The 245,006-nt window shown below is 57.5% G+C and overlaps 5 protein-coding genes across 11 annotated transcripts; 3 read left to right on the forward strand and 2 right to left on the reverse strand.

Moving 5' to 3' along the window:
• Positions 1-18,994: 18,994 nt before the first annotated feature.
• Positions 18,995-175,549, forward strand: DLGAP4 (DLG associated protein 4). 6 transcript variants are annotated; one of them, XM_054274862.1, is made up of 15 exons: positions 23,131-23,213; positions 49,374-49,552; positions 103,744-103,834; positions 112,826-113,843; positions 114,367-114,420; positions 120,709-120,926; positions 124,919-125,033; positions 127,667-127,717; positions 128,763-129,009; positions 166,666-167,027; positions 168,331-168,422; positions 168,843-169,252; positions 171,082-171,173; positions 172,710-172,862; positions 173,933-175,549. In XM_054274862.1, exons 4-15 carry the CDS (start codon positions 112,893-112,895, stop codon positions 174,146-174,148), a joined length of 2,961 nt encoding a protein of 986 aa, XP_054130837.1. In that variant the 5' UTR covers positions 23,131-23,213; positions 49,374-49,552; positions 103,744-103,834; positions 112,826-112,892; the 3' UTR covers positions 174,149-175,549. The 6 variants fall into 6 exon arrangements, with proteins under 6 accessions (XP_054130838.1, XP_054130837.1, XP_054130839.1 ...); XM_054274864.1 differs by lacking the exon at positions 127,667-127,717; XM_054274865.1 differs by lacking the exon at positions 114,367-114,420.
• A 4,128-nt stretch (positions 175,550-179,677) lies between these two features.
• On the reverse strand, positions 179,678-183,902 carry TGIF2 (TGFB induced factor homeobox 2). Its single transcript, XM_054274874.1, has 2 exons — positions 183,687-183,902; positions 179,678-180,211 (listed from the first exon to the last, which is right to left on the reverse strand). The coding sequence occupies exons 1-2, from the start codon at positions 183,885-183,887 to the stop codon at positions 179,678-179,680; spliced, it is 735 nt and encodes a 244-aa protein (XP_054130849.1). The 5' UTR covers positions 183,888-183,902.
• Positions 183,903-189,694: 5,792 nt separating this feature from the next.
• On the reverse strand, positions 189,695-198,433 carry MYL9 (myosin light chain 9). The gene is made up of 5 exons (XM_054274872.1): positions 198,360-198,433; positions 196,923-196,997; positions 191,749-191,952; positions 190,563-190,724; positions 189,695-190,381 (listed from the first exon to the last, which is right to left on the reverse strand). Exons 3-5 carry the CDS (start codon positions 191,930-191,932, stop codon positions 190,209-190,211), a joined length of 519 nt encoding a protein of 172 aa, XP_054130847.1. The 5' UTR covers positions 191,933-191,952; positions 196,923-196,997; positions 198,360-198,433; the 3' UTR covers positions 189,695-190,208.
• Positions 198,434-202,216: 3,783 nt separating this feature from the next.
• Positions 202,217-207,018, forward strand: RAB5IF (RAB5 interacting factor). The gene is made up of 4 exons (XM_054274873.1): positions 202,217-202,345; positions 203,777-203,880; positions 205,661-205,790; positions 206,351-207,018. Exons 1-4 carry the CDS (start codon positions 202,217-202,219, stop codon positions 206,390-206,392), a joined length of 405 nt encoding a protein of 134 aa, XP_054130848.1. The 3' UTR covers positions 206,393-207,018.
• A 4,684-nt stretch (positions 207,019-211,702) lies between these two features.
• Positions 211,703-232,961, forward strand: GGT7 (gamma-glutamyltransferase 7). 2 transcript variants are annotated; one of them, XM_054274868.1, is made up of 15 exons: positions 211,703-211,920; positions 214,663-214,889; positions 216,728-216,879; positions 218,074-218,188; positions 218,695-218,762; positions 219,466-219,539; positions 219,967-220,160; positions 222,160-222,247; positions 223,234-223,361; positions 225,742-225,830; positions 226,580-226,723; positions 227,262-227,379; positions 227,869-228,006; positions 229,322-229,421; positions 230,330-232,961. In XM_054274868.1, exons 1-15 carry the CDS (start codon positions 211,743-211,745, stop codon positions 230,491-230,493), a joined length of 1,977 nt encoding a protein of 658 aa, XP_054130843.1. In that variant the 5' UTR covers positions 211,703-211,742; the 3' UTR covers positions 230,494-232,961. The 2 variants fall into 2 exon arrangements, with proteins under 2 accessions (XP_054130843.1, XP_054130844.1); XM_054274869.1 differs by lacking the exon at positions 211,703-211,920 and adding an exon at positions 213,589-214,145.
• Positions 232,962-245,006: the final 12,045 nt, after the last annotated feature.

Consider the following 245,006-nt stretch of genomic DNA (forward strand, 5'->3'; position numbering starts at 1 on the left):
CACCAGTGGCACCAGTGACTCCGGTGACACCAGTGACACCAGTGACACCAGTGACACAGCACAGGGAGATGTGGCCCTGGCAGAGCCCAGGTTCACCCTGAGCTGTGAGGGTGGGACCTGGGGGCTGTCCCCTCTGTCCTGCCCCTCTCCTGGCTGCTGCTCGCTGGGAGCTGCATCAAGGGTGGAGTCAGAGAGGGCAGGACAGAGCCAGGGCACCAACCCTGAGCTCTGTGCATTTCCAAATGTGCTGCCCTGTGCCACAGCCACCCCCAGAGCCACCTCTGGGGTGCCAGTGTTGGGGGCAGTCCCTGCACTTACCCTGGCACTTCACCGGGGGGGCTGCACGCGACGGTTCTGCTGCTCCCAGGAGCTGCTGCTGCCAGAGGGGCGAGCACAGGGAATGTGAAAGTGCTCTGGGCAGGGAAGGGGCTGGGGGGGCTTGGGCAGGGCAGGTTCCTGCAGGAGCCTGTGCACACCCTCCTGTCTCAGCTGCACTGCACGGCTGCTGCTTGGGCTCCGTGCTGGGGCAGCCCCAGTGCCCCCTCCAGGCATGGGCAGGGTCCTGCTGTGCCCCAGCTCAGCCCTGTGATCCTGAGCCAGCCCTGCTGCTGCCCATCCCATCCCTGTGGATCCTGCCCCATCCCTGTGGGTCCTGCCCATCCCATCCCTGTGGATCCTGCCCCAGTCCATCCCTGTGATCCTGCCCATCCCTGTGGATCCTGCCCCATCCCATCCCTGTGGGTCCTGCTCCATCCCTGTGGATCCTGCCCCTCCCTGTGGGTCCTGCCCCAGCTCTGTGGATCCTGCCCCATCCCTGTGATCCTGCCCAGCCCTGTGGGTCCTGCCCCAGCCTTGTGGATCCTGCCCCATCCCTGCTCCTGCCCTCAGCAGGACCCTGCTGCCCCATCTGTGCCTCCTCCACCACTCCAGTGCTCAGATGTCTCAGGGGAGGTTTTTGGTCAGCAGTTCATTTCATTCGGGGCTTTTTGTCTTTTATACCCAAACTTTGGTATCCCAGGGGCACAAATACAACCAAAAGAGTCTGGTGGGAGTTTCCTGGAAGGCCCAAAGGAAGACAAACTCACATTTTTGTGCTTTCTTGTGCTTTGAGCAAGACTGAGTCCTGTCCTGGAGGAGTCCCCAGGCTCATTAGTGCCATTCCTGTACCACAGAGGGCTGATACCAGTCCCTGGAGCTGGGGGTTGTGACAGCAGGGTCCCCTGCCCCAAGGGACAGTGCTGGACGCACTTTGAGGACTCAGGTTCCCATCCAAGCCCAGCCCAGCTCTGTGATTTGGGGATGAACCATGACTGGCACTGCAGCCAGCCTGCCCCAGGTGGCTCCTGCAGGTGTTCCTCAGTGCTGCTTTTACCCCCAGCACATCCCCGGGGCTGCAGCTACTGCAAAACACAATTCCAATGAACAGCCAGCCCCTGGGCAGGGTTTATCACTGGGGCAGTTAAACCAGCAGGGTCCCAGGGCTGGGGCAGGCAGGGTGGGCTGGGCAGGGGCTGGCTGCTCATTGTAATTCTCCCCTGGCACGCTCCTGTTCCTGCTGGGCACTGGACGTGTCCTGGGAGCAGCTCAGGGACATTTCCATGTCCTTTCATGGGGACAGCCAGGTGCACTGCTGTGTCTGTGTGATGGGCAGCCTCACCCCAGCCCAGCAAGGCTGCCAGGGGCTGTGTGAGCCCAGAGCTGGAGGGCTTTGCCCCTGGGTGCTGGCAGTGCCCGTGCCACTGTCCCTGCCAGGCTGAGTCGTGTTCTGGCACCCAGCACCCTCAGGGTGGTCCCAGAGCATCCCCACGGGAGCTCCCCTGGTGAGGCTCCAGGGTGTCCCTGTCCCAGGGCTCTGCAGGGTTTGCTGAGGGCTGATGCCCTCTGTGGCACCGTGCCCTGCCCTGCACCCAGGGCCTGCCTGGCCCCTGAGCCCCTGCCCTGCCTGGGCCTGGCTCCTGGGCTCACCTGGGGCTGTGCCAGCACCAGGGACTTGTCTGATCAATGTCCTGGCTTAGGGCAAATTTGGGAGAAAACCTCCAAAGGGGCCCCTCCAGAAAGCAAACCCACATGGCCCCTGCCCCCAACCAGGTCAGGAAGGATTCCTCGGAGAGAAGTGGAAAGAACCTGTTTATTTAACAGGCACAGCACCCTCAGCACCACTCTGCGGATGACACCACTCTGTCACCGCTCTGAAAAAGATGACAAATTCAGAAAATCTCTCTTGGGGGTGGTTGTGTGACAGTGCTCACAGGGGTCTCAGGTTGAGGGAAGAGATGAGGATCTGACTCCATGTTTCAGAAGGCTTGATTTATTCTATTATGATATATATTATATTAAAACTATACCAAAAGAATAGAAGAAAGGATTTCCTCAGAAGGCTGGCTAAGAATAGAATAAGAAGGAATGATAAAGGCTTGTGGCTCAGGCTCTCTGTCCGAGCCAGCTGACTGTGATTGGCCATTAATTAGAAACAACCACATGAGACCAATCACAGATGCACCTGTTGCATTCCACAGCAGCAGATAATCATTGTTTACATTTTGTTCCTGAGGCTGCTCAGCTTCTCAGGAGGAAAAATCCTAAGGAAAGGATTTTTCATAAAAGATGTCTGTGACAGTGGTCACTGTTATCAGTCCGTCCTGTGCTGGGGCAGCTGCTGCAGCCACAAGGTGCAAACTCTTGGTGTTCCCAGGACCCAGTCAGCAGCAGGTTCAAGTAGGTCCAAAACAGGGAAAGGAGAAGCAGTCCAGGGAAAATTTGGACTGCTTAGCTAAACTAACTAATGAGCAGAAGCAAAAATGCAAGAGCAAAGTGAAAAGCCAAGCAAAAAGCAAAAGCAGCACCATGTACTGCCCCGTCTCTGTGTCCTGCCAGCCGTGGGGGAGTGGCTGATAGCAAAACCAAAACACAACATTCGCTCTTCAGAGCCAGTCTGGAAGGCCCAGAACATGACATCCAGCATGAACAGAACACAGGAATGGGGATACAGCATCATAACATCACCCTGGGACAGTCACCCGTGGAATCATTAGGGACAGAACAACCTCTGGGATCAGTGAGTGCAGCCCGGACTCCAGAACAGCACCATGGTCAGCACTAACCCATGGCCAGCACTAACCCATGGTCAGCACTAACCCATGGTCAGCACTAACCCTGCTCAGCACTAACCCATGGCCAGCACTAACCCATGGTCAGCACTAACCCATGCTCAGCACTAACCCCGGCTCAGCACTAACCCTGCTCAGCACTAACCCATGCTCAGCACTAACCCATGGCCAGCACTAACCCCTGCTCAGCACTAACCCAGGTCAGCACTAACCCTGCTCAGCACTAACCATGGTCAGCACTAACCCATGCTCAGCACTAACCCATGCTCAGCACTAACCCTGCTCAGCACTAACCCATGGCCAGCACTAACCCATGCTCAGCACTAACCCCTGCTCAGCACTAACCCATGCTCAGCACTAACCCATGGCCAGCACTAACCCCTGCTCAGCACTAACCCAGGTCAGCACTAACCCTGCTCAGCACTAACCATGGCCAGCACTAACCCATGCTCAGCACTAACCCATGGTCAGCACTAACCCATGGTCAGCACTAACCCAGGTCAGCACTAACCCTGCTCAGCACTAACCCATGCTCAGCACTAACCCATGGTCAGCACTAACCCTGCTCAGCACTAACCCATGGTCAGCACTAACCCATGCTCAGCACTAACCCTGCTCAGCACTAACCCATGGTCAGCACTAACCCATGGTCAGCACTAACCCATGCTCAGCACTAACCCTGCTCAGCACTAACCCATGGTCAGCACTAACCCATGGTCAGCACTAACCCATGCTCAGCACTAACCCATGGTCAGCACTAACCCAGGTCAGCACTAACCCTGCTCAGCACTAACCCATGGTCAGCACTAACCCATGCTCAGCACTAACCCTGCTCAGCACTAACCCTGCTCAGCACTAACCCATGCTCAGCACTAACCCCTGCTCAGCACTAACCCATGCTCAGCACTAACCCATGGTCAGCACTAACCCATGCTCAGCACTAACCCTGCTCAGCACTAACCCTGCTCAGCACTAACCCATGGCCAGCACTAACCCTGCTCAGCACTAACCCATGCTCAGCACTAACCCTGCTCAGCACTAACCCATGCTCAGCACTAACCCATGCTCAGCACTAACCCATGGCCAGCACTAACCCTGCTCAGCACTAACCCATGCTCAGCACTAACCCATGCTCAGCACTAACCCATGGTCAGCACTAACCCTGCTCAGCACTAACCCATGGTCAGCACTAACCCATGCTCAGCACTAACCCTGCTCAGCACTAACCCATGGTCAGCACTAACCCATGGTCAGCACTAACCCTGCTCAGCACTAACCCTGCTCAGCACTAACCCCTGCTCAGCACTAACCCATGCTCAGCAGTAACCCTGCTCAGCACTAACCCATGGCCAGCACTATCCCCTGTCCCCAGGTGCCACATCCATTCATGCTTTGAACGCCTCCAGGGCTGGTGACTCCAGCACTGCCCTGGGCACCCTTTCCCTGCCCTGGGCACCCTTTCCCCACAGAAACTCTCCCTGATGTCCCTGCAGAGCTCCTTGGCCCAGCCTGAGGCCATTTCCTCTTGCTGTGGTGATGGTGGCTCTGGGCTGAACCTGCCCTGCTCCCCTGCCTGGGTACCCTGGCACAGACCCTGGTGACAAACAAGGCATTGCACTGCTGGCCATGTCCCCCTGCCCTGGCAGTGCCACCCTGAATGGGCTCTCCTCCTTTGATCTATGGTGCAGAAGGGCAGAGCAGTGAGGCCAGACTGTGCTTTATGTACCTGAGGTGACTGAAACATGGCTTTGTGCTGCTGGCTGACAATTCCTGCTCTCAGGGTCAGCAGCCAGGGCAGGCACGCTTGGGCAAGTGTGGCCACGCCTTGCAGCTCTCTGTCAAAGATCAGAGGCAGAGAGGGGCACAGGGACACCCTGCACAAAATCCAGCCCTGTCCCAGGCTCTGGGCTGGGCTCCACACCCTGAACCCTCTTCCCATCCCTGGAGGTGCTCCAGGGCAGCTTGGATGGAGCAGCCTGCTCTGGTGGGAGCTGCCCTGCCCATGGCAGGGGGGGAATGAGATGAGCTTTAAGGTCCTTTCCAACCCAAACCATTCTGGGATTCTGTGACAGATTTGCTGTGAAAGGAGCTGCTCCAGAGGGTGGAGGTGACAATGCCAGGGTGTTCGAGGTACTGAGGAAAGGAACCTCCAGGCTTTGCTACCACAAGAGGTTGTGGCCAGGAGGATGCTGGGGGAGCAGGGCTGGGACCATGAGAAGCCCCAACTCCTGCAGCTGCCTCCTTGAGGTGCCACTGCTGGGCCAGAGACTGCAGGGACTGTGTGCACACCATCACCTTGGGTGTTTGACTTCCCCATCCCAAATTCCCTCATTCTCCACAATTCCCTCGCATGTTTGTGGGCAGATCCTGCCTTTTGCACGTTTCAAACATTTCAAACCCTGTGTGTGGCAGCAGCTGTGCTGCATTAACTCCTGTGCTGAGACAGTGAACAGCCAGTGCTGCCCTGTGTCCCTGTCCCCTCACCTCCCCATCCATGCCCCAAGGACCCTGCAGGAGCCACCACAGCCTTTGTCTTTCCTCGTGGCACAATTCCCTGCCACTCTTGGTTCTCCCCCAGCACAAAGCCTTGGCATTGGTGTCTCTGTGAGGATGCCCAGGAGCAGGGCCCATGCTCTGGTTGATGCCCTCCCCCCGAGGGTGCTGGGGTCATGCCAGCCCTTCCCTGCCCTCCTCCCTGTGCCCAAGCCCCTTCTCCCTGGTCCAGGCCTGGATTATCCCACAGCTCAGTGAGTAAACCCTTCAGAAGGGGCTGGAGTGAGCAGGGAGGCAGAGCTTGGGCTGAGGAGCTGCTTCCAGAACCTTCTGCAGCAGCAGAGTGCCCAAAGCCAGGATGGAATGGAGCTGGGGGTTTCAGTGAGCGTGGAATGGAGCTGGGGGTCTCCATGGGCACAGGGATGGAGCTGGGTGTGCACAGAGATGGAGCTGGGTGTCTTAGTGAGCACAGGGATGGTTCTGGTGTCTCAGTGAGCACAGGGATGGAGCTGGGTGAGCTCAGGGATGGTTCTGGTGTCTCAGTGAGCACAGGGATGGAGCTGGGTGAGCTCAGGGATGGTTCTGGTGTCTCAGTGAGCACAGGGATGGAGCTGGGTATCTGGGTGAGCACAGGGATGGTTCTGGTGTCTCAGTGAGCACAGGGATGGAGCTGGGGGTCTCCGTGGGCACAGGGATGGAGCTGCGTGTCTGGGTGAGCTCTGTGTGTTGGGCACACACTCACACTGAGGGGCAGTGCCCAGTTCAGGCTCTGGGAACCCCAGTTTGGCGAATCACCGGGAGCACAGACAGGATGAACACAGGGGCAGGGGCTGAGCACGGGCTGGAAGAGCCCTCCAAAGCCTCTCACGGTTCAGCTTGTGGAAAACACGTTCACTCTCCTGTGAAAATGTAAAAAGTTCAATAAAGGACAATGAGAGACCAGGAGCACAGAGCAAAGGTTATCACAGCCGGGTGCATCACTGTTCTCTTCGGGAATACCTCTGAAATACCTTGAATTTCATCAGCCTGTTGCATATTCATAGATCCTTATGCATATCCATAAACTAGTTTGCATATTCAGGATTATTTCACATGGCCCCTCCTCGGTTCTGCCTTTTCAGAGCATGTGTGTTTCTTAGCTGTGGTTTTGGCTCCTTCTCTTTATCATTTTCAGTTTTTGAGCCTTGGCCCACTCTGCCTTCAGAGGGTGAGTGCTGATGGTTGGCACATCTGTCTAGGTGTGCTCACCCTGTGTGCATTGGGTGTTATCCCATCCCAGCAGGCAGTTTAACACAAGCATGCTGATATCAGCTACTTCACTACTATGTCTAAGCTTAATTAACAGTAGAAATAAAAACTATATCTTTATACCAAAGTGACTTTAACATCACACATATAAAATCCACGTTAATATTTGCGAAAAGCCAATATTATAATGTGTATCTATAACAAGATGGAGTGCAAAACCAGAGCCTGTCCCAGACAGAGGACACATGTCCGTCTGCAGGAGCTCAGGGATGCACACCCCACATTAACCCAGCCACACCAACCCTGAGCCAGGTGGGCAGGGGGCAGCAGCTCCACTCTGCGCTGCCCCAATTTCTGCCCTGCTCCTCCTCATCTGCAATTTCTGCTCTTAAAGTTGAGCTTTTCTCACAAAATGGATATTTTCAGGCTGAGGACAATTTAACTCAATGCTTTAAATTCTCAATTTCTTTCCTGTACTTTTCCCAGGGATTAGAGAAACTGGCAATTTTTAGTGAAAATATTTGTAGGATTTTGCAAATATTTTGTGGAAAGAGGATTGTTGTGTTTCTAACAGGGGATGAAGAGCCTGGCAAAGAGCATCTCCCTGTTCCACTGCACACTGGGCACTCCAAGTGGAAAAAAGGGACTTTTACAGGTGTAAGGCAAGCAGAGAAATGAACATAAAGGAAAAAAGGACAGGTGAGGGACAGAAAAGGGGAGAAATAGGGCAGAATTCAGGCAAAGTGTGAAAAATTTTAACTGGGGAAACAACAATTACACTCAAAATGAAATTTAATTTCAAGCCTCTAATTTTCATTGTTGTCATTATTTTGATACTGACCAGCACACAGATCCCATCCAAAACCTCATCCCGGTGTGTACAAGCACTGCTGGTAAATCCTGATGGTATTGTTCTGTAGTGAAATGTTTTGACACTTTGAACAAGATGGGAAGACAAGCACACAGCAAGTTAATGAGAGGACCAGCAGCTCTCAATATATTCAATAATGATTTCCAACAAACGCAGAGCTATTGTGTCAAAGTATTTCATTAAAGCACAAAGCAGCACTTTGATCTGGAAAATAAGATGTTTCAATCAACACTGAGTAAAAGCTGTTCTGAATGTTGTAAAACAAATACAGCAATGGGAATAAATTAATGGAAGAGCAGGAATCCTCTGCCCCACCATGTACCTGGTGCGTGTTACACAGCACTGCTGGCTGAGAGAAATGGAAAGAAGTACCACTTGCATCCCTGGGAAAGGGATGGAGTCAGCATTTTATTCTAAATTTTGTGCATTTTATTTTAAAACTCAATTTGCACTTTTGCTTTCCCAGTTATATCCACTTTGGAAATGCTCTCTGTATTGGAGAGTTCCCCCCTGGGCTGGGATTGATGCAGGTTTCAGGTGGTGACAGCTTTTATGAGATGCAGTTTCCAAGGCTCAGCCCCTGCCAGGTGCAGCTGGTGCCACCCCTGGGGCTGGGCATTGCTGTCCCCTGGGCTGGTGGCCAGGGGAGCTGGGGCTGTCCCCTCCTGCCAGCCCTGCTGTGACACCGACCCTGGGCACTGCCCTGTGACTGTGACACACAGAAAGCCTCTAAAACCAAAGACAAAGTGAGATATAAAGTAGGAATGTATTTTCAGGCAGGATACCTCCACAAAGACATGCACATCTATCCATTCTCAGCATTCTGTTTTATCCTCTAAAATGTTATATATACATTAGGTTGTGCAATACATCAATGCATATTTATCTCCTGGCTCCACCTTGTCCTGCTTCATATGTTAATTATCTCATCAATTAATTATTTTATCAGTCCCTTGGCCTGCATACTTGTCTCTGGTGGTCATCTGTGGGTCTTTGGGGGTCACAGGGGATGAAGTAATTACTCTTCATCAGAGTTGACCTTTTCACCTCATCTTGCACATGCTTACTGATCTTTTTGTCACAGTCCAGTCCATGAGGATGGTTTGATCTAGTTGGGGGTCCAGAGGAGTCTTCTTATTCTGGTAGCTTTGTAATTTTGTCCTGTTCGATGAATATCATCCTTCCCTATCACACATCCCTGCATTCTTTCATGTTGCTCTCACACGTATACCCTGTCCCCTATATCCTTGTCTTCCCTTTACAGGCAGTTAGTACCATAAAATGCAGCAAATATTAAACAATATTTCATCTAAGTATCTATTTCTAATCAATACCCCTCTAATTCCCAATCCCATGTGTGGCAGTGTTCACAGGGGTCTTAGAATGAGGGAAGAGATGAGGATCTGACTCCATGTTTCAGAAGGCTGATTTATTATTTTATGATATATATTATATTAAAACTATACTAAAAGAATAGAAGAAAGGATTTCCTCAGAAGGCTGGCTAAGAATAGAAAAAGAAGGAATGATAACAAAGGCTTTTGGCTCAGACTCTCTGTCCAAGCCAGCTGACTGTGATTGGCCATTAATTAGAAGCAACCACATGAGACCAATCACAGATGCACCTGTTGCATTCCACAGCAACAGATAACCATTGCTTACATTTTGTTCCTGAGGCTGCTCAGCTTCTCAGGAGGAAAAATCCTGAGGAAAGGATTTTTTATAAAATATGTCTATAACACCCATGTCTCAGCTGTGCCCTGCTGTGCCCCCTCAGCCCTGCCCAGAGGGGCTGCACTGGGGTCTCTCCTCCCTTCTCTTGCACTGTGGGAGCACAGGGATTGGAGCAGGGGCTGTTCCACATCCCAGGCTCCTGTCCCAGCCCCGGGGTGGCTCCTGCAGCCAGAGCAGTTTGGGAACGCTGGGATTCCCCACAGACTGTGCTGCTGCTCTGGAAAACAGCATCCAAGGGAGCCATGCCAGCCTGTGCCGTCCCCTCTGGCCCTAACTCTGTTGCTGGCTCCAGAGCCCAGGCCCAGCTCGACCAGGAGCCTCTGGTGCCATCCTGGAGCTGCTGGGAGCAGGAGGGACCCTCATGTCCCTCGTGTCACACGAGGAGCTGCTCTCCTCGCTGTGTTCTGAGGAGCAGGAGCACCTGGGCAGTGATGGGGCATTAACTCACTCCTGGCTGCTCTGGTGCCTCCTGCAGAGCCAGAAAATCTCCTGCCACAGCAGCTGTGGCTGCCCTGTCCCTGGAGTGTCCAAGGCCAGGCTGGACAGGATTTGGAGCACCCTTGGGGCGGTGGAAGGTGTCCCTGCCCAGGGCAGGGGGTGGCACTGGATGGGCTTTAATGTCCCTTTGATACAAACCGTTCTGGGGTTCCCAGGCTGCAGGGTCACAGCTCCCTGTGCCCTTGTTTTCCCCAGGCCTCTGTCACTGTCCCGACACCTGCAGCAGCTCAGACAGGCCCTCACCTGTGGGCTCTGCACCCAAACTGTCCAGGCCTGGATTTCCTGCTCCACCAGAGCTCCCTGGACGTGCTGAGCAGGTGATGCTGGCAGGGGCACAGAGCCCATCCATCCCCACCTGCTGGGCTCTGTCCCTGCCTCCTCCTGCTTGGCAGGGCTGTGCCAGGGCCTGCTGGTGCCACCTGGGGCTGTGCCAGGGCCCAGAGGCCACAAAGGTGTCAGAGGAGAGCTCTGGTGGCCAGAGCTGCACACAGGGAGGCGGAGCTGCCCCTCTCTGCCCTCCCTGGGTGGGTGCCAGCCTGGGCACTGCCCCTGCCCTCCTGTCTCTCCCAGATCCCAGCAGAACAACCCACAGAGGTGCCAGCCTGACCTGTCCTGCCCGCACTGGCCTGGCTGCTCATGGAGCTCCCACAGGGGCACTGAGGGTTTCCCAGGGCACAGGGACACCCTGGGCAGCCCCCTGGGAGTGTGGCACTTGAGGTGATGCTAAAATAACCTTTCTGTCACTATAGGACATCAAAGAACACAAGCGCACACCGCTGCTCTCAAGGTGAAGGAAAAGGGAAGTTTAATTTCTGACTCCAACATTTATAGACTTCCAAAAGTGACAGCTGATCGGAGGGTGACAGTGCCACCTATTCAATGACACTGGACAAACCAACAGTCCATCAAATTTCTCCTCCTCCATAAAGGAATGCAAAACAATAAGTTATTTACAGAAAGTGTGGCGGAAAGTTTGTTACAAGAATGTAAACATCAGAAGGCTTAGAAAATCTTAAAAAATCAGGGTGACACCTTTCCACGCTGGCAGGAGTGCCTGCAGGGTCCCTGTCACTGCACAGGTGCCCGTGCAGGGCAGCAGCAACCCCTGTGCCCATGGAATGCCAGCCCTGGCTCTGTGTGCAGCAGATGGGGCCAGGAGGGTGTAGAGGGCAGCTCCCAGCTGCAATGTCCCAGCTCCAGAGGAGTCCTGTGGGTGCCCTTGGAGGATGGGGACACCTCAGCTGTGCCCAAAGGAGCCTGGCTGGGTGCCCCAGTGCAATGTGCTTTTGGCCCTGCTGCTCCCAAGGTCGCTCCTGCCTCACTGCTCACCCCCAGAGCCAACTCTGAACTTCCCTGGGGCTTGGCCAGGCTCTGCTTCTGCACAGGGAGCTCAGGAGGGCTCCGGAATGTGCCGAGCTGCTGCCATTGATGCACCCAGGGAGCAGCAGCCAGCAGGAAATCCATGGAATATCAGTGAAGGAGAACAAGTGGCTGGCAGGGAAGAAGTGCACCTGTCACTAAAAATGGCAAGGTCATGTAGGAAAATCTCCTTTGCGTCCTTTGGCTGTAGGATCTTGTTGGTGTCAATGCCGTGAACACAGAATGGGGATTTCACAGAACAATAAAATCACAGAAGTTTTGGGTTGGAAGAGACCATAAAGGTCATCCAGTCCCCTTCAGCTCATGGACTTCACAACACAGACCTGGTCTCTGGATATTCAAGACCAATATTTAATTTATTGCCTGTGGATTTAATTTATTTCCATTTATTCAGTTCTTATTCTTGTGTTGAGCTGTCACTAATTTCTCTTCCAGGCTGTTCTGCCTCTGTTCCTGTTTAATCTTGGCACCTTCACACCCTGTGCCAGGGGTGCCATAGCTCTGCCCTCAGCTCAGCCTTGGGCTGAACCTTGCTGATCTTGGGTCCAGGATCTGGGCTGGGAAGGTGTCCTGGGCTGTAAGATATGTGTGTATTTAATTAGCATCTGTCAGAGCTGGGGCAGTTCTCTGCTGTTCCAGGGGCAGTTTTCTTTCTCTCTCCCACAGCCAACCCTCCCTCCAGGAGATCTCTGCTGTCCATGGCCACTGAGTGTCCCTGCAGGGCTGATCCAATCCCAGCATCCCATGGGGAGATGCTCCGCCCAGGGGAGGAGCCAAGCATTCCTACCTGGATCCAATCTGAGCCTGGCACAGCACAGCAGCCTTTGCCCCCTGCATTGCCAGAGGAGCAGCTTTCTGCTGCCCTGCATGGCCAGAGGGAGCCCAGGCCCATCTGCAGCCGCCCTGGAGCTGCAGAGGAAAACTCCCCCCTTGTGCAGGATCCCTGCTGCAGCAGAGCCACAGCTGGCACTGCAGGAGGGCTGAGCCCCCATGGGATGGGGCTGGGACACCACCCTGACACACAAGGGCCAGGGCATGGTCTCACTCTGTGCTTTGTTTTCTTTTTTTTGTACTATTGCATTTGTATTTTTAATTTTTCTAGTAAAGAACTGTTATTCCTGCTCCCATATCTTTGCCTGAGAGCCTTTTAATTTCAAAATTATAATAATTCATAGAGAGGGGTTTATATTTTCCATTTCAAGGGAGGCTCCTGCCTGCCTTAGCACACATCTGGCTGTCCAAACCCAGACAGAAGGGCAGCAAGGAGCTGGACACGGGGCCAGGAGTGAGCCCCAGGCTCCTGGGACAACACAGCTTTCCTTTCCTCCTGCTTGGCCTTCCTATTCCATCCCCAGAATGTGCCTTGTGTGCTTTCTGTGCCTGAAAAACACAAAAAATATAAACAAACCCAAAAAACCCCATGGCATCTCCACACTGCAGGGAGATAATTAGACTAATAATGATCCGTGTTGTAAGTGATTTTAAAAACAAAGCACAGCTATTTCTATTTCTATTAGGCTTTTATAAAGCCTTTATAGGCTTTTATGAAGCTTATAGTTGGCTTTTTTGGGTAATTAACTCCAGGCCTGTGGGATGCTGATACTGCACCTCTGAAGAGCCCTGTCCCCCACCCCATCCTGCAGGGGACACCCCAGCATCCCACCCATAAATCCTCAGGAATGATGGTCACAGATTCCCCCTGCACTGGGGTAGGGCCAGTTCCTCTGGGGTAGCCCAGTGACCCCACAGGTTGTGTTTGCTCCTTACAGCCCCTGGAAATTCGACTTCTCTTGAGGGAACTCCAGCCTGACACCTGGAATCTGCATTTTCCCTCTCTCCAGCTAAAGGTTTGGTCTTTGCCCAGCTGTCTTCTCCCAAAGAGCCCTGCAAAACAAGGAGCAAGTGCTGCTTTGTCTGTGCTTCAGCCAGGAATTGGATTTGGAGACAGAATTTGGAGATTTTAGCAAGGCCAGGAAGTGCTGAAGGATGAGAGTGGAGCAAACCCAGGATTAACTAAGCCTGACTAACTGGGTTTGTCCACTATGCACATGATGGAAAAAATATCCCTCTGTTAATTATTGAACACTTTGGCCTCACTAATTAAAGGATTATTTTATGGCATAGGGGATGTAAGACCTTGGGGGAAAAAAAAGTTCTTCTTGGTCTGTCTATGACAGAATCCAGACTGGTTTGGGTTGGAGAGGAACACAAATCCCAGGGATTTGTGGGACACCTGCAGCAGCCCAGGCTGCCCAGTGAAACATCTCCCACCCTGCCCAGCCCAGGTTCACCTGGGGGAAAGCAGGCAGTGAGGTCTTTTTGATAAGAAATCAGGCAGTGAGGTCCCTTTGATAAGAAACTCTTTTCCAAGGAAACTGGGAGAACTTCAAAGCAAATGTGTTTGGCATGACCTGCCAATCAAATGTCTCCTGAGATCAGTGCAAGGAGACAAGGGAGGCAGAGGATGGAGAGATGAGCCTGGTACCACGCTGCTCTGACAGGGCAAACCCCCCTGAGGGGCAGAGCCCCATGCCAGGCCGTGCCCTGGGGCTGCCCCAGTGCCCATCTCCTCTGGGTGGGCACTGGGCACCCCCCAGATGGGCACACTGAGCTGCCTCCAGTCTGAGCTGGGTAAACCAGCACCCCCAGCCACCCAGCAGCTGGAGCTGCCTGCCCACCCCTGCCTGGCTCCATGGATGACAGTTTCATCATTTTTTTGGAGCATTTTGGTTTGAATTCAGTCAGGTTGTAAAAATATTCATTTTATCCCTAGCTCAGATGTGGAAATTGAATGTCAATTGGAAGCAGAAACCCAGAATTATTCTGTGAGAAAATGCTAAAAAGAGGTTCTGCAAACTTCAAAAAATAAACTGAGGCTGTTTGCTTCTGTGAGCCCTGTGCTGGCCATGGCTGCTTGGCAGAGGGGCTGCACTGGGGCTCCCAGGGCCTTTCCTCCCTCTCGCTGTCATTCTCATGGAGCAAGAGCACAGAAATACAAATGCTAAAGGCTCAGATGCCAACATTTGAATTTTTAATCTCCCCAAAACTGCAATCCAATGACACGGATTTAAAAAACTAATTTCTTTTATTACACTTTCCAGTGGGTTGAGTTTTTCATGCTCAGACTTTACCGTGGAGTCACCTTCTCCTTGCTGCAGCCACAGGGCTGGGTTTGCTGTGGCCCTGCCCAGAGGGACAAGGGGGCCTGGACAGGTGACCCCAGCTGAGCCCAGCTCCAGCACTGCCAGCACCACTTCCCACAAGGAGCCCCACCTGGGCAGGGCTGGATGGGACACTGGGAGGGAATTGTACCCTGTGAGGGTGGGAGGCCCTGGCACAGGGTGCCCAGAGCAGCTGGGGCTGCTCCATCCCTGGCAGTGTCCAAGGCCAGGCTGGACAGGGCTTGGAGCAGCCTGGGACAGTGGGAGGTGTCCCTGCCATGGCATGGAGTGGCACTGGATGAGCTTTAAGGTCCCTTCCCACCCAAAATATTCTGAGATTTGGTGATTTCCAGGCATCACTGCCCAGCACAGGGGCGCAGCGGACACAGGGGTGCCCAAGGAGGGGCTGTGGCCAGGCTGGCGCAGGGGCTGGCACTGCCCTGGCACAGGGGCTGCCCGCTGCTCAATGCCCTCATCCCCACACCCAGCCCCCAGCACTGCCCTGTGCCATGGATTCCCACCCCACTGCCCTGCTTTCTGTGCCTGGCACCCTGGCACCCTGCCATGTGCTCCAGGGGAGCTTTCCTCTCTCCTGTTTCTGGGTCACATCTTCCATCTCCCTTCTTTTCAGCTGGCATCTGCCTTTTTTAGCTGGATGCCTCCTGCTCAGGCCCTGCTGTGCCTCCCTGGCTCCTCCCTGGCACAGCCCCAGCTCGTGCCCAGGTGCTGGCACACTGTGGGTATTGCCATGCCCCCCCAGCTGAGAACAGGGTACAAAATCCCAGGCTTTGGGGGGGCTGTGCAGGTTTTGGGTGCATGGTTTTAATTAGAAATTGACATTTCTAAGCCCGTGGCTGCCAAGCAACGAGCATCCAGCAGCTGATCTCTGCTGTGAGATGCAGGGACCCGTGTTCCCAGCCTGGGGAAGGGCCAGCCTGCCCCTCCTGCACGGGCACCCAGCTCTGGGGACATGGGCAGGGGCACTGGGTGGCACCCAAGGCACAGGGTTACCCAGGGCTCCATCACCCCAGAGCAGCAGAACTCTGTGTTCAGTGGGGTGAGGGTGAAACTCCCTCCCAGAGGGGCTGGGATGCTCTGAGCCTGCAGCTGATCCCCCCATGGTGGAGCCCAGGATTCCCAGGGCTGAGGATCTGAGCCTGGTTCAGGGGGCAAACAGGAGTGGTTGGGCTGAGCTGGCACACCTGGGGCCATGGGGACAGGCCAGGAGTCAGGGCACAGCGCACAGGGAGGTTTGTGCACCCTGCTCTGGCCTCATCCTCACACAACAACCCCCTTCCTGCTCCTCTGCTCCTTCCAGAAGGGATTCCTGCCTCCCACCAGCCACTGGCTCACTGCCCTCCTGGCACTGCCCTGCCCTGGCACCTCCCCAGGCTGGCACCAGAGGCAGCACCTTGAGCTGGGCTCCAGGGGCAAAGCCCTGCAAGACTCTGGTGCTCAGGGTCATCCTGCAGGTGCTGATGGGCACAGCATGACCCTGCCCTGCCCTGGTGCCCTGCTCTGCCCTGGTGCCCTGCCCTGCCCTGGTGCCCTGCTCTGCCCTGGTGCCCTGCCCTGCCCTGGTGCCCCTGCCCGGGAAGGGAAGGGAAGGGGAGGGAAGGGAAGGGAAGGGAAGGGAAGGGAAGGGAAGGGAAGGGAAGGGACTGCATCTCCTCAGTGAAGCTGCTCTCCAGCCTGCTGGGAGTGGGGCAGCACCCTGAGCTCCTGAACTGTGCAGGGAAGGCTAGAGCTGCCTTATTAATGTCCTTCTGTTCTGGTACAGGCTCATTTCTCACAGGCATCACTCAGAGCTGTGCAGATGCCACATGCACTGCACAGTGTCCAGCTGTGTCCTCATGCCCAGGCCATGGTTTCCTGCTGTAAAAACCTGCAAACATCCCACTGGAGCAGACTGGTGCTCTGTCTGCACATCCAGCAGTGGCAAACCGTCCCAAGGAAGTCCTTAAATACACTTTAAGTTCTTCCCCCAGAGGATGCTGGCGCTGCCAGGCTCCAGGGAATGAGGCTGCCAGAGCTGCAGGAGGGTTGGGACACTGCTCTCAGGCATTGTTGGGTGTCTGTGCAGGGCCAGGAGCTGGGTGATGGCTCTGGTGGGTCCCTTGCAGGACATTGCTGACTCTGGTTGCAGCCCTGCCCTGAGGGGAGCTCCTGGCTGCAGCAGCAGAGCTGCAATCCCTTCTGTGCTCCCTCCTGGGGCTGCAGATGCTCCTCTGCTCCCTAAGCACCTAATCTTCCTCCTGAGCCCCACTGAGCCCTTCCCTGTGGCTCTATCCCATTACTGCTCAGTGCTCCTCCTTGAGCAGAGACACTCCAGCCCTGCTGTGCTCGCTCCTTGGCTCACCCTGCGTGGAACTGAATTTCACATGGGACAGTTGCAATGGCTTCCATTCAGCCTCTCACCCTGCTGGGAATTCAGCCCTCGCTGTGCCCTGTTTTGTGTGTGCTCCAAGAACAGGGCACAGGACATTTTTCATTCCAAGATCTCACTGACTGCAGATGATGCATTTTGTCTGCATGGAACATGTCTGTCCTCAGTGGGGCTGGTGGCCTCCACACAGGGCAAGAGGCCCTTGATCTGCCCAGAGCTGCCCACAGAATAAACTCCCATCTGTGCTCAGAGAGAATTTCAAACATTCAGCAGAGCCACATGGCCTGGAAGGAGCCACTGCCTGCTCAGGAGGAATTCTGGGACAAAGGGTAGCACAGGCTGCTGTGGCAGAGGTTCATTCACGTGGACCAGGCTCTGGAGGGGCTGTCACATCAGAGCAAGGCAGGGGCAGGGGGACACTGAGGTTCTGGGCGCCAGGCTGCCCCAACAGGCTGCTGCTCACCAGGGTTTGACTGCAGTGAGGAGCACAAAGGGCAAGATTTGACTTTGAGAGATTTATGGGCAGGAGAGCAAAGCAAAGCAGGGCTGAGCTCTGCCTGCTGGGGAGGAGGGGGATGTCTCACCCACCACGCACATCCCTCATCTCTCACAGCCCACCTCAGATTTCCTGCCCTTCCAGCCCTCGGTGGTGTCCAGAGGTACCTGCAGCACCCTGAAGTGCAGAAGGATCTCCCTGGAAGGGCTCAGAGCTTGCTGAGTCTGGGGGAGCCCAGTGCTCAGTGCCCATCCCTGTTCCTGCCCCTCTGTGGGGCTGGGAGCTCTGCACCCTGCTCACCTGCAGTGCCCTCCCCTGCCTCACTCACCTGCTCCTGTCCCCAGCTCCTGGGCCAGCCCTGGCTGTTTGTCTCACAGCCCCAGCAGTGCCTGGGCATGCTCAGCACTGTGGCCATCCCTGGGCACTGCCTCCTTCTCCTCTCACCTTCCACTCCACACATTTTCCCCCAGTCCCTCTCCAGTTCCCTGGATGGAGCCAGAGCCATCATTTCTCCTGCTGGCACTGAAGATCTGGCCCATTGTAACTGAACTGGCCATTGTCACGTTTGACCCACTCTGTCACCCCTGGGGACAGCAGCCAGGGGAGCTGTTCCTGCCTCAGGGCAGGGACACCCCCAGCCTGTCCTGTGCAGAGCCACCACCAGCTGAGCCCTGCCATGCCAAAACCTGAAACAGAAGGGCATTGCTGTGACCTGGGGGGAGGATCACACACTCCCTGTGCCCATGGGGCAAACCATAACACAAATCCCAGCCTGAGCCAACTCCCCAGCTCCAAACAGCTCCTCTGGGAGTTGCTCCCCTCTCCTCCTCCCTCAAGGACCCTGTTCCTGTCAGCCCTCCCACACAGCACCCTCCACAAGGGCTGCAAGGGCCCCTGAGGTGCCAGCCCTCCCCCTCCTGTGCTGTGCCCTGCTGCTGTGCTGGGGCTCTTCTGGATCCCCCTGTTTCTCCTGGCAGCACCTCAGCTCCAGCCATGGGCACAGCCTGGTCACACCTCCCCCTGCTCTGCTGTCCCCACGAGCAGTGCCAGGCCCCTCAGGTTTGCAGCACAAACATCTCTAAGGCTGGAGAAATCCCCTTGGATTGTTTGGATTGCTGCCCCAGCTCCCAGGCCTTCTCTTCTCCACCCCCACACTCACACTGTCCCTGCCTTCTGTCCCCCTGCCCAGCTGAGTCCTGGCCCCGTGTTCCTCCCAAAGGTTTCAGAGCTCTCTGATTTTATTCCTGCTCTGCACACACTCAGCCATGCTCAGAAAGGTTCTGAAAGCCTCTCTGGTGCCCTTCCCTTGTTTCCTACATGCCTCTGTCATCCCTGCCTGCCTTAGGCCTGGCTCCCTGTCCTGCTGGCTGCCTGTCCCCTCTGCCAGCCATGGCTGGTGATCCCCAGCACCCACCAGCTCCAGCCACATCCCTATGGTGACTCTCAGCTCCCTGTGCTGTGCCAGGCTCCTCTCTTCCCCTGACACCCAGCCAGGCTGCCACTGCTCCAGGGACAGCCCCTGGGCCTGGCTGAGCACAGAGCCACCACCCTGATCCCCGGGAGGACACGGCCCCTGCTCTGTGTGTCCCCTCATGAGGGACAGCCCTGGAGCCCAGAGGGACACACGGTGCTCAGGATGCTGAGTCTGGCCCAGTGCTGAGCCCAGCGAGCTGAGAGGTACGGGATGGACCCCGGTGGCTTTGGGGATGGTCACGGGGTGGCTTTGGGGATGGTCCTGGGGTGGCTTTGGGATGGTCCTGGGGTGGTTTTGGGGATGGTCACAGGGTGGCTTTGGGATGAACCTGAGGTGACTTTGGGATGGTCCTGGGGTGGCTTTGGGGTGGCCCCAGAGTAGCTTTGGGATGATCCTGGGGTGGCTTTGGGGATGGTCACAGGGTGACTTTGGAATGGCCCAAGTGTGGCTTTGGGGATCGCCCTGGGGTGACTTTGGGGATGGCCCCAGAGTGGCTTTGGGATGGCCCCAGGGTAGCTTTGGGGATGATCCTGAGGTGGCTTTGGGGATGATCCTGGCGTGGCTTTGGAATGGCCCCAGAGTGGCTTTGGAATGGCCCCAGTGTGGCTTTGGGAATGATCCTGGGGTGGTTTTGGGATGGCCATGGGGTGCCTTTGGGATGCCCCAGGTGCCTTTGGCACTCCCAAGGGCCCGGGGGGCACAGCCCCAGCTCTGTGTGTGCCCAAGGACAGTGGAGCTCCTGCAGGGGCAGCCTGGGGCAGGGAAGCTGGAGGGTGATTCAATGACAGCCCTCCCTCTGTCTCCTGGCGAATCCTGCAGCACTCCCCACAAAATAAAGTTCTGAAATGTGCTGCCCATTGCCCGTCCCTGCTGTGCAGACACTGCTGTGCTCCCCCTGGAGCCCAGCCACGCCTGAGTCCCTCCTGTTGTGCCATCAGTGCTCCAGGTGTGTCAGTGCCTCGGGACAGCCCTCCCCTGCTCAGGGACATTGGGACACTGCCCTTGCACTGGAGCTGCCCTCAGCTCCCAGCCTGGCACTGAACCGGGGCTCAGCACAGCAGCTCCTGCAGAGATCATTTCCCCTATGCCCTGAGCTGTGTCACCCTCCATTGTCCCTCCTGGATCACCAGGAATGAGATCCATTTGTCTTCACTTGGAGAAGCCTCTGGAGCTGCCTGTGGCTTTCCTGCAGGTGCCCAAGCCCCCTCTTGACTCTGGTACAGCTGAGAAATGAGGCTTTGGGATCTTTCACAGAAAAACCTCCCCAGCTGCCGCGCATCCATAGAATCCCAGAATTGCAGAATGGTTTGGGCTGGAAGGGACCTCGAAGAACATCTTTGTTACAACCCCCTGCCCTGGGCAGGGACACCTTCCACTGTCCCAGGCTGCTCCCAGCCCTGTCCAGCCTGGCCTTGGGCACTGCCAGGGATCCAGGGGCAGCCACAGCTTCTCTGTGCCAGGACCTCCCCATTTTCACAGGGAGTAATTTCTTCTTAAACATTATAAAATAATTAATTCCTAAATGTCTTCCTAAAATCCCTTCTTCTCTTTTTCCTCCACACGGCCTTGGCTGGGCTGCTGAGTGAAAGTCCAGCAGGGGCTCCTGCAGCCTGCCAGGGCTGCTCCATGCCCCTGGCACTGCACCTGGCCTGGCCTGCTCAGGACACTGAGTGACTTTCCTGAGCAGCACCCAGACACTCACGGTGAAATCAGCAGCAAACATCATCACCTGTGCCTTCCTTTCATGTCCTTCCAGCACTTGGAGCGGCCATGAGGCTCAGGAATAGGCAGAGGGATGGCAAAGCATTGGTCCTCACAGCCCAAAAGGTGCCAGGCTGCCTGGTGCCAGCCCTCCATGCCCTTGGCATGGCTGGAATGCCCTGCCCTGTCCCCCTGGGGTGCCCTTCAGCACCCACCCAGCTCCTGCTCTGGCTGCCCCAGTGCCTCTGCCCCCCAAGTTCCATCATGGACAAATAACCTGGAAAATTACAGTTTAAGGGGAAAAAACGATACATTTTGAAGCTGATAGGTTTTCAGAGAGGGAGGCTGGAAGCATGAGGAAAACCTTCACTGCCCTGCAAAGGGAGCCAGGCACCCCTGGAATTTGGGAGAGGAAAATTCCAGGGTTCAGAAAGACTTTGGAGGGTGCAGAGAGCACTGTGGGGCTCGTTGTTCCTCTCTGCTGGGCCATTTCCCCTTAGGGATGAACTGAATGGTCAATTCTGTATTCAGGACTGGGAAGGCAGCTGCACTTTTGCTGAATCTGCTACAGGAAGGAAAAAAAAAAAATCTGTATATTTCCATTTTCCTTAGAGAATGAAGCCTCTTCCCCAGAAAGACAGCTCTCCATTTGCAAAAGCACCCGGGCAAAGGGATGGGAAAATGCCCGTGGTCGCTGCTCCCACACCGTGCTCAGCCCCAGGCCAGGCTTTAGGCAGGTGCAGGGACTGACTGCAGAGGTGTTTCACAGAGCTGAGCAGTCCTGGCTCTGATCCCTCACTCCCACGGGGCAGCCCTGGCCAGGCATCCCAAACCAGCAAAATCCATGGGTTTGGAATCACCTCTGAAACCAGCAACACCTGGATCAATGCCTGGATCACCCGAGGGCAGCCTGGGATCCCTGGCACAGGGAAATCCAGGAGCTCTTGCTCTGTCCTGCCTGGACCCATGAAGGCTCCTCACCTGCCCTGCACACACCTCCAAGGGCAGCCAGAGGGACAGGCTGGTCCCCAAAGAGGCTGCTCAGCCCTCCCGAGGGCAGGGCTCTGTGCCCTGGGCATGGGAATGCCCTCCTGGCATGGGAATGCCATCAGGGCATGGGAATGGCTGCATGGGAATGGCTGCATGGGAATGGCATCCTGGCATGGGAATGCCATCAGGGCATGGGAATGGCATCAGGGCATGGGAATGGCTGCATGGGAATGCCATCCTGGCATGGGAATGGCATCAGGGCATGGGAATGCCTTCCTGGCATGGGAATGCCATGGCTGCATGGGAATGCCATCCAACCAGGAGAAAACACCCCGAGATCTCAGAGCATGTCAGAAGCAGGCACTGCCCTGCAGCCCAGTCCATGGCAAGGACATAGCAGCCCATGGCAGGGTCACCCCCAGTCCATGACAAGGCTGGGCATGGGAATGCCATCCCACCAGAAGAAAGCACCCTGAGATCCAAGAGTGTGTCAGGAGCAGGCACTGCCCTGCAGCCCAGCGCTGGCAAAGTCACCTCCAGTTCACGTCAAGGACATCCCAGTCCATGTCAAGGACATCCCAGCCCATGGCAAGGTCACCCCCAGCCTGTGGGAAGGGAGACACACGTGCACCAGCATGACCAAAAGCCCTGAGCAGAAGAGGAGCAGGAAGTGAACAGTTGAGCCTAATTTGTGCGAGGCTGTAAATGAATTTCACTGTGGCAGATGGTCAGTGGATTATTTTCCAGAGGGTTAGGCAAGACCCAGATTAGGAAAAGCTGAGAAATTTTGATGTGGCATGCAGGACGTTATCCTGGGGCTCAGGACCCTGGCACGTGTGAGGGGGTCCTGACAGTGTGTGAGGGTCAAGGGGCCCCGTCTGAGCAAAGCTGGGCTCTGCAAAAATGCAGGTGTGGGACCAAGCGTGCAGCCCCCGTACACCAGGTTGGCAACATCACCAAAGGGTGCCCCCCGAGCTTTCCATGCCCCTAAAGCAAAGCTCCTGGCTGGGGAGGTTGGCGTCCCCCGGCTGGCTCAGCCCGGTCTCAGGGGACACATCTGGGTTGGGCGGGGGGCCGTGCCCTGCCCTGGCTCTGCCCGGGGCCGTGCCCACCGCCCGCAGCCCCAGCCCCTGGCCGGGCATCCTCGGGAGCGGGACTGGGGCTGCCGTGCCGGGCTGGGCGGGGGGTGCTGCGCCGGCCCCGCTCCGCTCCCTGCCCTGATTTCCTGGTGGAAATCCCAGAGTCTTCTCCAGATCCAGCTCTGGTTTTGGGGGCAGCCATCTCCCTCTCCCTCTTTCCTCTTCCCTCCTTCTGCTCTCCTTCCTCCTCCTCTCCCTCCCTCCTCTCCGCACTGTGCTCTCCGGGGGCTCTGGGTACCGCTGCAGCATCGCCAGCCCCCTCCATGCAGGCGGCTGGGGCGCGGGGCGGAAGGGGAGGGCTGCGGGGGCCAAGCTGAATGAATGGGCATCGCCTCGGTGCCGCTCGAGCCTCCGCATAGGGGCGAGGCGGCCGCACCGCGCCGCGGGCAGGGGGGCAGCGGGGCCGGCCAGCGGCCGGGGCCGGGGCCGGGGCCGGGCCGGGCCGGGCCGAGCCGAGCCGGGCCCCCCGCCCAGCCCGCCGGGGCGCTGCGAGCAGCGGGCGCTGCCCCGCCGAGGGACCCGCACAGCCGGGCCAGGTGAGGAGGGGCTGCGGGGGGCGCCGGGAGCGGGGCGGGGATGGACGGTGCGGGACCAGGGCACGGGCGGTGCGGGGAAGGGCTCGGACGGTGCGGGATGGAGCGATGGACGGTGCGGGGTGAAGGTCTGAGAGGTGCGGGAAGGAGCTGGATGATGCGGGAAGGGGCCGGCCGGTGCGGCAGGGATGGCCGGACGGTGCGGGAGGTATAGCCGGACGGAGCGGGATGTGTGGCCGGACGGTGCGGCAGGGATGGCCGGACAGAGCGGGGTGTGTGGCTGGACAGAGCGGGATGTGTGACCGGACTGTGCGGGAGGAATGGCCGGACGGTGCGGGAAGGGGCTGGCTGGTGCAGGGCTGGGCTGGCTGGTGCGGGAACGGGCAACAAAGAGTTAAGTGGCTGCGGAGCAACCGGGCTCAGCGTGTCTGTGAGTGTGTATGTGAATGTGAGTGTGAGTGTGTGTGTGTGAGAGACATCCCGCACCCCGGGGGCGTGGCCCAGCGCACCCCACGCGTGTCCGTGCGGGGCAGCGGGCGGCCGGCTGCGCTGCGGGCTGCGGCGTGGCGGGGCCGCGGCTGCGCAGGGGTGCGGGAGCCACGGCAGAGCCCGGCCCCGCCGCTGCCTCGCTGCTCCCCGCATCACCAATATCACCAATATCACAAATATGTGCGTGTGCGGGAACCCCGGCCCGGCGCGTGTGCGGGGACCCGCTGCGGAGCCGCGCCGGCTGCGGGAGCCACGGCACAGAGCCGGGATCGAGCTGCGGGGCTGAGGGCGGCCTCGATTCCCGGAGCGTGCCCTCCGCAGCGAGCCGGGGCGGGGGAGCGGCCCCAGCCCGGCCGTGCGGGTGTGCGCGGCCCGCGCCTGCCTGTGCTCCCATCGGCGAGCGTGTGTTCCCCTTGGATGTGCGTGTGTTCCCCTTGGATATGTGTGTGCTCTGCTCTGGGTGCGTGTGCACCTCTTGGATGTTCGTGTTTTCCTCTTGGATGTGCGTGTGTTCCCCTTGGATGTGCGTATGTTCCCCTTGGATGTGCATGTGTTCCCCTAGGATATGTGTGTGTCCCCTTGGATGTGCGTGTGCTCCCCTAGGATATGTGTGTGCTCCCCTAGGAAATGTGTGTGTCCCCTTGGATGTGTGTGTGCTCCCCTAGGATATGTGTGTGTGCCCCTCTGGGGTTGGTGTGCCCCTCTGGGGTGTGTGTCACACACACGCGTGTGCAGCGGTCGCTGGTGATGTCCCTGCAGGTGTGCAGGGCTGGAGGTGTGTGCCAGGGAACGCTCAGGGGTGCTGGAGGGAGCAGGCACATGTGGGGAGCTGTGTGAGCACGCCCGTGCCCGGGCCCCAGCCTGGCTGCAGCCTTGGTGGTCTCTGGGCACCTGTCCCCATGTCACGAGTGGCCACTGGCACTGAGCATGGCCTTGGCCTGTTTGCCGTGCCTGGGATGTGCCCTGTCCTTCCCCTGGCCAGGATGGTTTGCAGTGTGTGGGCAGTGGCTGCGGGCAGAGCTCCCTGACCCTCAACCTGTGCCCAACCCTCACCCTTCTCCCAGTGGGTTTTCCCATGTAAAGGTGCTCCAGGTTGCCCAGAGCTGGTGGGGCTGTGGGCAGTGGAGCCCACGGGGAATGGAGCTGGCTGGCAGCGAGTGGCAGCGCCTGGCAGGTCAGTGCCTGCTGTCCCTGTCCCTGTGTGCCACCCCTGGTACCTCTCCAGCTGCACCAAGGACTGGGATCAGTCCCAGGGTTATGGTTGGGTGGTTGCACTATCATTAGGCTTTTGGAGGGGCAGACAAATGTCCCCTCCCCGTGCCAGTCCCCTGCAGGAGAGAGGTGCCACATAACAAACTCTGCTCTGGGCCTTTGCCATGATGCACTCTGGAAGCTCAGGGCCAGGATGAGGCCCGGGCAGGAACGGGATTCAGAGCCTTGTTGCCATCATTTCCATTGGAGCTTGGCACCAGCATGCCTTTGAGGAGCAGAGCCCTGCTGACCTTCCTGCCCCTGTGTCTGGTGTGGGGCTGGCATCTGCAGTGCCAGGGGCAGCTGTGTCCGTGCAGAGGTGTGGGGCTGGCATTCCACAGGACCCGGGCAGCCTGGAGCATTTCCTGCAAAATGGACTCTCGGAGCCTCATGAATCCACCTCCACTGCTTCTCCTCCGAGGAAGCAGAGCGCAGAGCCAGCCCAGGGGCTTCTCACAGGAAGCTGTCACCTGGTAGGAGCTGCCACTCCTGCTCTGGGACAGGGAGCTGCCGCCTGTGCTGGCAGGAAAACAGGGCTTTTCCAGCTGTGGGCTTGGCAGATGTGGCTCCGTGTCTGCAGCAGCCCAGCTCCCTCGCTCCTCTCCGTGTCCGTGACGCATGGTACAGAAGGAAGCATGGCTGTGAGTGGTGAGGAACAGAGCAGCTCCAGGGAAACGTGCCACTCTGCAGCAGGGGACTCCTGCACCTTCCCACACCCTCATGCTGGGCCCAATTTCACCCTCGGAGCATCAACATCTGGTGAGCCAGAAAAAAAATGTAAATCGAATAACCATCAGGAGTAATTGGAGACCCGTTTGGAAATTGGTTTGCTACCTGCATGCCTCCCAGGCAAGCTTTTCCCTGTTAACCATTGTGCATCTTTGCATGAAAAACGAGGCTTTATTTCCAGCCTGGGTAGCGGCAGCGCAGCAGGATCGGGATGAGCACGCTGTGTCCCCTCTAATCTGCCCACAATCAGCACCGAGCGCTGCTGCCACGCCGCAGAGATGGAGAGCCCTGGATCCAGATGGCAGCTGCCTCCCCGCATCCTCCCGGTGCCATCCGCAGCGCCGGGCAGCAGCGCAGGGCACAGCACAGGGCACAGTGCAGGGCAGCAGAGCCAGGCAGCAGTGCAGGGCACAGTGCAGGACACAGCACAGGGCACAGCATGGGGCACAGTGCATGGCACAGAGCAGGGCAGCAGCACTGGGCACAGCACAGGGCACAGCACAGGGCACAACACAGGGCACAGCACAGGACACAACGCAGGGCACAGCGCAGGGCACAGCGCAGGGCACAACGCAGGGCAGCAGCCAGGAGTGGCCCTGGCACGGCTCTGGCCCCGACTGGCACCTGCGTCCCTCATTTGCTGCCCAGCTCAGCCAGGGCCGCCAGCCCCAGGCAGTGCTGGGCTGCCAGGAGCTGGGTTGGCTCCCGTTTGCTCCTGGATGCGCTTCAAGGAGCTCATTCTGAGCTCGTGGGGTTTTTCTTGCCCTGTTTCCAGGGGGAATCCTGCCCAGGATCCACAGCTGGCTGTGCTTGGCCCAGCCATGCTGGGGTGGGCAGCCCCCAGCTGCAGCCCCCCTGCCCCTCTGTGCTGGGCACCAGGGGCAGGCTGAGCATTTCCCACTTCCCACCAGGAGCCTCTGGTCACACTTACTGAGGCAAAGGCCCTGCAGGAGATCTCAGGCTGTCACTGGGGTGGTCTAGGGCAGTCATTTTGGGCACTGAGGCTGCTTTGTTATTCTCATTTCAGGGGTGAGTTTAGCTCTGTGCAGAATAAACAGAGGAGAATGTTGTGCTCAGGTCTGTGAGGGAAGCCCTTGGCTGAGGGTTGGAGGTGCTGCAGGCTGGGTCCCTACAGCAGAGTTTTTCTGAAGCCACACTCCAGGGGTTGGCACCAAGCTCCTGCAGGCCGGGCTGGGCCCGTGCTGCTTTCCATGGCAGGGTTTGCAGATGTCTGTGTTCCTCACCTTGTAGCTGCCCACAGCTCTGCTCTGGAAAGTCCTTTGGGTCCATCTGTGGGCACAGACTGCAGCTACAGCAACCATGCAGCTCCGAGTGCACACTGCTGTGGGCTCTGTGTGTGACCCCTGGTTTGGGTGTGCCGGAGAAGGTCCTGAGCCTCTTCCTGCTGCAGAGACATTGTAGAGGGAAGGTTCCCACCATGCTGAACCCTCCTGTGCCCCTCTGACTCTGCTCAGGAAGGCTCCCATGGATGTCAGCCTTTCCTGTGCTTGTCTGGTGGCTCTGGACCATGGGCTGTCAGGAAAATTGTCTTTCCTGAGAGCTTTGCCTGGCTGCAGCTCCTGGCCAGGAAAGCAAAGCTGCTGCAAGGAGGCACAGCACAACTTCCAGAGCTGTTGTGGAGATCTCATGGCTCAGGGTTGGAACTAGATGATATTTAAGGTCTCTTCTGATCCAAACCAGTCCCTGATCCCAAGGTTCTGTGGTCTTATGGGGTTTATGGCCTCTGGGGGAGAATGGGATGGGGGCAAAGAGACAGACAGCCCCAAACCCACACTGTGCTGACTGTGGGAGGGTTTAGATATCCCTGGGCCTGGCTTCTGCAGTCCCTGGGATGTGTGGACCCTTCTGCACATCTCTTGATCGACTCCCACAGGGAAGGACCCCATTTCCTCAGGCCTCCAACAGCTTTGGGTTTGGTGTCCCCTGCATCTCCCCTGCTGTCCATAGGGCTGCTGCTGAGGACTCAGAGCAGCTGAGCTCTCTGCAGGAGCTCTGAGGTGACACTTGTGCTAAGGAGGCCTGTGGTGAGCATCATGAGAGTCTCCTTACGTCAAGTATTTAATATCCCAGTCTCTAAGCTGTTTGTCTCATGTGTCTCCACAGGACTGGGACCACCCACACCATTTTCCCTGGCAGGTGACAGACGGGTGACAGCACCAGGCTCCAGCCATTCCAGGGGGGGCTGGACAGCCTGCCCGGGGGCGGGGAGCCTTGGTTCCCCTCCCCACTGCTTCCCTCTCAGCTGGGCTGAAGGGTTTTCTTCACCCAGTGTCTCAGGGCCTTGGTAGAGCAGCAGGTGCAGGAGGTGTCATTGATTCCTCATGCTGGTCTCCTGGCCCAGCTGATGGGCCGGAGTCCTCAGCGAGCAGCTTCCCTCCTCTAGGAGAGCTGGGAAATGCCTGCAGTGAGTGTCCCTGGGGTGTTCAGGGCATCCTCTGGTGCCCTGAGGAGCCTGTGTTGGTGCCTGCTGTGGTGTGAGAGCCCCTCTGTGCCTGGGGTCCCCCTGAGGAGGCAGAGATGAGCTGGTTGTGTGTCAGACCAGAGACCTCGGCTGCAGCCACAGAGACCTTCAGGGTGTGCTTTGGGAACCCCCTCATTCCCTCACCCCTGTGCTCCTCGGCTCACTCTGTGCCCCCAGGTCCTGCCCAGCTCTTGCCCTGTGCCCACTGCCCGCAATCCGAGCTGGCACAGCCCTGCCATGCTCTGCTGTCCCTGACCCTCAGGCTGAGCCCTCCCGGGGGGGGCAGGGCCGTCAGCACAGCAGCACCCCAGGGTATTTATAGATAATGGTATATTTATATAACATTATTTATATATTTATAGATAATGTTATTCCCTGCCAAACTCCCGGAAATGGCTCAGTGTGTGTCACAGAGAGAGGGTTTGAATGGCTCCGCTCTCAGTGCGCGAGCGAAGGTGACGCTCCCTCGCTGCTCGCCTGACAGACTCATCCTCCCATGCTGGAGGTGGGATGGGTGGCTGGGTGGCTGCTCTGGGGCTGGGCTGGCCTACCGTGGGCTTGGGCAAGTCCTGCACACGGGCACCACAGCCAGGTGGGACAGGGACCAGCTGCCCTGCCCCAGGACCACCTCCCTCCTGGGCAGAGCTGCTGGGGCAGCCAGGGCTCGCGGCTGGGGTTAGGACTGACCCAGTTGATGGACAAGGCCCTTTGTCCAGTGATTTTCTTGTTCTGACCAGTTTGAGGCAATTTTCTGAACAATCAGAAAAGGCTGGTTTGGCATTTTCTAAATATCCCAGCCTCCTTCCGTCTCAGCTGGGCACTGCTGATGGTTTGGGCAGAGTTAGGAGTGACAGTGACAGTGTTAGGAGGTGTTTCAGCTGGCTGGAGAACGGAGGAGCATTCCCAGCTGTCCCCTCACAGCCACTGGAACCATTCCCTGCCTGCTGTGGGGAAAGCCTCTGGGATGGGAGCATGGATTTCATGGCAGGCCAAGGTTTGGGTTGTGCTTTCCAAGCAGGATACTGGATATATGGAGGGACATGGACAGCCAGACCTTCACAGCACAGAGGTGTGTCCTGCCCTGCTCAGCATGCAGTGACACTCCTTGAGGGGGAGATGCTCATGTAAGGGATGATGCTCCCAGAAGTTGCATGCCCTCCATGATGAGAGAGAGGATGGGCAGGGATGGGGCACCCAAGCTCCCCATGAGCTCCTCGGTCCTTTCCTGGCCCTGGGCAGGCTCAGGGGTCCTGTCCTGTGAGCAGGGGACAGCAGCCCCCCTGTGCCCACAGGAGCGGTGGAGCCCGGCTGGGCTCAGAGCCTCCCATGTCACCTGGGGACAGGAGGCTGCTGCACTCTGGGGCTCTCCAGCTTTGGGGCCCCAAGGAATGGAGCGAGGCCTCGGAGCTGCAGGAGCCTCTGCCCATGTGCCCCCTCACCCTCATGTCTGCCGGGCTCTGTTTGGAGCTGCGGGCTGGGATAACCTTCCCCCATCCCTGAGAAGGGGGCAGCTCCTGAGGCTGCTGCCCAGCCAGGGCCGGGGGTCGGTGGCTCCCTGCAGCCCCCGGCCACACTTCCCACAGGCACAGCAGCCAGGCCCTGCAGAGACAGCTCGGAACGGGGACCGGCTGATGTGGAGAAAAACGCCCTTCCCACACAGCCCAGCCTGTCCTCCCCTCCTGTCCCCTCCCGTGCTGCTGTGAGGAGCTGCCGCTCCCTGCCGGGGCTGCTGCCCTGCGGGCTGGGCACGCCTGAGCTCCAGAGGGTGCCGTGGGTGTCCCCGGGCCCACAGGTTCCCTTTGCCTCCCGTCCTGGGGGCGAGGCCGCTGCGATGGGCCTGAGGCACCGGGACCGAGCTCTGCCCACCCCGGCACGGCTCCCAGCCCGGCTGCCGGCCCTCGGCCCTTCCATCCCGGCACTGCCCTGGCACTGCTTCCCCGCCTGGGTGGCTGCTGAGCCGAGATCAGCGCTGAGGCTCTCCTCCTCCTCCTCCTCCTCCTCCTCCTCCTTGCTGCACTGTCCCTCAGGACGGACCGTTCAGCCTGCTCCTCCTCCTCCTTTTCCACTTCATTAGTGAGTCTCTCTGCACTAAGCAGTCGTGATAGCTGCCGGGGGAGCTGGCGGGGCTGTGGAGAGCAGCGGGGAGGCCACCAGCCCCGCAGCCGGGCTTGGGGATGCCGGCACTGGGGTTGGGATGCTGCGGGGCTGCCTGGGTGCTGGCTGAGCCCCGGCACAGCTCAGCAGGGCTGGAGGAACAGGGAGGGGACACTCGGGGCTCTTTTGCCCACAGGCAGTGGCAGGAGGCAGAGAAAGCAGCTTGGGGCAGCTCCAGCTGCTCTGCCGTGGTTCTGTCCCATTTCTGCCATCCGTGGTGCTCCTCCTTTGGGGCTGCCGTGGGCAGGGGGTGGCCACTGATGCTCCCACACAGCCTGTGCATACCACAGGAGATTTGAACTGGCCCCGGTGGCCTTCAGATCCCGAGGGCTGCACGTGGCAGAGCGCGGGGTCCTGGGCAGCCCCAGCCCGCACCCAGTGCCCGTGCCCAGCACGTGCCCGCTTGCCAGCAGCAGTGTGACACCTACACGTGGTGCCTCACCAAGGAAGCTGGACTTTGCAAACACGTTCTGTGGGCATTGCTTTAATTTCCCAGTGTCTCAACACTCTCCCAAAGCTGAGAAGCTGAGATGGTTTCTCCTCTGTGGAGAGGGAGGCTCCTGTTGTCGCACTCTCACATACGCACGCATCACACACTCACAGGGACTCTGATTCCTCTCCCTTCCCACTTTCCTCCTCCAAATGACTTCAAACACTTTATGAAAATGTTATTTTCTCCCAAACTGTTGCCTTTCTGCCTTGCTCTCCTGAGAAGCCTGTTGGCTTTCCCTGGGCTCCCAGTGTGCAGGGATAGGGATGTCCCTGCAGAAGAGGGAAGTTGCTGGGCTGCTGAGCAGTGCTGAGGGGGCTGAGCTGTGCTGGGGGGCTGAGCTGAGCTGTGCTGGGGGGCTGAGCTGTGCTGGGGGGGAGCACCAAACCTTCCTATACTTCTAGTGGGACTCATCCTTCCAAGTCACTCTGATTGAATCACTGAATCCCAGAATGGGATTGAAAGGGTTGAAAGGACCTCACGGATCATCCAACCCCATCTGCCTGCCCTGGGCAGGGACACCTTCCAGCAGATCAGGCTCCTCCAAGTCCCTTCCATCCTGATCTCGGACAATTCCAGGGATCCAGGAGCAGCCACAGCTGCTCTAGGCACCCTGTGCCAGGGCCTCCCCACCCTCACAGGGAAGATTTTTTCCAAAAATGTAATGCAATAGAGCAAATCCCTCCTGCAGGGCAGTGCAGTGAGGACACAGCTCAGAGATGCTCTCCATGCTGCTGTGGGGATCCCCTTCTCCAGGAGCACATGGGCAAATGGGCCCAGCCCCGTGGCAGCCTGAGTTGCCTAGGCGCACACTGATCCAGTGTCCATGGCAGGCCCTGTTCCCGTGTCCATGGCAGGAGCTATTCCCATGTCCGTGGCAGGCCCTGTTCCCCTGTTCCCATGTCCATGGCAGACCTTGTTCCCATGTCCATGGCAGACCCTGTTCCCATGTCCATGCAGGCCCTCTTCCAGTGTCCATGGCAGGCCCTGTTCCCCTGTTCCTGTGTCCATGGCAGACCCTGTTCCCATGTCCGTGCAGGCCTTGTTCCCATGTCTGTGGCAGGCCCTGTTCCCCTGTTCCCATGTCCATGGCAGGCCCTGTTCCCATGTCCATGGCAGGCCCTGTTCCTGTGTCCATGGCAGGCCTTGTTCCTGTGTCCATGGAGCTGTTCCCATGTCCATGGCAGGCCCTGTTCCCATGTCCATGGCAGGCCCTGTTCCTGTGTCCATGGCAGGCCTTGTTCCTGTGTCCATGGAGCTGTTCCCATGTCCATGGCAGGCAGGCCATGTTCCTGTGTCCATGGATCTGTTTCTGTGCCCATGGCAGGCCCTGTTCCCATGTCCATGGAGCTGTTCCCCTGTCCATGGCAGGCCCTGTTCCCATACCCATGAAGCTGTTCCCCTGTCCATGACAGGCCCTGTTCCCCTGTTCCTGTGCCCATGGCAGGCCCTACTGCCAGAGCAGCCCTGGGCACGCTGGGCCCGGGCCAGGCTGGAGCTGGAGCTGGAGTGAACCCTCTGCTGCCAGTGGCAGGGGCTGACTCACGGCACTCTCCAGTCACAAGCAGATGGATGATTTGATCACCTAGCAACCGAAATAAGTCTCGGATTAAACCATCATCCCCCTGGGTGGCAGAGGCCAGGCAGCCCCCAGCCGCTCCCCAGCCCCTGGGCTTCCCTGAGAGGGGCTCGGGGCTGTCCAGTTTGCAAGGTGGGGAGCAGCACCGTGCCTGCCACCCACACCCCAGCAGCAGGGGCTCAGCAGGGCTCAGCTGGGTGCAGGGAGGGAGGGATCCCCCAGGAGCAGCTCCCAGGGAGGCCCAAGGGGCATCTCCAAGAGTGCACAGAGGGACCAGGTCTCTGGCACCCTTTGGACAGGCTGCTGGCAGTGAGGAACCCCCAGAAATCCTCTGTCAGGAGAGAGAGGCTGGTGCCAGGACCTCCAGAGTGATGTTTCTGGGAGATTGAACACAGAGAACTTCGGATGGGATCCACTGACCCTTTGTCACTCCCTCCACCAGCAGCTCTGAGCGTCCTTGGCTCCAGCCCAGTCCTTTGCCTGCTGCTGTCCAAGCCAGAGAATGGTCCCAGCATAGCGTGTTCATTGCAGTTGCTCCATCAGGGGCAGGAGGGGTTTGCTCCTGGCAGAGCCCTGCTGCTGCCTGAGGTGCCATTTACCTCCTGATGGATCCAGCCACCTCCAGAGAGTCTTGGCACAGGGCCCCTTTCCATGCCCCATCCCTGGCAGTGCCCAAGGCCGGGTTGGATGGAGCAGCTGGGACAGTGGCAGGTGTCCCTGCCATGGTACTTGGTGGGCTTTAAGGTCCCTTCCAACCCAAACCATTCTGGGATTCTGTGATCCTACCACAGCCCTGAGGGGGATGGGGTCTCCCAGGACACGGGCTGAGCTGAGCTGGAAAGTGAGTGCTGGACTGGGAGAGGGGCAGGAGGAGGTGTGAGGGCACTGTCGGGTTTGGGGTGCCCACGGCACCCATTGGAGCCAGGGCAGTCCCTGTGCTGCAGAGCCCTCCGTGGCACCAGCAGGGGTGCCTGTGGCAGGTGGGGCACTGGGGACACAAACTGCAGTGTCCTGTGGGATGTAGGGCACTGGGGACACAAACTGCAGTGTCCTGTGAGATGTGGAGCACTGGGGACACAAACTGCAGTGTGCTGTGGCAGGTGGGGCACTGGGGACACAAACTGCAGTGTCCTGTGGGAGGGCACAGGCTGGGCTGGCTCCTGTGCCCATGGCACCACTCTGGTGTTTGCACCTTGTGGCACTGTGGGGAGCCTGGTGTGAGCCAGGCCAGGGTGTGCAGGGTGAGATGGGGACCCCAAACCACCCCAAGTGCCCCAGAGCCAGCAGCCATTCCTGCCCAGGGGAAGCTCCATCGGGGCTGTGCCAGGCTGTCCTGGGTGCGGAGCTGTGCCAGGGCTGGTGCCAGCGCGGCGCTGCCGGCCCAGAGGAGGGCTCAGGAAATAGGGCAGCCCAGTGGCAGCTGCTCTTTGTGGGACACACTGATATAATTAGATGGGACGCCCTGTTCCATGCCCGCAGCCCTACTTTGGTGGCACTGCTGGTCCCAGGGAGGGTGCGCCACTTCCAGCAGGAGCTGCCTGCTGGGCTCCCCCTTGCTCTCTCCTGCCTGGGGCCACGTGTCCTCTCCTCTGCTGGCCTTTGGTGTCTTTGGGACACCCTGTGACCTGCAGGAGAGGTCAGGGAGGGGGTGGTGGGAGCTGGGTCAGCCCCTCATCCCCACCTGGGCTCATCCCACTTCCCTGCCAGGACTGAGAGGGTTGAAAGGACCTCACAGACACCCAGCCCCATCTGCCTGCCCTGGGCAGGGACACCTTCCCGCAGATCAGGCTCCTCCAAGCCCTGTCCATCCTGATCTTGGGCATTTCCAGGGATCCAGGGGCAGCCACAGCTGCTCTGGGCACCCTGTGCCAGGGCCTCCCCACCCTCACAGGGAAAATTTATTTTCCAAAATTCCAATGCAATAGAGCAAAGCCCTCCTGCAGGGCAGTGCAGTGAGGACACAGCTCAGAGGTGCTCCAAATCCAGTGCCTGCCACAGCTGCAGGACATGGGACTGGCCTTGGAGCCAAAGCCCCACAGGCAAACCAGGGGTTGGAGGGGTCACTCTGAGTCAGGATTTAACCTCAATAGAGAGCATCCCAAACTGCATCTGCTCTGCTTCTGGAGAGCCCTGAACACCCATCCTGGTGTTCAGAAATGCCCATGCCTGAGGCACCCAGTGTGGCTGTGCCTCTCTGCTCCAGAGCATCCCACACATCCCAGACTGGACCCTCCAGGACTGCTCATCCCCATGAGGAGGAGTTTTAGCTATTGGGGAAATACCAGCTGGAGGTGTCAGGGAGGGTTGGGGTGGATATAAGGGAAAGGTTCTTCCCCAGAGGGTGCTGGCACTGCCCAGGCTCCCCAGGGAATGGGCACGGCCCCAAGGCTGCCAGAGCTCCAGGAGCATTGGGACAACACTGCCAGGGATGCCCAGGGTGGGATTGCTGGGGTGTCTGTGCTGGGCCAGGGGCTGGGCTCATGATCCTCGTGGGTCCCTTCCCACTCAGGATATTCCATGGTTGTGTAGGAACTCCTGCTGTGTGTGTCATCAGATCCATCCACATTTCCCCCTGTCAAGAAGGCAGGAATGTGTTTGGCATCCCCATTCCTCCAGCCACCTCCACAGGGATGGGCTCAGACCATCCAGGATCCCTCTGCCAGGTTCCATCGTGGTCTGGAGGGGGTCTGTGGGGGCTCCAGGAGATCCCATAGCCCGTGGCAGGAGTACCAAGGCTCTGTCAACAGAGGCAAATGTCAGAGAAAGCCAAGAGGAATTTTATTTCCACAAACATCTGTTTACACTGAGCTGCTGGTTTCCACTGGGGCTGGGAAGCTGCTGTGACTTTCCTGCCTCAGAGGGGTGTGAGGGGACATTCCCTGTGCTCTGGCAGGAGAGGGGATGCAGGAAGAGGGGCAGCTGCTTTGACATCTCCCCCGTTGGCAGGGAGTCACCCCTGAGGGATGCCTGGGCTGGGGGCACATGGGGACATTCTCCATGAGGAGAAGTCACAGCACATGGTGGCCTTTGGGGAGCTTGGTGGCAGGAGGAGCCCTGGGTGCCAGCCCTGCGCAGTGCCCGGAGCTCTGGGGTGCAGGTGGGGCTGTCCTGCCTCAGAGCTGGCATAGGGGGGTCCCTGCAGCAGCCTGTGGTGAGGCCCCAGGGTAGGAGGGTGTTGGGAACCTCCCAGGCTTTCCTGAGACCCTCTGGGCTGTGACAGAGCTGTGGGAACAGTGCCAAGGAGCAGGGGAGGCAGCAGGGTGGGTGTTGCTGGGGGCTGCCATGGCACTGGCACCTCCTGCCCTGGCAATGCTGCCAGAGGCTGGGGCAGGCTGGAGGGAGAGGCAGTTTTGGTTGGAAAGACAGAATGGTGGAGAGCAAACCACCGGTGTGGCTGGAGAGGACTCTGGTCTGCCCTGGACCCAGCTCTGGTACCCCTCAAAGGGGTCTCAGTGGGGGCTTTGTGGGCAGGGAGAGCCCCAGGCCATCCCTCATGCAGGGATCCCTAATCCAGGAATTCGTCACCCAGGGATCGGTCATCCAGACCAATCCTTCACCCAGGGATCCCTCATCCAGGGATTCTCACCCAGGGATCCCTCACCCATGGATCCCTCACCCAGAGATCCCTAATCCAGGAATTCGTCACCCAGGGATCCCTCACCCAGGGATCTCTCACCCAGGGATCTCTCATCCGGACCATCCTTCACCCAGGGATCCCTCATCCAGGGATCCTCTCCCAGGGATCCCTCACCCATGGATCCCTCACCCAGGGATCCCTCATCCAGGAATCCTCAACCAGGGATCCCTAATCCAGGAATTCGTCACCCAGACCATCCTTCATCCAGAGATCCTTCATCCAGGGATCCTTCACCCAGGGATCCCTCAATCCCTCATCCACGCCATCCCTCACCCAGGAATCCCTCACCCAGGGATCCCTCACCCAGGGATCCCTCACCCAGACCGTGACAGGAGCCCTCAGAGCCCCTGCCTGCCTCTCCTGGAGGAAATCTGTCCTGTCCCTGGACATGTTTGCGCCTCCAGTGCCATTCCTGCTCCTGCCTGGCTCTGCAGATGGGATGGGAAGGTTTCTGCTCAGCTGGATGTTTTTGGGGAGGTGGCTGTGTGTGTCCTCCCCTGCAGGAAGGAAGGAGCAGCTCCCCAGGGGGCTGCTGGCACTGACACCTGGGCTGGCATTGCTGGCAGGGCACAGGAATTCCACAGGATTCCCAAGGAGAAGGGAGGAACAAATCCAGACCTGTGTGTTTGAGGAGGTCATGCCAGGTTTAAATCCAGCTCCAACTCTCCTGTTTGAGAGTGCTGGGAAAGGTGGAACTGGAGAGGAGCCAGAGAATCAAACCCAGGGCACCCTGTCCAGGAGTAACAGGAGATTGGGAAAATGATCCTTAGCTGGCAAAGCAGGCAGGGAGCTGCTGGGGGCTGGAGGCAGCCCCAGCACAGCTCCTGCTGTGAGAGCCTGCCTGGCACCATGGGCTGGGATGGGAGCAGGGGGCACAGGGGGCTGTGCTGGGCAGGGGCTTCTCAGCACCCCCTGAGCACCTCCTTCTGCCAGCACCATCTCCTCCCCAGCTGACAAAAGACAGTATGTGCTTTTTCACTGAAATTCACTGTTTTTCTAACTTTTATCATAATGGGAACAGAGGATCTCGCTTTTCCTGGCAGGCCATGGATCTCCAGGTGTAACTGGCACAGTGCAGTGGCTGCAGCCTGCTCAGGGGATGTTCTTCCCCCAGCTGCTTTGCTGGGAAATAGGTGGCTGCAAAAACCGTGCTCAAATGCTGTAAAAATGTGGCTGCAGGTCCTGTTCTCTCTCAACTCGTATGTTTGTGGGCATAAAGAGCTTTTAGAGGTAGATCAACTTCATTAAAATGGAAAGCATTCATTAATGGCACTGTAGCTCCTCTGGTGATGGCTGGGCCCAGCTCTGTGATGAAGCTTTTCCTCTCTGGGTGCCTGTGCCTGCACCTGAGGCTTCCCCCTCCCTCTGCCTTCCAGTGGCTTTGCAATCCTGTGCTGGGTGATGCTGTGCCAGGGCTGTGCCAGGGCTGGCCCAGTGCCCAGGGGCAGCAGGCTGGGAGAACCCAAGGGGGTCCCAGTGGTCTGGAGGGCAGGGGGATCCCTGCCCTGGTGCCCTGGGGATGTGGTTTGTGCTGCTGGCTCTGTGCTCTGCCCCATGGGAGCTGAGCATCCTATGCCCAGCCCTGGGGTGGTTTGGAAGGGCTCTGATGCTGGGGAATGGATGAGTTTGCTGTAGAGCTGTTCCTGCCTGACGCAGAGAAGGTCCCTCAGCCAGGAGAGAGGAGCCTGGTCCTGTAGGAGCTACAGGGGACACAGGGGCCCTGCCAGGGACAGCGAGGGCTCTCCTGGCTGGGGCAGTGTCCCGTGCCTGGGCACTGCCTGAAGGAGGGCTCCAGAGCAGCCCCCACACACCTGGCATCACCCAAACCCCACAGCCCCCATGCCAGCAGGCGGGCACAGGGCTGGGGGCTCCTCTCTGAGCCATGACTATGCCTGGCACCACCAGGGCTCTCGGGGAGCCCAGCCCAGCACGGAGCTTTGCTCCTGGAGTCGTGCCCAGGCAGAGTCAGCCTCTGTCACACAGCAGCCGGGGTGCCAGGGAGCTGCGGGCTTGTGCTGCTGCCCATTCCCGGGAAGGAGAGAGCTCCGTGTGCCCCCACGGCCGCTGAGGTGGCCCCAGCCCGGTGCCAGGCTGCCTTTCCCGGCAGCGGCAGCGGCAGATCCGATTTGCCGGCCCCACTAAGCAGGGTTTAATTTTGTTAAATAAATACAGAGTAATGGCAGCGGGGCTGGGAGCCAAATGGCCCGGGGACATCCGTGGGAGCGGGGGGGCTCTGCAGCGGGGCAGGAGCAGCGCTGGGAGCGGGGATGGGGTCGGGCAGAGCTGCTGGCGGCAGGGATGATCCCGGGGGGGTCCCGGGGCGCTGCCGGGCTCGCTGCTGGAGCAGATGCGGCCGCTCACCGTGCGGTGCTCGCGGCCACGCTGCCTTCCCAGCCATCGCTAAATGGCTGCTAAACAGCACTGTCAGAGGCACACTCATCTTCCCGTCCTAATTAGTGGATTAGACAGTAATTTGTAATCCGTTTGAATAGGAGGATCGGAGTGTCTCGCCCTGGAGCCTGGGCAGCACATTGGGGTGGCGGCGTGGAGCAGGGCAGGGATGAGGGCTGTGCCCAGGGTCCTCCTGGTGCCTGCAGGAATTCTCTCTGCTCTCAGGCTCCACGAGCCTTCTGCTTTCTTCGGAGCTTTGGCATTTTCATTTCTCTTTGTGATACCCAGCGCAGCGTCCCCAGCAGCAGGGTCACCTCCTGCTGTCCCCGCAGTGGTGGCAGTGGCAGGGCACTGTGCCTGGTCACCAGGGCCCTTTGCAGCGCCAGCTGGGCATGGCCACACTGGGGCTGGGATGGGCTGGGGCCAGGGTAACCCCCCAGGGCATGGCCATCCCAGCAGGGCTCTGCTCTTGAATGTGCTCGTGTTTGTGTTCTCAGTGCTCAGGATACAATGAGCCTGGAGCAGAGGCATGGAAAAAAGCCAAAAGGTTGAAAAACAAGAAGTGAAAGAAGAGGGATTGAGGCTGTGAGGTGAGCAGACAAGGCAGAGAGCAGCAGCAGCCACGGGTGGGATGGGCAGGGAGAGGCTGAGCTGGGCCAGCCAGAGCAGCGTGTGGAGCAGGAGTTTGGTGTGAGGCCACGGCTGAGCCGTGTCAGAGCCTCTGGGTGGGCCTGGGACAGAACTCAGGAGCAAGGCAGGGCTGGGGAGGGAACTCCCAGGGCTGGGGTTGGAGCTGGGCTCAGGGCTGGGGATGGAGTTCCCAGGGCTGGGGATTGAGCTCCCAGGGCGGAGCATGGAGTTGAGCTCAGGGCTGGGGATGGAGCTGGGCTCGGGGCTGGGGATGAGCTGAGCTCAGGGCTGGGGATGGAGCTGGGCTCGGGGCTGGAGATGAGCTGGGTTCCCAGGGCTCCCAGCAGCTCCCCTGCTCTGCAGGAGCAGTGGACAGGACAGTGGCTGTGGGGCTGAGCCCAAGGAAGGGGACAGGCAGTGGTGACAGCGTGGCCTCGGGTGCTGTTTGTGAAACAGCTCTGGGTTCCGGGGCAGGGCTGACAGGCAGGGTCAGGCTGTGACAGAGCCGGGGCAGCAGCAGTGGGACAGGGTCACACTGCCCTCGCCAGGGTGGCACCGAGCAGCTCCGTGCCGGCCGTGTCTTTAGCGCCAATTAGCTGGGGAGAAGCACAAGTGTCCTGCATGCATTGACCTTTAGAAACGCCGCAGCCGGGCAGCTCAGGGAGCGGGGCAGGCACGGACAGGGTGCCAGCCCTGGGGACAGCCTGGGCACAGCCACCCGCGGGCGGGCGGGGCACACAGCCGTCCCGGGGACAGCGCAGAGGTGCCGGTGGAAGGCAGGAGCTCAGGCAGTGTCTCCGAGGAGCTGCCCTCTCCTGCTGCATTTGCCTGCCTTCAGCAGTGTGCTAATGGCAGCAGTGACTCACCGCGCTTTACTCACCGCTAATGACGAGCGGGGCTCCGCTCACTCCGGCTCACACAAACCCAGCCTCTCTCCCACATTGCCATTAGCAGGGCACAGCCGTCCGGGGCGTTCCGAGAGGCCAGCTGAGAGAAAACAGCCGTGCTCCCCCAGTCCCAGACCCCCACAGCTCCCCTGATGCTGAGGATCTGCTCCAGAGCCAGAGGGAGGAGAAAGGGGAAAGGAGAAAGGAGAAAGGAGAAAGGAGAAAGGAGAAAGGAGAAAGGACATGATTTTGTGGGGAGGCTGCAGTCACTGGAGGCTTCAGGAGCCACATGCTCCAGTTTTGGAGCTTGTTCTGGTAACCCACCCACAGCTGCACCCCAAGACGGGATAGTGAGAGCCCCCAGCTCCTGGAGGAGCAGCTGGAGGTGTCTGTGGGATGGAGGGGCAGCATGGCCAGAGCAGGGAGTGAGGAGCCTCAGGAGCTGCTCTCACTGCAGTCTCTGCTCATACAGAAAGTTGTGGGTCAGGAGAGGAGAGCTCCTTTGGGGGTGAACTGGAAGACAAGCCTCAAACCAGGCCTGGCTGTGGGTGGCTTGCAGGTGACAAAGCAGAGGAGCAGGGTCACCATACAGAGCAGGGCCACCATGGAACAAGGTCAATATCCAGAGCAGGGTCATCATGGAGCAGGTCTCTGTCCAAGGAGCAGGGTCACCACAGGGAGCAGGGTCACAGTGTCACATCACCCCAGAGCAGGGTCACTGTGTGGAACCAGGTCACCCTGTGGGACAGGGTCACTATGGGACAGGGTCACCGTGTGGGACAGGGTCACTGTGTGGAACAGGGTCACTGTGTGGTACAGGGTCACTGTGGGACAGGGTCACTGTGTGGACAGGGTCACCCTGTAGGACAGGGTCACTGTGTGGAACAGGGTCACTGTGTGGGAAAGGGTCACCCTGTGGGACAGGGTCACTCTGTGGGACAGGGTCACTGTGTGGGAAAAGGTCACCCTGTGGGACAGGGTCACTCTGTGGGACAGGGTCACCCTGTGGGACAGGGTCTCTGTGTGGAACGGGGTCACCCTGTAGGACAGGGTCACTGTGGGACAGGGTCACTCTGTGGGACAGCGTCACTGTGTGGAATGGGGTCACCCTGTGGGACAGGGTCACTGTGTGGAACGGGGTCACCCTGTGGGACAGGGTCACTGTGTGGGACAGGGTCACCCTGTGGGACAGGGCCTTTGTTCACACATTCCCAGATCCAGAGAGGTACACTGTCCAGCTCTGTGGCAGAGCCTGTCCCACAGCGTGCCCAGCTCACTGCCCAGCTCTTGCCCCCACCAGGACCTGCTGTTGGCTGCCTGCTGGTGGCAGAAGGTCCCAGCCTGACCCCCGTGCTTGGGTGAGTGTCCCCCACACCCCCCAGCCCCTCCTGCAGTGCCAGGGTTGTGAGTCACGGAGCCGGGGTGAGCAAGAGCCTGAGGCATCACACGGAGCCTCATCACTGCCGTGGGCTCGCCTGCCAGCCTGCCACGCTTGTCACGCTCCCCGGGGACGAGTTGGTGGCCCCAGGCACCACTGGCAGCTTTAGACAAAGCAGGGCCCAGCCCAGGACAGGTCCTGCCTTCCCTCCTGCACTCTGGGTGCAGTGGAATGGTGGCAGCAGCAGTGGCAGTAGTGGCAGCAGCAGTGGCAATGGTGACACCAGCAGTGGCATTGGTGACACCAGCAGTGACAATGGTGACACCAGCGTGGCACTGGGTTGGATGGGCTGGGGTTGGTGGCTCAGCCCCTGCTCCCCCTGTGCTGGCAGCACACACAGCCCTGGCTCCGCAGAGGGCCTGGGGGATGGAAGGGTCAGGGCTGTGCTGGGCTGGCTGTGGAGCCACTGCAGGAGCAGGAGGTGAGGATGGAAATGAAACGGTGCTGGGCTCTGGGGGGAGGGGAGGGACAGGAGCTCTGCCTGCTTTCCTGGCTGGGGGCTGGAAGGGCTCGTCACCCAGCTGGGCTGCTCTGTCCATCCTCCAGGGTCACAGGGTGCTCTGCCTGCATTGGGGTGTGACCCTGCTGGCACCCAGGGGAGACCTGGGGCTTGGGAACAGAATTCTGTGTGTGCCCATCCATCTTTGGGTGCTGGATACATCCAAAGCACTCCAAGGATGGCTCTTGTCTGTGCTCATCCCAAGCTCTGAGGGATTGGAAGGGTCAGCACTTGGTCCCTGGGGAGGTTTCCTGAGGCTGGAGGCTGGTGCCAGGGCTGCTCCCAGGCTGGCAGGGCAGGGGCTCATCCTCCATCCTACCCAGGAATGTGTTGCCTCACTTGGATCAGAGAAACCCCTCCTCAGGCAGAGAGAGCAGTGGAAGGTTCTGGGGGCTCCACAGGCCCCAAGGCAGGGCTGGAGAGGGATGTGGCATGTGGGGTGCCAGGCTCATCAGGACAGCCCTGGCACCTGCCCTGCCAGCGGGTGGGGGCTTCCTGCAAATCCATCCTCACACTGCCTTGGGCCAAACCTGGGGTGGAGCTGCTTGGGTTGCTGTAAGGGGGCACTTGGCAGCTGCCCCGCATCCTGCCCAGGCTGCAAGGTGGCACTTTGGGGCACAGGGACCTGCCAGGGCTGCCCCCAGGGCTCAGTGGGGTGGGGGTCAGTGGCACCCTGTACGTCCCTGGCTCAGCCACTTGGGAAGCCCAGCCTGTGTGTGTGTGCTGGACAGCAAGAATTCATTTGTAGATGTGTTTTGCCTCTTCTCTCCCTGAATCAGCAGGTGTGGGGCAGAGCTGGCTGTTGGTGTTTGGCACACAGGCACACAGGGCTGTCTGTACATTAGCCTGACATCACAGGGCTGTGTGATGTGTCTCTGGTGGCACAGGCAGGAGGGGACATGGGCTCTGGGAGAGAGGAGGATGTTACCCAAGGGCTACAGACAGCTTCTGGAAAGGAGAATGAGGAATGAGATGGAGATGAGATGGAGAGCACAGAGTTGGAGCAATAGTGAGGTGCTAGAGAAGCAAATTTTCCCCTGATCTTTTCCTCTTCTCTCTATTGCAGCAGGGCAGGAGGGAGCCCCTCACAGAAGGGCCTTGGTTGTTGTTTTAAGGCAAAGGGATGTGCAGATGTGAAAGGGTGAGGGAGATGGGGGTTGTTTAGGGAGGAGACTGAAGGAAACCCCCCACACAAACACAGCTGTGCCATGGTGGGCTCCAGGTGAAGGCAGCAGCCAGGCAGGAGGAGCTGCTGAGCTCCTGGGAGTGGGGACACACTCAGTGTGTCACCTGTGTGTCACTGCCCGAGCCCCTGGGGACTCCAGCACTTCCACACCGAGGTGTTTGGAGGGGGCATTTCCCCAGGTGCCACAGGAGCTTGGGAAGCTGCTGAGCCTTTGGCAGCCAGGTCAGGACAGGGAGGTGTGAAACACCTGGCCAGGCACTGCCCTGGCCCTGCCCCAGCTCCTGAGGATGGGCAGCACCCAGCACCCCCATTCTCTGGAGTCCCTCAGCATGTCCAGCCCCCAGCACTGCCTGTCCTGCCCTCCATCCCAGCAGGGCAGGGGGCAAGGTGCCAGAGGTGTCCCCATGTCCCCCCCTGTGCCACAGGAGGGGATGCCCAGCTCATTCCCGCTCGTCCCATTACTGCCCATGACCTCAGCTGGCCCCTGTCCCTCCCTGCGGCCAGCCAGCCCTGCCTCCAGCCCCAGGCTCTGCCATGTGCCAGCTGACAGCTCCCTCCCATCCTGGGGAGCTCGGGGCTGTTCTGTCAGATGTCCCCAGGGGCTGCCACCCCAGAGAGCTGCTGTGTCTGCCTCCTCTCTGCTCCACCTCTCCCCATTCCAGGGATGACAGGCTGTGACAGTGGCAGTAATGCCACCCTAGGTGGCTCCCTAAAGGACCCCAGCCCCAGCCCTTGCTCCTCCCAAAGCTCTCTCCACTGAGCCCCCTCTCCATGGCCCAGCTGGCAGGGGATGCAGCCAGACTTGGCTCAGGGCAGTGCTGCCACAAGACTGGGGTGGGAAACTGCAGGAGAAAGATCTCCAAACCTGAAAGTGGGGATTTCTGCAGGGAGGCAGTGCTGGGGGTCCAGGGGGAGGTGACAGTGACCGCCAGCATGGCAGGGAGCCACAGGTCAGTGTTCCTGAGCTGGGAGAGCAGAGCTGGCAGCAGGGCTGGAACTGCTCCTGGGGCTGGAAGTGTTCCTGGGTTGGAAGGGCTCCTGGGGCTGGAAGGTCTTCTCAGGCTGGAAGGGCTCCTGGGGCTGGGAGAGCTCCTGGGGCTGGGAGGGCTCTTGGAGCTGGAAGTGCTCCTGGGTTGGAAGGGCTCCTCAGGCTGGAAGGGCTCCTGGGGCTGGAAGGGCTCCTGGTCTGGAAGTGTTCCTGGGTTGGAAGTGCTCCTGGGTTGGAAGGGCTCCTCAGGCTGGAAGGGCTCCTCAGGCTGGAAGGGCTCCTGGGGCTGAAAGTGTTCCTGAGGCTGGAAGGGCTCCTGGGGCTGGAAGGGCTCCTGGGCTGGAAGTGCTCTTGGGGCTGGAATTGTTCCTGGGGCTGGAATTGTTCCTGGGGCTAGAATTGTTCCTGGGGCTGGAAGTGTTCCTGGAGCTGGAAGGGCTCCTGGGGCTGGAAGGGCTCCTGGGGCTGGAAGTGTTCTTGGAGCTGGAAGTGTTCCTGGGGCTGGAAGGGCTCCTCAGGCTGCTGCTCCTGGGGCTGGAAGGGTTCCCGGTCTGGAAGTGTTCCTGGGCTGGAAGTGTTCCTGGGCTGGAAGGGCTCCTCATCCCCCCCCCCGCTGGAGGATCCTTGTCTGCCTTGGGGGAAGCCCGGCAGGCAGAGAGGCTCCTGCTGTCCTCTGAGCAGCCAAGGTCGTTTCTGGAGCCGGTGCAGATGCCAGCTGCCACGTGGCCTGTGCCCGCAGGAGCGGGGGTAATTAGCTGGAAAGACGGTCAGGCAGCATGGGAAATAGGAAATGGGAAATAATGGGAAACGGGAAATGGGAAATGGGAAACAGGAAACGGGAAATGGGAAATGGGCAAGGTGAGGAGGGAATGGCGGAGCCGTGCCTGGACTGGCGGCTTTCTGCTCCAGAGATACCTCTCTGTGCCCAGGCCTTCCCCCCAGGCTGTGGGGAGGTGTGGGCACAGCTGAGGTGTGGCTGGGGGCTGGCACTGGGTGCCCAAAGCAACCTGCATGTCCCCACAGCACCCTGTGTGCCCCCACAGCCTGTCCAGCCTCCCTGGCCAGGTGGGTTTGTTCCAGCTCGGTGCCCTCAGTGCTGGAGGAAGGAAGAGCTGAACTGACTCAATTGGGAACATGGAACAGCCACGCTGAGGGAGGAACAGGCAGCCATGGCAGTGCCCTCTGCAGTGCCAGTGCCCCATAGCCATGGCAGTGCCCTGCAACAATGGCAGCATCCCTCAGCAAGTACAGTGCCCATGGTGATGGCAGTGTCCCTCAGTGATGGCAGTGCCCCTCGGCAGTGGCAGTGTCCCTTGGCAGTGACAGTGTCCCTCGGCAGTGGCAGTGTCCCTGAGCAGTGCCAGTGTCCCTCGGCCGTGGCAGAAGTGGCAGAGCTGCTCCCTGGCATGGTGCCACCTCCGCCCTGGCTGTGCCCAGTGGTTCCTGCCTTGCTGCTCCTCCTGCAGCTCTGGAGCTGTCCTGCCCTGGGGGCTGGAGCTGGTGGAGGGCTGGCTGTGCCCTGCCCCCTCTCCTGGTTGCATTTCTGTCGGGTTCAAGGGGAACCTGCTCCAGGGCACTGGCACTGGGGCTGTGTGTGCCCTGGAGGGTGACTCAGAGCCCAGGGCAGTGTCCCCAGGCTGGGCACACCAGGTGCTCTGTGCTGCCTGACTGGACTCCTGCAATATCCCAGCCTGGGCTGTTGGTGCTCCAGGGGTGCTTTCAGAGATCCTGGCATGGTGATCCTGGAGCTCTGCTTCATGGCTGGCTGGGGCTGCTGCCCCTCTGCTGTGTGCCCCTCACTGTCCAGATGTGCTGCCCCTCTGCTGTGTGCCCCTCGCTGTCCAGATGTGCTGCCCCTGTGCTGTGTGCCCCTCACTGCCCACAGGGTGCTGGGCATGGCCCAGGGCATTTCTCCAGGCAGTGATGTCCAAGCCTGAGCACTGCCATAGCCACTGTCCCCATCCCTGGCAGATGGAGGCTCCTGGGCTGCTCCATCTCCTTGTCCTCATGGGTGGGATCAAGGGCCATGAGCCAGGGCTTTGGGAGAGCCAGGCACACTCCCTGGCTCTTCTCTTGACTCTCTGGGGTCTCTTTGGCACAGCCTTGCCCCTCCATGCCCCATGATGCCCAGCTGCAGGCAGAGGGGGTGCTCCCTGGCCATGCTGGGGAAGGGCTTGGTGCTGATGCTGTGCACTGCTGGGACCTGCAGCGTGTGGGGGCATTCACAGTGTGTGGGGACAGCCTGGTGCCACTGTCCCCAGAGTGCCCACTGTTCCCAGAGTGCCCACTGAGATCAGTCTGCTTGTGGTTATCAGTCTGGGAAACCTCCTGGAGAATGCTTTGGGGTCTCCTGAGGCGTCCAGGGCACTGGGGCAAACTGGTTTGTTAAGGAAACCAAGTGGGACAGTGAGCTGCTGGGACCAGCTGAGTGTCAGAGCTGGCAGGGAATGGTTTGGGAGGCTCTGGCTGCTGTTCAGGGATGGGGAACAGAATTGCAGCTGTTGGAGATGCCTGGATGTGCATCAGAGTGTGGGGAGATGGGCCCTGGGCTGTGCTGGGAGGGTGTGGAGGTGTCCTGGTGGTGGCCTCATCCAGACAGGGAGGGTGGCACAGCATTGTGAGGGGCTCCAGTGGCAGCTGTGGAGAGGCTGGCAGGGGCAGGGTCACAGAGGGGATGTTGGGGTGCTGGAGTTGTGATGTCCTGCTCTGACAGTCTGACCCTCCTCAGGTGGGCTCACCTTGGCTCCTCTGGTCTCCCCCAGCAGGGATGGGACCGTCCCAGGGCTCTGCCCTGGGGGAGCAGCCCCTGCTTTGGGTGGGGCTGGGTCTGCTCAGCCCCTCCTGCAGACCGAGCAGTTGGGAGTTCTTCTGTCTTACAAATTCAATTTACTTTTCTCTGACCCAAATGTCTTTCCCACCTTGCCAAGGAAGCATCTGATCAGCAGCAATTAGCAAAGCAAGCTGCAGTGCCTCGGGGAACACTCAGCAGATGTTCGGGAGCTCTGCGGGGGCAGGGGCAGGCCCTGGCAGGGCAGGGGAGGCAGCACTGGCACCTGGGCACCTCTCCACAGGCACAGCCTCTGCAGCCAGGGATGGGGATGAGCCTGGGAAGGGTCCAGGAGCAGCTGAGGGAGCTGGGAAGGGGCTCAGCCTGGAGAAAAGGAGGCTCAGGGGGCCCTCCTGGCTCTGCACAGCTCCTGACAGGAGGGGACAGCTGCTCCGGGGAACAGGGACAGAATGAGAGGGAACAGCCTCAAGCTGCACCAGGGGAGGTTTAGATTGGATAATATGGAAAATTTCTTCATGGAAAGGATGCTCAGGCACTGGCACAGCTGCCCAGGGCTGTGCTGGATTCACCATCCCTGGGAAGTGTTCAGAAAAGGTGGCTGTGGCACCTGGGGCCATGGCTTAGTGGTGGCCTTGGCAGTGCTGGGTTAAGCGCTGGATTCAATGACCTTAGAGGGATTTTCCAACCTTTATTTATCTGTGATTCCAACCCCCCCACAGCTGCCCAGGTTTTTGCTGTGGTTTGATCTCAGCTCACCTTGCCTTGTTGCTGCTCACCAGTGCATCCAGGGAGAAGCTGGACTCGGGCACTGCCTTCCCATCCATCATCAGTGATTCTCTTTTCATTTGCTTTTTGGGCTTCACCTTTTTAATCCAGCTGTCTCCTGCCTTACAAATGTTCTTCCCTCAATTACTTACACCAGACTGCAGGGCCGGTTCCATCCATCTCTGGCTGAGCTGGCAGAGCACAGGAGGGGCCACCCCAGTCACTGTCCCCTCCTCCCCAGCCTGCACTGGTGCCCAGCTGTCCTGCCCCTGGCAGGGGAGGCCTTCCCTGAGCTCTCAGCGCTGAGCCCATCCCGGGGGGCTCCTGCAGGGGGTGGGAGCAGGCAGCTCCCCTCCTCCTTCCCGGGGATGCAGGGGGACCCTTCCCCTTCCTGTCCCCCAGTGCTGCTGTGGGGATTCTCTCTACAGGCACACGGGGAAGGTGCCTGCCTCTCCCAGAGAGCGAGCTGGAGAGCAGGCAGCTCCTTCCTGCCCTGTGGAGCAGCTCCTGTCCCATCCCATCCCATGCCATCCCATGCCATCCCATCCCATCCCATCCCATCCCATCCCAACCCTGGGAGGTCCCCAGGAGAGGATGGCTCTGGGGGAGGAGCAGAGCCCTGCCCTGTGCACTGCGCCTCCCAGCTCCAGAGAGGGACTTCCAGAGAAGGGGTCCCGTGGCTGCTTGGGGCTGAGGGGCACTCGGGGCTGGTCCCCTCATGGAAGGACACATCCCACTGAGCACCGTGCTGTCCTTCCCGCTTGGGATTCCAGCTGCTGCCATTTGCAGCAGTGCTCTGGGTGCTGTGCCCTGTCCTGCAGCCTTGCAGAGCTGCTCAGCTGTGGCAGGACATGTGGCAGGACCCTCCCAGTGCCAGGGTGTGGCACAGCCATCTCTCCCTCTGCCAAATCCCAGACAAGGGACCAGCCCCACCATCCCTGTACCAAGACTGCTTCATCCCCTCCTAATGCTCTTATCTTGAAGGCTCCTCTCAGATTAAAGGCCCAGCAGCCAGTTCCCTCCCTGGATTTATTGCAATGCAGTTTTCTTCCCCTAATCTGATCTGGGTGTAAGCTGCTCTTTGGGAAGTGCATGGGGAGGACAGATGTGCCTGTCCCTGCTGTGGCAGCCAGGCTGGCAGAGAGCAGCAGGGAGGTGCCCTGCCCTTCTTGGTGCCATCTCTGGCTCTTAAGCCTTGAACTCCATTTCTCCTCAAACTGCTGAGAGCAGCTCTGTGGAGCCCCAGGCTGGTTTGGGACCCTCACAACCAGAAAGACCTTGAGGGGCTGGAGCGTGTCCAGAGAAGGGAACGGGGCTGGGAAGGGCCTGGAGCACCAGGAGCAGCTGAGGGAGCTGGGAAGGGGCTCAGCCTGGAGAAAAGGAGGCTCAGGGGGACCCTTCTGGCTCTGCACAGCTCCTGACAGGAGGGGACAGCCAGGGGGGTTCAGGCTGTGCTCCTTGGGAGCAGGGGCAGCATGAGAGGAAATGACCTCAAGGTGTGCCAGGGGATGTTTAGTTTGGGTATTAAGGAAAATTTCTTCATGGGAAGGGTGCTCAGGCACTGGCACAGCTGCCCAGGGCAGTGGTGGAGTCACTGTCCTTGGCAGTGCTCAAAAGGCGAGTGGCACCTGGGGACAGGGGTGAACATGGTGGCAGTGCTGGCTGGGTTTGGTGATCCAGCAGGTCCTTCCCACCTTAACAGCTCTGTGCCCTGAGCCAGGGCAGAGCCTGGGGCGCACCCACAGCTCCCTGGGCTCACGTGTGCATTGTCCCTCCTCAGCCCAAGGGTCACCGAGCTGCCACCACCCAGAGCCAGCACATGGGCCACCAGCGTCCCCCTGCCCGCCGCGGATGACGGCAGCATCCTGCAGCAGCTGTGCCACCCACGAGAGCTGTGCCACCCACGAGAGCTGTGCCACCTGCAGCATCTGTGCCACCCACGAGAGCCACGCCCAGCCCGTGAGTGCTCGGGGCAGGACTTTGGGGACACGGGGTGGCTCTGGGGGTTCCGTGGGTCAGGGGCACGAGGAGTCTGTGGACGCTGGGGGTTATGTCCTCCCGTGGGGTGCTGCTCTTTGCCCAGGGTGGCAGCAGACACGCTGCTGGCAGGGCAGGGGCACAGGGCTGTTAAGGGCACAGGGCTGAGCTGCTGTGAGGTGCTGGCAGTGCCCCAGCGTGGGGACAGAGGGTGCCTGGAGGACACTGCTGTGGACACTGCAGGGCACTGTTGCAGGTGTCCCTGGGGCAGGGAGGAGAGCCCACAGAGAGCCCCAGCCATGACCCAGGTGGGGAGCAGACCCACAGCCCAGCATGGGCTCCTTGGGGCTCCCTGGGTCTGCCCTGGCCGTGCTTTGCCCTGGGCTCTGCACCCTCAGCCTGGGATGTGCTCCCCGAGCTCTGGGCTCGCTGTGGGCATGCTGGGCACGAGTAGGGTGCAGGGGCTCAGCACCATGACTGGCCAGGGAACGTGCCAGCCCAGGGGAAGCCTGTGTTCCCCCTCAGGAAAGGACAGGGCTCTGTGCTTGGGTAGAGCTGTGGCAGCTGCTGGCCCATGGAGAAGGGACGTGTTCTGAAAACACAGGCAGGGTGAACACACAGGGCAGACCTGCAGAGGAATAAATCCCATGGCTTTCCTGCATCAGGAAAGATTTCCTGGTGTGTTCCAGAAGGTGACACCAGCTCCATCAGCCCAGCCCACCCAAACACACAAAGAGTCTGGGTTTGGCCTCCCAAGGAGACAAGATGGGCAGAAACCCCAGTGAGCACCCAAAGCGTGTCAGGGGATTGTCCTACACAGCCTGGCAGCAGCTGTGGGAGCCCAAGGGCTGGGAATGCTGCAGAGGCTGCTGTGGATGCCCTGTGCTGCTGTGGGAGTGTGACCGTGTTCACAGGAGTCTCAGGTTGAGAGAAGAGACGAGGATCTGACTCCATGTTTCAGAAGGCTGATTTATTATTTTATGATATATATTACATTAAAACTATACTAAAGGAATAGAAGAAAGGATTTCATTAGAAGGCTAGCTAAGAATAGAACAGGAAGGAATGATAACAAAGGCTCTGTCTCAGACTCTCTGTCTGAGCCAGCTGGGCTGTGATTGGCCATTAATTAGAAACATCCAACGTGGGCCAATCACAGATGCACCTCTTGCATTCCACAGCAGCAGATAACCATTGTTTACATTTTGTTCCTGAGGCCTCTCAGCTTCTCAGGAGGAAAAACCTTAAGGAAAGGATTTTTCATTAAAGATGTCTGCGACAATGGGAGCCCTGTCCTGCCGGGTGTGCCCTGTCCTGCTGTGGGTGCCCTGTCCTGCTGTGGGTGCCCTGTCCTGCTGTGCCCTGCCCTGCTGTGAGTGCCCTGTCCTGCTGGATGTGCCCTGTGCTGCTGTGGGTTCCCTGTCCTGCAGTGCCACCAGGCAGAAGTAAAGCACAGCTTCCCCAGAGAGCTCACTCAGTGTGGGGAGCCCAGGCATTCCCAGCACGGCATTTCCTCACTGCAGCTGCTGCTGTGAGTTGTGTCACACCATAATCCATGGGGGTTTTTGGCCAAGCTGATCTCTTTGCACCTCTTTGGACCAATCAAAGGGGTCTTTGCAGCCTTCTGGGCCGTTCTGGAAGAGGAGCTCTGCAGGCTGGATTCTGGATGGCTCTCCCAATATCAAGGCTCTGGCAGTGGTGCAGGGATGTGAAGGAGATTTGGGGATGAGGATGGAGGTCGGACACACACCCATGGGGTGGCTGCTGTGCTGGGGTGAGGATTCAGGCCCTGCCCAACCCAATCACAGCCCCTCTGTAGGCAGGAAGCCTTCCTCAGCCCACCTCCTCCTCCTCCCAGCAGTGTCAGCTGGGCAGTGCCTGCTGAGGGCTGGGACACAGCCACACTCTGGGCAGCACCAGGGACAGGGACAAGGACAGGAGGTCGGGTGGGTTTGGGGGTTCCCTGGGGGTGACATCAAGAGGGAGCGTGAGACAAAACTTGCTTTGGGATGTGGGAAGGAAGACCTGGAGCAAATGGTGCCAGTCCCCATGGGGCACAAAGGTGAAAGGTTCACAGGACAGTGATGTCCTTAGAGTGGGAGAAACCTCTGGGAATGCCCCTGGGTATTGGGGGGTCCCCAGACCCGCTGGGGGGGACTCCCCTCCCCTGGGGGACCCCAACACCACGGTGGGAGCAGCAGCAGCCCCAGCTCCCTGCCCCCAGCAGCCATCAGCTGCCTCCTTCCCTTCTCTGCAGCTGCTGGATTTCTCTCTGGGCTGTTTTTTCAATGTATGTGACACATGTTTGGTTCGAAGCGCTTAATTGCCTCTTGGGATGCATTTCATTTATTCATTAAGAGAGAAATTGGAGTTGTTGGGTTTGCTTTATTTTGCTATTTTTTTCCTTCTTTTTTTTTCCTTTCTCTATCCTGTAAGGAAAGGGTGAGGGAAAAAACTCCACATGTGTGTGCCCAGCCTCTCTCCTCTGTGCCCCCCAGCCTCTCTCCTCAATTCCTTTCAGCCTCTCCTGTTGCTCCTGACCAGGAGAGTGGTGATCCCTCTCCAATCCCTCTCCACCTGGGATGAGATGGTACAAGAGCCCTGGGATGGCTTTACTTGTGTTGCTCAAGGGTCAGGCCAGGGCTGTGTGCATGGGATGCACTCCTGCCCTGCCTGTGCCACTGGGATACCCCTGGGTGGGAATGGTGCCATTTCCTGCTCTGGGGACTGGGAAAGGCCAGGATGGATGTTAAGGGTTGGTGTCTGTGGCCTGGGCCATGCCTTCAGAGCAGGGTCTGTGCAAGCAAAGCTCTGTAGATCCATCTCCTGGCTGAAGCCAAAGCAGGAGGCACACACCTGGGAGAAACCCCTGGGCACTCAGGAGAGGATAAATGGGGATTCTTTGGGATAGGCAGAGATCCAGGCAGGCAATGGACTTGGTTTGTGTGGAGATCGAAGAGGAAACTGTGGGCAAAGAGATGGCTGGAGAACAAAGGCAGGGATGGATGGATGGATGGATGGATGGATGGATGGATGGATGGATGGATGGATGGATGGATGGAGGGATTTGTCCTAAAGAGCTGCCTGAATCCAGAAGGGTGTGGTGGTAGATGCTGGGGTGGGAAGATGGGGCAGAGCCAGACCCACAGGCTCCACTGAGGGCAGGTGTATCCTGACCCCACACATCCCTCAGGACTTCATCCCAGAGGCTTTGGTGCCTGGAATCCTCCCCAGGACCCTGCCCCAGACACGGATCTGCTACCAGGGTTTGCTGTCCCTTGTTTTTAGGGTTTGATGTTTTAGTCTTCCTCCTCCTCAGCTCTCATCAGCATCAACATTCCCACTAGGAATGGGTGGGCTGGGCCAAGCCTACAGGAATTTTCTGTCCCTTGTGAGAGGTACCCCCCTCCCTCCCTGCATCCCCTTTGCTCGGTCCCAGTGCCCAGAGCAGGAAGAGCCATGGATTTTAGGGGCAGATCTCCTCCTGAGGGGCTCCCTGCATTTCCTGAATCTTGGCTCCACAGTGCTCCTGCCCTGGGCTGAATCCCCTGAAAACTTGTTCCCTGGAAAGGAGGATGCTGTCCCTGGATTTCTCCATCCACCAGTCCCTGAGGAACACAAATCCAGTCTCTGTGTTCCTGGAGAGTTGTGCCAAATGTTTGGGTGGCTCCCAAACCCCTGGTAATGAGGGATCTCGTGCACCAGCAGATGTGGGGGTTGTTTCTCTGTGGGTTCTGGGAAGTGCCATGAGTCTGGGAGGAGAAAGCTGCCAGGGGCTGGCAGTGTGGGGATGCATCAGCAGGCTGGGATTGGCAGTGGATGGCTTCCAGCATGGAATCACAGCTCTGGGAAGGGGCAGCCCTGCTCCTGGGGCTCAGCACAGACCCTGCCCTGCGCAGGTGAGCAGCTTGCCCAACAGCAGATGCCAAAATGGAACAGGTCCCCCCAGCCCAATCCAAGTTCCCCCAGACCTGGATCCGTGTCCCTGTGGCGCAGAGTCCCCACAGCACCTGACCTGTGCTCCCAGGGATGCTCTGCCCTTCCCAAGCCCTTGTCCTGCTTCCAGCCAGCTGCCGCAGACCAGCGAGCCTTCTTCCCTCTGCCTTCTCCTCCTCCTCCTCCCACTTCCCAGGTCTGGAGGGAGAGCTCAGCTGGGGCTGTCTGTGCCAGAGACAAGCACAGGGAAATGGGAACGGCTGGTGCTGCTCCCGCCAGGCTGCCTGCCAGGGAAGCTTTGGCTTTATCTCCCGAGCCAGGCACCCTGGCAAGGGAACCAAGGCCTGCCTGGGGCAGGAGGAGGTGCTGGTGCTGCTCCAGACCCCTGGGCTGGCTCCAGAGGGGTTGTTTTCCTCCCGAGCAGCACTGCAGCACTCACACAGAAGGATTTGCAATGCAGAGGAAACCTCCCACCCGCCACGCGGCAGCGTGGGCAGCGAGCGGAGCCGGCAGCGGCTGCGCTCCCACGGGCTGGGCCCCACACCCTGCCCTGCCCGGGCACCTTGGGCCTGTCCTGCCTCTGGCACCCCTCCCTGCCAGGAGGGACCATGGGGACCCTCTGGGCACCATGCCCTGAGGACAGGGCTCTGCCTGGCACCATGGAGGTGATGCTCTGCTCCCTGCTGCTTTGGGGCTTCTGTCTCCTTCCAGCGCTGCATTCTCTCTGCCCGCTGAGCAGGGACAGGGTGGCTGGCACAGCTGGCATGGCTGGCATCACTGAGTGCCTTTCTTGGTGTCCTGGGCATGGAGAGCACTATGGGGAGGCAGTGCAGGTGTAGGAGAGGGAATCTAGGGTCTGGGATCCAGCAGATCCGTGTGTGATCCATGGCTGGGTGTTTGGCAGGAGGAAGGGCCCTGAGGTGTCACAGGTCAGCCCCACGTCCAAAGGCAGGACACGGCTCCTGGTGCCCTCAGGTCTTGCTGGGAGAGTGAGGGTGTCTGGTGGAGGTTGGTTTTGGAGGGATAGTGTGTGTCTGGTCCTTAGTGAACCAGGAATTCCACAGGACTGGTGGGAATTCCCACAGGCTGGGTGGGAGAGGGAACCATCCCTGGGTTTGGGGATGTTGGTCATATCCTTTCCTAGGAAGGCCACCATGCTCTGCTCCCTGCAGAAGCTTCAATGTCACCTGTGGGGGGAAGGACCCCCCTGCCAGACCCAGAGGAGCTGTTTGTGCCTTCCTCAGTCCCTCCATGGGGCAGGGAAGGTTTGGGTGATCCCAAGGTCACCCCTTTCCTGAGGCTGGGCTGAGGGACATCACAGTGCTTTGGGCTGCTCATCCTGAGGAAATGGCTCTGGTGGCCCCCATTGCTTCCCCCTGAGCTGAGGGGGATCTGGGGTGATCTGGAGGGAATGCCTTGGAATTTCTGGGCTCTGGGTGTCTTGAGCCAGGCAGGACATTCAGGGTTGAGCAAGGACTCCAGAGCACAGCCCCATCTCCTCCCACCGTCGTTGCCTCCACACCCTGTTGAGCAGGAGGCCTGAGCCCCATCCTGGGCAGTGGAGGATGCCCTGCTCTGTCCTGAGCTGTCACCTGTGCTGTCACCTGGCTGAGTCAGGGTGGGAGCTGCAGGGACCTGTGCTGGAGCACAGCTGGGACACTGCAGGACACATTTCCATGGAAGCCCAGGGAGGTGAGGGGCTTTCCCTGCTCTCCTGGTTTGCCAGCACTGCTGGGCTGCTGGATGTACATGGCAGGGGCTGGAGCCAGATAAGCTTTAAGGTCTCTCTCAACCCAAAATATTCTGTGATCCCACATCAGGAGCTCTGCTCCCTCACAAAGGGTGGGTTGGCAGGAGGGGAGGAATTTCTCCAGCTCCTGAGAGGAGGCAGAGCCCCCCCTGGAGAGCCCTGGGGAGTGGGACCCCCGGGAGGCTCGGCAGGGCTGTGTTTTCCTGCTCAGAGCACAACTGTCAATGGCAAAGCCTCGGCACAGACTCCATTGCTGAGAAACACTGTGGGCTGGGACATTTTGGAGAAGATTTTTAGCTGCAGCAAAGAAATTTGGCAGCTTGGAAGCAATCTAATCATCCTCCTCCCATATGCTTGGTGCTATTTAAAAGGGAGCATGTACCCGATTCCTTCCGACCAGCACGCTGACATTTCCACTGTGCGTTTGGAAATAAATTTGGCATCCGCTGTCAGAATCTCAGACTGAGCCCAGAGTGGCTAATTTGGGCTCTGAGTGCCTCTGCAGAGCACCTTTCCCTGCTGGCAGTGCCCGAGGAGCCAGGGCAGGGTCTGCTTCCCACGGGCGCTGCCAGCCTTGGGGACGGGGTGCAGCAGAGCCTGGGGCCTGGCAGTGGCTCCAGCCCTTCGCAGCAGCCCCTCAAGCTGAGGCTTCAGGGTGGGGCTGTGCTGGATCCCCTGAGGCACAGCACAGAGGCACAGGGAGCCCTGAATGCCTGGGCTCGTCCTGAGCCAGGGCTCTGTCCTGCTCCGGGCCCTGGGCTCTCTGAAACCGCCCTGAAACCTCCCTGAAACATCCCTGACACCTCCCTGAAACCTCCCTGAAACCTCTCTGAAACCCCTCTGAAACCTCCCTGAAACCCCTCTGAAACCTCCCTGAAACCTCCCTGAAACACCTCTGAAACCTCCCTGAAATATCCCTAAAACCTCCCTGAAACCTCTCTGAAACGTCCCTGAAATCTCCTTGAAACCTCTCTGAAACTTCTGTGAAACCTCTCAGAAATCTCTCTGAAACCCCTCTGAAGCCTCTCTGAAACCTCCCTGAAACCTCTCCTGCCCAACACCCAGGGCTGGCAGGCCATGGAGGGGCACTTGGGGGGCATTTAGGGTCCCCTCAACTCCCTTCTCCTGTCACACAGCTGGAGGGGGGTGCCCCAGGAATGTGGGGGTGGCAGTGCTGCCCCAGCTGTGCTGGGCTCTGCACTCAGCTCTGGCTGCACCCGGGAAAGGGGCAGGAAAGGGACAGGAAAGGGCAGGAAAGGAGCAGGAAAGGAGCAGGAAAGGAGCAGGAAAGGGCAGGAAAAGGGCAGGAAAAGGGCAGGAAAGGGACAGGAAAGGGCAGGAAAGGGGCAGAAAAGGGCAGGAAAGGGGCAGAAAAGGGGCAGAAAAGGGACACTTCTGCCACCTGCCTTGGGGGGACACATGTGGGGACCTGGGCACGATTGTGCCCATCCCGCAGATGTGACAGCGAGGATGGCTCCTGTCCCCATCCCACAGGTGTGACAGTGAGGGGCGTTTCCTGTCCCTGTCCCGCAGGTGTGACAGCAAGGTGTGGCTCCTGTCCCCATCCCGCAGATGTGACAGTGAGGGGCGGTTCCTGTCCCCGTCCCTCAGGTGTGACAGAGAGGATGGCCCCAGGCACGCGGTATGTTTGGAGGCTGTGTCGGGATGTTGGGAGGCTGTGTCTGGTGTCCTGCCCGCCTGTCTCTGGCTCGGGTCGGGGTCGATGGGCTGTCCCTGGAGATGACACCGGGTGCCACCTCTGTAAGCAGGATCTGTCCCCTCCCCTCATCCACAATCCCAGCTCCCTTCAGGTCCCAGCCCCGCCGAGCCCTGCCCTGGCCACAGCCGGGACTCAGGAGACACAGGGCTCTGAGCCCAGCCAGCCCCGGGGACAACCTTCCTCCCCTCCTCTTCCTCCCAGCGCTGCTGTGCTGGGGTGAGGGAGGAAGAGGAGGGCAGGTTGGGAACACCTGGTGGGCTGGATGGATGGATGGATGGATGGATGGATGCATGGATGGATGGATGTGTGGATGGATGGATGATGGATGGATGGATGGATGATGGATGGATGGATGGATGATGGATGGATGATGGATGGATGGATGGATGGATGATGGATGGATGGATGGATGGATGGATGGATGGATGATGGATGGATGGATGGATGGATGGATGGATGAGGGATGGATGGATGATAGATGGATGGATGGATGGATGGATGGATGGATGATGGATGGATGGATGGATGGATGGATGGATGGAGGGATGGATGATGGATGGATGGATGATGGATGGATGGATGATGGATGGATGATGGATGGATGGATGGATGGATGGATGGATGGATGAGGGATGGATGGATGATAGATGGATGGATGGATGGATGGATGGATGATGGATGGATGGATGGATAGATGGATGGATGATGGATGGATGGAGGGATGGATGATGGATGGATGGATGATGGATGGATGGATGATGGATGGATGATGGATGGATGGATGGATGGATGGATGGATGGATGGATGGATGGACGGACTCATGGATGGATGGATGGATGGATGGATGGATGGATGGATGGATGGATGGGGAATCCATGCCCGGAGCATCCCCGTGTCCCCCCCGTGCCATTGGCTTCTCTAACGCCGCTGCAGCGGGATCAGAGCCGGTGAGTCGTGAGCTGAGCCCGCCAGAGCCACTCCCGAGGATTCGGGTGAATTATGGAGATGGGAATCACGCAGCAATCCAGGCATGGACAATGTCCTGAGGGGGCAGCAGGGCTGGAGGTTTCCTGGGATCTAATTAGTGCTCAAACAGCCCCTCCTGGATGGGCTCTGTGCCTGCCCTCAGCACCCACCTCCAGCTCCGGCCGTGGGGACAGGGGACACGGGCTGGCACAGGAGACACAGGGTGGCACAGGGTCAGGGGCCATGGACACAGCCAGGGAAAGACATTGGGGCAGGGAAAGAACAGATTCCTCTGGCCCCAGGTAGGAGGTGGGAGCTTATGTCTCCCCTGGCCAGGCTGAGCACTGGGGCACAGGGACAGGCTGGGACAGGCTGGGGACAGGCTGGGGACAGGCTGGGGACGGGCTGGGGACAGGCTGGGACAGGCTGGGGACAGGATGGGACAGGCTGGGTACATGCTGGGGACAGGCTGGGGACATGCTATTCCCCTGTTCAGTGCCTGGCAGCCCCTGGGATGGGTGATGTGCTGGGCTGGGAGCAGCACTTCATGTCTGCAGCAGAGCTGTGAGGGGGCAGTCCTGCCCTGGAGCCCCTCCTTGTCACCTGAGGGTGACAAAGGCTGGATTCTTCATGGAGGGAAGAGCTGGAGCTTCCTCACAGTTCTGCTGCAGAGGCAGCAGCTGGTGCAGCCTTGGGGCCCAGCCCAGCCCCTCAGGGCTCGCTCCCAGGGCCCAGGGCAGGCTGGCACGGAGTTCTATGCCTGGCTCTCTTCTGGAGCTCCTTCCCTGCCCTCTGCCCTGCAGGGACCTGCAGTGTGGGATGTGCTGGCTCAGGAACAGCCCCAGCAGTGTCCTGACCCCGTGTCACGGCCCAGGAGCCCCTCAGCAGGGCCAGCACCCCTGGGTGCTCTGTGCAGGGATCCCTGCAGGTGCTGGGGAGGCTCCCCCAGGGCTGGGGCTGCAGCTCAATCCCTGCCAGGAGCCAAAGCCAGTCTGGGCTGCAGTGGGGGATCCTGATCCTGGCCAGTTTACCTGTCCTTGGCTGAGGAGCCTCTCCAGGCACACCCAAGGGCTTTGCCTGGGAGCAGGACAAATCCTTCCTGCTCCAGGAGGCACCTGGGCAGGGATTCAGCTCTGGAGGAGCCACAGCTGCTCCTCTGGGCTGGTGTCTGCTGGGGAAAAGCCGCTGTCCTGGAGGGGCTCCCTGGGGCTGACCCCTTTGTCCTGCATCACCCCTGAGCACCCACCCCACCCTGCACGGCTGGCCCTGAGCCCTGGGGGTGCCCCAGTGCCACCAGGCACGGCCCCAGCTCCCCCAGCAGGCACAGGCACAGCACAGGGGCTGCACAACCCTGGGGTCACTCACTGCCCTCTGTTCTCCGCTTGGCTGAAAGAGTTCAAGTTGTGGAGGAGTGATGAAGGAAAGTGGAGATTCAGGGAATTATGGAATCCCCAAATGGTTTGGGTTGGGAGGGACATTAAAGCTCATCCAGTCCCATTCCCTGCCCTGGGCAGGGACACCTGCCACTGTCCCAGGCTGCTGCAAGCCCCAATGTCCAGCCTGGCCTTGGGCACTGCCAGGGATCCAGGGGCAGCCACAGCTGCTCTGGGCACCCTGTGCCAGGGCCTGCCCGCTCTCACAGGGAACAATTCCTGCCCAATATCCAATCCAGCCCTGCCCTCTGGCAGTGGGAGCCATTCCCTGTGTCCTGTCCTTGCAGGCCCTTGTCCCCAGTCCCTCTCCAGCTCTCCTGGAGCCCTTTGGGCACTGGAAGGGGCTCTGAGCTCTCCCTGGATCCTTCTCATCCCCTGTGTGACCATCCTCAGCTCTCCCAGCCTGGCTCCATAGTGAGGGGCTCTGAGTGAGCTGGCTCTGGGAATGGGGTTGTGAACCCCTTCATGTGCAATCAAGAGAAACACTGTGGGTCCAGCTGATCCCCAATGGACCCACACTGGGGGTGGTTCCTCATTTTACCCTGCCCCACACCCTGTGCAGTGACCTTGGAAGAGCCTCCTGCTCAGGTGGCCTTACACCAGCCCTGCAGGGCTGTGCTGAGCAGGGCTGGGTGCCCTGGGCAGGGCAGGGGCTGTGCCAGCTGCTGAGGCCCTGGCACAGGTGCCCAGAGCAGCTGTGGCTGTCCTGGATCCCTGGCAGTGCCCAAGGCTGGGCTGGGTGGGGATCCAGGACCTGTCCAGCCTGGTGGAAGGTGTCTGTGAAGCCAGAGCTGTGCCTGGCATGGGTGGAACAAGATGATTTTTAAATCCCTTCCCACCCAAACCATCCTGGGCTGCCGTGGCTCTGCAGGGCCCAGCAGGTGCTGCCCTGGCTCTGTGCCCAGGAGCCCTGAGAGGACAGGGAGGGCACAGCTCTGAGCCCTGGGGCCACAGGGCCTGAGGGGAGCCTGGGCACACGGGCACGGACAGGACACATGGACACAGACAGGACACACAGACAGAGCACACAGACACAGGACACACAGACACAGACACAGACACAGACAGGACACACAGACACAGACAGGGCACACAGACAGGGCACACAGACACACAGGGCACACGGGCACGGACAGGACACATGGACACAGACACAGGACACACAGACAGAGCACACAGACACAGGACACACAGACACAGACACAGACACAGACAGGACACAGACAGGACACACAGACACAGACAGGGCACACAGACACACAGGGCACACGGGCACGGACAGGACACACAGACACAGACAGGACAAATGGACACAGACAGGACACACAGAGAGGACACACAGACACACACAGGACACACAGACAGCCCTTCCCAGCTGTGATATGCACACTGCACTGGGTGGATATTCCAGGACTCAGTGAGCAGTGCCACCTGCCCTGTGTCCCTCTGCTGTCACTGCTGTTCTCAGCAGTGTTTTGGGAGCTCCCTGCCCTGCCCAGGCCCTGGGGTGCTGCCCCTCCCCTGGCTGCTGGCAAAGGAGCCACCCCAGCCGCTCTTTGGGGGTACAGTGGCATCAAAGCAGAGGGGAGAGCGAAACCCGTGGTGGGCACACAGCCCAGTGGGGAAGGCTGGGGTGACCTGGGTTCTTTGACAGGCCTGGGGAGAAGTGAATGACAGATGTGACACATGTGGTCTCCATGACAACCCACAGCTGGCTGGGCAGGAGCTCCAGGGGCAGCAGCACTGTTTCCCTCCTCCAGGGAGCCTGGGTCGTTACAGATGCACTCAGAAATGGGCATAGCCAGATATGCTGGTATTCTCAAACCTCTGGAGATCAGGGCATACAGGATAATCATCCCAAAGGCTGCTCTGCTGGAGCTGCTGCCCCTGGCAGTGTGCGCCCATGGCCCCCCAGAGCTGGGCTGGAGGGTGGGGATGGAGGAGGAAGAGGAGAAGGAGACAGAGAAGGAGGAGGAGGAAGGACTGCCAGTACCAGCACACACAAATTCTGTGGTTTTTGTTGTGTTGTTGCAAACTGGGAGGTCAGGAACATGCACCAGGCTCAGAGCCAGCTAAACAGCTGGGAATCCTAGGGAAATCCTAAAATGGCTTGGGTTGAGAGGGACATTAAAGCTCATCCAATGCCACCCCTGCCCTGGCAGGGACACCTCCCACTGTCCCAGGCTGCTCCGAGCCCCAGTGTCCAACCTGGCCCAAGACACCTCCAGGGATCCAGGGGCAGCCACAGCTGCTCTGGGCACCCTGTGCCAGGGCCTGCCCACCCTCAGAGGGGAGAATTCCCTCCTAAAATCCCATCTGACCCTACTCTCTGGCAGTGGGAGCTATTCCCCTTGTCCTGGTATTCCAGGCCCGTGTCCCCAGTCCCTCTGAGCTCTCCTGGAGCCCCTTTAGGCTCTGGAAGGGGCTCTGAGCTCTCCCTGGACCTTTCCCTTCTGGAAGCTCCTCAGGAGCACCATCTCCTGATGGAGCCCTGCTCCATGGCTTCCCTCCCCCTGGAGCCTGAGGGATTCCTGAGCCCAGAATCCTTCCCGAGCTGTGCTGGGCCCTGGGGCAGCCGGCACAGACCCTGCCCCACCGTCCTGGGGAGGGAAGGGGCTCAGCAGCAAGGGCAGGAACACACAGGGACAGCCTCTGCAGCCCCCTGTGCCTGCTATTGCTATAATAAGTCTCAGTCATGTGTCTGGAAGGGCTGAAGGGAAAATCTATTTTTCTCCTGTTTGCCGGCTCTGCCTGTGACAGGGGCTCTGCGGGCACGGGCTCTGCGGAGCCGGCGCCGGCTTTTCCTGGTGTTTGTGTGGGTTTGCACATGGCAACGGCACAGAGAAAAGCCTTTTTTTATTTTTTTTTTTATTTTGAAGAAGAAAAAGCAAATGTGATTGTGAAAAGCAGCTCGAATTTGCAGGGAAGAGCCGGGAGAGGGGCAGGGATGCAGACAGGGATGGGAGCGCGCTCCGTTGTGGCACCGCTGGGGTTCCTGCTCACCCCACACAGCCCAGCCTGGGGGCTGCGCTCCAAGGACACCCCAAACCCCCCTGGGCAGGTTCCTCATGGCCAGGGGGAAGCAGGTCAGCCTCAGGCTGGAATTCTGCAGGGAATTTCTGTGCTAGAAAAGACTCAGGTTTTCCATGCCTCAGTCCTCAGGTGGTGCCAGGGAAGGTTTGGATTCGGTATTAGGGAAAATTTCTTCATAGGAAGGCAGTGGCACAGCTGCCCAGGGCAGTGATGGAGTCACCATCCTAGAAGTGTTCAAAAACCATGTGGCTGTGGCACCTGGGGACATGGCTTAGTGGTGGCCTTGGCAGTGCTGGGTTAAGGATTGAATTCAATGGTCTCAGAGGACTTCTTCAACCTTAATGATTCCATCCTTTGGGAAGCTGTGGTGGCAGAGGGAATGGAGAGGTCAGGCTCTGCCAGGAGCTCTGTGCTGAGCCAGCAGGAACAGCACCTCAGAGATCTGGTCAGCTCTGGTCACTGCTGGTCAGCCCTGGTCACTGCTGGGGCTGTGGGGACAGTGGGCTGTGGGGACAATGGGGGCAGTGGGCTGTGGGGTCAGTGGGCTGTGGGACAGTGGCTGTGGGGACAGTGGCTGTGGGGACAGTGGCTGTGGGACAGCGGGGGCAGTGGGCTGTGGGGACAGTGGGTGTGGGGACAGTGGCTGTGGGGACAGTGGGCTGTGGGACAGTGGGGACAGTGGGTGTGGGGACAGTGGGCTGTGGGGACAGTGGCTGTGGGGACAGTGGCTGTGGGGACAGTGGGCTGTGGGGACAGTGGCTGTGGGGACAGTGGGTGTGGGGACAGTGGGCTGTGGGGACAGTGGCTGTGGGGACAGTGGCTGTGGGGACAGTGGGCTGTGGGACAGTGGGGACAGTGGGTGTGGGGACAGTGGGCTGTGGGGACAGTGGCTGTGGGGACAGTGGCTGTGGGGACAGTGCCATCGCAGCCCCCAGCTGTGCCAGGCCCTCGTGCCCCGCTGTCCCTCCTGTCCCCTCCCTGCCGTGCCCCGGTGCCCCGCAGCCCCGCAGCTCCGGCTCTGCCCCGGCTGCAGCCGCCGCTGCCTCGGGAGCGCTCCCGGCTCGGGCCCATCGCGGCCCTCCCACGGCTGCTGCATGCGTCACTTTGTTCCCCTTCCTCACACAAGTGCCCTTTAGATATTTATACAGCGTTCTCCTGTTCCCCTGCAGCGCTGCCTTTCTAGGCCATACAAATGAGATTCCCTCGCTCGCTGCTGTAGCTCATCCCCCAGCCCTGCCTCCCTCCGGCTGCGGCGCTCCGGCTTTTTGCTTTCTCCTTCTCCTGCCTGATGGCTCTGTCCCCGTAAGAGCCTCCCTGGGAATTGTAGGGCACGCTCCTAGCACGGCATAAAAATAGGATTAGGAGCTGTTTTGTCCTGTGAAGGATTGTTCTGGGCTCCCAGCTGCAAACTCTTCTGTGCCCTGTGCCCACACGGAGGCTTCCAGCTCTCCGTGCCCAGCTCAGTGCCCACCTCCTGCAGCAGCCCCTGGCACTGGGGGGTCTGTGGGACACCCCCAGCTCTGTCCCTGTCACTGACCAGACAGTTCTCCATGAGCAGCTGGACAGGGGGACATCGCTGCCTGCTCCACCTGTGCCTCCAGTGCCCCACACCATTCCTGGGGCGGCCCTGCCCCATGCCAGACCCCAGAACAGCCTCCGAGCCTGGCTGTGGCTCTTGTGCCCTCCAAGTGCACCCTGAGCCCTAGATATGAGTCACAAAACCCCTCTGCCCCACATCTGAGGGTGATGGTGTCCCTTCAACCCTCATCCATGGGCCCCTGCACCTCTCAGTCCCACACCTATGGAGCCCAATGCCCCCGACCCCTCTCTGGGTGTCCTTGTTCTCCCTTAACCTCACATCTATGGGTCCAAACACCCCTCAGACCCAGTCTGTGGGGCCCAATGCACCTCTGACCCCCATCTGTGAGGTTCAAACCCCATCTAAGGATCCAAACCCTCCTCAACTCCCCACTTATGTGTCTCAATATTCCCTGACCCCCATCTGTGAACACAAACAACTCCCCAAAGCCCATTTATGGGACCCAAACACCCATTTATGTGTCTAACACCCCCTAAATCCTCACTTGTGTGTCCTGACCCCCCATCCCTGCCATACTTATGGCTCAGGGTGACCTAGGCTGTGTGGTCCCACAGGTGGCACCCCATTACTCAATGGTGTTGGGGTGTCACAGGGACTTCACCTCCTTGTTATGTCCTGGCACCTCTCTGGGACAGAGCTGAGGGTCACAGGGGGGGAAGATGTGGGGCTTGGGTGTGGGCTCTGTCTCCTCCCTGGCTGGGGCCTGGTGTGGTGCCAGTGCTGGTGCCAGTGCTGGTGTGCAGCCATCAGGAGCTCCTGCCTGCATCCCCCAGGGTGCCCTCCTGGCCTGAGGCAGCCCAGGTGGCTCTGGGGCAGTCCCTCCCCTGAGCTGTGCCCAGGTGTGCCAGCGTCCCCCGGGCCGTGCCTGGCACCAGGGGCACAGCAGAGGCTCCTCGCTGGTGCCAGACCCTGGGCCTGGTGACCCAGGCGGGGTTGGGGCATCCTGGAGTCCCAGACAGTGCTTGGAAGCACTTGGAGAAGGGAAGGGTTTGTAGGAGGCAGGGCTGCAGGAGGCCAGCTGTGCTGTGGGGTGTCCTTGTCCCTGATCCCTCCCGGCAATGCAGGATTCAATCCCTGCTCTGTCTCTGCCCCACGCTGCCAGGCTGGGCAGTGCAGGAGGGGAGGCACAGGAGCATCAGCAGCTCCGTGGTGTGACAGAGGTGACAGAGCCCAGCAGGGCTCCCCAGGGCTGCAGCCAGTCCCACAGCAGCCACGTTCCATTTGGTTCCTATTTTCCCTGGATAAACAGATTCCATCTGCAGTTGCTGCTGCTGTTTCCCCCTGGCTGCAGGGCTGAGTGCCCTGTGCCCATGGGGTGCCCACAGCAGAGCTGGCAGAGCTCCCTGCCTGGCACAGCCCAGCAGTGCTCTGGTGACCACATGACCTCTTGGGAGAAATCTGGGTGTTCCCATCAACCAAAAAGGTTCCTGTAATTCTTGCATCCATCATTGCTGGGGTTTGTCCATGGATTCTGCCAGGCTGTGGTTTCATCCAGGTGTGCTCCTGTGTTGGCTGGTGCTGTGGACAAGGGGATGAGCTGGGGTTTGCACCCACTCAGGGACAGGGTTTGTCCCTGTCCCTCCTGCTGCAGGATTCTGTTCTCCTGTGATGTCTCCCTGTCCTTTCCTGTGGGAGAGTTCAGGTGTCTCATGGCTGTTGTCTGCAGGGTGTTGAGGCTCCGCAGAGAGCTCTGGGGGATCCCCCACCCTGCAGCAGCCTGCAGCATTGCTCTGTGGGCAGTGTCCCCCTCCTGGCACTGTGGGGCTGCTGTGGTCACAGGGACAGGACAGCCCTGGGCAAGGGGAGGGTGTGTGGTCCCAGTGCTGTGGGGCCTCAGGAGTCCCAGTCCCCGGTTCTGGGGACTTATTCCAAGGGTCCCCCCAGCTCACCAGCACTCAGGCCCTGTCACACCTCAGGGTGCCCATGTCCAGCACTCCTGGTCCTGCCAGCACCTGCCCAGCTTGACAGGGGCAGCCCTGGACTCAGCACCAGCCTGGAAGAAGGGCTTGGTACCCCCCACCCCAGCACTGAACACCCTGCAGTGCCCTGGGCTCCCACAGCCATTCCCACCTACCCATCCCACCCTGCCCTGAGCTCCCAAACATTCCACTGCCCCCGCCCCATCCCATCCCATCCCATCCCACCCCATCCCACCCCATCCCATCCCACCCCATCCCACCCCATCCCATCCCATCCCATCCCATCCCATCCCATCCCATCCCATCCCTCTCCCTGCCCAGCAGCTCTCAGGGGTCTCTGGTGTTCAGTCCCCTGAAATGCCACCGTGTCACTGTCTCTCATCCCTGGCACATTCATGTGTTCCACCTGGGAAGGCGGGGGGGATGAAGAGCCTCCCCTGAGGATGAGGAGGACTGCAGAGGCTGGGTGAGCCCTGTGCAGCCTCCCTTGGAGCCACATTGGACTGGGCTGAGCTGCCCAAGCTGGTGGGGACAGCAGGGACACACACAGGGCAGCTGGTGGGGCTTGGGCAATTTATCAGAACACTGGGGGCAGTTAATGCTGATTGTCTGAGATGCCCTAAAGTGTCCCTGTCACAGCAGCCTCATGGCCCAGAGCCCACCTGGCTTATATTCCATAAATTCGCTCACTCTGCTCCATGATCCACAGCCTGGTGTTGTGCATTCAGCCCAAGGGCTGACGGATCCCGTGTGGGTTTGTGCAGGGGCTGCAGTGGGTTTGGCTCTGGAGGGTTGGTTGAGCTGAGTGGGAGGCACTGAGGGATGCCAGGGCAGGACCTGGCTGTCCTTGGGGACACCAAGCACAGCCTGTCCCCTGTGGGTGCCTCTGCCTGACCCAGCAGGGTCCCCCCGGTGCAAGGTGTGGCTCTGGGGTGTCCCTGGGGACAGACTTTGTGCTGTCCTTTGTGCCCCAGCCCCACCTCACTCCTGCTGCTCTCTGCCTGTTCACACCCTGCCACCCTTGTGCTTCCATCCTTGTTTCCCTTGAAGGAGAAATCTCTGAAGGATTTGTCCTCTTTAAATCTGACAGAGACTCTGCTGGGACTTGGAATGTCTCTGCCTTCCCCTGACTCTGACAGGGCCTTTGATGTCTCTGTTTAATTCCCTCAGTGATGCTGAGGAGGTTCCTGCCTGCTGGAGAGGGAAGGGTTAACCCCCTTGATGGCCCTGTAAGCCTTTGGGAAGCCTTTGGAGCTGGGGACATTAATCCTGACATGAAAAACCTGCATGGACAGGGCTGGCTGGAAAAGGAAACCACTGAACTGCTGGGAAGGCAGCGGAGCTGGGGGAGCACCTGTGGGGCTGGGAGCCCAAGGACGGCACAAAGGGGAGAGGATGCGTTTCCAAACTCCCAGATTCTCATCTCAGTGTAGGATTTCACTGGCAGTGAGGCTCCTGGGTGAGGCCTGCCATGCCAGACCTGAATCCCTCTGGATTTCCACTTTGTGGTTCAGATTTGTTTCCCTGGCGCTTGTGCGTTTCTGCTCTGGGGAGAAGAGCAAAATGAAATCCTACTTCCCCAAGCTCTGGCAAAGCTGTCAGCAACAATGGGAAAAGCACAGTGAGGAGCAGGAGCCTGGAGACCTGATTCCCAGCTGGAGCAGTGCTCAGGCTGGCAGGGCACAGCAGGGCTCTGTGGGCAGCCTGGGACAGCACAGGGACAGATCCTGGCTGTGAGGAACAGCCCTGGTGGGACAGTGGCTCTCCATCCCTTTGGCAGCACAGTTTCTCCATCCTTGGCTTTTTTTGGACATAAAGCATCACTGCCAGGAATGGAGAGCTGGAGCCCATCACTGCCAGGAGGGGAGAGCTGGAGCCCATCACAGCCAGGTGTGGAGAGCTGGAGCCCATCACAGCCAGGTGTGGAGAGCTGGAGCCCATCACTGCCAGGTGTGGAGAGCTGGAGCCCATCACTGCCAGGTGTGGAGAGTGGAGCCCATCACTCCACACACACGGGCAGAGGGATTTTCTGCAAGGCTGGCATGGGATAACAAACAGTTCAGTCATTATAAACTGCTCTGTGCCCCTGGGCCCTCCCCAGCAGGGACAGTGTCCATGGGGGCCTGGGCCTGTCCCCTCACCATGGTGGCACCACAGCATCCCACCACAGTGGGGTTTTCCTGATGTCTGGAGAAGGCTCCTCTGCCCAGGAGGGACATCACCCTGGACACCCCGGGCAGGAGGGACACTGCCAGGGAAGGGTCGAGCCAGGCTCAGGGGACAGGAGGAATTTCAGTCAGAAATGGGGACTAGGAGAAGGCCAAAGGCTGTCCTTGAAAAACCTCAGAGAAGTCAGGGACATGTCCCAGGAGCAGGGTCCTCCAGAGGCTGGTGAGGACCTGACCCATCCATCAGGCGGTGGGAGAGGAGCTGGGGCTGGGCTGTGGGGCTGGGCTGTGGAGCTGGGCTGGGCAGCTCTGTCCTCTCCCACCACACTGATCAACCTCTCTGTGCTCCCAGGACATGGGGAAGGGGCTGCCAGGCTGGGCACAGCTGGTGGCACAGGCACAGCAGCCTGAACTGACCCCGGGGCAGCACGGGGAGTGCTGGAGGGGACAGCTCTCCAAAGGCTGAGTGCTGGTCAGAGAAACCTTCTCCTTGTCAGAGACAGGAACTGCCCTGCACTAAGGCCAATTAAATTTTACAGGCATCTAAAAATTTAATTTGAGTATAATCTCCTTCGCCAGAGCCACAAGTCCCTGATAAATATTTTATTTTCCTCCAAGTAAAGAAGCTTTGGGATAATTAAAGCAAACAATGAGTCCTCTTCTCCTGTGAGCAGGGGCAAGGCCGTGGCTTGTTCCCGGTGTTCCAGGGCAGGAGGAGCTCCCTGCACTCCCTGCGCTGTGTGGAGCTTTGGGAATGCAGCTCCCAGGGAAACAGGAGAGTTCTGCAGCAGCAGGAGAGGAATGAATGGCAGGTGGGGAGGTCACAGCCTCCATTTTTGAGAATCCATTTTTCCCTCAAGGGAAGGAGTCGCTGCTTTCTCAGCCCCATCCTGCGTCCTCCATTGGTGCTGCTCGCTGTTGCCACATTTCCCTTCACAGAGAAAAGCAAGGCACAATTCTTCCCAAGGATTTCTGAGATTTGCATTCTCTGAACCTCAGAGAAAGGGAAAACACAATTCTTATCACTTGCTGTGCCTGTGTTGTGCCACAGTAGAATGCAACATGGAGATTGTTTACCCAAAGTGAGGATGTTTTATTTCCTTGGCCTATCAGTGCCAGGAATGTGTGTGACAGTCACGAGATTCAGTGCAGTGTGTGCAGGGTTAAATACTTAGCAGATTCAGTTTTAGGTATATAAAATAATATAGTATAATAATATATAAATAACATAGTATAATAAAGTAATTAATTAACCTTCTGATATCCATGGAGTCAAATACATCATTCTCTCCCCTTCACTGGAGTCACCTTTAATTTACAACAGCTTGCTCTCCTCCCAGGGGGACATTTAAACAACCTTCTGCTCCAAGCTCGTTGTGGTGGGAAATGCAGCAGCAGTTGGAGATGCCATAGGTGGCACTTCAGACAAGGAAAGCTCTTCCCACCTGGCTGAGGCTGGAAGGGTTTTCTGTACTCACAGCCAGGGTTCTGTGCCAGGTAACCGAGCAGCAGTCGCTGCAGGAAGATGGATGTGGGAGAAGCAGGTGTTCCAAAGGATTCGTGTTCCTGGCCTTGGCACAGCTGGGCTCAGTGCAATGCTTCTGTCACAAACTGAGCAGAGAAATGGGGCTGGCAGGAAACACCATGAGGAGCCAGGCTGGGAGAGTTGGGAATGTTCCCCTGGAGGGGAGAAGGATCCAGGAAACCCCAGAGCCCCTTCCAGTGCCTAAAGGGGCTCCAAGAGAGCTGGAGAGGAACTTTGGACAAGGGTCTGGGGGGACAGGACACAGGGAATGGCTTCCCACTGCCAGAGGGCAGGGATGGATGGGATATTGGGCAGGAATTGTTCCCTGTGAGGGTGGGCAGGCCCTGGCACAGGGTGCCCAGAGCAGCTGTGGCTGCCCCTGGATCCCTGGCAGTGCCCAAGGCCAGGATGGACAGGGCTGGGAGCAGCCTGGGACAGTGGGAGGTGTCCCTGCCATGGCAGGGGTGGGATGGGATGAGCTTTAGGGTCCCTTCTATGAATCATTCCATGAATGTGTGATTCTGTGAAAGTCTTCCACTCACCCAGGTGTCTGACTGTGCCAGAGAGGGTCAGAGCAGGATGGATGGATGGATGGATGGATGGATGGATGGATGGACAGATGGATGAATCCATGGATCCATGGATCCATGGATGGATGGGTGAGTTGGTGTCAGGGTTGGCCAGATGCTCCCCATTATCCCTCCCCCTGCTTCAACCAAACTCAGGACATGGAGCACAGGCCAGGCCCCTGCAGGCAAACCAGGCAACCAGACCCCAGCTTCCTCCAGACCTTCCCCATGGAGGGGCTGGTGATGGGGACAGAGCCCTGGCACTGTCCCCCAGGGCAGGGCTGAGGGTGGCACACCCCAGCCTGTGGCTGTGCAGAGCCAGCTCTGTGCGCTGTGATGGGGCTTTCTCTTTCAACTTTTTTTTTTTTTTTTGGGTCTCTAGGATCCTGCTTGTAAAAACAGCCATAAAGAAGTTAAAACGCAATGTGCTGGCTCAGAGGAGTCGTTCAATATCCTTATTAAAGATCCGCAGTGCTGGAGCTGGAACAGCTTCTGGCGCTCTGAGAACACCTTTCATCTCACGAGTTCCAGGCATTTACAAGCACTAATGAATTAAACTTCATAACAGCCCTGTGCACAGAGCCCCACACACCAATTATTCATCTGGGGGCACAATGCGGGCATTAAATAAAAATAATAAGCTGGTTAATTCTGCCTCTGCTCTGGCCTGGGGATTGTCTCCAAGCTGATTTCAATTCTTTCCCATTCATCCAGTGCTAATGGTCCCTGGCTCTCCTGTGCAGGGGAGGGGAGCAGGAGCTGCAGCAGGTTTGGCAGTCAGGGTCTGAGCTCTGATGGTCTGGGCTCTGCTCTGCTCCAGCCAAGCACCAAACCTCAGCTCTCACCCTGTCCCAGGAGAGCTCTCAGCAGCTGAATCATTTCATGTGTGTCCTGGGCAGGGCCAGGAGCTGGACTCTATGGCCTTTGTGGGTCCCTTCCAGCTCAGGAGTTTCTGTCATTCTGTGAGTTTGTGATTCTTCTTTCCTGCATTGGAGCGGATTCCCTGGGGCAGTGCAGAGAGGGGCAGAGGGAGCTGGTTTGGTTTGGTTTGGTATGATTTGGCTTGGTTTGGTTTGGTTGGCTTGGTTTGGCTTGGCTTGGCTTGGTTTGGTTGGTTTAGTTGTTTGGTTTGGTTTGGTTGGTTTAGTTGGTTTGGTTTGGTTTGGTTTGATTGGTTTGGTTTGGTTTGGTTTGGTTTGATTTGGTTTGGTTTGGCTTGGCTTGGCTTGACTTGGTTTGGTTGGTTTAGTTGGTTTGGTTTGGTTTGGTTTGGTTTGGTTTGGTTTGGCTTGGCTTGGCTTGACTTGGTTTGGTTGGTTTAGTTGGTTTGGTTTGGTTTGGTTTGGTTTGGTTTGGTTTGGTTTGGCAGCTGGTGGGACAGACAGAAGGTCTTGGTCCCAACTCCTGAGCTCCAGAGGGTGGTGCTGGCTGTGGGAGGAGGGAGCTGGAGGCTGAAGGCAGTGGGGACATGACTGGGCAGCTCTTACCAAAAAATCTCACAGAATCATGGAACCATTGGGTTGGAAAAGCCCCCTAAGATCATTGAGCCCAACATCACCCAGCACTGACCCACATGCCCAGGTGCCACATGCGCACATCTGTTACATCCCCCCAGGGACAGTGACTCCCCCTTGCCCTGGGCAGCTCATTCCAGTGCCTGGCCCCCCTTTCCATGAGCAATCTCCCCAGCTCCTACAAAGAATCCCTGAGCTGTCACTGGTGCGGCTGAGGGTGACAGTAATAACTGGGCAGCTGCCCCAGCAGGGCTCTGCTGAGGTGCCCCCTGCCCTGTGCCCATGTCCAGCCAGTGCAGAGAGACTGGGAGAGCCAGGGAGTGATGGCAGGGGGCACAGATGGCACCTGGCACCAAGGGCACAGCAGGTCAGTGCCAGCCCCAGGGGCTGTGCCACTCTGGGAAATGGTGGGTGCCTGCCCAGGCCCCTGTTCCTGTCAGGCTGTGCTGGAAGCTGGGATGGGTGAGCCACAGCTGGGAGGTTGCTGGGACACCAGTGCTTGCTGGTTGGCACGGGGTGGTGGGAGTGTGGACATCAGGGATGTCTGCTGTGCAGGCAGGGGCTGGTGATGTGCCCAGGGAGGGCAGAGCAGAATGGGTCACAGCCAGAGCCACCACAAAGGGATGGGAGCACAGCAGATCTCTGATAGAGCCACCATGAAGGGATGAGAGCACAGCAGATCTCTGACAGCCCAGGCCAGGCTCAGGCTGTGCCCTCAGGGCACTGCTGCACACCTGAGGGAAGGTGTCCCTGTCCATGGCAGGGTGCTGGAATGAGATGAGCCTAAGTGTCCCTTCCAACCCAAACCATTCTGGGATTCTGTGACCCATGGATGTGCTCTGTGGTGGCCTCTTGGTGTCCGTGGAGATGTGAGAGGTGTCCCTGCTCCATCCCCTGTGGCAGCACCTCTGTGGGGCCAGGGTGTGACCCCAGAGCAGCAATGGCAGCTGTGGGGACACAATTGCCCTGTCCCAGGACGATGGGCAGCCCAGCCTGGCAGTGGGGTGGCAGCACCAGCCCTCTGCAGCCAGGGGCTGCCTCCTCACAGACAGACAGACAGACAGACAGACCCTGGGTCCCCCTCTCAGAGCCACTGGGGTGATTCCTGGGCACACCGGGAGGGGTGCTTCCCATGCCTTCCTGAGCATCCCCCCCTTCTCCTGGTTTCCATGGCGAGGTTTTGGGCAGTAATTACCAGAGGAGGATGCTGAAGTCAGTGCTGTGTTCACTTGTGCCAAGGACGCCGTCCTCACACTGGCCATCACTGAGCAATGAACAGCCAATAAAATAAATCTCCAGTTGGAGACTCAGTCTGAGGACTTGGAAGGGACAAAATTAGAGGCAGAAGATCCCAGGAGCTGTCTGTTTTGCAGGATGTGGGTACAGAAATGCTTTGCCTGCTATCTGCCTGCTATCTGCCATCTCCCCGTGAGCTGGAGGATGCAGGTGTCAGATTCCTGAGCAGGAAGGAGGGGCACGGCAGGGTTTGGGTTGCCGGGGGTTCCCGCTGCCAAGGCAGCCAGGAAAGCACATCCCGGAGGGATGCTGAGCTCCACCCCAGAGGCGGGAGGCAGGAGCAGCAGCCCTGAGACACCAAGAGCCAGCAGCTGCCGTGGGATGGAGCAGCCGTGTGTTCCCGGGCTGCTGTGGGGCCAGGCACGTGGAGGGAAGTGTGACATCGCTGTCACAGGGCTGTGCTGGCCCATGGGCTGGGGCTGGACGTCTCTGCTCTGCCACAAAGGATTCAAGGAATGCTGGGGAGCAGAGCCCCCAGATTACATCTTTTCTGCCTGGTCATTTCCATGTCACTGACCAGACACCAAAATGATTTCTGTGCCATTCTGAGCATAAAGAACTGTTTGGGAGCCAGGAGCAGAGTGGGAGCAGAGGGTGAGTGTGAGTGTGTGGAAATAGCGTGAGATTAATTACAGGAGCAACAACTACGAGTGTTGATAAATCCCTCCCGTCAGGAGCGTGCCCGTGGTCCTGTAACTATCTGCCATTCTCAAGCTGGGATGAATGAAGCAGCTAATTGTTCACTGTGCTGAGAGCAATCCTCAGGGAGCAGCACATGCCATGGAATGAGTCAGCTCCATGCTGGCAGGGCTGTTATCAAATATTAGAATATTTAGCTGGGCAATCTCTCCCCGGGCTCGCAGCCTCAGAGAAGGGTGTTGTTTTCGTCAGCGCGTAAAGCAAGCAAGAAAGACATCAGATACTGTTTGTTTCCTGAGGAGTGGAGATCTGGCAAAAAGCAGGATCGTTTCACTCGTTAGTGCACTTGTGAAATGAGTCATGTGTGCTTCAGCACCGCTTCCAGAAACTTAATTGAAAGTTCTGGTGTCTGTTGTTGTACGGGGAGAACCATATGCTAGTGAAAGACAGGGCTTGTTTTTTATAGTCCAGAACGATTAGAACTGCATCAAAATCCCAACTGTCGTGGCAAGGTGTGGGGAAGAGCAGGGATAAATCTGAGAGGTTCTGCTGGAAGGATGTCAAAAACCTGAACACAGCAACACAAGAGAGGCTGTTTGTGAGAGCCCAGCTTTGCTGGGTGCCGTGCTGGGAATGGGCAGTGCCAGATGCCCTGTGCAGGGGTGGGACACTGCCCCAGGCTGCCCAGAGCAGCTGTGGCTGCCCCATGCCTGGAAGTGCCCAGGGCCAGGTTGGACAGGGTTTAGAGTGCCTGGGATAGTGGAAGGTGTCCCTGCCCATGGCATGGGGTGGGGCTGGATGGACTTTAAGGTCACTTCCAAACATTCCCTGGCTCAGTGATTCAGGGCAGCCCCTCCAGAAGAGGATGGGATGTAGGACACAGCCCTGTTTGCCAGGTGCTTGTGCTGCCAGGTGCTGGCCCATCTTTCACAGTCCTGGTTAATCATCCCATCCCATCCCATTCATCCTGCTTTATTACTACTTGCAAAGCCCTTTTGGCTGAAGGATGGAGTCAGTGAATAACAGAAACAAACAGCCCTAGGGCTGCCAGGCTGCAGCCAGCCATGGCTCCCCAGGAAGCCATGGAAAAGCTTCCTGCAGAGGAGCTGGGCTCCCTCTGTGCCCACCTCACTGTGCCTGCAGTGTCCCCACAGAGCCCTGCACGCAGCCCCTGCACCCTGATCCCGTGGTGGCAGCAGGAAACCCTGGCCCTGCCTGTGTGGTGTGGAACATTCCAGCCCTGCTGTGTGTGGGGTGGGTGAGGACAGCGAGGGGGACAGGGGGGTTTGTGCAGCCCCATCCCAAACAGACCCAGCCCCTTCCCATCTCTGGGGAGGCCACAGGGACACAGCCTGCCAAGCATCAGGGTCACAAGCAGCTCATTCATCTGGCTGGGAAGGAGGTCACAGAGGGTTACTGGGGTTTGATTCTTGGAGGTTTTCCCTGAAAGTGTTCAAGGGCAGGTGGGACAGGGCTTGGAGCAACCTGGCGTCCTGCCCATGGCAGGGGATTGGAACGAGAGGAACTTTAACGTGTGTGGGTTCTGTGATTTAGTTGGGATTTCAGCCTGGAGCCTGCTGACAGCTCCATCACTGTCACCATGACCCCAGCACCTCCCTCAGCTCTCCCACGTCCCCTCCACCCACTATTCCATGTTTAGTCCCTTCCACCTGCGAGTCACCTTCAGCAACGCTCTGAAAGTGCAGGATCTCAGGTCGCTGCTGAAACCCCAAAACAGCAGCACATCCCACACTCAGTGTCCTGGGAAAGGACATTCCCAGAGGGCTCCCCAGAGCAGGAGTGGCTGCAGGACCTGTCTGCAGGATATGGTAGAGGGGAGAACCTTTGCAAAGCCCTACAGTGGGTCCAGGAGCAGGAACAGCCCTGGCAGCAGAGGTGACCTGCAGGAGCTCAGCCTTCCCCTAATTCTGCATTTCCCTATTTGTCCATAAGCTGCATTTGCCTGTATCAGACAGAAATCCACGTGGCATAACAATTTATGACATATAACTTGAGCACAGAGTTCCTATGGTGAGAGATTTCTTCTTATTTCTTTCTCTTTCTTTTCCTCCTTTTCAATGTTCATCCAACCCAAAATCCTCACTTCCCACAAAGAGCCAAGGCACTTGTGAGGCTTTCACTGAAAAGTTATCCAAGAAATTAATACAATGAGTGAAACTGGGGAAATCTGGCCAAAGGGTTTCAACTTCCACAGAGGGTGATAAAACAGAATGCACTGCTTCCTTCAGCAGGCACAGATGAGAGACATCCTCAGGATACAAACCCCATGGAAAGAGAAATGGATCTCAGCACTTCTTTTATTTTGGGAGGATGTTTCTGACCCTCAGAGACTGTTTCACCTGCTCCTGAGGTCATTTTAGGTACAGTTCACCTGTGACCTTAACACCCCTCTGAGATCTTATGGGAACTCAAAGGCTGCTGGTGTTTCTGGAGCTGGAATAGGACACGCAGCTAGGAGGGGAAAAGTTGGGAGGTTCTACAAGTTTCTGTCTCAGGCAGAGGAGTGAAATGTCACCTCTGAGGGAGGGACTTTGTATCCCTGTGCTCTGTGAAGGTCGGGGGGCTCAGGACTGCCTGGCATGGGCTTGGCAGGCTGAGTGATGACCAGAGTAGAAGAGAGAGTAACAAAAGCCAGGTCTGGCCCCAAGGGACAGGGCTGTGACCCTGCAGGCTGCTCTCAGGGCAGGAGAGGTTCTGCTGGCTCTGAAAGCCCCAGATACAGCCCTCAAGCACAGCTTTGGGAGCCACTGACTCCCTTGCTCTGCTCCTGATCCCATCCCTGTCACCCGCAATGGCCACCCCTGGCAGGGCCCCAGCTGCCATCTGTCCTCAGGCTGTCAGAGGTCCTACAAATCCATCATTCTCCTTGGAAATCAAGCTTTTCCTCTTCTCATGCTGCCATAGCAGGGCTGAGAGAACTCATCCGCTGCCCCTGCCCCTGTGAGAGCAGTGGGAGCACCAGCAGGCCCAGAGCTGGGTGAGGAAAGCAGGGTTGTAATGACCTGAGCAGTCTTTGGTTCCAAATTTATATGTACAAATATATATTAGTGCCACCCTGAGCCCTGGCAGTGCTCTGGGAGCACAGGAGGCCAGGGAAGAGACTGAGAATTGACCTCCTGCCAGTTTGGAGATCTCCCCCTGGGCCAGCTCTGAGCTGCTGCTGACCCAACAGATCACAGGAGTTTGGGGGGCTCAGAGGGCATGGGCTGGATATCAGGAAATCTTCCCCCAGGGGATGGGCGCAGCCCCAAAGCTGCCAGAGCTCCAGGAGGGTTTGGACAGCACTGCCAGGGATGCCCAGGGTGGGGTTTTGGGGGTGTCTGTGCAGGGATGGGGCTGGGCTGGGTGATGCTGTGGGTCCAAGCCAGGATATTCTGTGATTCTGTGATTCAGTTTGGGCTCCACTGGAAGCACACAGAGGAGTGGGACCCCTTCAGGAGAGGTGCCAGTGACATCTGGCAGCTCTGGAGGTTCCAAACACTGCCAGGACTCCCATGGAGGGAGGGATTTCTGTCCAGCAGAGCCATCAGTGCCTGCCTGAGGAGCACAGGTGTGACCAGGAGCACCTGAGGGAGCTGGGGGGGCTCAGCCTGGAGGAAAGGAGGCTCAGGGGGCACCTTCTTGCTCTCTACAACTCCCTGTGACAGGAAACTGCAGCCAGGTGAGGGTCAGGCTCTGCTCCCAGGGAACAAGGGACAGGAGAAGAGGAAACGGCCGCAGGAGAGCTTTAGGTTGGACATTATGGAAAATTTCCTCATGGGAAGGGTGGTCAGGCCCTGGAAGGCGCTGCCCAGGACAGTGCTGGGCTGAGCAGTGCTTTGCCCATGTGCCAGGGCTCGTTCCCTCACTGCTTGGTTCATGCTTGTATCTTACAGTGGTTAGAAGGGAAAGATGAGCCCAAGTCCATCAGGAAATGGCTGAGGTGAGAGTTGTGAAGGCCACAGGTGATCATTTCCCTTGCTGTTTTCCAGCTGTGCCTTTCCCCCAGAGCTTCAAGACAATGTTCTTGTCCTTCATCTCCTTTGTGGTGAAACACTGAGAAATCACACACTCCAGAGCCTCCTTGCTCTCACTAAACCTTGCCTGCTGTAGCTGGTGCACACACAGCCCAGGGCAGAGGTTTATTGGCCATTTGCTGCAGGCTCCATGGCCACAGTGATCTCTGGGTCTTGCTGACACAATTGCTGGGTGGATTTGTGGAGGAGACCTAGGAAAGTGAAGTCCCTGGGAGAAATCACCTGGAATGAAATTCCTGCCCATAGGCAGCAAGGCAAAACTGCATTTTTGGAGTGGGTGGGGCAGGGATTGATGAGGGATTGTGTAAGGAAACGTTGTTCAATGATCAGCAGTGATGGCACCTGCCATTGATCCCATTGATCCCACTGATCTCATTGATCCCACAGTGTGGTCCAGATGCAAAAACACCAAGTCCCTTCAGCAAGGTGTCTGTGCTGGGAACGCAGCCTGGGAGCCCTGAGGGGGCTCTGTGCCCACCCCCAGCCCCCCAGAGGGCAGGGACAGAGTGTGGGACATGGTGCCATGGGGTGGGCTGGCTCTGGGGACACCTGGCCAGCTGTGAGCAACAAAGCTGAGGGTTCTCTTCACTGCAGGGACTTTCTGTGGCTCACCAGGGGTTATGGAACTGCAGAGAGAGACCCAGGCACAGCTGCCATCACGTCCCTCCTAAGAGGGGTCAAGCCAGCTCCTGAGCAATGCTCAAGCACCTCCACCCTCCCTGCAGGGATGGGCAGTGGTGGGCAGGGGCACTGGTGGCACTCACAGCCTGCTCTGGGGACACCTGGGTGTCTTGCTGGCTGTTTCTATGAGCATTGCCAAGCCCTGATCAGCAGGATCTCGTGGGGATTGAGTCTTGCAGGGAGCTCTGGGAGTTCTCCCCACGAAAAGGGCAGTGCAGGGCTCTCCCAGAGCTGCCCCAGCTCCATCCCTGGGTGTTTGCTCGTGTTTCTGCTGGCTCCTGCAGTGGTTTGAGCCCTCAGCAGGTCTGGCACCAGGTGACGGTGTTGTGGTGTGAGCTGCAGTACCAGGGTGGTTATTTTGAGCTCTGTGTAGTCGCTGCTGTCTCAGCCCTGTGTCCCCTGGCTGGCAGGGCAAGGGAGGCTCCGCTCCAGGCTGGGCAGGGGCTGAGCTGGAGCCCGGTGCTGGCTCTCAGGGCCCTGTGCCACCCAGCACTGCTGGCTCCAGTGCCTTCTGCTCAGGCCGGAGCGGACGGGAGGGCATTGCCATGGAACAACCAGGGCACACATTCACCAGCAGGGTGGGTCACTGGGAGCAGCCGAGGAGCCGCTCCCTGTCTGTCACCGCTGGCAATGAGCAGCGACTGCCGCTGAATGTGGGGGTTCCTCCCATTTGTGAGAATAACCAGCAGTCCCTGAGCTCCGTGCTGCAACGCGGGCAAACAGACCTCGTGCATCAGAGCTGTGTCCCTGAATGTCAGCGATGTCCCCGGAGCTGCTGCGGGACCGGGGGCTCGGCAGTCCCTGCGTGCCCCCAGCAGCTCGGGGGGTGACATTGAGCGCGCTGGGAGCCGTGCAGCTGGCACGGGCACTGTGGCACCCCGGGCACTCAGCAGGCAGGAGCCGGGGGCAGGCAGCTGGCCACAGTCCCAAAGGCAGCGGGGCAGGGAATGGAGCTGACAGGGGCTGACAGGGGCTGCGGAGCCCCTCAGCCATGCAGGGAGCTGTCAGCAGCCCTGTGGCCTCTGCAGACTCCAGGGCAGCTCTCTCCATGTGGGATGAGTCCCCAGCCATGGCCTCCCCTCGGGCTGCTCCTGGCACGTTCAGCCCTGGGCACTCCTGACTTTATTCCCAGTGCTGGCACCCAGCCCACAGCAGTTGGGCAGCGCTGGGGAACAGGGATGGAGCAGCCAGAGGGGAGCAGGAGCAGCCAGGAGAACGTGAAGGAGAACTGGGTAGTGCACATCTGGAAGGGAGCCCCTGTTCCTGCTCCAGGAGCATCAGGGAGCTCCATAGCGAGCTCAGCCCTCTTCTTCTGGAGCTGTTACTCCAGGGAATGAGCAAAACCAGGGATTATGAGGAGAGGCCAGCCCTCAGAACCAGCTGAGTGGGACTAGAAAGGAATCTCCAGCTGTGGGAGAATTTGTGGCCAAAGCCTCAGCAGCTCAAAGCCACCCCCTCAGCAGGCACTGGGTCTGAGGGGGCTGGAGGGGCTGTTCCCATTCCTGGCAGTCGGTGGTGACACAGAGCAGGTCCCATGGCACCAGTGCTGAGCCCATGGCACTGCAGGATGCCAGAGATCCCGGGGCAGGAGGTGAGCTGAGCACTGCTGCAAGGGACAGCAGGGCTGCAGGATCAGTGCAGGGCTGCAGGATCAGTGCAGGGCTGCAGGGTCAGTGCAGGGATGCAGGGTCAGTGCAGGGATGCAGGATCAGTGCAAGGATGTAGGATCAGTGCAGAATCAGTGCAGGGATTCAGGATCAGTTCGGGGATTCAGGATCAGTGCAGGGAAGTAGGGTCAGTGCAGGGATGCAGGATCAGTGCAGGGATTTGTGATCAGTGCAGGATCAGTGCAGGATGCAGAATCCATACAGGGATGCAGGATCAGTGCAGGGATGCAGGATAAGTTCAGGGCTACAGGTCAGTGCAGTGCTGAGAGCATCCCCTGCACCTTTCCCATGCAGGTCCTGCAGGTCCAGGAGGGGTTGGCAGCTCTGGGACAAGGGGGAGGACAGGGCAGGGCCTCTCAGGGAGCAGCAGGAGCCAGAGAGCTTTGTCACCTCTGTGTCACCTCCATGGGCTCATGAATGGCTCTGAGGGACTGAGAGGAGCCCAGGGAGCTGTGCCCTCTCTGTCCTGTGCCAGGCAGCAGAGGAGGCTGTGCCATCCCTGCTGGGTCCCTCCCCCGCACAGCCCCAGCACAGAGCAAAGCATGGCAGTGATGAATCCCAGCCAGAGAGCTCTCACCCGGACCCTGAGTGTCCTCTGGAATTCCCAGCTGGCCTCCCAGGCTGGAGAGCTGCTGGAGCTTCCTGAGGGACACCACCCTCCCACCTGTACTGCTCCTCTCCAAGAGCTGGGCATTTTAACTGGGATCAGGGACATTTGGTGTGAGAAAAGTATTTTCTACAGGAAAGGGCTTGCAAAGCACTTCAAGAGCGAGGGTTGTTGAGCCCTGGCAAAGCCACAAACCTGCTCTGTGCATTCCTGTATGAACAGGGCACAGAGAGCCCCAGGAGGGGGCTGGGACTGCACACCCTCCCCACCCTGCTGCCACCTGACCCATTGCCATGCCTCTCCTCCTCCTGGATCACAGCAGGCACAGGCAGGATCCCACAGAGGCAGAGGCAGAGCCTGGAGCAATCCCTTGCTGTGCTCTTTAGTATCCTGCTCCCTTGTTCCTCAGCTGAGCCAAGGGCTGCCCTGCACTGTCACCTCCCTGCCAGCCAGGTGTGTGCTGGTGCTGGTGGCTGGAGCCCACCTCTGCCACCACAGCCATGGGAGCCCAGGAGCAGCCTCGGTGTTCCCCCACACAGCTCTGTCTGCTCGCTCAGCCCGCAGTGACAGGGACTGGGCTGGGCCCTGTCCCCATGGGCTGGGCACTGTGAGGCTGGCAGGGCTCACAGAGACCCTGGAGTGCCAGACTTTGCATAATGAGAAAAAGGCCCTGCCTGGGCCATGTGCTGGGGAGGCTGGAGGCAGAGCTGGGGCTGCTGGAGGGACTGGGCCTGACAGCAGGGACAGGGCTGGTGTCAGTGCTGGTGGCAGGGCTGGTGGCAGTGCTAGTGGCAGTGCTAGTGGCAGTGCTGGTGGCAGGGCTGAGGGCAGTGCTGGTGGCAGGGCTGGTGGCAGGGCTGGTGGCAGACTGATGGCAGAGACCCCAGTGATTTCTTTCCTGGGTCCACGTGCCTTCTGGGGCAGTAAGGGACCCCAGAGATGCCAGCACACGTGGTGTCCTGGAGGGTCCCAGCACAGTGCCAGCCCAGGTGTGTATGTGCTGCGTGGACTGGGACAGATGAGCACTGCAGGGTCAGCTCCAGATCAGGACCATCTGCTGGGGCCCTAATGACAAACCAGGTTCCTGCAGGTGCTGGGTGATGCAGTGAATTAAACCCAGGTTGGGCTGAGGTTCTTTGGGAGAATTATCTTCCAAAATCAGGGCTCTGTTGTTATTTGGAGTGAGGGAGGTGTTTACTCTCCTCCCACCTCTTCTGGCTCAGGCACAGAGGCACAGTAACCCTCAATGCCCTGCCCTGAGGAGATGCTGCTGGGGCACAGGGATGACTCTTCAGGGGGCCCAAATTGCACATTCAAACCTTGCTCCCAGCCCTGGCAATTGGGCAACTGCAGGAGAGGCATCAAGGCACATCCCATGGGATTCTGAACCTCAAGGCAGATCCCAAGGGATGCTGAGCCTCAATGCACCCCCTGAGGGATGCTGATTCTCAAGGCATCCCAAAGGCTGCTGGTGCCCTTCAGCTCCCCAAGGAGGCAGAGGCTTGCGGGGCACCAGAGCTCTGAGCTGAGGGTGGCTGCTGCCCTGCTGCTGTGCCCTGCAGAGACCACAAAGCAGAGGAAAATTTAATGTAAGAACTGGGGTTCCAGAAGCTCCTGAGTCATGGTGACACCAAGGGCCAGCTGTGTCCCCCCAGGCCCCAGCTATGTCAGATGTGGCCCCAGTGTCTCTCTGGGCTGGGGGCTGTGTGGAGCTGGACTCAGAGGGAGGCAGTGCTGCCTCTGCAGGAATGATGCTCTCAGGCTGCCACTGAGTTCAGCCCTGTCACTTCTCCGTCTCCAGTTCCAACATCAGCTTCTTCAAACCCCCCAAGCTGATGGGGGTCACAGAGGGCCCCAGCCACAGCCCTTGGAGCTGGGGACTGGGTGCTGCCGCTGGGGAGGCAGAGGGAGGTGAGGGAGGCAGAGGGAAGCAGAGGGAGGTGAGGGACTCCATGTCCTTGCCCCTTGCACTTTTGCACACTCGTGGTGCTTTGCTCTGCCTGTGGCCATGCCTGGCGCTGGCAGCTGTTCCTGGATAACCCCAGATGGCCGGAAAGCTGAGGCAGCTGCCAGCACAGACATCCCAGCTCTGCCCAGTGCTGCTGCTCCCCTGGGCCTGCTCTCCATCCCAGCCAAGCTGGAGGAGCCCAGGCAGCCCTGATGAGATGGCCCCACTGCCAAAAAACTACTTCATACTCTTGGTGGGAAAATAATCCTTTCAAAGGTGCCTTCCAAGGAGTCAGGCAGTGTTTAGAGTGGGATGCAGAGACAGGGTGAGCAACTGGGGACACAGCCTGTCCCGTGTCCTGGGGATGGAGCACACGTGTCCCCTGTGGAGGGAGGGGGTGGCTCTGTCTCGCTCATCCTGCAGATGGCTTGTTCTGGGATTTTTGCTGATCAGTCACTCCTGATCGTGTGTTTCCGCAGAGGAGCTGCATTCACAAGTGCCACAGCCTTTGCCTGTGTCCCAGTGGGCTGTGAGAGTGTTCAGCAAGAGCCCAGGCTGCAGCAGGTCTGGAAAGAGGCACTTTGATATCTGAGGGTCACCAGAGGAAACAGGAAAAGTAAGAAAGGACAGCTGGAGAGCTGTTTCTGAGTGGGCGAGGGCTGAAACGTCATCCCCTGCCCTGAGCGTGGCCCCCCTCTCACCTTTGCTGTGCTGCTCCATGCTTGGCTCAGGCCCCTCTCCTGACCCTCTGAGGGGGATCCTGGCTCCATACACAGCACAGACCCCTCTCCTGAGCCTCTGAGGGGGATCCTGGCTCCATACACAGCACAGGCCCCTCTCCTGACCCTCTGAGGGGGATCCTATCTCCATAATTGGCACAGGCCCCTCTCCCAACCCTCTGAGGGGGATGCTGCCTCCCCAGGTCTGCTCTGGCCCGGGCTCCTGCTCACAGCTCCCTGGCCCAGGCTGTGGGAGCCCACAGTGTCACTGCCCATCTAGCCGTGCTGGTGGCACTGTGGCTGCCATGCCAATAACACTGTGGCTGCCATGTGGGTGACACTGTGGCTGCAATGCTGGTGGCACTGTGGCTGCCATGTGGGTGACACTGTGGCTGCAATGCTGGTGACACTGTGGCTGCCATGCCGGTGTTACTGTGGCTGCCATGCCAGTGATACTGTGGCTGCAATGCTGGTGACACTGTGGCTGCTGTGTTGGTGGCACTATGGCTGCCACGCTGGTGGCACTGTGGCTGCCATGCCGGTGACACTGTGGCTGCCGTGCCCACGCTGCTGGAGCTGTCCTGAGCTGCCTGGCAGTGCTGCTCTCTGGCAGATGCAGGCACAGGCACCCAGCACTGCTGGGGGCACACAGGGCACTGCAGGGAGCTGCAGCTTCCACCCTCCCAGCCAGACCCCGGCCCTGGCACAGCTCCAGGCTGGGTGGGGGCTGCACCTGGGTATGGGGACGTGAATTTGCCCTCCCAAGTCCACTGGGTGCTCCCTGCAGGATCCCAAATGGGATTAGCACTGGCTGCTAAACCTGGGCAAAGGCAGGGTGGAGCCTCCTGGGAAAGGAAGATCCTCAGTAGCAGCGTGTGATGAGATCCCTGTGGGAGATGTCACATCAGCTCTCACAGGGACCTGGTGGCTCTCACCACCTCCATGTGTGCAGGGGGCAAGGAGGACACGGTCAGGGGCTGTTTCCAGCTGGTGCTCTGTGGCATCCCGATGTTGGCCTGGCTCTGGAGGGTTCTTGGTAAGGTCAGCTCACCCTGCCCTGCACTCCCAGCCAGCAGCATGAGCTGCCCTGAAGACAAATGGTCCCAAAGACAGGACTAAGGAGAGCTCAATAAATTCTCATCTCACATTCACTCATCACTTTGAGCAGCAGCTTGCCTGGCGTGCTCACAAGGCTTCTGTGCCAGTGGGACAGTGACACCCTGAGCTGCAGGAGTCTCCCACAGCACCTGCCAGCCCAGCACTGAGGGGCTTCTCAGCCTCTCCTGCCCTAGGGCTCATTCCTGACCTTGTCCTTGGCCAGGACTGTTCAGTGCTGTGGCTGAAGGGCCCAGGGATGTGGTTGAGAAAGGGAATCTTCCCAGCACTGTGGCCAGGTCTCTGCTGGGCACACACCCACAGCCAGGGCAGACAGAGGAACAGGAACAGGCCCATCCTGCTCCTGAGGCTCACAGCTCAGGGACAGAGCCCACCTGAGCCTCCTTGGAATCTGCTCCCAGACCCTCAGTCTCCCAGGGACTGACTCCAGCACAGCCTGCTGTGCTCACAGGCCACGCTGGAGTTTGTGAACATCTCCAGTGACCACGTGGGATGCACCAGATGGGAAAACAAGCAGGCAGGACAGCCTGAATGCTTGTTCCCCCCCTTCTACCAGGATCTCCCCTTTCCACATCTGTACCAAGTTTTGCACAATGCCCAGATTTCCCCAGGGGACACTTGGTGCAGCAGCCCCCTTACCCTGCTCACCCTTTGGGGAGTTTCTGCTGCTCCCCCAGGGGGGCAGAGCAAAGGGGTAAATGTTCAGCTGTGATGATTTAGAGGTTTTTAGGTCTGAGGGGGGTTTTAGGGGTGCCTGAGGGGCAGCTGAGGCCAGCACCACCTCATTTCCTCAGGCTGATCTCTGGTTATTTACATCCTTACACAGCTATCCCTGGGGGACAGGCACAGGGACACAGCAAGGGAAGTGTGACAGGAGGGTGTTTTTAGGTGACCATCCCTCTCATCTGAGGTGTTGTACTTCTCCACAATGTAAATATGTGTGAACACAGGAGCACTGTATCCCCCCTGCCCTGGAAGGGAGTTTTTCACCCATCCAGACTCCTTATTACGAGTCTGTTGTCAGATAATGGCACGAGGTAAATTGGTGTCTGTGGGTGCCTGAGCTGAGCCCACCACCCCCGTTCCATGGGAATGGATCAAAATGCCAAGGAAGCCTTGGAAGTGTCAGCCCCGCTCCCCTGCCAGCCCCAAGCACAGCAGCACAGCATCAGGCTCTGCCTGCCAGACACAGCACAGTGAGCACGTTAGTCCCTAATGAGGCCGGGCCCCACTGTGCCAGGCAGACAGAAATCCTCATGCACAGCCTTTTCCAGCCCTGCAGGGCTTAGGAGCTCTCCTGGTAAGCCAGGCAGAGGAAATGGGATAAGCCTCGCTTTACCGACGGGGAATTGAGGCACAAAAAGGTTTAAGTGACTTAAAAGGGATTTGGAGAAGAACATCTCCAGAGCCCAGGTGCAGAATCATCCCTGGAAGAAGGCGTGACCTTTCAGTGTCACCTCGTTAGAAACACCGGGTGGCACAAGCAGGAGGAGCCCAGAGGAGAATTGCTGCTGCCAGCCCTGCTCCATGTGCCCCCAGCCCCTCCATGAGCCCCCAAATCCTTCAGCTGCCCACAGCTCCTCCATGAGCCCCCAGCCCTCTGTGTGCTCCCAAATCCTTCAGCTGCCCTCAGCCCCTGCATGAGCCCCCAGCCCCTCCAGGTACCCCCAGCTCCCCCGTGCCACGAGGCTGGTGGGCTGCAGGCAGCCCCTGGGGCCGTGGCCAGGCAGGCAGCTGTGTCCCCTCCTGCTCTGCTCTGCTGTCCCTTGCCTGTGCAGGGCCACACAGGGACTGGCCCACAGGGAGCAGTGGTGCCTGTGCCAGGGTTGGAAAGGCACTGTCCTGCTGCCATCAGTGGCTCTGGGGAAGCAGCTCCTTGGCATGTGCCCAGGAGAGCTCTGGAGAAGGAGCCAGGCGATCCCAGGACACCTGTGTGCCAGGGGCTCTGTCACCCTGCATGTCCCCCGCCTGCTGCTGGCACCTGAGCTCTCCTGGGCACGTGCCAAGGGTTTCTCTCCCTCTCCTTTGCTCCCCCTTCTCATGGGCACTGTGGTGGCTCTGGCTCGTTGTCACAGCCTGGGGAATTGTGTCAGCACGTGCCCGGTGTGTGTGCCCATGTCAGCAGGGGTGTGCGGGCATGGGCACACGGGGACAGCCCTGGATGCCCAGCAGCGTCCCTGCAGGCATGGCAGGGGCTGGGGGTGAGAGGGGCTCACCTGGAGCAGGGTGAGAGCTGCCAGCCAGAGCACAGGCTGTGCTCCCCAGGACCCATCCCTGCTGGCAGCCAGGGCAGGGCTGTGTCCCCAGGGACTGACTGTGCAGGTGGCCCTGGCTGTGTCCCCAGGGACTGGCCATGCAGGTGGCACTGGCTGTGTCCCCAGGGACACAGGGCCATGCAGGTGGCCCTGGCTCTGTCCTCCCTGGCACAGCCCAGCCCTGGGCCCAGCTCTCCCTTGCTCTGGGAGTTCAGGAGTTGCTCTGCAGAGGGGCACTGAGGTGGGTTCAGAAATGGGCACAGGACAGGCATTGCTGGGTGCTGAGGTGTCACATTTGGCCTTCTGGAGAGCCACAGAGGGAGGAATTTGTACACACCTCATGTCCAGGTTTATTTGCTGCATTCTGACTTTCCAAGCTGTTTGGCACCCTGTGGCAATGCTGGGATCAGGAGGCCAAAGCTTTGCTGATTAAACACAGCACAGCAGGCTGGGTGACCCCAGGAGCTGGGCATGGGGACCCCACACTGAGTGTTCATGCACCAGAAAGTGCTCTGGGGAGGAGTAACCTGGGCTCTGGGCTGCAGAAAAGGTTTGGTCATTTCCTGTGGAATGCAAAGCTGCCCTGCAGCAGCATGTGGAGCTTGGCTGAGAGAGGCTCCTGGCTGCCCTCAGGGATGTGGAGGATGCTGAGCCCTCCAGAGGGGTTCTGGATGGACTCAGGGTGTGGGGGGATGCTCTCCCCCCCAGAGGGGCTCTTGGCTGGGCTAAGGCTGTGGGGGCATTGCTGTGGTGCCCAGAGGGGCTCCTGCACCCTTGGGTCTGAATTGCTGTGTGACAGAACAGCCCCTGTGCTTCACCCTGCCCAGGCTGGGCAGTCTGTAGGGGTCTCAAGGCCCAACAGCATCAGGTCAGGTACTCCTTCACCTGTGGAGCAGTGGCCAGCTCAGCTCTGCAAACCAGCATTTGCAAGCCAAAAAATAGAATTCTGCTGCTGTTTTCTTCCTTTCCTTCTTTCTGAAGGCCAGGTGGAAGGTGCTGTAGCGACGGTGGGGACAGGAGGAGCGGGGGAGTTGCTGAGAGCAGGTGTGCCAGTGTAGGCTGGGGCTGTGAATCCTGGTTCTCAGACACTGTTGGAGGCATTTGAGGCACATCTGTTGCAAATTCGGGCAGGAAGGCTTTGGTTGTTTATAACCTGCCTGTCCTGTGAGCAGTCAGTGTCTCAGGTGCGTCCCTGCCCTGTTGGGGTGAGCCCAGGGCTGGTTCTGACCTCCCTGACGCAGTGGATGTGTGCCTGTGGCTCTCCATGGTCACTCAGTGGGCAGTGGGGCTGGCCCAGGGCCTCCCCCAGCCCTGCCTGCTGTCCTGGCTGGGGCACAGCAGTGCCAGCCCTGCGGGCAGGGGTTCATGCCAGGGGTTCATGCCAGGGGTTCATGCCAGGGGTTCATGCCAGCAGAGCCTCGGGACACTGCCCAGTGTTCAAGGAGGGGACTCAGCAGAGCTCTGAGCCCCAGCACCAGGGAGGATCCACCTGAGCACAGGAGGCTCCACAGGGAGCTGGGCACGGCTGCAGGGTGCCCACAGAGGAGTGGGCAGTGCCAGGGAGCCCTCCTGCCACCCCAGCTGCACCCTGGGGCTCAGTCACTGTGCCAGGACTGTGCCAAGCACTGGGAGAGGAGAACCCCCCCAGCTGCCGGGACAGGCTGGGGATGAGGGCTCACATGAATTCCCTGTGATTCCTGGAGCTGTGTGTGTGCTGAGACAGCTGCATCCCTCCTCATCCCACAGCCTGTCCTCCCACTGCACCTCAGCCCCGTCTGCCTCGCCCAGGGCTGCAGGAGAGTCCCTGTGCCTGTTCCCAGGCTGCTGGTGCCCACCAGTGGCTGCCACCAGCCTGCCCTGCCTGCCAGGGTGGCATTTCCTGGGGCTGGGTGGCACCAGCACTGCCACCAGCCCTGCCACCAGCACTGCCACCAACAGTGCCATCAGCACTGCCACCAGCCCTGCCATCAGCCCTGCCACCAGCCCTGCCATCAGCACTGCCACCAGCCCTGCCACCAGCACTGCCACCAACAGTGCCATCAGCACTGCCACCAGCCCTGCCACCAGCCCTGCCACCAGCCCTGCCATCAGCCCTGCCACCAGCCCTGCCATCAGCACTGCCATCAGCACTGCCACCAGCACTGCCACCAGCACTGCCATCAGCACTGCCATCAGCCTGTCCTGGCTGCCAGGGCTGCATTCCCAGGCTCTGGCAGAGTGTGAGCCTGGGGGCTGGTTGAGGCTCAGGGGCAGCTGTGTCACCTGTGGGCCTCCTGGCACATCTGTGCCATCTGCAGTGGCATGGGAGCTCCTCTGGCTCCAGCTGTTTCCTGATCCCCAGACTGAAGCAGAGGCTGGAGCCCCCTGGGCACCCAGACCTCGGGAATGAGGGCTGCAAACCTGGGGATGGGGGCACCAATGCTCAACCCATGTTCCCAAAGCACTGAGGGGTCTGCAGAGGCTGCTGGTGTCCCCACACATATTTTAGGGCAGGAAGAAATGGCCTCAAACTGTGCCAGGGAAGGTTTAGGTTGGATATTATGGAAAATTTCTTCATGGAAAGGGTGGTCAGGCAGTGGAGGAGTCTGCCCAGGGCAGTGGTGGAGTCACCATTGCTGGGTGTGGATGTGGCACCTGGGGACATGGGTTAGTGGTGAGCTTGGAGGAATGGTTGGATTTGATGATCTTAAGGATCTTTCCCAACCCTGGTGTTTTTCTGTGACTCCATCCCCTCCCCAGATCTCTCTCCTGGAGTGGCAAACTCAGATCTTTTTCAGTGCAGAGCCCTGGGCTTTCCTCAGCCTCCCACCTCTGGCCTCAGCTCTGCTGCAGCCTGAGCTGCAGACAGTGAGGGGCTGCACAGCTGCTGCACCCACAGCTGCATTCCCCTTCACCTGCCACAGAAGGGACTGAAACTGAGACTCTGCCATCCTGGGCTGGCAGGACAGAGGCACTGAGGGAGCTGCACAGCTGCATGCAGCACTGCACACTTGTCTGGGGGTGCTGCCTGCCTCAGTTTCCCCCTCTGTGGTGAGGGGACAGCTGTTCCCAGCTGTTTGCAGGAGGCATTGCTGCCACACAGGCACTGGAGCAGGGGCTGAGCTGAACAGAGGAGATCACAGAGTGGTTTGGGTGGGGAAGGATCCTAAAACCATCCATGGGCACGGGCAGGGCACCTTCCAGTGCCCAGGGTGCCCCAAGCCCTGTCCAACCCAGCCCTGGTCAGGGATGCAGGGGCAGCCACAGCTCCTGTGGGAGGTTGTGTAAGGGTAAATGGGTGACTTTAGCACTCCAAGCCCTTGATAGAGGCCCCATGGCCACCGGGCAAAGGCTCTTCTTTCCCTGTGTCCCCTCCCAGGTGGGACAGGGCTGTGTGGGAGCAGAGGGGAGCCCAGCACTGCTCCTGCAGAGCCCTGGCCCAGGTGGGCACAGAGGGGCTGCCCTGGCCCTGCCTGCTGCTGGGGTGGGTGTGCTTTGGGTCAGGACATGGCAAGAATGGGATCAAGCTGCTAAAAAATGTCCTGTGAGAGAGAAAGGAGAGCCCACAGCTCCCTCAGAAGGGCCTCAGGTGCCTGGAGCCTGTGTGCTGGCAGCCAGGGCACACATCCCTCCTGGCTGGGTTTTGCTTTGGAAACATCAGGGTTTGGGGTTTCATCCCTCTGTCTGGGGAGGATTTTGGAGGTTCAGCGTCACCACCCTGGGCAGAGGGCTGTCCTGCCACCCCTGCACATGTCACCCTCCCTTTCCCACTGGGGTTCTCCTGAGCTGCACCAGACCAGCAGCTCGTGGGGAAACACAGCAGAGCAAAGCCTCCTGTGCTTCTGGGGAGCAGTGGGGTGTCCCTGGGCACGGGCGGCTGGGCAGAAACCTCCATGGAGCTTTTCTCTGGGGAATGTTGGGACAGGAGGGAGGAATTACACCAGAATCTGCCTCTGTGTGCTGGGGAACACAGCAAAGCACATCCCCCTCTGCCAAGTGCCTGTGTCTGTGTGAGCTGGGGCTCCAGGACAGCCCAAAATCCAGCCAGTGCCATGGCAGGACTCTGCCAGGGTTCTCCACCTCCAGAAAACTCCCAAGGGACTGAGAGCCAGGGCTGTGTCTCTGCAGAGCTGGGCAGGGACTGGGAGGAGCCCCTGGGCTCTGGTTTTGCCTTCCCGTGCTGCCGTGTTCAAAGATTCAGCAGCTCTGGTTCCAGGCACAGCAGGCAGAGCTCTCCTGGAAACAATTGGAGTGGAGCAGTTGAACTCAGCTCCCAGGAAAGCAGCAGGACCTTGGCTGGGCTTTGGGGATCCCACCGTGCTGGGGACCCCTGGGACAGGCAGGGTGAGCCCCAGGAGCTCAGGGGGCTGTGGGACTCCATCCCTAAACCCTCCTGGAGCTGCATCCCTTGGCACGGGATGTTCCTGCAGCCAGGGCCCTTCCCAAGGGCTGGCTCTGGGACCCCGGGGTGCAGGGCACACCTGGGGAGCACAGAGTGGGACCTGGCACACAGGGAGCCCCAGGAGGGTTTAGGGATGGAGGCGAGGAAGCACAAATGCAGGATTCCAGAGAGGCCAATCCCAGTGAGGGATCAGAGGCAGGCTGCAAATCCCGGGGATGCCTGGCTTGTGTGAAAGGAAGGGGCTGCAGCAGCTGCCTGCTGATGCATTCCTGGGTAAACACGGGGGTGGAGAAGAAAGAGCTCAGCTAAAGGACACAAGAACTGGTGCAGTGTTTGGGGATGTTCAGGCTGAAACCCACGGTTTGATTTTCCAGATCCCCTGGGGAGCTCACCTGCCAAACTGAGCAAGTCAAAATCCATTTTTTTTAAAGTCAAAGTGCTTCCCCTCAATACCTTCCTCCAGGATGCCTCAGCAGCAGTGTCAGGGCTTCCTTCCATTTCAGCTAATTTCATGATGCTCACAAAATTCCATCAAAGCTGGAATTGGAAACAGAACGTCTGTCTGTCTGGACAACAGGGCTCATCTTCTTCCTCCCATTCTCATCTAAATTCACTGTCTCTCATATTTCTGCCTCATTCCCTGCTCTGCCCTGCACCCCTCCCTCCATGGTAGTGCCTCTCCATGCCAGGGCACAGGATCATTCCTGGCACGTGCCCTGCCTGCCCAGCGCTGCCAGGAGCAGCAGGAGGAGCAGAGGAACTTCTGTGACCTGCAGGTTCTGCCTGTCTGGCATCTCCTGCAGCCTCCCTTTGTGTTTATCAGGTGTCTGGAGCAGAGCCCTGCGATGTCTCTCCCTCCCGAGGGTGTTGGAGGGTTAATGAGTTGATGTTTGCATAGAGCTTTGAAGGGAGGAGCCAGGTGGGAGGGTGGCAGGAGCAGAACTGGATTCCTGCATCCCATCTCCTCCCTCCCCTCACTGAGGGTGCCAGCCCCTGTGCCAGCTCACCTGGGGGACAGGGCTGCTGCAGGTGCAGGGGAGGGGACAGCCTGTGAGGGAAACCACTGATGGGAAAGAGAATCATGGAAAGCTTGGATTGAAAGGGACCTTAACACTCATCTCATTCCACCCCTGCCATGGGCAGGGACATCTCCCACTGTCCCAGGTGCTCCAAACCCCATCCAGCCTGGCCTTGGGCACTGTCAGGGATGCAGGGGCAGCCACAGCTGCTCTGGGCACCCTGTGCCACAGGGAAGAAATTTTTCCCTATCCCCTATCTCATCTGTCCCTGCCCTCTGGCAGTAGGAAGCCATTACCCTTGTCCTGTCCCTCCAGACTCTTGTCCAAAATCCTTCTTCAGCTCTCCTGGAGCTCCTTTAGGCCCTGGAAGGGGCTCAGGGATCCCCCTGGATCCTCCTGCCCTCCAGACTGAACATCCCCAGCTCTCCCAGCCTTTCCTCATGGGTGAGGTTCCATCCCTCTAATCTAATGTTTCACCCACAGGACTTTCTTTTCTTCTTTATTCCAATCCATGCAAAAGGAAAACAAACTCCAGTTGTTTCCCCAATTTCCTTTCAGTTGTCAGTGCCAGCTGCCCCCAGAGCAGCTGGTTCTGGGGAGATGCAGGAGCTCTCCCCCTCCTGGAGCAGAGCTTTCCTGTCTGAGCAGGGCAGGATCAGCATGCTGGACAGCAGGGCTGGGATTTCCAGCTGGAGAATTCCCAGCAGCCCTGGCCAGCCCTGGCTCCATGTCACTGCACCTCAGCAGGGGCTGGGCTGGGCAGTTCGTGTTGGAGCTGGCGGTGTTAATTAAGAGGTAACAAGCATGATGGAGATTTATTTTCAGGCTGTGTACTTGCAACTGATTATGCACAACTGGGAAATGGAAAATTGACCTCCTGCTCATTTTCCTGTCCTCTTCACAGCAACAGTTAATTATTGTGGTGGGCAATACTGCCCTGGACAGGCCTGGCAGGGAGCAGCTCTGCAGCCCAGCCCTGGCACCTGGGCCTCAGCTCCTTCCCTCCATCCCACACCCTGAACCAGGCAATCTTCCCCTTCCTTGTCTTCCTCACTCCCAGCCTGAGCAGCCTTAGGGAGAGGGAGGCTGATCGTGGGTGTGGGGATGTTGAAGCCTGGAAAAGCAGGGCTGTGGTCAGCCTGGCAGGCAGGCAGGGCAGCTCTGGGCTCAGCTCTGGGCACTGGGTGTGCAATGCTGCCTGCCTGGCATCTCCTTCCCCAGCTGGCGCACAGGGCAGCTCCTGGCAGGGTTCAGCAGGCTGCAGCTCTCTCCTTGTCCCCATCCTATGCCTCAGTTTCCCCTCTATCAGTGAGGTTGATACTTTGAGTGGGGGTGATAATTGAGTGAGGCTGGTGGGATTTGCATTTGCCAGAGTTCATCCCTGTGCTGCAGCACTCTCTCCAGAACCAGTGGCTCCAGTGGGCACAGGGTGCTCTGGTTTCCCACATCTGTGCAACGTGAGCCAGTCCTTGTCATGTTTTCCTCCATCTGGCTTTGCACACAGCCTCGCTCCCCATCTCCCTGCCTGGAGCCACTGGCTGCCTGCATGGAGCAAACTGGGCTGTGCTGGGCACTGCCCTGGGCTGGCCCTCTGCACCCACACTGCTCTCTGCAGGGACACAGATGATGCCAGGGGGTGCAGCCGCTGCCTGGACAGGCAGGGAAGGGCTCTCCAGCCTGGCTGGCAGTGCCTCCCAACCCCATCTGTGCCCAGCCTCAGCCAGAGCAGACTGGGGGAGAACAGGCAGCACTGGGGGGCAGCTTTAACCCTTGAGTTCCAGGTGGCTTGCAAACAGCCCCACACAGCCCTCGGGTAGTGCCAGAGACCAGCACAGCAGGCACCCCTAATGCTTTTATAATCTGCTTTCTTGTCTGTGACTGTTCTCCCAGGAAAGGGAGGGGGAGGCATGATTAATTTTCATTAGCCTGGTAAATAATAAGCTTGTTTCCGCTAGTCTTGCCCTGTAATTAGGGCTCTGGTGCCAGGGCCCTGAGAAGGAAGCTGGGATTTGCTGGTGACTCATGGGAAGCTGGGCCAGCCTGGACATCCTGCCCGGGGCAGGAAAAGGGGAGAGGCTGGGGTCCCTCGGAGAGACAGAGCTTCCAGAGGGCACAGGAGCAAGGGACAGGGTCCTCTGAGGGCAGGGGGAAAAGGCCACCTTGGGAGAGGGAAAAACCCACCAAGGGAGAGAGAAAACCCCACCTAGGGAGAGGAGAAACCCATCTGAGAGGGAAAAACCCACTCAGGAAGAGGGAAAAATCCACCCAGGGAAAGAGAAAAACCCACCCAGGGAGAGGGAAAAACCCATCCAAGGAGGAGAGGGAAAACCCATCCAAAAGTAGGTTATTACTCAAGGGAAAATGGAAGCAAATCTTTTTACCCAAGAAGTGGATCTTGCCGTGGATGTAGGATGAGCTCAGGAGGATGTAGGATGAGTTCAGTGATGTGGAGTTGAGGAGGGGAAGGAGCACTGCGGTGTCTGCTCTGACTCTGGGGCTGGGTGAGCCAGAGGCAGCAGTGCCCAGGGGTGCAGAGCAGCAGGGAAACCCCTGCACCATGAACAAACCCCTGCAGGTGAGGGCACCTCTGTGTCTGTCAGAGGGGCTGGGAATCAGAGCCTGCCCCACAGGGAGCTATTGGAATATAAATCCCAATATTACCAGGTAGATTGTGCCTGGGCCAGTCTGACCCTTGCTGCTGGGCCAAAGGCAGCAGCTGTGGTGTATCACCCCAGAGACACCTTTAGCTTGCTGGAGATTGCAGCTGGGCACTGAAACAAGTCCAGGCGTGTTAGGAACTCCGTTTACCTCAGGAGGGAAGGCTTCAGGCGATGGTAAGGAGGAAAAGGAGATGGATTCTGCTGGAGGGTTTATATCCAGAGCTTTATTCCATGGTTACAGAGGTCTGAATGTAGGCAACACCTCCAACAGAATCGTGAGCACATGCTCTGATTACCTTTTTAAGCTCAGGGACAGGGGGAGGGGAGGGGACAGATGAGTACCAACCAGGTGAGAGGGGCAGGGTCTCAGGGGGGGATGACACCTGGACAGGCCAATGACCCCTCGGCCTGATGGGCATCTTTTGAACTTGACCAACCACAGGACGCCTTGCTGGAACGTTAAGCCTGATTGACAGGACTCACTCAGCAAGGGGGCGAGGGGGAAGGGAGAGAGGTATAGGCACACCTGGGAAAGGACCCAGAAGTTTAAAACAGGACATCACAACACACCGCAACAGGGAGCGGCTGCTGGGGGGACTCTGTTCCCCAGCAGGGGACAGAGCATCCCAAGGGACCACGGTGGGATCCTCTTGCACAGGCAGCAATGTGGAACTTGCTGCCCTGAGATACCAGAGTCACAGAGCTAAGGGAGTTCAAAGGAGAAATGGAAAAGGCTGGAAGGGGTGTGGATGAGGAGGATGGCCCTGCCTGCAGGAGGGCCTCTGGGACAAGCAATGTCCAGGATGCCACCAGCACGGGGCACCTCCAGGAATTGCTCCATCCCAGCAGCAAGGGCCTTCCCAAGGGCGAGCAGGAGCTGTGCCATGCTCTGCACGTGAGCCCAGCCCCAGAGCCTCCTCGGGAGGAAGCTCCTGCCAAGGAATGAGCGCACAGCCCCATCAGGGAGCAGTGTTTTCCCAAGCCAGCAGATGCAGCGAAAACCCTCATTGAAAGAGCTGTTTGCTAAGGAAAAAACAACTGGCACGCTAATTAAAAGCGACTGATTAAAGGACTGAAAGGGAATTACTCATCGTAATCGTTAAAGGCAGCACCTGCAGAGCTCTCCCTGCTCTCAGAACACGAGCATCCTCCGCACTGCCGAGGGGACATGGCAGGGACACGACAGGGACAGGCAGCTCCGCGGTGATGGAGCTGGGGCAGCCCCGATGGGCACAGCATGGCCCCTCCTCTGGCGGGCACCAGCGCTGCCCTGTGGCCACCAGCCCAACCCTGTGGCCAGCAGCTTGGCCCTATGGCCATCAACCCAACCCTATGGCCAGCAGCCTGACCCCATGGCCACCAGCCCGACCCTATGGCCATCAACCCAACACTGTGGCCATCAGCCTGACGCTGTGGCCACCAGCCCAACCCCACGGCCACCAGCCCGACCCTGTGGCCACCAGCCCTGTGCCTCCTGCGCACTGCCATGACCTGATGGCCGGCAGGCGGTGACATCGCTGTGACAGCAGCCAGAGCAGAGAGCCCAGCCCCAGAGCCCAGCCCTGCCCATAGCCCAGCCCAGCCCTGCTCTCCTGGCTCCATCCCTTGTGCCCAAGGTGCTGCTGTGGCCGCCTCAGCGCGGGGCTGGGGCCCAGCTCAGAGCAGGGACCTGCTCCAGGCCCGCCGGGTGTTGGCAGCTCCCGTGGGTGCTGCAGCTTCTCCCAGGAGTCACACAGGAGCTTCTTTGTCCCTTCTCTGCCAGAGGCAGAGCAGGAACAAAGCTGAGGCTTCTCAGCAGGACTGCACGAGCTTTCTGTGGGGCTTTCTGGCACCTGTGTGGTGTGTCTGACCCGGTTTAGGGGGTTTTTTTGCTGAATTTGGTGTGGCCATGTCAGGTTGTGCCCAGCCTCAATGAGAGATGCTGCCCTTTGTCCCTGGCCAGCAGACAGGCAGTGTCAGGGACAGGGAGCAGGACAGATCCTTTAGGTGTTCCTGCACAGGAGAGCAGGGCAGCTCCCAGCAGGGCCAGGACATGGGGCATGGGCTGTGCTCTGTCCCCTGACCCCAGGCGGGAGCAGGACCCAGGGTTCCCTGGTGGGGACAGGCTGGGGACAGGCTGGGTGCCACAGGAGGTGGCTCTGAGCCAGCCCCTCTGGCCTTCTCCTCCCTCTGCAGCCCCACTGCAGCTCAGGCTGGCTGTCCCAGCCCGCTGTGCCCTGGCTGTGCTGCTCAGCCCAGGGCTGCAGAAGGAGCCAGCAGTGCCAGGGACAGTCCCTGGCTGGGTGTAGGGGCAGCTGTGGCACTGGAAATAAGCCTTCCTTTGGCTTTGGGGCAGTGTGCCTCCATTCTTTTCCACAGTCACTCAGACTGGATATTAGGGGAAGTTTCTCCACAGCGAGGGTGCTGAGGCACTGGCACAGCTGCCCACGGCACTGGTGGAGTCGCCATCCACCCCTGGAAGTGTTAAAAACGTGTGGATGTGGCACCTGGGGACGTGGGTTAGGGGTGGACCTGGCAGTGCTGGGTTAAGGGCTGCACTTGGGGATCTCAGAGGGATTTTCTGATTGTACTGACTCCCTGATTGTGTGACCATCCTCCCAGGCACCCAGCTGCCATAAACTGAGTCCCTTTTTCAGCAGGGCACTGTGGGTGCCACACAGGCTCTGATCCTCTGCCTTTCCTGGCTGAGGCAGGGTCTCCCTTTAGCCAGGATTCTGTACAGATGTGTCCAGCTGTTGAGCCACCGTGTCCTGCACATCCCTGGTGGGATGCAGTGCTCAGCACTGGTCTCTCCTGTAGAAGGGAACCTGTTTCCCCTGCAGATCACAGAGCTGCTGGCAGAGCAGCTGCCAGCCTGGGAAAGGCCCTGTGCATTCTTGCACTGTCTTCCTCTGCTGGAGCAGATCTGAGAGCTTTGCAGGTGGGTATGACTCAAAGTGCTGACCTTGCCTGCCGTGACATCTGATGTCCCCTGGCGCCCTCATTCCTCCCTGGAGTTGTTGATTTTAGCATTTGCTAGGTTTAACACTCCAATTATGTGACGCTCCCAGCCAGGTTTCAGGAGCACAACTAGGTCAGATCCTTGTCCATGTGTGAGCAGAGTGTGTTATCAGGCTCCCTGGCATCGTTGGGAATGCACTTTGGGAATTTCTTCTCTCCAAGTCCCTTGTCTGGACCAATTTTGTTCTCCACATTGTTATGTCACTCAGGTGAAGGCTCCCAGTCCCTCCTGTTTGTTTTTCTCCCTCACTATTTCCTGCCTGTGGTCTGTCCCACACCCCATGCCCACAGGAAGCCTGTCCCAGTCCCTGCAGCCCCAGCCCCAGCTGTGCCCTGCCCTCTCCTGGGAGCTCCTGTCCCTGGGGAGTGGCCCCAGTGCAGAATCCCTGCTCACAGTTCCAGGCTGCCCAGCTTACAGACATCCCTGATGGCCCTGGGGAGGGGACGTGCCACCCCCGGGTCCCTCAGCAGGAGCTGTGTCCTCCCTGCTGGGGCACAGCTCTGTCAGTGCCTGGGGAGAGGCTCAGCTCTGCTCCTTCCAGCTCCTTCCCCCATTCCTGCCCTGGGATCTCAGGGCTGTTTGCTGCTGTTCCCATGGCAATGACAGGTAACCCCCACCCTCAGTGCCCTCCCCTGCTCCCAGCCAGGGCTGCTGGCCCAGCCATGGTCCCCTGTCACAGAATCCTCAGCTTGGAAGAGAACTCCAAGATCACCAAGTCCAGCCATCAACCTGGTCCCACCACAGGCACCCCTAAACCCCATCCCTGTGTGCCACATCCCAGTGGCTCCTGAACACCTCCACACCTCCTCCCTGGGCAGCCCATTCCTGTGCCTGGCCCTCTTTCAGTGAAACTGTTTTGCCTAGTACCTAATCTGAACCAGTTGAGTAGAGCAGAGCTTATCTCAGTGTTTATTTAGTAAATTGGTGGCAGCAAATTTAATATAAGACCTTAGCAGGAGGGAGGGTGATGTTTCTTTCGAATCAAACAGATTTCAGGCACTCAAAGTCACTCTTCTTCCTTTAGGAGGTGTCCCCAAGGTCTGGCAGGTCCCCTGTGTATAAAGGCTACTGTCAGGTCCCCACTCTGTCCCCAAGGTTCCCCTCAGTTGACATTGATGTGAGGTTTGATCTCTAGGAGTGTCAGGGTGGATCTTTTGCCTCAGCTTCTCACTGACTTCAACTCCATCTCCAGCAGGATCAGTGTGTGCTGTGCTTGTGCTCAGGACAGCCTCCTGTCAGGACAGCAGGGACAGGAACAGCCCACTCCATGTGCTGTAACCTCATTTCCTTGCTGCCCTGCCCCAACAGGACCCTGCTGACGAGGCAACTGCGTGGGAGCCTTGGCCCTGGGGAGGGGAGCACCTTCCTCACAGCTCAGCAGGACTTCCCACCTCCCACCTTTGCTCCATTGTTCCCTCTGCTGTTTTCACACACATATTTTCCTTCCATGCCTCCTCAGAAGGATCCTGCCGACCAATCTCCTGCCTTATGCTCAGCCCTACCTCACCTGTGCTCTCCCCTCTCCCCAAGCAGCCCCTTGTCCTTCCCTGGAGGTGCTGCTCCCAAACATCCTCCGTGGTGATTCTTTCTGGGATGCCCAAAGGAGCTCAATGCATTTGTTTTACCCAGAGAAATGGTGCAGAGATTACAAGAGCACACAAATATTTGTTTTCATTAGTTCTCTTGCTGGATTTGCACACAATGGCGTTATGGCCAGTTTCAGAAGGGTTGGCAGTGTCTGTACCTGATCTTAGAGTCTGTGTTAGAGGGGTTCAGTCTGGGGACAGCAGCAGGAGGGGTGGCAGCAGGAGGGGTGGCAGCAGCAGGAACGGGCCCTTGTTCAGCCCCTTGCCATTGCTGGGCGCCTGCCTGTGGGGCTGTGCCCTGCTCCTCACCCTTTCCCCCCTGCCCCTGTGCCAGGCCTGCTCATGCCCCATCCCTGCTGTGCTCGTGGGGTCCCTCAGGGACTCTCAGCCTTTGCACAGAGCTCTGGGTCCAGCTCTGGGCTGGCTGCCAGCTCCCTGTGCCTGTTCCCTGCAATGGAGGCTTCCTCTCCTCTCAGGTTTACCCAAAGCAGCCGTGGGTGGTTTGCTGAGGCTCGTCCAAATCTGGAGGAGAATAGGAAGGAGCAGGAGGTGACAGCCCAGCCTGGGAGGGTCCTCTCTTCTCACAGAGACCGTCCCAAGATGCTGCTGTTTGACTGTAACATTCCACAGGATTTTCCCTGGAATTAGATCCCAGCCCACCTGCACCTGCCCAGCTCTGGCCTTGCTGTGCCCTGGCTGTGAGCACACCAGGGTGCTCTGGAGTGGCAGAGGGGGAAGGATCACCCTGCCCTCCTCATCTGCTCACTGGGCTGAAACCCCACTGCCTTCCTCAGGAGGCCCCAGCAGACTCTGATGCTTCATATTCATCACCAACCTGCAGCCACCTCTGGGGTGGGACCTGGAGCACCAGATCCATCCCTTCAAGGCCTTCTCCAGCCCCACAGAACCACCCAGGCTGCAGCAGGGCAGGCTGTGGCCTCCTCCCTTAGACCAAGAGGACAATAGTGACCAGCTGATGCTCCAGTGAGGCTTGGCTGCAGAGCATCTGAGACCCCGTTCACCAAAATTGTCTTGAAGGGGCATCAGCTCATCAGCAAGGCACCCCTGAGCAGAGCAGGGTCCTGGATGGACCCTTGATGGCTTCCTCTGCCATCCTGGGCCCTCATTGCCTGGAAAACCAGAGCCCAGCTTGGCCCCTGCTCCCCCACCCTTCCCTGAGCTTCCAGCCCCTCTCCTGTCATTCCAGCCCCTCTCCTGTCCTGCCATGCAGCAGCTTCCATCCCACCCCTCACACCCAGCGTGAGCACCCTGCTGTGAGCAGGGCAGGGACAGAGGGACAGTGGAGGGGGGACAGAGGGACAATGGAGGCAGGGACAGGGGGACAATGGAGGCAGGAGAGGGGGACAGTGGAGGCAGGGACAGAGGGACAATGGAGGCAGGGACAGGGGGACAGTGGAGGCAGGGACAGAGGGACAGTGGAGGCAAGGACAGAGGGACAGTGGAGGCAGGGACAGGGGGACAATGGAGGAAGGGACAGGGGGACAGTGGAGGCAGGGACAGGGGGACAGTGGAGGCAGGGACAGAGGGACAGTGGAGGCAGGGACAGGGGGACAATGGAGGCAGGGACAGGGGGACAGTGGAGGCAGGACAGAGGGACAATGGAGGCAGGGACAGAGGGACAATGGAGGCAGGGACAGGGGGACAATGGAGGCAGGACAGGGGGACAGTGGAGGCAGGGACAGAGGGACAGTGGAGGCAAGGACAGAGGGACAATGGAGGAAGGGACAGGGGGACAAGGGAGGAAGGGACAGGGGGACAGTGGAGGCAGGGACAGAGGGACAGTGGAGGCAGGGACAGGGGGACAATGGAGGAAGGGACAGGGGGACAATGGAGGCAGGACAGAGGGACAGTGGCCGTGTCTGGGTGGAGGGAGGAGGAAAGGGGCACTGGAGGTGTCTGCCTGGTTGGTAACATCGGGTGGTTGGGCTGCTGACACAATTGCTCATTTGCATTTCCTTGGGCGTTGATGCTGATATTAATTAAAAGCAATTATGGTGCCATTTTCTCTGTGCAAGAACAGCATGTAAAGGGGAAAACAGTGTTCCACACCAAAATGCTTCTTGCTCCAGAGCTTCAGTGACCTTGTTTAGTGTGAGGAACCTGCTGGGTGAGGGGAGGCCTGGCACCCAGGCCCTGCTTCTCCCACCTGTTGGATGTGCCAGGGGTGCCAGGATTGGCTGTTCCTGGGGGCCTGAGGCACCCTGAGGGTGCTGGTGACACACACAGACGTGATGGGTGCTGCCAGCTCTGGGCAGGCACTTCCACCCCAATGGCCACAGGGTGCTGGTGCTGGTGCCTGTGCAGCCAGGAGGGTGCTGGGCCATTCCCAGAAGGTGCTGCTGGCTCCATGGTGGCATCAGTGGCTCTGGTGGTGCTGCCCTCCATGCCAGCACTGTGGCACTAGAGCAGGGCACTGTCACACAGAGGGTGACAGACCCAGCTGGTGCTGGCACTGGGGGCAGCACTGGCTGGGCTGGTGGCTCTGTGTCTGCATCACGGGCTTACACTGAACACAGCTCCCAGTGCTGGAATTCCCTTTCCATGGAGAGCTGTGACAGGGCCAGGCAGTGCCAGTGCAGTGCAGTCCCTGGCACCTGGCCCTGCCACAGCCCATCCTGGCACACACAGAGTGGTCACAGCCACCTCAGGGACACCCCTGAGCCCGGGAATGTCTGGCTCTGGCCTGGGGAGGTGTCCCTTGGGCCACAGCAGAGGCCTGGGCTGGGTGAAGCCACCTGTGCCTCACCTCAGCCTCGGGCTCTGACCCCACAGCCCAGCAGCAGCAAGAGAGGGGAGAGGGGATGTTTGGTGCAGGAGGCAGGGGAGCTGTGGGGACACATGGGAATGCCCTGCCTGGCTGTCCCAGGGCACATCCCTTTGCTGTGGCATTTCCCTCTGCAGTGCTGGGCCATAGTGAGAGGATGATGAGGGTTTGTACCCACTTTAGGAGCCCAGTCTGCTGGTCTGCCCAGGCTGTCCATCGTTCTGTCTGCTGGGATATCCCCCCTGAGGGCCTTGGAGTGAACACAGCCCTCTGTTCTCTGCCTGCTCTGTGCCTCCCCATCTTCCTTGGCACAGGTTCTGGGGGGCTGCTGGCCTGTCTGAGGAGGGCACGGTGCCCAGCCAGGCACCCGGGCTGTGTGTGCCCCTCTGGCTGGGTGTGGCAGGGGCACAGTGCGGTCCCAGGAGCCCTGCAGGGCCCATCTCTCCATCCTGGGCACAAAGAGCTGCTGCCTCATCTCTGGCTTTGCTCCTCTTCTGCATCACCAGGGGGGAGTCAAGCCCAGCACCTGGATCTGGCTTTCCTAAAAAAATTGCTGAGATTGTCCTTGTCCCAGCCTTCCATCTGAGCTGAGAAACTGGGGTTCCCCTATTTTCACCCCTCTTTGAGCTCCCACAGACCTTCTCAAAGCCAGATGGCCTCCTCCATTCAAGTGGGAATGAAAAAGCTGTCCTAGGAAGGCTAACTCCTGTTTTGGCTCCCATGGCATTTCCAAGCCCTCCTTCCCTGCAGCAGGGGCTGCCCAGTTTGCCCCAGCAGCTCCCAGTGCAGGACAGAGAGGCTGTGGGTGCTCACAATCAATGCAAACCCCAACAGCACTGAGCAGATAACTCAGGCTGTGTTCTCTGTGGGGTTTTGGGGACACCAACAAACATGGGGGTTTCCCCAGATTTATTTAGCTGGTTTTTCACAGAGGGAGCATTTCTGCCGTGGTTTGCAGCGTGGTGGGTGGGCAGGGAAGGAGGAAGCAGCAGCTTTAGCTGCAGCACAGTAGCACCCAGTGACCAGATGGGAGAGGCTGAGGGGGAGCTGCCGTGAGCAGCTGGAGGTGACAGTCAGAGCAGGTTCTGCTGTGCTGGGACACTGCAAGGGGAGCACCAGAGGAGCCATCTGCCACCCCAGGCAGGGGGATTGTCCCCAGGATTGTCCCTCCTGCCTCCCTGGGCTCGGCTCAAAGGGGACAGCCCAGAGGTGAGGCACAGAGGGTGACAGGTCCCCCTGCCCAGCTCAGTGGCTCCTGGCATGGTGAGTCCATGATAAACCAACAAGGGAAGAGAAGACAAAGAGCGCTTTCTCACAAAGGGGCTCCTGAGCCCCCAGCAAGGAGCATTTTGGATGTTCTCCTCCCCACCTGGCTGATCCCAGCTCATCCTCTCAGTCCATGTGACACCAGAGTGACACAGGACCCACTGCCACATCTTTCCCTGTCCTGTGGGCACTGTCTCTGCCGCCCCCTCTGCCATGTGCCCTTTGCTGGGCACAGCCTGGGATCAGGCAGAGCAGTCAGGTGTTTGCAGCTTTGGGCTGTGGGATGTTTGTCAGGGAGATGAACTCTGACCACAGGGATCACAGACACCTCTCTGACCCCTGGGAGGACACGGCCCCTTTGCTCTCTGCCCTGCAGGTCTTCATGAGGGACAGCCCTGGAGCCCAGAGGGACACACGGTGCTCAGGATGCTGAGTCTGGCCCAGTGCTGAGCCCAGCAAGCTGAGAGGTACAGGATGGTCATGGGGTGGCTTTGGGATGATCCTGGGGTGGCTTTGGGATGTCCGTGGGGTGGCTTTGGGGTGGCCCTGGGGTGGATTTGGGGCTGGTCCCAGGGTGGCTTTGGGATGGACCTGGGGTGGCTTTGGGGTGGTCCTGGGGTGGCTTTGGGGATGGTCACAGGGTAGATTTGGGGATGGCCCTAGGGTGACTTTGGGGGTGGCCCCAAAGTGGCTTTGGGATGGCTCCAGAGTGGCTTTGGGGATGATCCTGGCGTGGCTTTGGGATGGCCCCAGGTTGGTTTTGAGGATAGCCCCAGAGTGGCTCTGGGGTGGCCCCAGAGTGGCTTTGGGATGGCCCCGGGGTGGCTTTGGGGATGGTCACAGGGTAGATTTGGGGATGGCCATGGGGTGCCTTTGGGATGCCCCAGGTGCCTTTGGCACTCCCAAGGGCCCGGGGGGCACAGCCCCGGCTCTGTGTGTGCCCAAGGGCAGTGGAGCTCCTGCAGGGGCAGCCTGGGGCAGGGAAGCTGGAGGGTGATTCAATGACAGCCCTCCCTCTGTCTCCTGGCGGATCCTGCGCCACGCCCCACAGAATAAAGTTATGAAATGTGCTGCCCATTGCCATGGTAACGGCACGCCTCCGCCTGACCCACTTTGAGACAAAGGAAATGTTCCGAGCTCCGAGCTCTGCGCACGGGCCCAGCCCGGCCCCGCAGGGAGGGCACAGGGAGCTGCTGCCTCTTCCTCCTGCTCATCTTCACCCTGGGACCCTCAGGCTACAGGAGCTGCTTTGTGGGAGGCACTGAGCAAAGCCGGTGCCAAGAGCATCTCCAGCTGCATCCCAAACGCAGGCAGGGCCCTGCCTGGCCTCGTGTGCAGATTTAGGGAGTGAGAACCTCTGGCCTGGAGCACAGGAGGGTCCTTGCTCAGCTGGTGGTGCAGCAGTGACAGCCACAGCCTTTCAGAGCATCCTGTAACAACTCTGCCACACTCATTGAGGGCAAGGAGGTAGAGAATCGTGGAGTGAGCTGAGCTGGAAGGGACCCACAGGGATCATCGATCCAACTCTGACCCTGCACAGCCACCCCAACAGTCCCAGCCTGTGCCTGGCAACGCTGGCCAAACACTCCTTGGGGAGCAGCCTCGGGGCCGTGCCCATTCCCTGGGGAGCCTGGGCAGTGCCAGCACCCTCTGGATGAGGAACCTTTCCCTGATCTCCAGCCCTGGCCCAGCTCCAGCCCTTCCCTGTCCTGTCACTGGTCACACAGAGCAGAGCTCAGCACCCTCCCCCAGTGCAGACTCCCATGAAGTTTGACCTGTCTCCTCTCCAGGCTGAAGTTCCTCCCCCTCAGCGTGGTCTTTGTGCCCTGGGAGGGGCACTGGGCCGTGGCCCTGGGGATGCTGGTGGCTCTGGCAGCACAGAGAGGCAGGAGGGCTCAGATGGGGCCTGGGCAGGCTGCCAGCACGGGAGGCCAAGCAGAGTCTCTGCCTTGCCTGGGTCCAAGTTCTCAGTGCAAGGCTGGACACCTCCACCCTGGGAGCCAGGACAGAAGCAGCTCAAGGGCAGCCGTGGTCAGGGCTTTGCATTGAGGGCTTTGCATCCCACACTCGCTCCATGGGGGCTGTGCAGACACCCCCTCACCCCCTCCAGACCCCTTGAGCACCACTGGCCAGAACAGGTCAGCTTTGGGCCAGGATGTTCTCATTAGCTGCTCTTCCAGCCACGGTGGAACATGCCCCATGTGGTCAGCAGCCTGTGCCCCGAGTGCTCTGCAAGGCAGCAGAGGCTGCAGGTGGGGTTCAAAGGCAACAATCCAGCTCCTGCCCTGGTCCTTCCCCTCCAGCCACCTCATCAGCTGTCCTGCTCCCTTCCTGAAAATTCCCTTTCTTATCTGTCTCATTTGTCTCATTTGACCTACTTAATGCTTTGCATTTCCTGATTCAGAGCAAATCCCGTCTCACGGAGAACTTTGAGAAACTTCTATTTAGGGACAGACAAATAGGTTGCAGAATTTCTGAGGTTTTGTTCCCTGGAGAGTTGCTTATATTACCAGTGACATCTGCATGGAAATAAGTTCTCTGTCTCTCTCAGGAGTTCATCTGCTCCTCCAGCTTAGACAACACCTGAAGTCAAAAATCTTTGGCATATCACAGCCTTTGACTTTCACAGCATTTTGTTTTGCTGGTAGATTAAAAAAAAGCAAATAAACAATCAAAAAAAAACCACAACCAAAAAAAAAAAAAGAGGTAGCAATTAGAGTTCTTAAGATAAATTACTCTTTGTCATTTTGGGATGGTGCCAGTCAGATCCCATCCCTCTCATCACCCCAGCTGGCACCAGTGGGCAGAGACAACCTTGGCCTGAAGAACAAGCAGGAGACCACTGGTGTTCAGCTGTCATGGGGCCTCAGGAGCTGTGTGTAGATGCCTCATTGAAAGGGCACCAGCCATGTATTCCCACATGAGGAGGGATGTGGGGAAATCCTTCCCCAGGGAGGCAGCTGAGGGATCAGACTGCTGAGCCCAGGCTGGCACTGTCTGCATTTCCCTGCCTGGCAGGGTGAGGATGGGCAGGGTGAGCCCTGGACCCCCTCAGGCACTGGGCAGCCCCACTGAGGACTCCCTGTCCCCTAAGCAGGGACCCCAGAAGGTGACACACTGGGCTCGCTGGAAGCCGCTGTCCCCTCCATTGCTGTGCTTGGCTCCCTGGTGGCACTGTCACCGTGGGTGGCACTGACTCCTCTCAGGAGCCCCTGCCTCCATCAGGACGGGCACTGCTCTCTGCTGCCCATCCCTGGGCACGGCTCTGCCCAGCATCCCGGCAGCAGCGTGGCGGGAGGGGGCTCTGTTGTGTAAGGAATTGTTCCAGCTATTTTTATCGGCCACGATCAGATTGTGAACTCTGAATCATCATTAATGCAGGGCTCTGGCAGGCAGCACATCCACATCCAGAGCTCCTGCTAATTCAGGGAACGCTGGGCTCGGCGTGGGCAGGCCCACGTCACCTGCAGCACAGCCCGCAGATCCTTGCAGCAGGAGAGGGAGGCATTTTCCCCTGCAGGTGGCAAATCACCTCCCCGGATTGCAGCCGTGTTTATCGTGCTGCTGGCTCCAGGTACAAAAGGCATCTCTGTGTGTGAAGCCAGCCTGGATGGCTGGGCTGGGATGTGCAGCCCTGGGGGAGCTGATGGGCAGAGGGCAGGACGGGCTGACCCCAAGGGTGCCCTCAGCCCCATCAGCCCGGGCTGGCCTCCTGCTGGAGGATGTGTGCTCTGGGCAGACCCTTTCACAGGCTGCTGCATCTCCTGAGCATCACCCCAGTGGCTCCCAGCCCTTTCTGACCAGCCCTGCCTCAGTAGTACACAGAACCAGAGAACCAGAGAATTCTGGAATGGTTTGGGTAGGAAGGGACCTTGAAGCCACCCAGTCCCACCCCCTGCCATGGCAGGGACACCTCCCACTGTCCCAGGCTGCTCCAAGCCCCATCCAGCCTGGCCTTGGGCACTGCCAGGGATCCAGGGGCAGCCACAGCTGCTCTGGGCACCCTGTGCCAGGGCCTCAGCTCCACGTGGAGAGCTCTTCAAGTGCCCTTTTCTGGGCCAAGGCATCACCCAGCCGTGGCTGCATCAGCAGAGTGGGGTGGCCAGGGAGGGGACAGGGAGTCCTTGTGTGGCACGTGTGTGCCAAGGGCAGGGGCAGAGGCAGCAGGGAGGCAGCACAGAGCTGCTCTGGAGGGTGAAATGAGCCCCAGCCCAGCACTCCCTGGTGCTGCAGGAGCCCTGTAACACAGAGGGCACCCCAGTCACAGGTGCACCCCCGCCACAGCCCATACACCTGGGCAGCCACCATGTGTCACACATAGCGCTGTGTCACACACAGCACCCTGTCACACACGGCACTTTGTCACACACGGCACTGTCACACACGGCACTGTCACACACCCCTGTGTCACACACAGAGCACTGTGTCACACACACAGCGCTGTGTCACACACACCCCTGTGTCACACACAGCAATGTGTCACACACAGCACTGTCACACACAGCACTGTGCCACACACACGGCACTGTCACACACAGCACTGTGTCACACACACCCCTGTGTCACACACAGCAGTGTCACACACAGCACTGTCACACACAGCACTGTGCCACGCACACGGCACTGTCACACACACCCCTGTGTCACACACAGCACTGTCACACACAGCACTGTGCCACACACACCCCACAGCCACACAGAGCTGGATGTGCCCCCATGGAACCAGTGAGGTTGGAAAAGGCCTCTCTGGTGTCTGACCATTGACCCAGCACTGCCACCTCCACCACCACACCGTGTCCCCAAGTGCCACAGCCACACACCTGTGGAACACTTCTGGCTACAGTCCCAACGTGCACATACAAGGAGCAGAAATGTGGGTGAGTGTGGTGTGCTCTCAGAGCTGCCTGGGATCTGGCAGGCTTGCTGAGAAGGACTGAGCCCTGCCCAGGGCCTCTGCCATGGCTTGGGCTGGCAAACGCCAGCCAGCCGCAAAGAGAGATCCTGGGGCAGAGGGGAGCAGAGAGCAGTGGGGTGAGGCTGTGAGAGGGCAGGGAGTCTGCCCCATTCTCTGCCTTCCCAGTACCCTCAGGTAAGCTGGTCTAAGGTGGATTTGCAACACTGAAGACAATAGAAATAGAGCAGCATGCCCTGAAAGCCATGTGCACCCCAGGAGCTGAGGAGGGGCCATGGTGGGCAGTGGCATTGCCCAATTCCCCCGTGGTGCAGGGCCCCAGCACAGAAGCTGATCACAGCCTGTGGTGCCTGGAGACCCATCCCTGGACGTGTCCAGGGCCAGGTTGTTGGGGCTTGGAGCAACCTTCCAGCTCTAGTGCAAAGTGTCCCTGCCCATGACAGGGCGGGGGACTGGATGGACTTTAAGGTCCCCCCACCCCAAACCCCTCAGGAATTCTGTTCTGTGGTTCCAGGCCCTGCCTGGTGTCTGGAGCTGCTGGAGGTGCTGGGGTTGGGTGCAGCCCACCCAAATGTGCAGGCTGTGAACCAGGCCCAAGGAGCTGCCTCTGGCTGGGCTCTGGTGCACACAAAAGTGCCATAAATCAGCTCAGGTCAGGCCAGTGCATCCCCTCTGAGCATCAGCAAAGCCACTGGGAAGAGCAAGGGCAGTCCTGAGGGGAACAGAGGTAATGGGGTGAAACCAGTCCCTTCCATGGGCTCAGGGGTCCTGTCCTGGCCCTGGCAGCCCCTGCTGGGACCCTCTGCTGGACAGGTCTTCTCCTGCAGTGACCCTGGTGTCCCCTCTGTGGTGCAGGGCTGACCACCCCTGCTGGGGTGCCTGCCTCAGGGCAGGGTGACACAGCAGGGACACTGGAGACAGCCCCTGACAGTCTGTGAGCTGCAGGATCTTGGATTTGGGAGATTTCATTTCAAGCTTTTTCCATTCTTCCAAATATAAAAGATGGGGGGGAAGATCTTGCTGGACTTTTGCCTTCCCTGTCCCCATGTCTCAACAAAGTGCCAAGTATTGCAGAGAGTGATTGAAATGTAGGAAAACAGTTTAGTCCATCTTAGAGCGAGGCCAGCTGCCAGAGGAGGCAGCAAAGACACCATGGTGGGCACTGGGACGTGCCCCCAGCAGGGATGCACATCACACCTCCCCTGCTGCCAAGGGAAGGGATCCTGGGGCAGGACAGGCTGCAGGATCAGCATCTGGAACAGGCAGGACAGGCTGCAGAATCACACCTGGAGCAGGACAGGCTGCAGGATCACACCTGGGGCAGGCAGGACAGGACAGGCTGCAGGATCACACCTGGAGCAGGGCAGGACAGGCTGCAGGGTCACACCTGGAGCAGGGCAGGACAGGCTGCAGGGTCACACCTGGAGCAGGCAGGACAGGCTGCAGGATCACACCTGGAGCAGGGCAGGACAGGCTGCAGGGTCACACCTGGAGCAGGCAGGACAGGCTGCAGGATCATACCTGGAGCAAGGCAGGACAGGCTGCAGGGTCACACCTGGAGCAGGCAGGACAGGCTGCAGGATCACACCTGGGGCAGCCCCACAGCAGAAGGGAGCACTAAACTCTGCCACACAGCAGTGAGTGCCCACCCTTGGCAGGGGAAAACCAGTCTGGGAGAGAGGCAGCTCCCTACCCTCCCCTGCTCCCACCTTCCCACCCTTTCTGCTCCTGCCCCTCCAAAACCTTCTCTTCTCTCCTTTCCCACTCATCCCCAGCCCCTCAGGGTTTCCTCCCTGCCCCTCTGCCTCTCCAGCACCTGGAGCCAGCCCGGCCCTGGCCCTTCTGCTCCTCCTGTGCACACCAGAACTTCACTGCATGCATTGATCGGCATTACTTCATTCCATTTCATGTCCCCACTTCCTTTGATTCCTAAGGCAGTTTGGGTTTATCTCAAAATCACTGAGTCCAGCAAGCACAAGGCAGTCATGGGCTGCCTTAGGAGGAGATTCCTGCTTCAAATATCACCTGCTCTCAGAAGGCAAAGATCTATTTACTGTCAATATCCAGAGCCATCCCTTTGTAATCAAATCAGGTGTGGAGTCTCCTCAGGGTTCCTGTGGTGGTTCCTGTGAGCCTGGTTCCACAGCATCCCTCAGAGCAGGAGGGCCCTGGGCACAAGGGAAGGATTTCACTGGGATTTACTGGGGGAAGGAGGGGAGGGAGAGTGGCTGTGGCAGGCAGAGCTGAGCCTGGGTGGTGTTCAGGGAGGATTTGAGCTTCTGCCTCCTGCAGGGCTTCTCTCCAAGGTGTGCAGGTGGAGCTTGGCCATCCAAAGCCATCTGGAATTCAGATCAATAGCTCAGCCTGGAGCCTGTCCTACACCCCATCCTTCCCTCCTGCCTGGAGGGTTCCTCTGGGAACATCACGTGAGGCTCTCTGTGGGCACTGTGGGTGCCAGCTGGCACAGCCTGAGCCTCCCTGCTGGCACCCCCAGCCAGCACCACCCCACATCCACCAGCCCAGTGGGTCCCATGGGCAGGGGGCTCCAGGGGGCTGGTGCTGCTGGAGAGCACAGCGGGAATTAGGATTGCACCCACAGGGACCAGAAGCAGCTGGGCCCCAGTCAAGGCTAAGGCTGCATTTGGTGTTTGGGCAGACAGTTCAGGTTTGGTGTCAACACTTCCCAGCTCAGGCCATGTCCGAATCCCCAAAATGCCAGGGCACTGTCTGTGTGGGGGAGAGGGGCCAATCTTCACTCCAGAGCAGCACAGCCCATCAGGGGCAGGGGACAGCTTGGAGCTGGAGGAAAGGAGCAGCTCAGCAGGAGGAAAGGAGCAGCCATGGGGCAGGGGCTGGGGCAGGAGCAGCCCCATGGCCCTGGGATGCCCAGGGAGCAGTGCTGGGGAGTTACCAGGGGTGCAGGAGCAGTGGGCAGTGCCCAGGGCTCTGAGGTCAGCCTGGGCAGGAGCCTCAGAGCAGGCTCAGGGGAGGGGGACTGGGGTCTCCATTGATGGGATGGGAAGCCCAGGCTGTTCTCACTGCAGCTCTACAAAGCCCAGCTTGGCTCTGCCAACCCACTGGGAGTGACGGAGTTAAATGGAGACTGCAAAGCCCATCAAGCCATGGACTAAATTCCACTTATTTTTCTTTTCGTGCTTCCAAACAATTATTTAAAGCTCTGGCTGCTTTTCATTATTAATGCATTTTTCCCTGAGTGAGGAAGACAAGCCTGTGGATTCCTGCCACCCTGCAGTGGTCACTCCACTCCCCCACGCCTTTGCTGGCCTGGCTGCATGTGGGGGACAAGTTCCTGGAGACTGGAGACCCATTCATGGCTGAAAGGGAGAAGGCAGGAGCACAGACTGCCACCTGTGCTCCTCACAGGGACATACCCTCTGCATCTGTTAAAAGTCACTCTCTCTTTGTTGAGCAACACTCAAACTAAACCAAAAAGGAACTAAGAAACTAAACTAAAATGTAACAGGAAATAAGAGTTCATTTATACACTCTGTGATTTTAAGTAGGTTTTGAGTATGGAAAATCAACTTATTGATTGACAGCTCAACACATATAAATGTTCATTGATCTTTCTTTTAAGCAAACCCAAAAGGTTTGTCATTTTTCCCTGTACAACACAGTAAAGATGAGGATCCCTCTGAACCAAGCAGGATGGGGCAAGACCACTGGGGAGATGTTCAGTGAGGATCCCTCAGGGGATCCCTGTGTCCCAGCTGCCTTTCCACCACCCACAGGGATTCTGTACCTGCTGAAAGGAAGGGACCAACCCCAGCCCCTCACTGTGGCAGCGGGGACAGAGGGGCTGGCTGGGACGGTGGCACAGGTGACACAGCTCCCCAGGAGTGGCGCAGCCCAGCAGGAATAATTGTCTGAGCAGCCAACAGCTTCTCAGGTCAGGCTCTGAGTGCTCAGAAACACCTCAGCTCTTATGGAGCTACTGACACACTGTGCTCCAGGGCAGAACCTGCCAGGAAGGCAGCACTGGCTGCAGAGGAGGTGTTTGCCATGGTGTCGCATCAGCACAGCTGTGGGAGCTGTGCCAGCCCTGGGATCCATCCCCTGGGAACACCTGGGAACACCCTGCAAAGCTGGGCTGCTCGGCTCCACACTGGCTGGGCTCAGCAGGACCTGCTGGGCTCTGACAGCAGGCTTTGCTCCCAGCTGAGCAGATGGACAGAGCAGGGCCCTGCTGGCAGTGCCTCTGTCACGCTGTCCAATGCCATGTGCAGCAGCAGAGCAGCAGCAGCAGTGTGGTTGAGCAGCCTGTGGCTGGGCACTGAGGCACACGAGCGCTGCAGCTGCAGTGGGAACGTGAATCTTCCCCCTCCTCTGCTGGGCCCTGCTCTCTCCAGCCCCTGGCCCCACACCCCTGCCCCTCCCCTCCTGCCTCTGCCATCCTGCTTCTCTCCCTTGTCCCTTAACCGTGGTGGCATTTGGTTTCAGAGGGGGATAGGGATGTGCCCCTAGTGAGGAGTGGGCTGCCAGAGGGGTTCACAGTGCTCTCTCAACATCTGGTCTCTTCCTCCAGCTGCAAGGAGGTCTGCGAGGGCTCTGCCACACCGTCCCTGAGCCATGGTCTAGGAAGCACCGGGACCATGAAGGGCTTAGGAGACAACAGAAGCCGCCATCTCTCCGAAAACCTGGACTCCCCTCAAGACTCTCTTTATGCCCCCCAGGACAGGAACCCTTATCTCCTCAGCCCCACCGACTCCTTCACCATGGATCCCCGATTCCCAGCCCAGAACACTGTCCACGGCGACTGTCTCCTGCCGCTCAACAACCAGATCTCCAACAGCAGCACCTTCCCCCGCATCCATTACAACTCCCACTTCGAGGTCCCGGATGAAAACCCTTTTCCGAGCCATGCCCAAGCCACAAAGATCAACCGCCTGCCTGCCAACCTCCTCGACCAGTTTGAGAAGCAGCTGCCCATCCACAGGGACGGCTTCAGCACGCTGCAGTTCCAGCGCAGCGACGCCAAGCACCGCAGCGAGAGCCCGGGCCGCATCCGGCACCTGGTGCACTCCGTGCAGAAGCTCTTCGCCAAGTCCCAGTCCCTGGAGGGCCCCGCCAAGGGCAACGTGAACGGGAAGAAGGGGGCAGATGACACCAAGCAAAACCGGAGGAGCAAGAGCAAGGACCGGGCCAAGACCTCCGAGCCCAAGCGCAGGACCAGGTCCAACATCTCGGGCTGGTGGAGCTCCGATGACAACCTGGACAGCGACACCTGCAGCTACCGCAACCCCATGGGGCTGATGACGCTGGGCCGGCAGCCCGACCACAGCCAGCCAAAGTACTTCATGCACGCCTACAACACCATCAGCGAGCACATGCTGAAATCCTCCAAGAGCAATAACGACCTCAAGGTCACCCCTTGCACCAATATCCCCATCAACAACGACTCCAACTACATCAAGCGGGGCTCCTGGTCCACGCTGACACTCAGCCATGCCCGGGAGGTGTGCCAGAAGGCCTCCGCCACCATTGACAAAGCCTTGCTCAAATCCAAGTCCTGCCACCAGGACCTGGCCTACCACTACCTGCAGGTGGGTGCCATGGGGCAATCCAGGGTGCTCCGTGCAGGGAGAGCACGGGAGCTCAGGGACATCCTCTCGGTGGGCACCCGTGTGACCTTATCCAACATCTCCAGATGGTTCAGCTGCCACCTCAGGTCACACTGCCAGGAGAGGGCTGGGGAGGGCCCTGGGAACAGACTCTACTCCTCCTGTGGGGACACTGATGCTAATGGGGTCCATCTCCCACAGCTGTCCCAGCATGTCCCTGTGAAGGGGACATGCCACCCCACCTCCTCTGCCGGGTGTGACCCCACTCCCTGCAGGCCTCCCACGTGTCCCCTCTGCCTGCCCAGGCCCTGCAGGTGCTGGGGGCACTCCTGGGCAGGTGGGGACATAGCTGCCCCATGTGGCCGTTTCCCCTGAGTGCCCACATGGCCAGGAACACTCAGGGACCACGTCTCACCAGGCACAATCCCCAGGCCCCCCGGAGCCCCTTGTGCCCGAAGGTCAGCAGCCCTGACTAACGCTCCCCCCTTATCTCCGCGCATCCCAGGACGCGCCCGCGTGCCCGGCCAGCCCTGCCCTGCCCAGCTTCCCCGGAGCACTGGTAGGAGCCCAGCGGGCAGGGTGGGCACAGGGCAGTGCCAGCCCCGCTTGCATGGCCTGCATGGCTGATGCTGCTTTGAAACCCTGGCACCTGCAGCTCCAGTTCTGCAGCAGCTCCGAAAGCAGCGCTGGAGCAACGTGAACCTGGTTGTGCCCTAGAGAGGAATGAAGGCAAATAAGCCAGGCCTGGGTGGGGGTAGGAGGGGACCAGCCTGTGCATGTAAATCTCTAGCATCCTTTTAATGCAGAGGTGCCAGGGGCTTCCCTGGCTGTGCCCAGCCAGGTTAGAGGCTTTAAAAACTGATGAATTATTGAAGCACACTCAGCTTCCAATACCTCGCTGGCCATGGCTGCAAATCAAATTTCCAAGGGACTGAACTGACTGCATCAGGAACACCAGCAGGGAAAATGATCTTGGCCTGGTTTCTTTTTCTTTCCCCCGCTCCTTCCCGTTAAGCATTTGAGGTTCAAGAGCTGCAGGCAAGCAGCCGTTCCCTCAGGCTGCGGCACCGAGCCCAGCAGGCCGCCCCACAGCCCTGGGCCCGGGGTGCAGGGCTGCCCCGCTCCTTCCCCCCATGTAATGCCTCCGTTTCTCGACAGCCTGCCGCAGGGCTGTGGGCACAGCTGGGCGGCACGGGCCTGGCCAGCAGCTGGGCAGCGCCACCGCTCGGCTGGGAGGACACGGCCGCCCCGCAGGGCCGGGACCCGCGGCCCCTCAGCCCCGCGCCGACCGACGCAGGCAGCGCCCAGGTAGGGATCTGTTCGGAGCAGGAGCTTCTGCCCAGCTCCTCCTGCTCTGATCCTCCTGGCACCGCTGGCCAGGGGCTCAGCCTGCGCCACCGGACTCGGAGCGGGCAGGGAGCGGCCAACAGCCACGAGTGGTGTGGCAGGAGGGACACAGGGGACACCAGGGTGTGACCAACATCCCCAGTGCTGGGGCAGGCTCTGTGCTCGGTTCACCACCAGGACCTCGGGCACCCAGTCCCAAAACCACGGTGCCTGGTGCCCCCACACAAGCTGACAGGGCACAGGTGCTTGGGCTCACCTTGTCCCCAGGTGTCCCATGCCAGCCCCAAAGATCAGGACACAGGGCTCAGGGACCTCACGGGAGGATGGGGCCATTGTATCCCAGCCCCTCCTTGGCACAGGAGAGGCAATGGAGAAGTCACCTCTGGAGCCTGTGTGTGGGGAATGTCCTTCTGCAAGGCCACATGTCCCCTGTCACACCTGGGGACAGGGTGAGCAACAGCAAGGATCTGCTTTCCCAGTGCCTGGGGGACACAGGGCCCTGCCCTGCTGCAGAGGGGGCTGCTGCCAGGCAGAAATGCCCAGTGGGTGCCAGAGGTGCAGGGACACAAGGGAGGGCAGGAATGGGATGGGGACAAACAGGACAGCCCAGCCTCCAAGGCAATTCACCTCTCCTGCCCCATTTGAAAGGTCCTTTGGGGGTATTTTGGGGATTCATCAGCAACTGTTGGGGGTCCATGTGATGTTTCCAGGCCCTGGAAACATCCATAGCCAGATGTTGTGGCTTGTGATCGCCCAGCCCCAGGTCCAGCCCTGTCCCATCAGGGTAGGGAACTCTCAGATCAGTCCCTAGGATGACACAGCTCCATCCTTAGAGCACAGTCCCCAAGGAGGGTGGCTGTGCTTCACATCCCCAGTCCCCCTGTCCCCATGAGCCCCTTGGGCAGCTGAGAGTACAAGGAAAGAGGCTGAGGAGCTCCTTGGAGTGGGAGATACCCCAGGCAGGAGTGAGCAGGAGCTGTGGATCCACAGACAGCACCGAAGTGAGGCAGTGTGGTGGCTCAGAGGGGACAGTCACCATTGACCTGATGCATCATCCAGACCAGCCTCCCCATCCCCACCCACAGCCAGACCAACCCAGAGCTTCCTTAACCCCCAGGAGCCCTGAAAATAATTCATCATCCAGAGGGGATGGCCTGAGCAGTGCCAGTGCTGAGTGCTTCACGCCAGCCCCACCCAGCTGCTGTGGAGCAGGAGCACAGCCCAGGCCCTTCCCGAGGGTGCCCTGCCAGAGGGACAGCCTGGCTGCAGCTTGCTGCTCGAGGACATGGCTGAGCCCATGGGACAGCACAGGGGACAGGGAGCAGCGCTGTGCCCACAGCAGTGCAGCCTGTGCATGGCCCTGCAGCCCTGCAGCGCTCAGCAGGGCTTCTGTGCTGCATGTCCGTGTGTGCATGGCAGAGCTGGCACTTGTGTGATGGAAACTCTGTTTGCTCTTGCAGTCTCTTCCCCTGCCCTGCCCTGAGAGGAAGGAGTGCTGCAGCTCCTGCCAGAGCCCAGCAGGGCAGCTCCCCTTCCCCTTCCCCCTGCCCCCGCTCTGTCAGGGCTCCAGGGACTGGGGGTGCCCCAGGGGAACCTCCCCCGTGGCCCTTCCCTCATGGCAGGAGAGCAGCACAGGCAGACGGTGCTGCTGGCTGGGGACTGTGCAGCACCTGGTGACAGTGCAGTGTGATGGCAGCACCAGGTGACAGTGCAGCGTGGTGGCACACTCGGTGACAGTGCAGGGTGGTGGCAGCACCCAGTGACAGTGCAGTGTGGTGGCAGCACCCGGTGACACTGCAGTGTGATGGCAGCACCTGGTGACAGTGCAGTGTGGTGGCAGCACCTGGTGACAGTGCAGGGTGGTGGCAGCGCATGGTGACACTGCAGTGGTGGCAGCAGTGGAACCCAGCCCCAGGGGTGGACACATGCCTGGATCCCACACCCCTGCACCACATGGCACCACATGGACCACGACTGAGCACAAGGAACGACCCACATCCTGCAGCCCCATAAAGTCTCTGGACCTGGGCATCCTCTTGCTCCCCCTCCTTCCACAGCAGCCAAAGCACAACAGGCAGAGCCAAGGCCACACCTGGCAGAGCAGCAGGAAGGGCAGCAGGGCCCCACCAGCTGTGAGGAGCTGCTCTGTGCCCGGCCTGGGTGCCCTCACCCCACTTGGGCATGGCACAGTCTGTGCCCAGAGCCCCGCGTGTCACCTGCCAGGAGCTCTGCTGCCACTGAGGGGCTGCACTGGCCACTGGCAGGTCTGTCCTTGACCACAGCAGCCACTCTGGCTGTCACCCCATGGCAGAGCTGCACACTGCAGGACAGGCTCCTCACGTCCTCCTGCACAGAAGCACCCAGAGGACCCCAAACAGCGCCCAAAGGACCTGCACTGCTTTGGCAGGGCCCCCAGGGCACCTGCTTGTCCCTGCAGGTGTGACACTCGGGAATCACTTGTCCTGCTCTGTCCCACGGGAGCTGTGGCACCTGTAGACATGCTCCAAAGTGGGGCAGTGGATTCAAGGGTGTCCTCCTAAGCACCTTCCTTCCCTTGAGTGCTGAGCTGGGATGCAGAGCACCTTGAGGGCAGCTCTGTGCCCTGCTGCCTTGCCAAGGTACAGAACAGAGAAAGCAGGATTAAGTCACCTTGGTGGGGGCCAGGTGCCACTGGAACTGCCTTTGTGCTGCTGTGCCCAGGGAGCCCGAGGCCAGGGGGCAAATGCAGCAGCCATGGCAGAACTGAGCAGCCCCAGCCTGTGCCCTCAAGCAGTGGCAGCAGAGCAGCTGTGGGACCCTGAGGTCTGAGAGCCCCCACTGTCCTGGGCTGGGCTCAGCACCCCTCACTGCCCCACACCATCCAGCACCGGCCCTGCACAGGCTGGATGCCCTCTCCAGCACTTCTTGCCCCTCTCCAGCCCTTCCTGCCCCTCACCAGCCCCTCCTGCCCCTCACCAACCCTTCCTGCCCTCTCCAGCACTTCCTGCCCCTCTCCAGCCCCTCCTGCCCCTCTCCAGCCCTTCCTGCCCTCTCCAGCCCTTCCTGCCCCTCACCAGCCCCTCCTGCCCCTCACCAGCCCCTCCTGCCCCTCTCCAGCCCTTCCTGCCCTCTCCAGCCCTTCCTGCCCCTCACCAGCCCCTCCTGCCCTCTCCAGCCCTTCCTGCCCTCTCCAGCCCTTCCTGCCCTCACCAGCCCCTCCTGCCCTCTCCAGCCCTTCCTGCCCCTCACCAGCCCCTCCTGCCCTCTCCAGCCCCTCCTGCCCTCTCCAGCCCTTCCTGCCCTCACCAGCCCCTCCTGCCCCTCTCCAGCACCTCCTGCCCCTCTCCAGCCCTTCCTGCCCTCTCCAGCCCTTCCTGCCCCTCACCAGCCCCTCCTGCCCCTCACCAACCCTTCCTGCCCTCTCCAGCCCTTCCTGCCCTCACCAGCCCTTCCTGCCCCTCACCAGCCCTTCCTGCCCCTCTCCAGCCCTTCCTGCCCCTCACCAGCCCCATGCTGGCCCAGACCCCACAGGCAGGAGGTGCAGCTCAGCCTGAGAAGTCAGGCAGTAAAATGCAGTCTGCAGTCAGAGCTGACACCAAGGTGATCGATATAAAAGTGATTCTCAGGGTCCTTGTCTCCTCTGGAAAGGGTCAGAGCCAGGCATCCCAGTGGCCGGTGGGATCCTCCCCATGGCAGGACTCAGCTGGAGCCAGTGGGTCCCTCCTGGCCTCAAGGCCACCGGTACAGACAGAGGCAGCACTCCCACCCAGCAGGGAAAGGGTTCTCAGCTCCTGCATTTACCAGGACCTGAGATCTGACAGCCACAGCCCCTGAGCTGGACAGTGGGCTTGGCCTGGGAGGCATGGCCAGGCATAAAGATGGCAGGAGCAGAGTGGAAAGAGCTGGGAGATTCCACTGCAGCAGCAGTGAGCCCAGGGAGGCCTGGCCGGTGTGTGTGCCTCACGTGGGAGACTGGCTCCACTCGGGTCCCAGCTGGATCCCAAACACTGGATCAGCCCTGTCTCTGTTCCACTCCCCCAGGAATGTGGGTGCTGGGCCATGGGTGCACTCCAGGCAAGGGCCTGTCCCCAGAGCGGCCCCAGGGGTGGTTTGGGGTCTGTTCCAGAGTGGGCACACAGAGCAGGCTGGCAGGACACGGGCTGAGTCCCTTTGGGCAGGAACAAGCCCTCAGCTGTGAGCTGTGCATTGAGCCTGCACCTGGACACAGCCTGCAGACCTGAGCCTTACCTGGAGGTGCTCCAGCCCAGCAGCATCAGACACAGCCTCAGACTGGCTCTGGCTGCCAGGGAAGCCCTGCTGGGAGCAGGGATGGGAACAGGCACTGCAGGGCTGGCTCCTCACAGCTGCAGCACAGCCCTGTGTCCCCAGAGCACTGTGAGCTATGGCTGATCAGCCCCACGGCTCCCTGGGCAGCAGGGCACGTCCAGCAGCTCCATCCAGCAGAGCCAAGCTGGAATCTCTTGTGAGCACAGGCTGTGCTCAGCACAAGGGCTGGCACTGCTCCCCTTGGCATCCCAGCTGCTGCCCCAGTCTGGGCTGCCCTGGCACTGGGGTGGCATGGGCATGGCTGCAGCCTCACCTCTGGCCTGGCTGCTCCTTGTCCTCGAGGGCAGGACAAAGGCCAGCAGCAATCCAAGTGAGCCACAAAGCCAAGGCTTGCTCCTGAAACCTGGGCTGACCCATTTCTCTCCTGACTTGTCCCACACCACACGTGGCTCGTCCTGCTCACACCTGGGCACCTGGCTCTGCTTCTGGTCCCCCCCCACAGGATGGGCAGGGGGGTGGTGGCTGCTGTGGCTGCTCAGTGCTTCAGGCCTCCCGTGGCACCAACAGCTCACTCCTGGCTAGTGAGGGAACAAGAGACTGAGTCTGCTTTAAATTAATTGTGGAGTTGTCATCTTGCTTGGGTTAGAGTGCTTTTCATGCCTAAGGTGCCGCTCATCTCTCAGCAGAGAGGCCAGCACAAGGTCTGTGTGCCCAAGCTGCTCTAGAGGGACTTGTAAGAGCCTGACTTGGTTTCAGGAAGCAATTTCAGCCACTCAGAGTCACATTCAACTCAAAACCTTAAAGAGCCCATGAAGGCCTGGGCTCTGAGCCCCAAGCCTGCTCCACAGCAGCACTTTTATGTTCAGTGACGTGGTCTGTGTGATGAACAGCCGGGCCCAGCCCTGTTCCAGTGCCCCACACAGCCCAGTGAGACCGTCCCCTCTCCCCCTGTGACGCCTGGCATTGTGCAGCTTGTCCTGGCTGTGTGAGCATGTCTGGGATGGAGGTGTCCAGCGGCAGGGAATGGCTGTGATGTGCTAAAACAGAGGCCACCAAAGCAAGGGCTGCCTGGCATGAACTGCTAAGGGAGGGTTGTGAAGGATTTGTGTTGTTTATTCCCACTACACCACAGCAGAAGCACAACCATCTCCCCAGCTCCCCACGATCCTGCTGGTCCCAGGATGGTGGGCTGTGCCCTCCCTCACACCTGCTGATGCTGCCCTTCCTCCTGCAGGTGCCCCACGGGGAGTGGAACAGCACGCTGTCCCGGGACAAGGACAGCGAGATCCCGTGCCGGCGCATGCGCAGCGGGAGCTACATCAAAGCCATGGGGGATGATGACAGCGAGGACTCAGAAACCAGCCCCAAACCATCCCCGAAAACTGCAGCTCGGAGGCAGAGTTACCTCAAGGCCACACAACAGTCCCTGAGTGAGCAGAGCACCACACAAAGGTAATGCTGGAGCTCCTCTGGGAGCTCTGCACAGGCCCTCAGGGCCAGCCCTGGAGCAGCCCTTGGGTTGCAGCACCCCACAGTGTGGCACCAGAGCCCAGCAGGGCTCCTGCACCCCACAGAGTGTGGCACCAGAGCCCAGCAGCGCTCCTGCACCCCAGCCCTAACAGAGACATGAGGAGACAGCAGGACAGGAGGAGATGTGGCACCCAATCCTGGTGATTCCCAGTAGCCCTGGTGTTAGGAGCTGCTTTAGGCCCCTGTCCCCTCAGCCATGGGGGGAGCGCTCCTCTGATGGAGCTGTGGGGATTTCCTCTCCAAGCATCCTCTGCTCTGGAGGAATGCAGAGATCCCAACCCCAGGAGGCCCCTTGGCCATGGAAGCTGCTCACCTGGCATGGCTGAGGACACAGCCTGCTGGGACTGTGCCTGGAGCTGCTCTGCTCCACAGGTGTGCAGGTGTTCCAGCTGTTCCACCTCTGGAACAGAAAGGTGGCACACTGGGCTGGAGGATATCCTGAAGGGCTGAGAGGTTTCTGAAGGAGGAAGACCCACAAAGGTTTGAGCCAAAGCCAGGGGAGCAGAGCAGGAGCTTTGCTGGGCCAGAGGCTGGTCCTGCAGGAGGGGCTCTGTGTGAGCTGGGCAGGGATGCTGTGCAGAGTCCTCAGCACCTGCTCCACATCCCGGGACAAGGCACCTGGGGGCTCTCAGTGCTCTCTGTGGCTGCATCAGAGGAGCTGCTGGGGATGAACTGCTGAGGCTCAGCAGGCAGAGAGAAGTGGGGTGCAGGCAGTGTGGGGGCACCTCACAGAGCCTTCACATCAGGACCAGGTGCTGCTTTCTGCTGGGAGACAGTGGCGAAATCAGTTGTGGGGAGCCCTGGAAATGCCCGTTCTGATCCATCCCTGTTCCGAGCCCTCATGTTCGCCTCAGGGGAGGAGGGTGGGGTCCTGGAGTCTCTGGTGAAAAATTCCCACCTAGAGAGTCTGGGGCTCCTTGTGCCCATGCAGCCTGTCCCTTGAAATGTGGCTGCCCTGAGCGCTGGGCTCAGCCAGGACCGGGCCAGGCCTGGGGAGGCTCTGGGGAGCCAGGGGTCGGGACAGAGGGATCAGCTGCAAGGGCTCCGAGCACGGCTCGGCCCTACAGGAGCTCTGCGGGGCAGGACCCGGCGGAGCCTGGCCGGGAATGGAGCCCGGAACGGAGCCGGAGCTGGAGCTGGGGATAGAGCCGGGACTAGAGCCGGAACCCGGGATAGAGCCAGGACTGGAGCCGGAACTGGGAATAGCGCCAGGACTAGAGCCAGAACTGGGGATAGAGCTGGGACTAGAGCCAGAACCAGGGATAGCGCCAGGACTAGAGCCAGAACCGAGGATAGAGCCGGGACTAGAGCCAGAACCGGGGACAGAGCCGGGACTAGAGCCAGAACCGGGGACAGAGTCGGGACTGGAGCCAGAACTGGGAATAGAGCTGGGACTAGAGCCAGAACTGGGAATAGAGCTGGGACTGAGATCAGCGATAGAGCCAGGACTAGAGCCGGAACCGGGGATAGAGCTGGGACTCGAGCCAGAACCGGGAATAGAGCCGGGGCTGAGACCAGGGATAGAGCCGGGACTGGAGCCGGAACCGGGAATAGAGCCAGAACCCCTGTTATATAAAAATATAATAACTCTGAAGGAGACAGAGGTGGGCTTTTGTCTGCTACCCATAAAACTGCCTAGTCCAGAAAGCATCTGGATGCTTTTTCCTCAAAATGTATGCTCTTTCTCTGATGGATACATTAATCAAATCACATTTTTAATAATGTAAATACATTTAAGGATTAAATACTTTGGCCCTGGCTCTTTACCTAAATGTGTGGATTTTACACCAGTAACACTGGTGACTTAGTGTGGGTTCCTCATGATTTATTCCTGTGTTGCACAGATTGCAGTTTGTTTCTGTGACCCCTTCAAGGGTGAGACCCTTCACAGTGGTCATCTGGCTTAGCTCTGTTGCAGTGACTGCAGTCAGAACCATTGACACAGGGGATAGAGCTGGGACTAGAGCGGGAACCGGGGATAGGGCCGGGGCTGAGATCAGGGATAGAGCCAAGAATGTAGGCAGGATTGGGGTTGGAGCCGGGAATAGAGCCGGGACGGAGCCGGGAATAGAACTGGGGATGGGGATGGAGCTGGGGCCTGGCCAGAGCTGGGAATAGAACCGGGGATGGAGCCGGAGCCAGGAATAAAAGCGAGGATGAAGCCGGAGCCAAGCGTACAACCGGGGATGGGGCCGGGGCCCGGCTGGAGCCGGGAGGAGAACCGGGCATGAGGCCGGAGCCGGCAATAGAACCGGGAACAGAACCGGGCATGGGGATGGGGCCTGGGCCGGGGCCCGGCCGGAGACGGGAGTAGAGCCGGGGATGGGTATAGGGACGGGGCCCGTCGGTGCCGGAGCGGAGCGCGGCCGCCCCCTGGTGCCCGGCCCTCGCCGCCCAGCGCAGCCCCGAGCCCCGGCAGCCGAGGGACCCCGGGCTGGGCTGGGCCAGGGAGGCCGCGGGGCCAGCCAGAGCCAGGGTAAGGCGCACAGCCGTCCCTCTGCGAGGGTCTCCGCCCCTCCAAGGGCTGCTGTTACTCGGTTTCCCCGCGGGCAGGCGGGGGAAGGCCGGAGGGGTGGCACAGAGGGGAAGGCCGGAGAGGTGGCACAGGGACACTGCCCGTGCCAGGACGCGGCTGGCTCATGGTGTGAGCTCACGGATAAAAACCTCAGCATGAGGGAAAGCCGGCTGTCAGCAGAGAGCCCAGCACTGGGGTGTTGCGTGGCCCGTGGTCTCCAAGACACCCCAAAGGTGTCCATCTCCCCTGGCAGAGGGGACAATGCCCCGCTCCCATCCCACCCCGGGATGGACACCTCAGAGTCCCTGTGGGATGCCCACAGGCTGCACAGGGCCTGCTGTGCCCCCAGCTCTGCTGTCCCCAGGCAGGTGACAATGGGAGCTCTGTACCCACGGCCCTGGCAGACGTGGGGGAGGCAGCCATGAGGGCCTGTGTTGGGATCACAGCCCATTCCAGCTGTGGAGAGGCCCCACAGCTATCCTGGGACGCTGTGGTTAGCAATGTCCCCCTCTGTGTGCACCCAGCCTGTGCCCAGAACTCCTTCACACAATCTTGTGGTGGAACAGAGCTCCAGGGGAGCCCCATCCTTCCCCATCCCTCCCTGCCCCCATGTGCCTGGGTCTCAGCTGAGGTCTGGCTGGGTCAGGTTCAGTGAGAGCCCTGCTCTCCTCCTGTGCACAGCCTGCTGCTCTGAAACTGCCCCAGGACGTAGTGGCAGTTTCTCCTAGCAAAGCTGTACTGGAAATAATGATCCCCTGCTCATGCAGCATTGTCATTCCAGCTAGGTTCCCACTGGCCTTCTTCCAGATAATCTATACAAATGTAAATATATGTGTCTTGCAGTTGTTTCCAATTGCAAAGTCCACAAAATACAAATTAAAAGTCATTTCTCACCTTGCCTCTCCCCCCTTTTCCAGCAATCCAGGCAGTGCTGTGGCTGCAGGCTGGCACAGATCCCACATGCTCCCTAGGGCTCTGCTAGACTAAGTTGGCATCTGCAGTGCTTTCCTGGGGCAGCAGGATCCGAAATCTTGTCCCTCTCCTTCCACTGCATCCCACAACCCTTTCCCTGTGTGCCATGCCCAGCCAGGGGCCGGCAGGGTGAGGAAGAGCTGCCTTCTCCACAGCCGAGCAGTGGGCACGGTGCCCAGCATCACCTCAGTGCTGCCACGCCTGCCTGTGCCTGTGCCTGGCAGAGGGCCCGTGGGCAGGGGGGTCTGGCCATGAACAGGGGGTCTGGCTGTGGGCAGGGGGGTTTGGCTGTGGGCAGGGGGGTCTGGCCATAGGCAGGGGGGTCTGGCCGTGGGCAGGGGGGTCTGGCCGTGGGCAGGGGCGTCTGGCTGTGCCCCAACACTGCCCCTGCCATGGGCACACCCTGACACCCTCTCTGTGCCAGCAGGAGCCTGGACCGCCTGGACTCTGTCGAGATCCTCCTACCTCCGAAGTTCCCCACCTGGGAGGAAGAATACAACCAGATCTCTGACAGTGCCAACGAGTCCAGCTGCATCAACCAGGTGAGGTGCTGGAGTGCTGACCCACGGTGCTGGCACAGGCAGTGAGGGAGGAGGCCTGCTCAGGGGGGAAGGAGCATCTTCTTCCCTCTTCAAAGCAAGGCACTGGCTGTGCTCCAGGAGCTGCACAGGCTGTTCCCTGGCAGCTTTACCACTGTCATGGCCAGCTCTTTAATCAGGATTCCTATTAGACCTCCTTCCTGCAGCTTTGCCTCCTCTCACACTGCTGGTGCAGCCAAAACCCCTCTGCCACAGATATGGTAACCCAGAGGATGCCCCACAGTGCTGGGGGAAGCTCATGGCTGCCCTAGGTGCAGGGTCTCACTGTGTCACTTCCCAGAACCATCTACAAGGCTGCTCAACCTTGCTGCAAGCCCCTCATGCCCACTGGGTTGGTCCAGAGCCAGGGCCAACCTCACCTGATGATGTCCAGCCTGGCACTCCACAGGGTCACCAGGGACAGTCACCCTGCTCAGCTCAGGACCTCACCCCTTGTGCAGCAGACTGGACCCCGGAACAAAGACCCCCACAGCTGGGGAGGCTGTCCTGCCAGCCAGCTGAGCATGTCTCTTTTGGATATTCCTGGGCACCATGGCAAAGCCAAGGATGCCTGTGAGATGCTGGCAGAGGGTGGCAAACCCCTTGCCACAAGGTGAGCTCATGCCCCAACCACAACAATTTGGGATGCAGTTGATGCAAAATCGGTCTGACTTCCCACACTATGGTTGTGGGGTTGCTCTGGAGCTCTCTGGGGCTGGGATTGCTCTGGAGCTGCCTCCCAGGCCAGAGATAACTGGTGCCAGGATGAGCAGAGGTTCCATGTGCTCATCTCAGCCCTTGCACTGCAGGGCAGCGATGGCCCCACAGCTTTGCCAGTGAGCCCTGTCACCCCGGGCCTCTGTCCCACCTGTTCCTGTGTGTCTGCATGGGCAGCACCCCCACACTGCTCTGTGTGTGCAGGGGGCCAGAGCAGCAGGGTGGGCATCAGGAGCCCTGGGCAAGGGGGACAAGGGCATGTCCTGCCTGTGTTCCCATCCAGGCGTGGGGGACTCTGAGCCCCTTGGCTGGAGTCTGCTGCTGTCCCAGAGCAGTCAGAGCCTTGGAGGGGAGCTGGGGGAGCAGGGGCATTGCTGGGCATTCCTGTTGCCTGTGGCCAGTCCTGACCCTTGTGCAGCAGCAGCAGCAGCAGCAGCAGCAGCAGTCTGTGCTGGGTGTCTCGGTGCACAGCGGGGTCAGCACCGCCCTGTCCTCGTCCTTTGCGTGTCAGTCCGTGCTGAATCCCTGCAGGAGACCATGGCTCTGTGCTCTGTCCATGTCCAGAGCTGCTTCCAGCAGCTGAGAGCAGCAACCCCACAGGGACATCAGGAGGGGCTTGGAGCTGAAGGGTCTGAGCAGCCGTGATGAGCCAGGAGCTCCCCAGGCAGCCAGCCCAGAGCCAGGCTGGTGGCACTGGGATTGCTGGGGACACCGCAAATGCCACAGTGCCCACTCACACAAGGGGCTGCTGCCAACACAGGCACTCTGCCACTGTCCCCTGAAAACCAGAGAGCTCACCTGCAGCTGGTCAGGATTGAGAGGCCTCCCACAAACTGCGTGTCTGTTGATCCAGAATGGAGCTGGTTCATGGTCAGTGTGTGCTGGTCTCCCCCATCCCAGTGCCAGAGGAGTTCCTGCCCTGCCCTCACTCAGTGTGACCTCCACCACCTTCCTTGTGTGTCCAGCCAGACCCCAGTGTCTCACCACATGGAAACACCCCCAGCTCTGACAGACAAGTCCCCTCTGCTCAGTTCCACTCAGCTCCACCTCTGGCAGTCCAGAGATCACCAGCTGCATGTCTCAGCACCTCCTATCACACCAAGGGGGACAGAGCTGGTGACCCCAACACTGCCAAGCCCCACCATGAGCTGTGCCCTGTGCAAGAGGGCCAGGCCCATTCCAGAGCCAAGCCTCTTCCCTCAGGCACACTTTGAACCTAGATTCTCTCTGGGAGGGTCATCCAGGGTGGGTGGTGCCAGGCAGAGCCCCGAGGGTGGAGAGGACGAGGAGGAGGAGGCAGCCGTGCCCCCGGGCAGCGCAGTGTCTGTCAGGGCTCTGTATGCTGAGTGTGTGCCGTGGCTTTGCTCTGCTGGGGAGGCAGAACAGCTTCTGTGTGGCTTCTTCTGGCACAGGGGGACAGCAGTGAGGTGGCCAGGCCAGCCCTGCAGGCTACAGGACAGTTCTCCCCACACAGAGCACTCGGGCTGCCCATGGCTCTGTGGGCTCTGGGGTGTGGCCGGTGCTGGGGGCTACCCAGAGGTGCCCAGTGCCACCTCATGCAGCTGCCCCTGTGTGCAGAGGGCTGTCCCAGCACGGTGTCCCCAGTGTCCCCTGTGGGTGCACACAGCAGGCTGAATGCTCAGCAGCTTCTCCCGTGGTTGAGGTGTCCTGTGGAGCTTTGCCATGTCTGTGCCACTGTCTGAGGGGCGTGTGGCCTCGCTTGGCATCTTCTGAGCTCTGCAGTTTGTACTGAAGTGTCAGCAGCAGTGGCCCCAGGGGACAGCCCCCTGCTCCCCTTGTGCTCAGTCCCTGTGCAGTCACTGTCTGTGTGAGGGGCTCCCTGTTCTTGGCCTTTAACCTTCTCCAACTCTTTCTTCCAGATCTTTGGACCCCCCTCACTTATCCCTCAGATATTTACCCATGGAGAGCAGGTATTGTCCCACTGGTGTTTCTCTCATCCTTCCTCATGGAGCTTTCTGGGGCCAGCCTGGACACCCGTGGCAGGGTGTGAGGTGGGCTCTGGGGTCAGCCCATGCCCAGTGGCAGGAGAAGGAAAAGAGGAGGAGAAGGAGACAGCACTCCTTAGCCAGGCACTGCAAGGCAGCTGGAGAGCTTGAGTCCTGGGCCCAGCAGGGGCTTAGGGACCCTCAGTTTTAAGGGGAAAGCAGATGAACTTCTTAAGCCAAACCTCATGGAGCTCAGATGCCAGTGCTGGGCAGAAACAATGTCCTTGTGGGCCAGGAGAAAGAAAGGGCCAGGAGAGATGGATGTGGGCAACAGGGCCAGTCTCAGCATCTCTCACCTGTATTTCAGACCAGTCTGCTCTGGGCTGGGTCTGGTTTGACCTGGCTGAGCCTCTCCCAAGACCGAGTTTGCCTAGCAGCTGCCAGGGGACAGCAAGGCAGGGCTGTGGGCAGGAGGGAGGAACAGGAGGGCAGTGGGAGAGCCAAGCCCTCTCCTGGCCCTCACCAGGGATGGGGCTGGGGTGGATTCCAAGACCCACCCTAGGCAAGTGTGGGGGCTGTCCCCCAGCCCACAGCTCTCCCCTGCTCTCTCCCCACGTTCCCTCCTGAGGAGCAAGCATGCCCTGTGGGCTCTCACACTGAGGCTGAGGTATCCCAGCTGTGCTGGGACAGGGCCCTGGTAGTTTGCACTGGGATTTTGGCCACAGGTGCTCTCAGCAGCAGGACAGGGGGTGTTTCACAGGCACTGTGCTGGTAAGTGTCCCCTGCTCCACAAGCTGGGACCCTCTCCCCGCCAAGGAGGGGCCCTCTTCCCTCTCTCAGCAGAGAGCCCAGCAGCACTGACCGCTGACCGCTGACCACTGGGCCTGCCGTGAGCGGGACCTGCAGGAGCGGCCAGAGGGCGAGGAGCAGGACGGACGGACAGACGGACGGACGGGAGGGGAGGGCAAGGGAAGGGAAAGGAAGGGCGGCCGCAGGCGGGGGCTGACCGGGCTGCCGTGTCCCCGTGCAGGCACCCGAGCCGGAGCTGGGGGAGCAGTACGAGCCCGTCTGCGACTCCACCTACAGCGAGGCCGAGTCGGCGGCCGCGGAGGTGCTGGACCTGCCCCTGCCCAGCTATTTCCGATCCCGGAGCCACAGCTACCTCCGCGCCATCCAGGCGGGCTGCTCCCAGGAGGACGACACGGGCTCCGTGCGCTCCATCTCCCCGCCGCCCACGGGCAGCCTCAGCGGCAGCAGGACCCTGCCCACCAACAGCAGTGAGTGCCGCGCCGTGCGGGGACAGGGACGCGGCTGGCGCTGCCTGGGGCATGCGAGGCGCTGGGCTCGGCTGCCTGCATCCCCAGCCGTGGCTGAGCGTGACTTTTGGGCCGTGTTGGGGCTTGCTGAGGATGGGCAGCAGCTGGATGTGGGTGCTGGAATGGCAGATGGGCTCTGGGTGCTGAGTTAAAGGAGGTGTGACCAGCAGGTCAAGGGAGGAGATTCCTCCTGCTCTACTCTGCTCTCATGAGACTCCTCCTGCAGAGCTGACTCCAGCTCTGGGGCCCTCAACACAAGAAAGATCCTCCAGAGGATACCATGGAGATGATGCTCCATGGGCTGGAGCCCCTCTGCTCTGGAGATGGGCTGAGAGAGGTGGGAATGTTCAACCTGGAAAAGAGAAGGCTCCAGGAAGATCTTAGAGGTTAGGGAGGTGCTTGCACAGGGTGCCCAGAGCAGCTGTGGCTTCCCCATCCCCAGAAGGGTCTGAGGCTGGACAAGGATGATACAAGGTTGGACAGGGCTTGGATCACCCTGGTCTAGTGGAAGGTGTTCCTGCCCAGGACAGGGGTGGGACTGGATGAGCTTTAAGCTCCTTTCAACCCAAATCATTCTGTGACTCTGTGGTGACACAGAGAGACACAACATCCCTGGCTTGCACTGAGTTTTAAGGCACCAACAAGCCTTCCCAAGCCCCAGAGCCCAGCATCCCTGTGCTGAGCCATGGCAGCATTCCCATGATGCTCCAAGTCACTTGATTTGCATCACTTTGCATCATTTTCTCCAAGGCAGCCTGTGCCCTTCCCAGCTCTGGCCAGCCCCAGTGCTCAGATGGGGCTCGGGTGTAGCACAGGGTGTGAGGAGCTGAGGTCCCATCCTGGGGATAATTTTGGGAACTGGTTAGCAAAGGTGATGCCTTGGTGTTCCTCAACATGGTGGTGCCTGTTCATGGTGCAAGGCAGATGGCAGAGCAGGCAGGAGCAATGCAGAACCTCCCCAGGGCTGTCTGTGGAGGCAGCACATCGCATCCCATGGGTCCCCAGCAGGATGGGGCCTCTCAGCACCAGCCCTGGCACCAAGGGGGCTCAGAGTAGCCTCAGCTCATCTGCTGTGGGCAAAGCTGCCACAGCACTGGGATGGGATGGGATGGGATGGGATGGGATGGGATGGGATGGGATGGGATGGGCTGTCAGTGGGAGACAGCACATCCCAGCTCTGGGTAGAGTGGAGAATGGGGAGGAGGCACTGCAGCCTTCCTGCCTGGCTGCAGGCCTTCCTCCCCAGGGACATGGGCATGGAACATCTCCCTTCAGTGGTCTGAGCTGCAGAGCCATCCCAGTCAAGGTCCCCAGGACGAGGCAGGAACTGGAGGACATCCCTGGGAGGGATGGGCTGTTTGCTCAGCCCGGTCCCTCCTTCCTGCCGCCCTCTCTGCTCTGCTCTGTGCCACTGCTCTCACCTGGCTGCCCCTGTCCCACAGCCCTGTTCTTGCTCTCAGTGCTGCCACAGGTCCAGGCTGGCACTGGGCAGCAGCAGCAGGCACAGCACAGAGGGGGCTTCCAGAATGCCTGGGTGCCACCTCTCTCTGACATGACCCAGCACAGTTCTGTTGGTTCCCAGAGCATCCCCCAGTCCTTCACGTTGGCTGCTGGGCCTTGGGGAGAGAAAGGGTTCTGGTGGAGGATTGAGGAGCAGAGAGGAGCATCTGTGGTTGTGCATGCACAGGATGTGGGAGGCAGGAGACACATCTGGACAGCACTCACACCTCTAATCAGCCATCTGGGCTCAGTTCCCTTGCAGATCATGGAATTATTTTGATTGGAAAAGCCCTTTAGGATCACTGAGTCCAACTGTTAACCCTGCACTGCCAAGGCCACCACAAACCCATGTCCCCAAGTGCCACATCCACAAGATTTTTGAACACTTCCATAGATGTGTTCCACCACTGCCCTGGGCAGCTGTGCCAGTGCCTGAGCTCCCTTTCCATGAAGAGCTTTCCCTAATACCCAACCTAAACCTCCCCTGGTGCATCTTGAGGCCATTTCCTCTGATCCTGCTGCTCGTTACTTGGGAGAGGAACCTGATCCCCACGTGGCTGCACCCTCCTCTCAGGGAGTTGTAGAGAGTGAGGTCCCCCCTGAGCCTCCTTAATTGCAGGGTGAGCCCCTCAGCTTCCTCAGCTGCTCCTGGGGCTCCAGCCCCTTCCCCAGCTCCGTTTCCTTCCCTGGATACATTCCAGCCCCTCAGTGTCTTTCTTGTCACAGGGGCCCAAATGGACACAGCACGTGACGTGTCTCACCAGTGCCCAGCACAGGGGACAGTCACAGGGGACAGCCCCCCCATGGCTGGTACAGGCCAGGTGTCATTGGCCTCTTGCCCACCTGGGCACGCCTGGCTCATGTTCAGCTGCTGCCAGCCAGTACCCCCAGGGCCTTTCCTGTGCACCCCTGAGGCTCTGAGTGGCTGGTGGTGTAGGAGAGGGGCCTCCAAGCAGCAGGTGGCAGCTTGGTGGCATCAGCCTGGGCACACTGAGAAGAATGGTGGGTGCACTGTCACCTGCAGGTGTAATGGTCACTCATGGCTCCACACAGGGCTCTGGGATGACACCATTAAGAGCCCTGAGCCAGGCACATCCCAGGGACACCTTCCTTCACCCAGCATCTGTGCACCAGCCCAGAGCAATGGGCACCACCACGCTTTTGTCTGTGCAGGGACACATCCTAAAGCGGCCCCAGCAGCAGTTCTGGGGCCAGCACAGGCCTCTTGTTCCTTGAGGGCCGTGTGGGGGCTGCATGCTGAAGCAGGGGGATTTGGGCACCGCCTGAGGCAGGCGGAGGGGCAGCAAGCTGCACGGGGTGTGTGGGGAGCACGGGGGAGAGCTGACAGCTGTCACACCCCTGCCACGCGGTTCCTCCCACTAATGCCTGTGTCACCGGCACAGTACAAGGCAATTAGCTCCCGTTTGACAGCCAGCGAGACAGATGACGAGCTGCCCTTGATCAGCCTTAAACAAAGCTTTGTGCCTCGCACAGCCGGAGACTCAAAAGCCCCAGTGGAACCCATTCCTCTAATTGCCAGGCGTGCAGTGACAGCCGCGCCCCTCCCAGCACCACAAAGGGCTCCCCAGCCCCGGCTCCTGCTTATTAGAGGCAGCTCTGGGAATTACTTGTTTAATAGACTGCTTGCAATGCAGAGCAGAGTATTTGATGTCCAGGGGAAACAGGAAAGCAGAGGTGAGCAAGCAAATACAGCAGGGAGAGCTCACATCAAGCCAGTTGTACTCGAGCTCTTCCCAGTCCTCTTTGTGCCATCTGGTAACACCACCCTTGCTCAGAGCATCCTGCCCTGGCATTCAGCAGCCTGCTCCCAAAAAGCTCAGGTGTCCAGCTCCTTATCCTCTGTCCAGATCTCCTGCAGGGAGGCCAGGGCTGCACACACCTTGTGCCCTCCATGTGCCAGAACTTTTCCAAGCCCAGGCTGGGCAGGAGAGCACTGCCTGGGAGAGATACTCCCAAAGGTGGGGACAGAACCACTGTCCTCTGTCTCCCACCTGCTTCCTGTCTTCTTTGTACTGCTTTTGTTTCCCTGTTTGTGACTAAATTAGAGAGCTGGCTTCAGGGCCCATGGTTGTGCTGGGGGGAGGCACACAGTCCCCTGGCACTGATGCTCTTGCAGGGGCTGCAGGGGTGTGCTTAGGAGGAAGGACAAAGTGCCTGCCCCCTCCAAGGGCTGGCTTACTGTGGGACGAGTTTCCACGGCTCCTGGGAAAGTCGTGTATCTTCCTCCTCCTCCTCCTCCTCCTCCTCCTCCTCGGTGTGCCGTGATCCCGGGCTCTGTGTGGGCAGGCAGTTTCTGTTGCACTCCTCATGGCCTTCTCTGCTGTGTGGGGAAGCAGCACGGTGGGAAGGCACAGGGAGCTCACACCAGGCCAGGAGCCATGGCTGGGCCGGGGCTGGAGCACCACTGCTGCCCCTCGCTAATCCCATCGGCCTGAGCTGACCCCACACAGCCTTTGGGAGGGACTGCTATCATTCCCTTCAGATTTTCTCCTTCTTTTTGACCTAGATTTCACGTTCCAGAAATAGCTTTCTCTGACATACAAGCAGGAAAGGGATTAGAGGGAGAGCGTGTGTGTGTGTATGTGTGTGTGCCAGGGAAAGATTTCTGTTGCGTGCTCCATCAGTGTTTGCAGAGGAAAAAAGGGCACGCACACACGTTCTGGGATGTATTCATGTGTCTGTGGGACAAAAAGAAATTCATGACAGCTGTTTCTGTCCACATTTGCCAAATCATTTTTCACCTCTGATCTGTCCCTTGTTATGATGGAAACTCCAGCACCGCCCCGTGCCCAGCCAGCGCTCCCTTTCCCCCGGAAGCCATGCCCCAGCCACAGCCCTGCTCTCGGCTCCACCCCCGAGCCCGAACCATCCCTGCCTTCATGTGTCCCCTCGGTGCTGCCAGGTTTCAGCATCCCACAGGCAGCACCCGGGCTGTGAGCTCGCTGCCTGCTGCAGGCACATGGCTGGCACCCAGAACCAGCTGCAGTGGGTTTGAGCCCACAGAAATGCCCAGGTGCCCGGGAAAGGGGGGCTGCAGCCACAGTGTGGGTGCTGTGCTGGCACAGACCGGAGGTGAGCATGGCTCCAAGGTCCTGGCCCAGCCTGCCTTCTCCCAGCAGGGATCATCTACAAAGGAGCAGAAACAAAGGCAGCTGCCAGCATTTCCCTTTGCTGACATGGTCAGAAAGACAAGTCCTTCTTGTTGCTTGCTTTTATCAGCTTTGATAGCAGGAAAGGGAGTTGGTGCTGTCCTCGTGGGAGAGGAGAAGCCAAAGCACCAAGGGGTGCCTCAGCTCGCTCAGAGCTCTGGGAGGGCAGTGGCAGGAGTCCATGCACAGTGCTCTGTGTGCTCTGTGCTCTGCCCGTGAGCAGAGCTGGCTGGAGGGCAGTGTGTCAGGCACACAGACTCCTGAGGTCTCTCCTCAGGTCAAGGTTCCTGGTGGCATCCATCCCCACGTGCTGGCCGTCCTTGTGACCCAGGTGAGCACAGAGCTGCCCTGACACCAATCAGTCACAGGTGCCCCTTTGTGTCCCCTCTGTTGGTGATGCTCAGCCACCCTGTGGCTCCTCAGGGCCACAGGGCTTGTTCCATCTTTGGGGGAGTCCCCGCAGCAGCCAAGGACAGCCTTAGCTGAGACAGACACACTTGTGCCAGGAGAGCAGGGCTGGGTGGGGTTGAGCGAGGCTCTGCAAACAGCCTGGAGCATTTTCAGGATGTCAGACAGTGCAGGCAAATGAGGGTTTCTTTGTGTATGTCTTGGTTTTGGTTGCTTTTCTTCTGCTTCATGCTTTCCCATTATCTTTTCCATCTCCTGAGCCATGACCTGGGTATTTCTGAGGGTTCAGGAAGAGACTGGCAGTTCAGAGCTACCTGGGAGACCCTGAACTGAAAACGTTTCCTTTTTTCTTTGGTAGGCAGTGGAGTGGGGAGGCCCTAGGCTGAGGGTCCCAAGGCTCAGGACTGACTCTGTGACCAAATGCTCCTTCAGCCCCATTGTGCTGCTGCTTCCAAGAGCGGAAGCAGCAAATCCGCAGCGATTCAGTTGCTGAACGCCGAGGGCGGCGGCGGCTCGGTCCTGCCTGCGGAGCCGGCAGCGCTTGAGCTCAGCGCTTTCCCACGGCGCTCTGATCGCTCCTTGCTGCACACCAGCCCTTCTCCGAGTGCTGGGAGCCCAGCGAGCCGTCAATAAATCCCAGCACCGAGGAGTGATGGTGGCAGCGAGGGGCCGGGGCAGGACACGTTCTGCTGGCAGGGGCAGCACTGGGGCTCGCACGGCCCGGCCCTGCCCAGGGCCCAGCACCAGTAGTGCCCGCACCCGCTGCCAGTCTCAGTCAGACGCCACACAGAGCGACTCCGGCCTCGCAGAGCTGTCCCGGGCCAGGGACAGCTTGTCCCTTGTGTGTCAGCGCAGGATGTGAGGGATAGAGCTGGATGCTCCTGCAGCACCCAGCGTGGCTGTGCCCGGGGCGCAGACCCGCGTGGCTCTGCCCAGCAGGTTCTTCCCGCAAGCCGCACGCTGTGCCAGCCCTGCTCCCCTCCACACCTGTATCCTCCATCAGCCCTGCTTTGGCAGCCCCAGGGGAGGCTCAAAGCACAGCCCCAACACACTGCCCGCACCCGCTGAGCCTCCGATCCCTCTCCCCACGCCCAGCGGGGCAGAACTCCACCAGCAAATCTAGGACCAGGGGAAAACACCCACAAAGGAAACCTCCTCGTCCCAGTTGTTCATTTTCCATGTGTTTCCCTCTGCACCGGAGGGTTCCTCTCGGGGATGCCGCAGGAGGTGCGTGGCTGCGCCCCTGCCCCGCCGCCCACGGGGGTCCCACCGCGCCCGCTCCGCGGCTGGAGCGGGGAAAGCGGGAGCGTTCCTTCAGCCGAACCCGCCTTCGCGCGTGGGTGGGACCGCGGCCGCGCTGGGGAGATGTCACCGAGACAAGGAGACAAAGCTCCCGCGTGGGGTGGGAGCGGCGCCCGCTTTGTTCGACAGCGCTCGGCTCCCCTCGTGGCAGCGGCGCTGAGGCAGCGGCCGCCGCCGCCCATGTCCCCTCTCGGTGCTGCCGGGGGTCCGGCCGCGTGTCCGGCGGGGCGGAGGGGCCCGCGCGGCCGTGGGAGCGCGGCAGGGCGGGCGCGGGGCGGGGCCGTGCCCGGCGCGGGGCGGTCCCAGGGCGGTCCCGGGGCGGGGCGGCCGTTTAATGCGCGGCCCCGCCCGGGCGCGCGGCCGGAGCGGCGGGCGGGCGCGGTGAGTGCGGCGGCGGCTCCGCGCGTCTCCTCCCTTCTCCAGCGGCGGCCGCACGAGCAGCCGGAGCGGCCCCGGACCGCGAGCGGCCCCGCCGGCGGCTCGTCCTCCTCTTCCTCCCCTCCGCGGGACCCAGGCCGGGCCGAGTGCCCTCGCCCCGCGCCCCCCCCGTCTCTCCGGTCCCCTCCGCCCCTCTTTGTGTCTCCCATGGCTTTGTGTCTGGAGCTCCTCAGGCAATGTGAGTGACCGCGCGAGCGGGGGGCCGAGCCGGGCCCTGCATGGCTGCGGGCGGGGGTGCCGCCCCCTCCCTCCCTCCTTCCCTCGCTGCTGCCGCTGCTCCGCCGCTTGCCGGGCCCGCCGCCCCTTCCGCTTCCCACGCGCGTCCCGGGCCTCCGTGGGAGCGCCGGGGCCGCCCCGCTGGGCTCCGGGCCGGGCTCCGGGGGCCGCTCCATCCTCCTCCTCCTCCCCCGCATGCCGCCTGCGCCGCGGGAGCCGGGCCGGGCGGGGGTGGGCGCTGCCCGCTGCCAGCCCCGCTGGAGGCGTCCCCGGGGCCGCGCGGGGTCAGGCCGGTGCCCGGCCCGGGGCTTCGGGCCCTCACGGAGGCTCCGGGTGCCGCGGGGAGGGAAGCGGCGCTTCACGAAATGGGTTCCCTGCCGGGGGACACGGGCCCTTTCTTTGGAGAGGCGTTCGGATTCTTCCTCGCCTGGAGAAGAAAAGGGAATTGTCTGGGCGAGGCACGGAGCTGAAGGCTGACATTTCGCAGCGCAGCGAGCTGGCACCTCCCGCCCAGAGCTGGCTCTGAAAAGTCTCTTTTTTTAGCCTGGGAGAACAGGTCCTGGCTGAAGGTACCTGGTGTGGCAGCCCAGGCTCGCCCTGTGCAGGAGTTGAGGCTGAACCCCTGGGGATTTAACTGCAGGTGCAGCCGGGCTTTAGTGTGCCTTGCAGGACGGTGAGGATGTTGCGGTTGGTTGTGAGCAGTCAGTAGATGTAGCCCTTAATTTGTACTCCAGTCTTGATTAAGAGGCTCAAAAAGGAGGATTGTTTGCAGGATGCTGTTGGTAGTGCTAATATCACTTGTTCTACAAAGACCTTGACCCCAGGGTGGGCAGGAAATGTCGTTGAGATGAGAATGGAATTAGGACCTCTGAATCCTAGGCTGTAGCTTGTCACTTGGGAGAGGAAAAGAAGAAAAGGGAGAAAAAAAACCCCACAGCATGTGGCATTGAATCCTAAAATAAATTCCAATCATGTGGGATGATAACAAGCCAGATTGCCAAGTCGTGTAAGTTGGCAGACTTGATTCCAGAGGGTCCAAATTACTTTGCTGGTAATTGCTCTTCCAACAGGCATTTGGTGCTATGAAGTTACATGTGCTTGAAGGCATGGAGAAAACTGTAACTATTGATCAAATTCAGTCTCTTTGGCTTTCAGATAAGTATTGATGTGTGTCTGCACCCAGATACTTAGAGGAGGGTTATCTGCAGAATTTGTCTATTGTTGGCAGGTGTGGAATACCTAAAACCTCATCTTTAAGGTGCAAATGCCGAACTGCCACATGCTAATTTTGCATCTGGCTTGCTACTTCATCCCACTTCTGTCATGGCAGTGTAACTTTGGGGTGCAGCTGAGGACCCCAGGCTCTGGGGAAGTGCTGGAGTGTAACTACTGTACATTATGCCAGCCTGGAAAGGACAAGGAGACCCTGGGTAGCAAAGGTGATAAGGGACGTGTGGGCTGTCTGTCTGTACAGTCCAGTGGGATCAGCAAAGCACAGTGTGCTGGGAGCCCCACAGATCCTGTGTGGAGATGTAGCTGTGTCCCAGCACACGTTGTCAGCTTGTTTTGCTCACAGCTCTTTGTGTCAGTGATTGGGTGTTTGATCTGTGTGCAGTTTGGGTTTGTGAACACTTCTGGCCGCTCAGCTCAAGGTTATTCTGCTGCCCCAGCTGATGCACAGGAGACCTGCTGCTCTGTGAGCGCGTTCCTGGCCGTGTGTGCTGCCAGAGCAAGGGAAATGTGAAAGCTTTCATGGGTAACTAATGACAGCCAGGCATTTAAAACAGCTGTGTGTCAGTTCTTGTCTCCTGTATGGTTTTTCCTGTTGTTTGAGCCCAGACTGGGATGGTCTGGAGTGAGCTGGTCACTGGATTGTGTGAAAGTCACCGTGACACTTTAATTTTTCTCATAACCCACTTTGTGCACACCTGCAGAGCCAGGGTACAGCAGGGCCTGGTTGTGCCTCTTCAGCTGATACTCTTGCTCTGTGCAACCTGCACCACAGCCTCAAATATTTTTTAATGGATTGAGGAGGCATAATTGGATTCAGAGCAGTGCAAGTTACAGGGACATATGTGAGTTGGAAGGATTAAGGCTGTGCAGGCGGGTGGCCTTGTTCAAGAAAAATCCCCTGTAATTTCTGCAGTGAAAAGTTGTCAGTGTGTTTTCTATCAGAGCAGATTTAAAAGGGAGGGGAGCAGTGCTAAGTATGATTGCTGTTTGTGGTGGAAGGCGATTAGAGTTCAGGCCTTGGATCGAGTTCTGTGAGGGCTGGAGTTGGGAATTGGGAATTTGGGTCTCTCCAGAAGCTCATGGAAAAATGAGTTTCTTTCCCTTCTCCCCGGTCTCCCACCTGGTCAGAAGAAGTGGGGTGCAGAATGACACCAGGGTTTAGCATAAGCTGCCTTTAAACAGGCAATAGTTAAACTATTTGCAGATGGGCCAGTTTAGGAGAGGAGAAAATATTCAGAAATTCTGTCCACTTCAATTTGTCTTGCAGAATTAATTAATTGCTGGCCCTTTGGTGCAGATCGGTGCATTAAGTATCAACCTTCTGTCCCCTGGAGAAGCAAGAGGAAACAACTTCTGCTCTGCTAGGGTCTGCCTGCTGAATGCAAAAGGCACCATTGCAAAAGTATTTGTGATTTTCACTGAAAACAGCCAGGTAAGTGCTCAGATCCATCTGCCCACACGAGTCTGGTCTCTAATTATATGGGCAGCATTAGGTAGGCCAGTCCCAGTGTTGCCATAGCCCAGTGAGGCTGCTGGTCTGCTGTCACAGAAGGTGACAAGCATTGCTGGGGGAGTTAATGGTCCCCCAGAACAGGAGACTGCTGCATTTCTGTAGAGGACAGGGCTGTGGGTTATGCGCTGCCAGGCCTCTTCCCAAATTTCTGTACATCTCTCCTCCTTCCTTCCTCCTTAGCCTTGCAGTGTGAATTGCCAGTACATGCACCTGCAGGCACACAGGCAGGGTGTTTGATGCCTGCACAGGTGCTGCAGCATCGCCTGAGCAGACAGTGCGTGCAGAACTGGGTTATCCCCTCTGCTCTGCAGAGTCTAGGGGGGTGAAGTTTCTCTGGGAACACCAAGAACATGAAACCAGTCTCTAGGGAGACTCACCCGAGCCAGGCTGTAGCTTGGTGCATCAGACAGCAGTACTTGAAAAGGAATGTGCATAAGTTTTAAACCTTAGCACTAGTATTTACATCAAGGGTGTGTTGACAATCAGCCTTGTGTATCCCATTTAGTGCTCCTCATTATGACATCCAGGTTTCACTGCAGTGGAAGTCTTTTCACTGTGGTGGCATCTTTTCTGAACCTAGTTCCAAGAGATCAAAGCTTAAGCTGCTGTTTTGTCTCTCCAGTTTGAAGTTTGACCAAGAAACTTGAGTGGTGAATGTTTCAAAGGTAAATTCTTACCTGTGGTGCTGGTCTGTCAGAGCTGGAATTAAAGTGGAGATCAGAAGTTGCTTATGCCTTTCTGCTGATGCACTGTCATAGTGCAAGGTGATGTTTGATGAAAGCTGAAAGCTATTTAAGAGTTCATAAAAGGGAATTTTTATTACAAGTTCGTTTCATAAGATTAGTCAAACTTCTAAGTATTATTTGTCTTGTTTTGTTTCTATTCTGGGAGTGGTTAAGATCTACCTGAACAGGGCCCAGCCAGGCATCTGCTGTGTGCAGGAGGGATCTCCAAGCCTAAACTTCATACCCAGAGTGGGCATATCTAGAGCTGCATTGAATTAGAGGTTAAAATTCAGAGGTTAAAGTGTGAATGCTGCATCCCTCTTAGGCCTTACACATAAGTCAGGTACCTGTCTCTGAGGCCAGAGAAGGTGTCCCAGAGCTGCTGTGGGGCTGTCCCTGAGGGAGTGCCCGGGCCCTGCTGCAGGCCCTCGTTAGGAGCTGTGTCCGTGCTTGGCTGCCAGCCTGGTCCGTGCTGCCCTGTGCAGAACAATGTGTGCAGGACAGCTCATGGGCCCTGCCAGGGCTCAGGGCACTCAGTGGCTGCTTTGTTGGGAGCCCTCCTTTCCCTTGATTGAACCCAAGGCTTTTCAGTCCCTCAGCGTGCCCCAAACATGGGGTTACAGCATTTCTGTGCAGGAGCTCTTCCAGGCTTTGGTGCGCTCCATCGAGCAGCTGCCAGTGCTGCCAGTCTGAGCTGCCCCTCCAGCAGCAGGCCCACACTGGGAATTCTGGCTTTGAGCACAGCAAGCTCCCTGGCAGTGCAGGACTGCTGTGATGCCCAGCCTTGTACTGCCTGGGCTGGTGCTTTCCTGGGGAGAAGGTGGCTTTGGGGTGATGGATACTGGCGGAATGGAGCTGGAAAACTTCTCCCAGTGCCTGAAATAGTGTTTAGTCTGATCCCTTGCAAGTACAGGGGTGTTGGACAGTGCTTGCACCTCCTGAGCTCCTGGTTCTGGACAAAGCAGCTACTTTATTTCCAAAGTATTGGGTTTCAGTGATCTTAGGTTTGCAGCGTGCCAGGCGCCAGGCCTTGAGCAGGGAATCCTGGATGCTGGGAAGCAGAGCCCTGCTCACCAGCAGCCTGTTGCCTTGGCCACGGTGCTGCTGCTGTTGGCCTTTGTTCTTGGCACAGGTTCAGCGTCAGCGCTGCTGTCACCCTGCAATCTCCTCGCTGCTGCTCGACCAGCAGCGTGGTGCCACACATTAACTTTTATCGCTGCTCCTTTGAGGGCCCTGCTGGAGATGAGTGCTGCAGAGCACCCAGGTGCTGAGGGGATGCTGCCAGAGCAGCCCTCAGGGCCCTGCTCCCTCCCAGGAGCTGTTCTCACACGAGTCAAGCGCTGAACCAGGCTGGCTGGGGGATCAGGGCTTTGGGGAGGGCAGCCAGAAGGCCTGCTGGAGCTGTGGCTGCTGTCACCGTGCCCGGGTGGCTGCTGCTGTGGCTGCTGCTGGCTGTCCCAGCCGTGTGAGGCTTTGCACAGCTCTGACAGTCACACAGTCCCTCTGACACACCAGGGCCCTGTGTGTGCCCAGCCAGAAGGGATCCCTGGGTTTTGGGTGTTCATCTGTGGGACGCTTTAATTCCTCTTTGTAGTGCACCAGGACTGATGAAATGTGCAGGTTAAGAGATAGAATGGAGAACATCTTCAGTGGTGTCCTCAGGGCAGCGACCAGCCTGGGCTCCCAGGCAGCCAGCAACAGGATGAGAGGACAGTGTCCTTAAGATGTTTAGGTTGGACATAGGAGGAATTTCCTCACAGAAAGGGTGGTCAGGCACTGGCCCAGGGACATGGTGGAGTCCCCTTCCCTGGAGGTGTACAGGGAAGGACTGGTTGTGGCACTGGGTGCTCTGGGCCGGAGACAAGGTGAGGACAGGTCTCAGAGGTGTTTTCCCGCCCGAGTGATTCAGTGACAGCAGGAGCCGCCTGGGCCCCGGGAGCCGGAGCCGGAGCTGGGAGCTGCCTGGTGCCTGCTGGCGAGACGGGCCCAGGGCGGATTTCGGACGGGGGCGGTGTGCTGCTCCGGGGGCCACAGCGGGAGCGGCCGGGGAGGGGTCCCGGGGCCGGGGAGGGGTACCGGGGCCGGGGGATCCCGCTCGGCCCCGGGCGCTGCCCTGCCCTGGCCGCCGCCGGGCGCGCTTTGCGGCCGCCGCGCTTTGCAGCAGGGTCGTAGGGCGAGCTGAGCGCCGGCCGGGCCGCGCCGCTGCTGAGGCGCTGCCCGCGGGGCACACCGGGGCCGGGCCGGGCCGGGTGAGCTCCGAGTGCCGCTCCGAGAGCGCTCTGTGCTGTGTCAGTGCGCAGGGACACGGCCCCAGGCTGTCACCCCGCTGTCCAGGGAAGGGAGTGGGGCACCGGAGCAGCCGGGAGAGGAGGGGCTCAGGGCTCGGTTTAGTTGACAGGATGATGTTCGGTCGCAGGCTGGACTCAGTCTCAGAGGAGGCGGCTCAGGGGGCTCGGTCCTGGTTTAGGTGGCAGGATGATGTTCGGTCACTGGCTGGACTCAGTCTCAGGAGTCTTTTCCAGTCTCATTGATTCTGTACCGATGTGCTTTCCAAGGGGATGGAGGCACTGTCCTTTCCCCCGGACTGCAGTGCCTGGCTGGCACTGTATGCAGTGCCCTGAGCTCACTGTGGCACAGCAAAGCAGAGCCCAGGCTCAGGAGCCTGCCTGAATGGAGCAGAAGCAGGCCAGCCATCGCTGCTGGTGGCAGCAGTAACTTTGAAGCACTGTTTGCCTGCTCCTGGCAGTGCTATTTGTGCGCTTACCTTTGATTTCTATTTTTTTGAACGGCTCTGAATATCTTGGGTGTTGGGGGAGGCAGCTCTAAAAATAACTTTAGAGGCTGGTTATTTCCAAAGCCATTTTTTCTGCCTCTGCCTATTTCTTTCCCTTCTGTAGCTGATGGCTTTTTCTACTGCTGCAAGGCCTGGTTCACAGGGAAAATCATGTTTTCTGCTCTGTGCTAGTTCTTGTTCTGTTAGCAAACATGCCCTGGGTGTGGGTGATGGTGTGTGCAGGCAGCAGGTGCATGTGATTGCAGATCTGGGTGAAGGAGCTGGTAAAGCAGGAACACGGGGTCCAGAATGTACTAAAACATGAATACAAACCTTTTGAAGGGTTTCCACCATTTGGAAATTGGAGCCACTCAGGTGCAGCTCTGCAGAAGCCGTGTGCCAAAAGCTGTGCTTGAACCAGCTGTGTTCAGAGGTGACAGTGGCTTGAGCAAGTCCCATTGTCCCATTTCTCAGGTGTGTCCCACAGGATGGCTCATTTTTAATGGTGAATCCCAGCAAGAGCCCCTATCACTGTTAGTGCCTTACCTCAGGTTCTGCTGCTGCATGTGAAATAACCTCACCTGACAGATGCAGGGGCTGGTACAAGGGTTATGTACAAAGACTCACTTGAATGGATTAGGACCAAAAAATGCTTCTACAGAGGTTATTGAGGGCACCTGTTAAATCTAATTTATCCTAATTCTTATGGTGCTTTTCAGCATCTTTTTTTTTTCTAAGTGACTCTGTTTTGGGCAGCTGTGCCTCTTATCACAGAGCAGCTGCCAAGCAGATTGCTGCCCCTGCCTCCTCATGCCATGAGGGTGCCAGGACCAGGGACCTGTGTGTTCTGCCTGCCATTGCATGCCTCGCTTTCCCATGGAATTGCAGGAGAGGAGCACAACAGGGCTGCTCCCAGGAGCTGTGGGAGGCAGCGTTTCACGTTCAGGTTTACCCTCCAGTGTGTGCAGAGTTGCTGTGCTCCAGTGGCTTTGTTGGCTGCTCTCTCCTTGTTCCAGGTGCCCTGACTTTGTGTTGTGCCTCACACCTTCAAGCTGCCTTTCTTGGGAAGTTTGTGCTCAGCTTGTTCCCTCCTGCTGCAGCTTTTAGGCTTGGTTGAGAAAAGAAAAATCTGGTGAGTGTAGGGCATGTCACTGGTGTTTAATGGGCTGCATGCATAGCCTAATGGAGGTGCCTCAGGAACTATGGAACACCCCAAGCAGCTGCTCTCCGTGGGGAATTCCTAGAGCTGTGTGTTGGTTCTGGCCACTCTGGAGCAATGGAGCAGCTGCCTGATCTGTGCGACTGCAGCGAGTGCTTCCTGACCAACCTGCGCCGATCAGCTGGAGTCAGACTTGGCGCTGTCATGGTGCTGCTGGCTCTGCCTGAGATGGCTCCTGTGTGTCTCTCATTTGGAGGTTGAAAATAAATCAGAATAGATATTTAGAGGGCCCAGATGTTGTTCATGTCATCCATTCCAAACCCAGAGTGTGCTTCATCCCTGAGGGTGGAGCCTTGGCTGGCTGAGTCACTGTGCATTGGCGGCCTGGGCTGGGATTCTTTTGTGTGTGCCCCCGCACACGTGTGTGTGCTAATTGTGGAGGCTGAAAGCACCTCAGCTTGGGTGCTCTGCTCGAGCTCAAGGGCTGAGCAGGCTCCAGTGGAGAGGAGAACTCGACAGAGGGGAGATGAAAAGTGATCTCTTGGATCCAGGCGTTCTGTGGACCTGGGAATGCAGCTAGTGGTATCATGGATTTCCTGGTTTAGAAGGGATTTTACATATAGATATGGTTTGGGGTTCACCTAGAAAGCTAAAAGCAAGCTTTTTATTGTTACAGCCATGTCTTTTTTATAAGCTTCTCTTATTTCTGCTCATTACTATGGTTCCAGCCACAAAAGACCTTTCTTGTTCTAATTGGCCTCCTCCTGTTTCAATTCAGTTGTGTTGCTGTGTCACCATGGAGACAGTCGTGATGTCACGAGATGTGGCATCACTGAGAAGTGGCTGGGAGGCAGTGGCTCATGTTCTCCCTCACCCCATCCATCCCAGTAATCAATAGTTGGAGCAGAAAGCAGAACAGCTCAATAGACTTCAGGGAAGATACGGAGCTTTGAAATGAGCCTGAATTACAGCTGTGATTTCAAGGCTGTTACCAGAGTGGTGGTGGCAGAAAAGATCTCATGCACTCTCCTTCTCAAAACGGGCTCCATCTCCTCGTGTGTTGTTAAGCTGGCTTAATTTAATGCCAGGAAGCCCCAAATGTCCAGCAGTTGCTGTGCTGTGGGCCCTGCTGTCAAATGCTTGTGGTGTTACAAACCCAGGCCCCCACGGGGTCACATCCTGGGCATGGTCCTGCTGGGCTGGGGACAGGTACACCGAGCTGTGTCAGCTCTGACAGCAGTCAGAAAAGCTGGTGTTCCACCAGGGTGTGACTTGGAGGAGCTTTTTTGGGGCCTCGTGCCTTTGCAGCACTCCTGAGGCAGCTGTGTCCTCTGTGGAAACTCACCCAGGGGTGAGCTGGGTGGTGAGAGCAGGAGAGCCAGCACACTCTGTGTGAGCTCAGCAGAGACAGGGGCTAGCAGAGAACTGCGCTTACTTCATGGCTTAATTCCACTCTGCAAAACCAGGGCGACTTCCTGTTTCCTGAAATGCCATGATTTGTCACCAAAATTCTGTGAGGGTGTATTCTGCCCTGTACAGTCTTTGCTGTGCATTTGTCTTCAGCTTTATCTTGTTTGAAGTGTTTTGTAAGGAGTCTGGTTGAGAGCACGGCATGGTGTACTCGATCCTGTGCCTTGAGCTGTAATAGCCTACTCAAATATTAACTAACTTCCTCCTAATTAATGGCAGGCAGGCTGGTGTCAGTGCCTGGCCTGGCAAGCAGGGAGCTGATGCTTTCCAGTTATCTCTTGGTTTTGTTAGAGGGCTTTGTCATACAAAGAAGGACAACACACAGAAGCTTGTTACCTGTAACTGTTCTGTTTGTAATGTCTGATATTGGGGGACTGACAAGCAGATTTCCCCTGTTTGTGGGGTGTCTCTGGGTGAGATTGGGGTGCTGTGTGCTGGTCCCACTGCTCAGCAGGGACCTGTGCATGGCACCTGCACAGTTTGGCTGGGGCTGCTCGGGGTTGTCATCTCTCAGGGTTGACACTTCCTTGGCAAGTCTATCAGCTCCCTTGGGCTTTGCTTGCTTTAAGCAACCTTGTATTCAGGCAGAAAGGACAGAACTTTGTGTAATGTGGAAGCTCAAACATGTTGACTTCTTCAGTGTGAGAGAAATTTTTGGCTGTTTTCCTGAAAAGATCAGAACTGTTTTCCAGCAGCTCTGCTGACAGACTCATCCTTTTTTTTTTTTTCCTATTTTTTCTTCTGAGTTGCTGGGTCTTCAGGATGAAAGGCTACAACAGCTCTTAGCATGAAGACAAAGGGTTTTTTTTACCTTGTCTGTTCCCCTGAAACATTTGATACGTGTCCTGTTTAGGGGAAAAATGACTGAAAGGCCAGTTGCACTTGAATCATATTAATTTATACTGCTGCTGTTTTTAGAGTAGCTGTTGTCTGGCTAAAGATGCTAAAATCTGCTTTTTAACCAGCACTGCTTAAAAAAAAACAGAGGGCAGGAGATGTTTTCATTCTCTCCTGACACTGGTCACATCTGTCCTGGTGGCTGCAAGGCCATTCCAAGGCTGCTTGACTCTGCCTTCCAGCACTCAGGTTCCTGTAGAGGAGAAAACAACTGCCTGAAGGTCTGGGATTGACATTGTTTGTGGCTGCAGTGGGCAGACAGAGGCTGTTCAGGAAAGGAGTTAAAAACTCACCTACAAACTGTCCATGCTTTGTAGGTTTAGCTATATTGTGGCATATTTAATATTTTCAGTGTGTGTAGTGAACTACAGCCACGGGAAGGGTGATGAGGTTTCCCTTAGTACAGCAAAACAAGAACTTCCCAAGGATTTGGAGATTTCCATGAAAGGCTATGAGTAGGTTGCTTCCTGGAAGAGTAGGTTGCTTCTGTCCTTACTCATGGGCTTGTTTAAACAGTTAACTCATCAAATTCCTCTATTACATGAGCAGGTCACTGTGAAATGGTTTATTCTCTCAGAATAGGACTGTGTGGAGTTCCTCATCCCCCAGGTTTGAGCCCTAGAGGATTTGCTGTTATCTGCTTTTCCTTGCAGGGCTGCACAGAGCCCCCTGGGCTGCAGTGCAAGTGTTTTACCTTGCAAATGCATTGAGTGCTGTCCTTTCCCCTGTGCCAAACCCCTTCCCTCAGGACCTGCAGGTTCCTCAAACCCCTCAGGTGAGCTCAGTTGACCTCTGAAAAAGGAAAAGAAGGAAAGCCTGAGGTGCCAACCAAGGCAGGCTGAGTGCTTGAGGATGGGAACAGAATTATAAAACCTAACATTCTGCAAATTGATGTGGTGTTCTGCTGAGTTCTCTGAACTTCAGACCACTGTTCAAACAACTTCTAAAATGTCTTTGCATAAGAGGGTCACCTGCAGGGTGCTAAGCAGTGACTTAAAAGGGAAGAGTGAGTGGACACTGACAGTGTTTACAGAATAGCTGCAAAAATATCCAAGACACAGGGAAATGGCGTTCTTGCCTGAAAGATAAAGTAGTGGAAATTGCTACAAGTCTCCCTGGGCATCTTCCCAGCACTGAAGTTTCCTTCATTCCTGCAGCAGGAGCTGGTTCAGGGTTGTGACACTGAGTGCTTGTTCAGATTGCAAGTCAAGAGATTGCTTGTCTCCAGGTCCTGGCTTGTAGCAGGCATCAAATTGTTGTGTGTGATCTCTGATAAAGGCTGTGAAACCAGAGCTGCCTGATCCTGTTGCAGCCATGGCCTTGTGTACTCATATACAGGTGCTGACTCCTGCAAGCATCACCCAGAGATGGAGGCTAACAAATATGGGTTTGTGCTCAAAGCAAACAGAAGGAGAGGCTGCAGAGCTGGCAGATGAATAGAAAAGTGAAGTTATTGAATGTGTGGAAGCCTCAGGTTCCCATGTGGACAAGCTGCCACACAGAGCAGGGTTTTTCCCTTGGTGTATTTTTGCCTCTTGGTAACTGGTAAAAGTCGTAAAAGACAAGAGAGTCCTTCCTGCTGCTTTGGAGAGAAATGCATTTGCTTTTTCATTGTCTGTGCTTCTCTAAGCCCTCAGCAGAAGGAAGATTGCTCAGTGAGCCAAGGTACCTGAGCCTGAGCTCTGTGTACTGGTGTGGGGTGAGCCCAGAGTGGGCAAGGGTAGCACTTGGCTGCTTTTCAGCCTTAAAGATCTCCTTGTCCAGCCAGTGACAACCTTCAGGCTGTGAATCACTTGTGTGTCAGTAATATTTGCGTATTTTAGGCAGACTTGCTGCACTGTGTGTTGTGCAACACTGTGAGAAACTTTGGAGCTCGGAGGGAAGCACAGCTGGCAGTGCTGTCAGACACCTCTGTGCTCCTGGTGCTGAAAGCTGAGCTGACAGTTTAACTCTCTTTGGGCTGACTGGTGCTTAATCCTCTTGGCAGGATTGCCAGGAACTTGGGAATGGCTGGGAAGCTGGGAAGCCTGCACACCTGGCCACAGGGACAGGGCAGCCTGGGCCAGTGGAAGGTGTGTGGGATGGATGACCTGCAAGGTTCCTTCCAGCCACATCTTCTTTGATTCTGAGTAAACTCCAGAAGCCATAACCCTGTGCCCAGGTTTTCCAAGTCCTTTGAGGTTTTCCTGGAGAGGGGATGTGTTCAGGGGGAGGCTGGTCTGTGCTGGTTTGGGAATACCTGTGTGTGCACACCTGAGCTCAGCTGTTCTGCACATCCTCTCTGAGCACTGGGCTCCAGGTTTCCAGCAGATTTCTTTATTTGAAGGGGAGGTGGCTGCTGTTCAATTGGCCTCCTGTGCTGAGGTTCTCTGAGCCATCCATCTGTACCACAGCTGATTCCTGCCAGAGCTGGCCCTGCTCTTGGACCGTGGTACTTTTGGCTGCCTGCATTTGGAGCTGGCCTTGTGTCGCACATTGAGCTCCAGTGCACAGGCTTGGAAGGCTGCCAGTGGAGTTCTCTTGCTGGGAAGCACTGACTGCAGTTCTGAACTCTTGGTTGCTGTTATCCTCCATCTCTAAGTGGGGAAGGTCAGAGTTGGGGTTTTCAAGTAGCTACAGTCAGAATTGTGGGAAGGAAATAGTCCAGCAGAGAGCTGCTGAAGGGGGAACTCTGCATGTTCTGCAGTGGAACTTGTGCATATGGGGACTCTGCACAGTTTCTGCATGTTCCAGTAACTAAAACCTGAAGGTAGAACTCATTTTTCCTCTTGCAGGTGAGATTTATTAACAAAACTTCTTAGCTGGCTTTATGGTGAACTCTCACTGATAAGACAAGCAGGTGAGTTTCCTTAGTAAGGAGTTTCTGATTGGGAGGTCTGATTTGTCTAGTATTGATAAAGCACAGTGCTTAACACCTCTGAACTGCTGCCTGATATCCTGTTAGGCACCAAGGCATGAAAATCTGGGCCCATGTTCTCCTATGGGAAATGACTCTTCAAGTGCTGTGGTTCCAGCTCTGCAGCTGCTTTACAGGGTGTGCTGGTGCTGTGGTTGTTTCTGGTCTTGAGGGGCAACAGGTGCTTGTTGCTCACCTTGGTGGGCTGCACAGAGATCCCCACAGTACTTACTGGCTGGAGGGGAAACAGGGATGGGTCATCTTAATGGAGGGAAACCTACACTTAGTAGTGGTTTGGCAGTTTTTGTGGTGTGCTCTCTCTCCAGAGTTTCAGGTTGAGCTTTCTTGTTTGCTCAGTTTGTCTTCTTGTTCCCTGGTGCCCTCAGGGAGCCAGCAGGTCAACATCCCTCATGCAGGGGATGCCAGTGGGACATGGCAGGACAAAGTCTGGCTGAAGCCTGCCACAGCCAGACTGAGAGCTTCCACACTGCAGGAGCAATTATTGTTCCTTGGCATTGCTCTTTGCACTTTATGGCTCTTACACCTAACAGGAACTGAGGATTGTCTGACCCTTGCAGAGAACATACGGTGTATGGGGAAATCTAAATAACTGGAGACTTTTGAAACTCCTGGCATCTGGTGTGCAAGAACCAAAGCCTAAAGCACAGCGCTTCATTCTGGCAGGGGCTGCTGAATCAAACCATAAAGCTGTTCCCTGCTTAGATTCCTGAGAGCATTGTTCCTCTGATAACAGCCTGCATGAGGAAGTGCAGGATCATTTGCTCACAAGAGCCCCTCTCTAGCTTTAGGAAGTGCTGTTGTGCCTGCCTCTGTGTTCAGAGTGCTCCCTGTATTGAGGAGATGGGGCACAGGTGTCCTGGGGTGCAGCTGAAGGAAGAAAAGGCAGCCTGCTAAGGCAAGGCTTCCAGCCATCATGTGAATTCATACCCTGTTAAAATTTCCCCTAAATTATGTTTGTGCTACAAAATCATAGCAGAAGTGAGCAAAGAGAAAGCTCAGGCTGAAGTCTATAAGACAATTCCAGAGTGCTGTTAGTTTAGAAGGGGATACTCAGTGTCCCAGTCCATTCTTGGCCACTCCCTGAAATGTTGTGTGCAAATCTGTACCTGCAGAGCCAGTGTGCACTGATGCCCCTGTGGGAGATTGACCAGCTTGGCCAAAACTCCCAGCAGAGTTGTATTGAGATGTTTCCTTCAGGTCTGCCACAGCACTGAACTGTGTCCCTGAGTTCTGAACAGGGAGCACATCTGACACACTCCAGCTGAACAGTCCTGGGGGAGAACCTGTTCTGCCAGGCACGTGTCCTGCCAGACAGCAGCCTGAGAGGCTGTGCTGGATTTGGGATGTCATCCTGCCTTCCAGGGCAGCTGGTGCTTAACCTAGTACTGAGATTTGTATTGTAAATTGGAGCGTGCTTGGTTGGGTTCCAGACCTAGAGAAACCAGAAGGTACCTGGATGCTCTGTCCCTCATGAGTGGGATGTTAACAGAGCTCAGACCTGAGCCCCCCATGGCCCCACAGTGGGGTGGGGCTGTGTGTCCCTGTGGCACCTGGGCATGGGCAGGGGCTGCTCAGCACTGAGGGAGTCAGGTGCAGGTGGGAGCAGAAGGGCCCTGGCTCTGCTGTGCCAGCTCTGCTGCTGTCCCTGTGCCTGTGACACTGTGCCAGTGCAGAGTGCAAGCACAATGTTATGTTCTGTATTGTGCCACCCTAATCCTGGGCTATTTTTTCCACTTTTCCTTTGAGCTCAGCAGTTCTGGCTGCTGCCCTCTGTCCATGGATGCCATCACAGGAATGCTGGCTGTGTTACCTTGTGCAGAACACCTGTGTTGGTGCTGGAGCCCTGCCAGCACTGCCTGCCTGCCTGCTGGGAGCTACAGGACAGAGACATCCTCCTGCAGCCAGGGCAGACACATCCTCCTGCAGCCAGGACATTGTGCTGGCACCAGCTGTGGTGGCCTGCTGTGGCTGAGGTGACTCACTGCTGTCACACCCTGTCCCCACGGATAAGGCATTCCTGCTACAGGGAGAAGGAGGCCCAGTTTCCACCAGGCTCTAGAGCAGCTGAGTCAGATGTCTTGCCAATTAATGTAATTAGCAATTAGCTGAGGAAATACCTCCTGTAACTGTCTCCTCAGTTGTGTCTGTAAGTGGCCAGAGTAGGAGGGGACAGTCCTGTGGTACCCAAGGAGGTGGCACCCCACAGATTCTCCCAGGCATGTTGCTGCAAAGCTGCTGACATTGCAGTCCATGGAAATTTCCTGGTGGAGATGATGCAAACTGCTGTGAGTTTGCAGTGAAATAACCCTGCAAGGGCTCTGCTGCTCCCTCCAAGCCTACTCACATCCATGTTCCCACAATTAGATAACTGGCCACGCATCTGTTTACAAAGCGGTATCCAAAATAATGTGTTGCTGTTCTGTTTCCTCAGCTGGGCTCTGTGTCATGGTTACAGCTAAAGACTAGTATTGAATCTCTTGCTAAAAGGGGGTTGTTAGGTTTTTTTTCCTGTGGTTGCTTTAATGCAGAGCTGTCTTCTCCATCTCAAGCCTTGGGCTTGTAGGTATGAAGCCTGTCTGCTGTCATCTCACAGGCATCCTGTGTCTGCTGCATGTCTGGGACAGGAATAGAAACACCCCTGAGGGCAGGATTCGTTGGGGTGATGGTGCTGCTGGGGCACCAGCCATAGCATCTGGAGAATGGCCACTGTGGGAGGGGCTGGCAGAGCTGCTCTGCCTCCCTGAAAGGCCACAAGAGGCTGATCCCAGTGCAGCTGGCACCTGCAGTGGGTTTGGGGTGCTCCTGGAGCAGGTGGAGCCCCACCCAGCAGCAGTGGGGGGGCCCTGTGGGGCAGTGGCTGCTTTGGGCCCCACACGTTTCTGGGGTGCACCAGCCCCCTCAGACTGGGGTCCAGGATCTGCCAGCTCTTCACCAGCTCTGTGCCATTGGAAACAAGAGAAGTCAGATGTGAAAATGAATGCTCTTATTCATTGATGTCCCACTTCTTTGCCTCCTTCAGTTTACCCTTAATTTATCTCCAAAAGCATTTGTGGCTGGTTTTGGCCTTGGAAAGGCTGTTGGATAAAGGACTTTTTTTTCACTTGCTATCACATAGTGACAGAGCTGAGAGCAGACTTGTTTAGGTGTATTGAGGAGGACAGTTATTCCTGCAGATGAGCTCCAGGTCTCCAATAACCTGGGCTGAAGTGAGAGTTTAAGCCCTCTCTCTTTGCAGCACTGGACTTCTCCCTGCTGGATCAGCCTCCTGCTGACAGCAAGTTCACAGTGTTGGTGCTGCCTGGCTGCCAGAGCCCTACAGAGGAATTGTCTGCTGGAGTCATCCTGTTCCACTGACCTTCATCTTCAGTCAGTATCTGCTGTGTCTGTCTCGAGCCTTCTGACAGGGTCCAGATCCAAGAAACTTGGCTGGGCAGCTCTTCCTCTGAGACTGGGCCTCTGCTGCATAAACAACCCCGATGTTTCCTTGAAAGTGCTTTCCAGGAAAATGTAGCAGCAGGGATACACTGGGTTTGTTTCCCAGTGTGCTGTCTCAGACATTAGAAGTGTCCCCAAATCCCTGTACAGGTGACACTGGGACCGCTGTGTGTGCTGAGGGTCCTGCCTGGATGTGCTCTGTGCTCCCCCCTGCAGTGACAAGGGCAGAGCAGTGTCCCTCTGTCCTTCCATGTGCCCCCACTGTGGCACCATGTTCTGGAGCATTTTGCCATAGTCTGATGGAGGATTCCTCCTGGCAAGCAAACCCCTTGAGCAGGCAGTTTGTGACCTGCTCCTTGGTGCCACCCTCGTATCCCACAAGCTCAGTGCTGCTCTGGGGCTCTGTTGGTGCTCACTCTTGGGTTATTTTTGGCTGGTGACTCTTGTTTCACGAGGCCACTTCAGGTGAAAGCACTTGCTGGACTGCCCCCAAGTAGCTGACACAGTCAGTCTGTCCTGGGAGGCCACAGGAGCTGTTCTCAGCAATGCCTTGGAGCTGAGCACAGCAGAGGCCGGGCTGGTGGCTGCCCTGGAAAGCCCTGCATCCCAAGATTGGCATCTCACTGTTCCTAGGAATGTCATCCTCCAGCTGGTCTGGGGGTTGGACAACTGGCATGACAAGGAGTGGCTGCTTGAACGCAGTAATGCATTCCAAGTCTAAAATTGTTCCCAGGCCAAGTGTGGGGAGATGGCCAAGTGGAGGAATAACTGCAGCCTTGGGCAATCTTTGCAGTTTGGCTGGGATTTTCAGAGAAGTGTAGAGATGGGATTTTTCCTGGAGAACTGATGGCACCATCTTTTCCTTGGTGTGTCAGCTCTTGGTAATCAGGTTTTAGAAACCTTGAGCTGGTTCTTTCCAAAACCATGTTGGCCTTGGTTGGGTGAGGAGGTGTCTGCAAGGAGCAGTTTGATTTGTTGCTCCATCTGCCCTTGCAGGAGGAACTTGCCCTGTGTGCTTTGGAGCAGGAGCTGCCTGGGACCTGGCTGGGAGCAGGGGAAGGGATGGGCATGGACATGGTTAGAACATCACCAGCCTGCTGAACCTCTCAGTGCCTTCAAAGGCTGGCACACAGCTCTTGGGCAGGGTTGTACCTCTGCAGACCTGTAACCAAAACCCCATAAATTCCTATCTGGAATGTCCCTTACTGATATTTTCTGTTAAACTGAGTCCAGCAGATCTCTCATTTTTGCTATGGCCCCACTGTGCTTCCTGGTTAGGTCACTTCAGAACTGACAGAGGGTTTGTTTGGAGCAGGGGCTTTGCATTCCTGGGAACCCCAGTGCTCCTTGTGGTGCCTGCTGTGGGTGCAGGTGCCTCAGAGCCCCTGAATATGCTGGGAGGGAGAGCTGAAGGTGAGCAGGAGGAAGGAGCATTGTGGATAGGCTTCTTTCAAGGCTGCTCTTGGTCTGTTCAGAGCTCCTTGGACTATGGAATAGCTGGGCTGGTGTGTTTTCCAGCAGGCTCTGGGAGACCAAGGGAGCACAGTTTTGTGGGAAGGTCCCATTGCTGTGCTTGAGCAAGGAGTGGCTTCTTCCAAAGACACCTCTGGTGTTAGCTGTCTCTTTCCAGGCGCACCCTCAAAACATGATCTGTCTGGATCATTCTCATCATCTTCCTTAAACCACTCTAAATCACTTGTTACCTGTTCCCCATCCTGCCATTCACCCTCTGCCAGCCAGTGCTGAGCCACTGATCAGGAAAAGCCAAAATGCCTCTCTTACCTGCTGGTTGGTACTTGGTGTTTACAGGTGAAGGGAGGAAGGAGAAAAGTTTGCTGGGAGGAAGCTTTGTGGAATATCCTGCAGAACACCCTGAGATTTCTGAATTTGGTGTGGATGGTTTTTATTTTGTAGCTGGAGTTACACAACTGCTAAGTTGAAAGGAGTGGAGGGAGAGGAGATCACTCATTTGGAAACAGGAATAAATATAAGCAAGGTGGGAAATGAAGCCAAGAAGGCTTTTGGCACAAAGCTGCCAAGGCAGGAGAATGGTCTGTTCCCCAGCGAGCAGGTTCCTGAAAGCAGCAGGGAGTGCTCTGGTGACGTTTAATGCTGTTGCTGGAGGCTGGGCTTTACTGATAACCCTCCTTGGAAGGCCAGGGAGTCATTGTCACATCCTGAATTCCAGACAGGGGACAGGAGGGAGTAGGTCCCAGTGCCATGGGAACAGCATGACTAACCAGTGCCTTCAGCTGTGTGGCCTAGAGCTGAGTCTGCTCCCTGGCTGTGCTGAGCAGAGCTGGGCTCTGGCCTCTCCCTTGTGTCCCTTTCCTGCAGAGTCTCAGATCCTCAGCATTCCTTCATGGCAGGTTCTGCAGGCTGGAGGGGCTGGGCTGTGGGCAAACAGGTCCTGCACCCCTGAATCCACACCTGCTACCCATACTTGTGGCTAAGTGGTGGTCTGGGCTCTGAACTTGAAAGCTTCTGGGGACTCTTGAGGCCTGTGAACCAGGAGTGTGGTGCTTTGGAGCCTGCAGGAAAAGCAGAGTGAGCTGTGAAGAGGAGGACCTGGTGGTGCTGGGAGCTCTGTAGGTCACAGGTACTGGAGCCCCAGACAAGGCTCTGCATGCAGGCCTGGGTCTGCTGTGCTCTGATTTCAGAGCTGGGGGTGCACAGTGGCTCTCTGGTCAGTCCTGCTCAATGCCTGAAATGAGGTGTTGCAGAAAGTGCTGGCTTTGCTCTGGATACCCCCTCCCTTGGGGCACCCATTGTTCAGGGACTGCTTGTGATACTTGGAATTCTCAGGTGCTCAGAGCTGGGCACTCTTGGCCTCTGGGAGAGCGGTGGCACTGGGGACACACGGCTCTGCTCCTCTGTGTGCCTCTGTCACCAGGGAGGGCAGCCCTGTGCTCTGCAGGCTCCGTGGTTGGTTCAGGTGGGAGCCCTGGGCACTCCAGGCAATGAGCACAGCTTTCCAAAGCTTCCTAGCACCTACCCAAAGGGAATAAAAGGTTGGAATATTTGCTTAATTGCCTGCTCTGAGTCTGAGGACTTCCCTTCCTCTCCAGATCAGACCAGACTGTGCTGCAACAGCTGAACCACTGTCAAATTTAATGCTAATGGAGAGGGAGCAGCCTGCTACAGTCTTTTCTGTGCTTGTTCATGTGATTTTTTTTTTTTAATCTTATGGATAATGCCATGTTAAACAATGAACTAGAATATGGAGTAGCTTTCTCTACCATGCAAAGCTTGTCCTGTGCCTCAGCCAACAGAAGTTTCCCAGCAATTTTGACTTTGATTCTTCACTATTAGCATAATGTTGCCACATCTTGGTTTGTACATACTTAAGGGAGGAAATAGCTTCAACTGAATCTGGCTATTAAAGCCTCTTGAAGATTGTAGCTTTGAAGATGGAAATCTTGGGTGCTGGCTGCCTGACAGCCACTGTCCAAGTGGAAAGAGTGTTGACTAAAGGCTGGAATTTTTCACTGTGAGATGAGTCCAGCCTGATGCCTTCCCATGTCCCAGGTGCAGAGTTTGCTCAGTGCTGTCTCCCCAGCTGCTGACACGTGTGCTTTCCCTGGCCCCATGGCTACAGGGTGGGGTTTGTTTTCAGCTTGCAAAGAATCCCTCGTCATCTGGGTGTGGGGAGGGAGGGTTTTTAATAATGTCCTGGGAAAACCACCTCTGCTGCTCCTCTGGTGGCATCACTAGATGCTTGTCCGTGCCTAAAACAGTGGAATATCTTCCCGTGAGCAAGGGAGAGCAGCAGATTTCCTGCATCAGGTAAAATTTGGGATACAGTAACTGAAAACTGTGATAAAAATCCTGATGCTGAACAAAGTGATGGAGAAATTAATTCTTACCTTGAGGGTGGTTTTGTTGGCAGTGATGGGGGCAATTTCTCAGAATTTTAGGTGGGCTGCAGGATTGTTGGTTGTTTGTGTTCTTGAGGATGCAGCAATTCCCTGGGAGCCCCATTTGTGCTGGGGAGCTCAGTGATTGCTGCCATCAGCACAGGCCTGCTCCTGTTATCACACTCTGTGCTGACAAGCTGCTGGCTGCCATCAGTGTTTTCAGCACCCTCTTGGCCAACTCTTCTGTGAACAGTGTTTAGTGGCACACTTGAAATGATGGTGACCCCTCCACCCTGCTTCCAGGACTGTCCATGAGTGGGGATGTGCCAATAATGCTTCAGCAGCTGGGCAGTGTTTGCAAAACCTTCCATGGACCCCTCTGTGGGCTTGGTTGTCCCACAGCTTTGGGGGTGATCCTGCTGCAGGGGAGCAGCTCCTGGAGCTGTCACAAAGTCCTGGGGGTGGTTCCTGGTGGGCTGGGGAGGTGCCTGGGCTGAGAGGAGGCGTTGGGGAATCTCAGTGCTGTTCAGCCATGCTGGGCTGGCACTCTCACCCTTCTGAGATGGGACATTGCACCTGCTGTTGTGCTCAAGGTGCATCTCTGCCTGTGCATGGAAAGCTTGAGATGTCTCCTGTGACACGTGAGCAGATGCTTGGGAGTGACTGGATTTGGGCTCCAGCAATCAGCATAACCTAAAATAGCTTGTTTCAACTGCTGAGCTCTGACACAGATAAGAAGAGATTGGGTTTGCCATGGTTTCCAGCCATTTCTGGCCATATGGATTTTGACTGGCTGTGACTTTGAGGAGGTGTGTTGAGATTCCCTGGACTTCTGCAGTGGCAGGGAAGTGAGTTAAAAGCATCCACATATGCCATCCTCCAAGTGATGTGGCAGTGCTTGAAGTGAAGAGATGGTGAAGGGAGAGGATATTTCATGCAGTGCATCATGAGCTGGTGGAACTTACTTCTGCAGGAGATTCTAGAAACTGCTAGCTTAGAGAAAAACTAACAAGGGCTCCCTAACTGCACTAAATGTGGATGATTAATGCTGATAGCCTCTGTGCACTAGGAGTGGCTGCAGCACTGGGTGCATGGAGGATTTGCCATCATTCCTTACGTGCCTCCTCCCAAAACATCCCCTCCTCCCTGCAACTTGCTGCTTTGCAGAGCAGCTGGAAACCATCCCACGTGGAGGAGGGATAGGGGAGCAGCCTGTGACCTGGTGGCACTGGCTAATTCCTGTCTGGTTCACATTTATGCCCTAATTCCATGTCTGTGCTGGATAACCCTGGGCAAACCTTGCAGAAAGGGCAGCATTAAACAGGGAGAGGGGCACAGGGGCTGCTCACTGCTGTGGGACAGGAATCCTGTGGCACCCTGGTCCCTTCCCTGCCTGCTTCCATGGTCTGGCATGTCCTAGAGACACTCAAGCCTGCAGAGCCCAAAGCAGCCCAGACCCAAGCTCAGAGTGCAGCTGGTAGAGCAGACCCTGCAGCTCCAGAGTGACAGAATCAACATTTTGGGACTGCCACTCAATGTTTAAAAGTGTTTAAAAGCAAGGAGGGATGGAGCCTGCCTGCAGTAAGTGCCACTCCTGGGAAATACTCTCTGGAATGCAATCTCTACATATCTCCAGCTGTGTTTTCCCTCTCCTGTTGTGCTGGCAGGTCCCTCTTGTCTCTGAGCTGCTGCTGTTAGAGCTGCCCTGGGCACTGTGTGCTTGTGCTGCTGCCCTGCCCACCTGTGTGTGTGCTTGAGGCCAGTGGACACTCCTTGTGCTGCTGCTGAGCTTTATTTGCCACATCTGGATGAGATGCTGCAGGCACAGGACCCTGCATCAGGCAGGTGAAGTGGATGATGCTTCAGTGCACCAGCAGAAAGGATTGCTCTTGCTGTGGCAGCACCTTTCAGCACAGCTTGTCTCACTGGCTGAGGGGCTTGTGGCCGGCACGTGGCACTAAGCTGTGCTCCATGGAGGTCTGGTATGTCCTGGGAGTGCTGGGTGCTGAGCTGCTGGGCAGGCTCTGTGAGGGGCTGTGTGCCCCAGTCTGTGCAGTCCTGCATTCTCTCACCTGCAGGAAGGTCCCTGTGCCCTGTTCAGTGCCAGGGGCTGATGGAAGTGCCTGTTCTCTCTGGAAATGCCCTGTGGCACGGATGGTTCAGAGCTGAGCCTGTGCAGATGGGTAGGCAGGGTGTCTGCAGGGCTTCCTTGCCCTCTGCAGAGGCAGGAAAAGCAGCAGGGTGGGTTCTCTCTGTTCCCCCATGTTCCCGTTGTGTGCACAGAAAGGTTCCAACCCCTCCATCCTGGCGTCCCCAGGGGGCTGCTCCCTCCCCCTGTGCTGCCAGGGCTCAGGGCAGGGGCAGAGCCCCCTGGAGCTGGGAGTGAGGAGGAGGAGGAGTCTGTAGCAAACAGGCTGTGGGTGATGCAGCAAGTCCTGGGTCTCACAACTTGGTGGCTCCTTAATACTGTGGGACCCCATTTCTGCATCCTGTACACAAAGGCCAGCAGGGAGGACTGGTGTGGCCATAAAGCCCAGCTGGGCTCCTGTTTCTGGGGCTTTGTACTCCTACAAAACCTGCCATGAGATCAGAATTCCCCTGGCCCTGCCCAATGGCCTCTGCCCACCCTGCTGAGCTGCAGGGTGCCCGTGTCCAGGAAGGGGAAGGGCTGTGCTTGGGCACCAGGACTGAGCTCCAGGCCTGCCTGGTGGGCTCCCAGCTCCTCTGGCAGCCCTGGCTGTGCTGGAGGAGTCACTGGTGACTCCCTTGTGCCCACCTGGCAGGACAGTGCAGGGTCCTGGCTGGGTGCACAGCAGCAGTGTGGTGCTGATCAGAGATGCCAGGGCTCCCACTGGCTGTGCTGCTTCACCCCTTCAGTGTGAAAAGCCTCAGCCCTCATTAGTGAGGGTTTTGAGGGGATCAGCCCATCTTGAGGCCCAGCACAGAGCAGAGGAGCTGAACTGATGGAGCATCCCTTCAGCCCAGCCCCTCTGTGGGAGAAGTGTGTGCCAGCACTAAAGGGGCACTGAGCTGGCAAGGCACCCCTCCCTGGGGATCAGGGACCCATCCCTGGGGATCAGGCACCCATATCCCTGGGGATCAGGGACCCCTCCCTGGGGATCAGGGACCCCTCCCTGGGGATCAGGTACCCATATCCCTGGGGATCAGGCACCCATATCCCTGGGGATCAGGTACCCCTCCCTGGGGATCAGGTACCCATATCCCTGGGGATCAGGGACCCCTCCCTGGGGATCAGGCACCCATATCCCTGGGGATCAGGCACCCCCACCCAGAGATGCAGGCTGCCCCTCCTGGCTCATGGCTTTTCTCCTCCAGCTGGTGACTCCTTGAGGCAATGGTTGGGCCTTGCTGGTTGTTGATGGGTTCACCCCGGGGCAGGGAGAGGCAGGGAATGCTCCTTTGGGTGCTGCCCTGGGCTGGCTGGGCTGCAGATCTGTCTGAGCCCACAGGACAGAGGGGACACTTGCTGGATGTGTGGTTGGAGCAGGGTGGAGCTGCTCACCATGGCTTCAGCTCACTCCAAACCCCTGACATGGCTTTGGGGAGGGTGGGGAGCAATGCCAGGGTCTCCCGTGGCACACACAGCAGCCCCAGTGTCAGCTGCTGCAGCTGGCTGTGGGAGTGCCTGTGCCTGGTGTCCCTGCAGCATCTGCTGTGTCCCTGCTGACTCTGCAGCAGGCCCTGCTGCCCAGATCTGCCAGGAGCCAGCACTGTGAGGTACCCTATTTTTAACCCCAGCATTCTTGGGGTGTGTCTTCTGTTGCTTCATGCCTCTTTTAAATTGCTGACCTACAAGTGGCTTTTTTTGTAAAAAAGCAACCTGCTTTGCCTTCCCAGTGTAATAGTTCTCAGTGTATCAGTGCTTATTATCATTTCTGTGCTCAGGAATTCCAAATTGGAGCATCTCCATGATGCTTAATCATTGAAAAATCCAAAGTCCCTTGTGGAAAGAGTTCACAGCCCTCAGCCTTTCCTTCTCTGCTGAAAGTTCCCTCCCAAAGCACAGGGATGGGTCTATGATTTGGGCTGGCTGCTGGGGCTCATGCAGCCCTGAGTGCCCCTGTGGCTGCCCCAGCACCCCTGGGCACCTGTGGGTGGCTCTGAGGGGAGCAGGGCTGCAGCTCTCACTGAGGGCATCTCAGGCACAGCTGATCAGAGAGCACAAATGGCTGTACTGAGCATTTTGTGGTGCATTTCTGCATGAGAGCTCTACTGTTGGTCTACAGACACACAGCTGATGTTCAGAGAGAACTGTGCTTCTGACTGCAACATTTGAGAGCTGCTCCCTTGAGTTTGAATCCTTTCTGTGCAGATGTGTCCAGTTCCCTCATTGCAGTGATGCAGAGGAATGTGCTGTACTTGGAGTGATCAAGTGCAGGGCAGTCCCTTTTCCTGACACCAAGTACCAGAAGGACACATGGATGGTAAAATACTGTCCTGCAGCAGAGCCTTGGGGTGTGCAGGGGGACCTGAGCAGGAGCAGGGGTAACAAACCTCTCCCAGCCATGGCCGTGTGCTCCTGCAGCAGCACCTGGGGGTGTCACCCAGGGCAGCAGGGACCTTGGCACAGGGGTGGCAGTGCTGGGACAGCCTCTGCCTGCTCAGGGGGGGCTTGCACGAGGCCCTTTGCTTAAAGCTAAGAACTTATTTCTCTGTGTGACAAAATGCCAGATTGCTGTAAGGCAGTGTGCCAGCCTGGTACCAGCTGTGCCAGGGAGCTGCAGTGAGGGGTACCAGTTGTGCAGGGTACCAGCTGTGCCACAGAGCTGCAGTGTGGGGTGCCAGCTGTGCCAGGGAAGCTGCAGTGTGAGGTACCAGCTGTGCCAGGGAGCTGCAGTGAGGGTACCAGCTGTGCCAGGGCAGCTGCAGTGTGGCGTGCCAGCTGTGCCAGGGAGCTGCAGTGAGGGTACCAGCTGTGCCAGGGCAGCTGCAGTGAGGGGCTGGGTGGAGGCTGCTCCCAGAGGAGCCCCTGTGGGAGCAGGGGTACTCAGCAATGGCATCTCCCCTCTCTTGCTTTTCCCACCAGCGAATTCATGCTGTTCAGGGGGAAATAGCCACTTCCCTTGGGCCAGGAAAAGTGCTTGGGGTGTTGTTCTGAGCGAGGGCTGCTCATCTTCTGTAGCTGCTGGGAGCAGCTGCAGTGCTTGGAGTGACACTCGTGCCTTGGAGGGGCAGGGTGTGACCCCGGCCTGCTGCCCCTCTGTCCCTGCTGCGTCCCCCTGCCCTCTGCTGTGCTCCCTGGCCCTGCTGGGCTTCTCCTGCCCCTGCAGTCCCTGTGGGGTCAGGGTGTCCTGTGGCAGGGCCCAGGGCCTGGCTCTGTCCTGGGAGCAGGAGGTGGGAGGGGTGACCAGCCTGCAGAGGTGCCCTTGTCCCAGCTGCCATTCCAGCCATGCTGGGGCTGGGACCTGAGGATGGGGAGTGTTGAGTTTCTGCTCTGACCTCTTCAGAAGTACTCAAGGTGTCTGGGCTGGGTTTATGCAGGGCTGTCCCAACAGGTGAGAGGGCTCTTCCCTGGTGCTGCTGCCTGGGAGGAGCTCCTGGGGAATTCTCTGTCCATTTTCTGTCGTCTGACTCACAAGCACAGCCTGGCTTGTGTGTGGGCTCTGTGACAAGCAGAAGCAGCTGGTGAAGTGTTCCTGGTCCTCCTTGGGATCATCTGAGAGTTAGAGGGCTCTGCTGGGCTGGTCACTCTGCAGGGCTCCATGGCACCACATGCTCTGGGAGCTGCCTGTGCCAGGGTGCTGCTGCTGCTGGGGTCACCCTGCAGCTGGGAATGAGGGCCCAGAGCCCTTCCCTGGCTGCCACAGCCCACTCGTGTGTGTCTCTTGCTCAGTGTAGTATCCAGGTGAGGTTTGTAGTTTTGCAAAGATCACTGCTAGTGAGATTCACAAAGGGAAAGCACTGAGGTAGGAGGCATTTATAGCATTTCCATAAACTGCCTCTCTGAACAAATGCAGTCACTTGACTTTGTTTTCTGGGAGTTGTTTTGTTCACTATAGAACTTGTTTTAAATCTCCTGCAGCTCTCTAAAAACATTCATTCTGTCAGAGCAGGAGGTGGCACTTCACAGGCATTTCCCATAGAAATACATGGGAGCCATGTGACTTTTCACATGGGCAGATAGTGATAGAACAAACAGGAATTGTTTTAAAGAGGTGAGATTTAGATTAGATATTAGGGAAAAATGATCCTTGTGAGGGTGGTGAGGCCCTGGCACAGGGTGCCTAGAGCAGCTGTGGCTGCTCCATCCCTGGCAGTGCCCAAGGCCAGGCTGGATGGGGCTTGGAGCACCCTGGGCTATGGAAGGTGTCCCTGCCATGGCAGGGGTAGGAAAACCCAGGCCTCTATGATTTCTGACTTGTATCATTTTCCTCTTGACTAACAAAATGTGGTTAGGATTCTCAGCAGTGCCTCTAGCTGGTGCAAGTATCTTGACCCTCAGTGCGCAGAAGAACAATCAGGTCTGAAGTGATTCTTGTGACCCATAAAATCCATGTGTCCATGTTGTCTTGGGTATGAATTGTCACTGGGGCTCATTTTCACTTGGACTCTCTACAAAGAAAACATCCTACATAGTTCATTACAGCTCCAACCTTGAAGTGTTCCTGAAGCTGATGAAAATCAGAGGTCAGGTCACTTGGAATGCAGCTGTTCCAGTTCCCTTTGCTGTTGGAAAGTGCCTCCCAAAGCTGCTCCTTCCAGCCAGGACACCCTGAGGCAAAGGCCAGCCCAAAGCCCTGCAGCTGGGATCTCCAAGGGAATAATGCCACTGATGCCATTTGCTGCAAGATTATTCTATGGCTGTTTTATTTAAAAGGCAAATGAGCTTGCCTTGTAGGAGAGATTATTTCAGTGTTCTGCTTTCTGTGTGAGGAAATGAGGTCGTTCCTGCAGCCCTTCCCAAGGGGAGAGGGGGATGCATGGAGCAGGACAGGGACAGCAGCCAGCCCTGATGGCTGAGGGCAGGGGAGCTCATCTCCTCAGCTGACTCTGGCTGGGGCCTTTGAGGTGATCTAACAAAAATAAGGATGGTTTGAGAAGGTCTTTGAAGTTCCTGGAAGGATTGGAAATGTCAGCAGGCAGTATTGAATCAGCAATAGCAACAGAGCACTGGCACTTGAGGCCAGACACACTTGAGGGCAATGGTGGTGCTTAAATCTGAGCCCAAATCCCTTGGCTGTGATCCTGGTGGTGCTGCCAGGTACTGAGCAGGTACAGCCTGGTGGGGGGAGCTGTGGCTGGAGTTCACATCCTCTTGTGACTCTACTTTCAGTCCTCCAAGAAGCAAACACCGCTGGAAGGAGAGGGAGAGGAGCCCAGCATGCCCAGCTGGGGTTTGAGGCTGCAGAGGACTCTGCAGTGTGAGGCTCTGCAAGCAGCTCCCCTGCCCAGGGCTGCATCTGTGGGCATTGCCCAGGCCCCTGAGGGCAGGTGCAGGGTGCTCATTTGGAAACATGCTGCTTTCTAAAAATAATTACAGGGGAAAGATTATAAACAAACATCCTCCTCCCCAAAATCAATCATCCACAGCATGCTGTGAATTCCAACTGCTTGCTGAAATAAGCCTCAGAAGATCCTGTGAGCAGGAAGAGCCTGGTGCTGCAAAACTGGAAGCTTAAGCATGACTTCCATGTTCTCCTGTTGTTCCACACCTCTTTGGAGCAGGGATGATGTTCCCAAGCAAACTGAGCTGATGGTCCTGCTCCAGTGCCCACAGGAATTGCAGTTCTACATTGCAGCACAAGCTGTGACCTCAGCAAATCCAGAGCAGATTGTGGCTGTTGAGCTGGAGCCTTTTGGAGGGGCAAGTCAGCAACTGGAATGATCCTGACTGGTGGGATTGGCCTCAGAGCCAGGAGGGAATGCTGCCTGCTTCTCCTGTGGAAGCACTGGCATGTTCTTGTCTTCCTCAGGGACAAGAGGAAGTTTGTTTTCTCCCCCAGATGCAGGAAGCACTCACTCTTGGTTCAGTGTTGTGCTGAGGGCCAAGGACAGGCTCTTCTGGAAGGGCTTGCTCTGACTTTGGATTTTGAAGCCCATTCTAAGGTGTGGTTTCTGAGATTGCTGGGCGCTCAGAAGTCCTGTTTTATATTTGCAGAGGGCCTCAGTGGGGTTAATTTGCAGTTGCACTAACTAATGCATCCCCAGTTGTTCAAAGCTCCTGATCCTTTTGTGTTTGTCATTTGCAATATTTCTTAGAGCCTTAGACTTACTTTAGTAGCTCAGGCAGTGAACCCTTTGAGCACAGATACATGAACAGGGCTGTGTTTTGTTGCTCCTGGGCCTTTCCCTTCCAGCAAAGCCTGTGCTGCCCTTCAGCCAAGCCAGGTGGCACAAAGGGATCCCAGGAACATGCCAAGGTTCCTGTGGTTTCCCCGTTCAGCAGAGCAGCACAAACAGTGTCTGTGCTGTCTGTTGGTAGGTGGACAATGACTTTGGGTCTGGTTTCCTGGCCTTGGTCCCCACTGATCTGCCCCAGAAGCTCTGTGCTGCTGTGCCCTGCCCTTGTTCTGCCTGGCCAGGCTGTTCTGTGGCAAACAGCCACCAGTGTCCTGTCCCCAGCCCTGGCAGTGCCCACTGGGGAGCTGGGCTGGGTCATGGTGGCCGTGCCAGCTGAGCCACTAAGGGCTGGCCAAGCAGGATGGTGGCACAGGGGCTGTGGGTAGCAGGGCACCCTGGGCACTGTCCCTGGAGAAGAACAGGGGCCACATGGAGGGATTTAACTGAAGGGACAAGTGACATGCTTCCAGCTCTGCCAGGTGGGGTGGCTCTGCCTTGCTCTGGCAGTGGCTGCTGGAGCCCTGGTGCAGTAACAGAGAAACCTTTTCAGTTGTTTTGGGGTGTAGGCACAGCTGATCCAGGGGTGCCTCTGCCGTGGCTCTGCTCAGGCTGCTCCTACACTGCTCCATTGAGATGGGCACTGTGAGTCAGGCCCTGAGACTGAGCCAGGGAGCTGCTGCTGGAGGTGATGCTCCACATCAGGCAGGGGGACTGTGCTCTCCCCTCACTGTGTGAGGCCGAGGATGGTGGGTCCTGCCATCAGGACTCTGCTCACTTTGTGCTGGATTTGGTGGAGTGGCTTGAGGGAGCTGGGGTGCATTGGGTGCTCTCTGAGCTCCTGTGCAGATGCAGGCTGGAGGCAGCTGGGTTGGCAGCCCTGCACAGGCCTCTCACTTCTCCTCTGCCAGCAGCACCATTATGGTGCTGCTCAGCATCTCTGGGCACAGAAACCCTGCTGGAAACACAGATCTTCTCCTCTGTAATTCCTCCCTTTTAGGTCCTCCTTTGAAGTGGAGCTTTAGCTCTTAATATGGTAAACAGTGGGATGTGTGAGTCCACAGAGTGTCAGTGAGGCTCCTGGGGCAGCTCTGACTGCCCCACAGGGAATGTGGCTCCCAGGGATGCTCAGAACTGCCTTCTGGCTCTGCTGACAATGGTGTGGAGTGGGGAGTGACTGCAGAGCTCTGGGACTAAGGAGGCTGCTGGTAAGGGCTGGGGTGTGTTATGGATGCAGGGGAAAAGCAGTTTGGGACTGCACAGGACTTAATGGCAGGAGGGATAAGAGTCTAGTGGTAGGATAAGGGTGGAGGTAGGATAAGAAAGGGAGTCTGGTGACTTGGGGAGGACTGAGTGCAGGGGTAGGAGGGGAAAGAGGGTCAGGTGTGTGTTTGGCCATGCCCTGCCCAGTGCAGCCTGTCCTGCATGCACAGCACCTGCAGTGGGACTGTGGCCTCAGGGGCTTGTATATCCTGGGCAGACTGAGAGCCTAAACATGGCTGCTGCAGCATCCACATGGATTTTACTTGTATTTTACATGTATTTCCACTGGTGGGCTTCCATCCTGGCTAGCCAGAGACAGGAGCAGGCTGGGGCTGTGGCTGCTGTCTGGGTTTGTGCAGCCAGCCATGTATCTGTCCCTACAGGTGGGATATGTGTGTTCTGTATCTGCTGGGCACACGTCCCCAGCCTTGCTGCCACTTGGATCTGGGGCCATGGAGTAGCAGCCTCGCCACTCTTGGGCTGTTGCATCCAGATAATGCCTTTTCTTCTGGCATGGAGCATTTGGGCTTGTCAGGGGCTTCAAATGTGTGTTCCTGCCATCAACATCTAACAAATTTTATGGCTTCTTTCCATTTTTATAGGAAAAACCATCACCCTGATCCAGACATTGAAACTCGTCAACTGATGGGACAAAGAGCTGAGACACTTGGCTGTACTAGGACACTAAAACATAGGGTTTAGCCAAAGAATATTTCCCCACTGTGGAGGCTTACACCTGCCAAGCCCTGTAGCATTCTTGGGAGGCTTTTCTATCCCTCTTCTCCATTTCCACACATCATGGTATTCCTTTTGACTTCTTTTGCAAGCTAGCTCTGGCTCTGCCTTGGCTTCCCCTATGCTTTGGTGTGGGTCCCCAGCGTGAGCTGCTGCCTGTGGGCTGGTTCTGCACCTCTGCCTCCAGCTGCTGCTCGGAGGCTCCTCTTGGATGTCGTGACTGACCTGCTTTTTCTCTCTCTTCCACTGTATCTCTTTCCCTCCAACCTGTCTCCTGCGTTCTCCGTTGTCCCCCTCCGTCCCTGCAGGTTCATCATGCCTAGTGGCATATAAAAAGACTCCACCTCCCGTCCCACCTCGGACCACGTCCAAGCCCTTCATCTCTGTCACTGTGCAGAGCAGCACTGAGTCAGCCCAGGACACCTACCTGGACAGCCAGGACCACAAGAGTGAGGTCACCAGCCAGTCGGGGCTCAGCAATTCCTCAGACAGCTTGGACAGCACCAGGACACCCAGCGTCACCAGGGGCAGCGTCGTGACTGCAGCCAGAGACACTCCAGAGTTACCTCAGAAAAATGCAACTTTGAAAAGTGACAAAGGGACTCTGACTAACGAAGAGCCTAAAGTGGAGAATATCCCCAAAAGAAAGCTATCATCTATAGGAATACAAGTATGGAATAGTTTGTTCTCCTTTGTCCCAAGGAATGTCCTTGCCCCATCCATTTAGCACGTGCCTTTGCAGTGACCGGGTGTGCATCTGAGCTCACTTAGAATAGCAAGGGACACTCACTGCCTTGCCTGTGTTCCCAGGGTGAGAGACAGCAGCACTTTCCCTTAACAGCCCAGAAAGGACCAAGCTCTTTTAGTACAAATTTGAAATGTTTTCTAGAGCAGAGGGGCTGTATTAACTGGGTGAGTCCCTCTGAAGAGGCCTTTTGCTGCTGGTCTGCCTGTGCCCTGTACTCTGTGTTGCTTCCAGTCAGTCTGCTTCTTGTCCATCTGGTTGTAGGGACAGTTCTCCCCTGAGAGGTGGGCCCTTCTGCTTGATGTCCATGTGGGAAGGGCTGCTGCAGTGCCAAATGGTCCCAGGGCTGCAGGCAGGAGGGTGCAATTCCTTGCTACCCCATGTTCCCAGCAGGTTGATGCTTCCCTTGCTGGAAGCATTTAACTGTGGGGATAGATGGGAAAGAGCTGTGGATAAAGCAGTGAAATGAGAGCCCAGTGAGTAGTGTAAATTGATTCTTTAGTCAGCAGAATTTATCCTCTGGGCCTGTGCCTTCCTCTGGGACAGGTTTCTCTGTCACAGGTGGCTGTGAGCTCTGGTTCTGTCCCAGGTGCTGGTTACCAGCAGAGGAGAACTTGGGCAGCTCCAAGTGCAGGATCTGAGCTTTGAGCTGTCCTGTGTGTGCTGAACGAGTTCTCCATCAGCTTTGCAGCAAGGCCAGCTCAGTACAGGTGACAGGGAAGGGCTCTCAGCAAGGCTGGTGGGACAGAGCACCTGAAAGGGCAGCGAGGGGAGGGAAACCCACTGGAGGGGCTGACTGCCTTCCACTGCTTTTCCTTTTCTGAGCTGGTTCTTAAGTCACCTGGATTTCTTTCCTAAAACCTTCTAACCCTCTTATCCAGAGCCATGGAGGGTGTCAATCCCTGGGAGAGAGGCTTTGCCGTCAGTCTCAATCACCTTGCTGTGCTCCCTTGGATGCCATGGTCCCTGACTGTGTGGAGTGGCACAGGGACACTGCCCCAGCCATGCAGAGAGCCCAGGGCTCCTGGCACAGCAGCCTGGCAGGACACAGCCCTGTGTCTGCTCCTGAGGTGGGAGCAGAGCTGGGCAGGAGCCTCGTGCCCGTCCTTAGCCAGCCCTCCCGTGTGGTGTCAGCATGCTCTGTGTGTGCACACTCCTGCTCTACTAACGTGGATTGCAGCCACAAGTTCTTCTGTCTGTTTTTGTCTGTGTTTTTTTGTTCAATAAGGTTGACTGCCTTCAGCCAGTGGCAAAAGAGGAGCCTCCTCCACCAGCCACCAAATTCCAGTCCATCGGGGTACAGGTAGAGGACGAGTGGCGGTAAGTGAGACACAACTTGTGCAGTTTCCTTTTCTTTTAAATTGTGCCTCCCCCACTTGTGCTTAGACCTTCTGCCCTGCTTTGTGCCTGTGAGTGATGTTGAATGGGGCCCACGGAGAGCTCTTCCTCCACAGTGCACACCCGCTGCAAAAAGCATTTGTTCTCTAACAGCCAAATCAATGGGAGCTTGAAATTAAATCAAAAATTAAAAAATTCCAAGCTGTAATTATAGTCGTGCGTCAGGCTCTCGTCTGAAGGGCCGGCTTCAGTAAGCAGGCAACCTTGTAATTGTGTACGTGTGGTGTGTCTGTGTGTGAGGAGGGGCAGGGGGGCTCTGCTGTGCCCATGGATTTTGGTGTCAGTGTGGAAGGCCAGCCAGGCTGAGCCCTGCTATTGAACGATGGCTTTTGATCCCTGCAGGAACAGCCACTCCCGCAGCATGTCCTCCAAACAGGACACAGACTCTGACACGCAGGAGCCCAATAACTCCAGCTGTAAATCATCTGAGAGAAGCCTCGCTGAGTGCCCCCAGCACAACAACTCCGTTGGTGTTGATGCCTCCACCAGGCAACCAGCCAAGCCCTCACAGATTAAGAGAAACCTCTCCTATGGAGAAAACAACGACCCGGCCCTGGAGCCTTCCTCTCTCCCTCCTCCTGACCCCTGGCTCGAGAGCTCCTCCACGTCGCCGTCGGAGCCGGCGCAGGCGGGGCCCTGCCGGCGGGACGGCTTCTGGTTCCTGAAGCTGCTGCAGGCAGAGACCGAGCGCCTGGAGGGCTGGTGCCGCCAGATGGACCAGGAGACCAAAGAGAACAATCTCTCTGAGGAAGGTGGGTGGGGGCACCCGCCCGGCAGCTCCTCCCTCAAGGAGGGGTTGGATTTGGGCATTGGGTCGGTTAAATTGTGGCTGCCCCATCCCTGGAGTGTCCCAGGCCAGGCTGGACAAGGCTTGGAGCAGCCTGGTCTAGTGAAAGGTGTCCCTGCCCGTGGAATGAGATGAGCTCTAAGGTGTCCCTTCCCTCACAAACCATTCTGAAATTGCTGACAGCCCCCAGAGCCAAAGCATGAAGATGAGGATGAGATGAGGAATGCTTTTTCCTTGGTAAGGGTAATGTAGCTTCCTGTAGCAAATGGAGTGCAACATAATGCTGTGATGCAGCATGAAAGATGTACAGGGCATGGTGTGGCTTCTGACCACTCAAAACTGCTAAAAGCTTAAATGGATTTAATCTTAAAAAAGGACAAATGGAAAAAGCTTTCAGGGAGGCTGTGGCCCCTCCCTGTCTCACCCATTACTGTCAAACAGGCAGGGGAGACCTTAGCTGGCAGTGGGGCAGAAGGAACACGACTTTGGAGCCTGTTTGCTCAGTTCACTTGATGAACTGGTCGTTAAAGCAAAGAACAGGTTTCCTCACATGGGAAAGCCTCACTGAATTTGTGCTGGGTACACCAAAAGCATGGAACAGGGAGCAGGAGGCCAGTTGATTTTATGGGGTTCAGTCCCAGCTAGGCTTGCTCCTCTATTTTCAAATGCCTTGGCAAAACCCCTGGGCTTTTTGCAGTGGGAATCATGCCTCTGGTGCATGCAGAGTGACAGGAGTGGGTGTCAAGGCTGCAAAAGGCAGGATCTTTGTGTGGAGCCTGGTTTTGATGTTTTTAAAACCTGAGAAAGGTGAAACAAAGGTGAGGCTCAGTTTTAGCTCAGTGTCACTGCTGAGCTAATCCCTAATCTGATTCCCTGAGGTGCTGCCTGGCAGGGAATCTCCCTGCCTTGGGGCTGGTCTGGCTTGACCTGTGGCAAGGGAAGGCAGTGAGACCTGCATGGCACTGTTCTGTGTGCCAGGAGCAGCTGCATGGCACTGTTCTGTGTGCCAGGAGCAGCTGCATGGCATTGTTCTGTGTGCCAGGAGCAGCTGCATGGCACTGTTCTGTGTGCCAGGAGCAGGCTGCCTGGTTGTGTAACCCCAGCCTTGGTGGGTTGGAGAGCCCAGGGTGTGCTCACCCAGCCAGGATCTGCTGGGCAGGCTCAGGGGCAGCAGCAGGGCAGGGCTCAGTGGTCCCTGTTGGTGATGCAGCTTGCAGGCACATGGGGCTCTGAACCTGCCTCTGGGAGGGAAAAGCCCACACTGTGTTTCCTCTCATGAGCAGAGGAGCATGTCCATGCCCAGAGGCTGCTTGGAAAACCCATTAAGAGCAGCATGAAGTCCTGGGTGTTAAAAGCCCTGGCCTGTGTGTTAATCCCTGCTGGTACAGGGAGGCTGGAGAGTGGTCCCTGTGTCACCTTTGTCACCTTTCCCCTGGGCAGGGCTGGGAGAGTAGCCTGGGATCTCTGAGCAGGTGCCAGCAGACTTGGCTGAGGTGGTGCTGGTGGTTCTCTGAGGGGCTCAGGGCAGTTTGAGGAGCTCCCTGCCAGCTTGGATATTGTAATGTCCTCAGCCAGGTCTGTGTTTGGCCTGCCAGAAGGAGCAATGGCAGACAAATGTAGTTGCAAAACATCTTGTGAGAGCAGTTGGTGCCTTGAGGATCTCTGAAATTCCTTTTCTGATGACTCCAGTGTTTGCTCCAGAAATGCTGGAGCTCATTGGTAGAATTAACAGTCTGTTCAATTCAGGTCTTTTTATTTACTTTTATTTTTTTTTCTTTTTTTTGTCCCTCACAGTCTTAGGAAAAGTCCTGAGTGCAGTGGGCAGTGCACAGTTACTAATGTCACAGAAGTTCCAGCAATTCCACGGCCTCTGTGAGCAAAACTTGGTGAGTCTGGATCTCTTTTTCTTGGTTTCTGAGAGGATGCCTCTCTTTGAACAGCACTACAAGGATTTGGTCAGTGTTAACAGGCTGCAGTCCCTGTGGAAACAGTGCCACAGCCTGCAGTGCCAGCCAGGGAAGGCTGGGTTAGCACAGAGGTGTCACAGACATCTTTTGTGAAAAATCCTTTCTCAAGATTTTTTCCTTGTGAGAAGCTGCAGTTTCAGCAATCAGATGTAAACAATGATTATCTGCTGCTGTGGAATACAACAGGTACATCTGTGATTGGTCTCGTGTGGATGTTTGGATTTACTGACTATTCATAGCAGAGCTGCTCTCGCTCTCTGTCTGAGACACAGCCCTTTGTTATTCGTTCTTTTTTATTCTTAGCTTAGCTAGCCTTCTGAGAACTTTTTCTATTCTTTTTAGTATAGTCATAATATAATGTATATATCATAAAATAATAAATCAAGCCTTCTGATCATGGAATCAACATTTCTGTCTCTCTCTCATCCTGAAAACCCTTGTGACCACGGTCACACAGAGGTGCCTCCTGCTTCTGAAGGGCTTTTTGAGGCAAACCCCTGAGGCTGGGCTGGATAGGGGGGACTGTTTGAAAGGTCTGCTCTTGACCACACGTGCTCCCTTTGCATGTGTGGCTGGTGCCACTGTCCCCAGGCCACTGGAATTGATCTCTGAAAGGGAATGCAGGGCTTTGCCCTTGCTCAGAGCTGACCTGGCTAATGGGCATTGATGGAATCTGTGGTTTAGTTTTCCCCTCAAGCTTTATGGTAATATGGATTTTGCAAACTTCCTCAGGGGTGAATTCCTCTTTAGATGTAAAATAATCTTGGAGAGACTTGAGGAGCAGGAGGGGAGTAAAGTGCTGATCCCAGCTGAGCAGCAGCCCCAGCAGAGCTTTGTGTGAGCTGCTTGGATCTGATCCCATGTTTTCCAGGGTCTGGGGTGGTGGTTCAGCTGTCTGGGAACTGGGAAAATCCTATTCTTGGAAGAAACTTAAGCTCCTTAAAATTTTTCAACCCAGCCTGAGAAGTACTGATGCTTTCAGGTTGTTTTGGGCAGAAATGTAGCAAAATAATTTTGCTCATGAAAGCTCAGTTTGGCTCCTTGGAGTGCTGCACATCCAGGCATCAGAGCTGGGTATCCATTTCCATCATTTATCCCCCTGAGATGAGGGTCTCTGTGTAAGACCCCAGTGTTGTCACTCTGATTGCCACACTGGCACCTCCTGTTGGAGGTTCCTGCTGAGGGGTTAGTGCCAGCACTGGGTGTCTGGCTCAGGATTACTGTGCTGTAAGGAGGAGTGCTTACAAGGAGTCAGGACTTGCTTCCTGAGCTTGGCAGAAGTTATTTGGGCTGTAAATGATGGCTTTGTGTGTCCATGCTCAGGGCCACTGTCTCCTGTGGCTCCTCACTGAGTTTGGTTGCAGGCAGACATAGAAGGGGTGAAGGTGCTATTCATGCTGCTCTGCTGGGTGTGTTCTTTCTGACATGGGGTTTTTAATGCTTCTCCCCTTGTAGAACCCTAATGCCAATCCCAGACCCACAGCCCAGGACTTGGCTGGATTTTGGGATCTCCTCCAGCTGTCCATTGAAGACATCAGCATGAAGTTTGATGAGCTGTACCACCTCAAAGCTAATAGCTGGCAATTGGCAGAGACACCGGAGAGAAAGGTGAGTGAGGGGCACTGGGGAGTGGCCACAGCACCTTGTTGTACACATTTGGGGTACCTGAGGTCTGCTTTTGTCTGCAAACAGATGCTCCCAAGGGCTTTTGCCATCCTGCACTTGTCTTCTCACAGCCTCATAAGGCACCAAGGCCATTCATTCCTCTTGAGTAACATTCGGAACAGGAACAGTTTTGTGCAAGGGGAAAAGGTGGTGAGAGAGCCCAGAGTGGTGGACAGTGGTGCAGGGGCCTCAACTATTCCCAGCACTGTGTAGATAGATTTAACTATCCCTTGTGCCCAAGTAATGTGAAAAGCAAATTGAACCTTTGAAAAATGCAGCAGAGGTGGGGTCCTGGCTCTGCCAGTAAGGGTAGGGGAGGGGTGTGACTCAGGGCACGGTGGCTTATTAAAATTCTGCAGTTCCACATGAAGTTGTGTCTTTGTGCTGCCTGTGCTGTGCTCTGAGCTGCTGCTGAACCAGAGAATCTCTGAACTCCAGGCCACTCCAGAGGAACCCTGTACCATGGAAGCTGCATGGAGGGGAGGGTTAGGCTGGATAACAGGAAAAGATTCTCCCCCCAGAGGGTGCTGGCACTGCCCAGGCTCCCTGGGGAACGGGCACAGCCCCAGGTTGCCAGAGCTCCAGGAGAGTTTGGACACTGCTCTCAGGCACAGGGTGTCCTGCAGCTGTCTGTGCAGGGGTTGGACGTGATGATCCTGGTTGTAGATCATCAGCCCCTGGATTGTGGACTTCCATCCCAGGAAATGTCCAAGGCCACTTGGACAGGGTCTAGAGGAGGGTGTCCCTGCCATGGCAGGGGGTGGCACTGGGTGATCTTCCAACCCAGACCATTCTGTGATTCCATGATTGTTGTGGGTCCCTTCCCATGCAGGACATTCTGTGATTCTGTGAAATGCAAAATGGCTCCTTGTAGAAACGGGGCAGTTGATCTGAGGGGTGTCTGGCTGCAGAGCTGCTCTCCCCAGCGCCATCCCCGTCCCCCGGGGCTGAGCCGGTGCCCAGCCACGCACACTTGTATCAGGTGTGGGTTTTTCCTTCCTGTCTCCCTAAAGGAAGAGAAGAAGCCACCGCCTCCAGTGCCAAAGAAGCCAGCCAAGTCCAAATCGCAGCTGGGCCGGGACAAAGGCTCCGACTCGGACAAGCAGCGGCAGGAGGCGCGGAAGCGGCTGATGGCGGCCAAGCGCGCGGCCTCCGTGCGGCAGAACTCGGCCACCGAGAGCGCCGACAGCATCGAGATCTACGTCCCCGAGGCCCAGACCCGCCTCTGAGCCCAGCCACGGCCAGCCCGCGGCTTTTATAAGTCATTAAATGGGAAAAAAAGGTTCTCTTGAAACCTGTGTGATTTATTCAGTCTAGAGACAATGAGCCATCCTTGCAAAGGGCTCCTGAGTTGGCTTTTTTCTCTCTCAGCTTTAAGTAATGAAGATTTTAACAAAAAAAAAAAATACAAACAAAAAAAAAAATTTAAAAAAAGAAAAAATGCCCCTCGTTTTCTCCCCAGCTGTGGTGTTGCTGAATGGACTGGACAGACTCCTGGGAACTCCAGCCCCTCGACTTGGAACTTCAGTCTTTTTACTTGTTCTATCTCATGAGAATTATTAGCTTGTTTACAAGAAGAGGACAAGAAAACACGAAGCCTCGAGCACTTGCCGTGCTGTGTTCTTCCTCCTCCTCAGATCTGTTCTGCCCTTCTCATCCTTTATTTTTCCCTCCTCCTGCTCCCGTTCCTCACCCTTTGCATGGTTTCGGTTCCCGTGTCCGGACCCCCCTGTCCCCGCAGAGAGCACCTGTGGTGTGTCATCCCTGCTGCCCTCTCCAGCCTGCTGGGCTTTGTGTTCCTGGGATGGGGGTGCTGGGCTGGGGGAGGACGGGCACAGGGGGCCCCATCCTCAGCTTGTTGGAGGGACAGGACGCCGGGGCTGTGGAATGTGGGGTTGAAATGCAGCCCAGAGCAAAATGTGCAATAAACCTGGCGCAGGGGACCCCGAGAGCCGGAACCCACTGCGGAGCGGAGCTGAAGGAGCACAGAGCACGAGCACAGCACTATGGTTTCCCTCCTCTTCCCCTTCCCACACCGCTGTCCTTGGCTGGCTGGTGGAGAGAGGAGCTGCTGCGGCGGGGGCTGTGGGGTCAGCGTGTCCAGGAGGAGACAGGAGGGTGTACATATGCACATATACACTTAGTAGTACCTGTATAGTAATTCCTACACACGGATCCTGCCCACGCCACCGCGGGGGTGGGCAGATGTATAGCATATATTTTTACATGTACTATATCTAGATGTGTGTCCAAGTGTGTGTAAAAATATATACCCTGTGTGTAAGCAGATGACTATTTTTTCCTTATCTCCCTGCTCTCTGGGTAGAGGAAGGATTGCTAAATATTTTTTAGCCCATTTTTTCTTCCCCTTTGTAGGTCTCCTTTCCGGTCTGGCTCCTCGGAGCCAGAACTGCCACCCCCTGATTCTTTGCCACCCTCTCACACAGAAGGTTTTTGTCCCATCCTGAGGGATCTTGCTGGGGATTTTTTTTTTTTCCTCTTCACACGTTTGAACAAGTTGGGAGATTGTGTGCTACTGTCATGGGGGTGGAGGTGGAATCCCAGTGGTTTCAGTGAGAGTGTTGGTGATCCAGAAGGCAAAAAATAAATAAAAGTGAAATCCTGAACGATGCCTGCTGCCCATTGTGTGCTGTGTGGGGCTGTCCATGAACACTGCTCTGAGGTCTCTGCCCTCAGCCATAGAATTCCCAAAGCTTGGCTGTGCTGGGATTCAGATTGGGCTGGAGGTGGGGGTCAGGCTCTGCTCTCAGGGGACAAGTGCAAGCAGCCTCAGGTTGCTCCAGGGGAGGTTTACAATGGGTACTGAGGGAAAGTCCTTCATGGAAAATGTGGTCAGGGCTGCCCAGGGCAGGGGGACAGTCCCCAGCCCTGGAGGTGTTGGAAGGGTCTGTGCAGGTGGCACCTGGTGGTGTGTGGGCATGGCAGGTTTGGCAACAGCTGGGACTCCTCTTGGAGGCCTTTCTCAAACCTAAAGATTCCGTGGGGGCAGAGACTGTTGGGTTGCACTGTTGGGTTTTGGGGCGGATGCAGCTTTAGGAATCACTGGCAGAGAAACAGGGAACACCAAGGAGATGTGGGAGTTAATTTATCTATTTTATCATTTACTTTTACCTGCTGCTGCTCATGGAGTGGTCAAGCTCTCCTTGCTGCCTGGGCTGGGCTTGCTCATATTTATATTCTTATATAACATGGATTTGTATATATGTAGGTGCATATATTTTAACATGTAAGTGAATTTATAAAGATGTAAAAATTAATTAATTTTAATATGGTTTTGTATCTTATAATTAATACCATATTTTAAATTCCCCTACATGTATTAAAATACGTATGCAAATACAGAGGTAGAGTTACATACTTCTATATGCATATACATATAAATATGTGTAACACGTGTACAAAAACGTGTTATACATATTTGGACACACCTTTTATAAATCTGGGAATTATTTGTTGTAGATATTTAACACTCCTTTCGTAAATAATTTCATGCCCACTCCTTGAATCCACCTGTTTGGAGCCCAAAGGACAGGGACAGCCAATCACGGGGCTGCCTGAGATCACGTGGGGATGGTGGTGTCACGAGATGGGTGCCTGCCAATCACAGCGCGCCATGACGTTTAACAAAATGGCTGCGCCCTGCCATAAGATGGCGGGTGAAACAAAATGGCCGCCCCCAGTGGATACAAGAGGAGAGGCCGTGTGTCACAGTACTTCCGGGCCCTATCAGCCAATCACAGCACAGTACCTGCTGCGGCAGCGAATGGCCGTGAGGCTGCTCTGAGAGGGCGGGGCTTGAGAGGGCGGTGGGCGTGGCCTCCCTATGTTCTGTGCCGTGCTCGGGCAGGCGGGGCTGGAGGGCGCCGTGCCCGCCTGAGTCCCTGTCCCGTGTCCGTGTCCGTGTCCCCCTCTCGGCCGGGCGCTCAGCCCCGCGCTCTCCGGCACCTGGAGCCGCTCCCGGCTCTTCCCGCGGCTTCCCCAGGCCCAACCCCTGCCTCGCGGGGCCCAATCCCCGGGAACCCCCGGGAATGGCCCGCGACGCCGGCTCGGCCCGGCCCCCGCCCGGGGCGGGACCGCGCCTGTCCCGGGGCCACCTCAGGACGGCTCCCGGCTCCGTCCATGCGCGGGGATCGCGCTACCTCCGGCACAACCGTGGGGCTGGGGACCCTCGGGGATGCACAGCGGTCCCGGACCCTCGGGGGTGCTCAGCGGTCCCGGACCCTCGGGGGTGCACAGCGGTCCCCGCTGCCTGCGCTGTTGTGGGCACAGCCCCGCCCCAGCCATGGGCAGCACTTCCAGGGAGGGTTCCAGGGTCTCAGCCACTCGTGGGGGGTTTTAGGCAGGGTTGGCAGTGGCGGAGGAGTTTGACAAGTAGGAAAGGCTGGGAGAGCTGGGGGTGTTCAGCTTGGAGACGGGAACACTCTGGGGGCACCTCAGAGCCCCTTCCTGGACCTAAAGGGGCTCCAGGAGAGCTGGAGGGGGACTTGGGACAAGGGATGGGAATGGCTTCACATTATCAGAGATCAGGGATATTGGGAAGAAATTCCTCGCTGGCACAGGTTACCCAGAGAAGCTGTGGCTATCCCTGGAAGGATGAAAGGCCAGGCTGGACAGGGCTTGGAGCACACTGGGGTAGTGGAAGGTGTCCCTGCCCATGGCAGGGGGCTGTGCCTAAATGGTCTTCACGGTCTTTCCAACCCAAACCACCCCGGGAAGTACGCAGGCCCTGCCCTGGCTCCAGCCCCCCACTCCCCATGGGAGTGTGCCCCATCCCACATTCCCACATCCCTCACCCCGGGCACAAAGCCCATGGACAGTGGGGGACACCTGGGTGCTGTTCCAGGGTGGCCCAGGGGTTTCTCCCGGGGGTGGAGAACGAAGTGAGACACCCACAAAGGACACATCTCACTCTGACACACAGCTCATATTTAAAAATAACAACCAAAACTAAAAAAACTTTTATTTGACAATAGAAAAACAAACAAAAAGATATTTACAGTAGTTTGTTATTTCTCCATAAATTTAATTCCAATAACTCCTGCCCTCCCAACTCTGGTCCATCCCAGGGCAGCAGCACCGGGGAAGGAAAGCACTGGGGTTTGACTGGGGCAAGAGCAGGAGGCCAAAGAGCCTCTCCCTCCCCCAGAGCAAGGGACAGAGCTGCAGGGGTGACAAGGTGAGAGTCCCAAAACTGAGGACTTTCCCTGGGAAGGAGACAGAGGGAAAATAAAGGCTGGACATAGAAATGGAGTTGGGGGTGAGAGGCACACGATGGGCACCCCCAGCACTGCACAGGGCACCTGCCCAGGTGATGCTCTTGGCAAACCTTCCCACAGCAGCCCCTCCCTGGCACCTTCCTCTGAAGAAATGATGGGTGGGAACACACCAGTCCCCCAAATCAGTGCTTTTCCCTTCCAGCCCCTTCCTCCCCCTCGGGGCTCTCCCCCTGCCCTGCAGAGCTCCCAGTCCTAGGCTTTACCCCCTCCGGTCATCATCACCTCATCTGGCTCGGGAATTACCGAGGGGATCAGCGCTGCCATGGCCGGGTACAGTCACTGTGCAACCCACCTCTGACAGGGCCCGGCACAGCCCCGGGACAGCAGCGACACCCGGCCAGGGGCTGCCCGGGGACAGCAGCGACACCCGGCCAGGAGCTGTCCTGGGGCCCAGGAGCTGCCCCGGTCCCCGCAGCCCGGCCATCCCAGCTGACCGCAGTTTGTCACTAGAGGTCCCCAGCACCGCACAGCCGCGCTGCGAGGGGAGGGGACAGGGAGCGACACCTCTATGCTCCGCCCGCCCCTCCCTGCCGCCCCGCGCTGCACTTGCAGGACGCACATGGCCGTGCCCGCACCACGCCTCTTTCCAAAGGTTTTATGGAAGAAAAAATAGAATAAAATAAAATAAAAAAGGAAATGAAATCGGGTACAAAATTCACAGTCTCAGCTCTGCCCGGGCTTGCGCTCACTGCTCCGGGCACAGCGTGCACACATTCGGCATGAACGCGAGGGGAGCGCGGGGAAGGTGTGGAAATGCTTACAGATTAAAAAAAAAAAATTAAAAAAAAAGTAATAATCATGTAATAAATCACAATTAAAGGGAAAATGTTTCAACAAAAAACTTGCTAAACAGCACCATAGAGATTTCTACTGGCAGCATCCAGAACAACCTAAAAAGGAAGAGGAGGGTCCTATTTTTTCCATGATAAAATGCCACAGACTCCATGTTTCCAGTTCATCTGTCCTTTGCCCTTCCCTGGGCGAGGCAGACCCCCTGGCCAGCACCGGGAAACAGAAAAGCCCCCAAAAACAAAAGGGGGGCCGGGGGGGAAGGGGGGCAGGGAGAAAGGATCAGAGATTTGGGAGACAAAGCTCTTCAGCCACAGTCCTCACACCGGCATTAAAAACCCAGGTTCTCTCTGTCTCCCCGACAAACGGCGCTGGCTGGACCCTTGTTGGCAGGAGAGGAGGAGGTCAGCAGGTTTTCCAGGGGAGCTCAGTGCCCGGCAGGGACAGGGCACGGCCAGCGCCGGGCTCGGGCACACAGCGGGCACCGCGCTCGGCAGCCGGGGCATCTCCGGGGAGGATGGCGGGGTGGGACCGGCCTTCCTCTGCCGCCCCGGCTGCCGAGAGACACCGGAGCCCCCGGGGCAGGAGCCGCTCCTGGACGGGCCGTGGGGGCGAGGCAGAGGCCGGAGGGTCGGAGCCCCGGGCAGGGCACCCTGCGGGACCCGGCCCGGGCTATTTGGGGGCTCCGGGGGGCTCGGCGTGCGGAGCCAGGGGCAGCTGCCCCCCCTGCCGCTGCCGCTCCAGCTCGGCCGCCTTCTGCAGGGCCACCTCCACCAGCAGCTGGAAGCTGCTGAAGTCGTCCCCGAAGAGCTCGGGGGGCGTCGGGGGCGGCGTGTTGAAGAGTCCGGGTGTGGGGCTGCCCGCCTCGGCCCGCGCCAGCAGGGTCAGGGTGCTGCTGCTGCCGGGGCCCGCCCTGGCCTCGGGCCCGGCCGGCTTCTCCCACTCGGGGCTGTGGGCGCTCACCACGGCCAGCGCCCGCGCCGGCTGGCACAGCACCCGCGGGCACACCGACATGGACAGCACCTTGGAGGCGCCCGCGGGCGGCACCACGAGCAGCCCGGCGCCGGCGGCAGCGCCCCGCGGCACGGCCGCGTCCCCGGCCTTGCCCCCGCGGCGGGAGATGGTGAACTGGTTGGGGTCCTTGCCGTCCTTGCGCAGCATGTCGGGGAGCAGCCGCCGCCGCGCGTTGATGAACCAGTTACAGATCTGCGAGGAGAGAGGGCGGCGGGGTCAGCCGGGCCTGCAGCCCCGGCTCAGAGCAGGCGAGCGGCTCCCCCAGAGCAGCAGCGGCTCGCACAGAGCAGCAGCCCCGGCTCAGAGCAGGCGAGCGGCTCCCGCACAGCCGGACTCCCCCACGCCCCCTCAGCCCTGCACCCCCTTCCCGAGCGGCTCCGGAGAGGCGCAGCCGGCGCTGGCACCCACGGAAACCCCAGCACCGGCTGCTTCCTGCCCGGCACCGCCCGCCCGGGGCAGCCCCTTCCTCCCCGGCCCTGGCCCGGCCGCCCCGGCCCTGCCAGCCCCGCTCGGGGCCGTGCCCGCGGTTCCTGCTCTCCATGGCAGCCCCGGCCGAGCCCCCCCGGCACAGCAGCCGTGCCCGGAGCCCCGGGGCTGGGGGGGCTCAGCAGAGCTGCCCAGGGCAGGAGGGGCTCGGTGCTGTGCCAGAGGCCCCGGCTGCAGGTACAGCACAGCCCCAGCCAGAGCCCATGGCATGGCACAGAGCCAGCCCAGAGCCCACCCTGCGGGTCCCAAGCCTGGGGACAGGTTTTCCTTCTCCAGGTGGCCCATCCTGGAGCTCAGCCCTGTTTCCACACTGCTGCCAACCCGAACAGGAGCACCGAGGCTGCCAGGGCAGATGGATGGCAGGAGAGCAGCACAGATGGAAAACTCTAGAAGCCATCAGGTGATGGAGCTGCAGCTCCTCAGCCCCTGACAGGGACAGCAGACACCTTCCTGTGCCTCTGCCCACGAGCAGGGTCACAACTCATGCTAAAGGCTCTCCCAAACTGCACAGCATGGAGGCTGCACGTCTGGCAGCCCTTTGCCATTATTGAGCCTTGGCCGTGAATTGTTTCAGCATCTTTTTATAAAATGCTGCATTTAAATAACTGCCTTTTTCCTAGAAAACAATTAGAATAAATCAAGGGGGAAAAAAGTCTGATCTTTCCTAAATCAACAGCTATGGAAAATATTTCCCCCAAGGAGAGAGAACTTGCCGCAACTTCAACCACAGCAAGACCTCAGCTGTCGTTTTTTTTCTTTATGACAATATTTGGCATTAAAACTCTCAAACACACCAGTCTTACTCCCTCTTCTGTTCCAAACCCCCTCCCTTGCAGGTCTTAGCTGAGTCCCCTTGACAGAATCCTGGCCATCCACCACTGTGATCCCCAGCTAGAGAGATGGACTCCCAACAAAAAGCCCAACTCCTCAGTGCTGAGAACCCCCAAAATCCAGCCTGTCCCCACCACCGCTTCCAGCATTCAATTCCCATTGGAGAACAGGGCACGGAGATGGGGACACACAGCCACTGTGACAGCAGGCACTGTCACAGAGCTGGGACACGCTCTGGCTCTGAAGCAGCTCATTGGGTTCAGTCCCTCCCTTTTCCTCCCACCAGCACGCCCTGCTCTGTCCCTTTGGGCAGTGTCTGTGCCCTGATGCCACAGCAGGGCACAGGCTGGGCAAGCTGCTGCTGTCCAGGAAGCCTCAGTGGGAGCAGGTGCCACTTTCCTAGTGCTGGAATTCCTGCAAGGGAGCCACAGGGCTTCCTGCTCCCCCTGATCCCTGGCTGCCATGCACAGCTCCAGCTCCCCAGGCCACTGGAGCAGCCAGGGGGGCACAAAGAAACAACTGGAAGGGTTGGCCAGTGGCTGTGGCAGAGCCCTGGGCCAGAGGGGCCAGATCAGCATCACAGACTGAACCCCACAGCCAGGCCATGGGGTGTCCCACGGCTCCCCACAGCAGGCACAGGGAACCCCAGGGGTGGCTGCTGCAGCCCCTCAGGCTGGCACTGGGGATGCCATGGGGCTGGGACCCCTGCACAGCGGGCACAGGGGGCACACGCTGGCTCTGGGGTCACCTGGGGCAAACAGCAGCTGGCACCCAGCAGGGCCACACCTCAACAGAGCCCACCCTGTGCCAGCCCCTGCTGGGTCCCAGGGGCTCCAGGCACTGAGAGCCAGGCACTGCCAGTGCCCCCGAGCCCTGGGGGGCTGTGCCAGGCACTGCCAGTGCCCCCGAGCCCTGGGCAGCCCCCATGTGCCAGGCACTGCCAGGCCAACCCGGGCCAGCACCAGCCCAGCTGCCACGGGCCATGCCTGTCCCTGACTCAGCCCCAAGCCCAGCCAGGGGCTCCAGGCTGTCCCCGAGCAGCTGCAGGACACGGCTCTGGGGCACAGCCAGCACCCACAGAAACACCCTGAAGTGAAAGGGCAGGCTTGCCCTGCTGCCCAGGGAGAGGGCAGGCAGACAGCCCTGCCCACACTCGCTGTCTGGGCTGGGACAGCTGGCCAGGACTGTGCTGAGCCACGGGGAGAGGAGCCAGAGGAAGCTCCAGCAGAGGAGCAAACCCACCGGCCCTGCCTGCTGCCTGCACCCACTGCAGCCCAGAGAGCAGAGAGCACCCCACACCCTGTCAGGCTGGGAGAGGGGCACGGGGCCCAGGGCACCAGGCCTGAGCATGGAGCACAGGGCCAGCAGCTGGGCAGGCCCCCCCAGACACCCCAAACACAGCAGGGACCGCAGCAGAGTGGGAAGGACAAGCACTGCTCACCCCCACTGCTGCCCAGGGCTCCTGCCTGGGCACCCGCCCTGTGCCACATGGAGAACACCAGCCCACAGCTGGGAGCAGGACAGGGAGACTCCTGGACAGGGCTCCCCTTAATGCAGCTGCTGTAACTGGGACCGGCCTGCCAGCCCAGGGCACTCCAAGTGCAGCCCAGCCTCTCCCTGCTGGCTAAAATCACAGAATATCCTCAGCTGGCAGGGATCCACAGAGATCACCAAGTCCAACTCCTGGCCTTGCCCACCCCAGGGCTGTCCTCTGCCCAGCTCTGTGTGCAGGGGGTGCTCATCCTGCTGGGGGTGTCCAGGGGAACAGGATAAAGAGGCATCCCCCAAAACCCTCCCACCTGTGCAGCTCTGACTGACAGCATCCAGCCTGTCCCCACTGCAGCCCCTCCAGCACAGCTGCTCCCAGGGCTCACTGTCCCAGGAAACACCCTCCCCTCACACAGGTGCCTTTCCTTCCCAAACATCCCTTCCCTGGCTTCCTTTCTGCCCTTCCCTGGCCAATGATCCCAGCCTGCCCAGACCTTTGGGATCCTCGGTGGGGTTCTGCTGTCCCACACCGCATGGCACTGTCCCCAGCGGTGTCCCCATGGCACGGTCCCCAGCATGGCAGTGTCCCCAGCATGGCAGTGTCCCCATGGCAGTGTCCCCATGGCAGTGTCCCCAGCGGTGTCCCCATGGCAGTGTCCCCAGCAGTGTCGCCATGGCAGTGTCTCCATGGCAGTGTCCCCAGCAGTGTCCCCATGGCAGTGTCCCCATGGCAGTGTCCCCAGCATGGCAGTGTCCCCAGCGGTGTCCCCATGGCAGTGTCCCCAGCATGGCAATGTCCCCATGGCAGTGTCCCCATGGCAGTGTCCCCAGCGGTGTCCCCGCGGGCGGGGCCGGCTCGTACCTGCAGCACGGAGAGGCTGGTCTGCCCCGAGAGGCTGAGCTTCTCCTGCTCCGAGGGGTAGGCGTTGAAGCGGTGCTCGTACAGCCAGTCCCGCAGGATCTTCACCGACTCCTTGGGGAGGTTTCCCCTTCTCTTCCTCTTGCACTGCGAGGGGTCAGGGGATGTGGCGCCGTCCTCGTCCCCCGGGTCACTGTCCGACATGGTGGAGCTGCCCGCGGGGCCGCCCTGGCTGGAGCCTGGCGAGGGAACCGGAGGGAGCTCCAGGCGGTGTCCGGCCGGGGGAGGGGAAGGGGCCTCCCACCGACCTCCCCCCGCCTCCAGCGGGGGTCTCAGCCCCTTCGGGCCCGCCCGAGGCGGAATCCCGGGGCAGAGACCCCCGGGGGGGGGAACACGAACGACCGGTACCGGCGGGACAACGGGGGCACCGAGCAGAGCCCCGGGAGTGCGGGGAATCGCAGCGCCCGCAGGGGTTCGGGGGCACTCGGGCTTCGGGGGGCACCGCAACGGGGGGGGAAAAAAAAATCAAGCGTGGGGTAGGGTGGAGGAGGGGAAGTTAAAAACAAAAACAATCTCAGCAGGAGAAAGAGGCCGGAGCTGGAGAGTGGGAGAGGAACCACGCGGGGTCATTGTGCGGCGGGGATGGAGGCGGGGGCGGCTGTCACGGGCCGGGGCTCGGCGGAGCGGGGCTCTGGGGCCGGGCCCCGCCGCCCCTCCGGCCGCAACAGGCGGCGAGGGGCCGGGGCCGCCCGCACAAAGCGGGGCAGCGGCGGCCGAACCCCCCCGGGCGGCCGGAGAGCGGCCGGAGAACCGGAGAGCGGCCCCCGCGCTCCGCCGGCGGCCCCGAGCCGTCCCCGGGCGAGCAAACTCCGCCGTGACTCCGGCGGGGCCGGGCGGGACCCGCGGCCGCAGCTCCCGCAAACTTCGGGAAGCGCCGGCGCGGCCCGTCCCGCTCCGTCCCGCACAAAGGCTCCCCCCGCGCCCCCCGGGATCCATCTTTGCGCTCACCCCCGGGCCGCCGCCGCCGCCTGGGCGCTCGCATGGGCCGCGCCGGGGTCTCGGTGCCGGGGCCGGTGCGGGGCCGTCCCGCGGCGGCGGGCGGGCAGCCGGGCGCGGCGGAAAGTTTTGGGTGGGCGGCGGTGACAGATGCCGAGACAGAGTTCCCTTTGTTCCCGAGGAGGCAGGAACTCGCCGGGCCCCCCGCCCCCGGCCCCGGCCCCGGCCCGCCCGCCCCCGGCTGTCACCGGGCACCGGGGCCCCCCCGCCCCGCCGAGCCCCCCCGCCCCGCCGAGCCCCGGCCCGTACCTGGCGCCGGCGCAGCCCCGGGCTCGGCCCCGCTGCCGGACACGGCCCCCGGCGGAGGGGGCAGGGACAGAGCCAGCCCCGGAGCCCCCGCGGCCGCCCGGCCCCGCCGAGCTGCACCCGCACGGGGGCCCAGCCACGCACGGCACCCACGTGGGGACAGCCAGCCCTGGGGACACCCAGCAGGGACACCCCCCTTTGGAACCCCCACCCAGGGTCACCCCCTTGGGAACCCCCACCCAGGGACACCCAGCAGGGACACCCCCTTTGGACACCCAGCAGGGACACCCCTTGGGAACCCCCACCCAGCGTCACCCCCTTTGGAACCCCCACCCAGGGTCACCCCCTTTGGAACCCCCACCCTGGGACACCCAGCAGGGGTGCCCCACAAGGTGCTGCACAAGTTCCTTCCCCTGGCTGAATGCTGCAGCTGGGCCCCAGGGGTTACCGGTGCCTGTGGGCAGGGGACAGGGACAAGGACAGGAGCTGCAGGGGCAGGTGTGGGTGACAACCCTGGAGACCTCTGGGCACCTTGAAGTTCCACCAGTGCCTCGTTTTGTCTTTACCAGATGGGAAATCAGAAGCCCAGCACATCACTGCTCCTGTGACACCGGAAGATGTTTCCAAGCAAAGGTGGTGACTGAGAAGGAACGAGGTGGAGCCCTTGCTGTGCCATTGCCATCAGGCTGGCCAGGGTCTCTGGAAGCCTTCCTGCTCTCCCTGTGCCTCTCCCTGACCACAGCACAGCCCAAGGTCACCTTTGGGGTTTTGGGGACCAAATTGCCCCGTTTATGAGCTGCTGGTGCAGGGTGTGAGGAGCATGAGATCCCCCCAGCCCAGCTGTGTGCCCCTGTGCCCTGTGGGGCTGGGTTACATTGTCACCTCTGCCAGGTGCTCCGTGAAGCCCAAGGGGATGGGTCCATCAGGGGTCCCCTGGAGCGGCGCCTTCATCAGTGGGAAGAAGAGAGAGGAGCTGCTCTGAGCAGTTGTGCCACATCCCAGTGCCCGAGATGGACAAAGTGCCACCATGGGAACCCTGCCCTGCAGCCAGCCCAGAGCCCCTGTCCTGGGGGGCATCTCCTGGGGTGGAGATGTCCCTTTGGGGATGTCCCTCCCCTGTCTTGGGCACAGCGTGGGCACCCCCAGGGCCTGTGTGCTGCTGGGGGACAGCCCCCAAACCTCACCGGGCCCTGCCCCACCTCTCCCCACCAACCCCGGGCTTGATGTCACCTGCCCCAGGGGCAGCTCTCCCCTCCCAGGCTCCACCACCTCTGCTGCAGCTCCCCTCCCTCCCCTCTTTGCTGCTTGCAGGCTAAAATATGGGAATCCCTTCATGTGCTGGAAAAAGCTACAAAATCCCTTCTTTTATGGGCTATTCTTGGTCTGGGAAAAGCAGGATATGTAGTGCAATAAGGGATAAAATAGCAAAAGAAAAAGGCGAACTTAAATCACTTATTTTGTTGCTTCTAAACCTTCCATGACCTGAGTGGAACTGTGTCGGGACCGGTCCCTGAGCTCAGCACCCCCCCGGGCTGGGCCGTGAGCCACCCCCGGCTCCCCCCACCTGCCTGTGCTCCCTGGATCGCTGTGGAACAACTTGGGAAAAATCCCATGGGGTGCCTGATGGGAGGAGCCCGAATCCCTGGGCAGGCCCAGCCTGGCATCCCGGAGAGCCCCCGGCTGATGGGGACTGGGGAGCCTCGGGGATGAGGGGCCAGGGAAGGGGCTGAGGAGCATCTCCCTGCCCTTCCCACTCCGAGCTCGTCGCGCTGAGCCTGCCCGGGCCCATTGACATGATAATAGTGCTAAACTTCAGCAATTGGAACAACAATCGGCCAACGAGAGCCTGAGGGGGAATGCTGGAAACCCAGAGGGATTCTGGGAGCCCCAGGGTGATGCTGGAAATCTCGGGGAAGCTGGAGCTCCCAGGGGAAGCTGGAATTCCCAAGGGGATGTTTGGCACCTCAGGGGGATGCTGGAATCCCCAGTCAGACTCCCAGGTATGGGCACTTCCCAGACCGGACTCTCTCCATCCTCTGCCCACCCTCTGATCTTCAATCTGCATTTTCAGCAAGGCAAATTGGATTTGTGGTTTGCTGCCACCCTGCCCCTGGGGCCACTACTCCAGCAGCAGGCCCTGCTCTCTGCTCAGAGCCACTGGACCTGCTGCAGGCTGGGATCCCCCAGCAGGAAAAACCCCTGGTCCTGGGAGCTGGGATGCAGCTGGAGCCCCTGTCCTGGGCCCTGTAGTCCCTGCATCTCCTCTGCCCCTTCCCACGGGGGATCTCTGCTCTGGTTCCTTCCTGGAGGCCTTAGGGCAGGACAGACCCTCTCAGCAGGCACTGCTGTGCCCTCTTCCTCTCTGATGTTCCTCTAATTCACATCTCTGGACATGGCATGAGGAGTGTGGGGACACCAGGAGCTCAGAGCACTGCTGAGAGCACTGAGAAAAGCAAACACTGGGGTCAGGGGGTCCTGGGCTGCCCTGGGAGTGCCACAGAGCAGGCCCAGAGCGGGGCTGCCCAGGACGGGACACAGGGACAGACTGGACAGAGTCCAGCACAGGGCCATGAAGCTGATGGAGGGACTGCAGCGTCTCTGCCATGAGGAGAGGCTGAGAGAGCTGGCACTGCCCAGCCTGGAGCAGAGCAGGCTCAGGGCATCTCATGCCTGGGCATGAAAAGCCAGGGGGAGGCTGCAGAGGGGACAGGGCCAGGGACAGCCCGGGGGCCTCGGGCACAGAGTGACCCACAGGAGGGGCCCTCCGAGCTCAGGAGACGCTGCTGCACTGGGAGCAGCTCTGCAGCTCTGCTAGACTGGCCAAAAGGTTCCCCTAACTTGGTGTCCCCCTGCCTCAAGTGAACACTTCTGAAATGAATGTCTTTATTTTGCTGCAATTTGATACCTTTGAAACGAGTCAGGTCAGGTCCTGCTGCTGCCTCTGCTGTTTCTGATGCAGCCCAAGGACAGGGGACTTCCTGGGCTGCCAGTGCCCATGGCCGGGTCACATCCAGTTGGTCACCAGCAGCACCCCCAAGTCCTTGTCCCAGGGCTGCTCCCCATGCAGCCATTCCCAGCCTGTGCTGTGCTGGGGCTGCCCCAGGTGCAGGACCTGCCCTTGGCCTGGCTGAGCTCCATGAGGTTCACGTGAGCCCAGACAGTTTTGGAGTTTCACAGATTCATCAAATCCCGGAATGGTTTGGGTTGGAGGGGATGTTAAAGCCCATCTCATTCCTCCCCCTGCTAATACCTTCCCTATCCCAGGCTGCTCCAAGCCCTGCCCAACCTGGCCTTGAACCCTTCCAGGGGTGGGGCAGCCACAGCTGCTCTGGGAAACCTGTGCCAGTGGAGTAAGTTTATTTACTCTTCCCATAAATACCTCAGTGTCCAATAACAAATTTGTTCTGCTTTGCTGCCTCAGGGTTGAAGTCCCACGGTGCCACCACAGCCCCAGCAGTGAAGGGGCAGCTCAGACCCAGCAGGTTTGGCAGCTGCTTGGGGCAGCAGCTCTGACAGCCCCGGGCTGAGCTGTGGCACTCCCAGCTGGAGCAGCAGCGAGTCCCTGAGTCCATCCCTCTCTGGCACTGCCAGGAGCTGGGCTGCTCCCCCAGGGATCCCCGGGCTCAGAGGGGCTCACCATGCCACATGCAGCTGCCCTGGCAGCCCCTCTGCCCCCAGCTCATGCCCCAGAGGGATGTCTGTGGATGTTCTCTCTGCTGGGTGTCACAGTGAAGGTTTTATAAAGCATCCAGGCCTCCAGAAGCCCTCAGGTCTGGGAATTCTCTCTGGCTGTGGGAGAACTGTAGTTTTTCCCTGGCACAGCAGTGAATTAAGGAACAAGCTTGGTACCCATGAGGCTGGAGGTGCTGGTTTGGGGCTGCTGCTGCAGAGCACAAGCCCTGACCCTGGGGAACTCCCTGGAGATCACAGGTCACCCTTTCTCATCTGACAATTTACTTCCTTTTCCTGGTGTTGGTAGTGCCTGCAAAATAGGAGCACTGAGACCAAGGAGAAGCTTTTCATTCATGGATCATCTCCCAGGTGAGAGAGTATCAGGGGCCTGGAGTGTCTCTGGTGCCTCTGAGCCCAGCAGATGCCCATGGAGCTCCCACAGACCCTACCCAAGCCTTCCCAGCACTGGTGGCATCTCTGCCATGCTCTATGCCCTCACCAGGTTTTGTAGGTCTGTCCCCCCATAATTTTAAATAAAGAATTGATGGAAACGCATGCCTCCCTCCAGGGCAGCCTTCAAGCAGCATTTTAAGACCACACTTCACAAGATGGGAGCGCCCCATGGTCCCACACCCCTGTCAGGGAGGTGACAAATAACCAAACCAAGGGGACAAATAACCAAACCAAGGGGACAAAGCTCCTCCCCATTTCTCATGCCCTCTGTCTCTTGCTCCCCCACCCGTGCAGGGTGACACAGAAGGGGGCCATGCCCCTGGGACCCTGGGCCAGCTGATGTGGGCAGCATGGCTGGCACTGCCCATCCTGACACAGGGGCTGAGCAGAACGACCTTCAGCCCACCAGCTAAGGCAGAAAGTGATGCTCAAGCTGACTTTGCAGCATTTGAGAGCAATTTGGCTTCAAAGCCAGGCTGCCCCATTGCCAGGGGCCCTGGGTGATGAGGGCAGCAGGCTGAGGAGCTGCGGTGCCCAAAGCCACCATCCCAAAGCCCCGGGCACGGCACGGGGGCACGGGGCAGCACACACAGCACACGTCTGTCACACCCATCAGCCTTTATACACCCTCCAGCTTCCTGAATCCCCCAGACCTCAGGCTCTAAAGCCATAAAGCAGCCAGGGAGGAGGGACAAAGTGGGGGTTCTTTCCTGAGGGGGGAGTGTGGGACGAGAGGGAGAGAGGCTTTTCCTCTGTGCTGTGGCCCTGAATGGGGCTCGCTCAGGCTGGCCCCAGACAGATCCCTGCAGGGCAGCAGGGGATGCTCACCCCAGCCCCGGGACCGGTGGCATGGTGGCTCTGAGGGGGAGGTCACAGCAAGGCTGGGGCGCCCAGTGTGTGGCAGAGGTGACGGGAGGGGAAGGCTGGATGGGCACACGGCAGCACAGTGATGGGAGTGCGCCCCTCCAAGCGTGTCCTGGTGCAGGGTGATGGTCCTGGGAGGTGTTTCCGTGGGTGGAGTCTGCTGTGGGGCAGCAGGGGGGCCAGGGGGCGGGGGATGTGCAGGGCACGGGCACAAGGGGTCAGTGGCCGCGGGCTCTAATCGTCCTTGTCCTTGGCGCCGTGCTTCAGGATGCGGGTGAACTCCACGTAGTTGAAGTTGCCCTGTTTGTCGATGGGCGCCTCCCGGTACATCTCATCCACCTCCTCGTCGGTGAACCTGTCCCCCATGGTGGTCAGCAGCTCACGCAGGTGGTCCTCGTGGATGGAGCCTGCAAGGAGGGCAGGGGGCAGCGTTAGCAGGGGGCACCAGGAGGGCTGGGCACAGCTCTGCAGCTGCCTGGGGACTGTGGGACTGTCCCTGCGGTGCTGTGGCTCTGGAGCTGCCCGGGGACTGTCCCCGCGGTGTGTGGCCCAGCCCCGTGCTGGCCGGGCACAGGGGCCGGGCTCTACCTGAGGCCTCCTCGTCGAAGCAGGCGAAGGCGTTGCGGATCACGTCCTCGGGGTCGGTGCCGTTCAGCTTCTCGCCGAACATGGTGAGGAACATGGTGAAGTTGATGGGCCCCGGCGCCTCGCTCATCATCCCCTCCAGGTACTCGTCAGTGGGGTTCTTCCCTGAGGACACAGGCAGGGCTGGATACAGGGCCCTGCTCCCCAGCTCCCATGCAAACAGCTGGAATGGCTTTTATCCACTGCAGACTGATCTGCTGGTTCCTGTTCCCCCACCCCTCGAACAGGGGAAGGGAGATTCTGCCCAGTGCTGCCCCCTCAAGCTCTGCCTTGGGGGAAGTGCAGTAATAATTTGGGGTTACTGGAATGAAACCCTTGGCTATTCCCACCCCCTGACAGCTCCGAGGAGAGCGGCAGCAGTGTCCTCACACCAGCCCGTGCTGCTGATGTCCCCAGCACTGCTCCCCCGTGGGTGCACCGGGGAGGGTTCAGCTGCTCTGCTGAGGTCCTGCCCCCAGCGCTGGCCCCTCTCTGCTCCCAGAGCTCCCTGGAGGAGGGAGATCCCTCCCGTGGCCAGGCAGGACCCCCAGAACAGGTTTGGCTGCCAGGTCAATCATTGACAGACCTCCCAAAGCGCACTGGAGGTACCCCTGGGGGTGGGAGGAGGGAGCCATGGTCTGCAGCAAAGGAGAATGGCTCGGGGCAAGGAGAGGGTACAGAGCTGCAAGTCCTAACCAGCCCAGGTATCACACCAGCATGGGGACCTGCCTTTGTAACCCAGCTGAGAGCAACGGGAGGGCTTTGTTCCACATGGGACAGCCCCAGTGACATGCTGGGGTGAGGCTACTCAGACACTCCATGGCTGCAACTGGTCATTGCTCCCAGGGCAGAGCTTCTCCAGCTCCAAGGGTCCCTTCCCTTCTGGTGAATGCACCTGTGAGCAGCACACAGAGCTGCTGCCCTCAGACACCTCACAAACACCCCTTCTGTCAGCTGGTGGGGCAGAGAATTCCCACCCTGGGCTCTGAGGCATCCCAGCACAGGCAGTGTGGGCACGAGGTCACCCTGGGTGTGGGCACAAGGTCACGCTGGGTGTGGGCACGAGGTCACCCTGCAGCTCTCCCTGCTCCCGAGCTGGTGCCGGGGGCAGAGGGACCTGCAGGGGCACGGGGCACAGTGTTGTCCTCACCCATGGAAGCCAGCATGTCGTGCAGATCCTCCTTGTCAATGAAGCCATCTCTGTTCTGGTCGATCATGTTGAAAGCCTCCTTGAACTCCTGGATCTGGGACTGGTCGAACATGGCGAAGACATTGGAGGTGGCGCGCTGGGGGCGCTTCTTGGTGGTCTTGGCCTTGGCACGTTTGCTGGACATCTTGGTGGCTGGGGGAGTACCTGGGGGCAGGAGCATCAGGAGGGCTGGGGACAGGCTGAGCCAGGGGGCCAGAGCAGGGACACACCGCCCCTGGCACCTCCAGTGCTGTGCCTCAGTTTCCCCAGCTGTCACACACTTGGGCAACACGAGGAGATGAGACAGACACGGGGTCAGATGAGGAGGTGGGCAGGACTTGAGCTCTGATGAGTCACAGAGCAGGCAGAGCTCACTGCAGCTCCCCAGGACCGTCCCCCAGGGCTGCAGACAGGCCCCAAACCCCTTCACTGCCTGTCCTCTCTGCATATCTGGGCACAGGAGAGACACCTGGCCCAGCACCCGCCTGGGTGCCAGTCCTGGGGCCATGGGCTTGGAGGTTTCAGCACTTCAGTCACCGTGGCCATGCCTCTCCACCTGTCCCTGCTCTGACAGGCTCTCCAGGCCCAGCACATTATCTGCTTCAGGCACATTCCTCACACACCACTGCTTCCCATGTCCCTCCCTCTGTCCATCCATCCATCCATCTATCTGTCCATCATCCATCCATCCATCCATCATCCATCCATCATCCATCCCTCATCCATCCATCCATCCATCCATCCATCCATCCATCCATCCCTCATCCATCCATCCATCCCTCCATCCATCATCCATCCATCCCTCCATCCATCATCCATCCATGCATCATCCATCCATCATCCATCCATCCATCATCCATCCATCATCCATCCCTCATCCATCCATCCATGCATCCATCCATCCATCTATCTGTCCATCATCCATCCATCCATCCATCCCTCATCCATCCATCCATCCATCCCTCATCCATCCATCCATCATCCATCCATCCATCATCCATCCATGCATCATCCATCCATCATCCATCCATCCATCCATCCATCCATCCATCCCTCCCACCTCTTGCTGCTGCCCTCCCTGTCCTGTGGGACACTGGGACAGGCTGGGACAGTCCTGTGGGACAGACCGGCCCGAGGCCAGCCCAGGGAAGGGACAGTGCTCTGAGCCCTCGTGTTTGTGCTGCAGCCACCCCTCCCTCACACGCATTCCTGCCTCTCCTCCTGGCCAGCGTCTGCCTTGGGCAGCAGCTGCTGGGGCCATAGCCAATGAATGGATCATGAGGGGGTTCCACGGTGGAGGAGCAGAGAATCACTCCTGTGCTCTGTGTGCACCATGCCTGGTGGGCAGCAGGACCTGGGCTCCCCATCAGTGCCCAGGGATGGAGCAGTTCAGGAGCCACATCCTCTCATGGGGACACAGCCCAGGGAGTGCAGCAGGGCTGTCCCTGCTGGGCTGGACACCACGAGAAGGCTGCCCTGGGATGTGCTCTGGGAGCTGCTTCCCAGCTGGGTCCTTAGTGCTGACCCAGAGGGACCACGGGGACCTGGGGAACATCCCCTGGTGCTGGCATGGACCAGAGCAGAGCAAAGAACCTCCAGAGAGCCTCCCCCTGCCCTCCCCACACCAGACCCACTCTCCAGGTCTCCCCTTCCTGCTGTCACTCCCTCAAGGGGTAGCAGGGGTAAGGGCTGGGGCAGGGGACACCAGCCAGGTCCTCAGCCTGCTGTGGTCTCCAGGTTCCCACAGCTGGGCTGTGCTGGAAGGACATTCCAAGGGCATCAGGCAGTGCCAAATCACAGCCCAACACACCATGGTGACCAGCAAGCTCAGAGGGGCCTGGGCACTCTTCCCACATCCTGACAAGGCTCCCATCCCACTGTGGAAGCACCCACAGAACCCAGGCAGGGCCTTTCATCTGCAGGGAACATGCCCCATGTCCCCAGGAGGCCTCCCTCATCCCCCCTATGCCCCCCATTCCAGGATGGAATCCACACCTCCCTCGGCCCCTCCCTCGTGCTGCCCTCACACCTGACAGCAGCCACCAAACCCTCCCACATCCCTGAACTCTGCCTCCTTCCCCAGTGCCCAGCAGGGAAGAGATGTTTGTCACCAGCCAGACAAGGGGGCAGCAGGACTGGGAGCCCGCCCTGGGTGAGCAGAGACCTCATCCCCCAGTCCATCTCTGCCTGCTGCTTCCTCCAGCCCCACAGAGCTCTTTGCAGGAGGCCAGCCCCTCTCTGCGTGCCCTGCCAGGCACCACCAAGCACCAGGGACACCCCCAGGTGGCACCAGGGACACCCCCAGGTGGCACCAGGGACACCCCCAGGTGGAAAGGGCCGGTGACATCCCATGGCAGCAGCATGATAAGCTCAGCTCAACACCACACCACCACCAGACAGAGTCAGAGGCAGAAATAAAAGCTCTGCTGCTGGCCCATGGCACTGGGCTCAGCTTTCAAAACACATCCAATTATTAGCAGAATTATTAGCAGAAGACTATAGAAATAAGCAGGAGTTTTGCTCTCACCACATGAATTAACATAATCCAAATATTTTCCCTGCCCTGACTGTGACCAGCAGCAGCACAGCTTGGCACCATCTCCACGGAGACAGTGCTCTTCAGCAGGATGAAGTACAATTTTGACAGCACATGGATCTGCAGTTTGATCCAAAATGTGCCCTGGAAAGATGCTCAGTCCCAAGGTCCAGCTCAATCATTCTATCTGTGCTGTTTGACAGCTGGCTGGGACTTGAGAAGAGATTTTGGGTCAGTGTGGGGAGAGGTTCCTGTGCATGGATTCTGTGCAGGGATCTGCAGTCAGAGCTGACTCAGATGGAGCAGTCCCTGCCCTGCACAAGGGCTTGATGGCCACGCTCCCCTGGTAGCCACTCTTTCTGGGATTCCCAAAAACCCAGCTCCAGGAGCACTGCAGGGGATGCCTGGCCATGATGCCCTGCAAGCTGGGCTGGCCTCAGCTCAGACCAGTGGTGCAGCCCCCACAGCTCCAGCGTCCCCTCAGCAGGAGGGACACACAGGGACACAGGTCCTGCTCCCGTCCCAGCACTGCCCCAGCCCAGAGCCGTGGATCCTGGGCAGCAGAGCAAGGAGGTCAGTGCTGGGTGACAGCCACACACTGACCTGGTCCCCAGCTCACCCTGTCACAGCTGCCCTTGTTCCCTTGTCCCTCTGCCACTGCTCCTGCCAAAACAATTTCCCAGTCTCCTGCAGTGGAGGCAAAATGATCTCCTGCCAGGCTTGTGCCTCCCCACCCGAGAGCCAGGCCCAAGGGACCATGGGCTGACCTAAAGAGCTCATAAATTAGTAAATAGTTTAGTTTGAAAGAGGAAAGGACCCACAGTTATCAGAAATATAAACTGCCATGTATTTCCTCCTTGGTAAAAACCAAACAAGCAACCCCATCCTGGTGCTGCTTCCTGGCTGTGCTGGGGAGGGTGGGACAAGCCAAGGGGACACCAAAGGCAGTGCCACCAGGGCAGGCAGCCTGTCCCAGCCCCATCCTTCCCTCCTGCCTGCTCCCAGCCTCCCCTGCAGCTCCTGCCCTGCTGCCTGTCCTGGCAGGAGCTCACCCTGGGCTGAGGGCGCTGTGACAGCCCGGGGGGCTCAAAGGAGGAGAGACAGGCAGGGGACAGGGCAGAGGTGGCAGCAGCCTGTCCCCAGTCCCTGGAGTGTTCACATGGATCCTGAAGCTGTGATCTCCCAGGATATGCTGCTAAAGGTTTCCCAGGGGGGCTGCTCAGAAGCTGCTCCAGCAGGAGCCACCTCTGGACATGCTGAGGGGGCTGCAGTGGGACTGCCCTGCTGTCCCTGTCACAGCCGACAGGGACATCTGCTCCAGGGCCATCTGCTCCAGCAGCTCCTCCCCAGGATCCTGGCACCATGTGCCCAAAGCTGGGTGCTTTGGGTCAGGGAGGCAAAGAGCGATTCCAGCAGCCTGGGCTGTCCCAAGGGACACTCCTGCAGGGCAAACATCGGCTCCTCAGGGGGACTGTGCTCAAACCTCTGCCCAGGGCCGCTCCCCAAGGAGAGCTGTGAGTACCAGCGAGCCTTGAGCAACCATGTTCACTGGGGGCAAGCGCTGACCCCAGCATGTGCAGCCCCCGGCAGCCCGGGGTGGCACAGGGCCGGCAGGGTGAGCTGGTGCCCTGTGCATGCTCCTGGCACAGGAGGGAGAACATCGGGGTGAGCTGGTGCCCTGTGCATGCCCCTGGCACAGGAGGGAGAACATCGGGGTGAGCTGGTGCCCTGTGCATGCCCCTGGCACAGGAGGGGGAACATCCTGAACATCCTTCCACCCTAAAGCTTTGCCAGCCGCAGGCACCTCTCGCAGCCCCGGGGCTGCTCACCGGCTGTCACACTGGGGGAGGGAGCAGGGAGCAGCTCATCTTCCCTGCTTTTTTTGTTGTTAAACCAGCCCTTTCCTCCAGCACAGCCCTGCACAGGATGCCTGTGGGATGTGGCATTGCTCGGCTTCACCAAGGAGGGTTTCTGGTGCTGGGGGAGCCCCACTGCCAGCAGAGGCACCGGGAGCTGCAGGAGGACTCCTCAGCCCACTGGGCACTGCAGGAATGCAGGCAGCTGCCATTCTGCTCCTTTTATGGCCTTATTAGAGATGTGGGAAAGGGAGCCTGGAGGTGAGAGGAAAGCAGACCCTGAGCCCTGGGCTGTCTCCAGCCCAGCCACAGCCACCGGCATTGGGCCAGGGCAGCACCAGTCAGAGCAAAGTGTGCAGCGAGCCCCGGGGAGCCGAGCTCATCCCAGCCCTCCCCAGCTCCCACCGCACACTGGGGACACGGCCGGGTCCAGGCACAGCTGTGGGGCTCAGCTGCAAGTCCAGCAGATGGTTCTGCACTCGTTGCTTCCCACCAAGGGCAGGAGACGAGGAGCTCACCGTGTGACACACACACACACCCACACCCACACCCACACACCCAAAGCTCAGGTCCTGCAGCCCCCAGGAGAAGCCCTGGCACGGACACCTCGGTGTGCAGAGCACCCAGCCCCTTCCCATGCCCGGGAAAGGCACCACAGGCACAAGGTCCCCGTGGCCTCGGGCAGCCAGCACAACTGTCCTGGCCGGAGTTTGCTGTTTTCCCAGGGGAATTAAGGGGCTCACCTCGGCGGGGGAATGTGGCCGCAGCGCCTCGGAGGGGGGAGGTGGCCGCAAACTCCTCCTACAACCGCACAGAGCCTGCCAGGGAGAGAGGAAAAAAATTCCAGCGACTGAAGGAACCCAACCATCTTTGGTCAGCAGCAGCGGTTGTTAACACTTGGGGATGTTCCACTCCAAAGAATTCAGCTCCGGCCGCCCCCTTCTCCTACACATCCATGTTTTAGAGCTTGCCTGGCTTTTATCACAGTCGAAACTTTTTGTACCAAAAGGGCATGCTGGGAGGGAAGCCAAGAGGGCTTCAAGTTTTCATGGGAAAGACTAAACAAAAAACAACATCCCTCTGCACTTGAAGCTGAAGGAAATGAGCTAAATAAAGCTTTTCTGCCTTAAAGAAGTTTATTGCCTGAAGTGGCTCCCAGGCCACTGGGGAGATATCTGGAGCATCATGCGTGCATCCGGATCTTGGCCCTGGTCATCAGCAAAAGGACTTGGAGGAAAAGCAGATGTTCCAGACTGGAACAGTCTCAGAGATCAGGAGGTGGGTGAAGGCACGGGCAGCAGGATCTGCTCCTGAGGCTCTGCCACCTCGGGGAAGCCGGGGTACCCCAGCTCCAAGGCACTGCAGACAGCCACCCTCAGCTTGGCTCGGGACCCATCCCCACCTGCCCTTGCCGGGACAGTTCTGCCGGGCCTGGCCAGAGGCTGCCCGGGCACAGGATGCCCGCCAGGGCACACCGGGGATCCTCCTGCAGCCCGAGCCGTGCCCAGGGCTGACCTCGGCACCAGCTCCAGCACCGCAGAGGGGGAGGAACGGCGGGGCTGCCTCTCTCTGCTCCCCGAGGCAGCGGGGCCAGCTGCCCCTGCTCTCCCGGGACGGCTGGGGCTGCTTCCCCTGCCCCCCGAGGCTCCGTCCCTGCCGCTCCATCCCTCCAGCTCCGTCCCTCCAGCTCCATCGCTACCGCTCCATCCCGCTCCTCTCTCTCCGCCGCGGCCGCTCGTTCCCATCCCAGCACAGCTCGCTCCCATCCCGGGGCCGCTCGTTCCCATCCCGGACTGCTCATTCCCGTCCCGTGGCCGCTCGTTCCCGTCTCGGGGCCCCTCGTTCCCATCCCGGACTGCTCATTCCCTGCCGGACCGCTCGTTCCCATCCCGAACTCCTCGTTCCCATCCTGGACCGCTCGTCCCCTATCCCAGACCGCTCGTTCCCATCCCGGGGCGGTCCCGTTCCCATCCCGGGGCCGCTCCTTCCCATCCCAGGGCGGCCCATCCCGGGGCCGCTCGTTCCCATGCCAGACCGCTCATTCCCGTCCCGGGCCCCTCGTTCCCATCCCGAGGCGGTCCCGTTCCCACCCCGGATCGCTCGTTCCCATCTCGGACCGCTCGTTCCCATCCCAGACCGCTCGTTCCCATCCCGGGGCGGTCCCGTTCCCGTGCCCTCACCTGTCCCTCCCGGGAGCTGCCGGAGCTGGGGCCGTGCGGGTTCTGCTCTGCGGCTCTGCGGACGCGGCTCGGCGGGGCGGGCGTGCCCAGGGTCCCGGCCCGGCCCGGCCCGGCCCATACAAGGCAGAAGAATGCGGCGGGGCCGGGGCCCCGGGGCCGGGACGCCCTTATATAGACGAAAGCGGCGGCCACGCGTGCCCCGTGCCGCGGGGGATGCGCAGCGGCACCGGGCACCGCCAAGCCCGGTGACACGGGGGACATGCCCCGAGGGTGGCACTGCCCGGGGCACACGGACACCTGGGGCAGCTCTGGCTGTGCGGGACAGGTCCCTGCTGGGGCAGCTGCTGCAGGACTACAGCCCTGGTGTCTCTGGAAAGGCCAGAGAGCGTCCTCAGGCTGCACCGCGGGGGCCACACAGGGAACGGTGCCCAGAAGGGTCAGGCAGCCCCTCAAAGGTCTCTAACAAGTGGCCTGGGGCAGAGTGCAGCCGGGAACTGCCCCATCGCCGAGCAGGGATGCAGAGCCTGCAGAAACAGGGATGGGGAGCTCCCCACCCGAGGCAGGACTCACGCTGACCCTGGGACGCCTCTCCAGGGCAGCAGCTCTTGCTCACTGCTGCCTTCCCACCAGCAACCCTGAGCCTCATCACAGTCCTGCAGCCACCAAGAGGAGCTCCTGGTCCTGGGGGATCCCCCTTGGGAGGGTGATGCCCCTCCAGACATCATCCCAGAGATGGTTTATCTCTGTTTTGTGGGGTCCCACAACAGCAGGGGCAGAATTGGGCCTGCAGAGGAGCAGGAAGGTGCAAGAAGGAGACACGAGGAGTACTTCTGAGAGGGACTGCTCTCCTGGGGACCCAGCCCTGAGTGGGCAGCCTGTGGCCGTGTTCACAGGGGTCCGAGGATGAGGGAAGAGACAGGATCTGACTCCATGTTTCAGAAGCTTGATTTATTATTTTATGATATATATTATATTAAAATTATACTAAAAGAATAGAAGAAAAGACTTCATCAGAAGACTTGCTAAGAATAGAAAAAAAAAAAAAGGATGATACAAAGGCTTGTGTCTCAGACTCTCTGTCTGAGCCAGCTGGGCTGTGATTGGCCATTAATTAGAAACAACTGCATGAGCTAATCAAAGATCCACCTGTTGCATTCCACAGCAGCAGATAATCAATGTTTACATTTTTTTCCTGAGGCCTCTCAGCTTCTCAAGAGGAAAAATCCTAAGGAAAGGATTTTTCATAAGAGATGTCTGTGACAGGACTGCCCAGCTTCAGCATTCCCAGGAATTCCATCACTGCCCATGGAGATGTGGGAACCTGAGGCTGAGGAGCAGACCCTGACCAGAGGGGCCAGCAGGGAGCACACAGGCTGCACTTGCAGCGGCACAGATGAACAGAAATGAGCAGTGGCACAAATTAATCTTCAGCTGCCATTCTCCTGCAGGGCACCACTGCAAACAACAGCTAAAAAGCCAAAAAAAAACCTGTTTCAGCCCTGATATAAAAGCAGTGGCTGTGCCCTCTGGCAGGCTGGCCAGACCCTGCCCCAGGCACGGAGCTTGCTCCCACTGGCTCAGAAGGCTGGTGACCTGCTCTGCCTGACTTGCGGACATCCTCCCGTGTCCCTGTGCTGCTTGGATGAACTCTGCAGGGGCATTGCCTCCCCTGGGCAGCCACAGAGCTTCCTGACCCTTGGCTGGAAGCAGGGATCCTGCCTGCAGCCCCTCTGAAGGACAGGCTGTGGGCTCAGAAGCCAGCAGAACACAGGAGTAGAGTTGGAAACGCTGCTGGATGCTATGCCAGGGTGGAGACAAGCCAGGGAAAGCACAGAACCTTTGGCATGCTCGTGAGCTGGACAGGGAGGCCCCAGAAGGTTTGTATTTTTAATAAAAAATATAAGAAAAGAGGGGGGCAAACACACACACACAAAATAAAAATTAAAACAAAAAAAAAAAAGGAAGGAAAAAAAAAAAAAAGAAGAAGAAAAGAACACCACAAAAACCCCGTCGGGAGTCAGGCAGCCTGAGCTGCCACCCCGTGGCTGGTCCCAGAGTTTTCCCAGCCCCAGCAGGGCCCAGGTGTTCCCAGGAGCCCCGCAGGAGCAGGGGGTGGCTGCAGTCCCTCACTGAGCTCTGCTTTCCCTGGGCAGGTGTCCCGCCAGCCCTGCGGGGGGAGCTGCTGGAGGGGGCTGCAGGCACACGGCAGCTCCTGCAGCTTTGCAGCCCTTCCTGCCTTCCCTGCCTGTGCCCAGGGCTGCCCATGTCATCCTTTGTCCCAGCTTCCATGTGTCTGCCACACACATCCCTTACCAGGGCCTGTTTGTGCCCTCTGGCACCTCTCCTGTCTCCCTCTGGCTCTTTCAAGCCCAAATTCAATTTGCTTCTCTCTCTCTCTCAGCATCAGGCAATGGAAATGGAGTAAAACAAGCCATTTTTTTAAAGAGTGTGAATTTTAGGTCAGTTCCCTGACCCAGGTATCATCATCACCACACAGGCATTTCCATCCCTGTGAAGTGGGGACAGGGACAGGGACAGGGATGCTGTTTGCACTCTCTCCAAGCACCTGAGGAGTGTCTGGGGAGCAGGGCTGGAGCCAGGACACGTCTGGCCTGGCCCTGCCGTGGGGGTCAGAGGCAAAGGAGGTGCCAAAGGCACAGCCATGACCCCACACTGGCCCCTCCCTGGCCATGCTGCCAGGCTGCCCTGGCTTGGAGCAGCCTCTGGCGCCTGGCAAATGCCCAAGGGGCTGGAGGTGATCAGGGCCTGATGGCCTTGCAGGAGCAGGGCAAGATACTTCTCCACAAGTCCATTAGAATATTGCATAATCTGTATTTCAATTGCACTCCCCAGCTGGAAGTGATCAGAGCTCTGGGACAAGGACCCCACACAGGGTCAGGCTGCACTCACGGCCTCCAGGCCCTGCAGGCAGCAAAGCAGCAGCTGCTGGAGCCTTTGGAGCTGCAGGCAGGCTCTGGAGATGCTCAGCACATCGTGTTTGCAGGCTGTGGGACAACAAGAAATGCAGCACCTCGGGCCTGGGGCTTGTTACTGGGAGAAAGGAACAGCGGGGCTCATGGTGTGCCAGTGCCAGGGGGATGGGCACAGCAGGGGAGGGAGGAACGGCTCCACACGGGGCTCAATGAGGATCCCCGCAGGATCCAGGGCTCAGTGAGGATCCCCACACGATCCAGGGCTTCCAGCAGTGCCCAGACGGCCCCAGCAGCACCACTCAGTTGCCAGGGACAGCTGCAATATGGAATATTGTCACTGAGGCCCCTCTCTACCCACACAATCCATGCTGAGGAGGTAACAGAGAGAGAGCCAAGCACACCCTGCCCACAGCGAGCAGGAGTAATTCCTGCGAGCTTCTCCAGGAGTGCAACTGGCCTGAGTGCCACTGCTCCTGCAAGGCAAGGACACGAAAAAGAGACAAATCTGCAGGGCTGCACCGGTGATAACTCTCCCCACAGCCCCCACACGTTCAGCTACTCTGAGCTCAGCTGAATAACCAGGTAAGGAGCTGCACGACCCTGTGTACCTACAGATACACCCAAGTCCTGTGGAGCCCCTCAGCCTGGCTGAGCACCGGGATCCCCCGGGGCAGCCTGTTTGAGGGCTCGGTGACCCTGCAGGACTGCCAAAGGCTGTGCCCCTCCCAGCCAGGCCAAGACTTGACTTGGATTTCCCTTCCCTTCCCTCCCCTCCTGGCCCCTCTCGGCCGCCGTAGGGGCGGCCCCGCCCGTGTCACGTGCGGCGGGCCCGCGCGGCGATTGGCGGCGCGCGCGGGCCGGGCCGGTTCCGGGCCGGGCGGGCGGATCCCGGCGCAGGATCCCGGCGGATCCCGGCGGAGCGGGATGAGCGGCGGGCGGCGCCGGGACGAACCGCCGCACCCGCAGCACCACGCGGTGGCCAACGGCGGCGCGGCCGGGCGCGGCTCCGTGTGGGGCAAAGCGCTGCGCAGCGACTCCGCCTGGCACGACAAGGTGCGACCGGGGCGGCGGGACCGGAGGGGGCCCTGAGGGGGGGGCGGGACCCGCCCGGCGCGGCGGCTCCGTCCCGCGGGGTGCCGGAGGAGCCGCCGTCCCCGAGCACGGTTGAAGCCGCTGCGGGGACCGGCGGGCTGAGGCGGTGCCGGTGCCAGGGCCGGGCCGTGCCGGTGCCGGGGCCGTGCCCGCAGCCCGGGGGCGGCTGTGCGGTGAGTGCTCGCGGAGCGCAGCCGTGTTCGCCGATCCCCCGTGCCGGCACATGGCTCTTTGCTCTTTGGGCGCGCAGCCAAGGGAAACGCGGTGTGGAGACACCTCCGCTACTTTGGGCTTGTGGTTTTACCCTCTGCTCGGATACAATAAAAATGTCCCTTGTGTGGTTCAAGGGCAGCAGCCGGAGCTTTCCGAGGTCTCCCCGTGCCCGTGTGCCCCTGCGGTGCCTGTCCCGTGCCCGGAGCCGCCGCTGCAGCCCCGCCGTACCCGGGCACACAGCGCGGTTCGGCCTCTGCTCCCCGCTGCTGCCTTTGCCTTTGGCCTGGGGAAGGGGCTCGCTCTGTTTCCCTGGGGCTCAGACAGCAATCTGTGTCGCTTTTTCCTTACCTGGGGCTCGTGTGTCCCTGCCCCCTCGCCTCTGGCACATGGAGCTGGAATTTCAGAGTCAGCAGGGGAGCAGCGACGGCTGTGCCAATGTTTTGATTCAGTAGGAGGCGAACTGAAGGCTGAGCTGCCTGTCCAGTGCAGTGACCAGAAGAGATGTCTGTGTCTTACACGGATTCCCGTCTTCTATGAGGAGCTGAACAGCTGGGACATGCCACAGGCTTTGGGGATCTCAAAGGCTTTGGTGTTTGGGGGGATGCTGGGACAAAATCAGTTCTGGGGAGGCTGGGAAAAGACATGTGAGCTGAAGTGATGCTTATTAAAGTGTGAGCCCTGCTGTTAGGCTACAGTAGCTACTGAAGTGTGTCCCTTGGACCGAGGGATGAGCAGAGCCCTGCTGCTCAGGAAGCACAGAGCTCTCATGGCACCAGTGAGGTACAGCTGTGCTTTGGAGCTGCCCTGAGCCCCAAAAGCTCTTGGGTGCAGGAGGGCTTGGACTAGTGTGGGTAGAGCACTCTCAAAGCATAAACAGTTCTTTAAACTTGTATTCCAGGGGATTATTATTGCACCTTTAGTAAATAAGGGGACTAGAGACTTGTTGGCCTCTGCAGTTGGCCCATTGGAGGACAGAGCTGTGTGTTTAATGTGGAAGCAGAGGAGTCCAGGGTGCACAATGCCTCAGGCTGCTTTATCTGTTCTGAGTGCAATATTTTATACTCTGAGTGGGGAGCTAACTGTTCAGTATGCTGAATTTTCACCTGGTAATTGTGTGGTGCTTTAAAAAAAAAGAAATGTAATAAATGCCAACATTTTTCTTGTGCTTTGTCTCCTCAGGACGAGTTTTTAGATGTGATCTACTGGTTCCGGCAGATCATCGCCGTTATTCTGGGAATCATCTGGGGAGTGGTTCCACTGAAGGGATTCGTGGGAATAGCAGTGTGAGGTTCATTTCCTTTTCTGTCTGGTGTGTGTTTGCACGTTTGGGCTGGCCTGGGAGCCCGTTTGGGGCTGTGCTGTGAGCAGTGGGCTGGCTAAAGGCGGGCTCTGCCTGCTCTGGGTCTCACAGCCAGCCCGTGGTTAGCGTGAAATTCACCCAAATCATAACATGGCCAGCAGTCTCTTTCTCCTCAGCCTGATTAATACTTCTAAACATTATTATTGTTTTGCTGTTAAAAGGGGCAATGGCAGAAGAAGGGAGCTAGCATTTCGATTGCCTTGGAGTGTGTCCTGCACGTGTGGGAGGGGCTGGCAGTGTGGTGCCTGCTGTGGTCACCCAGGAAGGAGCATCCATGGGGGAAGGTGTGCATGTCCTGGTCTTTGAGCCCTGCTCAGACAGGAGGCTCTGTCAGCAGACAGGGACAGCTGCTCTGAGAAGATGAAAAGATTTGCTCACAACATGAGAGGCTGGATCCCAAGCAGGCACGGTGGCAGCAGCAGAGCTTGGCAGCACTCCTGGCTTCCTGACACGGCCCTTTGAGCCATGGGGTGGGGAAGGCAGTGCCTGAAGGGGGTGTGTGTGCATGGAATCCTTGGGAGCCAGCTCACCTTCCCAGAGGTGTCTGAAGGCTGCAGTGAGTTATGAGGAGAAAATCTGTTTGGGCCTGACACGTGCCTGCAAGTGTTCAAGGGCCAGCAGAGGTGGGGACACAGTCCTGCTCTCTGCACATCTGCTCTGGGAAGATGCTGGATCTGCTCTGGGGAGCCTCTATTTGTAAATATCTCTGCCTAGCCAAGGTCTCAGTGGTCAAGCTCCAGCCTCACAGCTTTTCTTAGGCAAAATTCCGTTGTCATCTTGTCCCTTGTCCCAAGTGTTCTGGTTTTGGCAAGAAAGGGGAGGGGTGATGCTGCAGCAGGAACCAGGTTAGCTACAGCAAACAGTTCAATCTGAAGTGCCCCCAGGAACAGTTCATTGTTCTTACTTAGTCACCATGAATTGACAAGGCACCTTCGAGCACCTAAGCCCATTCTTAAGTGCTGAATGTAATCAGGAAGGATTTGGTGTACAGTGGAAAACCAGAAGTTTCTGGAAGTGTGTGTGTGGTTTCTCTGTGCTGTGCAGTGACACAGCAGCTCCAGCCTGCTGCTGGTCACCCACTTTGTGTGTGTGCTGTCATCCCACCCTTCCCACACAGCCTTCCTTGCAGGGCACAGACCTGTCCCAGCCCCAGGCAAACAGAAGGTTGTGTTTGTTCTCTCTGCTCAGCACAGACTGGAGAGCACTGAGGTGTCTCAGACTGAACCCTAGTGCTGGGGCTCCAGGGCACTATTGAGTCTCTCTGGCCCTTGTTTCTTCCCTGTTTGGTCCTGGCATGCTCACAGAGATCCAGCCCTGGGCATGGAGGTGAGAGTTTTCCCTCTCAGCTGCCTGAGAATCAAGAAGCACACTCAGGTTCTCTGTGGAGGCAGAGCTGCTGTCAGTCTGCAGGACAGGAGAACCTGCAGGTTTGCTCATCTGAGGATACTTCCAGCTTTTGACTTCTGCCTCTTGAGCCCTACTAGGAGTAGGTTGTGCCTTGTCAAGTGAACTTCATCCCAGCCTGGCAAGCTCACCTGGAGGGGCTCTTTGGAGGCAGTGTCTGAGCTGCCTGGGAAGCATTGCAGGAAAAGAATTCCTCTTTGCTTCCTCTCTGTTGTGGATGGAAGGTATTTCACTGCATGGCATGTGGGATACCCACAGCCTGTAGCACTGCAATGATGGTTCCTGACCTCTCCCTGCAGATTCTGCCTGATCAATGCTGGTGTTCTGTACCTCTACTTCAGCAGCTTCCAGCAGATAGATGAGGAGGAGTATGGTGGGACGTGGGAGCTAACGAAGGAGGGATTCATGACATCTTTTGCACTGTTTCTGGTAATGCCTCTTGCTGTCTTTAAGATGATTTGTGAATTGTGTTGGTGCACTTTCTGAAGAGCTGGGAGGAGAGCAGGGGAAGTGGTGAGAGAAGGCAGATGTGTTAGCACCAAGTGCCAGTGGTTGGGATTGCTGCCTGTGAAACACAGTGCTGACACTGGGGTTTCTCTGTGGTAAAGGATGCATCAACCACTCCCTCCTCTGTCCCAGATTCCCTGGTGGAGTTCCTTCCATTCCATCTCGAACTAGTTACACCTGGACTGGTGCTTTGGGTGTCTTTGTTTTTCCTTTGCTCCCCTCCCCCAGGTATCTGATCACAGCCCTTGATTAGCTGGTGCCTCTAAATCCCTGGAGGGGCTGTGGTGGGATTTCAATGTGGGGAGGCTGGCAGACAAGTTGGATGCCACCATTTGGGGCAAGTGGTGATCCTGAGATCTCCCCAAGATCACCTCAAGCTGGAATTCAGTCCCCTGTTGAGAGCAGGGCCTGAGGCTCGTTTGCTGTGTCTGACACCTCTCCAGAGGCATCCAAATAACTTTCCCTTCCTTTCCTCCCCACAGGTGGTCTGGATAATCTTCTATACTGCCATCCACTATGATTGACACAGTCTGCAGCATTTGCCTGGTAAATCAGTTGTCAATAAATAAGAGAAGGTTTTAATAAATCCTAGTCTTTAGTGGACTGGTGGCAAAGTGGGGAAGTCAAACCAGCTCTCCTCTGTACCAGTGGTGTGGGTAGCCTGGAGGAGCCCCAACTCTTCTGCTGGAGAAGCCTTTGTCTGTTTTATATACCCGTGAATTATTGGAACTATTAAAAAGCCATTGGAATTTTTGGAAGTGGTTCAAGACTGTTCAAATTTGGAACTTTCTGTGACTCTAGCCAGTAACTCCTATCAAACTCCTGTGCCGAAGGTTGAATCTGTTAATTTAATGTATGTGTGCCCTTCTGTTTGACATCTGTCATTAAACTCTGACTTGTCTTCCATGGTTGTCCTTTAGACAAACAGTGTTTCAAAAGCAGTTGTAGATACGTGGGCAGAAGGCACAGCAGCACCCAGGACATGAGCTGGTGGCTGTCCTTAGCATGTTTTTGTAGTAACCAGATCTGACTTGATTAAACAGACTGTGTTGTTACCATTTCTAATTTTTTTTTGTTTTGTTTTACTTGCAAATCGGTTGTCGATCTGAATTTTTAAATGCTTTTTGCTGAAGACAAATTTTTAAGTGATTTTGCTGGAAGAACTGATTTATTTGGTGAACCAAGATGTATTCAGGAGGCTCAGAAGCTCCACTGCACTCTGCCAGCCTGACTACCAAGTTGCCATCACATACCTCAGAGCTTTGTAGTCTCGAAGGAGTCACTCTGGAGATACCCTGTTAAATGTTAGTGTTTCAATTTGGTTTTCAGCTCTTGAATTCAACTGCTCTTTGTTCATAAATGCAGGACACTAAAACACAATCAAGGCAGCTATTATCTTAAATGCAGAAGTACCAACTTGCAAACTGAGCAGAGTATGCAACCTGTGGTTTGGGAGGTGCTTGATCACTTCATAGCTCAGTCCCTCCCTAGTCATGCCCTTTTTGTGCATCAGTGGGGAGTCTCTGCTTTAAGGTATTTTTTAAGAACGTGTCTTTCAGAAATAGTTCTTGGGAAACACGCACAGTCCTTGTTCTTGTCACAGGACCTTGTAGTCTTGTTGCCATGTGGTCCTTGCTTCTCTAAACAGCTCAGGCACCCAAAAAGAGTCCTGACCTAACGCTGCCTTATAATGAGGGGTTGGTAGTTTAGTGTGCTCTTGCTGCAAGCCTGCATTGCCTCCTCTCTGGTGGAAGTGCCACAGCCTGGCTCTCACTGGGAGTGCAAAGCCAGGGATCTCAATCTCCAAGTGCTGAGCCTGGGCGAGCCTCCATTCTTACCAGGGAAAACCTGTCTGTTCTTGGGGAAGAAACAGCCCTGGTTATTTTAGGTCCTTGGGATGCCAAGGGAAGAGTGCAATAGCAGACAGCTTCTACTACTTGTGAGTGGCCAATTTAAGTAAATTATCTCAAAAAAACTTCTTTATTTTCTCCTCTCTATCCCCAAACTTTTAGTCTGCTACTTTCTCTTCCTCTCCTATCAGCTGAAATCATTAACTTTCTATGAGAATTACATAACCTGCTAGTGCTAGGTCACCCTTTCCTGCTGGCATCTGTCTGCATCTTAGCTGCTTACAGCCATCAGTAAAACCATTGTATACTTGAAATGCTCCAATAAATGTTGCCTGAATTATCCACTGTGCAGCTTCTGTGTCCTCTGGTCTTTGATGTTTTGTAAAATGGTGGGAGTGTGGGATTCCTTTCAGAGTTTGATTTTTTGGTAAAGTTTTTGAGATTCTTAGATCTCTTGTGCTGCACTTTGAGAAGAGGCCAGAAGCATTTGCAGTGGCAGCTAATGCTTAGATCCATGCTTCAGCTAAGCAGGCTAAGCCATGTTGCCTGTTCAAGCTGTTCTTTTAGTGACTGTCCCTGCCCTGTGACACTGAGCCAGTGCTCCCTCCGGAGTGCTCAGGTGTGCTCTGGAGCAGGACCTGGAGCACTGCTGCACCATGTGCAGAGAGAGTGCAGAGCTGCTTCCCTGACCCTCTGCTCTAGTCCTTGCTTGCTGTGCTCCCCCCAGCTCAGCTCCTTGGACAGCTCAGTGCAGTTCCAGTGGCTGCAAGCTGAACCTGAGCCAAGGAGGATCATGACCATGAACAGACATTGGCCTCTGGTATCTTTAAGGCTCCTTGTAAAGAATTTACTGATTGCTGTTGCCCAGCTGCAGGCTTTTCTCTCTTCAGGTTCCTGTTTTAAGGGGTGGCTCAGGGGCTAGGAGCTGGTATCCCCTGTGCTGGTCAGCAGGAGAACTAAATCTTTGGTGCCTGCTTATGAAGGAGGGAGTTCATTTTAAGCTCAAGGCAATGTGGCAGCCAGCAGAAGGGAGCTGAGCATCTTGCAAACGATGAGAACTGTAAATACAGGGAGCACTTGCAGAGATTTGAGAGGCTGACACAGGAATGGTGTAGCAGAGAGCAGAGTTTGGTGCTGGGAAGACAGGAGAGCCTTGGCTGACAGGAGCAGGGAATGTGGGGGAGCAGGGCTTGGGCAGCACCCCTGCCCTCATTTCTGCACTGGCACAACGAGCTTGCTCTGCACTCTGCACTCCTTGGTGGGAAAGAGCCAATGCCTGGTGGGGCTCAGTGTTACCACAGAGCCTCAGCTCGGGGAGAACAGTGTCCTTCCTGCTCTGCAGAGCTGGGCTGTGGGAGCCCCAGCCGCTGGGACACACTTCCAGCAGCAGCTGTACCCCCATGGAGCTGACACAGAGGCTGCACTGCCCACAGTGCAGCTCCCTGCCAAGCTGCAGACCTGCAGAACATCACCTTGGCTTTCAGCAAAGAGCACCAGTCCCTGGCAGGAGAGAGAGATGCCCTGGCCTAACCTTGTTGAGAGGTGAGCAGCAAGTGTTTTGTGTGGTGGAACTGGTAAAGGAGTTTCTGGTGTCCTTGGCCTCCAGGCACATCATGTGCTGAAATTAATACAAGTTACTGTGGGTGTTAAAGGGAGAAAACTGGGGTGGGTGCCAAGGGGTGTTGGAGGGTGGCTGTGCCCCAAGGCATCCCAAGTCCTGCCAATCCCAGCTGTCAGAGCCCAGCTAGACCTCACTGAGCAGTGCCTGTTGGGGTGGCAGCACCCCCCAAGCAGCCTCTGTCCTCTTCATGGGGTGTCACCATCTCTGCAGCTCCCAGGTCGATTTCCAAGCTTGCAAAGATTGCTCACAGCTGTTGGCTTTCTGCTGCCTACAGGTGTCACGAAGCTTGTAACATTGAGACAATATATTCAAATAAACTTCTTTTATAAACCAATTAAACTAGATAAACCAATTAAACCTCAGCCAACATATGAATACAGATTCATGCTGTGAAGTAGAATTGGAACAACCTGACTGTAGGAATTCTCAAGATTTCAGAAGGGTCCCCTGGCATGCACAATCCCTATGCAATGAGCTGAGGGCTCTCAGCCTCGAGGAGCTTCGTGCTGACCCTCAGGGATAGTCCCCAACTGCTGACCCACAGCTCTGAGGAGCAACTCTACTGTCCCCCAGCGTGGCTCCTTCCACGTGGCTCCTTCCAGCCTGTGGGATCTGATCTGTGGTAGGACAGAGCCACGTTGACCGTCCCTGACCGGGGCTCTGACCTTCTGCCCCACCACAGCCCCAGGGGCCGGTCAGGCTGGAGCCAGCCCTGACACAAGGGGGTGGCAGAGGGGCTGAGGTGGCTGCTCCTGCCACAGCCAATTGCTTTGGGCTTGTCTTAAACACCAGAGAGGCAGAGGCTGGGCTGGTGGGTTGATCCCCTGCCAGGCAGTGGGTGGAAGAGGATGCAGTATGGACATAGCTCCTGGCCTTGTTGAAGATGCAGTGGTGGGGAAGAAACCCCTCCAGCTGCTGGGGATGGGGAGACTGGACAGATGCCTGAAAGTGGAGCAGACTGAGACTGGTTTGCAAAAGCCAAACTATCCTACTCCTGTCCCTATTCCTATTTATTTATTTACTATAGCTGGCAATGGTCATGATGCCCTCGGGCTGCTGGAGGCACAACCAAAACCTTGCCAGTGCCTCAGAAAAGGAAGATTTACAAATCCCTGCATTGAGATGCACCGAGCCAGTGGAGCTGCTCATGCAGGGGATTAGCTGGCTCGTTGGAGGATGAGAAAGTAGGACACGTACCTGTCAGGTGACCTCCCCAGATCCAAACAGCACTTCACATGCTCTGCCTCCCAAAACAACAGATGTCCAGGATACATTGGGGCACTAGATGGATTTTTCAGATCTGGCAGCCAGAGACAAGTTTGTGTGCCAAGTCGAGAGAGGCCAGTGTTGTTGCAGGGATAAGGAATTTACACAAACTTGGACCACGGAGAAAAACATCTTCCATCTTACAGTTATTTTACTGGTGGTTTTTAGGTCAATCTCTGGAAGAAGTGCCAGGGAAAATGTAAATGTTTCAGCCAATTTGATCTCAGAAACATCCATGTAATCCAGGCCCCTCAAGGCATATAAACCCACCGCAACTCTGCCAAATGGGAGAGCTAATGGTAAGCACAGCTCAGGCCTGCCCCAGGCATAACTGGCCCTGTTCCCCCATTTGGGCTCCCCCCGGCTTTGTGCTGGCTCCCTGTGCTGCCCAGCAGCCTCAGCCCCTCCTGACACCTGTGCTGGTGCTGCTGGAGCCAGGAGCCACCAGTGCCAGGTGGGCCTGGCCAGCTGCACCTGCAAAGGGCACCCAAACCCCTGTGCTGCAGAGGGAACCGGCACACAGCACCCAAACCCCTGTGCTGCAGAGGGAACCGCGGTGTCCAGCTCTCATCCCAGAGGGACACAGGCACGAGCAGGCAGCGATGGAAGGCAGAGCAGACACCCGCCCGCTCTGGGCCAATGTCACAGCATCTCCTGCTGCGGGTCCCACTGGACGCTGGTGGCCCCTTGCCCCGTGACAAGGGGTGACATGTGAGCCCCCTGCTACGGGCTGGCTGTGGCAGCGACATGATGTCCATACACATCCCCTGGAAAACTCTTCCAGCCTTCCGGAGGCGGACGGAGGAATCTCGGATCCAGCTCCCCGGAGGCCTGGCCCGGAACGCGCCCGGTGCGGATCCCCCTGAGTGGGTCAGGGGAGCTCGGGCCATGGATCAGCCCCGGCTGGAGCGGGGCCCGGCCCCTCCCCGCCTGCCGGTGCTGCCTGCCGGTGCCGGCTGCCGGAGCGGCCCCAGCCCCGGGAGGAGCCGCCCCTCAGCCCGGCCCCTTCCGGCGGCCCCGCCCGGCCGGCGCGGGGCGGCTCCGTTTGACCGGGAGCCGTGGGCCCGGTGCCGCTGTGGGTCCCGACTCGGCTCGGGTGTCCCGGCTCGGCGTGACCCGGTTCGGGGTGAGCCGGCGATGGCAGTGCCCGAGGCGGTGCCGGGCCGGCAGCGGGCCCTGGCCGCCGGCTCGCCCGTGGACTACATGAGCATCACCAGCTTCCCGCGGCTGCCCGAGGAGGAGCCGAGCGGCGCGGCCGAGAGCGGCCTCCGCGCCCGCAAGGAGGAGGACGCGTTCCTGGGCGAGCAGGACACGGGTGAGGGGCGGCGGCAGAGCCCGCCCGCGGCCCCCGGCACCCCCGGCCCTCGGCCCCGCGCCCGGAGCGGCGCTCCCCGGCTCCCGCCGTCCCTGCGCCCCGGCCCCGCCTTCGCCCCGAGGGACGGAAGGCGGCCAGAGATGCGGGGGCTCGGCACAGACTCCCAGGGCAGCCTGGAATGTGCTCTCCCACAGCCTGCTCGGCCTTCCGGCCTGGACCACTTGTGCATGGCCTTCTTGCATGCTCCTTGAGCGGCTCTCCACCTGGGATGCTCCTTGAGCATCCCCCCACCCTGGGGTGCTCGTTGCACATCCCTCAGTTCGGGATGCTTTATCCCTCCGGTGCTCAGCTGGAATAAAGTCAGGTGATCGTTTGATCTGTGAGAAAATCCTCTGCCTATTTTTAACTGATTGCTTCCTCCCCCATAGTTGAGAGAAATGCTGTTTCTCCCCTGTGTCGTGTTTCTTCTGGCGGTATTGCCCTTCCCCCTGGGGCTGTTTCCCAGTCCGGATGCTTGTCAGCCCCCAAGCCCGTGTTTGCACAGCCCCAGGCTCCCCTTGCCCTGTGCCCTGTCCCACCATGCCCACGGGTGAAGCTCCCATTGCCCTGTGCTCTCCTGACCGTCGAGACAAAGCCGCTGCCAGCAGAGTGTGGGAGCAGCTCTCTCCTGGCAGCCCGAGGCCTCTGGTCACACAGCCAGAATCTGGTGCAGTTTTGGCAGCGCCAGCGCCTGCAGGTGGGGTGGCTGGAGAAGAGAGCTGCTGCTCTCCTGACACTTGTTGCAGGAGCACCTGCAGAGCCCACCAGCAGCTCCAGTCTCTGCTGTCTCCTCTGCAGCAGCTCCAGACCTGAGGTGGCCCTGGTTCTCCAGAGCATTGGCTCCCACATAAAGCCACGACTCCTTCACAGCCCCACAGAAGCCAAGTGGGATTTCGTGGCTTCTTTTTCAAAGCATGCACATTGGTGTTGGGATGGGCAGCTGTGCATTGGCTATGCAGGCTGCCCCCTTCCAGCTGCTCCCATCCCCACACCACTGCTCTGCTGTCCCTGTGCAACACCAGTGGTCACAGACTAAAAATAGGATGTCTGTGGCAGAGAATGGAGGTGCTGCATGGTGGGGGGGCTGTGGTCTGCCCTCTTCTACAGTTGCTTCCTAGGTATTCGTGTCCCCTCATGCTATGCTGGCCTGTCACAGAGCAGAGGGACGATGTCCTGGAGTCCAGCTCACTCCTCACTGTTTCCCTGCAGGTGGGACTGGGGCCTCACTCATGTGGGCCAGGGGCTGTATGTGACATTGTGACATCCCACCCCAATGGCGGCCCCTGCCACGCCGGTTGTGGCCCTCACTGAGGCCACCAGCCAGTCCTCCCTCTCAGTCCAGCTCACTTGGACCAGAAAAGCCCATGAGGGGCTCAGTGTGTGCTCAGAGGCTCAGGCTGCAAAAGCTGAGCCTTTCCCAGTCCCACTCCTAAACCACCACAGCACAAATGAGATTAAATTCCCTCTGAGGGGATTTCCTGGCTGTGGGAGCTTACTCCTGGTTGCAGCATCGCTGAAATTAAAACTCCTTCCCTCCCTGGCCTCAGGAGAGCTGCAGCCAGGTCAGGTTAATGCCATGACAAGGACTGGGCTGGCAGCGCCCAGGGTGGTACCCAGCACCTGCCAGAGCAGACAGGCAGGCAGTTAATGGGGGATGTGGGCTTTCCTGCTCGCTCCCCTCTCCTTTTCCAAGCCCAGGAAACATGTGTATGTTGGGACAAGCTTCTCATCTTGTCTTTTCCACTTGGTGCCTCTTCTTCCACTATGGATGCACAGAGTACTGCAGCCCCTGAAAAAATTCCTGCAGGGGCCCTGAATGATGCCCTGAGCTGCTTGGTCCCCTTAGAGCCCATGAGGGATGGGCACAACCTCACAGCTGCCCCAGCAGCTCCGTGTGCCCGGCAGCACCGGGACAGGCAGGGCATCCTCAGCCGGTGGCCTCCCAGCACAAGGGCAGCAGCTGACACCCACAGAGATTCAAGGCATCTTTCAGAGCAAAAAAGAGACTTTTTCATCCTGCTGAGGCTCAGCAAACTCCTGCCCCACTGCTTTGCCATCTTGGAGCTGGGTGTCCAGTGTGTGGCTTCATTTCACAGTGGGCCTCATCTGCCAGAGGAAGCAAGGAATTAAAGCAGAGTCCTTCCTGCAGAGGAGTCAGTGGATGTTCCAGGGCCTCCGGTTTGCAGGTTTGCTCCTCCCTGCCCTCGCTTCCCTAGAGGGATTTTCTCTTCCCAGGCCAAATGTTTTGCTTTACCTCTGTTTTGCTCAGGTGCTTTAGCTCAATCACAGCTCCAAGTAAAGCTGCTGCATCTTTTTTCATATCTTTAATTTCCTCTTCTTCAGTCCTGCTGCATTTCAAAGACCTGTTTGCTGTGTTCACAACCCCTCCAAATGGAGCATAAGAGTGGGCCTGTCGCTGAAGGCTGATGAATAGACTGAAAGGGAGTAAAAATTCAAGGGTTTCTTGTCTCTCTTAATCTCCAGGGAAGTCAGTTTGGAATAACCAGAGCTAAAGAAAGGGATCAGTAGAATGACTCAAAGCAGTATCTGAGCCAGAAAGGCTCCTGAGAGCTGGGATCAATAGGGAAGGTGATAGCCGTGATGGAAGGGGCTCAGTGTAATGCTAGTGCTGGGTAAACACTGCAATAAGAGCCCCAAGTTGCTCAATAACTCACACCTGTTTTCTCCCTGTTGCCCACAAAGACCCAGACTCCTTCCTGAAGTCCGCGCGCCTGCAGCGCCTGCCCTCGTCCTCCTCGGAGATGGGGAGCCAGGACGTGTCCCCTCTGCAGGAGACCAGCAAGGACCCCTTCTCAGGAGACTGCAGCTGCCGCCAGGACGGGCTCACCGTCATCATCACCGCCTGCCTGACCTTCGCCACGGGCGTCACCGTGGCCCTCATCATGCAGATCTATTTTGGGGACCCTCAGGTAAGACAAAACTGTGGCTTTGTGGTTGGGTTTTGGCTCCAAAGATGGGAGAGCTCCCTGACTTTCCTCCTGGTCACAAGTTCAGCAAGGGAAGTACTGGGGAGCCATGGCTGGTGTCAGTGAGGCCCTGGGTGCTCAGTCTCCCCCTGGTTCCTCCCCAAATTGGCTTGAAAGGCGTTTCCTGCACCTGGAGGTTGTGCTTGGAGAGCTGAGCCAGACTCTCAGAGCTTGCTTGTATGGGGGGCTGTGTCAGGCAGGTTTGGGGGTGCTGCTGGGGGGGAACAGAAAACCCCACTGCTGTGACTGCAGCTGTGGTTTGAACCAGATGGGAGTGCTTTCAGAAAATAATCCTTAGTTAAACAGTAGGCATCTTATCCACGTGGACAGAGTTTTATGGATTATGGGCATACATGCCCAGATTCACCTCTGGAAGATTCATCCAGGACTAAGCAGGGAAATAGCTGAAAACAGAGGTGAACCTCCTGCTAATCTGTCCCACGGCCCAGTGCTAGATTGCACAGCCAAGGCAGTATGGCCACAGGATTGGATCCTCCTGCAGACCCTCTGCCAGGGTCACAGTCAGCCAGGAGTCACCATCATCATCTCCACGTGTAGCCATAGCCCTTCTGTCTTTTCATGTCCCCAGGCCAGCCTGGCACTTGTTGAGATGCTGCAATTTGTGCCACAGGGACAAAATCAACTCTTTAAAATACCATGGCACTGTCACTCGTGTGCCGGGGTCGGGGCAGGAACAGACGAGAGGCAGGATCGTAGCAAAGGCAAAGAAGGCTTTATTCAAAAGAACCATGTGGTTTTTATAGGGTGGTACAATAGATTCTATTCTATTGGCTAACTAACAGAAACATCTTTCTCACGCACTGTCCTTGAGAGGAACAGAAAAATAAAGTAGAAAGACAGCACCTGCAAATTGTTTATAGTCAACAGGTTATTGCATCTTTCCAGCTCCCTAAAATTTTTCACAAGCCGCTGTGAGAAATGCTTGCTGTTTCTCTCTCTCTGTCCCATGGCATCCACAATGGCACTGCATTAGCACAGCTCTGGCACAAGGATGAGAACACGCTGTGGTCCTGGGGCCCTGCTGCATTCCTTACAGCTGTATCCCCATTCCTGGTGACTGCCTGGCTGCAGCACAGGGACAGCTCTGGGCTGGTGAGGGGCAGAGGGAGACGTGGCCCCCAGCCTGGCACACAAAGTGTGGAAAGCTGTGTGAACCGGTGGCTGTGGCTGCCAGGGATGTGCCAAGGGATGCACAGTGCCCACTGGCATTGGCTGGATCAGCCCCAGGCCTCAGGTGGCACACGGGTGGGTGTGCATAGAGGCGGGCAGGAGCAGCAGTGCCCGGCAGCAGCAGCAGTGCCAGGCAGGAGCAGCAGTGCCCGGCAGGAGCAGCAGTGCCAGGCAGGAGCAGCAGTGCCCGGCAGGGGCAGCAGTGCCCGGCAGCAGCAGCAGTGCCAGGCAGGAGCAGCAGTGCCCGGCAGGGGCAGCAGTGCCAGGCAGGAGCAGCAGTGCCCGGCAGCAGCAGCAGTGCTCAGCAGGAGCAGCAGTGCCGGGCAGGAGCAGCAGTGCCCGGCAGGAGCAGCAGTGCCCGGCAGGAGCAGCAGTGCTCAGCAGGAGCAGCAGTGCCGGGCAGGAGCAGCAGTGCCGGGCAGGAGCAGCAGTGCCCGGCAGGAGCAGCAGTGCCAGGCAGGAGCAGCAGTGCCCGGCAGCAGCAGCAGTGCCCGGCAGCAGCAGCAGTGCCAGGCAGGAGCAGCAGTGCTCAGCAGGAGCAGCAGTGCCAGGCAGGAGCAGCAGTGCCAGCTGTGCCCTCTGTCCCGCAGCTGTTCCACCGCGGTGCTGTGGTGACGGACGCGGCGCGCTGCACGGCGCTGGGCACACACGTGCTGGCCCGGCACGGCTCCTCGGTGGACGCCGCCATCGCCTCGGCCCTGTGCGCCGGCATCGTCAACCCGCACAGCTCGGGGCTGGGAGGGTAAGTGTGGGGCACTCCCCTCTGCTCCTGGCCTCGGCTGTCCTCAAGGGAGGGGCTTCACGGAATCCCAGAATGGTTTGGGGTGGAGAGGCCTTAAAGCCCATCCAGTGCCACCCCCTGCCAGGGACAGGGACACCTCCCCCTATCCAGGGTGCTCCAAGCCCCGTCCAGCCTGGCCTTGCGCACTGCCAGGGATGAGACAGCCTGCACCAGTGCCTGGTTCTCCTACCTCCTCCTCAGAGAGAGGAATATTTCTTCCAAATACCTGATGTAAACCTGCTCTCTGTCAATGTAAAGCCATTCCCCCTTGTTCTGTCACCATCTGCCCTTGTAAAAAGTCCCTCTGCAGCTGAGAAATGCCTCCATGGCAGTGCCAGGGTCAGGGTGTGGTGCCAGGGCTGTGACATGAGGCAGTGGATGTGTCCATATCTGTCACAGTGACCCTTCCTGTGCTCCATGCTGTCAGCACAGGACAGAAACCCCAGGCAGGGAATTGTTTCTGCTGAAGTGGTTGCAGGGAGCATTGAAGCCCCAGGCTGGAGAGGGCTGGTGAGGGCAGAGGGAGACATGGCCCCCAGGCAGGGGAGCTGTGCCAGGAGCTACAAACAGCCTGGGCTCAGCCCCAGTGCTTTCAGAGCCCGAGCTCTGCCTTCCCCAAGCTCTGCTCCTGGGGCTGAGGTCTGAGCCCGGCTCCAGGAGGCTACCAGGGAGGGGTGTCCTTCTCCAGCCCCCCTTCCCCGGGTGGCATCCACGTGAGCCTGCTGCTCCTGGCTCTGCAGGAGGGCCCAGCAGGTTGTATAAACCCAAGCCACCTGATCGCTGCTCCAGCTGCGCCACCCATTGCTGCTGTAAGCAAACACCGTCTTTTGTTGCAAAACTGCTCAGATTAGAAAGAAAATCCCAGATGGTCCCAGCCTGGCAGTGGAACAGAGCCATGGCTCCATGACCAGGCAGGCAGGGACTGCTCCAGCCTCACCAGGCTCAGCACAGGGCTGCCTGTGTCCCACACCAACCCTGCCTTGGCTGTCCTGGTGTGTGCCCCAGGCAAGGCCAGCAGCATTCGCTGCTGCTCCGGCCACCTGGCGGCCCTGGTGGGGCGGGTGGGCTGGCACAGCGCCCCTTGTGCCACCGGCCGTGCCCTCGGTGCCCCCGAGCAGCGCGGCCGTGCCGCGCCCTGAGCCCGTCTCGCCGCAGGGGCGGGGTGATGCTGCTCCACGACATCCGCAAGAACAGGAGCTGGGTGATCGACTTCCGTGAGGTGGCTCCGCTGGGCATCCCGCTGGAACGGGACCTGCAGCAGGACGCCAAGGTGAGAACCTGTCCCGCAGCCATTGTCTCCAATCCAGCTCTCCTCCCTCCAACTTGCAGGCTGAGGGGCAGGTGCCCAGCAAAGCTGCAGGAGGTCTCTCTCATCATGGGAGATCCTGGGCCCTACAGACATGAGGAATCTAGGGAAAAACTTCTTTATCAGCCCCGGAATGCCTGCAGAGGTTTGGGGAATAAAGAGGTGCATCTCTGTGGCACCAGGGTGCTGGGAGGACAAGAGCCCCAGGAAGGAGCATAAGCCCAGGTTGTTCTGCTGAGTTCTCTCTCCCGACCAAACTGGCTTGAGAACAAGATTGAATTTGCCTCTCTCCTTCCAAAACCTTTTATTCCATAGTAAAGTGTGTTGCTACAGACTCTTCCCCTCTCCTAACTGTGCAGGTAATTCCAAAGTAAACATGATTTGCACCTCCCCCTGCAGTTGGGGATCGTGTCCCATGTCCTCATGGAAAGGAGACTACTCTTTTCCTTTTTGTCCTTCCTGTTTTACAGCCAGGTCTGCTTGTAGGGGTGCCAGGCATGATCCTAGGAATGCACCAGGCACACCAGTTACATGGCAGGTAAGACATGAGGCTGGCACAGGCCGTGCCCTGGGGTCCCTGTGGGAAGCTGGGAGCGCATGAGCCCTTGCCATCAGACCATGTTCTCTGCCACCAGTCAAAACCATCAGCAAAGAGGTACTTAGAGGCTTGTGTTGAAAGAGATGTTTATTTTTTTGCTATTTCGTGTAGAAAAGAAAAAATTCAGCTTGGTCATGTTTTCTACAAGTGAACTGTTGGCTAAGAAGATGTACAATGACTGTTCTGTTAGAGCTGCAGCACATGGCCCTGCATGTCTGTGCATTTTCATTGTCTCTTTAGCTGCACCCTAAGAGGTGTGCCCGTCCTTGGTGCTCTGTTGGGATACAGAGGGATTTGAATTACTTGCTCACCACCAGAGCCTGGCTTGAGCTTTTGCTGCTGGCACAGCCCTTCCCCATCCATGCACTGCCATTCCTCTCTGGGGCACAGCCTGGAGCACTGACATGATCCTGTTAAGGAGAAACACTGAAAGCTCAGCGCTCCTTTTGGCCACTGCAGCCCACAGCCTGGTGTGCCAGGAGCCCTGAGTGCAGAGCCAAGCTCTGTGCCAGCTCCCCTGCCCCACTGCACCCCACAGCCTGGTGTGCCAGGAGTCCTGCCTGCAGAGCCACGCCCTGTGCCAGCCCCCTGCCCCACTGCACCCCCCAGGGCCCGTTTCTCCTTGTCCTCTCTCCCTTGGCAGGCTCCCCTGGTCCGAGCTGCTGGCCCTCACAGCCGATGTTGCCCAGAATGGCTTTAATGTCACACATGACCTGGGTGAGTACCTGATGGGCAGCTCAGGGCAGTTCACTGTGCAAGGCAGCTGGGGTTTAGTCATGGGAAATCAGGGCTTTGTGGACGTGGAGATTGGATGCTGTTGGGAGCTGAGCAATGTGTGAGCCACAGGCTGCCAGGGACAGCGTGGTGGTGGCAAAACAGGAGCCCTTTGCCATGGCTGGGCAGAGCCAGGGCAGACACACCACACTGGGCAGTGTCCAGGGCCAGGCAGGGAAGGGTTCTGGGGTTTCTTTGGGTTTCTTTCCCAGTTCCAAAGGACCAATGGTCCAGCTCCCCTCTAGGTTTGCAATAGGGCCAGAGGCAGCAGCAAGTCTCCCACATCCCCATCAGGTGCACAGTGACTGCAGGTCCTTTGTGCTTTCCTGACCCCTGCTTTCTCTGGATGTGCTTCCCCTTCTCACTGCAGCCAGAGCCCTGAGTGAGCTGAAGGAGCTGAAGCTCTCGGAGCGATTCCAGGAGCTGTTCCTGCCCGGGGGGCAGCCCCTGCTGCCCGGGATGTTCGTGCGGCGCCTGGACCTGGCGGCCGTGCTGCAGCTGCTGGGGGCACAGGGGGCGGCAGCCTTCTACAGCGGGAACTTGACCCAGGAGATGGTCTCTGAGGTGAGCCAGGACTGCCCCTGGCACCTGCCAGCCTGGGGCTGCCACCTGCTTAAGGTGACAAACTGGAGACAAGCCAAGTGCCAGCACAATGATGGGGACAGATGCCTCCTTTTCCTTTCCTGTCCCTGCAGTGGTGGCAGTACTGACACGCAGGCCATTCCCACAGTCTACAGAAGTGAAACCTCCATTTCCTCTACAGCCAGGACAGCCTGGAAGGAAAACAAAAATCATTTTGGGCTCTGGGCTCTGTTCACTTGGGTGACAAAGTCTTTTCCCCCAGGACGAGAGGCTGTTGAGAAACAAGTTGTTGTGGTTAATGGGATTGTAGGATACAGACTTCAGGAAGATGGTTTTAAAGAAACCTGAGTCTTGTGAGCAGAGGATTAGAAAGGCTTGGTCCCATTTGGGGTTGCCCTAGTTTAACTCCTATTAGAGGTGCTCTGGAAAAAATATCAGAACAGACAAAGTAATTCTGGTGAAAAAAGTCCCCAACAAACCATAACAACTTTTATATCTGTGTGGCTGCAGTAGGGGTACTTGGAACACCATTTTATTGTGTCACCGTGGCTCAAGTGGTGCTCCTTCAATTGTTCATCAAGAATCTGGAATGTGTTCATTCCACTCAAGCCTCAGACATCTGTGGGCTCTGTGTTTGGAAATCTACAGTTCACCTGAACTACAGCAGAGGTGAAGGATGAGAGCAGGAGGAGTCCCAAGCTTGTGAGCATCTCCACAGCTAAACCCTGCTTTGTCACTGTGTTTGCCTGACCTGGGGCTGCCACAGGGAAGCACAAATTCCCTCTGGAGGAGCAAGGCCCAGGGTTGCCACGTCAAAGATCCTGACAAGCTCTGGGATCCAGTGCACAATTCCAGCTTTGGCTGCAGAGCAAAGTGCTGCCTTCACAAAGTGGTTATTGTTCCAGCACAGGGGGGGCATCCATGGTGCAATCCACAGCTCCACAACACCCACTCTTTGCTTCCAGGCACAGGTGCAAAACAGTGCTCTCTTGGGAATTTGGGATGTCTGCAGTGTGTGGCTGACTGGGGCTTCTTCCCCTTTCTCTGCTCCTGGTGCCCCATTCCCCACTGGCTGGGTCTGGGGAGCCAGGTCCTGGCTCAGCCCAGCCCTGGGCTCCAACCAGCCTTTTCTCTGGGAAGGAAACAGGGATCCCGGGTAGGAGAGACAGCTTTAGCAGCTTTGGGGTTGCTTGACATTCTGGCCCCACAGCACGCCCTGCATTAGCTGTCCTGCTCCAGTGATTCATTCCGTTTGGCCAGGGGAGTTTTCCTGCCAAGGGAGCCAGCTGGGTTAGAGATCAGAGATGCAGGCATCCCAACAATCCCACCCTCTCCCTGAGAGCATTGTGCAGACACTCCTGGAGCTCTGGCAGCCTTGGGGCCATGCCCATCCCCTGATACCCTCTGATAGTCCTCCCTCATGTCCATCCTGACTCAGCCACAGAAGACCTGCAGTGAAGAGGATGGCCCATCTTTCCTGTACCAGCCCTGGTACATTGGACCTCTGACAGGAACCTTACAGGAAGACCAAGGCTACAGCAGCCCCACTGTCAGATGAAATAATTTCAGATAGGGTGAGAACAGTGATTTTTCTAGTTGATATTTCTAGTGATGGCCACCTGCTTCACCCAGCTCCTTGTCTCCTGGCCCCGCAATCCTGGCAGTATTCAGTGCCCCTTATCACACTCCTGTTTGCCAGCCAGGGCAGGGAGGCTGCAGGGCAGGGCAGTCCCCACCTTCCTGGGCAGGCAGAGCGCCCTGGGAGCACCCTTGGGGTGGGTGAGCTTTAGGAGGGGAGTGCAGGGCACCCTGCCATGCTGAACAGTGAGCCAGGTGCCAGGGCTGTGGAGCACAGATGTCCAGGGTACCTGAGGAGCCTGGCCCCTGCTCAGGGATTGCAGTGGGGTGTTTGAGGTGAGGGTGTGATGCACGCAGAGCCTTGGCCCAGCTGCTCAGGGTGCTCTGCTCTGCTCTCGTGCAGGTCCACAGCCACGGAGGAGTCCTGGTGGAGGAGGATTTCAGCAATTACAGTGTCACTGTGGAGGAGCCTGTGCACACAACCTATCGAGGTACACCCTCACCCTGCAGCCAGGCAGCTCCAGGGGAAGCTTTTCTTCACCTTGCAAGGGGGGGCAACAGCATTGAGCAAGAGCTGAAGTCAAAGCTGTGCTGAAATGCTGCAGAAAGGCCTTCCAGACAGTTTCCTGCTGACACTGATGCATCATGGGTGGCTCAGGAGATTTTTAGTACTTTGAAATGTTTTTTTTCCTTGGAAGTTCAAAGATGCAACATGGTCATATCTTCATGCAACATCTCAATAGAAGCTGGACCTACAGCTGAAGACAGTTCCCAAAGGGGAAAAAGCTAACTTTATGTGAGAAATTTCTAAAATGTCAATATTTTCTAGCAGTCACTGTATTTACCCTCCTTATAGTTGTAATGTTGCAAAATTTTTGGGTAGCCTTCCAGTATGTAAAAGATGTTTATAAAAAAATGAGAGAAAGTGACTTTTAGCATGGGCAGAGAGTGACAGGACAAGGGGAATGATTTCAGACTGAAGAGAAGAGATTTAAAATAGATGTTAGGAAGCAATCTCTCCCTGTGAGGGTGGGCAGGCCCTGGCACAGGGCCCAGAGCAGCTGTGGCTGCCCCTGGGTCCCTGACAGTGCCCAAGGCCAGGCTGGATGGGGCTTGAAGCAACCTGAGATAGTGGAAGGTGTCCCTGCCCAGGGCAGGGGGTGGCACGGGATGGGCTTTAAGGTCCCTTCCCACCCAAACCATTCTGGTTTTTTACAATTCCATCTCCATTCCTCCATACTGCAGTCTGGAAACCAATGGCCAACCAAGGAGAACTGAATTTCAGAAGTAAAAAAGCATCCCTGTTTGGGCTTCCTTCATGAAGAAACAGAAAGATACAGCAGGGATGTTCTGGGAAACCCTTCTCAAACCATGTTGCTCTGTGATTTCCCCTTGAATCAGAGTCCTCATGGATGAGTGCTCTCTCTGGATGGTGTCTGACAAAAGCAGCTTCATTCCTCTTCTCTTCCCTCCACAGGGCACCTGGTTTTCACCCCCCCGCCTCCACATGCAGGTCCTGCACTGATCTCAGCACTGAACATCCTCGAGGGCTTTAACATCACAAGGCAAGGATCCAGAGGGAATATCTTGCACTGGATGGTGGAGGTAAGAGAGGTTCAACATTTGGCTGAATTGCTTGTGCTGCTAGAGAATGATTTATTTATTTTGTGGTTGTACAAAAATGTTTGTATGTTATTCCCAGAGGAGAGTGAGCAAATAGACTGCTAAGGTGTAAAACTGAGCAGTGCTGCTGTCTCAGAGGCTGAGCTGGGGGATCTTCCCTGCTTAGGAGGAGCTTTTTCAGAACAAACTGCAGCTTTGTCCATTCTTGTATGCAGTCATGTCTGCAGAATGACCCCACAGCACCTGAGGGTGGTCCCATCAAGTTCCTCCACCTCTGAGCTCCAGTGGTCCTGGCCACTGCAGAGCACGTGAGGGCACTGCAAGGTGTGCTGCAGGAAAAGCCTCGGCACGGTGATGACAAGGAAAACCTACCCAACACTTCACATTTTTAAAAAAGTTTACATTTTTGTCCACCTCTTGATCGCTGAGGTCCAGAATTTTGCCAGTATTTAGGACTCTCCTGCCAAAACCTTGCAGCTTTCCAGGAGGCTGAGCAAGTGTTCAGTCTCCTGCTCTGTAAGCAGAGTTGTGATCTTAGATGTTCCACAGATGCACAGATGGGGTTTATGAGTTGGGAATTTACAGATCCACAGCTGGGCTTTATCAGCTGGGAATTTTAGCTGAGGATTTAACTGCACCCTTGTAGCAGACAGGACAATGTGTGCTTGGAAGTGTCTCAGCAAAAAATGCAGCAACTGGAGATGTCACACACTGTGCAGAGGCACAGGAGGTTGACTCACCTGAGTAATTTTGAGCTCTCTTCAGGAAGCTTTGGGTGAGTCTATTTCCTCTGCCAAGAGTTTCACTTGCTGGCTATCCTGGAGCAGCAGCCTCCAGCTCCAAGGCAGTCGCTTCAGGAGATGTGTCACCCTGATTGCCTGGGTCCCACAGCTCAGCATGGGGCTGAGGTTCAGTGCTAGGCCAGCTTCAGGCACCCAGCCCTGGGACAGCCAGGACCAAGGTTAAGAGCTCCTCAGGCTCTGGGGTGAAAGTGCTCTGCTGTTCCATGGGGCTCTGGCCTGGCCTCCAAGCCCTTGTCCCCCTGACACAGGACCCTGCTCCATGGGAATGCTGCCTTCTCCAGAGCTTTGTCACCTTCTACTCCCCACACAGCTGGTACCCAAGGAGAGGCTGTTGCTGTGTGGCACATTCCAGAGCAGCAGTCACATCTCTCTGACTGCCTGCAGGGGAATGAGCTCTTCTGGATGCTGAATGACCATGGCCCAACCTGCAAGCTGAATGCTGAGTGTGTTTGTGCTCAGCCTTTCTCTCTCAAGGCTGGCTTGGCTGAGGAGCAGCTGTCTCTCTCCTCATGGCTCTACCCTGGCTATGCTGTGGTCCCAGGGCTGGATAAACCCTGTCCTTTGAAATTGCATCTTCCCACTTTCAGTGGACTGGCTCAGGCAGGATTCTGCATGTCTGAGAAACCAGGTCCTTTCCTCCATCATTCCCTGGTGTGTGCTGGTACTGATGCTTTCTTTTGAAGCCCTTTGGATGGCTTACAGCCAGGAGCTGGGGAGCAGCTGGAGAGCAGAGCAGCTCATTTCTGCTCAGCACTGGTGCTGGGCCAGCAGAGCTGGGGTCCAGAGGCAGCACGAGCCCAGCACTCTGTCCCATTGGGATTCAGTCTGGTCCCTGCTGTTGTGGTGGCCATTCAGGAATGGAAAGAGAAGGTAAATGGCATCCTGGAGACCCTGTGTGCCAGCTGGCAGTGAGGCTGAACCACTGAGCTGGACATCAGCTCCTGCCAGGGATGTTGCACTTGTGGCTTGCTATTGCCAGAGGGCAGGGTTAGAGGGGATACAGGGAAGAAATTCTTCCCTGTGAGATGGTGAGCTGCTGGCAGAGGTTGTCCAGAGAAGCTGTGGCTACCACATCCCTCATAGCATTCAAGACCAGGTTGGAGAAACATGGGAAGATGTCCCTGCCCATGGCAGGGGGATGGAATGTGGTGAGCTCTAAGGTCCTTTCCAACTACAGCCATTCTGTGGTTGTACAAGTACTGCTGGATTCACTTGGCTCCTCCAGCACAGTTTGCCATGCTGGACTGAGGCTCCTTGGTTCCCATACCCACATGTGGCAGCCCTTGCTCTGAGGTATTCCCAGAACCCAGACTTCTGGTAATTTTTCCTCATAAGCTTCAGCCAACACACCAGGACACCAGATACCTCTTCTGGTTTGGAGATTAGAAACTGTATTTCCAGGGCCACATAAATGTTTTTCCTTTCCCTTCCTCTCTCCTTTCCTTTCCTCTCCCCTTCTCTCTTTTCCTCTCCTTCGCTTCCTCCTCTCTCCTCTCCTCTTGTTCCCTTTCCTTCTCTTCCTCTCCTCCTCTTCTTCTTTCTCTCCTTTCTTTCTCTAGACACTAAAAATAGCCCTGAGTCTGGCGAGCAACCTGGGAGACCCATCTGGTGATGTGTCTGTCACTCACACAGCAGAAGGCATGGTGAGGTATGTCTGAGGAGGACAGGCAGGTGGAGTTGCAGGATGTGTGGGTTGGATATCGTTCCTGTGCTGTGCCCTGAGCTCTCTCTCCCTGTGTTTTATGAAGGAAAGGTCAGACCTGAGTGTCCTCCCAGGGCTCATTCTTTCACAAGGATCACAGCTGAGCACAGGCACGGGGCTCTGGGGATGGGTCACAGGATGTCCCCACTCAGAGGTTTCCTGGAGCCAGCTTGAGGGTTCCTCCCACTTTGCCTCAACTCCAAACATTCCCTTTGAGTGGGTCAGACAGACAGCCAGCCATCCCTGTGGACATGGCCACACGTGCCACTTCTGCCTCTCCTGGCCCTCAGTGGGGCTGGGGGCCTTGCAGAACAGCCAGCTGTGCAGGAGAGGCCAGGCCTGGGCTTTGAGCCCAGCTTCCACCTCAGAGCCAGGCTGAGCCATGGCTGCTGTTTGAGCTGGCTTGTCCCTCTGCTGGAGACTGGCATTCAGCTGGGCTTGTCACCTTGGCCATTGAGGATGGCTTTACTCCTGCTGAGGGCAGACAGAGCCTTTGGGAACTCATGGCAGACTGAGTGCCTCTCTGTGCAGACTGAGCCACCCTGTCACCGTTCCTTCCTCGGGGTGATCCAAACCAGCCCCCTGTGCTCCTGCAGCCCCTCGGGACCCCCAGCCCCAGCTGTGTGACACACCAGGACACATCCAGCTCCCCAGGCTCACAGCTTGCTTTCCTCTCTCCCTCCTCCTCGCTGAAGTAAATCAGAAGCCAATTCCCTGCGCCAGCTGATCAATGACTCCCAGTCCTTCCTGTCCACACCTCCCTTCCCCCTGGAGAGCGAAACTGCTGCCAGCCAGGTCCTGGTCATGGGCCCCGATGACTTCATTGTCGCCATGGTCAGGTAAAGGATGGGCCTCTTCCTCCTCTGCAGCTCGAGTGGGAGCAGGGAGGAGGAGTAGGCTCAGCAGGACAGGGTGGGAGCAGGGAGGAGGAGTAGGCTTAGCGGGACATGGTGAGAGCAGGCCTGGATCAGCCAGGCTGCTCTGTCCCAGTCAGTCCTGCAGCAGAGCAATGGGAGAGTGGGGCTGAGATGTGTGGGCTGGTGCTGCTCTGCCCTGGGCAGCCTTGGAGCCCTCTGGCAATGGAACTGCAGTGGCTGGACCTGCTCCCTGGGGAGAGGGGTGGCAAATGTGGGACTGATGGAGGCAGATCCATCTCAGCAAGGGGAATCCTCAAACACAGGGAGGGACAGACTGCTGTGGCATAGGTGTCTCCTGCTCCTAAGTGCATTGGTCTCTGCTCAATCTCAGCAGCCCTAGAGAACCATCAAAGAATCTCTGTCAAGACAAGGTGGGGCAGAAAATTGGAGCCCTGAAAGCCTCGAGGTGGGCAAAAATCTCTGGAATGATTTTGATGAAATTTCCCGTGATTCTTTTCAGTTCTTTGAATCGTCCCTTTGGCAGTGGAATAGTAACACCCTCTGGAATCCTCCTGAACAGCCAAATGTTGGACTTCTCCTGGCAAAATCAAACAATGAACCACTCCATTCCCAGGCCGGTAATGAATGGCATGACAAATCCTTTATTTACCTTTTCTTTTTCCAGTATTATTCTCATCTTTACAACAGGGGAACTATGTAATGCCTTATTAATAACAGAGGCAACAGCCTGTAGAAAGCTGCTATTTTTCATTACATGAGCCACTGAAAGTGAGAAAACAGAGGGCTCCGTGTCCATAAGTTATTATTACAATGCAGAATTATTAAACAACACTGTTACCTACTTTCCCTGCAGCCCAGATGCACTTTAAGTAACAATGTGGACTTGTATTAAGCAGTTTCTTCATGAATTGTTGCCCTTTACGTTAAAAAGTAACAAGCAGCAGAAAAAATGTCTTCAGGTCTTGGAAAGAAACAAATGCAGACCTGTGGGGCTGCCTTGTGCATTGTAAAACCCTTTTCTTTGGAGAGGGTGATGAGCTCCATGTGCCATCTGCGGGAGAGTTGGCTTGTTGACATTTTTTGGTGCAACTTTTCCTCACCTGCAGCCCAACGTGGCTCAGCCCGGGAGGCGGCCGCGCTCCTTCCTGCTGCCCACCATCGTCAGGCCCTCGCAGGGGATGTGTGGCACCTACCTGAGCCTGGCAGCCAACCACGGCGACAGAGCCCTCAGCGGCATTGTGCAGGTCGGTGCACCCTCCTTCCTGCCAGCTCTCACTCAGGGCTGGGGAGGGTCCCCCCTTTCCCTTCCTGACTGCCCCTGGCTGGGTCAGAACTGGTGGCCACAGGTTACTGTTCAAACATTGGTATCGCCTATTGTAACACAGCTCTTGGCTATCTTATCTCAATCAACTATCACATCAGGGATCACGTCGGGGTCACCACTATTGTAACCATCCTGTTATATTATTTCTGGAGTCTATACCTTCTGGCTGATTTTCTCACATGCAGCTCTTCTCAGCAGCATAGTTCCTTGTAGCTTCACCAGGGCTCCTCTAAGGCCCTCAACCCACCCCCCTTTTATCCTAGTAGCCTTCATGAGCCACAGCTGCTGCCCAACTAAGGACTTCACAGCTGTGGCTCATTTAGAATAACTAGGACTGGGGCATGGCCACTTATACAATACATAGATTTTACAGGGATTCCTACTACAGTCACCAGTTCCACCCTTGGGTCATTTCAAATCTAAGGGTTACCAGTTTACTGTTCCTGCACCTTTCCTGGTGACACCACTCATAACTGTAGAGGAGAAGCACTTTGGCAAAATCTGTAATGGTTTTCGTCATTCTAATGCCTGTTCAAAAATCATCTTAGGGATGATTAAGAAAAAAAGGAGTATTTTTTTATTCAGCAAATTACATTTTTTTTATTCAGCAAATTGCAGGGAACTGGCAGCTCTTTAACCCTTTTCCACATGAAAAGCTCCTTTTAGGGCATTCCCAACTGAATTCTTCTAGCTCAACACTGAGTATAAATTAGGCAGTTCCTCGTAATTTATGGTTTCTAAGGAGGTGAAGTGCTTGCCAATAGCTTGATTGCATGTACAGCAGTAATGGATTGCTGAAAAGAAAAGCCTGAGAAGGGCTCCCAGTTTCCTTACCTTTTGGAAAGCACAAAACCAAGGCCAAGAACTGCTTCCTAGTGCTTTGTTTGGAGAAGTCACATGCTGAGCTTTTGGCTGTAACAAACACTCCTTTAGAGCTTACATCATGTTCCAGACACACAACTCTGCTGCTTTAGCAGGAACTATGTGACAAAAAGCCCATGCTATCCTGAAAATGTCCTGCTTTACAAGCAACAACATCAGGCCACATTCCAAGGACCTGTTAGTGTGTGCACAGCCCTGCAGCAGTTCTTGCAGTTCAGTAAATGGTCCAAAATCTCCTTTGCCTGCTGCATGTACAGATGCTGGAGCCACCAATTTTGGGGGATGTTCAGGAAATTGGCTTCTCCTATTCTCATAGCTTTTTTTATTATTGAGGATAATTTATTCTCTTGCAGGTTTTGGTAAATGTTTTAACGCTTAACAAGAATCTGAGTGAAAGTTTGTCACTTGGTCGGCTTCACCCCCAGCTTCAGTCCAACACCTTGCAGGTTGACAGTGAGTATGGACACTGGGTGGGACACAAATGGACACAAATCCAGCAAGTTTAGGAAAAGAGCAGGATTTCCCTAGCACAGTGCAATGAAGCACCACAGGTCACCATGTTCTAGGGTCCCCAGGGGTGTGGAGGGTTTTGGGGAACACAAAAAACAGAATTCAACTTCTTCAAAGCTTGGGGCCTTGGCTGAGCCATTGTCCTTTCCCTCTTGTCCTGGAAATGCTTCCTGACCCCTCTGGCACCACCTCTCCAAGCTCTTGCAGGTGTTTCTCCCCAACCCTTCCTCTGTCCAGCTCATCTCCTGGCAGTGGCCTTGTCCTGTCCTTAAATCCTTCTGGAGATCAGATGCCATGGACAATATCCAACTCAGCAAGACTGCAACCTCAGCTTCACCCAGACATGGGCTCAAAGCTTCCTGCACTTTATTCCACTGACATAAATTATATTCCTTCACTTTTCAGTCCATGTTCTTTAATTCCAGCAGCTGGGAAGAAGGCAAGGCTCATGGAAAGGGCTGAAAACACAGCATCAGTGCTAGCACTCTGCCGTCTGTACTGCCAGCTCCTGTCCTTGTTACTGTCAGCCTTGGCTATCTGGTGTTTGTCACACTGCCCCAGACTTCACCAGAGCCAACCATAAGTGAAATTTGGTTCTCATTCCACAGCAAAACTTTCTGGGCTTTTCCCATTTCAGAGGAAATTCTAAGTAGGATCTGTCCTGCGGTGTGCCCTGCAGACTTGGAAGTTAAAATGGAATTAAATCTGAAACTTCACAAGGTCCTAATTTGTGAGTTTGGACATTGTGAAGGAGCAGCAGGCAGGTTCCCCCACTGCAGGGAGGAGAACAGACCTTTGCATCAGGGGCAACACTGGTTTCAGTTACCAACTTTCTTTTCAAATCCCTGCAGGTGAGTTTCCTGAAGAAGATATTGCACTTCTTGTGGCCAGGGGCCATCAGGTGGATAAAGTCCCTGTGGTGTCCCTGGTGCACGGGGCCAGGAGAACCAACAGTTTCATCATTGGCCTGAAGGACCCCAGGAGTGCAGATGCTGCTGGAGCCACAATCTTGTAGCAGCCCCCGGGGCCGTGGGCTGTGCCAAGGCTGACACACAACCCTGTGATGTGCATGTTCTGCAGTGGCCCCTTCCCCAGCCCCCACACTGCTGGGAAGGTGTTCTGCACAGAGGAGCCAGCAGCAGCAACACCCAGCTCTCTTTTTATTTTTCAGTCCTTGGGCCTGGTTACAGGAGTGGCAGGAGCACTTTTCTTTTGGCAGTCTTGCTAATAGTTCAGTCTTTCCAAAGCTCAGTTCTAGCCAGCATCTTACTTTTAGGGGTCAGGAACATGAGCAAGGGAAAAAACAGCTGCTGTTGTTATTGATATTGAGTATCCTCATCTCCCTGTCTTTCCCAAGCTCCTTCTTTGCTTCCAGTGCAAGCCAGTAATCAATAGAGCCTGATGGAATGTTTGTAGGTGTCTGCAGCTGGAATATTGGGGAGTGCTCTAATATTCCATCTGGGCCAGCTGATTTTTGCCATCGTGCAGCGTCCCAGGGAAGTTCCTGTGCCCACATCACTACCTACCTTGAATTCTGGCAGTAAATATTTTGAATCCAGTTGCTGCACAGACTCACTGGAAGTCTGATTTTGTAACCTGATTTTCACCACCTCTAACAACTTCTTCCTCTAACAACTTGTGCACCCCCCAGTAGTTTTCTGACAGAGGTTTAACCTCCTCACTGGTGAATTTCAGATTAATGGTAGCAGGTTTAACTTTCTTAGACACTTTTTGGAGATATCTTAGCAGTACTCCACAGTGAAAAACCACAGATCACAGACTGAAGACCACATGGAGAGCATTTAGGTGGGTTCAGAGCTTTTCTTCCACTGCATTATCTCAATCTGTTCCAAAAGCCTGGGTCACTCCTACAGAGAGGCTTGGGAATTTCTGCTGGCTGAATTAATGGCTGTACCTTAGCTCTGTGTTTTAGTCCCAGTGAATCTATTGGAAAAGCTGAAGAGAGTGAGAGGAAAAGCAGAAACCAAACCAAGCACTACTGAGATAATTTTCTGTCCACAGCATGTAGTGAAAATAAAAGAATGCTCTTGCATTTTGTGTCTGAAATTGAGAAGGGAAGAATACCCCAGCTGACATCTGCACCAGGTCATTCAGCCCACATTTGGACATTTCCTGTTCTTTTTGCTGGCTAGTTAGAGACACTTGGCACTGAAAAATCCAGAGATTGATCATTTTCTGCAGTCTAAAACGTGATGTTTTCCTTCATGGTGCAAATGCACCCATGGCCACTGTACATATTATATATGTATGTCTGCTTATGGTTCTGTTGCTCTTTGATTTGGTGATGACACCACTCCCCCTGTGGCTCCCTGTCTGCGCCACCTCTGGCACTGGAGGGCATGGGCTGGTTTTGGGGAGGTTGGGGCCACAGGGCAGATGATTGGACTGGATAATTGGACTGATTGTTCCTGGGCTGTGGCTCCAGGACAGCCCAGTGCAGCACGTTGGGCTGAGTGGGAACAGAGGTGTTTGCATGCTCTGCTGGAGGGCAGCCACCCATGAGGGGAACAGAGCAGCTCCCACTGACAGCACCATCAGCATTTCCTGATCCAAGTGCATCCGTGCCCTCAGCTGGGGCAGGGGAAGCACAATGTTCTATCTGTGATGTGCTCTGTGCCACCAGAAGAGACTTTCTTCACCACAAACCACCAAATCTATTTATTTATTTCTCTGTCATCAGCACTGGAGTTGGTCACTGGCCAAGGGTGGAGAGATGTAAATGTGTCTTGGAGCAGAGCTCTTCAGGCTCTGTGGGAAGGCACGGAGGCAGTTCTGTGGGTTGAACCTCTCTGGAGATGGTCTGGGGTTTTCTGCTCTGTCCCAGCCCTCATCTGTCCCTTGGGCATGGAGGTTCTCTATGAACAGCTGCAAAATATGTGATCGAGTCATTGTCAGTGCAGAACTTTGCATGAAATGTCACAAAACACTTTGAAAGATTAAATTCCTCCTTATTAACTGAATTCACCAACTTCTGATGCTGGATACTGTGTATATGTTTGGGAGTAAAAGACTTTGGTCTTGATTCAAAAGGGCACTCCTATGTCCCAAATTACAATTTCACAGCAATTATCCAGAATCTTAAAATAAAGCATGTTCTGAAGTGTTTTGTTCAATCATGGCCTGCATTGCAAAAAACCAGAAAATTGAAAATAATTGGAAGATGAGACCTATGCCCCTAGGTTTTAGCTAAGAGAAGTAAAGGTATTCCAAATAATTTCCTTTTTTTTTTTCTGTTTAAAAGCAACATCAGTATAGCACAGATGTATCCAACATGGACACCTTTAATCTGCTAATTGGCCCAGTGTCTCCAGTATTTTGAGCCCATCTGTTGTGATCTGATGAATTTAACATCTAATGAATTTAAGATCTGATAAATTTACCATGAGGTACCAGGAAATACCTGGTGTTTCCCTTGGTACAGGTGAGATGGGCACTGTGAAATAAAGGGCTGTATTGCAGAGATGTGTGTGTGCAGAGCACCTGTGCTGCTTTCAGCCTGGCCCTTGCAGGCCTCTGACAGCTCTGAAGCAGAATTTGTCCTGAAACTTTGTCATGGAAGTGTCAGTGAGGAGCTCAGAACACAAAACACAAAGGGCCTGGGGGAAACAAAAACGATTATAAAAGGAACAAAATAAACACAAACAAAGTAAATAAATTTTTAAAAGATGCCTTTACTAAACAAGACAAATTATGATCTGGAATGTGGCCGGCTTGTTTCTGCCCAGGTTTGCAGTGCTCCCCGTCAGTGTGTGCTGCTTTCACACGAGCATGAGCTGGAGCCAGGCTCTGCCATGGAGCTGCAGCAGTTTGTTCATGTTTTTCCCTCTCGAGCACAGGTGACAAAGAGCACAGGTGACAAACTGCCCGCTGGCCTTGGGCACTGCTGCTCACCTGGGCATAGCCCGAGGGGAGAGCAAGAGCCAGCCCTGCCCTCCTGCAGCAGGGTGAGGGTGAGGGTGAGGATGAGGGTGAGGGTGAGGATGAGGGTGAGGATGAGGGTAAGTATGAGGATGAGGATGCTCTGGCCTTTGGGCTGTTCCCTCCTGTTCCCTCACTGTCCCGTGCGTGCCCCGGCACGGAGTGGGACCGGAGCCTGCCCTGCTCTGGGCGGGGCAGGGATGATGGGCAGGGTTGCTGAGCTGGGATGCTGGGCAGGGATGCTGGGCAGGAATTCTGGGCTGGGATGCTGGGCTGGGATGCTGGGCAGGAATTCTGGGCAGGAATTCTGGGCTGGGATGCTGGGCTGGGATGCTGGGCTGGGATGCTGGGCTGTGCCACCGAGTGCGACCCAGCTGGGTCACCTCCCGGGTACCCGCTGGAGACTCTGCCCGGAGTCCGATCACCCCAGAGCCCCGATCACCTCAGAGCCCCCTCCCGCTGCCCGGCCCGGCAGCGCTGCCCCGGGCACACAGGGGAGTCAGCTCGGCAAACACCCTGCGAGCCAACCTGCACCGCTTCTATCAACATCCAAACCACGCAGGGCTTGGAAAAGATTTTGCAAAGAATCAGACGGAGCAGGAAGAGCTCCTGTAGCCCCCAGGCGTTTCCAGTGGCTTTGGAAAGCTCTTCCATGGCTCAGTGATGGAAAGTGGCCCCCAGGCAGGGAAAGTGTGGAAAACGCCAATCACTTGTTTTTAAAATTTTAAAAGTTTAATAGTAATAAAATGGTTATAAAAATAGTAATACAATTAGAGTAATAATAATTTGGACAATTTGAATTAGGAAAATATGAGACAATAGAAACAAAGAGTTACAGATGGCCAGGTAACTTTTCTGGGCAGCACGAGCCCGAAAAAGGGCACCCATTAACAGAGGATTAGCCCTTAAAAGCAACAGCCTGGTACATTTTCATACACCTCATACATGATGCATAAATTCCATTCAAACACAGGATTCTGTCTGGGCAGTGTCAGTTTCTTCCTCTGAATCCTAACAGCACCTTCGAGGAGGGAAGAAGTTAATTTCTTCTGATAGAGGGCAATAAATTCTTTTTCTCTGAAAGATTCAGGTGTCCTGTGGCTGCTATCTCACTGCAAGTCTTTAAAAAAAGTATCCTGCATAGCATCATTTCTATTTTAACATTTTTTATAACCTAAAACTATATTTAACACATTACTTAAGAGAATTAATACAGTATTACTTTCTAACACAACACATATAATATTCACTTTAATGTTTGCAAAAAGCCAATCATAAAATCGGCCTTTTTCACAGAAAGGAAAGCTGTGCCAGGCAGAGCTGGTTTCAGAGGGGCAGGCACCTGAAATGAAGCGCACCGGTGTGGAGGGCAGGTGGAGGGGGAGCAGCAAAGCCCTGACACACGCTGCCCTCAGAGGGCTCAGCAGTGTCACAGCACTCTGAGGTGCAGAGTGTCCTGGCAGACTGGCCCTGGCTGCCTGTGGAGGGCATCCCGTGTTACAACAGCTCCTGGGCAGCCACGACCTTCACCCAGCAGGGCTGTTCCTGGCCCGGGCAGGACTCCCCAGGCAGCAGGTTCCACCTTTCCATGTCCTCGGAGCAGAGGGGGAGAGATGAACTCCTGTGCAGCCCTGCCCCACCTGTGGCCAGCTGCCCACCTCTGTTTCTCACCTCACTCACAGTCTAACAAAACACCAGATCCAAAGTGAGTGTGACTGCAGTGCAACACATCTCCTTCCTTCTCTCCAAGTGAGCATTGTACCAGTGTTAGAGGGGAAATTATCTTGGATAAGTCATTTTTCTGTGTAACACTTGTCATTTGAAAACACTGCCACATGAAAATGAATGTGAATAAACCTACAATTTTGATTGTCCTGATATCAAATGCCTTTGTGTGCTGTTGTGGACAATGAGGCAGTTAAACACCTGTCTCTGCTGCAGGGAGCTCTCCTTCCCTGCAGGAGCTCTGGTCTCATTCTGTGTCATTGTTTTGCAGCAAAGCTTCAGCATCCCAAACAAACTGAGGGTCTGCTCTTGCATGAGTTCCACAAACAGAATGACAAAAAAATTACAGAATAGTTTGGATTGAAGGGGACCTTAGAGAGTATCCAGTTCCAGCCCCTGGGCAGGGACACCTTCCACTATCCCAGGCTGCTCCAGGCCCTGTCCAGCCCAGCCTTGGGCACTGCCAGGGATGGGGCACAGCTGCTCCTGTGTTGTTTGTGCTGTGCAGGGCCTGGGCAGACCCAGAACAGCCAGGCTGTGTAGTGAGCTCAGCCTGCAGCACACAGGGATGTGATGTGGCACGTCTGGAGCTGCCCTGTGTTTCTTCCCTCTTGCCCCTCCACATCCCATTGTCCCCTCGTCCCTCTGCCAACGGGTGCCAAGGCCACCTGGGGGTCCTTCAGCTGCCAGTCTCCAGCAGAGATGCCTCAAAAAGGTCTTTAGTTGTGTCCTGTCACCCTGGTGTCCTTCAGCTCCCCTTTCCTTTTGCTTCCTTACCCTTGTGGCAAGGCTATTCTAAGAGATTTGGGGTTAACTTTAATTATGTGGAGACTGAAGCAGTTCTGCTCTTTCCCAGCAGTGAGCAGAAGCACCAGAGGCCACGGGAAGCAGCGTGCTCTGAGAGTGAGGTGGATGTGAGAGGGCTTGTTTGCAAACTCCCTTTGTGATTAGGGACAGGGGAGTTGTCCCTGTGGGATCCCTCAATCCATCCCAGAGCAGAAAGTCACAGCACTTGCATGGCTTGAGCAGATCTTGGTGGGACCCCTCAGTATCGTGCTTCCAAGTTTTGCAAAATAGCATTTGGCTTGCTCTTGTTTGCTGAGGGATTTTGAGACGTGCCTGGTGCATAATACAGATAAAACCAAACAAGCCAAGAATCTGAGGGACAATCTGGCACAACAAGAACAACAACAGGAGTGGGAAGTTCTGGAAGTTTTTTGGAAGCAGTGCTCTGGTGTCTCTGTTGAGGTTGATTTTTGGGGAAGATGAGAATGGATAAGGAAGTTCAGTGCAGCTGGTTTAAGAAGAGTCTCACGAAACAAGGAAAATATGAAGTCACTTGGGAAAGCAAGGTTAATTCTTGGTACTAAAGAAATTTCCACTCAGCTTCCCTGTGTTTCCAGCCAGTCCCAGCACCCAGGAGCAGAGCTAGGCAAACCCTGGGAATATCCCCATGGAGGCAAATGGAAACTCCAGGGATGATCAGATGAATGAATGTTCCTCTCTGGGGCTGACCCCCATCTCCTCACACCTGGCATCCCTCGGGGGCTTTGCCCCTGTCCCAGCACACTGCAGAGGGGCTGGAATTGCTCCCCAGGGGCTGTGGAAGGCACAGAAAGGCAGGAGCAGAGCAGTGAGGGATTCCTCACCCATGCACAGCCAGGGAGGGGCACTGTGCCCGCAGCTCTGGCACACCTGCAGAGGCTCCACATCAGTCCTGTGCTCACCACGACATTAATTTTTGTTTTGGTGGGCTTTGTGGAATGCAGTTATATGTGAATTCATAAAAAGTGGTTTTTCTCTATGTTGCAAGCAATAATGCCCAATGAGATGTGGGTTTGTTGTATTTAAAAAGGTTTTACAAAACAAAAAATTAAAATAAAAAATTCCCTTTTTCACATTGTTTTCCCAGCAGTATTCCACAGGAAGCCAAGGGTGGCTGTGAGGGCTGGCTCCAGGTGCACAAACTCTCCTGAAACCCCTCCTCAGGCCACTGAACCTGCTCTAGCTACTGAATCACACGTGCTTCTGTAGGAAGAAAGTCTTTATTTTTCCCATAAAGGACTTTTGATTGCTTTCCCATCCTGAAATAGGAATTGTCACGTGTGTCATTTCTTCCCCAGTGCCAGGCAAGAGCTTTCTGCCACAGCCACGATGGGCAGGAAACGAGAAATTGCAGAAGTTTTGTACTGATCATTTCTCATATTCATAAAGGATGTAAGAAGACAAGCCGAAGGGTGAGAGTCCCTTCAGCTGCAGAACCCCTCTGTGCTGAGGGGATTCAGGGATTTTAGGGATCTAGCATTGCCCCCTGGGGATTTTGGGCCCATGGGCCTGTTCGTTAATCACATTAATGGATTTTTTATTAAAGTTCAGCATCGTGGCCTTTGCTGAGTCCATACCAGGTCCCTCCCTGGCTTCCTCCCCACCTCCCCACTGGTAAAATGAAGTATAATTCAGTGATGTCCGAAGAGTCAGAGACCTTTGGATGAAATGTTCTGAATTAAAATTCATCCGTATTAAAAACCTAATTTCCTGGCATTTTCCTATAAAGGCCCCAGTTATCATTTTTTCTGCAGCCTCACCCGGCAGACAGTTTGTCCGCGCCCCCAGAGGCAGCGGCCACCGCGGGTCGCTCAGCTCTGCCGTGCCGGGGAGCGCGGCGGGGCGGGCGCCGCTGTGTCCCCGCTGTGTCCCGGTGCCGGTTCCCGCTCTGTCCCCGCTGTGTCCCGGTTCCGGTCCCGGTCCCCGCTGTCCCCTCGCTGTCCTGGTACCGGTCTCGGTGCTGTCCCCGCTCTGTCCCCGCTGTGTCCTGGTTCCGGTCCCGGTGCCTGTTCCCGCTCTGTTCCCGCTCTGTCCCCTCTCTGTCCCCGCTGTGTCCCGGTTCCGGTCCCGGTTCCCGCTCTGTCCCGGTTCCGGTCTCGGTGCCGGTCCCCTCGCTGTCCCCTCGCTGTCCCGGTTCCGGTCCCGGTGCTGTCCCCTCGCTGTCCCCTCGCTGTCCCGGTTCCGGTCCCGGTCCCGGTCCCCCCGCTGTCCCCTCGCTGTCCCGGTTCCGGTCCCGGTGCCGGTCCCCTCGCTGTCCCCTCGCTGTCCCGGTTCCGGTCCCGGTCCCGGTCCCCCCGCTGTCCCGGTTCCGGTCCCGGTGCCGGTCCCCGCTGTGTCCTGGTGCTACGGTTCCGGTTCCAGTGCCGGTCTCCGCTGTGTCCCGGTGCTACCCTCTCGCTGTCCCCTCACAGTCCCGGGGCCCGCCCGGGGGTCGCGGTGCCCCCCCCGCCCCCGCGCGCTGGGGCGCAGGCGCGCGCGGGTCACGTGCGCGGCGCAGGCGGCGGAGCGGCGCTGGATCCTGGGCCGCGCGCGACCCCCGCCCCGCGCGCCCCCGCGGCCCCGCGCGCGCCCCCGGCGGCGGCGGCGGCGGGTCCAGGTGAGGGGAGGGCGGGGCGGGGGTCGGGACGCGGCGGCGGCGGCGGCGGGAGCGGGAGCGGGAGCGGGAGCGGGGCCGGCCCGGCCCGGGCGGGGCGCAGGCCGAGCCCGCGGCGCGGGGGAAGGGGCGGCGGGGCCTGGCGGGGCGCGGAGCGGTGCGGGGCCCGCGCTGCCGGCGGTGGAGCGGCCGGGCCGGGGGCGTTTCGGCGGCGCCGGCGGTGCCGGGGCGCCCGGCAGGCGCCTGTCAGCGTGCGGCGGCTGAGCCCGCCCGCGGCCTGCGGCCCCGCAGCGCCCGGCGCGGAGCCGACCCTGCCCGGCCCGCAGCCGCCCCGGCCGCGCTCCCAGGCCGCGCTCGGGCCGGGCCGGGCCGGAGGGAGCGCGGCGGGGCCGGCAGTGCTGTCAACCGCGGGAGCTGCCGCGGTCTGGCCGCTGTGCGAGCCGGTCCCTCAGCCCTGACCTCATGCGGGCGGTGACGGCTTTGTGCCGTGTCAGCCGGGGCGCGTTGACGTTTCGCTTTTGTTCGAGTCCTCGCTGGCTCTTGAACCAGTCGGAAAAAGGCTCTTCACTCGTTTCCTCCCTGTGATTGCTGCGTTTCTCTAAATTTCAGCTACTTAAAGCCATCTCAGCAAGCTCAGGGCTCTGATTCCTTGCCGCTGCTTTGGGGAATGAAAGGACAGAGCTCCTCTGTGGCTCTGCATCCTGGCAGCAGGTTGGAGCTCCATGAGCTTTGTCTCTCCATAACCCCTCAGCCTCCTCGTAGATTCATTTTGGTCATTCCCCTCGCCGGGAACTGTCGGGAAACCTTTCTCAGAGGTTTTATTGTAGTAAAACCTCTCATAGAAGAAAGACCGTGCCTCTTGTTGGTTTTGCAATTATTGTGTGTTGTTCTGACTGGATCTTTAGCTGAGGCACCTTTCAGTATTTCCTATATGTGAAAACAACCACAAAGAACAAACCTGGCATTTCCCATAAAGGTAACGAAGCGTAATGACCACAACGTTTGGGTTTGGCGGCTCTTTTCAAGTTCTGGCAAATGGTCCCAGCTTTTCTACATCTCTTGTGCAGTGAGAAACAAAGGGTTCAGGCTGTGTTCACACAGGCCTGGGGAATTGCCAGGGATTCTAAGTATCCAGCGAGCCGTGAGCCTTCCTCGGAAACTTCCCCTGCTCCGGAGGAAATGTGCTACAGTAACGCTGTGTCCGGGCTCTGCTGGGAGAGGAAGGATCTCAGCACGGGGCCTGCAGCTGAGAAATGACATTTGTTAGTGTTTTGAGCCCAAGGAAGGGTGTTCTGTTAGGCATTGGATTTGGGCTGGGAATCTCCCAGCAGCGCTCTCCAGCCACTCTCTCTGGAAGGGCTGTCCTTCTGTAGGACTTGGAGGAAGGGGTTGTTCACAACAGGTGATGGAGTAATTTTACATCTTTCTAGTAAAAAAGTAGATGCTTCTCTAACAAGAAAATACTATGAGTAGAGAAGGCAAAGAATTCCAGGTCCTGGAAGTGTTGATGTTTCCATTTTTCAGTGGCTTAAATATTTGAAAATACAGGTGGTGGAGGTAAATTCTGCTGAAGAGCTGTAATGCCATTCTCTGTGCTGCCTGAGCATGACAGCAGTTCCTGCCTTGGTGAGAAATGTTGAATGTTTCAACACAACAACTAAACCTTCAATTGGCAGTTTATTTTGATTTTCTAGTGCAACAGCAATTGCTTTTGGATGGAAGCTGGAGTTGCAACCCAATTACACAGACTCACTAAATTTATTAGATTTGCAGTGGCAAAGGCTTTGCTGCTGAAGGGATTGAAGAGTCAATGTGGCTGTAACAGTTTGCATTGAGAATGGTGAAATGTTATAGGTCACTGGAGATCCTCTGAAGGGCAGAAGGCGTGATGAGGGTGTCTTTCAAAACCCTGTGGTCTCTGTTGAGAAAGCAAAGCTGTGGTGCAGGGATGGTGTGAGGAGGCCTGCTGGTGTGTAGGGCACTGAGCAGCAGCTCTTGACCCTCGGTGCTGCAAAAACTGCCTTCAAGCATGAGCTTTTTCCTTCATGCATTGCTGAAACAGAAGGAATGAGAAAGAGTGGAGGGCTGGGAACAGGTGAGGGCCAGCAGTGGAAGGAGAAATAACCCCAGATGATGCCAAGCTGAGGCAGAAGGGAAGATGCTTCATCAGGTGAGGTGTTTTCCATCTCCAGGCGAGTCTCTCCATTTCCACCAGCCAGACAAGCAAGTCACCTTTGCTTTACTGGAGCCATGGATATTTTGTGTTTTGTCTTGTCACTGTTGCAGACTCTGCTGTCCCCTCCAGAGCAGGTCACTGATGCTCTCCAGCAGGAGCCACCCATTAACTGCCGATAACTGAATGTTGCAGCCTTGGAGTCAGCAGGTTCCTGCATGGAGAGCTGGAGGTTTAGCTCATGAGGATGGAGATAACTTAGATTGTCCTGTGCCCTGGCTAATTAGAGTGATGCTGCTAGAGTTTAAAGTCAATCTAAGCTTTGGGTTATGCAGGCTGGCAGTGGAAGTTTTCCAGAGGTCCAGGAGCTGGGGGTTTTTCTCAGTCAATTGAGAAATCATTTTCCATCATTTTCCGTCCAGTGGAACAGCATCCCACCTGCTGATGGCACATTAAAAATTGCTGCTGTAGTAATCAAAACCAGGAATAAGTACTGAATTGGTCATGTATATGTGAGAGCCCTGAGGCTGTAACTCAGTGAATAACTCTTCTTTATGCATTTGGGGAAAAAGAAAGGCAGCCAGTGTGTGACAGTGCTGTTGGTTTGGGGCTGGGGTGAGGGATGGAGACACCTGTGGGACTCCACAGCTCATGAGGGCCATCATGTCCCCAGACCTGAGACCAGCTGCAGTGAGTGCTCTGAAGCACAGCCCTACACAGCTTTGGATTTGATTGGTATGAAAAATAGAAAATTACAGGAGATGAGCGGTTCCTTGTCTAAATTAACTTATGTAAACCAATAATTTGGGACAGGAAGTTGCTTATGCTCCGTTGCATATATGGGACCTGAAGGTTTAGGTCTGGATGAGAGGGATCTAGTTATCCCACCAAAAGATACATGCTATTCAATTCTCCAAGTCCTATGCAAATAATTTGAATTGTATCATTTTATTGTTTTGAAAAGTAAACCTGCCAGGACCACACAGCTGGTGTAAGACTGTGTTTTTCATTGTGGTTTCTGTGTGGTGCTCACAGAGACTGAGTTAAGCTTCTGGTCTGCATTTACAGAATCCCAGAATGGTTTGGGTTGGGGGAGACCTTGAACACTGCCTTATTCCTACCCCTTGCCATGCATGGCAAAAAATTTTTGGGAGCGCCCTTCTCATTCCTACAAGAATGCATTGCTCCCCAGTTCTGTTGCATCCACATTTTACCAGAAGGTCCTAAACTGTTTGCATGGTTCTTAATGGCAGTAGTGACAATAAATAACACTTAAAATTCTATTTTTCTAAAAGCCCAGAGCAGTGCAAAATAAGCTGCAAGGTTTTATACAGTCAGGAAACTCTCAGAATAATCTTGATTTTAACCAAAGGTGTACCTACTTCTGTTATATGAAGATTAGTTTTTTGGTCAGGGAAAAGAGTCTCCTTGATATTGAGCGTCTCTTATCAAATATTTACTTCTAAGCTGTTTGTTTTAGCTTCACTTCTTTTTTCATCCTTTACATAATTTCAGAGTTTTAAAAGCTTCCCTGAGATTTCCTGGATGTTTATTACATGTAAGAAGGAATAATATTGCAGAAGGTGCAGTTTTCAGTCAAACCTTATTTCAGTGCTGATGATCACATGGATTTCTGGGCTGGTTATGTTGGTGTTTAGGAAGCCCTGTGAGAATTTGGTGATAAAATAGCTCCTGTGGGGTGTGTGGGCCCAGAAAGGTCTGGTGGTGGTTAAATTCTGGTTTCAATAAAAAGCTTGTTGTAGCACAGAGCACAGATTGCTACTTAAAAAGGCATTTTTCATAACTTTTGAAGGCAAGATCAAATACAGTCAAGATGCTCCTGATTTTAAATAGCATCTCATTTTGTTTGCTGATTGTGTTGGTGGATTCTTGTGGAAAGTTATGTGCTGCAAAGCTCTGTCAGTATTCACAGTGTGCTTTTCCAAATGAAAGTATCCTTACCATGGGAAATCAGTAACCCAGCTGATGGGAATTGATTGACCAAATATTGTGCTGGGTGGACTGCAGCTCCCAAGAAAATTGCTGATTCCCATTTCCCTTGTGCCTGGCAGCTGCCTTGGTTTGGATCTCAGCTGCTGAAATTTCTACATGGCTAACTTAGCTGCTTATTCTAAAATTATCATTCTGCTTTTTAGAGCAGTCCTGAGCCCCTCAGCAGTCGAATTCTGTTGGAATAAAACCAAATGGCTCAGCTGAGGCGTGTCCATGGCACCTTGGCTTGGGTTGGGGGCTTTCAGCAAACTTCTTGAACCTTTAACCAACTGATGTTTCATCAAACCTCTGTCAGACAACATCAGGATAGCACTGCCAAGAGTTATGTGTGTTATAACAAGCTGTAATTTTCTCTTTGTCAGGAACATTTGGGTTTCAGTGTTGTAGTTTGAGGGCTGTGGAGTGCAGCAGAGCAGTGTGAGGAGCAGTGAGCAGTTCTGTGGCAGTGAGTGAACGAAGCCTGCCTTGCTGGAGACGTGCTTGGTTTGTTTTCTTTGTGTTTGGGAAAGCATAAACTCTAATAAAACTCTTCTGTAGCTGGGACACTTCACAAGGCTCTTGCTGTGATTCCTTGGGGTCAGATGTGTGGTCACATCTGGGTCAGACCTGGTCACTTGTGCTCAGTGTCCAGGTCTGTCACATAACTGACTGCAGTGAAAGTTGGAGTTAATGAACCAATGCTGATTACTTATTTTCCTTAACCAAATTTAATCCCATGTGCACAATGGCAATGGACACAGCAGCAGTTATTTTTTCTCCTTCCCATCCCATGCTGGCCATCCTCAGTTTGTCCCTGGATCCTGCTAGGGCAGCCTGTCTGTCCCAGTCCTTTGGAGCAGTTGGGTGTCGTGGTGAGGGACACTCAGAAAGGAGAACTGGAGGCACAAAACCCCTTTGGTTCCTTGCACAAGGAGTTCAGAAGATTTTTTTTCTTCCCTCCACTTCGCCACACTTTGGCCAAAATCACCCTCACCCTGCTGGGCTAAGGCACAGGGGGACTGACTGCTGCACCTCGGAGACTTCCCTAAAAACAGCTTTTCCATGGCCCAGCCTTTCCTGTGAAGCCTTGGAGGTAACCAGCCGGTTTGTTTAGGCTGTGGAACATCCTTTTATGAAAAGGGTGAAAAAGTAGAACTAGTGCAGTATCTGCTGTAGAAAGTGAAAACCTTTTTTAGTTTTGGCTTATACAACAATACTAAAATTTCCTATTTCAAATTCTGATTTTGCTCCTCAGCTTGATGTCTGGTCATGGTATTTAGGCAGGTGCATGTGGCTGGAAACAGGTCACTGCTTGTGGTTTATCCATCAGGCATTCGACTTGGTGCTACACCTCTTGAGTTACAATTACTTAGAAATACAAGATAGGAGTGGTTGAACAGTGTTAGATGACCATTAAAAGTGCTGCAAAGCCTCTGTGATGTGATTTAATGTAAAACCTCTTTCCTTCTCTCTGAGGTACTGGGTTGGTGAAAAGTGCACAGGCTACAGCACAATGAGACTTTTACAGCAATTTTGCTTTGCTGTCTAGGTAGAAGACAACAAATCTCTGCTTTTTCCTTCTGAGTGTTTTTCCATTTTCTGCTTCCCCTGTTTGTTTTTGGGTGATCCCCTTCCCCAGTGATGAGCAGGCAAGCACACAAGCAGAAAATCTCCTGGAGAAGCACCCTGGGCTGTGCCTCTAAAGCATTGATTCGAGGGGCAGTGTTTTGTTGTCCCAAAGCCATTTGGCTTTACTGCTGTGTGTTTATGATGGCAGGAGCTGGAGTGCAGCTTGGTTTGCCCAGGAGCAGGGTTAGGAATGGGCCCACCTCTCCATGCTGGCCACCTGCAGCAGCAGAGTCTGTCTGAGGTAGTCTGTGGGCTTGCAATGAGCTGCTGGAATGAGCTGAGCCTGGGCTGGTCCAGGCACCTGCTCAGGATGGGCACAGGGACACCCTGGCTCTGCTGGTTCCTCTGTTCTGAGGATTAGTTTGATCAAGATGAGCTTCTCCTAAGACTTAAATAAATATATTATTCTAGATAAAAGTTGCCCTGTTTAGAAGAATAGAATGTCATTTCCAGCTAAAGGAAATATTCCATTTTCTGCCTGTAATGCAAGGTTGATTTTTCAAGCTCCTCAGGCTTTGCTGTTCAAATCTGAATGTAGTAATATGTGCTTTTTACCTTGCTGAGGGGAGCATTTGACTTGGTGCAAAACTGCATATTAAAAATGGAGCTGTTCACCTATTACAGCGACCTGAGTGGGTCGCTGGGGTGGTGA

The sequence above is a fragment of the Melozone crissalis genome, unplaced genomic scaffold, assembly GCF_028551555.1.
Source record: "Melozone crissalis strain CALT ecotype California unplaced genomic scaffold, PUWL_Pcris_2 ptg000017l_1, whole genome shotgun sequence".
NCBI classification, from domain to species: Eukaryota; Metazoa; Chordata; class Aves; order Passeriformes; family Passerellidae; genus Melozone; species Melozone crissalis.

Bases quoted from the DNA above. Each gene is read 5' to 3' on its own strand.
- RAB5IF (XM_054274873.1), top strand. From the start codon at position 202,217: ATGAGCGGCGGGCGGCGCCGGGACGAACCGCCGCACCCGCAGCACCAC. The intron at 202,346-203,776 runs GTGCGACCGGGG...TTGTCTCCTCAG, and splicing joins ACTCCGCCTGGCACGACAAG to GACGAGTTTTTAGATGTGAT. The intron at 203,881-205,660 runs GTGAGGTTCATT...CTCTCCCTGCAG, and splicing joins GGATTCGTGGGAATAGCAGT to ATTCTGCCTGATCAATGCTG.
- MYL9 (XM_054274872.1), bottom strand. From the start codon at position 191,932: ATGTCCAGCAAACGTGCCAAGGCCAAGACCACCAAGAAGCGCCCCCAG. The intron at 190,725-191,748 runs GTGAGGACAACA...CTGTGTCCTCAG, and splicing joins CGACATGCTGGCTTCCATGG to GGAAGAACCCCACTGACGAG. The intron at 190,382-190,562 runs GTAGAGCCCGGC...CCCTCCTTGCAG, and splicing joins CTTCGACGAGGAGGCCTCAG to GCTCCATCCACGAGGACCAC.
- DLGAP4 (XM_054274863.1), top strand. From the start codon at position 112,893: ATGAAGGGCTTAGGAGACAACAGAAGCCGCCATCTCTCCGAAAACCTG. The intron at 127,718-128,762 runs GTATTGTCCCAC...GTCCCCGTGCAG, and splicing joins TATTTACCCATGGAGAGCAG to GCACCCGAGCCGGAGCTGGG. The intron at 169,253-171,081 runs GTGGGTGGGGGC...TGTCCCTCACAG, and splicing joins GAACAATCTCTCTGAGGAAG to TCTTAGGAAAAGTCCTGAGT.
- TGIF2 (XM_054274874.1), bottom strand. From the start codon at position 183,887: ATGTCGGACAGTGACCCGGGGGACGAGGACGGCGCCACATCCCCTGAC. The intron at 180,212-183,686 runs GTACGAGCCGGC...CTCTCCTCGCAG, and splicing joins CCAGCCTCTCCGTGCTGCAG to ATCTGTAACTGGTTCATCAA.
- GGT7 (XM_054274868.1), top strand. From the start codon at position 211,743: ATGGCAGTGCCCGAGGCGGTGCCGGGCCGGCAGCGGGCCCTGGCCGCC. The intron at 225,831-226,579 runs GTATGTCTGAGG...TCCTCGCTGAAG, and splicing joins ACAGCAGAAGGCATGGTGAG to TAAATCAGAAGCCAATTCCC. The intron at 228,007-229,321 runs GTCGGTGCACCC...ATTCTCTTGCAG, and splicing joins CCCTCAGCGGCATTGTGCAG to GTTTTGGTAAATGTTTTAAC.